The sequence below is a fragment of the Coregonus clupeaformis genome, unplaced genomic scaffold (assembly GCF_020615455.1).
Source record: "Coregonus clupeaformis isolate EN_2021a unplaced genomic scaffold, ASM2061545v1 scaf0555, whole genome shotgun sequence".
Lineage (NCBI taxonomy): Eukaryota > Metazoa > Chordata > Actinopteri > Salmoniformes > Salmonidae > Coregonus > Coregonus clupeaformis.
The window spans coordinates 1,307-289,664 of NW_025534010.1; the positions used below are offsets into that span (position 1 = coordinate 1,307).

General features: G+C 43.7%; 1 protein-coding gene across 1 annotated transcript; it reads right to left on the bottom strand.

Annotated features, from left to right (window-relative positions):
* Positions 1-6,137: 6,137 nt before the first annotated feature.
* Positions 6,138-129,115, bottom strand: LOC123485060 (double C2-like domain-containing protein beta; the record flags this gene model as incomplete). The annotated part of the gene is made up of 3 exons (XM_045215919.1): positions 128,387-129,115; positions 77,416-77,495; positions 6,138-6,212 (listed from the first exon to the last, which is right to left on the bottom strand). Coding segments are annotated over exons 1-3 (492 nt in total), but the record flags the coding sequence as incomplete, so codon positions are not given.
* Positions 129,116-288,358: the final 159,243 nt, after the last annotated feature.

Here is a 288,358-nt window from a genome sequence, read left to right on the forward strand (position 1 = left end):
TGGCCAGGCATGACTCCAACACCATCATTAAGTTTGCCGATGACACAACAGTGGTAGGCCTGATCACCGACAATGATGAGACAGCCTATAGGGAGGAGGTCACAGACCTGGCCGTGTGGTGCCAGGATAACAACCTCTCCCTCAACGTGATCAAGACAAAGGAGATGATTGTGGACTACAGGAAAAAAAGAGGACTGAGCACACCCCCATTCTCATCGATGGGGCTGTAGTGGAACAGGTTGAGAGCTTCAAGTTCCTTGGTGTCCACATCACCAACGAACTATCATGGTCCAAACACACCAAGACAGTCGTGAAGAGGGCACGACAAAACCTATTCCCCCTCAGGAGACTGAAAAGATTTGGCATGGGTCCTCAGATCCTCAAAAAGTTATACAGCTGCACCATCGAGAGCATCCTGACTGGTTGCATCACCGCCTGGTATGAGGGTAGTGCGTACGGCCCAGTACATCACTGGGGTCAAGCTTCCTGCCATCCAGGACCTCTATACCAGGCGATGTCAGAGGAAGGCCCTCAAAATTGTCAAAGACTCAAGCCACCCTAGTCATAGACTGTTCTCTCTGCTACCGCACAGCAAGTGGTACCGGAGCGCCAAGTCTAGGTCCAGGGGGGTACCGTTACATAGTCCATGTGCGGGGGCACCGGCTAGTCGAGGTAATTGAGGACATATGTACATGTGGGTAGAGTTACATTGACTATGCATAAATAGTAAACAGAGTAGCAGCAGCGTAAAAGAGGGGGTGGGGTGGGGGGGGTGACAATGCAAATAGTCCGGGTAGCCATGATTAGCTGTTCAGGAGTCTTATGGCTTGGGGGTAAAAGCTTTTTTTTTTTTTTTTGTCATTTAGCAGACGCTCTTATCCAGAGCGACTTACAGTTAGTGAGTGCATACATTTTCATACTGGACCCCCGTGGGAAACGAACCCACAACCCTGGCGTTGCAAGCGCCATGTTCTACCAACAGAGTCCTATATCGACATAACCTGAAAGGCCGCTAAGCAAGGAAGAAGCCACTGCTCCAAAACCGGCAACAAGCCAGACTATGGTTTGCAACTGCACATGGGGACAAAGATCATACTTTTTGGAGAAATGTCCTCTCGTCGGATGAAACAAAAATAGAACTGTTTGGCCATAATGATCATTGTTATGTTTGGAGGAAAAAGGGGGGCCTGCAAGCCGAAGAATACCATCCCAACCGTGAAGCACGGAGGTGGCAGCATCATGCTGTTGGGGTGCTTAGCTGCAGGAGGCACTGGTGCACTTCACAAAATAGATGGCATCATGAGGAAGGAAAATTATGTGGATAAATTGAAGCAACATCTCAAGACATCAGTCAGGAAGTTAAAGCTTGGTCGCAAATGGGTCTTCCAAATGGACAATGACCCCAAGCATAATTCCAAAGTTGTGGCAAAAATGGCTTAAGGACAACAAAGCCAAGGTATTGGAGTGGCCATCACAAAGCCCTGACCTCAATCCTATTGAACATTTGTGGGCAGAACTGAAAATGCGTGTGCGAGCAAGGAGGCCTACAAACCTGACTCAGTTACACCAGCTCTGTCAGGAGGAATGTGCCAAAATTCACCCAACTTATTGTGGGAGGCTACCCAAAACGTTTGACCCAAGTTCAACAATTTAAAGGCAATGCTACCAAATACTAATTGAGTGTATGTAAACCTCTAACCCACTGGGAATGTGATGAAAGAAATAAAAGCTGAAATAAATAATTCACTCTACTATTATTCTGACATTTCACATTCTTAAAATAAAGTGGTGATCCTAACTGACTTAAAACAGGGAATTTTTACTAGGATGAGGATGTAGAAATGTCAGGAATTGTGAAAAACTGAGTTTAAATGTATTTGGCTAAGGTGTATGTAAACTTCCGACTTTTACTGTATATACAGCTTTGACTTAAATCGTCTTGAAAATCTATGGCAAGACTTGAAAATGGCTGTCTAGCAATGATCAACAATAAACTTGACAGTACTTGAAGAATTTAAAAAATAATAATGGGCAAATATTGTACAATGCAGGTGTGCAAAACTCTTAGAGACTGATAATTGCCTCCACAGGTGCTTATATAAGGTATTGACTCAGGGCTGTGAATACTTATGTAAATGAGATATTTCTGTATTTCATTGTCAATAAATTAGCAATAATTTCTAAAAACATGTATTCACTGTCATTATTGGGTATTGTGTGTAGATGGGTGAGAAATTTTTTATATTTAATCAATTTTGAATTCAGGCTATAACCCAATAAAATGTGGAATAAGTAGGCCATTATGAATTCCAGTAGGTTCGATAAAAAAAGTCTGAACAATAAGCTCCCCTGTTGTCACGGCGCTGTGATGCTTTGTTTTCGCTCTATAAAGATAGTGGCTGTGCATCGTTCGTTAGAGGCTGACATGCGGGGCTCTATTTTAACAAACCTAATGCAGTGGTAAATCCTAAGCATTGGCTGTTGCGCTATAGGTCTGGGGGGTGTCAGAAATATTTTTGCTATTTTCATAGCCCGAATTATGAGCGTAATAGCTTGCAGTGGCGCGAAAGGGCTGGGTTTTGATTAATAAACAAGTTGTAGATGTGAGGAGGGCTTGGCCACTCACTAGCCGATCAACACGTTCCATGGCTTAATACTGTGTTTCTCTCAAGTTCTGTAGGTTATTGATGGTCCTTGTGTTGTCATCAACTCCAATTCGGTTTGTGGCAAGGAATATTCTCCTCCTGTTCAATTGTGGGTTGATACTACCATTTATTAAATAGCATAGGCTACAATAACGAGTAATAGCAACGGTGAAAAATTAAATATCCTGTGTTTGCTCAATAGCCTATGTTTGTGGTGTTGGGAGCCAAAATATAGCCTAGGCCTACCGTGGATACTGCATTATAGGACTGACTAATTTAAATACGTTTGGAGTAGCACATCTTTGGCAACCGGATGAGAGGCGCTCTTTGGAGGGATGCACACTTAGGAAAAAGGGTTCCAAAACGGTTCTTCGGCTGTCCCCATAGGAGAACCATTTTTGGTTCCAGGTAGAACCCTTTTTGGTTCCAGGTAGAACCCTCTGTAGAAAGAGTTCTACATGGAACCCAAAAGGGTTCTACCTGGAACCAAAGTTGTGGAGAAGTACAGATCAGGGTTGGGTTATAAAAAATATCAGAAACTTTTAACATCCCATGGAGCACCATTAAATCCATTATAAAAAAATTGAAAGAATATGGCACCACAACAAATCTGCCAAGAGAGGGCCGCCCACCAAAACTTATAGACCAGGCAAGGAGGGCATTAATCCGAGAGGCAACAAAGAGATTCCAGAGATTTTAGACTGGTATGGAGGTTCACCTTCCAGCAGGACAATGAACCTAGGTATACTGCTAAAGCAACACTCAAGTTGGCCTCCTGTACCTCAGTTGGTAGAGCATGGCGCTTGCAACGCCAGGGTTGTGGGTTCGATTCCCACGGGGGGCCAGTATGAAAAATGTATGCACTCACTAAAACTGTAAGTCGCTCTGGATAAGAGCGTCTGCTAAATGACGTAAATGTTTAAGAATGTAAATGTCTTGGAATGGCCTAGTCAAAGCCCAGACCTCAATCCAATTGAGAATCTGTGGTTTTACTTAAAGATTACTGTACACGAGCGGAACCCATCCAACTTGAAGGAGCTCGGGCAGTTTGGCCTTGAAGAATGGGCAAAAATCCCAGTGGCTAGATGTGCCAAGCTTATAGCGACATACCCCAAGAGACATGCAGCTGTAATTGCTGCAAAAGTTGGCTCTAGAAAGTATTGACTTTGGGGGGGTGAATAGTTATGCATGCACAGTCATCTTTTTTTTGGTATTATTTCTTGTTTGTTTCACACCAAAAAATATTTTGCATCTTCAAAGTGGTAGGCATGTTGTGTAAATCAAATTATACAAACCCCCATTTTAATTCCAGGTTGTAAGGCAACAAAATAAGAAAAATGCCAAGGGGGGTGAATACTTTCGCAAGCCACTGTATGTCTGCATCTACAGCATCAGCCTCTGATCATTAATCATTTGTGATACGAGTGAGGTTAGCTATTTAATTAAAGTAGAGAGTTCTCTATGCCTCTTTCCCTTTCATCCGTAACCTTTTACCTGACATGCACGTAAAAAGAGCTGTCACAAACATGCAGTACATTTGTATCAATCCTCGAAATGCTTATATAAAAATGTGTCTAAGTGCACAACATAAAACATCATACCATACTGTTACAGCACCTTAAAAACGTTTAAAATGCAATGCATGAATGCATAAGTGTTTAAGGCAAAAACCAAAAACCATATATGTAATAAACCCTTTGACAAACGACATTGCTTATATGTTGACTTGTGAGGAAGATGCTATATAGCTTTTACACTGTATTGTGCTCTTTATAGAAACTTCTACTACAGAGCTTCATTACTATGCGACACTTCACTCCACTTTATTGGTTGGAGAAGCACATTGCTTAGCTAGGTGGATTTCACAAGCCCACACATTGTACTAGCTAAGATTCTCTTGGAAAATATATGATAAAATGTGTTTCCCTTACATGGCAGTACTGTTTTTTTTTTCATAGAAAGATGTGAAGAGTGTTTATCAACAATCTGTGAATAGTCCTGGAGTGCCAAAATATACTGACTTCATCCAGTGTCCAGAAAAGTGGATTCGTAGTATAGGCAGATGTATATTGTCTCATTTGCATATTTTGATCAAATATTTCCCATTTTTTAAAATAAGTTATATTTGTGTCTACATTCAACTGGTAAAGGTTAATGTTGATATGTATAAAAATAAAAATAAATAACCTATTAGGTTGTGGTGCCTGGCCTTGTATACTATAAGGCTTTTGTCATGATTATCCCTTATTTTACCAGGTAAGTTGACTGAGAACAAATTTGCTTTTGCAGCAACAACCTAGGGAATAGTTACAGGGGGAGAAGAGGGGCTGAATGAGCCAATTGGAAGCTGGGGATGTGGCCATGATTGAGAATTTAGCCAGGACATTGGGGTTAACACCCAGACTCTTACTCTTACAATAAGTGCCATGGGATCTTTAGTGACCACAGACAGTCAGGACACCCATTTTAACGTCCCATCCGAAAGACGGCACCCTACACAGGGCAATGTCCCCTTCACTGCCCCAGGGCATTGGGATCTCCTTAGACCAGAGGTAAGAGTGCCCCCTACTGGACCTCCAACAACACTTCCAGCAGCATCTGGTCTCCCACCCAGGACTGACCTGGCTTAGCTTCAGAGGCAAGCCAGCAGTGGGATGCAGGGTGGTATGCTGCAGGGTGGTATGCTGCAGGCTACCTGTAATTATGCAGTCCTAAGGTACTATGCCTTCTGCTGACATTTTAAAAACCAAATGACAACAAATGTGTTATGATAGTTTTAGATCAATAAATCTTTAAGATTTGAATGTCTATTTCAGACAATAACATCCATAATGGATGGTGTAACATCCATAATGGTCTTTTTCCCCATGTGACAATATTTTCAAAATTATTGTTTTTGTGTTCAGCCAAGACATTCCTTCGAAATGGCTATCCATATGTTCAGTCCCCCCAAAAAGCTTGTCCATTTCATATAACAGCCATAATACGTCTTATTTGCTTTATTTCTTCAACATGCAATTATTTAGAAGTCAGCTTTTTTGGGGAAATACACTTACCCCAAGGGGTACAATAGACACACATCAAAAGTAGTATTTATATTTTTGGTCCATTCTGTAAGACATTAAAGTTGTGATTTGCGTGCAAATGTAACGTGCATAACACTGGAATCGCCCTACTTTTATAATAGGTGTGTATGAACCATACAGACATAATAATAATAATTGGTGGGGTGCTTACATTTGGCCTATTTCACACTTTTTTTTTTTTTTTGCATATCGCACCCTCGGAAAGTGGGGTGAGAGCCAGGGATAAGCCATTATTGATTTTTCACCTAGTCAGCTCGGGGATTCAAACCTGCAACCTTTCAGTTACTGACCCAATGCTCTTAACTGCCAGGCTACCTGCCGCCATCCCACAACATTTGAGGTAAATAGTTAGACTTAAACTTCCATAGTGTCCCTTAAACATGAGTATAACAAGACAGGTACGTACCTTACTGGCCCCAGGCAGTAGGTGCAGTTTGACATACGGATCCGAGAGCCCGTTGTGGTCCATGGGTTTGAGCCCCTATGGGAGAGACAGACAGAGAAAGATGGTGTCGAAAGAGAGGCCGTTCACAAGGTAGTATGACAGCGCATCACAACATAGATATTATTTCCAAAGGTGAATACACTGAAATGACAACTACACATTCAACAGCCAACACAACAAAAATAACCTTGTTAAAACCTGCCAGACACACAAGGCCAATGCTAGATGCCTGACATCCAATTTAAGTCAAACACTTTTGTTTTTGATATGTGCACAACCTCAGAATAACAATACCCATGTCAGCTAATTAGAAACGCCAGCGGTGAGACCTGTTTCATGGCTGGCAAAATACAGTTGAAGTCGAAAGTTTACATACACTTAGGTTGGAGTCATTAAAACCCGTTTTTCAACCACTCCACAAATGTCTTGTTAACAAACTATAGTTTTGGCAAGTCGGTTAGGACATCTACTTTGTGCATGACACAAGTCATTTTTCCAACAATTGTTTACAGACATATTATTTCACTTCAAATTCACTGTATCAAAATTCTAGTGGATCAGAAGTTGACGGTGCCTTTAAACAGCTTGGAAAAGTCCAGAAGATGATGTCATGGCTTTAGAAGCTTCTGATAGGGTAATTGACATCACTTGAGTCAATTGGAGGTGTACCTGTGGATGTATTTCAAGGCCTACCTTCAAACTCAGTGCCTCTTTGCTTGACATCATGGAAAAATCAAAAGAAATCAGCCAAGACCTCAGAAAAACAATTGTAGACCTCCACAAGTCTGGTTCATCCTTGGGAGCAATTTCCAAACGCCTGAAGTTACCACGTTCATCTGTACAAACAATAGTACGCAAGTATAAACATTATGGGACCACTCAGCCGTCATACCGCTCAGGAAGGAGACGCGTTCTGTCTCCTAGAGATGAACGTACTTTGGTGTGAAAAGTGCAAATCAATCCCAGAACAACAGCAAAGGACCTTGTGAAAATGCTGGAGGAAACAGGTACAACATTATCTATATCCACAGTAAAACGAGTCCTATATCGATATAACCTGAAAGGCCGCTAAGCATGGAAGAAGCCACTGCTCCAAAACCGCCATAAAAAAAGCCAGACTACAGTTTGCAACTTCCCATGGGGACAAAGATCGTACTTTTTGGAGAAATATCCTCTGGTCTGATGAAACAAAAATATAACTGTTTGGCCATACTGCCCATCGTTATGTTTGGAGGAAAAAGGGGGTACCTTACAAGCCGAAGAACAACATCCCAACCGTGAAGCACGGGGGTGGCAGCATCATGCTGTGGGGGTGCTTTGCTGCAGGAGGGACTGGTGCACTTCACAAAATAGATGGCATCATGAGGAAGGAAAATTATGTGGATATATTGAAGCAACATCTCAAGACATCAGTCAGGAAGTTAAAGCTTGGTCGCAAATGGGTCTTCCAAATGGACAATGACCCCAAGCATACTTCCAAAGTTGTGGCAAAATGGCTTAAGGACAACAAAGTCAAGGTATTGGAGTGGCCATCACAAAGCCCTGACCTCAATCCTATAGAACATTTGTGGGCAGAACTGAAAAGCAAGGAGGTCTACAAACCTGACTCAGTTACACCAGTTCTGTCAGGAGGAATGGGCCAAAATTCACCCAAGTTATTGTGGGAAGCTTGTGGAAGGCTACCCGAAACGTTTGACCCAAGTTAAACAATTTAAAGGCAATGCTACCAAATACTAATTGAGTGTATGTAAACTTCTGACCCACTGGGAATGTGATGAAAGAAGTAAAAGCTGAAATAAATCATTCTCTCTACTATTATTCTGACATTTCACATTCTTAAAATAAAGTGGTGATCCTAACTGACATAAAACAAGGGATTTTTACTGGGATTAAATGTCAGGAATTTAAACTGAGTTTACATGTATTTGACTAAGGTGTATGTAGACTTCCGACTTCAACTGTACATTTAATGCTTTTCCACAAACAAAAAAGTTCAATCTCACCTCCTCCAGTAGACTTCAGAATGTGTTGAGAGAAACTGAACTCTACGTGTTTGTAAATCAACTAATTAACAAAGTAGCCTACAGTAACTCTGCAACCTGACAATGAGAGGTGTGGTGGTAACTAAGGAATTAATGCGGGGACTATTTCCATAGTATGGAAAACAGCACAAGGATAATTCATTTCAGACTGGGATCATCCTCTCAAAATGACTTCGCCTGTCAGAATGTGCTTATCCGCCATAAATGAGCTCCTCATCTGACACCTCTTTTCTGTTAAGATGATTGATGTGCTATGCCTATCATTGTCTTTCCCCGTTAGTAAAAGGACGCAGATAAATCACAATACGGGATCGTCTCCTTCCATGAATCAGAGGATAAAAATCTGCCAAACCCTTATCCAGATAGGAAGAATAGATTGGGAGACACAAAGACGACGTCATAATCAGATTGACTACTAGATAATTTCAGCAGAAGGACACATCTCAATATTATTTGTCCTGCAGGTTGGTTTAATCTCATCGTCTGCCTTTGGCTTGTTTAAGTGGGATCTTGATTCCCTATCTCACTTTGTAGATTATTACTCCGTATTAATAATTAACTTGAGAGATAACTGTTTATTTCGTGACAGTATTATTGACATTGCTTGAAAACACTTAAAGCCTTCATATAGCAAATCTACCAATACGGATATTGCTGAGACATTGCTTGGTTGCAGCTTTCATGAAACCAGAGACAAAAACAAAAGTCACATTTTCAAACACTTGGTTTCCTCAGCCCTATGACATGATATTGCAGACAGGCATGGTCATAGTGCTGCAGGTCCAATCAATGAAGCCTTGGCTAGAGAGCGAGGGAGAGAGCTTGATTGAATGGTGTTACGAAACACTGAGGACCCTTAATACAGGTGAACAGTCACTTGAAACGGCAACTGGTAGCCGTGTAAGTGTGGAAGAAAATGAGCCTATAGATAAATGGTACGGCTGGCTCATCAGCAGCCAATAAAAGCACATCGGAGCTGTAATTTCATATGTAGGTTATCTTTCCTTCTATACAAACTGAAAAAGATTGGTTGTATGTGCTGTAAAACACAATGTGCAGGTTTACTCGGGATAGGATATGACTTCTAGGTCCCATCCATATAACAAATCCAACATGCCTCATTGCATGCATGCAGTCAAAAAGATTAGTATAAAAACAAGGCCTCAAAAAATTGCAATACTCCTCTTTCTCTGTCTCGAACACGCTGGGGCTTTGCTTTCTTATCGAATGGGATCAGCCAGGTTGAGCCTGACATAAATAGAATGATCATTTCAAAAGGTAACCCTCTCTCTGTGGTGTGTGCTAGGATTTATCATTTTGATTAGAACAGAGGAAGTAGGGCACACACCACCTCCAGTATGACGGGCAAGAATCAAATTGGTCATGAAAGTGCTAGTCCTTTAGGTTGAGTCATATCTATTGGGCGAGGGGGAACCTACTTCAGCACATATGTTTTGGGAATATCCCTGGGACTATGTCTTGGGAATAGTCTCTATGGATATCTGTCTTGTTTCACCTTTCAGAGAGAAAACTTTGCATGAAAATGCAATGGAGGTGTTCAACATTAATCTCTCATACCAGCCGAGGTTCTGGCTTTTTTACACTAGAATTAACTTTATAGGACAATCTACACACGTACACATAGATTTTGTATTGTATATACTGTGGCTTGCGAAAGTTCTCACCCCCCTTGGCATTTTTCCTATTTTGTTGCCTTACAACCTGGAATTAAAATAGATTTTTTGGGGGTTTGTATCATTTGATTTACACAACATGCCTACCACTTTGAAGATGCAAAATATTTTTTCTTGTGAAACAAACAAGAAATAAGACAAGAAAAACAGAAAACTTGAGCGTGCATAACTATTCCCCCCCCCCCCCCCCCAAAGTCAATACTTTGTAGAGGCACCTTTTGCAGCAATTACAGCTGCAAGTCTCTTGGGGTATGTCTCTATAAGCTTGGCACATCCAGCCACTGTGATTTCTGTCCATTCTTCAAGGCAAAACTGCTCCAGCTCCTTCAAGGTGGATGGGTTCCACTGGTGTACAGCAATCTTTAAGTCATACCACAGACTCTTTTTAGGTCTTGGCTTTGACTAGGCCATTCCAAGACATTTAAATGCTTCCCCTTAAACCACTCGAGTGTTGCTTTAGCAGTATGCTTAGGGTCATTGTCCTGCTGGAAGGTGAACCTCCGTCCCAGTCTCAAATCTCTGGAAGAATGAAACAAGTTTCCCTCAAGAATTTCCCTGTATTTAGCGCCATCCATCATTCCTTCAATTCTGACCAGTTTCCCAGTCCCTGCCGATGAAAAGCATCCCCACAGCATGATGCTGCCACCACCATGCTTCACTGTGGGGATGGTGTTATCTGGGTGATGAGAGGTGTTGGGTTTGCGCCAGACATAGCGTTTTCCTTGATGGCCAAAAAGCCCAATTTTAGTCTCATCTGACCAGAGTACCTTCTTCCATATGGAGTTTTCCACATGCCTTTTGGTGAACACCAAACATGTTTGCTTATTTTTTTCTTTAAGCAATGGCTTTTTTTCTTGCCACTCTTCCGTAAAGCCCAGCTCTGTGGAGTGTAAGGCTTAAAGTGGTCCTATTGCAGCTCCTTCAGAGTTATCTTTGGTCTCTTTGTTGCCTCTCTGATTAATGCCCGCCTTGCCTGGTCCGTGAGTTTTTGCTGAATACAGAGTCAATTGTTTTCAGGGGAAAAGGAAACCACCAATGCAATGTTTATATTTGTTACCTTGCTAGTGTGGCTGACTTGACATGCCGCAAAGTTATTTGATGTGGCTGTTTGCAATTAAATATGGATGAACTGAAAAGAGATGACAAAGGAGTGAAATCTCTACAGCAAACAGAGAGATAGATGCACAATTGAGAGCATCCTGTCGGGCTGTATCACCGCCTGGTACGGCAACTGCAACGCCCGCAACCGCAGAGCTCTCCAGAGGGTGGTGCGGTCTGCCCAACGCATTACCGGGGGAAAACTACCCGCCCTCCAGGACACCTACAGCACCCGATGTCACAGGAAGGCCAAAAAGATCATCAAGGACATCAACCACCCGAGCCACTGCCTGTTCACCCTGCTATCATCCAGAAGGCGAGGTCAGTACAGTTGCATCAAAGCTGGGACCGAGAGAATGAAAAACAGCTTCTATCTCAAGGCCATCAGACTGTTAAATAGCCATCACTAGCACATTAGAGTCTGCTGCTGCTTATTGAAATCACTGGCCACTTTAAGAAATTGAACACTAGTCACTTTAATAATGTTTACATATCTTACACTACTCATCTCATATGTATATACTGTATTCTATAATATTCTACTGTATCTTAGTCCATGCCGCTCTGTCATTGCTTGTCCATATATGTATATATTCTTGAATTCCATTCCCTTACTTAGATTTGTGTGTATTGGGTATATGTTGTGAAATTTGTAGATATTACTTGTTAGATATTACTGTACTGTCGGAGCTAGAAGCACAAGCATTTCGCTACACCCGCAATAACATCTGCTAAACACGTGTATGTGACAAATACATTTTGATTTGATAACATTTTATTTTATTTCAGATAGCATCCATAAAAGAGTGGATGAATTGATTTAAATAGACTCAGGCCTTGGCAGTTGTTGCTTTTCTGCTACTGATACCGGCTTCACAAAACAATGAATTATTTGGTGAGTCATAACAACTTACTTCACCATGCTAAGCTAATCTTTATTGATCTCCTTATACCAACCAAACGCCATTGATGTACAGTATCAACTACTTCGGCAGGGACCGGAGTTGCCCATCCTTGTACTAGGGCATTGTCAGATGAACATCAACACATCAATATTTGAATTTACAAGAAACATATTTGTATAACTCTTAGTTGCTTGTGACTTGTTTGCAATCACCCATTGTGAGCTGAATCACACTTGTACTTGTTCACTCTCTCCCCTTCTGTTAAGTTTAACTGTGTGTGCGCCTTCTGTTAAGTTTAACTGCGTGTGTGTGTGTGCGCGTGCGTGTATGTGCATCTGTCTGCATCAGTGCTATCCTATCTCCCAAACGTATTTGCTCAGCCATGTGTGGGATGAACGTTCCTAACACAGTGTGTGTGTGTGTGTGTGTGTGTGTGTGTGTGTGTGTGTGTGTGTGTGTGTGTGTATGTGTGTGTGTATGTGTGTGTGTGTGTGTGGTGTCTCTCTCCCAACACAGAGCATCACTTGTCAGAACCACAAATGGTAATATACCATTTTCTGCTCCCCCGAGTTTCGGGTAAAAAAGTGCAAAGTACATTTTTCTGTTTTCGTGAGGAATCTTCTCATCTGCAAAACCTTTTATACATTTGTGTGTGTAACAAATGCACCTCATGTCACATTCCAATTCCACATCAAAACCTAACTATGGAAACGTATTGTAGGACAGAGGAGGAGGAGTATATGAGTGTTTTTTCTCTGTTCCTACGTCGCCTGCTCTTAGCAGTCGTTTGTTGTGCCTGGAGCTCCATTACTGCCTGTACTCTGGACCCCTTCTCTAAGCATGGAGCCTCTCCTCCTTTCATTTGCAGCAAACAGTGTCTCATCTCTTCTACAAAGCCCCAGGTTGAGTCAGATGTTTGTGTGGAACACAGATGGATGTTCTCTTTGATAGTGCTGCGGGGCCAGCATGTCTCCGTTGTGCGAGCGGCTTCAGAGCCGTTCCACAGATGTGAATTGATATGATCTGTTTTGGAACTGTGCCCAACTACAAAAGGCTCCCAACACGTTCGCTCGTAGGCCCCACTGCTCCAAGTTATTCTATGCTATGTTCTGCTGTAGATACCACTACCAGTCTCTTGTAGATACCACTACCAGTCTCTTGTAGATACCACTACCAGTCTCTGGGTTGAATCCAATAGGATTGGAATAAGCTGTCTACAGGAAGCATGAAATATTGCCTTTGCCTTTGACAGGCAGCTCAAGGCTAATGTACTGAGTACATTGAGGGTTGAGTGAGTGGATGCTTCCCTAAGTAAAGCGCACAGCTAGCTGGATGGGATGAGCCTAGGGTTGCTCCTTCAACTCTGCTGAGGAGCTGAGGCGCAACAGATCAATAGATGAAAATAGAAGACTGGGGAGCTTTGAGGCACTGTGATTCTGCACTGTTACGCTGTATGGAGTGGAAGCATTAAATACACATCGAGGTAACACTCGATCAAAGCTCCCTATGCAGCTACAGTCTTCTTCTTTACTGAAGGAAGGACTAACCTTGTCAAGCAGACTGACCAAAACAGAATGTAAATGAGATCAGGCTGGTTCCACCAGGCTAGGGAAGGACTAGACAGTGGCCCTGGTCTGAAATACCTGGACATCTGGTTAAGTGTTCTACAGGATACTATGGAAGAGATGTCTTTTTTATTATTTTTATTTTACCTTTATTTAACTAGGCAAGTCAGTTAAGAACAAATTCTTATTTACAATGACGGCCTACACCGGCCAAACCCGGACGACGCTGGGCCAATTGTGCGCCGCCCTATGGGACTCCCAATCACGGCCGGTTGTGATACAGCCTGCAATTGAACCAGGGGGTTGGTAGTGATGCCTCAAGCACTGAGATGCAGTGCCTTAGATCGCTGCAACACTCGTTAACATTTCGAGGAAAAATAATAATTAAGAAAATAAGAGTCAGAGGCCATCATCGAATAACCAACTACAACCAAAGATAAAACACTTTCATCATCTAACAATTTTTTGTCAATGTCTCTTTATACTAAAGATGAGGAGTAGGCTATATCTAGGCAGGGTGAATGAACGGTCTACTGCACAGCTACTATGAGTGGTCTTTCTAGAGCGCCGGGTTAAATTGTGCATAAGAGCATTTTTTAACTGTAAATGGTTAAACTAGTGAGACATATATGTGATTGTGGCAAGAATGTGTGAGTGGGTAACATACACATCAGCCTAAATTGAAATGTTGCTTTATTTTTAAACATTAGAGGATTTTATATTTTAACTAGCCACCGTGCTTCTACATCTGCATTGCTTGCTGTTTGGGGTTTTAGGCTGGTTTTCTGTATAGGACTTTGTGACATCTGCTGATGTAAAAAGGGCTTTATAAATACATTTGATTGATTTGATTCTAGAATTTAATTGACTGTCCACAGCAAATTCTCTTCTAGCGAGTGATAAAAAAAGTATTTTCAGATTCAGTGTAGCCTCTGAATAGTGTTAGTTTATACAGCACATACACCCCAAACATTTGCCCCTGTTCTATTGATTTCAAATTGATATCGATATGAGTGATTTAAAAAATAGTGTTGCGTTTATCTTTCCGGGTTGGCAACCCACTTGAAGCAAAATGCAACAATCCAAAATGTAGCTGGTTGTCTTCAGCAGTTTGTCCTCTAACAAGTGATGTAAACAATATTTATAGTTTCCATGTAATATTTTAGTTGTGTTAGTTTCAACAGCGCATACAACCTGATTCCCCCTAATCAATATGAGTGATTAATTGCCACTTGTCAAAACAATATGGTTCTTGGAGCATATGCAGTTTATGAGGTGCTCATTTTCAAAAATAAAAGTAATATGATTACTATTGTGATAAATGTACTGTATGTGTAGGTAGTATATTTTATGTTTAAGTTTTCAATATATCTAAAACTGTTTCTGTATATTGATTATTGATTTGGACACTTCAAAATGCAGTTTTGACAAACTGCTGAATGAGTCCAAAAATGTGATGTGATTTATTTATTTTGATGATCTTCCAGAAATCATGAAAACGGGTTTGACTTGCCTACTATGTATATCATACATATCTTCCTATGGCACTAAAAAAAGCATTCAGAAATGGCAGTTGATTGAAGAGGCTGACATAGTCTACATCTCTCTCCATGGTGCCAGTGAATAGCCGGTTGATCATAATTATGGGGGGATGGGGAGAAGAGAAATGACCGTTATGAAAGGCAGATGGGCGCCGTACATCAGTGTATCCACACACCTCGCGCCTCGCACATAGTCGTTCATACCAATTTCCCCTCGATGCTGCATTTGTGTGTCGTGCCTGTGGCATGTGTGGACTTCCATTTTGTAAAAGTAAAGTTCGGTAAATTTCAAATGCTGTAGGAACCATTCAACACCCTCACTGTTTTTCTTACCTATTTATCAAAGAAGCCAAAGGCAGCTGCGGCAAAGTATGCCAACCTTTATCTTGCAGCTCTTGTGGGATCGGAGGGGTTACCTTTGCCGGTGCCCTCCCCAGATCGATGGAGGTGTTTAGGTGGTGGCTTCCTGCCACTAGCTTGACCGGAGAGCCAACGATGAATTAATAGAGCAAGGCGTGATGGAGATGTGATGGATGCATCGCATTCTTCACCGATGAACGTTAAAGGGATACTTTGGGATTTTAGCATTGAGGCCCTTTATCTACTTCCCAAGAGTCAGATGAACTCGTGGATACCATATATACAGCTCTGGAAAAAATTAAGAGACTACTGCAAATGTTTCTTAAATCAGCATCTCTACATGTATGACAGCCATTCCATTCCAGTGTCTGTTGAATTCCAACACAGGCACACCTCATTCTACTGAATTAGGTACTGATTAGGTGATCACCTGAACCAAATCTTATTTAACAAGGAAAAGTATAAAAACCACTGCTGTGGTCATCACTATCCTCTTGCAATAGGACAAGCTGGATGGCAAAAACAGTGGTAATAGTACCTCAAAAGTAATATTAATCAAAAAATAACTATTGACCATGCCAAAAGAGTTGAAAATGAAAGTTTTGAGTGAGGAAAAGAAGGGTTAAATTCTGGCTTTACTGGCAGAGGGATACAGTGAGCGTCAAGTTGCTTCCATCCTTAAAATTTCAAAGACGGCGGTTCATAAGAACAAGGTCAAGCAGCAGACATTGGGGACAACAAAGCTACAGACCGGCAAAGGGTGAAAACGACTGTCTACTGACCGGGATGACCGCCAACTCATTCGAATGTCACACAACAACCGTAGGATGACATCAAGTGACCTACAAAAAGAATGGCAAACGGCAGCTGGTGTGAAGTGCACAGCGAGGACGGTTCGAAACAGGCTCCTAGGGGCAGGGCTGAAGTCGTGCAAAGCTAGAAAAAAGCTCTTCATCAATGAGAAGCAAAGAAAAGCCAGGCTGAGGTTTGCAAAAGACCATAAGGATTGGACCGTAGAGGACTGGAGTAAGGTAATCTTCTCTGATGAGTCCAATTTTCAGCTTTGCCCAACACCTGGTCGTCTAATGGTTAGACGGATACCTGGAGAAGCCTACAAGCCACAGTGTCTCGCACCCACTGTGACATTTGGTGGAGGATCGGTGATGATCTGGGGGTGCTTCAGCAAGGCTGGAATCGGGTCTTTGTGAAGGACGCATGAATCAAGCCACGTACAAGGTTGTCCAGGAAGAAAACTGGCTTCCTTTTGCTCTGACATTATTCCCCAACTCTGAAGATTGGTTTTTCCATCAGGACAATGCACCATGCCACACAGCCAGGTCAATCAAGGTGTGGATGGAGGACCACCAGATCAAGACCCTGTCATGGCCAGCCCAATCTCCAGACCTGAACCCCATTGAAAACTTCTGGAATGTGATCGAGGAAGATGGATGGTCACAAGCCATCAAACAAAGCTGAGCTGCTTGAATTTTTACACCAGGAGTGGCATAAAGTCACCCAACATCAATGTGAAAGACTGGTGGAGAGTATGCCAAGACGCATGAAAGCTGTAATTGAAAATCAGGGTTATTCCACCAAATATTGATTTCTCAACACTTCCTAAGCTAAAACATTAGTATTTTGTTGTTTAAAAATGAACATGAACTTATTTTGTTTGCATTATTCGAGGTCTGACAACACTGCATATTTTTTGTTATTTTGACCAGTTGTCATTTTCTGCAAATAAATGCTCTAAATGACAATATTTTTATTTGGAATTTGAGAGAAATGTTGTCAGTAGTTTATAGAATAAAAGAAAAATGTTAATTTCACCCAAACACATATCTATAAATAGTAAAACCAGAGAAACTTGTATTTTTGCAGTGGACTCTTAATTTTTTCCAGAGCTGTATGTAAGAAGGAAGTTGGATGTAGTTTCGCGGGCCAATTCTAACTAGCGTTAGCGCAATAACTAGAAGTCTATGGGTATCTACTAGCATGCTAGCAGATACCCTAGCGTGCTAGCTAGGGTTAGCTAGTTAGCAATTGCGCTAGCGCTAGTTAGCAACTTCCTTCAAAATGCACGCAGAGACATAAAAAGGGTATCCACGAGTTCTGACTCTGGGGAAGTAGATAAAGGTCTGCATTGTCAAAATCCCAAAGTATCCCTTTAATGTCAGAGAAATGCCCTGCTTCAACCTCTGGGACAGGGCTTATTTAGACTCTATGCATACATCTGGTGGAAAACGAGTGGGCGTGATGCATCACATCGAAGTTTGTGCCAATTTCCATCTAACCATCTAACCTCATATTGTAAAATAGTGAACTACTCCTTTAATGTCATTGCATTTCATAGGGCCCCGACTAAAGGTCTACTTTAACAAGACAAATGAAAATGCGTGAGCGCTGTCGGTAGTGTCAGTGAGGCCAAAGGCAGTGTTTAAATTGGATCTTGTCTCTTGGAGAAAGAATGCATTTATATAGCATTCTCACATTGATCTGTTATTCAATTACAACTGACCCGCAAACCAGAGGCTAACTAGGGGGTAAAGCAAAATGTTTGTTGCATTCAATTCCAATAATTATTATCCTTATTGCAGGTGCAAAAGGTGAACTAGGGCCACAAGACTCCCGATATTATGGTTTCAGCTCAGAGAGAAATAGAGGAATTAGTGACTCATGATGATGTTATCCTAACATTTTCTTTACTTGATTACTTTATGAATGATACTGCTAGTACGTACAGTATAGTGGAGGATGTACGCCCACTTTAGAATGTCTCCACTACTGTACCTGTTGATTCAGAGTTAAAGTAAAAAGATTTTCAGGTACTGCACCTGGGCACAAACATACACTGATCAATAAACATACACCTTACTCTCATCTACTCATATTAATCATTATCTCATGTCAAGGTATCAATGAAATATAAGCACCAACATACTGTTTTGGAAAAATACACATACAGTAGCCTATACACTGAGTATAACTGTCACGCCCTGGCTCTGGGGACTCTTAAATGTTGAGCCAGGGTGTGGACTTGTTATGTTTAGTTTTCTATGGGTTTTGTTCTAGATCGTTTATTTCTATGTTGGCCAGGGTGGTTCCCAATCAGAGACAGCTGTAGCTCGTTGTCTCTGATTGGGGACCATACTTAGGCAGCCTGTGTTCACTAGTTTATTGTGGGATCTTGTTCCGTATGGTTTGTTGTATTACCTAGGACTTCACGTATCGTTTTGTTGTTTTTGTTTGTGTTGTGTACACTTAATAAAAGTATGTACGCCTATCCCGCTGCGCCTTGGTCCGCTTCTCATAACTATCGTGACAATATCAAACATTAGGAACGCTTTAGTTAGTCAGGGCATGGACTTTACAAGGTGTCGAAAGCGTTCCACAGGGATGATGGCCCATGTTGACGCCAATGCTTCCCACAGTTGTGTCAAGTTGGCTGGATGTCCTCTGGGGGGTGGACCATTCTTGATACACATGGAAAACTGTTGAGCTTGAAAAAGCCAGCAGCGTTGCAGTTCTTGACACAAACTGGTGCACCTGGCACCTACTACCATACCCCGTTCAAAGGCACTTAAATCTTTGTCTTGCCCATTCACCCTCTGAACGACACACACACACAATCCATGTTTCAATTGTCTCAAGGCTTAAAAATCATTCTTTAACCCGTCTCCTCCCCTTCATCTACACTGATTGAAGTGGATTTAACAAGTGACATCAATAAGGGATCATAGCTTTCACCTGGATTCACCAGGTCAGTCTATGTCATGGAATGAGCAGGTGTCCTTAATGTTTTGTATGCTAAGTGTATATCGCCATATGCTAACTTTGACATTTCCCAGTTATACTGTAGGTCAATAGCTGTAAACATTTTACAGGTCTGGATAGATGAAATGAGAGCAATAGATTCGGTGTCAATCAACGCGGCAAATATCATTTAACAAATATTCAACATAGGGAGGGAAATTCAAGGGTGAAACTAACTTTATGTACCACATCTACACAAACACAAATAGGGAAAGGAACACCCCTGACATTGGGCCAGTAAGATCTATCAGACTAGATTTACTTTTCTAGTCTTGTGGACCAAAACACTCAACAGTTCATTGATTATTTGATTAGTTGAGTCAGACGTGTTAGTGTTGCGCTAGAACAAAATGTGCAGGCTGGAAATGGCCCAGTCGGACTGAAATTGAAAACCCGTGATTTAAAAAACTCACAGAAGGATAAAAGTGCCTGGCAGGCGATATTCAGGTTGCATAATCATTCAACCATGCTCTGGTTAATTAAGTAAAAGTAATGTCACTGTATTCTACACCTCCAGAAATAGTCTCATTCTGTAGAAGCTCCGTGACTTGTACAACCTGAAATGTGCCACAATATATAGAAGGAAGAAATCTACACCCGTGGTTTAACATACCGTACCCAAGCTAAAAGTCTGACTCTCACAGCTGGGCATTGTGTCAAGTACAGTCCTTATACCCTTTTCACACAACTGAATTGAGCTGAGCTGAGCTCTACAGCACTGGCCTGGCTATACATCCACCGTAGTTGATGGAACAGTGCTGGAAAAGGACAATGTGAAAACAAAAATATCCAGGCCAGCACAGTATAGTATGATAGTGTGAGAAGAGTATTAGACAATTATGTGATGCCAATAGTGGCAAAGAGTTGGTTGGGGTTGGTGTAGGCTCGTTAGGGTTTAGTAAGGGTTTAGTTAGGGTTTGTTCACTCCACAGGGGACATTGGGAGTTGGTTTGGGTTGGTGTAGGCTGCTGGTTAGGGTTTAGTAAGGATTTGATTAGGGGCTATCCATTCCACAGGGTCCAGTGGGAGTTGGTTGGGGATGGTGTAGGCTGGTTAGAGTTAGGTTTTTGTTTATCCACACACACCCTGAGAAAATTGGACATATATTCTGATTGCTGTAGGCTGGTTAGGGTTTGGTTAGGGCTTGTCCACTCCACATCGGACAGTGTGGGTCGGTGCCTTACCTTCTTATACCTGGGGATGGGGAGCTGTTCCCCAGGACCATGCAGAGAGAGAGGAGTGCATGCAAGAGAGTAAGGTGGAGGAAGAGGAACAGAAAAACCCCCATTAACATTAGAAATCAAGACAAATATAACCACAGCTTGCCTCTGAAGAAAAATAAGAAAGGGAGAGTGGAAAAGTGAGAAAATCGTCTGACATTTTTTAAAACAAAAAATACATAAAGCAAAAATAAGCGTTTGGAAACACTTTAAAATAATACGTTTGACACTTTTGAAACATTGTCGACCTTGGAACTCATTGTTAGCACTTGTCAAATGGATTAAGTTGGCCTTGTAAAGCTTCTTCATTTCCAAATCCCGTTTTACAAGAACATTTTGAGATAGAATGTGCCACTCATATAATTCAGTCAGTCTGTCACATACTTATACATAACTGTTGCATCAAAGGCTAAACAAATAATGAGAATGAGTATAATTTCAAAATTATTATGGTGCCTGGAGGTTCAATTAAACATCCATTTAGCCAAGTTTAACGATTCATTAATGAACTGTTTTAGGGGGCGGTGTGCAGGAGTTGGGGCAGGGGAGAAACAGTTCCACTAATAGAGCTCAAGCAGTCAAAACTCATGGGGACAGGGCAGAGTAATTAAGGTTATTGACTGCCTCACAATCAGTTCCCTCTACATGCTATACAACTCATTAAACTCAGAATCAGTTGGTAACTTTAAATCTCATCAGTGTTTAAACAAATGGGCAGATTTGTATATTGCTCAGTCGATTTTGAAATAGAACAGACTAGTTGTAGCTTGGTGAATTCCAAACCATGATTTCTGCACAACGTATGCAGTTTATTTCTTTGTTTAGGCGAAAACAACTCAACTATTGTACTGACCCTTTCACAAGAGATGTACAGTGGGGAAAAAAAGTATTTAGTCAGCCACCAATTGTGCAAGTTCTCCCACTTAAAAAGATGAGAGAGGCCTGTAATTTTCATCATAGGTACACGTCAACTATGACAGACAAAATGAGAAAAACAAATCCAGAAAATCACATTGTAGGATTTTTAATGAATTTATTTGCAAATTATGGTGGAAAATAAGTATTTGGTCAAAAACAAAAGTTTCTCAATACTTTGTTATACACCCTTTGTTGGCAATGACACAGGTCAAACGTTTTCTGTAAATCTTCACAAGGTTTTCACACACTGTTGCTGGTATTTTGGCCCATTCCTCCATGCAGATCTCCTCTATAGCAGTGATGGTTTGGGGCTGTCGCTGGGCAACACGGACTTTCAACTCCCTCCAAAGATTTTCTATGGGGTTGAGATCTGGAGACTGGCTAGGTCACTCCAGGACCTTGAAATGCTTCTTACGAAGCCACTCCTTCGTTGCCCAGGCGGTGTGTTTGGGATCATTGTCATGCTGAAAGACCCAGCCACGTTTCATCTTCAATGCCCTTGCTGATGGAAGGAGGTTTTCACTCAAAATCTCACGATACATGGCCCCATTTATTCTTTCCTTTACACGGATCAGTCGTCCTGGTCCCTTTGCAGAAAAACAGCCCCAAAGCATGATGTTTCCACCCCCATGCTTCACAGTAGGTATGGTGTTCTTTGGATGCAACTCAGCATTCTTTGTCCTCCAAACACGACGAGTTGAGTTTTTACCAAAAAGTTCTATTTTGGTTTCATCTGACCATATGACATTCTCCCAATCCTCTTCTGGATCATCCAAATGCACTCTAGCAAACTTCAGACGGGCCTGGACATGTACTGGCTTAAGCAGGGGGACACGTCTCGCACTGCAGGATTTGAGTCCCTGGCGGCGTAGTGTGTTACTGATGGTCGGCTTTGTTACTTGGGTCCCAGCTCTCTGCAGGTCATTCACTAGGTCCCCCGTGTGGTTCTGGGATTTTTGCTCACCGTTCTTGTGATCATTTTGACCCCACGGGGTGAGATCTTGCGTGGAGCCCCAGATCGAGGGAGATTATCAGTGGTCTTGTATGTCTTCCATTTCCTAATAATTGCTCCCACAGTTGATTTCTTCAAACCAAGCTGCTTACCTATTGCAGATTCAGTCTTCCCAGCCTGGTGCAGGTCTACACTTTTGTTTCTGGTGTCCTTTGACAGCTCTTTGGTCTTGGCCATAGTGGAGTTTGGAGTGTGACTGTTTGAGGTTGTGGACAGGTGTCTTTTATACTGATAACAAGTTCAAACAGGTGCCATTAATACAGGTAACGAGTGGAGGACAGAGGAGCCTCTTAAAGAAGAAGTTACAGGTCTGTGAGAGCCAGAAATCTTGCTTGTTTGTAGGTGACCAAATACTTATTTTCCACTATAATTTGCTAATAAATTCATTAAAAATCCTACAATGTGATTTTCTGGAATTTTTTTCTCAATTTGTCTGTCATAGTTGACGTGTACCTATGATGAAAATTACAGGCCTCTCTCATCTTTTTAAGTGGGAGAACGTGTACAATTGGTGGCTGACTAAATACTTGTTTCCCCACTGTATGTGGGTCATGGGAGACTTGATGGTTTTTCATTGTGGTAAATGTAATGTTTTGTTATCTCAAGTCACATCTGCAATACTGTAGATTAAATCGTAAACATTGGTGACGGCGTTCCACTGAATCAGCAGCCACAGCCACCTATATGAGACCTGTGATAAGTTGCTCCTTTAATGGCACCCTGACCATGCACCGCACATCTATAAAGAGCGAGAGGCCAGAGTGTATCGATTGGTGCATTTTAAACATATAGAAAACAAGGCTTTGGAGGAGATCCGGAAAAATGCCACATACCCAGAGAACAGGTGCATTAACGTTATTGGTCTTACTTGAATTGAGGTCAAATCCCTGAAATGAGAGATGTTTGTTGTTGTAAATGTGACATTCCGATTTGCAATTATGACCGTGCCATTATCTGTTCTGTGTTCGTGTAATTCTCTGTAATCTGTTGTGTTCCCGAAGAGCGATCCCCTCCTCCCTAACTGGCCCTAATGCTTCATTACCGAACTGGGCCTTCGTTCACCTGTGACAACTTCCGATAAAAATTATTACCATTGCCCGCTGTAACCACTGCCCTGGAATCATACTCACCACCATCAACATCTCAGGGTTGCTCTCTGGCCAATTCCCAGGACATCAACTCTCTCTCTTTCCATATCTCTTTCCCCTCCCCCCATATCTTTATTCCGCCCTCTCGTTCTCCATCTCTCTCAGCTCCACAGTCCTGTAGGCCATGAGTGTGTCCAGAGCACTCAATCAAATCTCCTAAGAGGCAGCTGGCCAGTGTATGTGAGTGAAACCAACCAGGAGTGAGTGAGGGGAGGATGAAATGGATCCAACAAGCTCTGTCCATCTGTGCTATCGAGTGGCCATGGCCAACTCTGGCTAACTGTCGGGACTGATAGCGGCTCGAGATGCCCACCTTATCTACACAGGAGGTGGTGTTCCCTCTCTCCACTGACAGTGGATATTTCGGTCTTCCCCCTCCCCACTCCTGGTGGGAGTGTTGGGAGAGCCAGGCACCGGTCGTGCACTTGCTCCACCTTAAATCAATTTGCAGATGAATTCAAAGGCCCCCGAATTGACACATTTCTGTCGTGTGAGCTATTACCCTCGCTGACTTCAGGGGTTGGAACCGGTTCAGGGAACAGAACCGGATCATTTTTGAGGAACAGAATCAGAACCGGGAATGAAAGTGATCTATATTGTTCCAGAACAAAACAGTTATTTGAAAAGCATGGGAACCGGTTAAAAACATTATTTTACATTCTGGACATTTTTTTCCAGTCCCACAAAAAACTCAACAAAGTGCCTATGCAAAGCCTTCACTCTCTCACTCAGAAACGTATTCTAGTGTCTGCCTGCCTGCCAGCTGAAAATCTTTGCCAGTGTGTGTGCGTATGTAGGCTACCTGCCCCTCCCCCTCTGAAGCATAGACCACTGACGTTAAAAGCGTGATTCCGAAATTAGGGAGAGAGATTTTTATTAGAGAATGGATTACGTTTTTCAATGCTAGTCAAGGATACTATAGTTATCACATTTGAAATTGGATTTTTAACTACTAAAAGGTAAGATGTTTTTTTTTTTATTCTGGTGCCGCTCTGCACTCACTAGCTTGTTAGCTAGCTAGCTCTGGTCCAACAGTAAGCCAACTCTCTGAAGTTCAAAGACATTCAAAGTTCCTTCATAGAAACCGCTCCTCCGTAGGTATAATTCTGTGAGCCTATTTCATATAATGCATGTCACAACAATAAAATGCCCAGCGATTCAAGCCAAGCCAACTCCTCCACCCTCTCTCGCTCTCGCCCGACCCACATCATTTCATGTTGCATCTCGCGCCCTTCACTTGTCCAATGCATGTAAATAGCTTGCCCGCTCCACAGCAAGCTGCTCTTTCCGCACTGATTTGTGAAGTAATTTAATGTCGAGCTAAATGTAAAACAATCGAATTGAGGTTTAAAAAGGAACAGAAAGGAACAATATAAACTGTTACTTTTTTGGGGTTCAAACCGGTTCAGAACTTTATTTTGCTAGTCGGAACAGTGGAACGGAATGAAAAAACAACAACGCTTCTGTTCAGAATGAAATGATTGGAAAATTATTTTGGTTACAACCCCTAGCTGGCTTAATTAAATAAGTGGGTTGAGAACCCAGGGAAGATGACTAGAGCTAAATGGAGTGACATTATCCAGCGAGGGGCAGGTTAACCGTGTGTGTCTACTCCTCCTTGCAGTACAAGTCACTAGATACCACGGTAAAGTACAGTTGAAGTCAGAAGTTTACATACACTTAGGTTGGAGTCATTAAAACTCATTTTTCAACCACTCCACAAATTTCTTGTTAACAAACTACAGTTTTGGCAGGTCAGTTAGGACATCTACTTTGTGCATGACACAGTAATTTTTCCAACAATTGTTTACAGACAGATTGTTTCACTCATAATTCAATGGATCACAATTCCATTGGGTCAGAAGAAAATTCCAGAAAATGATGTCATGGCTTTAGAAGCTCCTGATAGGCTATTTGACATCATTTGAGTAAATACAGTAGAATGTACAGTCAAAACAATGTCTGTAACTCGATGTCAAACGTTGGCACTTGTGGCACCTGTTTTGAGATGTAGGCCTGCTTTGCATTTTGGAGTGTTTGCGGTTGGAGTTTCCTCCGAGTTTCTGTCTTTGATATGATTGGAAGAATGGTTTTAGAATTCCTGAGTTTGGGTAAATGTTGGATATGTGTGGGCTTAGCGCTATCTACTTAGTTATTGACTGTGTAATACATACAGTGGGGAGAACAAGTATTTGATACACTGCTGATTTTGCAGGTTTTCCTACTTACAAAGCATGTAGAGGTCTGTAATTTTTATCATAGGTACACTTCAACTGTGAGAGACGGAATCTAAAACAACAATCCAGAAAATCACATTGTATGATTTTTAAGTAATTAATTTGCATTTTATTGCATGACATAATTATTTGACACATCAGAAAAGCAGAACTTAATATTTGGTACAGAAACCTTTTTTTGCAATTACAGAGATCATACGTTTCCTGTAGGTCTTGACCAGGTTTGCACACACTGCAGCAAGGATTTTGGCCCACTCCTCCATACAGACCTTCTCCAGATCCTTCAGGTTTCGGGGCTGTCGCTGGGCAATACGGACTTTCAGCTCCCTCCAAAGATTTTCTATTGGGTTCAGGTCTGGAGACTGGCTAGGCCACTCCAGGACCTTGAGATGCATCTTACGGAGCCACTCCTTAGTTGCCCTGGCTGTGTGTTTCGGGTCGTTGTCATGCTGGAAGACCCAGCCACGACCCATCTTCAATGCTCTTACTGAGGGAAGGAGGTTGTTGGCCAAGATCTCGCGATACATGGCCCCACCCATCCTCCCCTCAATACGGTGCAGTCGTCCTGTCCCCTTTGCAGAAAAGCATCCCCAAAGAATGATGTTTCCACCTCCATGCTTCACGGTTGGGATGGTGTTCTTGGGTTTGTATTTATCCTTCTTCTTCCTCCAAACACGGCGAGTGGAGTTTAGACCAAAAACCTATTTTTTTGTCTCATCAAAACACATGACCTTCTCCCATTCCTCATCTGGATCATCCAGATGGTCATTGGCAAAGTTCAGACGGGCCTGGACATGCGCTGGCTTGAGCAGGGGGACCTTGCGTGCGCTGCAGGATTTTAATCCATGACGGCGTAGTGTGTTACTAATGGTTTTCTTTGAGACTGTGGTCCCAGCTCTCTTCAGGTCATTGACCAGGTCCTGCCGTGTAGTTCTGGGCTGATCCCTCACCTTCCTCATGATCATTGATGCCCCACGAGGTGAGATCTTGCATGGAGCCCCAGACCGAGGGTGATTGACCGTCATCTTGAACTTCTTCTATTTTCTAATAATTGCGCCAACAGTTGTTGCCTTCTCACCAAGCTGCTTGCCTATTGTCCTGTAGCCCATCCCAGCCTTGTGCAGGTCTACAATTTTATACCTGATGTCCGTACACAGCTCTCTGGTCTTGGCCATTGTGGAGAGGTTGGAGTCTGTTTGATTGAGTGTGTGGACAGGTGTCTTTTATACAGGTAACGAGTTCAAACAGGTGCAGTTAATACAGGTAATGAGTGGAGAACAGGAGGGCTTCTTAAAGAAAAACTAACAGGTCTGTGAGAGCCGGAATTCAAACTGGTTGGTAGGTGATCAAATACTTATGTCATGCAATAAAATGCAAATTAATTACTTAAAAATCATACAATGTGATTTTCTGGATTTTTGTTTTAGATTCTGTCTCTCAAAGTTTAAGTGTACATATGATAAATATGTCAGACCTCTACATGCTTTGTAAGTAGGAAAACCTGCAAAATCGGCAGTGTATCAAATACTTGTTCTCCCCACTGTATATACACACACAGAATTATAATGATGTCATCCAGTTTTTTTTACAAGACAGTATATATTTTCTTATGGATGCATTAATTTGGTAAATTAATTGAAAAGCCTACCCAAAGGAAATTAGCAGCATCATCCCCTTCATCTCACTATTTAGTTTTCCTGTTCAGATGCACACCGAAGCTTAGTTAGAAACATTAACTTAAATAGATAAATCTGTCACGTTCGTTGAATGACGGGTCAGACCAAGGCGCAGCGTGATATGCGTACATGTTTATTAACGTAATAAACAACACGACAAAACAACAAAAGAAACGAAACTTGAAGTCCAAGGTAGAACACACAACATACCTTACAAGGAACAAGATCCCACAACTAGACAGTGCCAATAGGCTGCCTAAGTATGGTCCCCAATCAGAGACAACGACCGACAGCTGCCTCTGATTGGGAACCACACCGGCCAACATAGATCTATACATGCTAGATCCCACACATAGAAAAAGCACAACAAGGAATATACACACCCTGACTCAACTTATAAGCGTCCCCTGAGTCAGGGCGTGACAAAATCAAGTTATTTAATCATGTTTACTGCTAAGACCAGCCTCTTGTTGGACCCAAATAAAAATTTCTAATAAACCAAGATAAATGACAATAGACAACCTATGAAAACAGAAGAAAAACAAAACAATAAGGTTAACATTGACCGTTCTTGATGTGGAATATGGTCTTCCATGGAGGCAGACTGTGGATGTATTTCAAGGCCTACCTTCAAACTCAGTGCCTCTTTGCTTGATATCATGGGAAAATCAAAATAAATCAGCCAAGACCTCAGAAAAAAAATTGTAGACCTCCACAAGTCTGGTTCATCCTTGGGAGCAATTTCCAAATGCCTGAAAGTATCACGTTCATCTGTACAAACAATAGTTCGCAAGTATAAACAGCATGGGACCACACAGCCGTCATACCACTCAGGAAGGAGACGTGTTCTGTCTCCTAGAGATGAACATACTTTTGTGCAAATCAATCCCAGAACAACAGCAAAGGACCTTATGAATTTGCTGTAGGATACAGGTACAAAGGTATCTATATCCACAGTAAAACAAGTCCTATATCGACATAACCTGAAAGGCCACTCAGCAAGGAAGAAGCCACTGCTCCAAAACCGCCATAAAAAAGACAGACTACGCTTGCAACTGCACATGGGGACAAAGATCATACTTTTTGGAAAAATGTCCTCTGGTCTGATGAAACAAAAATAGAACTGTTTGGCCATAATGACCATCGTTATATTTGGAGGAAAAAGGGGGACGCTTGCAAGCTGAAGAACACCATCCCAACCGTGAAGAACGGGGGTGGCAGCATCATGCTGTGGGGGTGCTTTGCTGCAGGAGGGACTAGTGCACTTCACAAAATAGATGTTATCATGAGGAAGGAAAATTAGGTGGATATATTGAAGCAATATCTCAAGACATCAGTCAGGAAGTTAAAGCTTGGTCGCAAATGGGTCTTCCAAATGGACAATGACCCCAAGCATACTTCCAAAGTTGTCGGAAAATGGCTTAAGGACAACAGTCAAGGTATTGGAGTGGGCATCACAAAGCCCTGACCTCAATCCTATAGAACATTTGTGGGCAGAACTGAAAAGGTGTGTGTGAGCAAGGAGGCCTAAAAACCTGACTCAGTTACACCAGCTCTGTCAGGAGGAATGGGCCAAAATTCACCCAATTTATTGTGGGAAGCTTGTGGAAGGCTACCCGAAACGTTTGACCCAATTTAAACAATTTGAAGGCAATGCTACTGTAGTGTATTGACAATATGATGGTGTTAAATGTTTTTAAATGGAACTGAAAGAATGTTGATTTTTGGTATTAAGAGGGAAGGTTTTAGCGTGACGTCACATATGACAGACAGGAAGTGTCTTGGAGACTGGGGATTGGTCAGAAGAGGTCAGTTTCATTGTTTATAAATAAGGGGGTGAGGCGAGGAAGACGGCAGAACGGCCATAGCAATCTGGGGAGCCGTTCTCCGGACATCGCGAGTCTGTACCTATGCTGTAAACTCGTGATCTTAATAAAAACCTCTCACACGATGCAGCATAACGGACTCTGTGTTGACGGCAATAATTGCCACCACTCATCATATACGACATAATGGCGCCCAACGTGGGGCTGGGTTTGCGTCTCTTCCTTGTTTCAGTCAACCGCCGGCCTAACTCTCTCTGAAGCATGGCCGAAAAAAAGGGTGAGTGTTCTTACCGCTTCGGAGTTTGTTAGATTGGATATGACTTGTGTACACTGAAGAGATGTTCCATTTCGACCTGGCCTCGGTGGTGTTGTTGCTGGTCGATTGGAGTCTGCTAAAATGTTATTTCATTGGTAACTATAGACAATGATAATTTAGAGTGATAAGGTTATATTTCATTGGTAACGGGTGACAATGGTTGGTAAATTCAGATATGCGCATTCTTTAGAGCATTGCAGGTTTAGATAAGCCCTCGTGACACACGAGGCGACCACAGGGTGGGCCATAAAACCTGGAACGCACTAGGAGTCTGGGACTGGGGTTGGTTCGACATTTTCTTGGGGATGGCTTAACTCAGCTTCGGTCCGACGGGATCTTTGCATTGGGGAGGATCGCTCACTTAAATAGCTATACCCACGGCAGAATAAATTTAGGGCAAACGAAACAGTAATCAATTAAAGACGCAATGCGGGGTTTTGTTACATGTTGTAGGCCGCAGTTGGCTAAAGGCTAAAAGCTAATTGCTAAATGCTAATGGTGTTGCGTGCTGCATGATAATTTTAACCTTAGAGGTCCACTGCGATGGATTCAAGCCTCTTAAACTTGTCTCTGTGTATGTAAGTCAGGTTATATGTTTTGTGAGCGCTGTTAAATGTTGTTTGACTAGGAGGGGGAAACGGGAGGTACAGCTGGACTGTTCTCCGTTTATTTGCGGTGAATAAGTATTTTTGAATGGATGGGCGCATGTGCATGATTTTGCGACACTACACTACAGAAAGGGGGAGTTTATGGCACGAGATTAGGGAACGTTTTGTTTTACGGCACTAAACTACACCACGAGGGGATGCTAAAACTCAAGCATGGCGTTAAAATTGGATGTGCGCATGCGTATGGTTTTGCTAAACAACACATCGGTTAAACTGTAGGGGGAGACAGAGGAACACAGATGACGGGACAAATAGCCACACAGAGATTTTAAAATGAATCGTCTAGTTTAAACGGCGGAGGGTTAAAGATGAAACTTGTTTTGTGACCTATTGAATTTATAAATTAGATATATGGTAGCGGATTATAATAAATTGAATTAAATAATTAAATAACGGATTAAAATAAAATAATGTTTTTGAGCGATCTATTTAGTTCTGAGTTTAGTCTTAGAGTGAATAATGTAGAACGAATGAATATTGAATGGTTGGAAATACTCAGTGATTGCATTAACTGCTGAAATCTTGTGTGTTTCTATGTTTTTTTGAAATATGAGAGGAACATGGAACGAGAGGAGAGAGAGAAGGGGCTGACGTGTGCGTCACGTGACAAGGTGTGACGAGGCAGACGAGAGGATCAGATCAGGCTAGTACACAAAATCATCCTAACAAGATATGTGATGTTATGACAATTTTACATAGGCTTGGCAAATACTATTTCATTAAAAATTGCATTTTGAGTCTCTGTGCATAACTGGGGTTTGATTGGAATTGGGTTGGGAATCAGGTACTGACATTATTCGGCAATTAAGATACTTGGGTGCATATTAAACAATGGAATTTATAATAATACTTATTGGGGTTACAGGCTTTGTTTATGGGTATTTTAGTCTGAAGATGACTAACTTGCATTTACTTGCAGTTGATGGGTTGTGGTTAGATAGCCAACACTAATTGATAAATTGGTGATATAGGAATAAAAAATTGGTTTTAAATTATTCATAATTTTTAATTGAGTTTTTAATTGGTTTTTTATTTTTAATTAAAGGGTTTTTGAATAAGGCATTTAATTGAATTTTTTAATATTCATATTTCATTTTTTTTTTTTTTTTTGGGGGTTGTTAGGGTTATATTAATAATTTAAGGGGGGAAGCCTTAGGCTATACAGTCTAAAATAAGATAGTTCACAATAAAGGAATATAAAAGGGTTGATGTGTTAGGAGAAACTAATGGCAGATGTTAGTACACCTTTCTCACATACGGATTCAGCAAAAAGACACCCACCTTACGAGAAGGAAGCTTTCAGTGATCATCTAGCAGGGTGATTATGGCATCAGAGATGAAGACGAATACAAGCACAAACGACGATGAAGATGAATCCAAAACTCCAGAAGGAAGGAAAACCGAGATGTCTGGGAACTTAAAGAAGATGAGGATGATGAAGATGAGAGTGATTGAGAGAGGTCATGGGTGGATATGACTCTGTGATCAGAAGGAAGTTGGCAAGAGAGAAACGAAGAAGGATACACGAGATTTGATCTCTGATGAAAGTTGAACGAAGAAGGAGACAAGAGATTCGAGTTCTGATGAAGAAAGCGATGAAGATTTGGAGATTAAAGGTGCTTTATGTTCAAGAGGAGTTTGTCCTACAAGGACTGGCACAGAAGAAAAGTAAGAAGATGATGGAAGATGATATTTCGAGGACAGAACTTAGAACTAAGGTTGAAGAATACTGATATGTCAACGACGAGAAGGAACAGGACCAAGAAAACCTGCTGAGAAAATAATCCCAAGAGTTGGAGAAGGAGAAAATAAGTTTTGGTTATGAAGAATCAGAGTGAACCAAATCAACAATCACTGTTACAGCTTCAACGGAACAATATCAAATGCAATTGTATCAGCCACCAAGGGCGGCACCAGTTGATGAGAGGACGAGAAGAAATAGGAGGAGGAAGAGTTCAGCTACACTTTCAGCAACTTTCAGAAGACTGGTATAATTATGGACAGATTGGGTACTTTACCTGTTAATGCAACAAGTCAGGAGGAAGAACAGAGAACATTTTTAAGGAAGATACAGGGGCAATTCAAGATCACCTGTTAGTGCCTAGAAGAGACGAAGGGGGGTGTCCGCTGAGAGAATCGATTAGAGAAGAAGAGAAAATAGCTAACAATTGAAGTAAAAACAACCGACCATTGGAAGTGATAGTGAATAGGGGAAAACGTATCTGTGTTCAGCCTAAAGAGGTTAAACATCTCACTAATTGATAACTAATTAGTATAGGGATTTGAGGTAGTAAAACAGTTACTTACTCTTAAGGTACTAATATTAGAAGATGCTGTTATGGCAGTGTTGGGAAGAGATGCATGGTTTGAATTGAATTGTACAATAAAATGTACACTAGACGACTGTCTATTAAGACAATCTGTCTACAAAGTTAAAAGGGGTGACTGTTTATTCTGGGTTACATTCTTACACTAAGAGATTTCAGGCTAGGCTAAAAGGTGTTTAGACGTTTTGCCAAGTCTGTGTGTAATGAGTCAGAAGCAGGTGGGGAACTTTCCCAATCACATATTCTACAAATTTGGTGGTAAGGGATTTTGTGAAAATCAGGGGAAAAGTTGTAAATGTTATGAGAGAAAAGATTAGATTAAAATAAGTTAGGAGTAGATTAGGGTTGGAAGAACTCTGAGACAGTAAGCTAAGTTTCAAAGTTAGTAGTAAGACAGAGAGAGAACAGTGAGGAAGGACATTTTAAAGTTTAGTGGGAAGATATGGTAGGAGTTTAAATCGGTTAGGAGCAGATGCATTGAGAAAGTATGTGTTGCTGAATGATAAGAGAAGATTGAGGGTGATAGAGTATCTATATTTACAGTTTCCAGCAGGGAGATCAAGGTAATTATGGGTGTATTTTGTGTAATCAAAGGTTTGAAAGTCAGGGATTTAGAGAAAGGACTGAGATTTGGGGAAAAAGTGACACTAGTGGGGATAGATGGAAGTACAAGTAAAGAGTTCAAAGTCTTAGGGGAAAACTAGGAGTAACTAAGGACATTAACACTTCAGTTTATTAGAACAACAGGGAGAAGCAATTTAACTCTTTCAACATTGATAGTTATTAAAGTCATAAATATATTGCATTTGATTATAAGGAAATCAATACAGCACCAATGTTAGGGAAAAAATACTTATTAGGGTTTAGGATGGGGACGTTTCTCCCATATGGAGAGATAATTATGGAGAATAAGTATTGTTATCAGGACCAGGAGTAGAAGCTGTTGTACCTAGTCAAAGGAGGGATAGTTTGTACAACGGTATAGTTTGGAAGAGGTTAGGAGTGACTGTTCATTTATGTTGCGTAATGTTATAGAGAAAGGTTAGGGAGAATATATGTGTACTTATCTAGTGCAAGCATTAGAAGTTGTTCCGGTTAGGAAGTATTGGTTAAAGGACTATGTAATTCATAAAGTAACGCTTATAATGGAAGAGTTAAGGTTTGTAGCCTCCACAGTCACCAAAGGAGTTCAGGAAGAGTAGATTACCGTCACTCCAACAGTAGATAATACAGAGGATAATAGGAACTTTTGCACTAGAAGTAATTAGGGTTGATACAGCAATTAAGTCAACTACTTTAATGGTAACTTTGGAAGGGATTAGTGATACGATGGCAATAGCAAAAGAGGGAGTATGACATCGACAACAACTTTTCTGAAATCAAATGGGGAATTTTAGACTCATGGGTTATGTTACGGATGGAGAGTGCTGTCAATGATAGTACGAATGGGGTTAAAATAGGAGAACAGATAGTAGTAGAGAGAATATAGATTCATCATGGAGGACAGGATGAGGTCTTTGATTTTGATGACAGACAGGGAGAGGTATCTGATCAGTACCGCTCGTTCTTCTGTTGTGGAAATTAGAGATAGATTAACTCATTCTGTAAGATCAGTGAGGAATCTTGAGGGTCCATGTCTGTTGAGAATTCCATCCCAGACATGTTAGACGGTTGCGCAGCCTCTATCAGGTGTGGGTCAGTCTTATGATTTGTCATGACTGTGGTATTGGCAACAGTCATTGACAGATAAAATAATGTCGTTGTCAGAACAGTGGTTTAAGCCTAGGTTTAAGTAGTGTTCTTGGGTAAATGAATTACCCTATGGGAATTGTTAAATGGGAAAGGAAAATCAGGTAACAACGGAACCATGAAGTATTCAGGTGAAACATTGAGGGCTAAAAGTTGTTTTATTCTAATAAAACATATGAGGTAAGGGGTGTGTTTATGGGAAGATCAGATTGGGATGTTATATGATAACTTTGGATAAGCATGACCTTAAGGGTAGTAATGAGAAATATGTTACTTTTTAGGTAGCAGGTAGTAAGAAAAGCAGGACTTTGATGGTTAAAAGATTAGCTTTTGCCTATGACTATGGGGAATTTTAGAGATATTTAGAGGGGGTTTGTGAGGATAAAGTATATTTATTCTTACATTATGGATGGACAGGATTTGGTTACATGTCAACGTTGAAGCTTCCATATGAGGCTTTTACTATTAAAAGAGGAGTAGCACCGAACACAGATCAATTTAAAACTAGAGTTCAAAATAGGATGAAAAGCGACATGTCATAGGCTTGAAGCCTATCATTGAAGGATAGGTTTAAGGGACAAGGGGGGACTTTATTCATGGTATGGTGTAACATTTGGGAAGATCATATTGATAAATATTAGTTATACTTTGAGTCCAGATAGTTCAGATAAGATCACTGGGGTTATAGATGCATTATAAGGGATGTGTTTGGGAGATCTGAGAAGATTTGGTTGCAAGATCAGTTAGGCCAGTAGGGGCAGTGATGGGTCAATTTTAGTTTCAGCTTTGATAACACTGTGTGATGTTTGTAATTTGTTACTGACCTTTGAGAAAGTTATAATATTGAGATAGGTTGGAGAGTGATGCCTGGAGACAACACTCAGATGCCGGTGTTGACTGTTCCTGATCTGGATAGAGATGGACCAGTGGAACTGATGGATAAATATCATTTTGGATTATTTGATGATTTTTCAAATTGTTTTTTCAATATTAGTGTGATTTTTAGTATGATTTATGAATCAAAGGGGGGAATGGATAATGTGATTCATGCATCATTTATATATCATTTTTTAAAATTCTTAGGTGAAATTGAGGTTTAATTTGAAAGTGGTTGTTTTGCAAAAGATACTGTTTGGTCGTTTCTTTTCTTTTCATTCCAGAAGCATTTGGGGGAACATGTGACTCAAACAAAGACAATATGAAGGGACAATATGACTGGAGGAGATGAAACAAGGAGGGTGTGGCTGATTCCATCATCAACAAGTCCATTGGAAGAGGGGACTACAGGGAGATGAAGTGTAGTGGACTACATTCCAGTGTCTGCAATGAAATATAGACATGTGTAATACATAATTGTGTAATAGTCTCAGGGATTAATTTTGTAGAATGATGTTTGATGTTATTGAATACATGTGATGATCTTAGATGTTTTTGTTTATTTCGTGAATGGTTAGGGACAGAGAGGCTAGGAAGGGAGAGTTCCACTTTTGGGTCCAATGGGTTGACCAGCCTTAAGAGTGGATATTTATTGGATAGGATTTTGTTTGCAGGGGCTGACATGTGTATTTAATGGCATCATAGTTTCAAATGCATTTACATGGTTAATGAGGTTATCTGGAGTACCGACGGTGGTTGCCTGGGGCAGAGGGACCGTGAGAGAATTTTACTGTCTTGATTGATGGATGGATATCTGAAAAGATGGCTGCCGGACAGTTTTTCGCTCTTACACTCCATAGAGATTTCTTCATATGTCATAGTAATGTATTCACACTTCATATGTCATAGTAATGTATTCCCACTTCATAAATAGTTATTTCATAGAAAGGTATTTACACTCTAGAGAAGAATGTTTTTGGTTTAATGTTAAAGATACTCAATAAGATAAATTGTTACTTGTTATAATCCTATTCTGTTTGGTTTCGAGACGTTTAGGTTGTCTCGAAAGGGGGGAATGTAGTGTATTGACAATATGATGGTGTTAAATGTTTTTAAATGGAACTGAAAGAATGTTGATTTTTGGTATTAAGAGGGAAGGTTTTAGCGTGACGTCACATATGACAGACAGGAAGTGTCTTGGAGACTGGGGATTGGTCAGAAGAGGTCAGTTTCATTGTTTATAAATAAGGGGGTGAGGCGAGGAAGACGGCAGAACGGCCATAGCAATCTGGGGAGCCGTTCTCCGGACATCGCGAGTCTGTACCTATGCTGTAAACTCGTGATCTTAATAAAAACCTCTCACACGATGCAGCATAACGGACTCTGTGTTGACGGCAATAATTGCCACCACTCATCATATACGACACTACCAAATACTAATTGAGTGTATGTAAACTTCTGACCCACTGGGAATGTGATGAAAGAAATTAAAGCTTAAATAAATCATTCTCTCTACTATTATTTTGACATTTCACATTCTTAAAATAAAGTGGTGATCCTAACTGACCTAAAACAGGGAATTTTTACCAGGATTAAATGTCAGGAATTGTAAAAAAACAGAGTTTAAATATATTTGGCTAAGGTGTATGTAAACTTCCGACTTCAACTGTACGTACTAGATGGCTAAAGAGATTATGTGTACCCTCTTCAAATACAGACGTGCATTTATCTTGTGCAAAAGGTTAATCGCTGTACTGGTCTCCCATTAGGACCACATCTAATTTAAATGGTGGTCAATCGTTACTGAGTTGCCATTGCCTCCATCATGTCTTGTAACATGAACATCATTAAACTGTATTATTCCAGAGAGAGAATAAACAAAGTCTATACATAAAATCATTTTAGATAGCTCTGGTCTCACAGGATCAGGAGTAAGAGTTCACATACTGGTGAGGAGGTTGTCCAGTATGTTATGCGTAACCACTCACCATAAACATACTGCACACTAGCTTCATTAAAGTATGTGGAAGAGTAGTGTGAGTGCATGTTAGCAATACTGTATCATCAATGTCCCATTCATCTTCATTTAATCCCTTTACATATGAGGGATAACATTGTAAATAAGTCTTATGTGCCTCTTTGACTGACAGTTATCTTAAATTGTCATTATGGCTGGCACAAAATATGTGTCTCTGGCTCCATTGAAACAACATATGAAGTCAATATTGTCTGCAGTATCTGAATGGTGGCTCTCCCTCAAGCTATAATTCATTCAATGACACTGGCGTCTTGGTGTGCATCAAAACAAAGTTCACATCTACCACAGCTATCAGATAATACAAGGTGCGTCACCACTGAAGAGTCTAAAGGTCCAATATGTACAGTGATCCCCTGCTGATTTTGTATGTTTGCCCACTGACAAAGACATGATCAGTCTATAATTTTAATGGTAGGTTTATTTGAACTGTGAGAGACAGAATAACAACAAAATAATCCAGAAAAATGCATGTCAAAAATGTTATAAATTGATTTGCATTTTAATGAGGGAAATAAGTATTTGACCCCTCTGCAAAACATGACTTAGTACTTGGTGGCAAAACCTTTGTTGGCAATCACAGAGGTCAGACGTTTCTTGTAGTTGGCCACCAGGTTTGCACACATCTCAGGAGGGATTTTGTTCCACTCCTCTTTGCAGATCTTCTCCAAGTCTTAAGGTTTCGAGGCTGACATTTGGCAACTCGAACCTTCAGCTCCCTCCACAGATTTTCTATGGGATTAAGGTCTGGAGACTGGCTAGGCCACTCCAGGACCTTAATGTGCTTCTTCTTGAGCCACTCCTTTTTTGCCTTGGCCGTGTGTTTTGGGTCATTTTCATGCTGGAATACCCATCCACGACCCATTTTCAATGCCCTGGCTGAGGGAAGGAGGTTCTCACCCAAGATTTGACGGTACATGGCCCCGTCCATCGTCCCTTTGATGCGGTGAAGTTGTCCAGTCCCCTTAGCAGAAAAACACCCCCAAAGCATAATGTTTCCACCTCCATCTTTAACAGTGGGGATGGTGTTCTTGGGGTCATAGGCAGCATTCCTCCTCCTCCAAACACGGCGAGTTGAGTTGATGCCAAAGAGCTCGATTTTGGTCTCATCTGACCACATCACTTTCACCCAGTTCTCCTCTGAATCATTCAGATGTTCATTGGCAAACTTCAGACGGCCCTGTATATGTGCTTTCTTGAGCAGGGGGACCTTGCGGGCAATGCAGGATTTCAGTCCTTCACGGCGTATTGTGTTACCAATTGTTTTCTTGGTGACTATGGTCCCAGCTGCCTTGAGATCATTGACAAGATCCTCCCATGTAGTTATGGGCTGATTCCTCACCTTTATCATGATCATTGCAACTCCACGAGGTGAGATCTTGCATGGAGCCCCAGGCCGAGGGAGATTGACAGTTATTTTGTGTTTCTTCCATTTGCGAATAATCACACCAACTGTTGTCACCTTCTCACCAAGCTTTTTGGCGATGGTCTTGTAGAGGCAGGCAGCTTAGTGGTTAAGAGCGTTGTGCCAGTACCCGAAATGTCGCTGGTTCTATTCCCCGAGCCGACTAGGTGAAAAATCTGTCGATGTGCCCTTGAGCAAGGCACTTAACCCTAATTGCTAATGTAAGTCGCTCTGGATAAGAGCGTCTGCTAAATGACTAAAATGTGAATGTAGCCTATTCCATCCTTGTGTAGGTCTACAATCTTGTCCCTGACATCCTTGGAGAGCTCCTTGGTCTTGGCCATGGTGGAGAGTTTGGAATCTGATTGATTGATTGCTTCTGTGGGCAGGTGTCTTTTATACAGGTAACAAACTGAGATTAGGAGCAATCCCTTTAAGAGTGTGTTCCTAATCTCAGCTCGTTACCTGTATAAAAGACACCTGGGAGCCAGAAATCTTTCTGATTGAGAGGGGGTCAAATGCTTATTTCCCTCATTAAAAAGCAAATCAATTTATAACATTTTTGACATGCGTTTTTCTGGATTTTTTTGTTGTTATTCTGTCTCTCACTGTTCAAATAAACCTACCATTAAAATTATAGACTGATCATTTCTTTGTCAGTGGGCAAACGTACAAAATCAGCAGGGGATCAAATACTTTTTTCCCTCACTGTAAGCATCTTCTCTGGAAATCCATAATAGGGTCCGATACTGTACATAAAGCAGAACCAAAACATTCAGCTATTTCAGCTCTTAATTCAAACAAAAGCTAAGGATTTCAGAATGTACCAGTCTGTCTCACCCCACCTTGTATCCTCTCTGCAAAACCAGAACATGGTCCTATTAAAGCTGAGATCCGCAATAGGCGCAACAGTGCCACTGGCCGCCCCAGGTACATTTGATATTGTTTTTGTTTTGAGGAAATTAGCCTTCAGCATTGTGATAAAAACAAATTGTAGTATATACTCTGCTGTTATATCGCGAGTGCAATGATGTGCAATGATGTCAGACGGAAAAAAACAGTGTTCGTTGTTTAAAGTAACATCTTTGTTGTTGTAATATTGCAAACGGACGTGCCAGTTTCACCACTATCGATTTGAGCTTTAAGAAAGCATAATGTTCAGCTACTCAACTCTTAAATCAAGCAACAGCTAACTATTTCAGAATGCACCAGCCTATCTCACCTTCTGTCAACAGGCTGGCTCACACAGTGGCGAGGTGCCCTAATGAAATATTAAGAAGAGAGGAGAGGCGAGAGCCTCTGTGCAAATTGCAGTCTGTGATTTACATGCAGAAAGGCCTGCTGGAGTGAGCAGGCAGACGGGGCAGCAGTCTCCACTTTTGGACAGGACAAAGGTCTCCGTCCAGGGGAAAATACAGAGCTGGGATGAAAGTGCATGGGTCCTTCTGAGGCCACGGAGTGAGTCTTTGATCGCAAACTTTCAGAGAGTTTGTGATCTTGTCCACCTGTCGGTCTCTGGCAATGCTCATTATGGTTAAGGTGAGGACAACTTCAGATGTCAAAGAGTGGAGATTGTCATTGCTGTCAATGCTGACAGTGACAGTCCAGATACAATTAGTAAAAAATGCCCTCGCACAACCTAACTTTGACACAATTTAGAATGTTTTGCTCTGTATTTTGGCTACAACAAAACAGACACACGAAACAGTAACGAGATCGCATGACAGGTGGGGTGTCAACTCCACAATACCACTTTGCATTAGCAGATAGACAGCAGCCACCTTTCCACCTCTCAATGCTCTGTAAGGATACAAAGCCTCCTCCTTCACAATGACCGTTTCCCTTGAGCTCATTAGTTCGAGGGAGAAAAAAACAAACAAGTTATCTCCCAATTCCAGGAGCCACAGATCATTCCGGCAAACCACGTGGCTTGAATGGGAATCTATAGCTTTGTTTTAATTACGGATGTGCGTAGTCCGAGAACAGATACAGAGATGGATGGGTAATTATCCAAATCCCGTCACGCTGGAAAGCCGGATCCGTCCGTTTAAGGGGGCGAGGGCCTAGACCCTTCACATTTGATTGTGTAACTACGCATGAGTCTTAATTCTCTTAAGTGGACTCCCGTCTTCATGGCACCTTCCACCTCTGTGCACATCTGAAGCAGTTTGGCATTTATTGGGATGACTCATGTTCTGGAAGCAGCTCTGCAGGGTAGTCATTGCTGGCACAGCCACAAAGGCATAAAGTCTGATTTTAAACCTAACCCTAACCTTAACCACACTTCTAACCTTATGCCTAACCCTAACCCCTTACACTCGTCGGAATTGGCCTATATGGATAGGGCTAAATTGAAATGTTTCTTGCAGAAGAAATATGGAATGCATAACCATAGATTATGGGAAATGTATTAGACTGAAGGTGAGGACACCAAGGTTCACCTGACACAATACTGAATTCAAACATTACACTGTTGATTTTATGTGCATTTTACATTTACTGTACTTTTCGCCGTATTTGTTGATAACGAAATCTGAAAATACTCTGGATACATTCAATAATATGATAAGAATATTCCTCCACCGGGATTTCGGGAAAATCAGGGAATTTATTGAAAGTGCCTGGAATTTTGCAATCCTATTTGGAACACAGCCCTGCAGCCCCACCTTTACACAATTACTGTTGTTGTTTACGCAATCCAAAAACGGTCCATTATAAATCACAATCTGGGTCAGGTGGGTATAATTTGAAAGCTTTTACAATTGCCAACATGACTAGCTAAATTATAAAATATGATTATGATTTTACAGTGTTAGGCTTTCACAAGGTAATTCAGAGAAGCGTAGTGCCAGTAGCTTAGTGGTTAAGAGCGTAGTGCCAGTAACTGAAAGGTCGCTGGTTCTAATCCCTGAGCCGACTAGGTGAAAAATCTGTCGATGTGCCCTTGAGCAACGCACTTAACCCTAATTGCTCCTGTAAATCGCTCTGGATAAGAGCGTCTGCTAAATGACTAAAATGTCATGTAAATGTAATTTTGGTGTGCATAGAATGGACTCATGAGCAATGTTCCCTCTAAGCTGCACGTGGGCTTAGAAATATCAGCGTGCGCAGAGAAGCACGAGATTAAATTTTATTCATCTTTCTAGAGTTTTCCCCATTAGTTAACGCTATCAATGTTTCCCTTTACCGTGGGAATTGTGATCGAATCAACGCAATATTAGCCACTTTCAATGCAACATACTGAAACAAAACTATGCAAGACTTAGTATGCAAAACTAACTATGCAAGAGATTTTGTTGTAGGTAGAACGCATCGGGAGTATGATTCTATTGCATTGACAGGCAAGACTCAGGCCCATACTCTACAAAGACCGGTGCGCCATAACCAATCAGAGCTGCAGTAGGCCTATATGCAAACAGACCATTGCCATATATGGATTCACTTTGAACTGGACTGTGTTTACAGAATGAGCGGTCCAGAGTAGATGCGCTTGTTTTGACATGTTTTGACACATAGCCACGTGTGCACATTTGTTCAGATCCTTTGCTAGTTAGTGAGTTATTAGCACAGTTATATATAATTTGTAGTTAGCAATGGGGGAGTGACTGCTTCCTACAAGAGCACAAAACATGTGTTTTTTTAGCCATATTTGAAAAGCGAGTCAGGTAAAGAGTTTTTTTGTGTCTTAGGGGGGCTGTGTTGTATTTTGAGCCAGGCTTGAATAAGCTAAGTAGCCAATAGGAAGAGGGTATTATAATTTGTCTGATTCTCTGTAATAATTGTATGGAAATAATAATGCATTTTATTTTGTAAAGTGGTTTCTTGACTCAAACAAGAAAACAAAATTTAATGTCAAGCCCTGCATGTTTTCTTCAAAAGTCCCATGGAATGTAAGCCTACATTGAACATCACACATTGGCTGCTACTGTAGGCTGAATGATAGAACAGCTATTTCCATGTTAAAATGTTATGGGATGCGTAAAGGGTTAAATTAAGACCAAAAAGCAAATTTTAGTTTACATTAAATTTTATGATACAGTGCATTTGGAAAGTATTCAGACCGCTTTATGTTTTCCACATTTTGTTACGTTACAGCCTTATTCTAAAATTGATTAAATAGTTTTTTCCCCTCATCGATATACACACAATACCCCATAATGACAAAGCAAAAACAGGTTTTCAGAAATATTTGGACATTTATTAAAAAATATGAACTGAAATATCACATTTACATAATTATTCAGACCTTTACAGTACTTTGTTGAAGCACCTTTGGCAGTGATTTCAGCCTCAAGTCTTCTTGGGTATGACGCTACATGCTTGGCACACCTGTATTTGGGGAGTTTCTCCCATTCTTCTCTGGAGATCCTCTCAAGCTCTGTCAGGTTGGATGGGGAGCATTGCTGCACAGCTATTTTCAGGTCTCTCCAGAGATGTTCAATCGGGTTCAAGTCTGGGCTCTGGCTGGGCCACTCAAGTACATTCAGAGACTTGTCCCGAAGCCACTCCTGCGTTGTCTAGGCTGTGTGCTTAGGGTCATTGTCCTGATGGAAGGAGCCCCAGTCTGAGGTCCTGAGTGCTCTGGAGCAGGTTTTCATCAAGGATCTCTCTGTACAGTGCTACCGACCCGTAGCACTGACGTCTGTAGCCATGAAGTGCTTTGAAAGGCTGGTCATGGCTCACATCAACAGCATTATCCCAGAAACCCTAGACCCACTCCAATTTGCATACCGCCCCCAACAGATCCACAGATGATGCAATCTCTATTGCACTCCACACTGCCCTTTCCCACCTGGACAAGAGGAACATCTACGTGAGAATGCTATTCATTGACTACAGCTCAGCATTCAACACCATAGTGCCCTCTAAGCTCATCACTAAGCTAAGGATCCTGGGACTAAACACCTCCCTCTGCAACTGGATCCTGGACTTCCTGACGGGCCGCCCCCAGGTGGTATGGGTAGGTAACAACACATCTGCCACACTGATCCTCAACACGGGGGCCCCTCAGGGGTGCGTGCTCAGTCCCCTCCTGTACTCTATGTTCACCCATGACTGCATGGCCAGGCACGACTCCAACACCATCATTAACTTTGCCGACGACACAACAGTGGTAGGCCTGATCACCGACAACGATGAGACAGCCTATAGGGAGGAGGTCAGAGATCTGGCCGTGTGGTGCCAGGACAACAACCTCTCCCTCAACGTGACCAAGACAAAGGAGATGATTGTGGACTACAGGAAAAAAAAGAGGACTGAGCACGCCCCCATTCTCATCGACGGGGCTGTAGTGGAACAGGTTGAGAGCTTCAAGTTCCTTGGTGTCCACATCACCAACGAACTATCATGGTCCAAACACACCAAGACAGACGGTCCTCAGATCCTCAACAAATTCTACAGCTGCACCATCGAGAGCATCCTGACTGGTTGCATCACCGCCTGGTATGGCAACTGCTTGGCCTCCGACCGCAAGGCACTACAGAGGGTAGTGCGTACGGCCCAGTACATCACTGGGGCAAAGCTTCCTGCCATCCAGGACCTCTATACCAAGCGGTGTCAGAGGAAGGCCCTCAAAATTGGCAAAGACTCCAGCCACCCTAGTCATAGACTGTTCTCTCTGCTACCGCGACGGCAAGCGGTACCGGAGTGCCAAGTCTAGGTCCAAAAGACTTCTCAACAGCTTCTACCCCCAAGCCATAAGACTCCTGAACAGCTAATCATGGCTACCCGGACTATTTGCACTGCAAACTATTTGCACCCATCCTTTTTACGCTGCTGCTACTCTGTTAATTATTTATGCATAGTCACTTTAACTCTACCCACATGTACATATTACCTCAACTACCTCAACTAGCCGGTGCCCCCGCACATTGACTCTGCAACGGTACCCCCCTGTATATATAGCCTCCCTACTGTCACTTTATTTTACTTCTGCTCTTTTTTTTCTCAACACTTTTTTTTGTTGTTGTTTTATTTTTACTTTTTTTTGTTTAAAATAAATGCACTGTTGGTTAAGGGCTGTAAGTAAGCATTTCACTGTAATGTCTGCACCTGTTGTATTCGGCGCATGTGACCAATAAAATTTGATTTGATTTGATTTGACTTTGCACCGTTCATCTTTCCCTCGATCCTGACTCCCAGTCCCTGCCACTGAAAAACATCCCCATAGCATGATATCATTTTTCTCTAACATGTTGCGTTTGTGGTCAAATCGGCAGTTGTTTGGAAAGTAGTGAATTTGCTAACTTCTGGCAAGATTTACAACAGATAGAAAAAGACAGATGGTGGGTTACTAAAACAGCTCTAGCTACAGATTGGCACACCCAATTTCGAATCCGATTGTGGATTTGAAAAGCAGAGTAGGGGAAGATTTCATTATATGATAACATTTTTCTCTAACTTGTTGCGTTAGTGGTCAAATCGGCAATTGTTTGGAAAGTAGTGAATCTGCTAACTTCTAAAAAGATTTACAGCAGATATTTTTATTTTATCCATTTTAGAATAAGGCTGTAACGTAACAAAATGTGGAAAAAGTGAAGGGGTCTGAATACTTTCCGAATGCACTGTATATAGCCAATTTTGACTTTGCAGCTGGCCCATCTAGTGGAAATGGCTCAGCTCTGCCTCCAAAACAAGAATAATTCCAATAAATGTCAACCTGCGTATCTGAAAGCTCAGATATTCTGGGAGATTTGTTCTTACCTCTCCAATTATTTAAGCTGAAATCCTTAATTGGTGAAACTACCACATCCGCTTGGTATATGACAACAACAAAGAAGTTACTGCAAACATTGAACACTGTTTTTTTTCCTCTGACATCATTGCACACGCGAAAGAACAGGCAAGTATGTACTCCAAAAAATAAAATGACACGCTGTTGGAGGCTCCTTTACTCATCAAAAAAACTATACCAAAAGCGCTGGGGGCAAACAGTGGCGCTGTTTTCCCATTTGAGGATTCGATCTTTAAGATGCAAATGACGGAAAGGAATTCAGTTTGGCTTACTGAGATGCAGCAAAATATCATATCATCTGATACACATTGGGAGACAGAGACCGTGCGAGTCCCCTCGCCTCCACATTTGTCCCTCAGTCTGGCAGTGGGAAAGGGAAAGGGGGGATACCTTGTCAGTTGTACAACTGAATGCATTCAACCGAAATGTGTCTTCCGCATTTAACCCAACCCCTTTGAATCAGAGATGTGCCGGGGCTGCCTTAATCGACGTCCACGTCATTGGCGCCCGGGGAGCAGTTGTTGTTCGGGGTTAATTGCCTTGCTCAAGGGCAGAACGGCAGATGTTTTCACCTTACCGGCTCAAGGATTTGAACCAGTGACCGTTCAGTTACTGGCCCAACGCTCTTAACCAGTCTTCAAATAGCTGCCATCAATCAATGCAGGCTGGCCTGGCAGGGGCGCCCACTCTCCTGCACACTGCCATGTCCCTTGGCTGCGCGCTCCCCTCTGTGCCATTCATCCACCCAGACAGATAGACAGAGCTACGGGCATAGAGGGCACCCAAGCCTGTCGGAGGGGCTTCTTTGCCTCAGTGTTACTTGACACAAAGTAACAATTGTAGGCAATAACACTACATTACTCTGAAGCTGGCTCGGGCCTGCCTTTAAGAGCATGCTTCTGTTAGCTGCAGTGGCTTTTGTTGACGATGAAAAGGAGGCTCCACTGTGGACAGCATAAGCACCAAGCAGAGAAAATTAACAAACTATTGCAGCCATGGGAAATCTAAACAAATCAATAAATATCTGACATACAATCTTGCAAAATATTCAGACCCCTTGACTTTTTCCAAATTTTGTTATGTTACAGCCTTATTCTCAAATTGATTTAATTGTTTTTTTCCCCCCCCCCTCATCATTCTACACACAGTACCCCATAATGACAAAGCAAAAACAGGTTTTTAGAAATGTGTGCTAATTTATAAAAAATACAAAACTGAAACTGAAGTATCATATTTACATAATTATTCAGACCTTTACTCAGTACTTTGTTGAAGCACCTTTGGCAGTGATTTCAGCCTCAAGTCTTCTTGGGTATGACGCTACATGCTTGGCACACCTGTATTTGGGGAGTTTCTCCCATTCTTCTCTGGAGATCCTCTCAAGCTCTGTCAGGTTGGATGGGGAGCATTGCTGCACAGCTATTTTCAGGTCTCTCCAGAGATGTTCAATCGGGTTCAAGTCTGGGCTCTGGCTGGGCCACTCAAGTACATTCAGAGACTTGTCCCGAAGCCACTCCTGCGTTGTCTAGGCTGTGTGCTTAGGGTCATTGTCCTGATGGAAGGAGCCCCAGTCTGAGGTCCTGAGTGCTCTGGAGCAGGTTTTCATCAAGGATCTCTCTGTACAGTGCTACCGACCCGTAGCACTGACGTCTGTAGCCATGAAGTGCTTTGAAAGGCTGGTCATGGCTCACATCAACAGCATTATCCCAGAAACCCTAGACCCACTCCAATTTGCATACCGCCCCAACAGATCCACAGATGATGCAATCTCTATTGCACTCCACACTGCCCTTTCCCACCTGGACAAGAGGAACACCTACGTGAGAATGCTATTCATTGACTACAGCTCAGCATTCAACACCATAGTGCCCTCTAAGCTCATCACTAAGCTAAGGATCCTGGGACTAAACACCTCCCTCTGCAACTGGATCCTGGACTTCCTGACGGGCCGCCCCCAGGTGGTAAGGGTAGGTAACAACACATCTGCCACACTGATCCTCAACACGGGGGCCCCTCAGGGGTGCGTGCTCAGTCCCCTCCTGTACTCTATGTTCACCCATGACTGCATGGCCAGGCACGACTCCAACACCATCATTAACTTTGCCGACGACACAACAGTGGTAGGCCTGATCACCGACAACGATGAGACAGCCTATAGGGAGGAGGTCAGAGATCTGGCCGTGTGGTGCCAGGACAACAACCTCTCCCTCAACGTGACCAAGACAAAGGAGATGATTGTGGACTACAGGAAAAAAAAAGAGGACTGAGCACGCCCCCATTCTCATCGACGGGGCTGTAGTGGAACAGGTTGAGAGCTTCAAGTTCCTTGGTGTCCACATCACCAACGAACTATCATGGTCCAAACACACCAAGACAGACGGTCCTCAGATCCTCAACAAATTCTACAGCTGCACCATCGAGAGCATCCTGACTGGTTGCATCACCGCCTGGTATGGCAACTGCTTGGCCTCCGACCGCAAGGCACTACAGAGGGTAGTGCGTACGGCCCAGTACATCACTGGGGCAAAGCTTCCTGCCATCCAGGACCTCTATACCAAGCGGTGTCAGAGGAAGGCCCTCAAAATTGGCAAAGACTCCAGCCACCCTAGTCATAGACTGTTCTCTCTGCTACCGCACGGCAAGCGGTACCGGAGTGCCAAGTCTAGGTCCAAAAGACTTCTCAACAGCTTCTACCCCCAAGCCATAAGACTCCTGAACAGCTAATCATGGCTACCCGGACTATTTGCACTGCAAACTATTTGCACCCATCCTTTTTACGCTGCTGCTACTCTGTTAATTATTTATGCATAGTCACTTTAACTCTACCCACATGTACATATTACCTCAACTACCTCAACTAGTCGGTGCCCCCCGCACATTGACTCTGCAACGGTACCCCCCTGTATATATAGCCTCCCTACTGTCACTTTATTTTACTTCTGCTCTTTTTTTTCTCAACACTTTTTTTTGTTGTTGTTTTATTTTTACTTTTTTTTTGTTTAAAATAAATGCACTGTTGGTTAAGGGCTGTAAGTAAGCATTTCACTGTAATGTCTGCACCTGTTGTATTCGGCGCATGTGACCAATACAATTTGATTTGATTTGATTTGACTTTGCACCGTTCATCTTTCCCTCGATCCTGACTCCCAGTCCCTGCCACTGAAAAACATCCCCATAGCATGATATCATTTTTCTCTAACATGTTGCGTTTGTGGTCAAATCGGCAGTTGTTTGGAAAGTAGTGAATTTGCTAACTTCTGGCAAGATTTACAACAGATAGAAAAAGACAGATGGTGGGTTACTAAAATAGCTCTAGCTACAGATTGGCACACCCAATTTCAAATCCGATTGTGGATTTGAAAAGCAGAGTAGGGGAAGATTTCATTATATGATAACATTTTTCTCTAACTTGTTGCGTTAGTGGTCAAATCGGCAATTGTTTGGAAAGTAGTGAATCTGCTAACTTCTAAAAAGATTTACAGCAGATATTTTTATTTTATCCATTTTAGAATAAGGCTGTAACGTAACAAAATGTGGAAAAAGTGAAGGGGTCTGAATACTTTCCGAATGCACTGTATATAGCCAATTTTGACTTTGCAGCTGGCCCATCTAGTGGAAATGGCTCAGCTCTGCCTCCAAAACAAGAATAATTCCAATAAATGTCAACCTGCGTATCTGAAAGCTCAGATATTCTGGGAGATTTGTTCTTACCTCTCCAATTATTTAAGCTGAAATCCTTAATTGGTGAAACTACCACATCCGCTTGGTATATGACAACAACAAAGAAGTTACTGCAAACATTGAACACTGTTTTTTTTCCTCTGACATCATTGCACACGCGAAAGAACAGGCAAGTATGTACTCCAAAAAATAAAATGACACGCTGTTGGAGGCTCCTTTACTCATCAAAAAAACTATACCAAAAGCGCTGGGGGCAAACAGTGGCGCTGTTTTCCCATTTGAGGATTCGATCTTTAAGATGCAAATGACGGAAAGGAATTCAGTTTGGCTTACTGAGATGCAGCAAAATATCATATCATCTGATACACATTGGGAGACAGAGACCGTGCGAGTCCCCTCGCCTCCACATTTGTCCCTCAGTCTGGCAGTGGGAAAGGGAAAGGGGGATACCTTGTCAGTTGTACAACTGAATGCATTCAACCGAAATGTGTCTTCCGCATTTAACCCAACCCCTTTGAATCAGAGATGTGCCGGGGCTGCCTTAATCGACGTCCACGTCATTGGCGCCCGGGGAGCAGTTGTTGTTCGGGGTTAATTGCCTTGCTCAAGGGCAGAACGGCAGATGTTTTCACCTTACCGGCTCAAGGATTTGAACCAGTGACCGTTCAGTTACTGGCCCAACGCTCTTAACCAGTCTTCAAATAGCTGCCATCAATCAATGCAGGCTGGCCTGGCAGGGGCGCCCACTCTCCTGCACACTGCCATGTCCCTTGGCTGCGCGCTCCCCTCTGTGCCATTCATCCACCCAGACAGATAGACAGAGCTACGGGCATAGAGGGCACCCAAGCCTGTCGGAGGGGCTTCTTTGCCTCAGTGTTACTTGACACAAAGTAACAATTGTAGGCAATAACACTACATTACTCTGAAGCTGGCTCGGGCCTGCCTTTAAGAGCATGCTTCTGTTAGCTGCAGTGGCTTTTGTTGACGATGAAAAGGAGGCTCCACTGTGGACAGCATAAGCACCAAGCAGAGAAAATTAACAAACTATTGCAGCCGTGGGAAATCTAAACAAATCAATAAATATCTGACATACAATCTTGCAAAATATTCAGACCCCTTGACTTTTTCCAAATTTTGTTATGTTACAGCCTTATTCTCAAATGGATTTAATTGTTTTTTTCCCCCCCCCTCATCATTCTACACACAGTACCCCATAATGACAAAGCAAAAACAGGTTTTTAGAAATGTGTGCTAATTTATAAAAAATACAAAACTGAAACTGAAGTATCATATTTACATAATTATTCAGACCCTTTGCTCAGTACTTTGTTGAAGCACCTTTAGCAGAGATTACAGCCTCGAGTCTTCTTGGATATGATGCTACAAGATTGGCACTCCTGTATTTGGGGAGTTTTTCCCATTCTTCTCCGCAGATCCTCTCAAGCTCTGTCAGGTTGGATGAGGAGCGTCACTGCACAGCTATTTTCAGGTCTCTCCAGAGATGTTAGATCGGGTTCAAGTCCAGGCTCTGGCTCAGCCACTCAAGAACCTTCAGAGACTTGTCCCGAAGCCACCCCTGCGTTGTCTTGGCTGTGTGCTTAGGGTTGTTGTCCTGTTGAAAGGTGAACCTTCGCCCAGTCTGAGGTCCTGAGCGCTCTGGAGCAGGTTTTCATCAAGGATCTCTCTGTACTTTGCTCCGTTCATCTTTCCCTCAATCCTGACTAGTCTCCCAGTCCCTGCTGCTGAAAAACATCCTAACAGCATGATGCTGACACCACCATGCTTCACCGTAGGGATGGTGCCAGGTTTCCTCCAGATTTGATGCTTGGCATTCAGGCCAAAGAGTTCAACCTTGGTTTCATCAGACCAAATAATCTTGTTTCTTATGGTCTGAGAGTCTTTAAGTGCCTTTTGGCAAACTCCAGGTGGAATTTATTGTGCCTTTTACTGAGGAGTGGCTTCTGTCTGGCCACTCTAGTCTCATAGCAAAGGGTCTGAATACTTATGCAAATAAGGTATTTCTATTTTTTACATTTACATTTGCAATAATTTCTATAAACCTGTTTTCACTTTGTCGCAATGGGGTTTTGTGTGTAGATGGATGAGGATTTGTATTTACTTAATCCATTTATAATAACTTAACAAAATGTGGAAAAAGTCAAGGGGCCTGAATACTTTCTGAACACTGTATGTGCAACAATGCATTTTTATAGTCCAGCAACATCTAACAAGATAACTACAAAAATCAGTATTGCCATATTGAACGCCGACTCTTGCTGGAGAGAGCGTGGGTGATTTCTAATAAACTTACTTGCTCTATGAATTGCTCAGCATTAAAGGGGGGTGGGGGGGATGAGTAGTGGTGTACCCTGAGGAGGGATGGTGAGTTTCAAACATAAAGACAGGCCTATACCTTGGATTTGATTATCTACGTCCCTGACTGTGCTGGCTATGAGTGCTCTGTGGAATGGGACCAATTACTTTCTATTGATTACCGCCTGGCGACTTTAATTCCGGCCTCTGTTCTCTCACTTTTTAGAAGTCTTTGTTTTGCATGATTAAAGAAAAATATAAATGTTTCTGTACTCTATGGTCTTTGCAGAAATGCATCAATCATGTACAGTTGAAGTTGGAAGTTTACGTACACTTAGGTTGGAGTCATTAAAACTCGTTTTTCAACCACTCCACAAATTTCTTGTTAACAAACTATAGTTTTGGCAAGTCGGTTAGGACATCTACTTTGTGCATGACACAAGTCATTTTTCCAACAATTGTTTACAGACAGAGTATTTCACTTATAATTCACTGTATCACAATTCCAGTGGGTCAGAAGTTTACATACACTAAGTTGACTGTGCCTTTAAACATCTTGGAAAATTCCAGAAAATGATGTCATGGCTTTAGAAGCTTCTGATAGGCTAATTGACATCATTTGAGTCAATTGGAGGTGTACCTGTGGATGTATTTCAAGGCCTACCTTCAAACTCAGTGCCTCTTTGCTTGACATAATGGGAAAATCAAAAGAAATCAGCCAAGACCTCAGAAGAAAAATGGTATACCTCCACAAGTCTGGTTCATCCCTGGGAGCAATTTCCAAATGCCTGAACGTACCACGTTCATCTGTACAAACAATAGTACGCAACTCTAAACACCATGGGACCACGCAGCTGTCATACCGCTCAGGAAGGAGACGCGTTCTGTCTCCTAGAGATGAACGTACTTTGTTTCGAAAAGTGCAAATCAATCCCAGAACAACAGCAAAGGACCTTGTGAAGATGCTGGAGGAAACAGGTACAAAAGTATCTAGATCCACTGTAAAAAAGAGTTCTATATCGACATAACCTGAAAGGCCGCTCTGCAAGGAAGAAGCCACTGCATCAAAACCACCATAAAAAAGCCAGACTATGGTTTGCAACTACACATAGGGACAAAGATCGTACTTTTTGGAGAAATGTCCTCTGGTCTGATGAAACAAAAATATAACTGTTTGGCACTAGGAATGTGATGAAAGAAATAAAAGTTGAAAGAAATCATTCTCTCTACTATTATTCGGACATTTCACATTCTTAAAATAAAGTGGTGATCCTAACAGACCTAAGACAGGGCATTTTTACTAGGATTAAATGTCAGGAATTGTGAAAAACAGAGTTTAAATGTATTGGGCAAAGGTGTATGTAAACTTCCGACTTCAACTGTAGTTAATAATTGACCATGTACAGTTTCTTCAGAAAGTATTCACAGCCCTTGACTTTTTCCATATTTTTTGGTGTTACAGCCTGAATTTGAAATAGATTAAATTTAGATTTTGTGTCACTGGCAGTCATACAATACCCCATAATGTCAAAGTGGAATCATGTTTTAAGAAATATTTACAAATTAATTAAAAATGAAAAGCTGAAATGTCTTGAGTCAATAAGTATTCAACCCCTTTGTTAAGGCAAGCCTAAATAAGTTAAGGAGTAAAAATGTTGTTAACAAGTCACATAATAAGTTGTATGGACTAACTTTGTGTGCAATAAGTAAGGGATAATCAACGAGGGGCGGTGTGTTCCACGATGTGTGTTCCACGATGCACTAGCGGAATGGTACTGACTTTCCACGGAGTTGCATTATTTTCCAGAGAACGCATAGAGCCCAGAGTTGATTATCCCTTTTATACTGTGGTTATAATTTGCTGCTAGAAATGTGTTAATTTGCCGGTATAAATGTGTTCAACTTCCACTGAAGTAGCTATCAAGTTTATTAGATAGGTTACAGTAGTTGCCGTGGTAACCAAACAAACATACTTGCTATTTTAGCTAACCAAACAATTAGTCCTAGCTGGCCATTATGAAAATCTAATTCAACAATGCCAATAATGTTTTCAATTCGACTTTTGCTTTCAAAAGCAGCTCAAACATAGAACATGTAAGAATGAACTATAGCCATTGAATTATACCGTGCAAATACACTGTGCGTTATAGGGAAATAATACACACTCTAGAAAGCCCTTCAAGCCAATCAGAAACAAGTATTCAATAATGCCATGGTATAATAGTGTTTAACATAATTAACAATAACTACCTCGTCTCTGTACCCCACACATACAATTATCTGTAAGGTTCCTCGGTCAAGCAGTGAATTTCAAACACAGATTCAACCACAAAGTCCAGAGAGGTTTTCCAATGCCTCGCAAAGAAGGGCACCTATTGGTAGATGGGTAAAAATAAAAAGCAGACATTGAATATCCCTTTGAGCATGGTGAAGTTATTAATTACACAACATTGTAGTTCCTCCACAATACTAACCTAAATGACAGAGTGAAAAGAAAGAAGCCTGTACAGAATAAAAATATTCCAAAACATGCATTTTTTTTGCAATAAGGCACTAAAGTAAAACTGCAAAGAATGTGGCAAAGAAATTAACTTTAAGCCCTGAATACAAAGCGTTATGTTTGGGGCAAATCCAACACATCACTGAGTACCACTCTTCATATTTTCAAGCATGGTGGTGGCTGCATCATGTTATGGGTATGCTTGTCATCGGCAAGAACTAGGGACCTTTTTAATTTTTTTTTATACGGAATAGAGCTAAGCACAGGCAAGATCCTAAAGGAAAACCTGGTTCAGTCTCCTTTCCAACAGACACTGGGAGACAAATTCACCTTTCAGCAGGACAATAACCTAAAACACAAGGCCAAATATACACTGGAGTTGCTTACAAAGTGAATGTTCCTGAGTGGCCTACTTACAGTTTTGACTTAAATCGGCTTGAAAATCTATGGCAAGACTTGAAAATGGCTGTCTAGCAATGATCAACAACCAACTTGACAGAGCTTGAAGAAAGACTCACAGCTGTAATCACTGCCAAAGGTGATTCTAACCTTTATTGACTCAGTGGTGTAAATACTTATGTAAATGAAATATTTCTGTATTTCATTTTCAAAAAATTTGCTAACATTTCTAAAAACATGTTTTCACTTTGTTATTATGGGATTAGTGTGTAAATGGGTGAGGAAAACAATCTATTTAATCAATTTTGAATTCAGAATGTAACAAAATGTGGAATAAGTCAAGGGGTATGAATACTTCACAGGAGGTTGGTGGCACCTAAAATTGGGGAGAATGGGCTCGTGTTAATGACTGGAGCTGAATTGGTGGAATTTACATTTTACATTTTACATTTTAGTCATTTAGCAGACGCTCTTATCCAGAGCGACTTACAGTTAGTGATTACATATTTTTTTTTATACTGGCCCCCCGTGGAATGGTATGAAATACATGAAACACATGGTTACCAGGTGTTTGATGCCATTCCAATTGTGCCGTTCCGGCCATTATTAGCAGCCTCCTGTGGAATACTTTCTGAAGGCACTGTATGTCCTGAGTGTCTATTAAGACATGGCCTTTTATTTTACTTTAAAGGCACAGTGCAGTCAAAAATAGGATTTTCCTGTGTTTTATATATATTTCCGCACTATGAGGTTGGAATAATACTGTGAAATTGTTAAAATTATAATTACAATGTAAGAGCTGTTTAAAAGGACCACCTGAAATGTCAGCCTGTTTCGATGGGATGGAGTTTTGGCCTGCCTGGTGACATTACCAGGCGGTAAATGAGTAAATAACCAATAAGAAAGAAAGTTCCAAACCTCTCTGCCAATAATAGCTAGTTTTACGGTTTTACCCTCTCCACTCAGACCAACCCCAGACAGTCCTAGCTAAATTATTGCTTGAGAAATTAGCTAAGAAGCTATTTTTGTATCTTTTTTGACCATTTTCATTGAAAACAATCACAGTAAGGTACTAAATTGTTACCAAGAAATGATTTGATATTGAGATAAAAACGGCTGCATTGGACCTTTAACATAACGTATCCATGCCAGGGAAAAAACACCCATCAATGTCCTTTTCTGTGAATTAAACAAAACATTTAAAGGGACTCATGATTTTGAACTCCATGCAACTGCTTATCTTACCATATTTTCTAGTGTGTTGAGATATGGTGCGTGGAGGATGTCAAAACGAAAATGTATACACGATCATTAAGCATATCTCTAATACAGTGTACGGCAAGAGCAAAATGTCTGCCCTGGCTTAGTCATGGCCTTCTCCCCAACAACACAGTATGTCTCTGGGCTGGCAGGGTAAATCTGGTCCAGATGGCCCGAATCACTGAATTATATGTGAAGCAGAAATGTTGTCTGTCACAAGGAAGTCATAGAGGTGCAATTTCCCCACCATCAAGGAACAAACAGCAGAGCTTTTATAAGGCTCTGCTCTTGCATTTTAGTTTTTAAATCATTTTGGCATGCGTTCCAATTATGTTAATCGATGACGAGTACCCTTGTGGAAAGAAATCGGAACAGTGAAAGAAAACCACCAGATATCCCTTCCGAACAAAAAGCCTCTGGAGCTCCCTGGACTGGTGCTTCGCTAGGCTGCTGCCAGGTACCAGAGCAGAGGAAGCCTGCTGCCCACTATGACACCTGGGGTTTCGTGTAGAGCCTTGCATTGACTGAATACAGCTGGAGCAGCTGAAATTCCATGGGGAGTCACTAACCAAAGGCCCAATCTGGCAACTCAGATTGGCATGTTCAGTAGGGAGAGGCCAGGGAGAAAGAGGGAAGTAATGCTTAAAATTGTCCTATAAAACCACAGTATTTTGTTTTCTGTTGCAAAACATTTCACTATTGTGCCCTGCTGAAAACGGCCCTAGTGTGTTACCTCGGACTGTTTTACTCAATAAATTACTGGGAGTTTATATATTTAGAGTGTGCAACTCTCTTTATTTTTATAGCTTACAGTTTATTTGCCGTTAGTCAGCACCTCTACATTATATAATTTTCTCTGGGTGTGCTCCAGCTCATGCTTTTTATTAGACTACCTCTGTGACTTAACATCTTTCCTTGGGGAATAGAAGGGGTTGTTCTTGGAAGAAGAACAATAAGGTATTGTTTTCAGATCAGCCAGCTGGTTCTCTTTGACGAGAAGAGGGTATGTGGAAGAGGGCAAAGCAAGTGTCTGACCTGACTCTCCCTGGCTGGCACTCCTCCCCCAAGCCAGCCAATGTGGATCTGGCTGGGTTAATTGGATGTAGTTATCCCGAATAAGACAATTATGAGAAAGGTGGAAAATAAAAATGGCCACTTCAACTTTGAGTGGAGAGGGAAAAGATAGCAGAGGCTCTGCATTTTTCCCTACCTTGTTGATTTGGAAGGAGATGTCATTTGTTTGGGGGTGGAAAGTATGCAGTATTCAATACAAAATCTTGATTTCAGACTTTCGTCTTGAGCCACCTGAGCTTCTGCATTCAGGCATCCTGTCTTGCCTACTGCAGAACTTGCCATGACACAATAGCACGCAGTAAGTAACAGAAAATTCATTTGAAATCCTTAACCGGTAAATGTCACACAGAATATGGGTGAGCAACAGAGCGGAAGAAATATCTGAAATGTCTAAAGATGTTTCCCACTTTGTCCTAGAGCCCAGTGAGCTACTGAGCCCAAAAAGTTGTCTTCATCTTCAAGAGGACAAAAACAAAACACAGTTTAAACACAACACAGTGAGGGAAAAAGCTTTGTATCTCGGACATGAAGAGCTTTCCCTTCTTGGGGGAGGATTTGAGTGTGTGCGTGAGCAAGTGCATGCACGTGTTTTTTTTGTCTGTCTTTGTGTTTTCATGTATTCGTGTGTGTGTACTGCTGCGAGGACAGGCCAAGGCTGGGTCTGGATCAAGAGTAGAGTGGACAGCAGCAGGTGCTACCAGCAGCTTGTTGTCAGGGGAAACACCCTACACAAAACCTTTGAGAAGCAAGCAGCAAAGAACATACGTACAAGCACGCACTCACGCACACACAGATACATGCATACATACAGTGCCCTCCACAATTATTGGCACCCCTGTTTAAGATGTGGTCGAGGACTTCCAAAAATTATCCTTTTTTTTAAACAACATAGAACCCAAATGCAAAAAAAGAGAAAAATCCAACCTTTTATTTAAGTACATTACTTTGGTGTAAAAAAAAAAAATCACACATTTAAAAAAAAAAAAACTTGAAATCATGTGTCCCACAATTGTTGGCACCCCTGATGTTAATACTTTGTACAAACCCCTTTTGCCAACAAGACAGCACTTAATCTCCTCCTATAACATTTCACAAGATTGGAGAACACAGAGAGAGGGATCTTTGACCATTCTTCTTTGCACAATCTTTCTAGATCATCCAGTGTCCTGGGTCCTCTCTTTAGCTCGCCCCACAGGTTTTCGATTGGGTTGAGGTCTGGGGACTGAGATGGCCATGGGAGGACCTTGAGTTTGTGACTGCTGAACCATTTTGTGTAGATTTTGCCACATGTTTTGGATCATTATCCTGCTGAAAGACCCAATGACGACCCATCTTCAGCTTTCTGGCAGAGGCCATCAGGTTTTCATTTAAAATGTCCTGGTAGTTCAAAGCGTTCATAATGCCATGCACCCTAACAAGGTTCCCAGGGCCTTTGGAAGAGAAACAGGCCCACAGCATCACAGATCCTCCACCATACTTCACGGTGGGCATGAGGTGCTTTTCGGCATACTCATCTTTTGTTTTACGCCAGACCCACTTAGAGTGTTTGTTGCCAAAAAGCTCAATCTTAGTCTCATCTGACCAAAGCACACGATCCCAGTTGAAGTCCCAGTGCCGCTTAGCAAACTCCAGACGTTTACGTTTGTGAGTGTTAGTGAGAAAAAGGCTTTTTCCTTGCATGCCTCCCAAACAGCTTGTTGGCATATAGAGAGCGTCTGATGGTTGTTTTGGAGACTTTGTGACCCCAAGATGCCACTCTTTGATGCAATTCTGTGACAGTGAGCTTAGGACTTTTTTTACTTCTCTTACCATCCTCCTCACTGTGCGTTGTGGCAAGATAAACTTGGGACCTCTTCCAGCCTTGTTTGTCACTGTTCCAGTTGTTTTAAACTTCTTAATGATTCCTCTGACTGTAGATACGGGCAAGTTAAGGCGAGTGGCTATTTTCTTGTAGCCATTGCCTGACTTATGAAGGTCGACACAAATCTGCCTTACTTGAATGGTGTGTTCTCTTGTCTTTGCCATGTTGACAAATGGGTAAGAGAATTAGGCCTCTGTGTCACGTCATATTTATACCACAGGGAAACAGGAAGTCATGAATTACTAATTAAAAGTTCCTAGATACGCTGACCAACTTTAGCAACTACAGATAAATATATTTTTTTTAAAATCAATTAAAATTTTCAGCGGAATTGTTAGGGGTGCCAATAATTGTGGGACACATGATTTCAAGTTTATTTTTTTCTAAATGTGTGATTATTTTTTTTACCACCAAAGTAATGTACTTAAATAAAAGGTTGGATTTTTCTCTTTTTTTGCATTTGGGTTCTATGTTGTTTAAAAAAAATTAGAATTTTTGGAAGTCCTCGACCACATCTTAAACAGGGGTGCCAATAATAGTGGAGGGCACTGTACATATACAGTGCATTTGGAAAGTATTCAGACCCCTTCACTTTTTCCACATTTTGTTATGTTACAGCCTTATTCTAAAATTGATTAAATTGTTTTTTCCCTCATCAATCTACACTCAATACCCCATAATGACAAAGCAAAAACAGGTTTTTAGAAATGTTTGCAAACGTATTAAAAATAAAAAACTGAAATATCACATTTACATACACTACCAGTCAAAAGTTTGGGCACACCTACTCATTCAAGGGTTTTTCTTTATTTTTACATGGTAGAATAATAGTGAAGACATCAAAACTATGAAGTAACACATATGGAATCATGTAGTAACCAAAATAGTGTTAAACAAATCAAAATATATGTTATATTTGAGATTCTTCAAATAGCCACCCTTTGCCTTAATGACAGCTTTGCACACGCTTGGCATTCTCTCAACCAGCTTCATGAGGTAGTCACCTGGAATGCATTTCAATTCACAGGTGTGCCTTCTTAAAAGTTAATTTGTGGAATTTATTTCCTTCATAATGCGTTTGAGCAAATCAGTTGTGTTGTGACAAGGAAAAAACCATCAAGCGCTATGATGAAACTGGCTCTCTAGAGGACCGCCACAGGAATGGAAGACTGCATCTCAGTGCTTGAGGCGTCACTACAGACCCCCTGGTTCGATTCCAGGCTGTATCACAACCGGCCGTGATTGGGAGTCCCATAGGGCGGCGCACAATTGGCCCAGCGTCGTCCGGGTTTGGCCGGTGTAGGCCATCATTGAAAATAAGAATTTGTTCTTAACTGACTTGCCTACTTAAATAAAGGTTAAATAAAAAAATTAAAAAATTAAAAAGTTACCAGCATCAGAAATTGCAGACCAAATAAATGCTTCACAGAGTTCAAGTAACAGACACATCTCAACATCAACTGTTCAGGGGTGACTGTGCGAATCAGGCCTTCATGGTCGAATTGCTGCAATGAAATCCCTACTAAAGGACACCAATAAGAAGAAGAGACTTGCTTGGGCCAAGAAACACGAGCAATGGACATTAGACCGGTGGAAATTTGTCCTTTGGTCTGGAGTCCAAATTGGAGATTTTTGGTTCCAACCGCCGCGGCTTGTGAGACGCGGTGTGGGTGAACGGATGATCTCTGCATGTGTATTTCCCACCGTAAATCATGGAGGAGGAGGTGATATGGTGTGGGGGTGCTTTGCTGGTGTCACTGTCTGTGATTTATTTAGAATTCAAGGCACACTTAACCAGCATGGCTACCACATCATTTCGCAGCGATACGCCATCCCATCTGGTTTGGGCTTAGTGGGACTATCATTTGTTTTTCAACAGGACGATGACCCAACACACCTCCATGCTGTGTCAGGGCTATTTTACCAAGAAGGAGACTGATGGAGTGCTGCATTAGATGACCTGGCCTCCACAATCCCCCGACCTCAACCCAATTGAGATGGTTTGGGATGAGTCGGACCACAGAGTGAAGGAAAAGCAGCCAACAAGTGCTCAGCATTTGTGGGAACTCCTTCAAGACTGTTGTAAAAGCATTCCAAGTGAAGCTGGTTGAGAGAATGCCAAGAGTGTGCAAAGCTGTCATCAAGGCAAAGGGTGGCTAGTTGAGGAATCTCAAATATATTTAAAAATATTTGTTTAACACTTTTTTGGTTGCTATATGATTCCATATGTGTTATTGCATAGTTATGATGTCTTCACTATTATTCTGCAATGTAGAAAATAGTAAAAAATAAAGAAAAACCCTGGAATGAGTAGGTGTGTCCAAAATGTTGACTGGTACTGTAAGTATTCAGAACCTTTACTAAGTACTTTGTTGAAGCACCTTTGGCAGCGATTACAGCCTCTATTCTTCTTGGGTATGACGCTACATGCTTGGCACACCTGTATTTGGGGAATTTCTCCCATTCTTCTCTGCAGATCACCTCAAGCTCTGTCAGGTTGGATGGGGAGTGTCGCTGCACAGCTATTGTCAGGATTCTCCAGAGATGTTAGATCGGATTCAAGTCCGGCCTCTGGCTGGGCCACTCAAGGACATTCAGAGACTTGTCCTGAAGCCACTCCTGCGTTGTCTTGGCTGTGTGCTTAGGGTCGTTGTCCTGCTGGAAGGTGAACCTTTGCCCCAGTCTGAGGTCGTCAGCACTCTGGAGCATGTTTTCATCAAGGATCTCTCTGTACTTTGCTCCATTCATCTTTCCCTCAATCCTGACTAGTGTCCCAGTCCCTGCCTCTGAAAAACATCCTCACAGCATGATGATGCCACCACCATGCTTCACCGTAGGGATGGTATTGACCAGGTGATGAGCGGTGCCTGGTTTCCTCCCGACGTGACACTTGGCATTCAGGCCAAAGAGTTCAATCTTGTTTTCATCAGACCAGAGAATCTTGTTTCTCATGGTCTGAGAGTCCTTTAGGTGCCTTTTGGCGAACTCCAAGCGGGCTGTCATGTGAATTTATTGAAGAGTGGCTTCCGTCTGGCCACTCTACCAAAAAGGCCTGATTGTTGGAGTGCTGCAGAGATGGTTGTCCTTCTGGAATGTTCTCATGTCACCCATTGAGCATGCTCTGGATTGACGTGTACAACAGCGTGTTCCAGTTCCCGCCAATATCCAGCATCTTCGCACAGCCATTGAAGAGGAGTGGGACAACATACCACAGGCCACAATCAACAGCCTGATCAACTCTATGCGAAGAAGATGTGTCGCGTAATTTTCAAGGACCTCTATGTTATACAAATGTAAAATTTATATAAGTGTACATATAGCCCCCCCACCTCACTAAGCATGCAAAAAGTGTCAAAAAAGAAGGCCATTACCAATTTAAGAATAATGCATTTTTTAAGCCTTGCCAATGCATTGATATTCAAATTATTATTACATTCTAAAATATGTGAGAATAATGTGAACTTGTCTGACTAAATAAATTGGATGCATGGCGATTTTTCTGTAGCCTATGTGGCCGACACAGGCACACATAATAAAGCCATGAATAGGGGTAGCATTAATCTCACCATTACTGTTTTTATAATGAGAACGGGAAAAAAAAACAGGGTCCTTTTGTATTGGAAGGATTTGTATGCAAAGCGAATTTGAAGCCAGCATTAGATGTTGTCTTCCTCCTAATAAACATGTGGTTTAACTGCAACAGATTAGCGCAACACCCTTCAATTTAAGCAAAAACTGATTAAAAAAATTATCACAGATAATTATAAGGCAGTAGGATAACTTATAAATTGGCTACAATAATTACAAGGACCTTTCAAGCATCAAATTGAGGAAATGTCTGATTTTAAAGGTAGGCCTATTTCAGTACTTGAATTTCTGAGCTCCAAATTCAAGTTCAAGTAGGATACTTTCAGCCCCTTGTATTGTTTAAAATTGCAGGTGTAACATGGAAACCAAATTGTTTTTGTCATGTTATTTCCTTACCAGATCATATAGAGCCCCACAGTGGAGGTGTCATAATACCCATAAATCCTAGCGGTCAAACAGGGAAATGGTTCCAATTGTTTTTTCATCATTCATTTTTCCCATAGGGGATTTTAGAAAAACTTAATATAAGGGCTGTGTTTCGTGTAGGCTTACCCTGGCGTGACGTTTTGATAACCATGTAAACATCTCTCGGACAAGGTGACTTTTATCAATATATTTGGCTATATTTACATTCAGATTTGAAAATGCTAATTAGCATCAAAGTAGACATCATGCAAAACTACAAATACCTGCAAGTTCCTGCACGTCATCTCTAGCTGACACCTTTGCTAACAGGTATTGTGTCAATTTAAAACTTGGACAAGACAGTTCACAGAATTGTCCATGTAAAGAAATGTAGCCAATTCATTGATCACTACATTTAGCTAACATTAGATAGTTAATCCAGATATTCTTACCTTTTCCTCGATTCAGGAGTCTCGTCTGGATCATCATGGCATTTGTAGTACTTTATGATAGCCACATTTTGGGGGGTAAATACAGGTGAATATATTGATAAAAGTCACCTTGTCCTAGAGAGAGATACACGGTTATAAAAATGTCACACCAGGGTAAGCCTACACGAAAAACAGCCCTTATTTTAAGTATTTTTAAAATCCCCTATGGGAAAAATGAATGGTGGAAAAACGATTGGAAGCATTTCCCTGTTTGACCGCTAGGTTTTATGGGTATTATGAATCATACTGTGGTACTCTATAGTGAAGAAGCCCTCCAGGCTATGTCATTTGTTGTCATTATATCCAGAATAATTAATAGGATGTCACGTCCTGACTCAGGGGACTCTTATATGTTGAGTCAGGGTGTGTATATTCTTTGTTGTGTATGTTCTATGTTGATTTTCTAGTAGGTGTATATCTATGTTGGCCGGTGTGGTTCCCAATCAGAGGCAGCTGTCGCTCGTTGTCTCTGATTGGGGATCATACTTAGGCAGCCTATTGGCACTAGTGTGTCGTGGGATCTTGTTCCGGTTAAGGTTTGTTGTATCTACCTTAGGACTTCACGTTTCGTTTCGTTTATTGTTTTGTCGTGTGTTTATTTAGTTGAATAAACATGTACGTATATCATGCTGCGCCTTGGTCTGTCCCGTCATTAAACGAACGTGACAGAAGATCCCACCAAACGAGGACCAAGCAGCGTGCCCAGGCGAAGCGGATGGCCATGTCACAGGTGGCCAATTTGTGGTCATGGGAGGATATATTTGCGGGGAAAGGACCATGGGCTAAGTTAGATGCCCAGGCAGGAGAGGAGCAACGGCAACACGGAGGAGGCCGGTCGAGGAGGAAGCCCGAGAAGCAGCCCCAATAAAAAAAAATTGGGGGGGGGGGCACACGGGGTGGTTGGCGGAGCCTAGGGTTAGAGCAGAGCCAACTCCCCGTACTCACGCGAAGAGGCGTATGACTGGGCAAGCTCCGTGTTATGCGGAGCTACGTACTGTGTCGCCAGTGCGCCGGCACAGTCCTGTACGTCCTGTGCTTGCACCACGCACGTGCCGTGCGAAGATGGGCATCCAGCCAGGACGGGGTGTGCAGGCTCAACGCTCCTGGTCTCCAGTACGCCTCCTCGGTCCCGCATATCCTGCGCCAGTTCTACGAACTGTATCGCCAGTGTGCGTGCACAGCCCAGTGCGTCCTGTGCCAGCACCCTGCACGTGTAGTGCGAAAGTGGGCAGCCAGCCAGGACGGGTTGTGCCAGCTCTCCGCTCTAGATCTCCAGTCCGCCTCCACAGTCCGGCCCGGCCTGTTCCTGCTCCTCGCACCAAGCCAGTGGTGCGCGTCGCCAGCCCGGCCCGGCCTGTTCCTGCTCCTCGCACCAAGCCAGTGGTGCGCGTCGCCAGCCCGGCCTGTTCCTGCTCCTCGCACAAAGCCAGTGGTGCGCGTCGCCAGCCCGGCCCGGCCTGTTCCTGCTCCTCGCACCAAGCCAGTGGTGCGCGTCGCCAGCCCGACCCGGACTGTTCCTGCTCCTCGCACCAAGCCTGTGGTGTGCGTCGCCAGTCCGGTCCGGCCTGTTCCTGCTCCTCGCACCAAGCCTGTGGTGTGCGTCACCAGTCCGGCCGGCCCGTTCCTGCCCCTCGCACCATGCCAGTGGTGCGCGTCGCCAGTCCGGCCCAGCCCATTCCTGCCCCTCGCACCATTCCAGTGGTGCGTGTTCCTAGTCAGGTCCGGCCCGTGCCTGCTCCTCGCACCAGACCAGTGGTGCGTTTGTCCAGTCCGGCACGGCCCATGCCCATTCCACCGGTGCCTGGTCCGGCACCGGTCAGCTGCTCCACTCCGAAGCCAGAGTAGTCCGCTCCACCGGTGCCTGAACCAGCTCCGGTCAGTGGCTCCACTCCGGAGCCAGAGCAGTCCGCTCCACCGGTGCCCAGTCCAGCTCCGGTCAGCGGCTCCAGTCCAGACCATGACATCAGCCCCTCTTCAGGTTCTGGGTCTCCCACACCAGGGTCCAGACAGGGCCTGGCGTATCGTGGGAGGAAGGAGAGGGGAAGGAGCGCGCCAAGGTCCAGACCAGACCAGGGGCGCAACAGGGAGGCGGAGAGTGAGAGGTTGTCACGCCCCGAGCCGGATCCGCCTCCGAGGCGGAATGCCCACCCGGCCCCTACCCTGTTTTGTTTATGTTGTGCGGTCGGAGTCCGCACCTTTGGGGGGGGGGGGGTACTGTCACGCCCTGACTCAGGGAACTCTTATATGTTGAGTCAGGGTGTGTTTATTATTTGTTGTGTATGTTCTATGTTGTTTTTCTAGTAGGTGTATATCTATGTTGGCCGGTGTGGTTCCCAATCAGAGGCAGCTATCGCTCGTTGTCTCTGATTGGGGATCATACTTAGGCATCTTATTGACACTAGTGTGTCGTGGGATCTTATTCCGGTTAAGGTTTGTTGTATCTACCTTAGGACTTCACGTTTAGTTTCGTTTATTGTTTTGTCGTGTGTTTATTTAGTTGAATAAACATGTACGTATATCACGCTGTGCCTTGGTCTGTCCCGTCATTAAACGAACGTGACATAGGAATAGTGTTGAGTGTTGCGCAATAGTATATCCTACATAATTGCGCACAGTAGACTCGGTGTCCAATCCGAGGCACAAAAACATATGAAAACATGAACTCATCACCTTGATGCTTTCTCTGTTAAGAATAACAAGACCCTGCTGTAAAAAATGTAAAAAAATAACGTCTTTTTTTTATTTAACCTTCATTTAACTAGGCAAGTCAGTTAAGAACAAATTCTTATTTACAATGACGGCCTAACAAAAGGCAAAAGGCCTCCTGCGGGGACAGGGGCTGGGATTAAAAATAAAACTATAGGACAAAACACACATCACGACAAGAGCGACACCACAACACTACATTTAGACAGACCTAATACAACAACACAGCATGGCAGCAACACATGACAACGACACGGTAGTAATTCAACATGGCAGCAGTACAACATGGTAGCAGCACAAAACATGGTACAAACATTATTGGGCACAGACAACAGCACAAAGGGCAAGAAGGTAGAGACAACAATACATCACGCAAAGCAGCCACACGTGTCATTAAGAGTGTCCATGATTCAGTCTTTGAATGAAGAGATGGAGATAAAACTGTCCAGTTTGAGGGTTTTATGCAGCTCGTTCCAGTCGCTAGCTGCCGTGAACTGAAAAGAGGAGTGACCCAGGGATGTGTGTGCTTTTGGGACCTTTAACAGAATGTGACTGGCAGAACGGGTGTTGTATGTGGAGGATGAGGGCTGCAGTAGGTATCTCAGATAGGGGGGAGTAAGGCCTAAGAGGGTTTTATAAATAAGCATAAGTACTTTTATGATGTGACTACCTCAAGCTCTAAACCCTCAGAGGTAGTAATCACACCTGTGGGGAGAAGGGCATTCTTCTTATCGAACCACATTACCTTTGTTTTGGATGTGTTCAGAACAAGGTTAAGGGCAGAGAAAGCTTGTTGGACACTAAGAAAGCTTTGATGTATAGCATTTAACACAAAATCCGGGGAGGGGCCAGCTGAGTATAAGACTGTATCATCTGCATATAAATGGATGAGAACGCTTCCTACTGCCTCTGCTATGTTGTTGATGTAAATTGAGAAGAGTGTGGGGCCTAGGATCAAGCCTTTGGGTGCTCCCTTGGTGACAGGCAAACGTTTTAGCGAGGCAGGGGAAAAAGAGGGAGGAGCATCAGGGCTAGTCGCATTAGAACGGCTGGGAGATGAGGAAGTGTTGGACGGGCAAGGAGGCATGGCTGAGTCAAATAGGAATCCTGACTTAATGAAGTGGTGATTAAAGAGCTCAGCCATGCGCTCCTTGTCAGTAACAACCACATCATCAACATTAAGGGACATGGGCAACTGTGAGGAGGAGGGTTTATTCTCCAGGTCTTTAACCATTTTCCAGAACGAGAGCCAGTTAGACTGAGTATACGTGTGCCGAGTAACTCTGCTAGATCACGGTCAAACCAGGGGCTGAACCGGTTTTTAAATCTAATTTTCTTTATGGGGGTGTTTATTAACAATACTACTGAAACTATCAAAAAAGAAGGTCCAAGCATCTTTGACAGGGGATCAAGCTGATTCTATACCAATTTACAGAGGCCAGGTCATGAAGGAAGGCTTGCTCATTCAAGATTTTTAGCAAGCATCTATGACAAATCAGGACAGGTCGTTTAACTGAGCAGCCGTTACAAACACAGGCTGTAAAACAGTGATCACTACGGTCATTACAGAAAACACCAGACTGATACCTATCAGAATTATTTGTGAGGATAACATCAAGGAGAGTAGCCTTTTCTGGGTGTTTGGAGTCATACCTTGTGGGATTGGTAATAATCTGAGAAATATTTAGGGAGTCCCATTGCTTTAGGACTTGGTCAAGTGGTTTAAACATGTCCCAGTTTAGGTCACCTAGCAGGACAAATTCAGACTTAGTGTAAGGGGTCAGGAGGGTAGGGTACAGGCCGGTGCTGATGGTGGACGATAATACCCAGCAACAGTCAACAAAGAGCTATTTGAAAGCGTAATGCTTAAAATCAGCAAATCAAATTGTTTGGGGACAGACTTGGTAGAGACAACAGAGCACTGAAGGTGTTCCTTGGTAAAGATTGCCACTCCACCACCTTTGGAAGACCTGTCTTGCCGAAAAAGGATATAACCAGAAAGGTTAACATCAGTGCTCAAAACACTCTTTCTTAACCACATCTCAGTAATGACCAACACATCTGGATTGGAGCTGTGAACCCACACTTTCAATTGATACATTTTAGGTAATAACTTCTAGTATTAACGTGCCGAAAACCCAGGCTTTTAAGAGAGCAGAAATCAGTGAAGCAGAAATCAGAGCTTGGGGGCTAGCAACAGGAGATGCGTCAGGGTGTACATGCTCATTTCCAGATATCGTCAGCAGTAATACAATCAGGGCATGGCAGAGGACAGGGAGAGCTCTGCAGTGTTGATTTTTTTATGACATTTGAATGTGCATCAGATGGTAACAAGATCATATTGTACAGCAATTACATCAGGTAACATGAATACAAAGCCGGTTAGAGGTGGTTAGAATAGGATGGGAGGCCAAGAGTCTGTGTAACCAATAGAGAGTCAGAGTCGCGAGTGTGGGAACAAACATTGTCTGTCCAACGGTCGGGTAAACAAGCAAGTTCATAGTCAACAAAGCACACAGGAGTCATGGGGCAAATAGCATAAAGCACAAGAAAAAAATGTAATGACTTGGGGCTAGCCATTGTAAGTTCAAAGAGTCACTCTTCCCAACAAGATAACTTGAGAGAGTAGCTCTCTATGAATCAAGTAGGCTATAAAAGTCTGAGATCAAATAAATAAATAAATAGTAGGCCTATACTAGTTAAAGTGTTTCTGAGTAAGCTCACATAATAAGCTTAACAAGTTAATAAGCCTACATAAAATTCAGATCAGTCCAAAGTCTGTGGTGTGTATGTGCATGTGTGCTGGATGCGAGCGAAAGCTCTGAAGAGATGGGGGAGTGTGGTGAGGGTACCTGTACCAAACAGGGGGAGACAGGCCAGGGCAGACAGCAAACAGATCACCAGGTGGGATCCAAGAAGCAGTGCAGCAAGCAAGGGAGTAGGTGTCACACCCGCTTGGGATACGTTTTTTTCGTGAGGCTGAGTAGGAGAGGAGGCGTTACCCGACAAGTGCATGGTGGAGCAGATAAAAACATCCGAAGTGAAAAGCTTGTTGAAAAACCGTGGTAAAATTTATTGAGTTTCGATATTCGCCAGACATTCGGGCCATCAAACATCAACAGCTCGCGAACGATTTCCTGAGATGTGGATATTCTACAAGCAACAGACCGGAAGAGCAGAGCAGTGAGTGAGTTTCTTGTCTTGTGGAGGAAAGCAGACAACAACAGATGATCAACATCAATTCGCTAGGGATATTAGATCCAATGTGGATCCAGGCACAACTGTCTTCACCAGCGTAATGAATGAGAAACCAAAATATTCCTTGCAAACAACTTTTTTCCAGCACTTGAGAAAATGCATGCGATGCAACAGCCCAACAGCTGTTCGTCACTTGAATGTCATTCATTAAATTCCTTCCTGGATCAAATGATTATGTGTAAAAATATCATGGCATAAATAAACAGCTCTACACCAAATGCACATCGATAAAGTATTATGCATAATTATTGAAGAACCACATCAATGACAGTATCAATTTAGGTTTTAAGTATCAAGGTAAGGTGACTGTTTCGGTTAGAAGCATTCGATTTTGCAATTGCATACATTTTTGGGGATTTAAGTGCCGATGAAAACTGTTTCAACCCCGTAACATAAGGAAACACGAAATGCTACGTTGCTACACTGCATTTCTGGGATCTCCATACAAAAAACTGACTGACAGCTAGATCCAGGATTCTTACAGGGTTCAAGTTCAATGTCTAATTTAATTGATTAATGCTTAATATATGATATAATGACAACTTACACTGCCATAAATGCAAGGACTGAAAGTTAATGTTTTATGTCACACGATTTTGGACAAATCCATCTAGACACCAAACCATGAGAAAGGGTTAAACATGAATTGTATATAATAAAGCTACAGTATGTTCCTCCCTTATATCGTAATGTAAATGTGATGAGTGTGATTAGAAGGAGTCAGGCGCAGGAGGGTAAATCACCAAATACAGATTTTATTCCGTCGTACACAGTTGCGCTGGATAGCGACAACAAAATACAGGCACAGGGGAAACAATCTACCCCGGCAATACAAGGTACGGGTAGCTCCAACAAAATACAGGCACAGGGGAATAATCTACCCCAGCAATACAAGGTATGAGTAGCTCCACCGAGCTACGCTCAACTCACATAAAACAATCACTCACAAAGACAAGGGGGCAGATGGAACACTTATACACGGACTAATGAGGGGATATGAACCAGGTGTGTGTAATTGACAAGACAAGACAAATGTAATGATGATATATGGAGCGGCAGTGGCTAGTAAGCCGGTGACGATGAACGCCAAAGCCTGCCCGAACAAGGAGGGGAGGCAGCCTCGGCGGAAGTCGTGACAGTACCCCCCCCCCCCGACGCGCAGCTCCAGCAGCGTGCCGACCCCGGCCTCAGACGAGGAGCAGGGCGAACCGGATGGCGACGGTGGAAATCCCGCAACAAGGAGGGATCGAGGATATCCCTCACCGGGACTCCGCACCGTTCCTCCGGACCATACCCCTCCCACTCCACGAGGTATTGAAGGCCCCCCACCCGACGCCTCGAATCTAGGATGGAACGGACAGCGTACGCTGGGGCCCCCTCGATGTCCAGAGGAGGTGGAGGGACCTCCTGCACCTCAGACTCCTGGAGCGGTAATCTGAGGAGAGACACATGATAAGAGGGGTTAATACGGTAATCAGGGGGAAGTAATAACCTATAGATGACCTCGTTGATTCTCCTCAGGACTTTGAACGGCCCCACAAACTGCGGGCTCAGCTTCCGGCAGGGCAGGCGGAGGGGCAGATTCCGGGTTGAGAGCCAGACCCGATCCCCCGGTACGAAGAACAGGGCCTCACTGCGGTGGTGGTCAGCGTTGGCCTTCTGACGATGCACGGCGCGTTGGAGGTGAACGTGGGCAGTGTCCCATGTCTCCTCCGCGTGCCAAAACCAGTCAGCCACCGCAGGAGCCTCGGTCTGGCTCTGGTGCCACGGTGCCAGAACCGGTTGGTTCTGTAGAGGAGTGGCGGAGAGAGTTCTGGGCATATTCTGCCCATGGCAAGAACACCGACCACTCCCCCAACTGGTCCTGGCAGCAGGACTGCAGGAACCTACCCACATCCTGATTTACCCGTTCCACCTGCCCATTAGACTCTTGGTGGTACCCAGAGGTCAGGCTGACCGAGACCCCCAGATGTTCCATGAACGCCTTCCAGAACATGGATGTGAACTGGGAACCTCGGTCAGACACTATATCACTGTATCCTCTGGTACCCCGTAGTGCCAGAATACGTGTGTAAACAGGGCCTCCGCAGTTTGCAGAGCCGTGGGGAGACCGGCACTTTGCGAACCAGGGATACATGCTCGGCGCACGTAGCGGAATAGACCAGAATGTAATCGATGTAGACCACTACACCGCGACCAAGCATGTACCGAAACACCTCATTCACAAAGGACTGGAAGACGGATAGAGCATTCATCAAACCGTAGGGCATCACCAGGTATTCATAATGCCCTGTGGTTGTGCTGAATGCTGTCTTCCACTCATCCCCCTCTCGGATACGCACCAAGTTATACGCACTCCTGAGATCTAATTTGGTGAAGAAGCGCGCCCAATGCATTGACTCGATCACTGACGGAATGAGTGGGAGAGGATAACTAAATCTGATCGTCTCCTTGTTCAGTGGTCGATAATCAATGCACAGTCGCAGACCTCCATCTTTCTTCTTCACAGAGAAGAAACTCGAGGAGGCAGGTGAAGAGGAGGGACGTATTTACCCCTGGTGCAGGGACTCGGTGATGTATGTTTCCATAGCCGCCGTTTCAGTTTGCGACACGGGGGTACACATGACTCCTGGGAGGTACAGCGTCTACCTGGAGGTTTATCGCGCAATCCCCCACCCGATGAGGTGGTAACTTGGTAGCCTGCGTTTTTGAAAATGTGTGCGCCAAATCGAGGTATTCGGGTGGAATGCGCACGGTGGCGGTACTGTCTGGACTTTCCACCGTGGTTGCACCAATGGAAACACCTAGACACCTACCCTGACACTCTCGCGACCACCCCCGTGAGAACCCTCTGCGGCCATGAGAAGGTGGGGTTGTGGAGTGCTAACCACAGGGAAAGCAGGGGACTCAATAATAAAAAAAAAGTGATCTGCTCACAATGAGTCTCCTGGGTAATCATGGTGACTGGTGCAGTTAGTTCCTGAACAAACCCGGACCCTAATGGTCGACTATCAAGTGCTCTGATGGGGAGTGGAATGGATAGGGAAACTAATGAAACGCCTAGACGGCGTGAGAATGCACTGTCCATAAAGTTCCCAGCTGTGCCTGAATCGACTAGTGCCTTACACTGGGGAACTACCATGTGATCGGGAAAGTAGATGGGTAGGGTACAGTGCGCAGCAGAGGGCTCTGAACGAGTGTGGGTGTTCGATACCTGGGGTGATGCGAGAGTGCCCTGCCTGCCGCCTCCAGACCCAAAAGAGCGTTGACGACAACGTGTGGTGTACTGTCCCTTCTTGCCACCAGAGTGGCTCTGTCGCTGTCATCCTCCGCTCTCTCGGACAGCGGCTCCACCCAGCTCCATCAGCTCGGGATCCGAGTCGGCCGGGGTGGGAATGGGCAGACCCATTCCAGGACGTCCTCTGGCTGCCAGCAGGTTGTCCAAATGGATGGCCATGTCCACCAGTTGCGTGAAGGACAACATGGTGTCCCGGCAGGCTAGCTCCCGTCGGACGCCCTCCCTCCTGCTGACTCCATTTCGGGTGGGTGATTCTGTGATGAGTGTGATTAGAAGGAGTCAGGCGCAGGAGGGTAAATCACTGAATACAGAGTTTATTCTGTCGTACACAGTTGCGCTGGATAGCGACAACAAAATACAGGCACAGGGGAAACAATCTACCCCGGCAATACAAGGTACGGGAAGCTCCAACAAAATACAGGCACAGGGGAATAATCTACCCCGGCAATACAAGGTACGAGTAGCTCCACCGAGCTACACTCAACTCACATAAAACAATCACCGACAAAGACAAGGGGGCAGAGGGAACACTTATACACGGACTAATGAGGGGATATGAACCAGGTGTGTGTAATTGACAAGACAAGACAAATGTAATGATGATATATGGTGCGGCAGTGGCTAGTAAGCCGGTGACAACGAACGCCGAAGCCTGCCCGAACAAGGAGGGGAGGCAGCCTCGGCGGAAGTCGTGACAGTAAAAAAATAAATAGGAAATCCTCCCTGGTACCCTAGTTTATAGAAAAACCAACGTTTTATATAGCACTAATGATGTAGATAGCACTGCATTATGGGTAAAATGCTGAAAAATACTGTTATTAACTGTAATTGGAAGCATCCTGTAACAATTACTCTAACATTCTTTACAGTAATAGCGTATGCCTACTGTAGATTAAAATGATCCATTTCAGGCGCCAACCTCATGATGTTGGTGAGACACATGTAGCTCAGACTATTTTAGTAAATATCTTCTTGAAGCGGCTGTGAAGTGTAAGTGGTCTTAGACCACTGAGTGGCGCAGTGATCTAAGGCACTGCATCGCAGTGCTAACTGTGCCACTAGAGATCCTGGTTCGAATCCAGGCTCTGTCGCAGCCGGCCATGACCGGGAGACTCATGGGCGGCGCACAATTGGCCCAGCGTCGTCCAGGGTAGGGGAGGGAATGGCCGGCAGGGATGTAGCTCAGTTGATAGAGCAAGGCGTTTGCAACGCCAGGGTTGTGGGTTCGTTTCCCACCGGGGGCCAGTATAAAAAAAAAAAAATGTATTCACTAACTGTAAGTCGCTCTGGATAAGAGTGTCTGCTAAATGACTAAAATGTAAATGTAAAAATGTGTAAGAACATTTTCAGCATCTGCTGGGTAGGTACCTTGACTTGTTTATAATTAAGCAATAAGGCCCGAGGAGGTGTGGTATATGGCCAATATACCACAGCTAAGGGCTGTTCTTAGGCAAGACTAAACACAGAGTGCCTGGATACAGCCATTAGCCATGGTATATTGGCCATATACCACAAATCCAGAGGTGCCTGATTGCTATTACAAACAGGCTACCAATGTAATTAGAACAGTACAATTATTTTTTGTCATACCCTTGGTATACGGTCTGATATACCACAGCTTTCAGCCAATCAACATTCAGGGCTCAAACCACCCAGTGTATAAATATCTTCATACCACAGCATTGTTGAATATTCAATCTGACATTCTAGAATGGACATTAAAACCAGACAGTTGGAAAAGATATTGGGACTCCTTGCAATCCTGACTCAATATGCGCCTACATATGCAGACAGTACATGCAGACATATTTTTTTTGGAGCATCTGATGACCTATTGTGGCGAGTGATAAACATGAATTTCTCCAGTCCCTACTGTTGCAGTCATGACACAAGTGGCGCTATGTTGTGAAATCCTCCCACATTACATTTCTAGTTTGACCAGCTGTTTTTAGCAACGGATATTTTTGATTTCGGTTGTCATGAAACAAAATATTTTTTGTCAAGAAACAAAATATTTAGCTAGCTTCTAGCCTAGTGTTTGATATGCATTGTGATCTCCACAAAATGAACGTTGTCAACGAGTGTCCTGACGAGAAGGCACTTTGCCAGGCAAAATTGGGCATCATCAGCTCATTGTTATGGATGTATCCAAATGAATGTCAACTGAAAACAGCTTAAACAAAGGCAAATGCAGCTACTTTGCTGTTATTCTGGCAGCAGAGGTCGTGACTCTGTTAGCCGTAGCTAGTTGGCTAGCTAGCAAGCAAGGGATAAGATAGAATGGGTCGCGTCCTTAAATATAGAACTAATCGAACAAACAACTGGGTCGCGTCTCTAGCAGACAAAACATGAGAAAGTATGAATTTGCTTATATCAATAATTTTTCTTTCTGCTGGTAAATGTGTGCTTTAGTATTGTTCTGCGGTATAAGTGGGATAAACGCTGATGTTCTGTACATTACCTTAGAAAAATGAACTCTGCAAAGGGACATGCCTCCGCCTTGTCCCACTGCGTTGTCCATTATTTCCAAGGTAATGTACAGAACGTCAGCATTTATCCCTTTCTTATACCATGACATTGTTGAATACGTGTTTCTGATTGGTTTGAAGGGCATTCTAGAGCATGCATTATTTCCCTATACCACATGGTATATCAGCAAGGTAGAATTCAGTGGCTATAGTTCATTCTTCCATGTTCTATGTTTGAGCTGCTTTTGAAAGCAAAAGTCAAATTATAAACATTATTGGCAATGTTGAATTTGATTTTCATAATAGCAAGCCAGGACTGATGGTTTGGTTAGCTAAACTAGCAAGTATGTTTGTTTGGTTACCAAGGCAACTACTGTACCTATCTATAAAACTTGCTAGCTACTTCAGCGGATGTTGAACAGATTTCTACCTGCAAATGAACACATTTGTAGTGGTAAATGTGTTCAATTATAGCCATGATAAAAAGTGATAATCAACTCAGGGGTCTATGTGTTCTCTGGAAAATAATGCAACTCCGTGGAAGGCTAGTTCAACCCCGCTAGTGCGTTGTGGAACACACTTCCACATCTGTCACGCCTACTCCCGCTCCCTCTCTCCAGCACTCGACGCCACTGGTCTACTAACCACCGGCCCTGGTAACAATCATTACGCACACCTGCTCCCCATCATTACGCACACCTGGTCATCAATATCTCCTTGATTATTCCCCCTTTATTTAGCCCTCACTAGACAGCAGTCACTAGGTAGTATTGTTTTCTCTTACGTTCTGTACGCTTCTTATGTTTTGTTCATCTGCATTGCTTTGTTATTCATTTCACCTTCTGCACCTGCTTCCTGACTCCCACCGTATTACGATACAACGTAATTCATTATTTTCCATAGCACGCATAGCCCCTCGTTGATTATCCCTTACTTATTGCTAGCCAACGTTGAATTTCTGCATGTTTTTTCTTAGCTTACCTAATGTTAGCTAGCTGGCTAAGGTTTGCTTGCTAGCTAGCTAGCTAGCTAGTTAGCTAACTCAAGTTGACACAAGCCATTTCGGTCTGCCCTAAATTGCTCGTAAATATCTTGCTTTGCAACCTAGAAAAAATTATCTCACAGATAATAATTGTTATGATGATAGGCTTTTATGTAGGCTATACCGCAGCCTCTGAGTGCCATAGAGAATAAACTGAGCGCAGATTTGTGACCGTTATGTGTTCACCATTACTACAGAGAAAATGGCAGTTCAAAAGATATTACCCATATTATTACCGGAGCCCATTTTTTTTTCGGATTGACGAGCCGCATTATACACGTTAAACTACTCACGAGCCGCTAAAGCCATTGCGAATGACCAGTGCACTGGTGTTCTATCAGGTGCCTGCTAGCTATGGGGTGCTTGCCACTGGGCAGCTGTAACACAGGATTATATTTCAAGTAGGATAGCAGCCTACACATCAAATAACTAATATTGGTAGCCATCTAAATGTCACCGCTATACAGTCTACTCAATAGGGAGAGCATGAACGGCAACAATACCGGGACACAGTGTCCTCCTTAGCTGGCACAACCCTGTGTGATTCTGTTCACTCTGCTCTCAGCTGCGTGACATACTGTATGACATAATTTTGCAGACCAGGAGTGTCCTTATAGCCTCTTCCCGCTAACCATTTGTTTAATTTAAACAACATTGTTCCATAATGTTACAGTATTAGCTAAACCTGTTCACTTTACTAACTAACGTTTGGTGCAAACTTTTGGTGGCACAGAAAGATAGAAAAATGTTGTGAGTCTGGTAAAATAATCTGTGGTATTGTGTTGGCTATAGCAATGTTTTATTAGTTAGCTATGATTTGAAGTAGGTGTATCTAGCTGTCTTATTTGTATTTGTTCAATGCCTCAAATTATTTCATAAACTATATTGGATATATGGCTGTACAGATTCCTGGTTCAAATCAACCCAAGATGATGACCCCTGAAGATGGGACAAAATGCATGACAAGGTGGCCCAGAGGAAGCCAGCTGTTCTCAACCCCTACATTGCCCCATTCTTCCAAGAGCTCACTGAGTTTGAATGAAGTCCTCTAATGAGGTAAGTATACACACCCACGCTCACACGACATCAGTCCCTTGTCACCTGTATTTTTACCCACAGAGTAACAGCCCTGGTGTTCTCTGTCTCTCATTATATTCTTTATTTTTCTATGCTTGTCCTAGGGGTGAGAGGAGCTGACAAATCAGAACTGAGGAGGATTGTTACGGAGCCCCATGAGGAACACCTGATGCTGCGCTGACTTCTCTCTCCTGGATGCTCTCCTGCCCAAACTGTCCCGTTGTGTATTTCACAGCCTCTGAACCCCCTTACCCCGAATAGAGTTGCCCCTGATCATAGATCTAGGATTGTACCCAATCACAATTTTAACTCCCCCTCTCTCTTTGTCTCTCTCTCCCCCACACCCCCCACACACAGGCACACAATATAGTCTTTAAATTAGTGTTGTAATTATGCTCTTATTTGGTTACATATGTGTTAACTGTTGTTACTTCTATTGTCAGTTCTGTTGTTGAATTTGTTGTTCATGTTACCAATTTCAATAAATGTATTTGATGTTTTAAAAAACGTATTGCATTTAGATTTCAAGAAGAATTTCACTATAACTTTACAGCATTATCCTGGCACCAGAGTTTTACAAGGAAAAGTTTTACAGTGTAAATTATGGAAACAATTTCCCTTTGTAGGACAATAAACATCATCATGAATGCTCACCTTGGCTTTGTTGATGGTACAGTGCAAAGCGTTGTTCTCCTGGTCATACAGTAAACTGAAGTCCAGGGTCCCCAACGTAGCTGCAGGAGTGCGAGAGAGAGAGAGAAACAGAAATCAGATATCAGAGCAGAGATGGTTCAACTACATGCTACACACTATGGAGAGAGAGAAAGACAGAGAGAGAGAGAGAAAGAGACAAAAACAGAAATCAGACATCAACTACATGCTACACACCAAGATAAGAGCACCTGAGAGGAGAGGCTACTAATAAAACCGCCTGTCAAAGTATGACAGGACTTCCTTCCCATCATTCCCTCCTCAAACTGAGCAAAACACAACACAACCACAACCGTGTTTCACCTCAACGCATATGGGCCTGTCTACCTGCCAATATACAGTAGAGCATACACAGTGTACCAAACATTAGGAAGATACTGCTCTTTCCATGACATAGACAGACCAGGTGAACGCTATAATCCCTTATTGATGTAACCTGTTAAATCCACTTCAATCAGTGTAGATGAAGGGGAAGAGACAGGTTAAAGAAGGATGTTTAACCCATGAGACAATTGAGACATGGATTGTGTATGTGTGCCATTCAGAGGGTGAATGGGCAAGACAAAATATTTAAGTACCTTTGAAAGAAGTATGGTAGTAGGTGCCAGGCGCACCGGTTTAAATGTGTCAAGAACTGCAACGCTGCTGGGTTTTTCATGCTCAACAGTTTCCTGTGTGTATCAAGAATGGTCCACCACCCAAAGGACATCCAGCCAACTTGGCACAACCGTGGGAAGAATTGGAGTCAACATGGGCCAGCATCCCTGTGGAACGCTTTTGACACCTTGTAGAGTCCATGCCCCGACAAAATTGAGGCTGTTCTGAGGGCCAAAGGGAGTGCAACTCAATATTAGGAAGCTGTTCCTAATGTTTAGTACACTCAGTGTATTTCATGCCTGATTTGAGAGACCATCACCATCATAATCTACTCCATAGGGCACATCTGGAGTAGTAACTCCTCCAAACATTTAATTAACTACATGATCATACAAACAAATCATTTAATTAGCCCAATAAAGGCTTATTCCACAGCTTGGCCTGGCACCTAAAACGACACTACATACTGCCACTTCCTGTGAGAGAGACTGTTAGTCCTCTGCTGGGGGTGGGGTGTGTACATCCAAATCCTTCATACCTCCTGTGTTTTCTTCTCACTGGCATCTGAAGGGTGCGTTCATTCAATAAACGTTGCAGCACGTTTGGCAACGGAGGTTTGTGTGTGAATGCGTGAGTGTGTGTGTGTGTGTGTGTGTGTGTGTGTGTGTGTGTGTGTGCTTGTGTGTGTGTGTGTGTTATGATTCGTAGAAAGGCACCTGAGGGATTAAACCAGGTTTGTTTCCGATTACCAAGATTGGCGCCTGAGCTGTGACTTCAATCTCTAATACATGTATGGGGGGGAACGACAATCAGTGGAGGCTTGTGGTCTTTTTTCCTGGGGAATTGCCTCGACAAAATTGTTTTTCTTTCCACCACCCCTTCGCGCCTCCATCACCCCCACCAACAAATTTCTGCCCCTTGGTTGCCTCGTAGCACGTAGCTTGAATCAAATCCATTACACCATGTTGTGTCATTATTTCTGTGCTCTAAAAAGGAACATATCCACAGCATTTCCCCAGCAGCAATCACACAGAGGGAGAGGGAGCAAAAGTTGGCAGATAATAAAAACTACTATGCATAATTCAGGGAGGCATGCAACTATATGGATCTGGCTGATACGGGAGGAGTGTATATATTACCATCTATTCAATGGCTAAACATCTTTATTTCTGCCCTCTCGCTCATCTCTCTCCCTTTCACTTTGTGCACAAATATGTTTACATCCCTGTTAGTGAGCATTTCTCCTTTGCCAAGATAATCCATCCACTTGACAGGTGTGGCATATCAAGAAGCTGATTAAACAGTATCACTGGGGACAATAAAAGGCCACTCTAAAATGTGTAGTTTTGTCACACAACACAATGCCACAGATGTCTCAAGTTTTGAAGGAGCGTGCAATTGGCATGCTGACTGCAGGAATGTCCACCAGAGCTTTTGGCAGAGAATTGAATGTTAATTTCTCGACCATAAGCCGCCTCCAAAGTCGTTTTAGAGAATATCGCAGTACGTCCAACCGGCCTCACAGCCGCAGATCACGTGTAACCACGCCAGCCCAGGACCTCCACATCTGGCTTCTTCACCTGCGGGATCGTCTGAGACCAGCAACTTGGACAGCTGATGAAACTGAGGATTAATAAAGCCCTTTTGTGTGGAAAAACGCATTCTGATTGGCTGGCCCTGGCTCCCCAGTGGGTGGGCCTGGCTCCCCATGGGTACGCCCCTGCCCAGTCATGTGAAATCCATAAATTAGGGCCTAAATAATTGATTTCAATTGACTGATTTCCTTATATGAACTGTAACTCAGTAAAATTGTTGAAATTGTTGCATGTTGCGTTTATATTTTTGTTCAGTATATAATGTACATTCTATCTTCTATTGCAGGGGAAATACTGAGGAACCAATCAATACACATGGCAGGAGCAACAGGTCCTTGCCACAGCATGGCTTTCAGCTGTCTGGAAAATATTACTGTTTGGTCTCAGGTCATTAGATGTGTTAGTACTATGGCTGTCAAATTATTTTGTATCTAGATAATCACAGGATTTGCAGTGATTAATCACGATTAAATTCAAATTCAAAATTTGCTCAAATTGATCTGTAATTTATAATTTTTTATACAAAACGCATTACAAGAATATTGAAGTCTTGATTTTGTCCAAAGAAACGGTTAGCAAAATCAAGAAACTGTATAACGCACATCATGTTGTTGTTTTTAGCTGTATAGATTATGTATTTTGGATGTTTTCAGTGTATTTTGAAAGACAATGCGATGAATTGCAATAAAAACAAAATAGTGCACTAAAATGACAAAAAGTTAACTTGAGTTAACTGATTTATCTCTGATAGCCCTAGTTAGTCCCTCAATGTTCTGCAGGTTTATTTGTTTCACACCCAGGGGTGGGCTTTCCTGTTACATATAACCGTAAGGGCAGAGTACCTACTGCTCTAGTTTGACAGCTTGTGTTATGTCACTTGCAACCTCTACACTGGAAGTGGTGTGGCAGCAACATACAAACAAACAAACAACGAATGAAACCACAGTAAGAGGAGACCGAGCACAGTAACCTACAGACCAACACACAACAAACAAGCGGGAAAGTATTGCACCTGCGATCACAATAAGCATGCAAAATCTGTAAAGTCTTTAACGTACAGCCAGTCAAAATCATTACAGACGGCTAATCGAATCCATGTCCGCAGAGAGGTTGCTACGAAAGGTTTGACTGCAACAAGGTATAGAGACTCATTGGAGTGGTGGTAAAAAAATTATTTCCGCCGCAGTAATAACAAATCTGGTTGTGATGACAGCCAGTAATTAACGGAAATGTCAAATAACACAAATGGCAGGCCGTTTGGAGCGGGAGCCGGACAAGAAAGAGGATTTTGTAATTGAACACAGTCTGATTCATCAATGGCGACTGGCAGCAGCCCGTCCTTCCGCATCTTAAACATACTTTTAATTTGATTCCATATACGGTGCCCAGCGTATAGGCCTATCGCTTTGTGATTCATTTTAGTGTGCCAGCCTACTCTATCAGCGCCATAGAACTTTCAATCTTAGTTTTTTCCCTCCCCGTTGTACTTATTAGAAAGCTCTTTGTGGGTGTATTAGTGGGCAAGGAGAGCCTGGCCATCGCCTCATCTTTCTTTTGTGGGGGCACTCTGGAAAATATAAGATGTTTCCAGTGGCTGGCGATAGAGAGATGTATGTGTGTGAGAGAAAGAGAGCGAGAGAAAGAGAGGCAGAAAGTGAGAGAGAGGTGAGATGGCACTGGCCGCCTAACTCTGCTGGTGTGTTACTCTTGCCTGATGAGCAGCTACGCAACTATACTGAATGCAGGTATCTACACAAGTGTTGCAGACGGTCGCATGCGGTTGGACACATGGAGGAGAGAATCATTTTCGCAGTATCCTCAAAACCGTGTATTTTTGACACAACTGCTGACAGCTACAGGGACATAAACACAAAAAATGCTGCTTGGAGACAATTGTCCATGATAGTAGGATTGCCAGGTAAGCTTAGTAGTGAGATAGCTTGCTAACCTAACCAATGAGGTGTGTGTGTGTGAAAAAGAAATAGTCATATCAATTATGCTATTTACTACCCCTGATAACTTGGCCAAATAATCATGTTTGAAAGAGTGTGAGTGTGTATGTGAGAGCGTGTGAGTGTGTATGTCAGATAAATAGTAATAGAAATGATGGTAGATACTACCCCTGATAATTTGGTCAGATAACCGTGTGTGTCTGTGTGTACAGTAGGTGACATGTCCATGATAGCTATCTAATAACTGTAGTTATACTAATAATCAAGTAATGGTTTGGCTTATCATGTTCATGTCTATGTAGAAGAAGACTGTAGGAGGAAGTGGAGAGGACTCAGGGACAGGTATCAGAGAGAGAGAAGGGCAGAGAAAGAGAAGAAGAGGTCTGGGTCAGCAGCTTCAGGCCAGTGGCCTTCGCGCTTCTGCCACATTCTTTTTCTGGATCCATTTATTGTCTACAAGTGCGACCACCGCCTCCACCGGTGCAGCGAGATCCTCTACGTCATCCACAATATGACCACCACCTGTGCAGCCATGGAAGATGATGAAATAGAGGAAGCACCTCTGGATCAAGGATCCGGTGAGATTATGACCCTGACGGAAGTGACCACTGAGGACCTTGTTGAACAGGATGTGGCCGTGGAGACAAACGGGGAGAGACAGGAAGAGGAACAACGTCACACCAGGCGTCATCGGAGGTACCAGCCCCCAGATCCACTCAACTCATTTCAGCAGAGGCTCCTCCAAGCCGTCGAGAGGGATGCAGCGCAACCTGATGCTCACAAGAAGGAGGATAAAGAGACCCTCTTTGCCATGAGCCTGGTGCCAACCCTGGAGAGGCTGCCTCAGCAAAGAAAAGCAGCAGTCAAGGTTAAAATTCATCATCTGCTTTTCGAAGCCGAGTTCAATGGTACGTTTTTTCCCCCCCACAACACAGGTAGTGTCATAAGTATTGCGACAATGAAGCAAACATTTTTATAATATACTCATGTAGGCTAATTGGTATTTCAGATCAAAGGATTATTATGAGGCAAATGTAGAGCTGTTGTTTCTGGGTTAGAAAATATCCTAAAACAACAGTTTGCTGTCTAAATATTTGCCTGTCATTTTCATCTTTTAATCTGAAATACAAATTCCATGAGTAAACAGCAAGAATTACCAATTTTACCACACTGTTTCAATATTTATGCCACTAACTACACTATACAAGCAGTATTTAGTTAACATAAATCTCACCTTCTATGGTGTTATATTATGTAATGCTTGTATGAGTTGTTTTTCTCTTCCCTTCCAGAGATGGAGTCAATTTAGCAGACCAGCACACAGGAGGGACAGGAAGAGGAGAGGAGTTGTCTGGTTGTTGTTTTGACCTCCCTCATTGTACCTTTCCTTTCACACACGTCAGTTCCATTGACATTCAGTCAATTCATAAAGTAATTTGTTTCTAAAGTCTTAGGATAGCATTCATTATTAGTGTTACATAGATTTCTGAATTGACAGAATTTAAACTCACAAACCGGAGAATTCACGGATGCTCTAGTTGGTCTCTTACAAGACTAAAGGTGAATATATTTATTTAATTTAAAACCACTTGAAAACCAGGGTGTTGAAAATGTTTGTGAAGTTATGTTCCATCGACTGGTCCATGACATCCAGGGGCCATTTGTTTGTTTAGCTGTGTTATGGCTACACATTCCTTTCTTTTTTTCAGAGACAGAGACACACACACACCTCTCCTCCACTCCTCTCTGTACCTCATATCTCCAGTGCCCTGCCCTCTCTCTCTTTATGGCCATCTGAAGTTCCCCTACTACGTCTAGGCTTTATGAGTAGTCCCTGTATCTGTCTGCAGTTTTGCCAAAATAAATGCTCTCGTTGTTCTCTTACAGATTACAGGCTACACATTAATTTTGGTATTTTTACATGCACATACATACACACACACACACACACCTCTTTCAACAGTTGTTTTATGTTTTGTAACATTTTTTACAACCCACATACTTACTAAATTCTAATGTTTTCATAGTCAGTTGTTTCATTTGTTTATTAATATCTCATTTAGAATTTTTCTATTTATGTATTCCCTACACCTTTGCAGATCTAAGACAAAATGAAAGTAAAACGTATTTTTTTCCCACCTGCATTTTGTCAGACCAGTGAAGATCATGGTAAACTGTACTATTTTTATGGACCCTAGGTTACCTTTTCCAATTGTTATCATACTAACTGTATGTCGTATAACCTTAATTAGAGCTCCTGCTCACCTGATGTACCATGCCAGGTGTGTATAATACTGATGTTAATGGGAGAGGGAAGGGGTTAAGGTGTGGTCTTTACTCCCAAATTTCACTTCCATATGAAGAGAGAAAATGAGACATAAAATAATCTGGGAAAAAATGCTATTTTATGGACAATGGTGGATGATTCTTAAAATACCCTTTGTGTTAGGGGGCTCTTAAAAGAGCCGTTTCACTCCATGGCATGCTGCCATGGGACTTCACCTGCTGGCGATGAGAAGTAGGTGGTCAGCTTCTCCCTCACCTGGAGTGCCTGTCTTGGGGCGTTGTTGGCACCTGCCCTGGTGACATCAGGTAGGTGACCATTTGGCGTGCCCATCTCCATCCGGAGTGGCTCCTGGAATGCCCTCCGCAGGTAGTTGTGGAGAACACGTGGCCTTCGCGCAGGCATCGACATTTGAGGGGCTGAGACCAAGCACTCTCCGATACATTCTCCACTGGGCTGCCACAATCCCAAAGGTGCATTCAACAACTAATCTTGCCCTGGACAGTCATTTGTTGAAGATTCTTACAGGCTTTGGCAATGGCAGCTGGCGTCCAGCGTAGGGCCTCATGAGGTTGGGTCTCAAAGGGAAGGCCTCGTCGCCGACGAAGACGTGGGAAATGGGTCCCAGGTCTTCAGCCGCAGGGAGTGATGCAGGTGGTGGAATATCCAGGGTGCCATCCTGAAGTGCCTGGCTGAAGGCAGAGTCCCGGAGGGTCCCGCCATCACTTCCCTTGCCGTAAGCACCAACGACACGGAAACAGTAGATGGCATCTACAACAGCCAAGAGTACAACTGAATATGTACCCTTGTAGTTGTAGAATTGCGAACCCGAGCACAGTGGAGCCTGGATTACTCAATGTTTCCCGTCAATGGAGCCAAGACAGTTGGGGAAATTCCACCTCTCCAGGAACTCGGCATGTATTCACCAACCAGACAGTCCCAAATGGCTTTTGCCACAGAGGGGAGAACGCCTGCCACCGTGGACAGTCCAACTCGTAAGCTGAATCCGATGGTCCTGTAGGAGTCCCCTGTCGCCAAGAATCTGAAACATAATTCAAAATAATTATCAATATTGTGTGTAACTTGAATTCCACCCACATATTCTATCTACTCATATAGCTACCTCATTACTGTTTATTATGCTCTACTAATTATATTGTAATACTCATCAACCATCATTAACAATGCCTTGAAACAGTACAATTCAGTCTATGACTGTATCAATAAACTGTAGCCCAGGCCAACTCTACTCTTAGAAAAAAAGTTGCTATCTATAACCTAAAAGGGTTCTCCGGTTGTCCCCATAGGAGAACCCTTTGAGGAACCCTTTTCGGTTCCAGGTAGTACCCTTTTTGGTTCCAGGTAGAACCCTTTTGGTTCCAAGCAGAACCCTATTGGGTTCCAAGTATAACCTTTTCCCCAAAGGGTTCTACCTGGAACCAAAAAGGGTTATCCTATGGGGAAAGCAGAAGGACACTTTTGGAACCCTTTTTTGTACATGATTCCAATAAGAATGTAATGAATTACTGTAACTGTCTTGAACAACAAGGGGTCCTGGAGAAGACTAGCCTACCTTCATCAGGGCAGAACGCACCCCAACTTTATTTTCCTTTGGTAACATTGCATCATTAAAAAAGGATTTTAAACCAACTTTGGGGAAAGTTATAATCCTAATGAACATTCTGTAAAAGTACATCTGATGTCACATAGGGGCTATTAACCAGAGAGCCCTTTAGCTAGCTAGGTTGCACATAAAATATATCTAATATCAATCAATTACGGTATCAAAGGCTTTAAAAATTCACTTGAATTCAGCTTACCAGAGACAAATTGCCAGGCGTTCAACTGGGCTGATGGACTCCCGGTAGTTGGTATCCATCCGGGCGATCCTGGCTCCAACCATCTGGAGCAGGTGATCGAACTGGCTTTGGTCCAGACTAAAGTAACTTAGGAATTCCTCTCCAAACAGTCGAAGATCTTGAATGAGATGATGGAACTCCCCTGCCTGCTTTCGGGACATCAACCATCCCTGGACAGACACAGACCTGCCCTTTCGGCGGGGCTGGTCCCGGCCCAACAGCGCAATCAAGACCACCTTCCTCAACATTGGTCTCATTGTTAAAAGAGCCTACTCTCAGCTATCTTGACTATTTATTAGTGCATTTCGCTCCAAAACTATGCATTTGGAGGGAAATTATATTACAGGCTTTCACAATTAATTTTTAGATGTCATCGAACAAATAATAAAGTGAGGGAAAAAAGTATTTGATCTCCTGCTGATTTTGTACGTTTGCCCACTGACAAATACAGTGGGGAAAAAAAGTATTTAGTCAGCCACCAATTGTGCAAGTTCTCCCACTTAAAAAGATCAGAGAGGCCTGTAATTTTCATCATAGGTACAGGTCAACTATGACATACAAAATGAGAAAATCCAGAAAATCACATTGTAGGATTTTTTATGAATTTATTTGCAAATTATGGTGGAAAATAAGTATTTGGTCAATAACACAAGTTTCTCTGTACTTTGTTATATACCCTTTGTTGGCAGTGACACAGGTCAAACGTTTTCTGTAAGTCTTCACAAGGTTTTCACACACTGTTGCTGGTATTTTGGCCCATTCCTCCATGCAGATATCCTCTAGAGCAGTGATGTTTTGGGGCTGTCGCTGGGCAACACAGACTGTCAACTCCCTCCAAAGATTTTCTATGGGGTTGAGATCTGGAGACTGGCTAGGCCACTCCAGGACCTTGAAATGCTTCTTACGAAGCCACTCCTTCGTTGCCCGGGCGGTGTGTTTGGGATCATTGTCATGCTGAAAGACCCAGCCACGTTTCATCTTCAATGCCCTTGCTGATGGAAGGAGGTTTTCACTCAAAATCTCACGATACATGGCCCCATTCATTCTTTCCTTTACGCAGATCAGTCGTCCTGGTCCCTTTGCAGAAAAACAGCCCCAAAGCATGATGTTTCCACCCCCATGCTTCACAGTAGGTATGGTGTTCTTTGGATGCAACTCAGCATTCTTTGTCCTCCAAACACGACGAGTTGAGTTTTTACCAAAAAGTTATATTTTGGTTTCATCTGACCATATAACATTCACCCAATCATCTTCTGGATCATCCAAATGCACTCTAGCAAACTTCAGACGGGCCTGGACATGTACTGGCTTAAGCAGGGGGACACGTCTGGCACTGCAGGATTTGAGTCCCTGGCGGCGTAGTGTGTTACTGACGGTAGGCTTTGTTACTTTGGTCCCAGCTCTCTGCAGGTCATTCACTAGGTCCCCCCGTGTGGTTCTGGGATTTTTGCTCACCGTTCTTGTGATCATTTTGACCCCACAGGGTGAGATCTTGCGTGGAGCCCCAGATCGAGGGAGATTATCAGTGCTCTTGTATGTCTTCCATTTCCTAATAATTGCTCCCACAGTTGATTTCTTCAAACCAAGCTGCTTACCTATTGCAGAATCAGTCTTCCCAGCCTGGTGCAGGTCTACAATTTTGTTTTTGGTGTCCTTTGACAGCTCTTTGGTCTTGGCCATAGTGGAGTTTGGAGTGTGACTGTTTGAGGTTGTGGACAGGTGTCTTTTATACTGATAACAAGTTCAAACAGGTGCCATTAATACAGGTAACGAGTGGAGGACAGAGGAGCCTCTTAAAGAAGAAGTTATAGGTCTGTGAGAGCCATAAATCTTGCTTGTTTGTAGGTGACCAAATACTTATTTTCCACCATAATGTGCAAATAAATTCATAAAAAATCCTACAATGTGATTTTCTGGATTTTTTTTCTCAATTTGTCTGTCATAGTTGACGTGTACCTATGATGAAAATTACAGGCCTCTCTCATCTTTTTAAGTGGGAGAACTTGCACAATTGGTGGCTGACTAAATACTTTTTTTCCCCACTGTAACTGTGTGTGGAACATTCCTGGGATATTTTAGTTCAGCTCATGGAATATGGGACCAACACTTTAAATGTTGCATTTATATTTTTATTTAGTATGGATTGAACTTCCCTTACAGGCACATACTTATCTGTTTGCTCACAACGTCCATAAATATTAACACTTCATCAAATGGCCTGTTTCCAAATGTGTATAGGGTGCAAATATGTCCAAAAGTATAAACCGGTTGAATTTATTTGAAGCACTAGCTGGCTAACATGCTAACTGTTGACGTCCCTATTTGACCCTGAGAAAAACCTGCTAGTTTAGGGGTGTTTCTCGAAATGCATACTTCCATGCTCCGAACATGAACATTGGAGCACGGGAAAGTCGGAGTACGAGTCCAAATCAAAGTATGCGAAATGAAACACGGAGAGTACTTCTCGAATGCGTACTCTGTTTGTACATACACTATACTGTATATACAAAAGTATGTGGACACCCCTTCAAATTAGTGATTTCGGCTATTTCAGCCAAACCCGTTGCTGACAGGTGTATAAAATCGAGCACACAGCCATGCAATCTCCATATACAAACATTGGCAGTAGAATGGCCCGTACTGAAGAGTGCAGTGACTTTCAACATGGCACCATCATAGGATGCCACCTTTCCAACAAGTCAGTTCGTCAAAGCTGCCCTGGTCAACTGTAAGTGCTGTTATTGTGAAGTGGAAAAGTCTAGGAGCAACAACGGCTCAGCCGCAAAGTGGTAGGCCACACTAAATACTTTTTTTCCCCACTGTAGATGTTCAGTCTATAATTTTAATGGTAGGTTTATTTGAACTGTGAGAGACAGAATAACAACAAAAAAATCCAGAAAAACGCATGTCAAAATTGTTATAAATTGATTTGCATTTTAATTAGGGAAATAAGTATTTGACCCCTCTGCAAAACATGACTTAGTACTTGGTGGCAAAACCCTTGTTGGCAATCACAGAGGTCAGACGTTTCTTGTAGTTGGCCACCAGGTTTGCACACATCTCAGGAGGGATTTTGTTCCACTCCTCTTTGCAGATCTTCTCCAAGTCATTAAGGTTTCGAGGCTGACGTTTGGCAACTCGAACCTTCAGCTCCCTCCACAGATTTTCTATGGGATTAAGGTCTGGAGACTGGCTAGGCAACTCCAGGACCTTAATGTGCTTCTTCTTGAGCCACTCCTTTGTTGCCTTGGCTGTGTGTTTTGGGTCATTGTCATGCTGGAATACCCATCCACGACCCATTTTCAATGCCCTGGCTGAGGGAAGGAGGTTCTCACCCAAGATTTGACGGTACATGGCCCCGTCCATCGTCCCTTTGATGCGGAGAAGTTGTCCTGTCTCCTTAGCAGAAAAACACCCCCAAAGCATAATGTTTCCACCTCCATGTTTGACGGTGGGGAGGGTGTTCTTGGGGACATAGGCAGCATTCCTCCTCCTCCAAACACGGCGAGTTGAGTTGATGCCAAAGAGCTCGATTTTGGTCTCATCTGTCCACAACACTTTCACCCAGTTGTCCTCTGAATCATTCAGATGTTCATTGGCAAACTTCAGACAGCCCTGTATATCTGCTTTCTTGAGCAGGGGGACCTTGCGGGCGCTGCAGGATTTCAGTCCTTCACGGTGTAGTGTGTGACCAATTGTTTTCTTGGTGACTATGGTCCCAGCTGCCTTGAGATCATTGACAAGATCCTCCCGTGTAGTTCTGGGCTGATTCCTCACCGTTCTCATGATCATTGCAACTCCACAAGGTGAGATCTTGCATGGAGCCCCAGGCCGAGGGAGATTGACAGTTATTTTGTGTTTCTTCCATTTGCGAATAATCGCATCAACTGTTGTCACCTTCTCACCAAGCTGCTTGGCGATGGTCTTGTAGCCCATTCCAGCCTTGTGTAGGTCTACAGTCTTGTCCCTGATATCCTTGGAGAGCTCTTTGGTCTTGGCCATGGTGGAGAGTTTGGAATCTGATTGATTGATTGCTTCTGTGGACAGGTGTCTTTTATACAGGTAACAAGCTGAGATTAGGAGCACTCCCTTTAAGAGTGTGCTCCTAATCTCAGCTCGTTACCTGGATAAAAGACACCTGGGAGCCAGAAATCTTTCTGATTGAGAGGGGGTCAAATACTTATTTCCCCTCATTAAAATGCAAATCAATTTATTACATTTTTGACATGCATTTTTCTTGATTATTTTGTATTTATTCTGTCTCTCACTGTTCAAATAAACCTACCATTAAAATTATAGACTGATCATTTCTTTGTCATTGGGCAAACGTACAAAATAAGCAGGGGATCAAATACTTTTTTCCCTCACTGTATGTATGCTACTTGGCAAATAAATGAATAAAAAATGTAAAGAAATTCTGCAGTCAAACTGTTTTTATTATGTAATACCACACTTATTTTTTTACTGGATATGTGTGCAACAAAAATTCAACAATTTGATGCATATGTTCGATAAATCCAACGTATGCACCACACAGACGTACAGCAACTGCCTCTGCAACGCAATGCTGCAAGGCAAACGCAGCGTTCCATTGGAAATGAATGTACTTCTGGTGTACCAAAATGCAATGACGCAGTCGGTGTGTTCAACGCGTAAGAGCTTTTGGACACCACGCAAGATTAATTCCCTTCCCTGCACATTTCCTAGGGACGCACAGATCAAGGCTTCTCAAAGTTGACCTACATTTAGAAGCGCATTAAAGGTCATGAACAGTCAGAATCATGTTTTTCATGAAATTAGATGATATTTGAAGGAAACCAGATCAAGGTATGATGACCAAAGTATGAAAAATTACTGTTGCTTCTAAATTGATAAGGTTTGATCATAAAGTTACTGGTCCCCTCCCCCACGACAAACAGTTGGATTAATTATTAAGGAGACAAGGTGACCTTAGCTCTCATTTTGATACACCAATAGTAACATGATGTTCTCTTACGTAATTTAAATAAGTAGTGCCTTGTAACCAACTTTGGAGAAGGCGTGTTTGCAGAGGGGCGTAGTTTATATAGCTAGATAGCTACTTTACTGGTGCCAAAATTTGACTGTGTGGTGTCAGCAAATATAATTAAAAGTTTACCCTGTTCATCTATGGCAAAGATACTTATATGTTTCCCCTTTCATCGGTGTCTGGTGTTAGCTAGTTACTGGCTAGCCAAGTCTTCAGCCAGCATGGAACAAAAGGGGGGGAAGGGTCATTCAAAACGCTGACGAAGTTGTCATGTCAACACATCCGTCAGTGCTGCTGTGAACCGCATCACAAGAGACATGCCAAACGGGAGATGTAAATAAAAAAATGACACTGCATCCAAGTTGCTTTTCAAAGAGCTGTCAGTCAAGGCGAGTTCATGAATATAAGCTCCCTGCCCACTCAGACTGTCTTTTCAAACTTCCTGGTAGTTAACCATGAAATAATGACTTTTCAGGACTTTTAAGAGACGGCTTCAGAGCACTCCTCTCCTTTCCGCCAAAAACAGCAACATCAGATGAAGCGCTTCATTACGTAGTTGATACAGTGCCTTCGAAAAGTATTCAAAGTATACAATTTTTCTACATTTTGTTACGTTACAGCCTTATTCTAAAATGGATTAAATAAAAAAATCTAAACACAATACCCCATAATGACAAATTGAAAACAGTTTGTTAGAAATGTTTGCAAATTTATAAAAAAATATATATAAAAAAATACCTTATTTACATAAGTATTCAGACCCTTTGCTGTGAGACTCGAAATTTAGCTCAGGTGCATCTTGTTTCCATTGATCATCTTTAACATGTTTCTACAACTTGATTGGATTCCACCTGTGGTAAATTCCATTGATTGGACATGATTTGGAAAGGCACACACCTGTCTATATAAGGTCCCACAGTTGACAGTGCATGTCAGAGGAAAAACCAAGCCATGAGGTCGAAGGAATTGTCCTTAGAGCTCAGAGACAGGATTGTGTCGAGGCACAGATCTGGGGAAGGGTACCAAAAAATGTCTGCAGCATTGAAGGTCTCCAAGAACACAGTGAACTCCATCATTCTTAAATGGAAGAAGTTTGGAACCACCAAGACTCTTCCTAGAGCTGGCCGCTTCGGCCAAACTGAGCAAGAACCCGATGGTCACTGACAGAGCTCTAAAGTTCCTCAGGCCTTTATGGTAGAGTGGCCAGACGGAAGCCACTCCTCAGTAAAAGACACATGACAGCTCCGCTTGGAGTTTGCCAAAAGGCACCTAAAGACTCTCAGACCATGAGAAACAAGATTCTCTGGTCTGATGAAACCAAGCTTGAACTCTTTGGCCTGAATGCCAAGCGTCATGTCTGGAGGAAAGCTGGCACTATCCCTACGGTAAAGCATGGTGGTGGCAGCAACATATTGTGGGGATGTTTTTCAGCGGCAGGGACTGGGAGATTAGTCAGCATCGAGGCAAAGATGAACGGAGCAAAGTACAGAGAGATCCTTGATGAAAACCTGCTCCAGAGCACTAAGGACGTCAGACTGGGGCGAAGGTTCACCTTCCAACAAGACAACGACCCTAAGCACACAGCCAAGACAACGCAGGAGTGGTGGCTTCAGGACAAGTCTCTGAATGTCCTTGAGAGGCCTAGCCAGAATCCGGATTTGAACCCGATCTAACATCTCTGAAGAGACCTGAAAATAGCTGTGCAGCATCGCTCCCCATCCAACCTGACAGAGCTTGAGAGGATCTGCAGAGAAGAATGGGAGAAACTCCCCAAATACAGGTGTGCCAAGCTTGTTGCGTCATACCCAAGAAGACTCGAGATTGTAATCGCTGCCAAAGGTGCTTCAACAAAGTACTGAGTAAAGGGTCTGAACACTTATTGTAAATGTGATATTTCCGTTTTGTATTTATCTATATAAATTAGCAAACATTTCAAAAAACCTGTTTTTGCTTTGTCATTATGGGGCATTGTGTGTAGAATGATGAGGGAAAACAATTTAATCAATTTAGAATAAGGCTGTAACCTAACAAAATGTGGAAAAAGTCAAGGGGTCTGAATACTTTCCGAAGGCACTGTAATAATAATAATAAGAGTAGTCACTGTAAAAGGGCCATCCGCCATTGTTCAGCCGCGGCCACATTGGGGCCTCTGAGTTCTCAATCAAGGCTAAGGTCATTAAATGCAAATTAAGAAAGTCTTAATTAAGGCTGTGGGTATTGCGTCAATGGGCCTTATTACGTGGCCTATGCATCTGGACAAGTCCTCCTCCAACATCTCTAAACACACAACACCATTACCATAATCATATTTCCATTGTGTCCCACAGAATCGGGGAGTAATCATAACCGAGTTATCTCCTTGGTGAGAGGAGGGCAAGAAAAAAAGAGACAAAAAAATAGGGCCACTTTTTATTGTTGGTGGCAAACAGATCACAGGAAGCCCAGATGGACAAAAACAAATCGTAAAATGTCAAAGCCATAAAGACTCAAAGAGAGAAAGGACATGTTTGGATTCGAGTAGCCACAGTGCATGGGAGTGCAAGATTATACCTGACCCAGTATCCTTTGGTCCCCTCCTGAGGTCAGTGGCATTATCAAAAGCAGGAAATGATTCCGCGACATAAACCGCTATTGTACTGACCTGCACTGCATATCAAATGAGCGACTAAGGCTTAAAGCAGATGAAACCATGGAAATCAGGATGTGATACTATATGATTGGAGGCAATAATAACGCTAATACAACTGGGCTGTCTGATGTGAATTTAGGACTGTTTACATCTTGCATTAGTGACAGACAGTATGTCTGGGCATTTAAGGTACAATAGCGTAAATCATTGTCTTACAGACAACATAAACAAATAGAATGGTGACATTACAATATTTGGTAACAATCTAAATTGACTACATATAGATAATGCATTCATTACACATCTATAAGCATTTAATGAATGTGTTATAACAGGTCACACCTGCATTATTAAAGTTTTTTTCCCCCCTCTGGCCGGTATAGGCTCGTGCCTTACCTTCTTTTTCTCACTGAGGTCCATGAAGATCCCAACAGGGTTGAATCGTCAGGGTAAGTTGACGGATCAAATCTTGTAGTTGAGGGTCATATCATAACTCTTTCGTAACTCATTAACGGCCCTCCTCCACATCACAATTAAGTTGGTCATACTGGTCTATAACGCACACATGAAGGGTATACATGTAGGGTGTCCAATCAAAAACGCATATTTTGACCAATGGGTAAAATAATATGTTAATTGTGTAGATAATCCTCTAAGAAAAAACAATAGTCCAAACCTCATGTCTTTTTCATAAGCCGTGGAGTTTTTACCCTTGTAGGCTGACCAAAATTAGGTTGACTGAATCAATGGACACCAGAGAATAAAAAAGCTAGGCTGGATGCGTTGCGAGAATGAAGGCTACCTGGCTACCTCACTTTTCCGTTGAACTAATCATATTTTAGAATACTCTAACTATTCATGTGAAATTCCTGTTCTTTTTCAAAGATTTCTCACAAAAACCAGCGTATCGCTGTGAAATGTCAGTGGAGCACTGAATTTATCTCAAGCTTTATTTTTCAAAGCCGTTTACATTTAATTCAGCTTGTGTCATGCTAATGTTGCTTCTTGTGAATATGTATGAATTCTATGCAGTCAAAGTACAGTCAAATCTATTTCCCCATTCATAAAGAATGTATAGCTTAGCACTTCATGGTAATTAACTGTGCAGTTTGCCTATGATCTATAACACCAATATTAAAGGTCTATGTATGAATTCTATGCAGTCAATGTAATGTAATTTATATTTTCCCATTCATAAAGTATTTATAAAGCATTTATAAACATGCCTCACTTATCAAGACGAATACGGACACAACACAGAATGTTAAAGTAAATATTAACATTTTATTTCAATTTTCCAGATGTAACATTAGCACAGAAAACAATTGCTGAGGACTTCGCCGAAGAATCCCACTATAAAAAAAAAAATCAGTTTGACTTTTATTTAATAGATTTAAGAAAGATTCATATTCAAATCAAAAACGAGGGCACTGCGTTCATCCACCTCTGGCCTGCTGGCTCCCCTACCTCTGCGGAAGCATAGTTCCCGCTCAGCCCAGTCAAAACTGTTCGCTGCCCTGGCACCCCAATGGTGGAACAAGCTCCCTCACGACGCCAGGACAGCGGAGTCACTCACCACCTTCCGGAGACATTTGAAACCCCACCTCTTTAAGGAATACCTGGGATAGGATAAAGTAATCCTTCTACCCCCCCCCCATGCTGCTGTCAACGCAGCAGCTAATCTTTCTGGGGTCCAGCAAAATTAAGGCAGTTATTCAATTTTTAAACGTTACAATACATTCACAGCTTTCACAACACACTGTGTGCCCTCAGGCCCCTACTCCACCACTAGCACATACCGTTGAAGTCGGAAGTTTACATACACTTAGGTTGGAGTCATTAAAACTCGTTTCTCAACCACTCCACAAATGTCTTGTTAACAAACTATAGTTTTGGCAAGTCGGTTAGGACATCTACTTTGCACATGACACAAGTAATTGTTTCAACAATTGTTTACAGACAGATTATTTCACTTATAATTCACTGTATCACAATTCCAGTGGGTCAGAAGTTTACATAGACTATGTTGACTGTGCCTTTAAACAGCCTGGGAGTCCTATATCGACATAACCTTAAAAGCCACTCAGCAAGGAAGAAGCCACTACTCCAAAACCGCCATAAAAAAGCCAGACTACAGTTTGCAACTGCACATGGGGATAAAGATCGTACTTTTTGGAGAAATGTCCTCTGGTCTGATGAAACAAAAATAGAACTGTTCGGCCATAATGACCATCGTTATGTTTGGAGGAAAAAGGGGAAGGCTTGCAAGCCGAAGAACACCATCCCAACCGTGAAACACGGGAGTGGCAGCATCATGTTGTGGGGGTGCTTTGCTGCAGGAGGGACTGGTGCACTTCACAAAATAGATGGCATCATGAGGAAGGAAAATTATGTGGATATATTGAAGCAACATCTCAAGACATCAGTCAGGAAGTTAAAGCTTGGTCACTAATGGGTCTTCCAAATGGACAATGACCCCAAGCATACTTCCAAAGCTGTGGCAAAATGGCTTAAGGACAACAAAGTCAAGGTATTAGAGTGGCCATCACAAAGCCCTGACCTCAATCCTATAGAACATTTGTGGGCAGAACTGAAAAAGCGTCTGCGAGCAAGGAGGTCTACAAACCTGACTCAGTTACACCAGTTCTGTCAGGAGGAATGAGCCAAAATTCACACAACTTATTGTGGGAAGCTTGTGGAAGGCTAGCCGAAACGTTTGACCCAAGTTAAACAATTTAAAGGCAATGCTACCAAATACTAATTGAGTGTATGTAAACTTCTGTGTCACGCCCTGGCTCTGGGGACTCTTGTATGTTGAGCCAGGGTGTTAGTTTCGTTGTGTAGAGTCTATGTTTCGTGTTTCTATGGTATGTTCTAGGTTATGTGTTTCTGTGTTGGCCGGGGTGGTTCTCAATCAGAGGCAACGAGAATCAGCTGTTGCTTGTTGTCTCTGATTGGGTCCCATACTTAGGCAGCCTTGTGTGCACTTGTTATTCGTGGGATCTTGTTCCGTGTTGGTTTGTATTGTATAACCGAGGACTTCACGTATCGTTTTGTTGTTTTGTGTATTTGAAAGTACTAAAATACAAGTATGTACTCGTATCACGCTGCGCCTTGGTGACAGAAGATCCCACCAAAACAGAAGATCCCACCAAAACAGGACCAAGCAGCGTGCCCAGGAGCAGACAGACTGGACTTGGGAGGAGATCTTGGACGGGCAGGGGTCCTGGACTTGGGAGGAAATCCACGCCGGTATGGATCGCCGTCCGTGGGAGGAGACGGTGGAGGCGCGCCATAGAGAGGAGCAGCGGCGCCAACCGGGCCGACGTCGGACACGCAAGAGGCAACCCCAATAAATTTTTAGGGGGGGCACACGGCATAGACGACAGGGCTGCTGGAGGCAGCTACAGGGCGAGTTTGGGGATCAGGAGAGGAGGCCACCGGGTTTGGGGGGCTGGAAGGGAGGTTGGCGGAGCCTAGAGGTAGAGCAGAGCCAACTCCCCGTACTCAGGCTAGGCAGCGTGAGACTGGGCAGGTTCTGAGGTATGCGGAGCTGCGTACTGTGCCGCGAGTGGTCCGGCACAGTCCGGTACGTCCTGTGCGAGCACCACGCACGTGTCGTGCTAAGGTGGGCATGCAGCCAGGACGGAGTGTGCCGGCTCAACGCTCGTGGCCTCCAGTACCCCTCCTTGGTCCCGGATATCCTGCGCCAGTGTCACGTGCTGTAGTGCCAATGCGAATACACAGCCCTGTACGTCCTGTGCTGATGCCTCACACAGAGTGTGTAAAAATAGGCATTCAGCCAGGACGGGTTGTGTCAACTCTTCGCTCCAGACCTCCAGTCCGTCTCCACAGCCTGGTCCGGCCTGTTCCTGCCCCTCGCACCAAGCCTATGTTGCGCGTCGCCAGCCCGGCCCGGCCTGTTCCTGCCCCTCGCACCAAGCAAATGGTGCGCGTCGCCAGCCCGGCCCGGCCCATTCCTGCTCCCCGCACCAAGCCAATGGTGCGCGTTGTCAGTCCGGTCCGGCCTGTTCCTGCTCCCCGCACCAAGCCTGTGGTGCGCGTCGCCAGCCCGGTCCGGCCCGTTCCTGCTCCCCGCACCAAGTCAGTGGTGCGCGTCGTCAGCCCGGTCCGGCCCATTCCTGCTCCCCGCACCAAGCCTGTGGTGCGCGTTGTCAGTCTGGCACAGCCCGTGCCCGTTTCACCGGTGCCTGGTCAGGTACCGGTCAGCTGCTCCACACCGGAGCCTAAGCAATCCGCTCCACCGATGTCCAGTCCAGCTCCAGCCAGCGGGACCAGACCAGGGGCGCTACGGGGGGGTTGTTAGAGGGTGGTGGTCACGCCCGGAGCCGCATCCGCCTCCGAGGAGGAATGCCCACCCGGCCCCTCCCCTGTTGGGTTTATGTTGGCGCGGTCGCAGTCCGCGCCTTTGGGGGGGGGGGGTACTGTCACGCCCTGGCTCTGGGGACTCTTGTATGTTGAGCCAGGGTGTTAGTTTCGTTGTGTAGAGTCTATGTTTCGTGTTTCTATGGTATGTTCTAGGTTATGTGTTTCTGTGTTGGCCGGGGTGGTTCTCAATCAGAGGCAACGAGAATCAGCTGTTGCTTGTTGTCTCTGATTGGGTCCCATACTTAGGCAGCCTTGTGTGCACTTGTTATTCGTGGGATCTTGTTCCGTGTTGGTTTGTATTGTATAACCGAGGACTTCACGTATCGTTTTGTTGTTTTGTGTATTTGAAAGTACTAAAATACAAGTATGTACTCGTATCACGCTGCGCCTTGGTCCACTCCTTTCGACGATCATGACATTCTGACCCACTGGGAATGTGAGGAAAGAAATAAAAGCTGAAATAAATCATTTTCTCTACTATTATTCTGACATTTCACATTCTTAAAATAAAGTGGTGATCCTAACTGACCTAAAACAGGGCATTTTTACTAGGATTAAATGTCAGGAATTGTGAAAAACTGAGTTTAAATGTATTTGGCTAAGGTGTGCGTAAACTTCTGACTTCAACTGTATCTACAATACAACATCCATGTGTACGTGTGTGTATAGTGCGCATGTTATTGTGTGTCTGTATGCATGTGTCTATGTTTGTGTTGCTTCACAGTCCCCGCTGTTCCATGAGGTGTATTTTTATCTTTTTTTTTAACTAATTTTACTGCTTGCATCAGTTTAAAAAATAATTAAAATAGTTGGCAATATCAGTCGGTTTTGTGATGAATGAGCCATCTGATTCAATGAATGATGGAGCTGAGTTTGCCTTTTTCCCAAAATTTCATTTAAGGTGCTCCAAAGCTTTTTATATCATTCTTTATGTCATTTATCTTTGTTTCATAGTGTAGTTCCTTCTTCTTTTTATTCAGTTTAGTCACATGATTTCTCAATTTGCAATACGTTTGCCAATCGGTTGTGCAGCCAGACTTATTTGCCATTCCTTTTGCCTCATCCCTCTCAACCATAAAATGTTTCAATTCCTCATCAATCCACAGGGATTGTTTATGCAGTCATGTTCTTAATGGGTACATGCTTATTAGTAACTGGAATAAGCAATTTCATAAATGTGTCAAGTGCAGCATCTGTTTGCTCCTCATTACACACCACGGCCCAACAAATATTATTTACATCAACAACATAGGAATCACTACAAAACTTATTGTATGACCTCTTATACACTATATTAGGCCCAGCCTTTGGAACTTTGATATTCCTAGATATGGCTAATATATTGTGATCACTACATTCGATGGATCTGGATACTGCTTTCAAGCTAATTACTGCAGCATTAGTAAAGATGTGATCAATACATGTTGATGATTTCATTTCTGTGCTATTTGTAACTACCCTGGTAGGGTGCCTGATAACCTGAACCAGGCTGCAGGCACTGATTACAGTTTGAAGATTTTTTTAAGTGGGCAGCTTGATGAAAGCCAGTCAATATTTAAATCACCCAGAAAATATACCACTCTGTTGATATCACATACATTATCAAGCATTTCACACATGTTATCCAGATACTGACTGTTAGTACTTGGTGGTCTATAGCAGCTTCCCACAAGAATGGGCTTTAGGTGAGGCAGATGAACCTGTAGCCATATTACTTCAACAGTAACATGATATCCTCTCTAAGCTTTACAGGAATGTGGTTCTGAATATAAACAGCAACACCTCCACCATTGGCATTTCTGTATTTTCTGTAAATGTTATAACCTTGAAGTGAGTTTCAGAGATAGTCAGACTATGAATGTCATCTGTTACTAGCAAATTATTGATTTCATGAACCTTGTTTCTTAAGCTACATATGTTAACGTGGGCTATTTTGAGCACTTTTCTTCTGGGATGCTTACTTGTTTTCATTGCTTTACTGGGATACGTAGCAGAAGTAGATATTATCATGTGGACTTCCTACTAGGGCACACCGCCTCAGTATAAATCTGGTTCATAGGCCCATGATTACTGCATACAATATCTCTAGGATCAGCAGAGGCTTTCAGGGCAGTTAGAGTGAAATAAATTAGGTTACTTACATTGTGTCTACCAATGCCCCTGGTATAATGTACATTTGCTGAAGCATTATGATGACTCAGCGACACAATGGTAGGGATTAACTGAGCTGGGCTTGGGTCATTGATAAGTCATTGTCTCAACGCAGCCTTATAATGCTGTGAAAGGATCCAGGAACCCAAATTATTTGGTTGGATCCCATCCTCCTCATAAAGTGTGTTTTGTTTCCAAAAGGTATCGAAATTGTCAACAAAAAGTTACACCCATTGAGCTGCAATAATCACGTAGCCAGTTGTGAAGAGAAAGAATCCTGCTAAAGCGTTCAATGCCACGATTCAGAGAGGGCACAGGGCCAGATAAAAATATGGGTATTTTATTATCTCTTTAAAATCCAGTTTCAACTGTTCAGAGCTGCCCTTCATAATGTCATTAAAACCCACATGGACTATGATAGAATTGATTTCCATGTCCTGACGTAGTACAATCGGGAGCAGCTTAGTAATGTCATTTACTCGAGCTATGGGATAGGACATTATTTTTGCATCAGGAACTGTCAAACTTTTTACCATGGAGCTGCCCAAAATCATGGCTGGCGAGAAGGACGAGGAAATTCGCCCACTCCCACGCTTCACAGGATTCAGAGAACCCTTTATGGACGGGCGAGAAGCAGGATAACATGAGCCTGTTGCTCCCGGCACCTGGTGCAGGTCTCCGACAGATGGAGAAGCCCTGCTTGATCCAGAACAGGGACGGAAGGTTGCCGACGTCGACTTCGAAATCGTAGGAGTAGGCACTGCAGGCGCAGACACAGGTACCCCCAGCTAAACTATTTGTTGTTTGTATCCGCTCCGGGCCTCTCGTTGGGAGTGTAGACTGCTTTGCGGGAGGCTGCTGTCTTCGGCTTCCATGGCTCGTGACATGCAACCATCAATGATTGCCATGCTCTTCTTGCTGTGCTCCTTCGACTCCGCTATCAGATGGAGGAGCTCCGGGCAACACCGGCCAGTCGGATAATGACAAACGAAAAGGCAGTGATGCATCCAACAAGAGCGAATGCCGTCCAGCCACCGGCGTAGAAAAGGTAAACATTCCACTCTGCGTTTTTCCCAGTGTTGTACGTAGGCTGGCGACCTGCGTGATCAAGGAAGCCACCTCAAGCCTGTAATCCTCGACAAGTAAACAATTGCCGCATTGGAACTCTGAGTGATCTGGTTTGTCCCGAAAAAAAAGATAGTAGATACAGCTCCTACAGTGCTGGAACCGTTGATTTATTTCTCCAGGCAAAGAAGGCTACGTTGCAAAACTCATCTGGGACTAACTTCTTTACCTTGATGGCTAGCAGCTTAGCGGCTCTGTCAAGCAGGCTTCAACCAGTCTGGTAAGCGGGTTTCCGGGACAAGAAATAGCAGTCCTAGCTGTTAAACGCTAACCACATTGCGGAATCCATGCAAAAACAAGTTCGGTATTTATATTGAACAAATATTGGTTATATTTTAGTCAAAAATAACAAACCGAGTGTTTCCAGCATACAGTGTTCAGCTCCGCACTCTGATACTATTCTATCCTACGTATTCTACAGATATACTAAATATTCTATCCACATTACATTTACATTTTACATTTTAGTCACATAATGTCCATAATGTCTATACATACCGTCACATATAGAGTACCAGTCAAAAGTTTGGACACACCTACTCATTCATGGGTTTTTCTTTATTTTTACTATTTTCTACATTGTAGAATAATAGTGAAGACATCAATACTATGAAATAACACATATGGAATCATGTAGTAACCAAAAAAGTGTTAAACAAATCAAAATGTATTTTATATTTGAGATTCTTCAAAGTAGCCACCCTTTGCCTTGATGACAGCTTTGCACACTCTTGGCACACATTTTTTTGCAGTTTTAATTTAGTGCTCTATGGCAAACACGATGCATGTTTTGGAATGTTTTTATTCTGTACAGGCTTCCTTCTTTTCACTCTGTCATTTAGGTTAGTATTGTGGAGTAACTACAATGTTGATCCATCCTCAGTTTTCTCCTATCACAGTCATTAAAATCTGTAACTGTTTTAAAGTCACCATCGGCCTCATGGTGAAATCCCTGAGTGGTTTCCTTCCTCTCCGGCAACTGAGTTAGGAAGGACACCTGTATCTTTTTAGTGACTAGGTGTATTGATACACCATCCAAAGTGTAATGAATAACTTCACTATGCTCAAAGGGATATTCAATGTCTGCTTTTTTGTTTTTTACCATCTACCAATAGGTGCCCTTCTTTGTGAGTCATTGGAAAACCTCCCTGGTCTTTGTGGTTGAATCTATTTTTGAAATTCACTGCTCGACTGAGGGACCTTACAGATAATTGTATGCGTGGGGTACAGAGATGAGGTATTCATTCAAAAATTATGTTAAACGCTATTATTGCAACTTATTATGTGACTTGTTAAGCACATTTCTGCTCCTGAACTTATTTAGGCTTGCCATAACAAAGGGGTTGAATACTTATTAACTCAAGACTTTACATTTTCAGCTTTTCATTTTTAATGAATTTGTAAAAAATTCAAAAAATATAATTCCACTTTGACATTATGGGGTATTGTGCCAGTGGCCAAAAAAATCTCAATGTAATCAATTTTAAATTCAGGCTCTGACACAGAAAAATATGGAAACAGTCAAGGGGGGTGAATATTTCTGAAGGCTGCGTGTACATACAGTGCTTTTGGAAAGTATTCAGACCCCTCGACTTTTTCCACATTTTGTTACGTTACAGCCTTATTCTAAAATCGATTACATTAGTGGTGCAGCGACGCTCCCCATCCAACCTGACAGCGCTTGAGAGGATCTGCAGAGAAGAATGGGAGAAACTCCCCAAATACAGGTGTGCCAAGCTTGTAGCGTCATACCCAAGAAGACTCGATGCTGTAATCGCTTTCAAAGGTGCTTCAACAAAGTACTGAGTAAAGGGTCTGAATACTTATGTAAATGTGATATTTAAGTTTTTACTTTGTCACTATGGGGTGTTGTGTGTAGATTTATGAGGGGGGGGTGAACAATTTAATCAATATTAGAATAAGGCTGTAACGTAACAAAAATGTGGAAAAGGTCAAGGGGTCTGAATACTTTCTGAATGCACTGTATATACAGGGGGTTACAATCTAATTTACATTTTAAGAAATCCCCATAAAAATCAGTCAGTTTAAGCTAGAGATATGTTTTTTTTTATTAGATGTGTCTCAATCCACCGCATCCGCCAGTTTCGCACTTCCGCATCTGCGGTGAAAGGTGGCAGAGCTAGAGCGATGTTTGCCAGACCAAGAGACGTCCTGAAAATCGGTCTTCTCACGTAAACGTCTTTGACAAACTGCTCTATGTCCACCACAAGTGTCAGCAAACTCGTCTGAATTCGGTACCGTCGATGTGCCAACTTCTGTTTGGTTGCGTCCAAACCGTTTGGGCTACAAACTAATGGGACCCTGCTGTGGAATGGGGTGATTCTCACGAAGTCGATGGTTTTTGCTCTACGACCCCCACAAGTGTCACAGGACTCGTCTGAAGGTAACCGATACTGGTTTTAAAAAAACATATGGAAGTATGAAGGTAGTTTTGTGCCTACCCCAAAAAATGGGTTAATTAATGAAATATGTTAAAAAAAACTAAATAACTAAAGATTTAGGACAGACACTTCTTTACTGTCCTTTTTGCCATTTATGAATGTGTTATTCAATGCGTTTCTATGGGCTTTAGTAGTAAAGGCCAAAATCAATATTTTATCAAATAATTTTTTTATACCTAAAGGGGTCCTAAAATTCAAAATCAAATGGCTAAATGATCCATAGTATGACCATCTTAAAACAATTCCAGACTCTAAAGAATGAATATACCGGTCTTACCCATGGGTGGCCTCGGTGTGTGTATCTTTCTCTCCTGTATCCATTAACCCATCACTGTACTTGGCCCAGTGCCTTCACTCATGTGGGTCCTCTGTTGGTAAAGACAGGGTGCAAATCTCAATAGTCTGGAGGTGTCTTCTTTCCTTCATTCAAATTGGTCTGACAGTGCTGGACAGGTCAAATCAGGCTCCCCATATTGGTTCTGCCATATTGCTTGCACTTTCTTATCTTATTTTATCAGATCAGTGCTGATGAAGAAAAGAAGACACCTCCAGACTATTGACATTCACACCCTGTCTTTACCATGGAGGAACACATGAGTGAAGGCACTGGGCCAAGTACAGTAATGGGTCAATGGATACAGTAGTTTGGTCTCCCGAGTGACGCAGTGGTCTAAGGCACTGTATCGCAGTGCTAGCTGTGCCACTAGAGATCCTGGTTCGAATCCAGGCTCTGTCGTAGCCGGCCGCGACCGGGAGACCCATGGGGCGGCGTGCAATTGGCCAGGCGTCGTCCAGGGTAGGGGAGGGAATGGCTGGCAGGGATGTAGCTCAGTTGATAGAGCATGGCGTTTGCAACTACAGGGTTGTGGGTTCGATTCCCACAGGGGGTATGAAAAAATAAACTAACTGTAAGTCGCTCTGGATAAGAGCGTCTGCTAAATGACTAAAATGTAAAATGTAAAAAATGTAGTGGGGTAAAGGGTGTTGTTAACCCATTGAGGGGTAAGTCTTACTGACAGAGCAATACTATTTGGGTTTGCAATCCCATTCTACCTCCCCTCCCCTCCAAGTATCTTGAGGTGTGTTCCACCATTGATAGCAACCTGTAACCTTTAATGGTTACACGTACTGTGGATGGAGCAAGACATGCTTCCCATATGGCAAGTTAGAGCTTTGAGACAAACTAATTTGGTCTGCTTCCTTTGTTGTTTTGGAGTAGCCTAATCCATTCTTCATGTGTTGGAGAAGTCTGGCTTTACTCAGACCCCTTGCTGGCTGACTTCCCCACCCCTTCAGCTGTTGTCTGCGGTAGAGTCCCTGTGTGTGTGTGTGTGTGTGTGTGTGTGTGTTTGTGTGTGTGAGTTTGCGTGTGTGAGTTTGCGTGTGCGTGTGTGTGTTGGCTGTGTAGGTGCATTAAGGATTAAGCATTGGGAACATGCTGGAGTGGCAGATCTCATAAAGTTACGATTTATGGATCAGCCCAGATCCACCTCAGCCCTTCAGTCCTGAAAGACACCTGCCAGACAGACATGTTGTTTACATCCCATCTCCTCTGCTTGGAGATAGAGGGAGATATCATTTGATCACACAGAGTTGGAGGGCTTTCGTTTCTGCCCAGATATCTGGGATAAAAGTGCAGCGGATCGATAACCCCTTGTCAGCCATGTCTTGAGTGATCTCGTCCTTCCCCTCCCTGGGTGGAGTACAAGAAATCATTGCGCTGTGGGCGGATGGACTACAAATGCCATATACAGGAGATAATCTCAGCTGGGGCTCTAATATATAACCTCTAGTTAAAAATGCCTTTGCTATGCCTATCTATCTGTATCAAGCAGCTAAAGGAACATTGTGCCTTGCGTCAATGCCAAATAACAATACTAATACATTGAATCAACCTCAATGTCAAACTGGCACAATCACACCTCATCTACTGTGACAGAGCATGTGTGGAACCTGGTGAGCATTCAAGCACAAAATAGCTACAAGCCGCAGGCCTAATGTTGATGGGGAGAGTTGCACTGACGTACAGCACTGTGACACACAGTGCAATCAAATTATTATTGAGTGGCAAGAGATGGGTCAAAGAGTGAGAAGAAGCCAGCTGCAGTGTTAGTATGTTAGCTTCACTGACAGCCTGGGAGCCAGTCTACTTCAGCCAACTTCTCTCATTGGCTCCTCTGCACACGTAGACAAGTACACGCATGCACATTTATGCACGCACACACACACACACACACACACTCACACACACACAGGCCTGTCCACACACACAGGCCCCCCCCCCACCGACACACTTTATCACAACATCAGTCTCCACCAGAAAGATCTTGCTGCCCGAGAGCGCTGCTCCAAGCCTCCAGTCTCCCGCTCAAAACCAGTAAAATAAATTCAAACATCAAACATTGCAGTGATTTGAAATCAGTATTGTAACTAGTAATTTATGTACACTTACACACTTTTTGGCATATTCTGTTTCAGCAGATCATAGTTGTCTCATTACAACAATGGCCGCCTGCCTATTCCTTCTCAATACATCACATACTGTATATCTACAGAACATGAACCGAGAGAAGGGCAATAACCAAGAACAGAAAAGGGCTCCTATACCAGCAGCTATTGGTTGAAATAAACAGAAGGAAGAGATCTCTGCTGATTTTGCAGAAACCTGGCTTCCCCTAAGTCAATAGCCAGATTGGAATTCATATTAAGGCCTATTTACAAAATTCTTCTTTATTGACTACAGCTTGGGGATTTTCACCACTTAGTGTGTGTGTTTCGATGTAAATGATTTGGAGAAGACAGCTGGCTGTTTTAAGATACACTGACCAAGGGATGGGATAAAGCCTTTACCAGCCTTCAGAGGATAGAGGAGGAGAAAGATTGGGATTTGTTAGACGAGGGATACAGCAGATGAATGTGTGTGCGTGCGTAAGTGAGTTTGTGCGTACATGCAGTCTTAGAAAAAAAGGTTCCAAAAGGGTTCTTCGACTGTTCCCATAGGAGAACCCTTTTTGGTTCCAGGTAGAACCCTTTTGAGTTCTGTGTAGAACCCTCTGTGGAAAGGGTTCTACGTGGAACCCAAAAGGGATAGCACCTTTTTTTCCAAAGAGGGTGTGTACTGTATGTGTCCCTTCCCACCAGCACTGATAATGGCAGCATTTCTGCAGCTTCGTGGGCAGTTAAAGACCTGAATCTTACCTCAAATGCGTTTTTAATACTTCAGTGCCTTAAATGCTCGAGACAGACTAAACAAACATCCTAACTGTCTTGTACCAACTGTCAAAATAATAACATACCACATTTTCTCAGGGTTCATCCAATGGGCAGTAACAGACCTGAATCTGACCTCTTATGACACAGCCTTGATTTCTGCACATCAAATGGGTTTATCGTACTTGAAACACTATAATCCCAAACTCAGTTGCAGATAAATCAGGACTCGCAGTGCTTTTGAAAATGCCTTTGTTGTCTCGCTTAAAAAGTATGGATTGGTTATGTAAACGGCAGAGAGAAAGTGCTTTTCACTCAGTCTCGGTGGAGGCATCTGTCAAGGCCACCTCTTTTGTATTGTTAGAGGTGTCTGGTAAGGTGTGTGAGTATGTGTCATGCCAGTCTTGGCTAGTGTGTGCTTTGTTGTGTGGGTTTTGGTGTGTATGTGTGTTTGCGCACGTGTGCAAATATGCGTGTGTGTGTGTGTTAAATACAGAGGCTGGCACGGGCTGAATCTTTATCTCCTCTTTGCAGGGACAGTGAGGCTGCAGTATGCACTGTCAACGAAGCTGTCTGAGCTGACAGCTCCTGAAGCAAATTGAGGAGGGCAGAGCTCTGGGATCAATACAGCAAACCAGCCAGGAGGACATCGCTGAATGCATATCTCAACTCAGGATATGTCTCCCATAACCCGTTCAATACAGTTTCTACTCCATTACAGTTAATTGGGCAATGAGGAGTCTAATTTGAATATTGGCCGTGAGGGAACGACTCCCAGTCCACCATTTTAGAAGTTAGAGGCTGAAAAGCATTCAAGTGAGACTTGGCTTATAAATAATGCTTGTGAGCTGACGTAAGACGTTGTCGTTCACATAATTCTGTCTCCCGGGTTCAGAGTTATTTTCCATCTTACGTTCTTCAATCACAATGCCTCAAACTATTTCCAAAGAACTGATATATATCCTCCCCAAAACAAGTCATGCATTTTCCCCCAGTCGCTGCAACTGGTGAACATTTGGATGCTGGATTGATGAGTCCTTAGCCATTTACTGCAGTGTGCTAAATCAGGGTCTCAAAGAGTGTTTCTGGGTAGTCTTAAACAAATCTACTTTGAAACAAAAGTATACACCTCACACACATGGTTTTGGGCTTAAAAAAGAAGACACCTGTACCATGTCAGATAGAGAGTTGAAATATATTCAATTTTGAGTTTACATCCCAATATGACACTTTATATACATCACAGAAGACTGAAATATACAAAACCGTTTGACCTAGAAACACCAGATTTTTGCAGAAGAACATAATCATGTTTATTAATTATGAAATTATAAAAAATATTAATACCATTCCATCCATAAGGCCACTAGAGGACGATTTGGTCATTTGACTGCAGGAAAGGGCTACTAAAAGCATGTGACTGCTGCCGGTGACACAACAAGTATGTGCCAGTGCATAAAGCAGGCGTATTACGCTTTGTCATCCAACGTGACATTCTCCAGACTCACTGGGAAAAAAACACCACAACAGATCTGCCGAGTCCTTAACACTCAAAACACTGCCAGCTCCCCTAGCTGCTTATGTTACCAACAAACTACCCATGAACCAGGGAGATAATTTAGGAACGCTTTGAATAATACCCAAATTAAAGTTGGAACAAACAGAAGCCAGGCGTATCCAAACCCTAGAAACCTGTGGGACTGGGTGTATTAAACTGGCGGGGTTAGGGCAGGGAACATGACTCATGATTTGTAAGACTTCCTCTCTGTGGCTCTAATAAAGGGAGCCATGGGTGGCCGTGGTTTTTCACAGGAAGCAGACACTGACGCAAGTGCAGGTGAGTGGTCCGGAGGAAATGAAATTACAGCTGAGAGGGTTATTAACTTTTTTTTTTTATGAAAAATGTCACACAGACTGCTGTTGTCACACAGACTGCATGTTAAAAAAGACAGTATATTTAGTGTTGGTTAAAATTGTGTTAATCAAAATAATTTCAAGAGGCTTTTCTTGATACATGTCAAATCTCAATTTCGCAATTTTAACTTCATAATTCATATTGCGTATGTACTGAGTTGGACTTTCGAAAAGGGAAAGGGAGGGAGTCCTGTCGACATGTAAGGTTTTATCCTTCCATAGACACATTTGACAGACAAACACTTGTGATCCCTGACATTCAGCTGGCTCTTTGACTGACAGCTCAATATGGCGCAATCACTTCGCCCCAGTCTCACTCCTGGTACCTGCTCACCAAGTCTCTTATGACTGTCAGTGGTACCTCCACCCAACCCCACCTTTACATTTTATCCTATTTCTCCCTTTCCGGCTTACCTCTCTGTGTCTCTGTCACTCTCTGTCTACCTCTTTTTCAGTCTTAGCTAGACTAAATCTTTCACAACAGAGTGCACCCCCAGATCTTGCCGTCTCTCTTCCCCTCTCTGTCCTCATGTCCACATCCCTGTGTATGGCTGTCTCCCCCATTTCCCTCTTCATCTGTCTCTTTTTTCCTTCTTCTTTCATTTGCACTATCTTTGATTCTCTCTCTAGCGATGGAGGCTAGCTACAGTGCCTACTGAAAGTCTACAGTCGTGGTCAAAAGTTTTGATGACGACACAAATATTAATTTTCACAAAGTCTGCTGCCTCAGTTTTTATGATGGCAATTTGCATATACTCCAGAATGGTATGAAGAGTGATCAGATGAATTGCAATGAATTGCAAAGTCCCGCTTTGCCATGAACATGAACTTAATCCCCCCAAAAAAATTCCACTGCATTTCAGCCCTGCCACAAAAGGACCAGCTGACACCATGTCAGTGATTCTCCCGTTAACCCAGGTGAGTGTTGACGAGGACAAGGCTGGAGATCACTCTGTCATGCTGATTGAGTTAGAATAACAGAATGGAAGCTTTAAAAGGAGGGTGGTGCTTGAAATCATTGTTCTTCCTCTGTTAACCATGGTTACCTGCAAGGAAACACGTGCCGTCATCATTGCTTTGCACAAAAAGGGCTTCACAGGCAACGATATTGCTCTAGTAAGACTGCACATAAATCAACCATTGATCGGATCGTCAAGAACTTCAAGGAGAGAGGCTCAATTGTTGTGAAGAAGGCTTCAGGGCGCCAAAGAAAGTCCAGCAAGCGCCAGGACCGTCTCCTAAAGTTGATTCAGCTGCGGGATTGGGGCTCCACCAGTGCAGAGCTTGCTCAGGAATGGCAGCAGGCAGGTGTGAGTGCATCTGCACGCACAGTAAGGCGAAGACTTTTGGAGGATGCCCTGGTGTCAAGAAGGGCAGCGAGGAAGCCACTTCTCTCCAGGAAAAACATCAGGGACAGACTGATATTCTGCAAAAGGTACAGGGATTGGACTGCTGAGGACTGGGGTAAAGTCATTTTCTCTGATGAATCCCCTTTCCGATTGTTTGGGGCATCCGGAAAAAAGCTTGTCCGGAGAAGACAAGGTGAGCGCTACCATCAGTCATGTGTCATGCCAACAGTAAAGCATCCTGAGACCATTCATGTGTGGGGTTGCTTTTCAGTCATGGGAGTGGGCTCACTCACAATTTTGCCTAAGAACACAGCCATGAATAAAGAATGGTACCAATACATCCTCCAAGAGCAACTTCTCCCAACCATCCAAGAACAGTTTGGTGACGAACAATGCCTTTTCCAGCATGATGGAGCACCTTGCCATAAGGCAAAAGTGATAACTAAGTGGCTCGGGGAACAAAACATCAACATTTTGGGTCCATGGTCAGGAAACTCCCCAGACCTTAATCCCATTGAGAACTTGTGGTCGATCCTCGAGAGGCGGGTGGACAAACAAAAACCCACAAATTCTGACAAACTCCAAGCATTGATTATGCAAGAATGGGCTGCCATCAGTCAGGATGTGGCCCAGAAGTTAATTGACACTGAAGAGTCAACACTGCAAATATTGACTCTTTGCATAAACTTAATGTAATTGTCAATAAAAGCCTTTGACACTTATGGAATGCTTGTAATTATACTTCAGTATACCATAGTAACATCTGACCAAAATATCTAAAAACAGCAAACTTTGTGAAGACCAATACTTGTGTCATTCTCCAAACTTTTGACCACGACTGTACACACCTCTTGCACAGTCTTCACATGGCGGCCTTAAAATGTAATCTAAAAAGGAATTACATTTTTAAAAAATCCTACAGGTCTACACAACCTACTCCACATTTTGAAAGTGAAAGAAAATTATAGAACTTTTCCCAAACAAAATAATAAACAAAATAACTAAGATGTTTGATTGAGTATGTCTTCACACCCCAGAGTTAACACTTGATGGAAGCACTATAGGCAGACATTACAGCTGTGAATAATTTTGAATACGTCTCTCCCAACTTTGCACAACTCTTAGGGCAACATTCACTCGGTGGGCAGTTTATTAGGTATGAAAATGATTCGCTCCTACAGACAGTGAGTCATGTGGCTGTGGCTTGCTATATAAAGCAAGCAGACAGGCATTGAGGCATTCAATTACTGTTCACTTGAATGTTAGAAAACTAGTGACCTAAGCGACTTTGAGCGTGGTATTATCGTCGGTGCCAGGTGCGCCGGTTCCAGTATCTCAGAAATGGCCTCCAGGGCTTTTCACGCATGACAGTGTCTAGGGTTTACCGAGAATGGTGCGACAAAAAAACAAACGTCCAGTCAGCGGCAGTCCTGTGGGCGAAAACTGCTCGTTGATGAGATCGGTCGAAGGAGAATGGCAAGAATCGTGCAAGCTAACAGGCGGGCCACAAACAGATAAATAACGGTGCAGTACAACAGTGGTGTGCAGAACGGCATCTCGGAACGCACAACTCATCGGTCCTTGTCACGGATGGGCTATTGCAGTAGACGGCCACACCGGATTCCACTCCTATCAGCTAAACACAAAAAGAAGCAGCTCGAGTTGGCACGCGATCACTAACACTGGACATTTGAGGAATGGAAAAACATCTCCTGCTCCGACGAATCCCGGTTCCCGTTGCGTCATGCTGATAGCAGAGTCAGGATTTGGCGTAAGCAGTATGAGGCCATAGCCCCATCCTGCCAGGTGTCAATGGTACAGGCTGGTGTCGGTGGTGTAATGGTGTGGGGATTGTTTTCCTGGCACACGTTAGGTCCCTTGAAACCAATTGAGCAACGTTTAAACACCACACCATTCCCAGAAAAATTCAGGCTGTTCTGGAGGCAAAGGGGGGTCCGGGTACTAGATGGGTGTACGTTATAAACTGTATGTCCATTGTTTCTGTCAAAATTGCTCAAGCTCAGTAAATTTGGTTGGGATATTCAAACCTGGACTCTGATTTTCAAGCAAATGTAAATCAGGACTGAGACTGGACTACTCAGGAACACTCAATACCTAATGGAAAGCCATTCTGGTTTGTATTTGGCATTAACATTTGTGTTTTGTTAAAACTCTATGCAAGGATTAGGTTTACAGAAGATTGAGTCTGGTTTTCCTCTAACTTTTTACCTGGGCTTTGCTCCTTTCATATTTATTTTCACCTTGACAAACTCCCCAATCCATGTAGGTGAAAAGCATACCCATAACATGATGCACCACAACAATACTTGAAAATACAGAGAGTTTCACTTTGTGTTGTATTGGATTTGACCCAAACCTGTAGATTTAATTTAGACCAAAAAGTTAACTTATTTGCTGTGTTGTCTTGCAATATTACTTAACAGGCTTCCTTCTTTCACTTTGTCATACAGGCCAGTAATGTGGAGTGAATGCAATGTTGTTGATCCTCTGTATTTTCAAGTATTGTGGTGGCAGCATAATGTTGTGGGTATGCTTATCACCGGCAGGGACTGGGGAGTTTGTCAGGATCAAAATAAATATGAAAGGAGCAAAGCCCAGATAAAAAGATAAAGGAAAACCTGTGGTAGTCTTCTGAAAACCTAACCCTGGGATATAGTTTTTTTCAGCACGATAATTACACAAATTGTAATGCCAAGGCAATCCAGAATTGCTTTCCAAGAGGTGTTGAATGTTCTTGAATGGTCCACCTTTTTGTCCTCAGAACAGAGACAATGAAGTTGACAATGAAGCACATTTTCTCTCATCCCAATGACAAATGTGTAGAATTGCAGGAAATTAGCTTTAAAAGAGCAACATTTTGTCTCTGGGGCCAAGAGGAGGGCCTCTAAAATGTTCAATCGGAAACTGTGCCATTGAGTGTGTCAATGCTGCTGGGTTTTTCATGCTCAACAGTTTCCTGTGTGTATCAAGAATGGTCCACCACCCAAAGGACATCCAGCCAACTTGACACAACTGTGGGAAGCATTGGAGTCAACACAAGCCAGCATCCCTGTGGAACTATTTTGACACTTTGTAGAGTCCATGCCCCTAATAATTTAGGATTTTCTGAGGGCAAAAGGGGTTGCAACTCAATATTAGCAAGGTGTTGCCCTAAGAGTTGTGCAAGGTTGGTAGAGTCTTATTCAAAATGATTCACATCTGTAATGGCTGCCAAAGGTGCTTCCACCAAGTATTAAGTGTGGGGAGTGAAAACTTTCACAATCAATACATCTTCATTTTGTATTTTGTATTAATTTGGAACATTTTCTATACATTTTCTTTAACTTTGAAAATGTGGAGTAGGTTGTGTAGATCAGTAGGTAAATAATGTAATCCCTTTTTAGATTTACTTCTAAGGCAGCAAAATGTGAAGACTGTGCAAGGGGTGTGTAGACTTTCACCATCGACTGTACATGTGATGCGAATTAACCTAGAAATCTTAGTGAGGACCCTCTGAGGCCCAAAGCCTCTCTAATCGTGGCGCAGCGTGGCGGCTAAATTTAACCAAACAGACAGGCAGCACTACCATTGGGCCCCATCCAGTGTATGATATTAATGTGCTCCTGGAGGGATTATAATGCAGCTTACCACTGTGTATCAGCTCGCTGGAGGAAATTTGACCCTCCAATACTGTGCTCAGATGTTATACAAATGCGTCTCTCGGCTAAACAGTATAATTTCTGGATTTGTAAAAAAAAAAAAAAAGCTGTCTTTGAACCTGACAGAGCTGCCGTGTGGTCCATCAAAACAAAGCCCTGGTCTAAGGTGTTATGTCTGACGTTGCTGGAGCACGATTGGGGAGTAGCTTCAATCTGTGTTTGCTGACTGACTGACTAACAAGGTTCTTGTGTGTTACATCACACATACTCACTGCAGCTGGTCAATATGGTCCACTATTAAGACTAGTAATTGCAATCAAACTGAGTCATGTTAAATACAGGTGATCAAATTCCCTCTGATATCAAAGGACTACAACATGTGGCATCAGCAGACTGGAGGCCAGCTCTCAGGGTCGACAGGGGTGCATGGGTAATGTATGATTTTTGCTGTACAAACACACAGAGAGCATGAAGTTCGTATCGGTCAATACTAGCTTCATGATTCACTCATGAACACTAGCTACATACAGTTAAAAAATGTATCTAAAATCAAGGATCCACTATTGATCTCAACTCGTATTGACTCTTCACCACCAGGGAATTCCACAGGTAGAGCCAAGATATAGCTCGATTAGGTGTTTTCTGTTATACTACATGCGGAGGTCAGTCCTACTCTGGCTTCATATTCCATCTCTACGGCATGTACTCTGTCCTCCTTACACTCTTGCCGAAGAGGTGGAGGTGGTATGAGGTGAATGGACGCTGAACCGAATCACTGCAATGAGAGGCCGACATTGAGTGAGGGCGCCACTGTACATTAGGAAATGAAAGGTGCAAATCTATATTTTCCACACAATTAAACAATTACGAGTCCTGCGGAAGCTCGAAGGTCCATGGTTGGCAACGGTGGCTCGTTCACCGGCCCGCACTCTCTTTGCAGGAAATTAGATCTAAATCTGGCATAAACAACACAGGAACATGGACATACATTAGTGTCTGGGCTAATGATGCTGTGGCGGTCTAATGCCGGGTAATCAAAGCGTAAATGAGGCTTGAAAATGGCATCGGCCTAGAGCAGTGCATCTTATTATTATCTATACCCTGCCTATATGTACATATCTACCTATAATAACTCGTACCCCTGCACATTGGGTCACACTTTATTTGGATAGTCCAAATTTTCCATCTGTAGATGTTCTACAGATGGTCATACTATCAACAAACTGTTTATAAGCAACTGCTTGCTAAGGTTACAGTCAGGATTAGGTTCAGAATAAGGGTAAGGGTTAAGTTTAGGATTAGGGTTTGGATAAGGGTTAAGGTCAGGGTTAGAGCTAGGGTTAGTAGATATAGTAGTTAGTTGAAATGTTACTGATAGACTGTAGAGCATCTACAGATGGACTATCCAAATTAAGTGTTACCTTTATTTTTAGTTTATTTTTACTCAGCATCGTTGGGAAAGGGCTCGTAAGTAAGCATTAAACTGTAAAGTGATTTGATTAGCATTTATGCATCGAACAGAAGGCCAGGTTAAAACGAGAGAGATAAAAGCCCTACACTGGTAATGTTTAACTTATGACACATTACACAATGCTCTTTATCCTACTCAGCGTGCCGGGTTAGTGTAACATCATCATCAGTGATAGAGAGAAAGGACAAACCCCTCCGTCTGTGAAGGCACCAGCCGTGTATGTGTGTGTTTGTGTGAGTTATTTGATTTGTGATTTTAGGGGTGACCTGCTCATCTTTGGTATGAGCAGGTGGCACACAAGCCTTGTTCCTGTGTCTGTAAAGGTGTCAGGTGTGTATGTGCCTGCATGGGTGTGACCTGTGCCATCTTCTGAATACCAGGCAGCATTCCCATTTCCGGCTTGGCATTCTTCTTAATGACGACACCACCGGGTAGCAGCTGGCACTCGGGGAAATGTTGCTATGTTGGCCAAAAGATTACACTTTTCCTGCGCTCCTTGTCCTTGGACTCCCACTCCGAATCGCTCAGACAGGCCTTAAACCACGAGGATGCAAACTGTTTAACCCTTCAGAGGCCAAATCCAATTATGTAAAAGATGGAGAAATGATAAAGTCCAATTTCAGATTAGGACTGGGCTCCACTGCAGCGAATTGCAGAGAGTATCTGTTGTGAGTAGATGAATCCACTTCATCATCTAGAGCTTGGGTCCTCCTGAGCTCAATGACTCAGCCAACACTCTACTCCCTTCACAACATTGTAGGGAATCACAACAATGAAAGCCTCGCTGGAAAATGACCCAAATCGGACAACGTTCTTACACAACGCTGTTTATTTTTGGTGATAACCCCATTATCTAACTACAGACGAGTGTACAACAACCAGTGCTAGTGGTTATCTTAACCACAGGCCCAGGTCTCCTCTCCTGGTAAAATGCCTAAAATGTTGTCGTGCTCAGACAGATGTTGCTGACGCTGCTTGGCATGCGATTGCCGGGCGGAGAGGCCCTTCCGTGTTTTTTATGAGGTACCCTTTGAGAGAGGGAGGGAGGGAGGGAGGAGCAGAGGAAGAGGTAGAATAGATGGGCATAGTGGGAGAGATTTAAAGGAGATAGAAAGGAGTGGGAGGTGAGAAAGAAAGAGAAGCAGGGGTAGAGGGAGATAGGGAGAGAAAAAATAAGTGGGGGAGGGAGAGAGAGAGAGAGAGAGAGAGAGAGATGGATGGATAACTAATTGGTGTGAAAAGGCTTACTGGGTAAACGTTCCACTGGTAAACGTTCCACTAATGTTATGAATATAGAGGGTTCATGGCAGTTCTCTGACACAATAGCATATACATTTCACCACCCTTCCACACCATAGCAATTCAGTGAATTAGATAGTGATGACTCATTGAATATATAGTGATGTTACATTGAATATAGCTTCATTTTGGACGATAAACCTCTCATGGACACTGTTATCACATACATTTGTTAGCATTTTGCTAGTGATGTTCGCATAGTTCTCATATTGCCTAGCATGGAGCCACGATTCCGGGCACTGTCCACAATCCGGGATGATTCTCAAAGCTTTTCCATTGTAAGAACGTCTATATTGTTGGCTGTAATGGATTGTTTCCGCATCCAAGTCCCTTTAGGATAATGGTAACGACAGCCATACTTATTGGGTTAATTTGCAGTGTTCAACCAATTTTAGCCTACCACAATACCTTCCAGTGTTCTATGTATCATGCACACACAAAGCAACATCCATCCCTATACTGTTGGGCCACATGAGACTTCTAAGGGGTAGATTCCTGTCTTTTCTATACTGTACTACTGAATGTAATGATATGGTTCAGCCCCTCATGCTGGGTAACACTTGAGGGAGAGGCCCTTGAGTATGGCAGGTGGCTATCGCTAATACCTGATAACAGCAATCAGACACAGATGCACTGGAGTGGGACTAATCCTTCCGCAGCCGGTGGTGTACCCCACATCAAAACACAACACAACACACAGTGCCACTCTGAAAACAGTGTTTTTCCTACCAACCATCCAACCTCAGATCACAACAATTACATGCGGACCACACCGCCCGTGGTGTGTGCGCAAGCGTTGCAAAATAAATGCACACATACATGTTATTCAATAATTTCATCCAAACTGCTCACGCGCGTCAACTACCGTCTGCGTAGCCTGAGGCTAAAACAGAACTTGGTTCTATTTTTGACGCTTGACGCACTGCAAGTCCCGCCTCTCCCATCTCCTAATTGGTTTTTGAGGAGCATATACTCACGTGGGTTATTGAAAGATGAACTGAGGTCCACACTCCAGTCCAGTTGGTGGTGGCAATGCACCTTAAAGTTGGTTGCCAACCGCCATATAAAGTCCACAGAAGAAGAAGAAGAATTGTCAGAGTAGAGGACACACGATTTTGTGTGACTCAAAATGGGTCAAAATTCTACAAAGATCCAGAAAAAAAGGACCTTGTGCATTTCAGGTAAAATAACAACCCACTGTTTATATCCCAAGACAAATGAATTAGCAACAGCAAGCTAGATAGCTAAATGTACTTGAATGTTTAATGTGTTTTGACCTGTCCCCAAATTAATATAGTTGGTTCAGAGTTCGTTTTGATATTTCAACCTGCATGTCCTGAACGCTTATGGTGTGGATGGGCAAAATCAACACACGATGGCAGACGCATGCGCGTGCATGGTCTAGTCAGCATGTTAGAGGGATTAGGGTTTACGAGTGCTGTGATGATGAGGATTGGAAATGAAGAGGGAGGGTGTGTGTGTGTGCATATCCGCGGGAAGTAGGGGTACTGAGGGTGGAGAAAAATACTGTAGGCTACATAATGTATCATGACCCAGTGGTTAAGGTCACAACATTAAATCACATTTATAGTTTTGCATTGAAGACGATTTTCTGCGACATGCAGCCATGATTTTAAGAGCAGACGGTTCATGTTTGTTGCCTTGATGTAAAATATTTAAAAGGATGTGATCTGAAGGGTTTGACAGGACATAACAATATATGATTGAAAATAAAATAGGGAGTGCAGCGAGTGAAAATGTTGTGTGAGGTACCGTGAACTTGAATCCAGATGCTTTATAACTAATCCCATAAGCACACTGAGCACCATTTATGTGTTTGAGCTACTGAAAGTGGCCTATTTGCAGTTGTATGCATTCAAAATATGTTTAGTGATGTATTCTAACAACGTAAACATGCGTTTTATTACTTTCTGAGCAAAATAGTAGGGATATTCGTATGAAACTTCCTGAGACATTGTCTAAATATGGCTACTCGCAAAGAGCCTGGTTGGCTCCACGATCCCTCTTCAAGCGAAGCGCGGCTGGCGTTGTTCTCAAAATGCACCACTTTCTCCCTCCCTCTCGAAAAAGCCACTGCTTTCGGTTTGGGGCTCTGAAATAGCAAACGTTTGTGGAAGTCAATGTATTGTATATGATTGTTTTTATTATAATTTTTTTACTGGAACAAATAGTAGCTTACTAAACTTTATTAATCATAATTCACGTATTACTATGTGAGCTTGCCCTCTGAGCTTGCCCTGTGTTTTACAGGTAAATCTTCTGAATAAGAACATTTGTCTGAATGTGATATCCTGGCTTTGAAAGGTTAGATGCAAAGAAGTAGATATATATGATATCAACTATCTCTCCCTTCCCTCCCGGAGGACCTGAGCCCTAGGACCATGCCTCAGGACTACCTGGCCTGATGACTCCTTGCTGTCCCCAGTCCACATGGTTGTGCTGCTGCTCCAGTTTCTCTTCTGTCTGCGCCTATGGAACCCTGACCTGTTCACCGGACTTGCTACCTTGTCCCAGACCTGCTGTTTTCAACTCTCTATCTCTCTACCTTCACCTGCTATTTCAACCTCTAATTTCCCGGCTATGAAAAGCCAAGTGACATTTACTCCTGATGTACTGACCTGTTGCAACCTCTTCAACCACTGTGATTATTATTTGACCCTGCTGGTCATCTATGAACGTTTGAACATCTTGGAGAAGAATCTGGCCTTAATAGCCATGTACTGTTATAATCTCCACCCGGCACAGCCAGAAGGGGACTGGCCACCCCTCAGAGCCTGGTTCCTCTCTAGGTTTCTTCCAAGGTTTCTGCCTTTCTAGGGAGTTTTTCCTAGCCACCATGCTTCTACATCTGCATTGCTTGCTGTTTGGGGTTTTAGGCTGGGTTTCTGTATAGCACTTTGTGACATCTGCTGATGTAAAAAGGGCTTTATAATACATTTGATTGATTGATTGAACTAACAAGAGAAGGAATATTACTCATCCATAAAGGGCATTTTCTCAGCTACCATGGATACTAGTGCAACACAGACATTGTCCCATAGTCGTGCCATGGCTAAAACTCATAATATCGATTGCACAAATGCTTAGTGTGCAGTAAACTGCATCAATATCTGCTCTTCAGCTGGTGCCACATAAACACTCGTCCCCCACTGTGGTGCGTGAATGTGGACATTAGCATTTTACAAACTGGACCGATGGAGCAGTGACACACTCGCACGCCGTGAACTAACAAATCACTCAAAACACACACCAGCCAACACGTCCACGTAAACACAGAGACGCAAACACAAAACAAACATAACCGGGCCCCACTGCCAACACCCCCAGATGGCAAATGGGTCCATTTTGTGGGGCGTAGCGGCGTTTCAATGGCCATTGTGGCGGCAGGAGGGAAAAATACTTATATCCGTTGCCAGTAAACCGTTGCACAGGAAGTGCTCATAAACAAAGACATGAAATGAACTCCACGGAGAGAGTAAACAAATAATAGCCCCGTAATGTGGTTGGTCTGGACTCAGGATAGTTATGTTAGCCTGAAGGTGACCATGGTAGGAGAACACTAAACTCCTTAGTCAGTCATTATCAGATGACAGCTGGCAGATAAGAGTCCTAATAGGATTCTACTGTATGTCCCTGGCTGCTCACCTGAGAGTGCTCCCTACACGCAAGGGTTCCCAAACTGTTTTGGTTCGTGACCCACTAATTTATGTCTTTTCAGTTGCGAAAAACATACAGTGAAAAACCATACACAGACCAAAGAATAAGTAAAAAATATCATCTTGGCCGTGGAGAGAACATTTAGCAGTTTTATAGCTAATTTCCTGCAATTCTACACATTTTGACATGGATAATGCTGTGTTGTTATACTCAAAACATAACAAAAACAATGGGGGCCTGATTGTCTCTGAAGTTCTCAAAGATTCTAGGCTATTATCAAAAAATATATATGTCCATTTTCTTTTCTACACACATACTATTTGGTTTTAGTTGTTTAAGTTTACACTGAAAGCGTTTTTCCATACCGAAAATGTATAAAAATAAATAAATAAAAAACCACAAAAAATGCCACAGTTTGGGAACCACTGCCCTATAGGAATGGGCCTGGGAAGCGACGTGGCACTTTGCACATACTGTACTGCCTTACTGGAAAAGACTGAGTGCATAAGGTGCATTATGAAGGCAGGGCTACGTTCTGAAGCGGTTTGGATAAGAACTTAAATGGTTTTGGCACTGCAAATTAGTTTTTGCCATGCTCCCCCTCCCTTCCCCTTTCTCTCCATCACAGTCTCTTGCTTTCTCACCCCTGCTCTCTCCTTGTCTTGCTCTCCCATCCTTACTACTTAATTTTTTATTCTATCTCTCCCATCTTTTGGATCTCATTTTCTCTCTCACACCTTGTATTCCGTCCTCCATATCTCACCCACTATCCCTTCCTTATCTCCATTTCTACTGCTGTCTCCTTTTTCTGCTCTCCAGTCCCTACCTTTTCTTATCTTATCTTTATCTTTCCCTCCTTCCATAGCTCCATCTCTCTCTCCCTTCTTCCATATCCCTGGCTCTCCATCTTCCACCTATTGCTTTTTATCTCTCTCTCTCATCCTTGCACTCCCTCCCTCCATCATATCTTCCCTCCATGTTTATCATAACAACCCCCACCCCCACCCCCTCCCATTCTCTCTTATTTAGCGGTTAAGATAGGGAAGTGAATCCCTTTGGCCTGCGCTTCCATTAGGAGACACTACCAGAGAGACACTGAGGCTACCAAGGCGTGATATCTCAGAGGAGGTAAGACCCATGCGATGCGCCTCCGGTGAACACATCATCCCATCTAACCCTGTCAACACGTGCCGCCGCAGCTTAAAAAACACAGAGCCCAATCCACCGTATAGGGGAGAGAGAGCTCCTGAGTGGCGCAGTGGTCTAAGGCACTGCATCGCAGTGCTAACTGTGCCACTAGAGATCCTGGTTCGAATCCAGGCTCTGTCGCAGCCGGCCGCGACCGGGAGACTCATGGGCGGCGCACAATTGGCCCAGCGTCGTCCAGGGTAGGGGAGGGAATGGCCGGCAGGGATGTAGCTCAGTTGGTAGAGCATGGCGTTTGCAACGCCAGGGTTGTGGGTTCGATTCCCATGGGGGGCCAGTATAAAATTAAAGAAAATATATTCACTAACTGTAAGTCGCTCTGGATAAGAGCGTCTGCTAAATGACGTAAATGTAATGTAAAATGAGGGAGGGAAGGATATGTAAGTAACACCGTTTCCTATGGCGCCACACAGTTGTGATAAGAAGGCCCCCTCTCTCGACCTCCGTGTCCAATCCTCGGGTGGAAGCGTTTAATGAAGAAAGTTGTGGAAAATGTGGGAGATTCGATCGGTTCTGATTACCCCTTGTGGGTGGGGAAACGGAAAGGGTGGTGGGTGGAGGGGATGTGGGTGATACACTTATCATTTTCAATTAAATTCTAGGATTAGTCAAAATGACTAATGACTAAAATGACGTGTTTACCCCCCATATCTTAATGTATATTAGCCAGAGATAAATAGCGGAGATAGATAGAGAGGGAGGGAGGGATAGATTAAAAGAGAGAGATCTCCCTGGATGATTGGGTGCCTGGGGAGAAGGTTGCCAACCTCAGGGGGGAGACAACACAAATATTAGATTGAGTCTCCTGAGACGTGTCAGCCCAATTTAGGCTGGACTGCAGCGTTAAAGTCACAAACAAGTGGCAGACACTTAATCCCCTCTTCCCATGGCAGAGAGATCTCACATAACAAGACACTGGTCTAAGCAAATCCTAGTCTATGGTTTTATTCTTAGACTGGTTGCTTGAACAGTTCAGACTACATCTGTATGTTGATCTACTTCTTATCTGGCTATAACGGTAAGCAACTCTTGATGCTCTTAATTTACCCCCTCACCTCCCAATAACTTCCCCAGCTAAGCCTTGAGGAGGAAATTGCAAAAGTGTACAGCATGACTCCTCCACCATTTGCATAAATACTGTATAGTTCTGTACTGAACAGTTCCATTCCCGGCCTTAACCTTTTAGGGGTATACTGCCCTCTGTTCTTCAGCCTCTCACTCACTACAATCCGCCTGAACAGCTACTATAGCTACAACCACTAGCTAAATCACGCAGATGCTGTTATACTGTGTCAATCTAAAATACAATGTGGTCTCTTAGGGGTCTTTCACACCTAAATTGGTTTGGAGCCTTTTTTCCGAACTCTGGCGCGTTTTCCCCCTTAGTTCTTTTAGTTTGGACTGGTGTGAACACTATCTGCACTCGGGAGCACACTAAACAACACACTGTGGTTCGCTCTAAAAGTGTGGTCTCGGTCCGATTCCATTCCATTCCTACCATGGTGTGGTGCAGTCCTGACCAAAAACAGGACAAGAACCAGAGATGCGCATTATTGTAGGCAAGGCAAAGCCATTTTGGTCATTTCTGGTATATCATCAAAATAAATCAATCACAGTTTTTGGACTTGTTCAGCAGTTTTTACGTGAATAAATACAATACAATTGGAAATTAATGTTGAAAGTTAAACTTATATTCCTGAAAAGGAAGTTGAAAATGATGTTGTCGCTGCTTCCTGTTGACAAGACATTTTGATAAATAGCCCAATGTCAAAACACAGTTTTAAAGTGCATAAACATTATGCATAAAGAGTTTGTGATATATTGAAAGCCTGAACCTAAAATGTACTCTCTACACATACATGTGCAACAATAGTAATCATATTACTTGTATTTTTTTAAAACCAGCACCTTATAAACTGTACACTGCACACGGGTACAGCTGTTAAAACTAACACAACTCAAAAAACACATGGACACTGGAGATGTTTTTACATCACTGGTTAGAGGACAACCTGCTGAACACAGTCAGCTACATTTCAGAATGTTGCATTTTGATATGAGAAGAGAAACGCAACACTGTTTTGTAAATCACTCCACAATTATCACGTTGAAATAAATTACGTGAGAAGGGGGAGATGAGGTTGTACGTCCTGTTAAAAACTAACAGAGCTCAAAAATCACATGGAATCAGGGAATAATGTGTACATCACTGGTTAAAGGACAATTTCTAGAAGAGCTACATTTTGAAGTGTTGCATTTTGATTCAAGTGTGTCGCCAACGTTTTAAGTGTAATGCAACACTTTTTTTGTTAATCACTTCCACCGATATCACGCTGAAATCAATGGTACAGGGGCAAACATTTGGGGTGTAGCGCTGTTTAAACTAACACTATTCAAAGGCAACACGGAAACTTGGAATAACCTATACATGGTTGGTTAGATGAGAACTTGTAGAAGGCTTTTATCAATAATTTGGAATGGCTGATGTTGATTTCGGAAGGCTGCCATCATGTAAAAGAAAACAAACCACTTTTTCTATCAGTTAACTTCAACAAATCACAACGTGGCATAGGATATCAACAGTGACCAAGGTTGGCTGCTATTTAAGTGTTAGTTTAACTGTCAAATCAGTATATTGTTGTGTGGCCAGCGACTTTTATAGAGAGACCGGACCGAATTTTCCATGCCATTTGAGAGTTTGAAAATCTCTGCGTTCTAAGTCCTGAGCACCCCAGTGCGTGTAACAAAATCAATGGTACAAAACCAAAGATATTGATCTGTTTTAAGCAATCGATCTTATATCATCATGATGACTGTAAACCTTATACTAACATCAGCAATCTGAGGTAAAAAGGTGGTGTAATTCCACTCAATTTTAAGGGGTGAAAATGCAACCTGGTAAGGTAGTAACACAAACTGTCCACATTATGGAAATTAGCCAATATAAAATCATTTAATATGGCAAATAAATCAACATGTAAATTTAAGATTATATTATTTGTTGCACACTCACAGACTATCTATTAAATCTATTTCTCACTCATTTAACCATTTAGAGAGTCAAAAGATTGCTCTCATACTCAATTTAACCGGGCGGCAGGCCTCGAATTTCCCTAATTTAACCGGGCGGCAGGCCGTGGATGCCCCCTTGTGTGGCCATAATGCCGACAAAACAAAATCCATGCCTTGCGGCCAAAGTGAATATAATAATTATAATTCCCTTCTCCTGGCTCGCCATGCTCTGAAGCACCTTTCACTCACATGGCTCTCTTGTCGGCTCCTTATCACAGGCCTGGCAGCTCCGAAATACAAGTGAAGAAAGACACATCGGGGATGCAATGGCACGCGTCAATTCCGAGGTGCACCTTGAAGATGTTAGAAGAACTGTCCAGATTTACTTTTCCTCAGCCAACTAGATGATTAATGAAAAGCAAAAGCACTAGCCTATGTCAATCTAATATCCCCCATAGTACAAAAGTTGACTCATTCTATTGGTCAGCTTGTCGTTCTGTGTGGGAAATAAGTATTCCAAACAGACTCTGGGACAGTTAGTTGTGAGAGGATAGATCCCAAATTCATAGAACCACTGTACATCAAAAAAACGTTTAAAAAGCAATGAGGCTGATGCAAGTAGCCTAGTGTTTCAGAGCGTTGGGCCAGTAACCGAAAGGGCGCTGGTTCGAATTCCCAAGCTGACTAGGTGAAAAATCTGTCTATGTGCCCTTGAGCAAGGCACTTAACCCTAATTGCTCCTGTAAATCGCTCTGGATAAGAGTGTCTGCTAAATGTAAAATTACAATAAAAAAACAGATCATAACATTTCACTTAAAATGTTGATAAACTATTATTTCTTAATATTATAAATGTAGCAATGCGCACACAGCAGTAGGCTGTACATGCACATTTTCCAAAATGCAATTCGCGGGAAACACCGTTCTCAAAAGCACACCACTAATGCGAGAGTTTTCATGTGACAGAAAGGAAGATCATTTAGAAAGAGGGAAGATCTAAAGATGCAACAACATGCATGGGTTGCCAATATGACTAGGATTGTGTCTTTGGCTGCTGGACAAATAAGGAAAGTGGTCGGAATTTGGCTAGGCTACTTTGAAATAATGCCTAATAATAAAAGATAAAAAAATGTCCAGGTAAAAAAAAAATACATTTATGGTTAAATGGTTTCAAAATGCTCAATGCCTTCGCTCAGATTGCAAGGTTGGTGATGTCGCAGTGAGCAACAGGCACTGGTCTTTCGTCTCCTATCTGAACGAACAGTGCCTTGAGTATGTCGACAGAATCAAGCCTTTAGACATTCATATTAATTATCCTACATTTTATTTGTCAAACATGACTGGAATTTAGCCTATATATACACTACCAGTCAAGAGTTTGGACACACCTACTCATTCAAAGGTTTTTCTTCATTTTTACATTGTAGAATAATAGAGAAGATATCAAAATGATAAAATAACACATATGGAATCATGTAGTAACCAAAAAGGTGTTAAACAAATCAAAATACAGTATTTTTTATATTTGAGATTTTTTTAAAGTAGCCACCCTTTGCCTTGATGACAGCCTTGCACAATGTTGTGTGCCCGAACAGCTGAAAAAAAAACCTTACCGAAGTCCAAAACGAACAGAAACTTCACAAAATATCATCATAATATATGCACAAACTCTTCCGAACTGTTTCGGCTGGGAAGCATGTGGAAGTCTTTAGACACAATACTGGAAGTGAGTTGCTCCCAAATAGGTTGGTGACAAGCACACATGCCATATGGTGACTCAAGATAACATTTTGACAGCATTGTTGAGGACTTTAATTATAGACTATGAATTGCTACAATAGTCAGTGCATGACTGCGGTTGCCTGTTCATTACCTTGGCTTCCGAATTTGATGTTGGTCGGTCGAATCGAATTAGACTTTTAATATAAGCAGTCTGTCAAGGTGGCGAGACAGTAGTTAAATATTGAAGTGAAAAAGCATCAAGCGCAACATCTTGCCAAAAGAAACTCACCTGTTGCATTTCAACTACCTCCTACCTTGACTCTCCGAGGTAGTCGAGTTTCTTGTAAGACGTCTCGGATGACTCCTTCATTGTGGGTTTCTGCGCCAATTACATGTCGCTGTAAATGTGTCTTTCTAATTGCCCTATTGGTACTGCACATCTCACACAACACATTGCTTGATTACAATTCATTTGCTCCTCCATGTTGTTAATGTGTGCTTCCTTATGCATCCTCTGTGAAACAGTGCCCAGAAGGATTGTGGTTAGAAAATGTCTGCTTCAACACACGTGTTCTGGCCCAGTGCACTCGGGGCGACGCAGCAACAGGCTAATACATTTCCCCCATTCTGTCCAAGACAATCAGATGTAATTGTTCCAAGATCGTACAGCAGCAGACAAGGTATATAATATTAGCAATAGCATATAACCACTATCACCTGTTGGCCATGATGGAGCACTGATAGGTTTCTACCATTCTGTCCAAGACAGATCTAATGGTTCCAAATGCATACAGCAACAGACTAAAGCATATCATCTCAGCCGCAATACCACATACCATACCAATACCACCAGTTGCCTATCTAGTCCATTGTCAAAGGTACTTGGAACTGGCATTGCTTTACAGTCTCTATCCAACCTACACTGACTATTGCACTTAAAAACACTTATGTCACAACTAACCCTAGTTGTTTTCACCATACTGTAAATGTACAAAATATTTTGTCCTCGACAATGTAAGCCATAATATAATCATTGAAGAAGGGCTTGATTCCACTTCAAATCAGTGCTACTTTCAAGTTGAGTGCAACTCCATGTTCCTGTCTCCTCTCCATAAGAGAGCTGTGCGCTGTCCGCCAGGGCATAGGTCAACATCTGTCAAAGCCGGCCTATTCCACCCACTCCGTGCCGTTGCCATTCCATCCCCCAATCCGGTACAGGATAATAGGACAGGCAGGGCAGCCCTCTGTGTTTCAACAGAGCCCTCCACTTGGTTTAACCTTCACTGGGCTGCCCTGCTGTCACACTAACCTGTATTCACTATAGTGTCAAAAATACGCATTGGCACCCATTGGAGAGGAATTGGAAGAAATAGAAAACAGGTCTGGGGACCATTGCAAAATGCTGTAAGAGTGACATGCTTAGGTGACACTCACATGTCAGCCTGCACAGTCATCAACAGGGCAGCTTCTGTTTAACGTTGTCAATAGGGATCAGTGCTCTTATAAGGGTTTTGCTTTTAGAGCATGCCAGCAGTAGGTGCCACGACAACCACTCACTGTAAGACACAAGAAATTAAAAATGTACTTGTCACAGGAGGTGCATTCCCTTGGCGGGCGACAACAGTGACCAGACTGGGGCAGATGCACACACGTCACACACACACAACAGTAGCTTGTACGTGCGTGCACACACACACATATACTAATAGCTCATACGTGTACACATGCAGACGCACACAGACACACACGCACAACAGGAGCCTGCCAGCCTCGCTGTTTGGCCGGCTGCTCGTGTATGGATGTAAACAGACCTCTTGCCGAGACTCAACAGCACGCCCACAAATCCGACCGGAGCTCACTGCATATATCCTGCCTGCTAATTTAAAGCTAGTCAGAGAAGGCATGAATCACCCAGCTGAGAAGCCTCGGCACAAAACAGACACATTAGTCCAGACTTTAATCATCACATGCATAATCACATCACTTGTCTTATACTGGTAAAAAAAAAAGACCTGTGCTTTTTGGTACAATGGGAGTCTATAGCGTAGGAGTGTAGGAGTGCAATGTTGCAAGTAGGAAGGGGAAGCAACAGCCGCTCTGCGACAGCAACAGTTGGCTCTTAACAGTCAGAGAGTTAGCTACGCCACAGAGAGGAAGACGCATAGACACACCAGCACTCGGCAACCACAGATACTATAGAAGGAAAAGGAGGAGAGAGGGGGAGAAAAGGAAGAGGTAAAAAAGACACAGCCACACCAGACGGTTACTCGGCAACCAGACATTGAAGAAAGGAATGAAGGAGAAAGAAGAGGACCAAAAAGAGAGAGAAATTGTCTCTACTCACTTGAGTCGTCAGAGTCATAGCCCTCCATGTCCGGCTCCTCCTCCTTCTTGCCGGTTGCTGCGGGTGACAGGGCGGCGGCGGCACCGCCAAAGGCCCAGCCCGGGTCGTCGTTGGTGTGGGAGCGGGCCGGGTCATCCCCAGAGTTGTGGCTGGCCGAAGAGGAGCGCAGCGAGCTGGCCCGGATGAGGGCGGGGGGCACTGTGGGGGGGAGACCCCGCGGGTAGCGGGGGAAGTAGTCAGAGATCTGCTTGATGGGCTGGATGGGGCCAGGGCACACGTCAATGGCCATGTGCTCCTGGATGCTGATGGTGGTCTTCTCGCCTTTGCGTTGTGTCATGCATGCGGTCCCTTGGAGCGCCCACCCAGCCCAGTCCCAGTCAAAACAATAACAATTCCCCAGGTGCCTCCCAAAACACAAAAAAGGCTCCAAGAAAAGTAAACACGTAACAACAAAGCCAGCCAGACAAAATTGTTATGGAATGTTTTTATCTTTTTAAGTTGTTTCTCTGAAGTCTATCCCTAAAGAAAAAGCCAGTAGTCCCAGTGGCGTGAGAGCTCCTGGCTGTAAGTGAGTGAGATGAGTAGGTCCTGGTGGCTCCTCGGACTCCTCCCCTCTAGCCTGCGCTGCACTGGGCTACATGGAGAGCCGTGGCTGGTCCACCCTGCAAGCTCTAACCATGCTGTCTGTCTGTCTCACACACACTGCTGCCTGCCTGCTTGCTCTCTCTACCACGCTCCCTCTCTCTCTACATCCCTCTCTCCCTCTACTCTACACCCTGCCCACAGTAGGTGTGTGTGTGTGTGTGTGTGTGTGTGTGTGTGTGTGTGTGTGTGTGTGTGTGTGTGTGTGTGTGTGTGTGTGTGTGTGTGTGTGTGTGTGTGTGTGTGTGTGTGTGTGTGTGTGAGAGAGAGAGAGAGAGAGAGAGAGAGAGGTATTAGTGAGGAAGGAGGAGGGATCAGCTGATGTCACTGCTTAGCAACCGAGCAGTAAACAGGAACCGCTGGCGCGGGTACTTAATTATGCTATTAGTCCCCATCCATCTGTCAGTAGGAGGGAGGCTCTGCCGTGTATGTGAGAGAAAGGCAAGAAAGAGAAAGAGCGATACTGAAGAAAATACCAAACTCACTAAAAGTGGCAGTGATAAAGCCTCTCTTGAAAAAGCCAAACCTTGACCCGGAAAATATAAAAAACTATCGGCCTATATCGAATCTTCCATTCCTCTCAAAAATTTTAGAAAAAGCTGTTGCGCAGCAACTCACTGCCTTTCTGAAGACAAACAATGTATACGAAATGCTTCAGTCTGGTTTTAGACCCCATCATAGCACTGAGACTGCACTTGTGAAGGTGGTAAATGACCTTTTAATGGCGTCAGACCGAGGCTCTGCATCTGTCCTCGTGCTACTAGACCTTAGTGCTGCCTTTGACACCATCGATCACCACATTCTTTTGGAGAGACTGGAAACCCAAATTGGTCTACACGGACAAGTTCTGGCCTGGTTTAGATCCTACCTGTCGGAAAGATATCAGTTTGTCTCTGTGAATGGTCTGTCCTCCGACAAATCAACTGTACATTTCGGTGTTCCTCAAGGTTCCGTTTTAGGACCACTATTGTTTTCACTATATATTTTACCTCTTGGGGATGTTATTCGAAAACATAATGTTAACTTTCACTGCTATGCGGATGACACACAGCTGTACATTTCAATGAAACATGGTGAAGCCCCAAAATTGCCCTCGCTAGAAGCCTGTGTTTCAGACATAAGGAAGTGGATGGCTGAAAACTTTTTACTTTTAAACTTGGACAAAACAGAGATGCTTGTTCTAGGTCCCAAGAAACAAAGAGATCTTCTGTTAAATCTGACAATTCATCTAGATGGTTGTAAAGTCGTCTCAAATAAAACTGTGAAGGACCTCGGTGTTACTCTTGACCCTGATCTCTCTTTTGACGAACATATCAAGACTGTTTCAAGGACAGCTTTTTTCCATCTACGTAACATTGCAAAAATCAGAAATTTTCTGTCCAAAAATGATGCAGAAAAATTAATCCATGCATTTGTTACTTCTAGGTTAGACTACTGCAATGCTCTATTTTCCGGCTACCCGGATAAAGCACTAAATAAACTTCAGTTAGTACTAAATACGGCTGCTAGAATCCTGACTAGAACCAAGAAATTTGATCATATTACTCCAGTGCTAGCTTCCCCTACACTGGCTTCCTGTTAAGGCAAGGGCTGATTTCAAGGTTTTACTGTTAACCTATAAAGCGTTACATGGGCTTGCTCCTACCTATCTTTCCGAGTTGGTCCTGCCGTACATACCAATACGTACGCTACGGTCACAAGACGCAGGCCTCCTAATTGTCCCTAGAATTTCTAAGCAAACAGCGGGAGGCAGGGCTTTCTCCTATAGATCTCCATTTTTATGGAACAGTCTGCCTACCCATGTGAGAGACGCAGACTCGGTCTCAACCTTTAAGTCTTTACTGAAGACTTATCTCTTCAGTAGGTCATATGATTGAGTGTAGTCTGGCCCAGGAGTGTGAAGGTGAACGGAAAGGCTGGAGCAACGAACAGCCCTTGCTGTCTCTGCCGGGCCGGTTCCCCTCTCCACTGGGGTTCTCTGCCTCTAACCCTGTTGCAGGGGCTGAGTCACTGGCTTGCTGGTGCTCTTTCATGCCGTCCCTGGGAGGGGTGCGTCACTTGAGTGGGTTGAGTTACTGACGTGATCTTCCTGTCTGGGTTGGCGCCCCCCTTGGTTTGTGCTGTGGTGGAGACCTCTGTGGGCTATACTCGGCCTTGTCTCAGGATTGTAAGTTGGTGGTTGGGGATATCCCTCTAGTGGTGCGGGGGCTGTGCTTTGGCGGAGTGGGTGGGGTTATATCCTTCCTGTTTGGCCCTGTCCGGGGTTTCTTCGGATGGGGCCACAGTGTCTCCGGACCGCTCCTGTCTCAGCCTCCAGTATTTATGCTGCAGTAGTTTATGTGTCGGGGGCTGGGGTTAGTTGGTTATACCTGGAGTACTTCTCCTGTCTTATCCAGTGTCCTGTGTGAATTTAAGTATGCTCTCTCTAATTCTCTCGTTCTCTCTTTCTCTCTGAGAACCTGAGCCCTAGGACCATACGTCAGGACTACCGGGCATGATGACACCTTGCTGTCCCCAGTCCGCCTGGCCTTGCTGCTATTCCAGTTTCAACTGTTCTGCCTGCGGCTACGAAACCCCCTACCTGTCCCAGACCTGCTGTTTTCAACTCTTTAATGATCGGCTATGAAAAGCCAACTGAGAGACCTGAGCCCTAGGACCATACGTCGGGACTACCGGCCGTGGTGACTCCTTGCTGTCCCCAGTCCGCCTGGCCTTGCTGCTATTCCAGTTTCAACTGTTCTGCCTGCGGTTATGGAACCCCTACCTGTCCCAGACCTGCTGTTTTCAACTCTTAATGATCGGCTATGAAAAGCCAACTGAGATTTATTCCTGATTATTATTTGACCATGCTTGTCACTTATGAACATTTTTGAACATCTTGGCATGGTTCTGTTATAATCTCCACCCGGCACAGCCAGAAGAGGACTGGCCACCCCTCATAGCCTGGTTCCTCTCTAGGTTTCTTCCTAGGCTTTCGCCTTTCTAGGGAGTTTTTCCTAGCCACCGTGCTTCTACACCTGCATTACTAGCTGTTTGGGGTTTTAGGCTGGGTTTCTGTACAGCACTTCGAGATATTAGCTGATGTAAGAAGGGCTATATAAAATAAAATTGATTGAAAATTGATTGATTGTGTGCGTGCTGTGGAGTGAAAGAGAAAATGTGCGTCTCTGAGGGACCACAACCGTAAATGTAAGTGTGTGTGTGTGTGTGAGAGAGAAGTGAATAGCTCCGTGTGAGCATGGGGACTGTAGAGCATAGGCATATGTGTGTCTGTGTAAGGAAGTGCGAGTGAGTGAGTGAGTGAGTGAGTGAGTGAGTGAGTGAGTGAGTGAGTGAGTGAGTGAGTGAGTGAGTGAGTGAGTGAGTGAGTGAGTAGGTGAGTGAGTGAGTGAGTGAGTGAGTAGGTGAGTGAGAGAGAGTGAAAGAGAGCGAGAGAGAGAGAGAGAGACAGACAGCGAGAGAGAGAAACAACAGTTGTGTGTGTAACAGACAGGGAGAGAGTCGGACACTAACCAGTACTTCCCAAATCCCCAGCTAATTAAAGACCATGTTTGGAATGAGCAGTGAGACAATTCAACAACAGTATGCCAGTTCACCTACTCGCAAATTAATCTCTAGAGAAACAGGTGCTGAATAACTACGATCAACATAATAACAATTAAGAATTGAAAAAATGGTGTGTCTGAGTAGTTGTGTGGTAACACTCCTCACATATTAGAGCCCAGATGGTTGTGGGTTCAATCCCCACAACCACCTACAGTTGAAGTCGGAAGTTTACATACACTGAGGTTGGAGTCATTCAAACTCGTTTTCAACCACTCCACAAATTTGTTGTTAGCAATCTAAAGTTTTAGCAAGTTGGATAACCCTCCCGTTGTCCTGTCCGGGTCAAAAAGACCCAGGCTACGTGTTAGAGTGAGTGGCTGTGTAACCCCTAGCGTTGTCCTGTCTTGTCCGGGGTCAGACAGACCCAGGCTACGTGTCAGTGCCTATGTGTTAGAGGGAGTGGCTGTATATCCCGTGCCGCTGTCCTGTCCTGTCCTGTCCTGTCCTTTCTTGTCCGGGGTCAAAACGACCCAGCCTACGTGTCAGTGCCTATGTGTTAGAGCGTGTGGCTGTATATCTCCTCCCGCTGTCCTGTCCGGGTCAACAACAAACAAAAAAAAGACCCAGGCTACGTGTCAGTGCCTATGTGTTAGAGCGAGTGGCTGTATGACCCCTAGCGTTGTCCTCTCGTGTCCTGGCTGGGGTGAAAACGACCCAGGCTACGTGTTAGAGTGTTAGAGCGAGTGTGTGCTGTGCTGTGAACGGGACCCTTGCAAATGAAATTAAATCAACTTTTATTGGTCACATTGTAGGTACAGACATTACAGTGAAATTTCCTTGTAATATTGTAGGTGTGTGTCACTAGTCGAGGACAATGCTGGAAACCCAAGATAACCATTTCCTCGACAAGTGAATATATGTCATCTGCTCTTCGGCTTGCTGACAATTGAACATCTCCGCACGTGTTTCATTCTGACAGTCTGTCAACTTGTATACTTGCGGTACAACATTTTGGGTTTTCGTGAAATCACAAGGTATGCCTAGGCTCGAACGGATCCCCATCATGGCGTGTTGTTTGGGGCCAACAGAAAAGCCTTGAAATATCCAGGCGACTTTCTTCATCAGAAGTGTCTGTTCCTCATCTGAGAGATCTGTCATGTGGACACCGCTACACACGGATGAGATGTCGCATGGCATTTGCCGATATGTCCGATAATATGTCAACAAATGGTCTCGGACGTGGCTGTGACGAACGTCCATGTCCCACATGTCGTAGTACAAAGCACAAGTACAAGACTCGCTGTCGTCGAAACCGGTCAACGTTGCAGCACAGGGACACCATCCCACAGCTTCACGGTGTATCTTCTGCACATGGTCCCGGTGTGTCACCATGATGTGTGACACTGCACCGTGGTAAAACCACAAGAGCAGAGCCTGTCCTACGACCCGAACGAGCCACAGCTCATACCTCAACAGACTATATTTGGGTTCGACAAATAGTCTCACCTCCAGTTTGTTGTTGGGCATGACCGAGAGGCTTTTCACCGTGTAGCCGAGAAGTATGGGTATGTTGTTCACTACTCGATTGAACGCAGAATAGATGTCGTTGAAGTTGATGGTGCTCAGACTCAGTCGAGTCGACCCTCCGACGATGCCCAGACCAATCACGGTGCCGACGACGGTGGTATTGTCGGTAGTAGTAGTTACGTGACTGGAGTCCGACGTGTGTATGTCAAACACTGCAGTGATGCAGCGAGAATCGCCCTTTGCGTTTTCTGTGTTCTGGAAAGTCGACATAGCTTCAATGGATGTTGTTTGTCTGTGAGACACGAACCTGTTATATTGTGGATTCAATGACCACTCCCATAAAAATAATTAATTATATTATATTCATTTATTTAATTTTTGTTTGGTTAATGTTAGAGCCTAGGTGTTACAGCGAGTGGCTCGCTGTATATCTCCTCCCGCTGTCCTGTCCTGTCCTGTCCTGTCCTGTCCTGTCCTGTCCGGGTCAAAAGGACCCAGGCTACGTGTTAGAGCCTAGGTGTTAGAGCGAGTGGCTGTATATCTCCTCCTGCTGTCCTGACCGGGTCAAAAAGACCCAGGCTACGTGTCAGTGCCTATGTGTTTGAGCTAGTGGCTGTATAACCCCTAGCGTTGTCCTGTCCTGTCCTGACCGGGTCAAAAAGACCCAGGCTACGTGTCAATGCCTAGGTGTTAGAGCGAGTGGCTGTATATCTCCTCCTGCTGTCCTGACCGGGTCAAAAAGACCCAGACTACGTGTTAGAGCCTAGGTGTTAGAGCGAGTTGCTGTATAAGCCCTAGCGTTGGCCTGTCCTGTCCTGACCGGGTCAAAAAGACCCAGGCTACGTGTCAGTGCCTATGTGTTTGAGCTAGTGGCTGTATAACCCCTAGTGTTGTCCTGTCCTGTCCTGTCCTGTCCTGTCCGGGTCAAAAAGACCCAGGCTACGTGTTAGAGCCTAGGTGTTAGAGCAACTCGCTCTATGTCTCCACCTGCTGTCCTGACCGGGTCAAAAAGACCCAGGCTACGTGTCAGTGCCTATGTGTTTGAGCTAGTGGCTGTATAACCCCTAGCGTTGTCCTGTCCTGTCCTGTCCGGGTCAAAAGGACCCAGGCTACGTGTTAGAGCCTAGGTGTTAGAGCGAGTGGCTGTATATCCCCTCCCGCTGTCCTGACCGGGTCAAAAAGACCCAGGCTACGTGTTAGAGCCTAGGTGTTAGAGCAACTCGCTCTATGTCTCCACCTGCTGTCCTGACCGGGTCAAAAAGACCCAGGCTACATGTCAGAGTGTTAGAGCGAGTTGCTGTATAACCCCTAGCGTTGTCCTGTCCTGTCCTGTCCTGTCTGGGTCAAAACGACCCAGGCTACACGTTAGAGGCATAAGCTCTGAGCCAGAGGTACTAGGTAAGCCGTAAACAAACACCAACACCAACACCAACACCAATAACACCAATAACTACTACTACTACTACTACTACTACTACTACTACTACTACTACTACTACTACTACTACTACTACTACTACTACTACTACTACTACTACTACTACTACTACTACTACTACTACTACTAATATTGCCTCCGTGGCATGTCCGGACACGTGCCGAAGAGAGAGGTCTTGGGGACTTCCCCAGCCTGGGTGCCGAAGCTATTATGAGTGCTGTGCGATTCACGGCCAAACAGGTCCTAGAACAGATATTTTCCAATGACTCTGACTGCGACGAGGATGCGGACGAGGAAGCGTCCGAAGAAGAAGACGGGGAGGAATACAACCCAGAGGACGAGGAGACCACAGAGGACGACGACGACGACGACTACGACGCCGCAGCCGCTGCCGCCGCCGACGACGAGGACAATGTCTAAGTAGAACAAGGTCAAGGCGTAGAAGACGAACGAGACGATGACGACGACGACGACGACCAACAAGAAGAAGAAGAAGAAGAAGAAGAAGAAGAAGAAGAACAAGGGGAAGAACAAGGGGAAGGTGAAGGAGAGCGAGGAGAGCGAGGAGAGCGAGGAGACCTCCGCCGCTGCCGCAGCCGCCGCCACAGCATCAGCCCCAGAACACAACACGATATCCCTCGAGTGGAAAGAGAGACATTCGTGTCGAGAAACGGCCAAATCCAATGGTGCTCGGTGCCCTGTGACAACAATCGGGGCGTCGGAGGGGCCGCCGCAGCGGCAAAAAGTAACAGGCCGGTTGCTGAGGTGCCGGAGGACATGAGGCCCGGGCCTACTAGGCAGGCCGTAGGCCAAGCCCGCGACATCCTCTCCACGTTTCGCTTGTTTTTCACACCCGAGATAGAAGACATCATCCTGGAGATGACCAATCTGGAGGGCGTTCGAAAATACGGAGCCCGAGGCGACGGGGACGGCGACGGCGACGGCGACGACCGCCACTACGCCGCCGCCGACGGCCACGAAGACCACGAAGACCGCGACCGCGGCGGCGGCCGCTGGAAAGCGATGGACTCCACAGACCTGCGAGCCTACGTAGGGCTGCTCATCCTAGCGAAGCGGCGAAGCGGCCTCTAGTCTCTGGGACGCCGAGAGCGGAAGGACCATTTTCCGCGCAACCATGCCGCTCAAAGTCTTTCACGCTTACTCGAGACTCCTTCGCTTCGACGACCGCCAGACCAGAGCCGAGAGACGCGCAGCAGGCGGCGGTGACAAACTTGCGGCCGTGAGAGAGGTCTGGGACAAGTGGGTCGAGAGGCTGCCGCTCCTCTACAACCCCGGGGCCGACGTGACGGTGGACGAGCAACTGGTCCCTTTCAGAGGTGTGCCGGGGCCAACAACACCGTACAAGAGCACAACAACAACACTGAACACAACACTCAACACAACACAACACGCTAAAGCTAATCTCTTGTCTTTTCCTCCCTCTCTCTCTCTCTCTCTCTCTCTCTCTCTCTCTCTCTCTCTCTCTCTCTCTCTCTCTCTCTCTCTCTCTCTCTCTCCTCTCTCTCTCTCTCTCTCTCTCTCTCTCTCTCTCTCTCTCTCTCTCTCTCTCTCTCTCTCTCTCTCTCTCTCTCTCTCTCTCTCTCTCTCTCTCTCTCTCTCTCTCTCTCTCTCTCTCTCTCTCTCTCTCTCTCTCTCTCTCTCTCTCTCTCTCTCTCTCTCTCTCTCTCTCTCTCTCTCTCTCTCTCTCTCTCTCTCTCTCTCTCTCTCTCTCTCTCTCTCTCTCTCCTTCCTCCAGGCCGATGTCCTTTCCGCCAGTATATCCCAAGCAAGCCGGCCAAATACGGCATCAACACCTGGGTGGCCTGCGACTCCAAATCCAGCTACGCCTGGAAGATGCAGGTCTACACCGGCAAGGCCACATGCGGAGGCCCCGAGAAGAACCAGGGGATGAGGGTCGTGCTCGATTTGACGCAGGGACTCAGGGGTCACAACATCACCTGCGACAATTTCTTCACCTCATACGAGCTCGCGCGCCAGCTCCTGACCAGGAACGTCACCGTGGTCGGCACAGTCAGAAAGAACAAGCCAGAGCTCCCGCAGGCGCTGCTCGCCTCAAAGGACAGGCTCCTCTTCTCCTCCAAGTTCGCCTTCACGTCCACCACCGCTCTAGTGTCCTACCTGGCAAAGAAAAACAAGAACGTCTTACTCCTGAGCACGCTGCACACCGAGGCTCACGTTAGCCGTCGCCAGGACAAGAAGCCGGCTATCGTCCTAGACTACAACAGCAACAAGGGAGGTGTGGACAACCTAGACAAGGTGATTGGAACCTACAGCTGCAGGAGGATGACCGCGCGCTGGCCCCTGGTCATCTTCCACAACATCCTTGACGTGTCCTCTTACAACGCTTTTGTCATATGGCGAGAGCTCAACCCCACTTGGATGCCTGGCAAGCGAAACAAGAGGAGGGTGTTCCTCGAGCAGCTGGGAAAGGCACTAGTGACTCCGTTCATACAAAGAAGGGCCCGTCTCCCTCGCACCGAAGCCTCTGCGGCGCTCGTCAAAGCTGTTCAGAGGGCTACGTATCGTGATCAGCCCTGGCGGGATCACGCCCCCGCAGCACCGGACCACACAGCACCGGCCCAAGCACCCAACCCCGCACAACCCAGTAAGAGGAAGAGGTGTCAGGTCTGCCCCACAAAGAAGGACTGTAAAACACACACAGTGTGCACCAGGTGTAACAAATACATCTGCAAAGGCTGTTCGCACCCATACTGTCCCACATGTTCCAACTGGGCCTTTAGTGAGAGGGGGACAGTTCGACCCGGAGGGCACGGCGTGTGTACAGAATACCAGGACAACGGGAGGGTTAAGACATCTACTTTGTGCATGACACAAGTAATTTTTCCAACAATTGTTTACAGACAGATTATTTCACTTATAATTCATTGTATCACAATTCCAGTGGGTCAGAAGTTTACATACACTTAGTTGACTGTGCCTTTAAACAGCTTGGAAAATTCCAGAAAATGATTTCATGGCTTTAGAAGCTTCAGATAGGCTAATTGACATCATTTGAGTCAATTGGAGGTGTACCTGTGGATGTATTTCAAGGCCTACCTTCAAACTCAGTGCCTCTTTGCTTGACATAATGGGAAAATCAAAAGAAATCAGCCAAGACCTCAGAAAAAAATTGTAGACCTCCACAAGTCTGGTTCATCCTTGGGAGCAATTTCCAAACGCCTGAAGGTACCACGTTCATCTGTACAAACAATAGTACGCAAGTATAAACACCATGGGACCACGCAGCAGTCATAACGCTCTGGAAGGAGATGCGTTCTGTCTCCTAGAGATGAACGTACTTTGGTGCGAAAAGTGCAAATCAATCCCAGAACAACAGCAAAGGACCTTGTGAAGATGCTGGAAGAAAAACAGGTACAAAAGTATCAATATCCACAGTAAAATGAGTCCTATATCGACATAACCTGAAAGGCCGCTCAGCAAGGAAGAAGCCGCTGCTCCAAAATCGCCATTAAAAAGCCAGACTTCGGTTTGCAACTACACATGGAGACAAAGATCTTACTTTTTGGAGAAATGTCCTCTGGCCTGATGAATCAAAAATAGAACTGTTTGGCAATAATGACCATTGTTATGTTTGGAGGAAAAATGGGAAGGCTTGCAAGCCGAAGAACACCATCCCAACCGTGAAGCACGGGGGTGGCAGCATCATGCTGTGGGGGTGCTTTGCTGCAGGAGGGACTGGTGCACTTCACGAAATAGATGGCATCATGAGGAAGGAAAATTATGTGGATATATTGAAGCAACATCTCAAGACATCAGTCAGGAAGTTAAAGCTTGGTCGCAAATGGGTCTTCCAAATGGACAATGACCCCAAGCATACTTCCAAAGTTGTGGTAAAATGGCTTAAGGACAACAAAGTCAAGGTATTGGAGTGGCCATCACAAAGCCTTGACCTTCAATCCTATAGAAAAGGTGTGGGCAGAACTGAAAAAGTGTGTGCGAGCAAGGAGGCCTACAAACCTGACTCAGTTACACCAGCTCTGTCAGGAGGAATGGGCCAAAATTCACCCAACTTATTGTGGGAAGCTTGTGGAAGGCTACCCGAAATGTTTGACCCAAGTTCAACAATTTAAAGGCAATTCTACCAAATACTAATTGAGTGAATGTAAACTTCTGACCCACTGGGAATGTGATGAAAGACATAAAAGCTTAAATAAATAATTCTCTCTACTATTATTCTGACATTTCACATTCTGAAAATAAAGTGGTGATCCTAACTGACCTAAGACAGGGAATTTTTACTAGGACTAAATGTCAGGAATTGTGAAAAACTGAGTTTAAATTTATTTGGCTAAGGTGTATGTAAACTTCCGACTTCAACTGTATGATGGGTCTTAATTTAAATCAGTCATTATCAAAATCTCCGAGTTTCACCACTACGTAGAGAGTAGGCAAACAACCTCCCCCTGGGTGGAAAGTCGTCACTGTTTTTGAAAATCACTGACATTTCGTAGGACATTTTCTTCTTACCTTTTTGAATTACATAATGTTAACAAATAGTACTTTTCGCATACGTAGTGGTATGGTGCTGGAGATAATGGATCAGTTTAAATGTGGTGAAATAACCCTTTACAATTGAAAAAAAAGATCTGAAAGTGTTTTTATGAGTCCATATTCATATGACTTGAAATGCCTTTTGCAAAGAACTGTGCTTGAAAATGGGCCACAAATATTGATTTTGTGTGTTTTTCAGAGCCTGCTCACAATGCAAACGGTGATGTATTGAACACACTGGGAATTTAGACATCCATAAGAGTGACTTTAATCTAATTTAAAAGATCATGAGCCCACATGACATGAGTCTTACCTGAGCTTGACAGGAGTCAGGCAAGTCATGTAATCCGTTCATCAACAAATCACATGTTTAAGCAATCTGTCAACCTGCCATTCAAAATGTACATTAGAGAAATGAAGTATATTTTCGAAAACTATAGAAAAAATTACCAACACGCTCAGAAATAAATTCGCCCTCTTTTGGAGTCTGTTTTTGTCATAATTGAAAAATAAAACTGACGTTTGAGCGATTCAGTACAATTAAGCTGTTAATTCATTAACGTGTCAGTGGTGTGGGGCGGCCATTTTTTAATGGAAAATACTGAATAAGAGCAAATCTCATTAATTCCCAATCTATTTCTAACAATGCCTCAGGAGGATTTCTCTCTTTGAGCCTTGAAGGGACTTACGAGTGTCTGATGATGACAGGCACATTTAATTTGCGTTTACTTTCCCAATCTTTACAAAAGGAAAACAAAGACCCAAGTATCAAAAGAAAAAATGCCCACGTCCATTGCTCTGTAGAGCCAGTAAGAGCCCTCGTTCGCAGAGGCAAGATGGGAGAGAGTTGATGGACAGCGTTTCTTATGAAATCAATATTCAAGTGAGATGACAAACAGGCAACACTATTTGCTGGACATGTTGATGTTAAATAGGTTGACGAGATGATGGCAAATGGTGCCAAATGTGATGCTTTCTATCTGGAGTTTAATGCTCCGAAGAGGCTATCTTATGTATCTAGTAAACTGAAGAGGCTATCTTATCTATCTGGAAGAGGAGATTCTGAAACGTCTTTAAAAAATGTGATCCTGCTTTATTGGAAGTGCATCTTACGAAGGCTTCATAAAGCATTTGTATAGGCTTTATAAGCGCTACATAAATGGGTCACGCTAAAGGATTAATACATGTGAACAAATAAATTGATGGTTATGTCACACAGTTATGCCACATTATGAACCTTTATAGATTATGATATACAGTTACACTACCGTTCAAAAGTTTGGGGTCACTTTGAAATGTCCTTGTTTTCGAAAGAAAAGGTCCATTAAAATAACATCAAATTGATCAGAAATACAGTGTAGACATTGTTAATGTTGTAAATGGCTATTATAGCTGGAAATGGCTGATTTTTTATGGAATATCTACATAGGCGTACAGAGGCCCATTATCAGCAACCATCAGTCCTGTTTTCCAATGGCACGTTGTGTTTGCTAATCCAAGTTTATCATTTTAAAAGGCTAATTGATCATTAGAAAACCTTTTTGCAATTATGTTAGCACAGCTGAAAACTGTTGTGCTGATTAAAGAAGCAATAAAACTGGCCTTCTTGAGACTAGTTGAGTATCTGTAGCATCAGCAATTGTGGGTTCGATTACAGGCTGAAAATGGCCAGAAACAAATAACTTTCTTCTGAAACTCGTCAGTCTATTCTTGTTCTGAGAAATGAAGGCTATTTCATGTGAGAAATTGACGATAACATTGCAAGGGCAGACCAGAGCAGCACCAAATTCAGCCTGATCCTTCTCAACCTTAAGTGGTGTATGTAACAATGTGTAGAACAATGGGTGTAACAATGTGTGTAGTAGTGTTTGAAGCCTCTTCTACCAAAGAACACTGGATCATCTTCAGAGCTGCTGAGAGCTGCATTGCTTTGGTGAGACACATTGGGTATGGAAATTAAATGGCACTTGTATACATGATTTTCACTGAATCTGTAGAAAGCATGTACTACGGCTTATGAAGGACTGTTTAAACAAAGTGCTCTTACTTTTGAGGTCATCATCTTTTTTTTCTTTTTTTATGAGGTTTGCCTCCAGGTTGGGGAGTTCATCGGAAGATGATGATGAGATATTATACTTCGATTAAAGATAACAGTCCATTTTAAATTGAGATCATAAGGTCAAGTCTACATACTTTCACCCCTGACACAAATTATTCATACTGTACACATCACTGTGTACAGTGGGGGAAAAAGGTATTTAGTCACCCACCAATTGTGCAAGTTCTCCCACTTAAAAATATGAGAGAGGCCTGTAATTTTCATCATAGGTACACGTCGACTATGACAGACAAATTGAGGAAAAAAAATCCAGAAAATAACATTGTAGGATTTTTTATGAATTTATTTGCAAATTATGGTGGAAAATAAGTATTTGGTCACCTACAAACAAGCAAGATTTCTGGCTCTCACAGACCTGTAACTTCTTCTTTAAGAGGCTCCTCTGTCCTCCACTCGTTACCTGTATTAATGGCACCTGTTTGAACTTGTTATCAGTATAAAAGACACCTGTCCACAACCTCAAACAGTCACACTCCAAACTCCACTATGGCCAAGACCAAAGAGCTGTCAAAGGACACCAGAAACAAAATTGTAGACCTGCACCAGGCTGGGAAGACTGAATCTGCAATAGGTAAGCAGCTTGGTTTGAAGAAATCAACTGTGGGAGCAATTATTAGGAAATGGAAGACATACAAGAGCACTGATAATCTCCCTCGATCTGGGGCTCCACGCAAGATCTCACCCCGTGGGGTCAAAATGATCACAAGAACGGTGAGCAAAAATCCCAGAACCACACGGGGGGACCTAGTGAATGACCTGCAGAGAGCTGGGACCAAAGTAACAAAGCCTACCATCAGTAACACACTACGCCGCCAGGGACTCAAATCCTGCAGTGCCAGACGTGTCCCCCTGCTTAAGCCAGTACATGTCTAGGCCCGTCTGAAGTTTGCTAAAGTGCATTTGGATGATCCAGAAGAGGATTGGGAGAATGTCATATGGTCAGATGAAACCAAAATATAACTTTTTGGTAAAAACTCAACTCGTCGTGTTTGGAGGACAAAGAATGCTGAGTTGCATCCAAATAACACCATACCTACTGTGAAGCATGGGGGTGGAAACATCATGCTTTGGGGCTATTTTTCTGCAAAGGGACCAGGACGACTGATCCGTGTAAAGGAAAGAATGAATGGGGCCATGTATCGTGAGATTTTGAGTGAAAACCTCCTTCCATCAGCAAGAGCATTGAAGATTAAACGTGGCTGCGTCTTTCAGCATGACAATGATCCCAAACACACCGCCCAGGCAACGAAGGAGTGGCTTCGTAAGAAGCATTTCAAGGTCCTGGAGTGGCCTAGCCAGTCTCCAGATCTCAACCCCATAGAAAATCTTTGGAGGGAGTTGAAAGTCCGTCTTGCCCAGCGACAGCCCCAAAACATCACTGCTCTAGAGGAGATCTGCATGGAGGAATGGGCCAAAATACCAGCAACAGTGTGTGAAAACCTTGTGAAGACTTACAGAAAATGTTTGACCTGTGTCATTGCCAACAAAGGGTATATAACAAAGTATTGAGAAACTTTTGTTATTGACCAAATACTTATTTTCCACCATAATTTGCAAATAAATTCATTAAAAATCCTACAATGTGATTTTCTGGATTTCTTTTTCTCATTTTGTCTGTCATAGTTGACGTGTACCTATGATGAAAATGACAGGCCTCTCTCATCTTTTTAAGTGGGAGAACTTGCACAATTGGTGGCTGACTAAATAATTGTTTCCCCCACTGTAAATTAAGTTGATATAGTGAGAAAATTGTAATGTTTGCGAAATAAAAATGTTCTCCATCAACAAGGATCTGAACATTTGCACAACATCAAACTTGCATAACATATTATTCTATGGCAGCCATACTAGTGGCTCCTGCGTAACACTGACCGGCGATAACGGAAGACAAAATCTTCAGGCGTGCTAGCTGAACCACTAGGTTTAGAGATAGAATCCAAGTTGACCAAACTCTATACATGAATTTGTCTCAGACTAAGCTGAACTTGTCATGTTTCATCATCAGAAAATGCTTTGAAAATCCCTAAGACAAACTTGCCATGCCATGGTTTTATGCAACTGAATATATTGGAGATGGAACGCAGGCCAAGAAGGGGGTTTTAGGCAGAATGAAAAACAAAGGATTTATCACGCACAGAAAAGCTGCTGCCCTTTGGCTCTCACACAGAGCTTTAGTGTTGTCCCCTTGAATATAGTATATCTGTGTTTATATCAAATAAACATTATTTTAAAAAGGAAAGTGTCGTATCGCACCTTCTAATGCCTCATTTTATAATTCAAGGCAGCACCTCTATTCCTGTTGTTTACGGAGAGACCTTTTCTTTTGTATCTGTGTTTTATAAAAGCCAGAATCAGCACCCTTTTGTTCCCTGCTAAATCGGCAGGGAGCAAAGGGATAGGAATGAATGCAAGGGGAAGATACACTACATGAACAAAAGTATGTGGACACCTGCTCGTCGAACATCTCATTCCAAAATCATGGGCATTAGTATGGAGTTGGTCCCCCCTTTGCTGCTATCACAGCCTCCACTCTTCTGGGAAGGCTTTCCACTAGATGTTGGAACGTTGCTGTAGGGACTTGCTTCCATTCAGCCACAAGAGCATTAGTGAGGTCGGGCACTGATGTTGGGCGATTAGGCCTGGCTCGCTGTCGGCGTTCCAATTCATCCCAAAGGTGTTCGATGGGATTGAGGTCAGGGCTCTGTGCAGGCCAGTCAAGTTCTTCCACACCGATCTTGACAAACCATTTCTGTATGGACCTCGCTTTGTGCATGGGGGCATTGTCATGCAGAAACAGGAAAGGGCCTTCCCCAAACTGTTGCCACAAAGTTGGTAGCACAGAATTGTCTAGAATGTCAATGTATGCTGGAACTAAGGGGCCTTAGCCCGAACCATGAAAAACAGCCACAGACGATTATTCCTCCTCCACCAAACTTTACAGTTGTCACTATGCATTCGGGCAGGTAGTGTTCTCCTGGCATCCGCCAAACCCAGATTTGTCCGTCGGACTGCCAGATGGTGAAGCGTGATTCATCACTCCAGAGAACGTGTTTCCGCTGCTCCAGAGTCCAATGTAGGTGCACTTTACACCACTCCAGCCGACGCTTGGCATTGCGCATGGTGATCTTAGGCTTGTGTGCGGCTGTTCGGCCATGGAAACCCATTTCATGAAGCTCCCGACGAAAAGTTATTGTGCTGACATTGCTTCCAGAGGCAGTTTGGAACTCGGTAGTGAGTGTTGCAACCGAGGACAGACGATTTTTACGCGCTACGCACTTCAGCACTCAGCGGTCCCGTTCTGTGAGCTTGTGTGGCCTACCACTTCGCGGCTGCTCCTAGACGTTTCCCTTTCACAATAACAGCACTTACAGTTGACCGGGGAAGCTCTAACAGGGTAGAAATTTGACGAACTGACTTGTTGGAAAGGTGGCATCCTAGGACGGTGCCACGTTGAAAGTCACTGAGCTCTTCAGTAAGGCCATTCTACTGCCAATGTTTGTCTATGGAGATCGCATGGCTGTGTGCTCGATTTGGAACAGACTCAACTAATGTCTCAGCCAGCCATCCTCCCAGCCAACCAGCATGGGGAAATGTCCCTTTCAAAGGCTGAAATAGCTGAATCCACTAATTTGAAGGAGTCCACATACTTTTGTATATATAGTGTATATAGTAGAACATGTACATCAACAGGTGGATGGTAAGTAGTGGTAGACCATCAATAACTCCAGTATTAAAATTAATTTGCATTGCAACACAGTCACAGTGCAGCATGATGGAAAGTCCAGGGGCCTCAATTGTGAACAGCATTACTTTTTCACATAAGCGAAGAATGCACCCTTCAGCCAATCTGAACTGAGTATTCCACCAAGCACTGTTATAAGAACAAATATATTTAATAATGGGGCCACAGGTATTTGAGGCACTAATATGTATCACTAGGAGGTGATACTGGGTGAAGTAAGCCCACAGCTTACTGTGTAGAGCACAGTAAGACATGGACACTAGTAGGGCTGTTGCGGTGACCGTACTATCGCCACACCGGCAGTCATGAGTCATGACCCCAGTAAAATTCCTAACCCCAGTAAAATTCCTAATTTGCTAACGACCATGGCCTGGTCCTCAGGGCTCTATTGTCCCTCTAACCACTTTGACATCAATGCAAATGCAATCGAAAATCACATCAAACACTTACCATCAAATAAGTATCATGCTGTTAAACTCACCTCACTGTGATGATCAATTTGAAGAAAGAAGTTCAACAGCAGGTTGAAACTGAGTGTAAAACATGGTTATTGTGGACGTTGTTTCAAAGCCTAACACAACAAAATGGACAGCGCTTTCTAAGATGATGATTAATTCAAAAAAATCTATATGCATATTAGAGCTTATGCATATGCATAATGTTATGAGCCCAAGCCCAAAAAAAATGTTTGTGCTGTTATACAATACATAGCCTACCTACCGTATATTACGCATGACAGAAAAACAGAAAACAAAACTGATTTAAGATGTCTTTGGTACATAATTGGTCTAGCCTATACTCAAAAATTAAGCAAATTTGAGTAATCACTTTTAAGTGTGGACTGTATTATAATGCATACTGGATGGACTGATTATCTTTATGCTCCAAACTTTCTATTCTTGAGTCTGGGAGAGAACCTATAGGCCTAGGCAATGCCTTTGGTTCATTGATTGTGCAGGGTGGCTTTCAGTTAGCCTACAATTATAGTGAATTTGATTTTGAATAGCCTAGTAATAGGGAAGTTTTTATATTTTCATAATTAATTGGGTGACACATTACCTTTAGCTATACAGAATATCTCAACACCATGCATTTCCATCTCCTCCTATAGCCTATAGTTGCATCATGCAGCCCATATATGTTTTGATTTCTAAGACATTCTAAGGTTTGTATCATTCACAACTAAAGTTGCCAAATAACTCTAAATCTAGTCTATAGGACCTGTTTCAAATGTTCACTTTTACCCTCAACATAGCCACTTCATATGCGCACTCGCTCTGGAATGGGAAAAATATAATTTATATTTTATTCAGCTAAGTTCAGTTATATTATTCTTACTATAAAATCATATAATATAAAGTAATGGCACAGGACTTATAAGCAAGCATATCTTGTCTGCTAAATTAACAAGCCTACAGACTATGGCATGGAAATAATAGTAATTATGCCAACTAGCTTTAGCGCAATTGCTTACTAGCGTTAGCACAATGAGTGGAAGTCTATGGGAACAGCTACCATGCTAGCTGTTCCTGTAGACTTCCAGTCATTGCGCAAACTACTTCCTTCATACTGGACGCAGAAACATAAAAATGGTATCCACGAGTTCATCTGACTCTTGGGAAGTAGATAAAGGAATTTCCCTTGAACTATCCCTTTAATAATATTAGAAGCACAAAAGAACTGTACAGATGTCGACACTACATATTCTCAACGCAATTTCATACTTTGGCCCGAAGGTGTGCGTGTTTACGGGGAAAATGTAGGCAACCAGGGTAATAATGCCTTGAAACACACTCATCTTGATAACAGGGAATCCATGCAAAGATAGGGCTACATTTTCAGAACACAGAGGAGAGATGGTGGGGATGCTCTGTGAATCCAGCTGTGAACATACAAATCCCAATGAGTTGTGTGAAGCTTTGTTACCTCCGACAAGGCCATGATTCTCTGACTTTATCATTATATTCCCCAAGGGTTTGTTACATTGACCTGAGGTGGTGAGATCCTGACGTCACTCCAACATTTTCTATTCCACGCCACTGTGAGGAATATAATTAGTCTCAACCAATGCAAACAACAACCTAATAGTTATCAAAGGTAGCTTTCGTTAATGATGGGGAATCATGAAACTTGCAATAACATACAGTAGGAAAATAAAAGGAAATGTGAATTTAGGAGGGCCAATACCGCTTTCATAATAGTTTTTTGTAACAGATTATAAATTACATTTCAATCAAAAAAGACATTGGAGAAATGCTTATTTTGAGAACATCCAAAATCGGTTACTTTTCCATGATTCCATTTTACCATGTCATACATTAACCTGTCCACAATATAACTTAATATATTGGGAACCCATAAAAAATATGCACACTAAACTTTAGACTTCAGTGGACCAGCGACTTAATCCAAGACACCACATGAAGTCTGTGCGGCGTGAAAATACATAAATCATGAATAAATACATTATCACATTTACATTTACGTCATTTAGCAGACGCTCTTTATGAGCTATTATACAGATGCTCGAAATACTCCACTTGAGCACGTGGCTAGATATGCATACGGCGCGTGTACAAAATCTCATGAATACATAAGCAGGGGAGTTGTGGGGATGTAGAGCAGTAAGCCCATTCCTCATTGCCGTCTCTGCCTCAGGGCTTGACAACTGGAGACGTAGATGGAAACCCCTGAAGACACATGCTTAGTCCTGAAAGGTAGGCAGGGGACAGTTCATCCTTCTTGTGGATATACCTCTTGTTTTGTGAATCCAAGAGCTTATGAAGAATAGGCATACCCGAGCATAGGCCCTAGTGTCAGATTCATACACATCGTGTTTTCCGAGCAGTACAAATCACTGACTGGTAGCATGGCGACAATGACAGTTAAACCAGGTAAGACAGCCTATTCAATTAACTAGATTACAAATATTGAATATACAAAACCAGAAGTGTACATAGCGATGTCTTCTGGCCTAGAATATATAATTCCTTTCAAGGTAAGCTAACGTTGAAGCAATTTGGGAGAACCATCATATTTTCTTAGAAAACTGTACTGTGACAGGAGGCCAAGCGGTCTAGGGACTGAAGCTGTGCTGATTGCGTTTGATTATGCAAGGACAGTATCTGTGATTTCAAAAAGCCCACATGGGTGATCTTGGCCAGGAATCACTGCACAACAACCAATTACACTTTGTGGGAACCTAATATTGGCATTCTTTGACAAGCTCCATACAAATCTGAGCCTTAGTTGGAGCCAGCTCTGTGAACAACATAAACATTAGAAGATTCACTGGGGATTTAAGTAAATGGTAGAATAAAACAGAATTTTCTTGGCCAAACACAATCCATTATTAGGCCTTATGCCAATAAATGAGATTAAGCGAAAGGAGCTTGTGTTCTCTTAATCAGAGTACACCAGAAGACGTCAAAGAGCAAACAAACAGGGATTTTTTTTTCTCCCAGAGATGAATACAAGGCACCTAGGCAATGGTTGGACCACTGTGCGGCAGTAACTGGAGAAATGACTGTAGGGCACTTACTAGGGACTGAGATATGGCATTGTAGTGTTCTTATTGGTTACTGAGGTACAGAGCTGTAGTAGGGCACTTCCTGGGCACAAAGTTTCCAGAGTAAAGTTTATCTTCAGAGACATGGGGAAAAAACTGCAGGACTGTCCATATCCAGGACTGAGGGAGGACATCTGAAGTAGAGGTCTTCTCGGATCCGCAACTGAGATCCGAACCGGATCCGCCAAATTCTCACCCGAACCTGACATGATCCAGTCATAAAAAGACAAAAAGTATATATCAGATCTGATACGGATCCGAGGTGGACCAGAGTTGAGAGAGATTTGGATCCAAATTGGGTCGGGTCTGTATCTGACCCAAATGGATACGAAAGATAAAAACTGCAGCTTTATTGTCGCGCAAGCCAGCAAAATTGTTTTGAATGTCTGGCAGTGAACGGTGCATTTTCGGTTGTAGCCTATCTAAAATCATTGATTTGTGGTCTACGGCTTAGAATTTTCATAATGACATGCCTATAGTAGATATACAGTGCATTCGGAAAGTATTCAGACCCCTTGACTTTTTCCACATTTTGTTACGTTACAGCCTTATTCTAAAATGGAATAAATCATTTATTTCCCTCATCAATCTACGCACAATACCCCATAATGAAACAAAAAAAACTGGTTTTTAGAAATCTTTGCAAATGTATTAAAAATAAAAAACTGAAATATTACATTTACATTAGTATTCAGACCCTTTACTCAGGACTATGTTGAAGCACATTTGGCAGCGATTACAACCTCGAGTCTTCTTGGGTATGACGCTACAAGCTTGGCACACCTGTATTTGGCCTCCTGTAGCTCAGTTGGTAGAGCATGGCGCTTGCAATGCCAGGGTTGTGGGTTCGATTACCACGGGGGGCCAATATGAAAAATGAATACACTCTAACTGTAAGTCGCTCTGGATAAGAGTGTCTGCTAAATGACTAAAATGTAAAAATGTAAAATGTATTTGGGGAGTTTCTCCCATTCTTCACTGCAGATCCTCTCAAGCTCTGTCAGGTTGGATGGGGAGCGTCGCTGCACAGCTATTTTCAGGTCTCTCCAGAGAAGCTCGATCAGGTTCAAGTCTGGGCTCTGGCTGGGCAACTCAAGGACATTCAGAGACTTGTCCTGAAGCCACTTCTGCGTTGTCTTGGCTGTGTACTTAGGGTCATTGTCCTGTTGGAAGGTGATCCTTCGCCCCCAGTCTGAGGTCCAGAGCACTCTCCGTTCATCTTTCCCTCAATCCTGTCTAGTCTCCCAGTCCCTGCCACTGAAAAACATCCCCACAGCACGATGCTGCCACCATCATGCTTCACCGTAGGGATGGTGCCAGGTTTCCTCCAGACGTGACGCTTGGCATTCAGGCCAAAGAGTTCAATCTTGCTTTTATCAGACCAGAGAATCTTGTTTCTCATGTTCTGAGAGTCCTTTCGGTGCTTTTTGGCAAACTCCAAGCGGGCTGTCATGTGCCTTTTACTGAGTGGTGGCTTCCGTCTGGCCACTCTACCATAAAGGCCTGATTGGTGGAGTGCTGCAGAGATGGTTGTCCTTCTGGAAGGTTCTCCCATCTCCACAGAGGAACTCTGGAGCTCTGTCACAGTGACCATCGGGTTCTTGGTCCCCTCCATGACCAAGGCCCTTCTCCCCCAATTGCGCAGTTTGGCCGGGCGGCCAGCTCTAGGAAGAGTCTTGGTGGTTCCAAACTTCTTCCATTTAAGAATGATGGAGGCCACTGTGTTCTTGGGGACCTTCAATGCTGAATACAATTTTTGGTACCCTTCCCCAGATCTGTGCCGACACAATCCTGTCTCGGAGCTCTACGGACAATTCCTTCGACATCATGGCTTGGTTTTTGCTCTGACATGCACTGTCAACTGTGGGACGTTATATAGACAGGTGTGTACCTTTCCAAATCATGTCCAATCAATTGAATTTACCACAGGTGGACTCCAATCAAGTTGTAGAAACATCTCAAGGATGATCAATGGATGATCAATCTTGAATCTCATAGCAAAGGGTATGAATACTTATGTAAATACATTTGCAAAAATGTCAAGAAACCTGTTTTTGCTTTGCCATTATTGTGTGTAGATAGATGAGAAAAAATGAATTTAATCAATTTTAGAATAAGGCTGTAATGTAACAAAATGTGGAAAAAGTGAAGGGGTCAGAATACTTTCTGAATGCACTGTATAGCCCATCATTTACTGAATTAGCCTATACAGCCTGAGATTGTTTTGGATGGGTTTGAAAAGTTATCTGCGCGCCACTGCAGCCAGGGCGGGTTTGATGTCTGGTCTGAATACAAGAGATGTAGGCTAACCTAGGCCTACCATTTGAAGAGTTAATTAAAGATTAATAATCGAAGAGAGAAGTTGTCCTGATATTTGTTATGCCTCTCCATGCCTTACACAATCAATAAATCGGCAGCATTTCAACATTAGGCAGTAATATTTTCTGTAGATAGGCCTAGGCTATCAGTTGACACACACACGAGAAGATTAACTTGGTCAAAAATGTTATTTATTAAAGACAATCATAAAGAATGTGTCGATAACTCTTCATAGTATAACTTATCTATTTTGAACGAAGCCATGAAACCAGCGTATGAGTGAGTCAGCTTTATGTAGATAAATATCACACTTGACTTGAGTCATTCAACATTAGTTAACAAACGGTTATTTTAAATAAAGAAATATAGGCAAAATTAAATAGCTAAATAGCTTATACTAAATAGGCCAAGCCTAAACAAATACATTAAATACATAAACTAGTAAATTTAATAAATAAATAAAATAAATAAAATAGCTCAGGTCTTAAAAATATGGACGAAGAGCATCACCAACCTTTTCCTCCTCCGTATCCACAATGTGCATAAGTGAGGCCTATACAGACGATTTGCCTGTCGGTTTTTCCTTCCTTTACTCTCTTTCATTCAGTTTCTTCTCCACATCAGCGAATAACAACTTTGTTTTTCAGAAACTCACTTTATATAGCCTAGGCTATCACTCTTTACCGCTGCGTCTTCCTCCTTTCCCAAGTAGGTTAGCCTATTTTACCCCCCACATCACACAGTGCGCACTGCGCAGTGGCTCGTTTTCATAAAGATAATATGCCATTTTGTCACAAAATGATATTTTGACACATTTGATTTGATGAAAGGGGATTCCCTGACAATCATTTAAGATAATAAAATGTAAATGTGTGAAATTTGTGTTTGTTGTTTAGGAACTAAACTCTTAGAATAATAATTTCGAATCCGGTCTGTATTTCACATATTTTTACACAGAACTGAGGTCCGTGGCCACTGAGCGGGATCCGACCCGGGATCCGATGGTTAACTCCAAAATGTTGGATCCGACCCGGGATCTCGGGTAATCGGGTTTGGGTAGATTCGCGAAGACCTCTAATCTGAAGCCAAGTGTTTCCCTGCGTTTCTCAACGTGGCCCTAATGATGTGCTAAATAAATCAGTCCTGTAAAGAATTAACAAGGCTTGTAATTGGATCACTTGATAGTGCGCAATTACCATGTCTATCGGAGCGTTGTAAAAAAGGCCTTGCCTGTTAAGGGCTTATTTAGACATGTTTAAGATCACACCGGACATTTAGAGGCTGGAGGGGTGTTTAACAATGTGTTTAACACAAAAGGTCCCTTTTGCTAATCCCCATCCATTTACACCGATGTTTGGATTAGCATCTGAAAGTGAACCCAACTCTTACCTCACATCATAACACTGCAGATACTATCATTAACAAGGCATTGCATTTATGATCAATGTCATGTTATTTCCATGATATTTAGTGGTCCTCTGTAGCTCAGCTGGTAGAGCAGGCGCTTGTAACGCCAAGTTACTGGGTTCGATCCCCGGGACAACCCATACACAAAAAAAAAAATTATGCACGCATGACTGTAAGTCGCTTTGGATAAAAGCGTCTGCTAAATGGCATATTTATTTATAGTTCAGTAAAACACAGGCTTTCTGACAGACCGATCAATCTCAGTCAATGAGACTCTGCCTCTCTGCCTCGTGGGCAGTGATGAGACCAGACGGGATAGTCATCAAGTGCCCTGTGTGTCCACATCCCCCCTGGCACAGCAAGGCGCTATGCCTTGGCACAGTCACCTAGCCACCAAGCTTGTGCCTAGAAGCTTAGAGACTGCCCCGGAGCAGATGTTCATCAAAATTCAACGACATGTCCCATCACAACAAAGGAGTCAATAGCTGCACAGATCAACTGCTTGTCTGCCCCAACTTGTCAAATAATTTGAACTGCACAATTAACTGTTGCTGTGCTTGGCAAATATAGTTTACATCTACAACTAGGGTGAGTGGGGTATGTTGAGCCCTTTTTTTTTTTTTTTTTTTTTACTCTGTCAAGGGATATATAGTAACAAATATATCTACATATATTTCAGGATGTTGTGTATCCCTGGAAATAATCAGAATTCATGTAAGTATAACAGTTTTGAAAACATAGCTTGTCCCGGGTATGGGGTACGTTGAGCCACAGGACAGGGTAAGTTAAGCCGCCTACACATTTCTGTACTGAATGAAATATTTCCACTACCAATGACTCAATAATCCCTCCCTTCTGGGAAATATATTAAATCCAAAAGTTATGGGCGGAGTTAGAAAGTTGGCTGTCAGAAGTATTACAATGTACATTTCCTTTTAATCCGTCTGTCTGCATATTTCAAGACATGGCATATGAGGGTGCACTGAGAGGTTCAGTGAGATACCTGATGGGTTGGACGATACTTTTCTCATCAATCATCTTGAAAAAAATTATACTTAAAAACTAGAGTGCGTGGGCGACGGAGAGAAACAAAATGGTGCAGTTTGAGGCCATGTGGCGGAGAGTGATGCGGGCGCTGGAGATGGGGGGGAGCAGGGGTGATGTTGTGGATTTTTGTGTGCATCTGTATGTTGTCGTTTGTATGTTTCGTGTTGTTTAAAAAATATATATATATTATATATATATTACCAACAACTTTTTAAAACCATGTCTATCTTTATTTCCCAAACACAATTCAAGACAATCACTTTGTCTTTTAACAATTTTCAACACTTTTAACTTAGGCCAGGATTTGTTGTTACCTCATAGCCCAGTAATAACGCCTTGCATTACGCCTGGGAAGAAAACACTTCAATTTGCTCAACTTGCCATTGGCTTAACCATTGGCTCAACACTTACCCCATGGCCATTGGCTGAACTTAGGTTTAGGACCTCATATTGAAGCCTATAGAGACCCAAACTGATGTATAGATCAATCTTAAAATGATTTACTTTGGTTCAGATACAAGCATCATGAAATCTCTAACACAATAAATTAATTTGACGAAAATCAGTTTTTTGGACCTAACTTGCTTAACACTTTTTCCATGTGTTTTTTTCCTTCACAGACTCTATGAAATTTTAGTAATTTAGCAGACACTCTTATCCAGAACGACTTACAGTAGCGAGTGCATATATTTTCGTGCTTTTTTGTACTGGTCCCCCGTTGGAATCGAACTTGTGCGCCATGCTCTACCAACTGAGCCGCACGGGACCACTACATAAACATTTGGTCAAATTATTCATTTTGTGTACGGTTTCCTAGAAACAAGGATGGCTCAACTTACGCCTTTGGCTCAACTTACCCCACTCTCCCCTATAGATTAATTCGATTTTTATAAAAGTTTCCTTTCTTAACAATTCCATTGCAGTGGCTATGTCGTGAAGTTACTGCTTTAGCATCGCTAATGTAATTCAAGTTTTCAATAAAAATACATGCAATGTGATCCAATTTAGCTAACCAAGGTCCTGACGAGCAGCTTGTTGGTAGAGTGTGTTAGAGCAGGGCTGGAGCAAAAGCCTGCATACCAAGTACTGTAGGTTTTCAGGAGGATGGTTTGCCACCCCCTGCCTTACACTATCAAGGTTTCACCTTCTTTCCATCACACAACCTTTAGAAAAGTATCTAATTTGGTCATGTCATTGCCTTGAATGGCATTTGCAAATAGACTGTGGTGGTAGGTATCACTAGGTCAGCGGTTCCCAAACTAGGGGTGTGATATGAAAATGGGGTCACGGGAGAATTTCTAACCCCCCCCCCCAAAAAAAAAAAAATATTTTCTAATATTGTATTTGTATGTCAAAATCATTGTAATGTGGTTAACCTTAAAAATCTAAATGAAAATTATTTAAATCTAAAAGACCAAATTCAACTAAAGAGTACCCTTAGATCATGGGAAAATGCCGCACTTGACTGTTGCACATTCCCACGGTAAATGGCTAGGCCCACTAGCTGCTAGTCTATGAAACCACACACTATTGCAGAGACTTTGATATTACTGGCCGAAATTGAATTGGTGAAAACAATGTGTGGGGAGGCAGAGGCACAGAAACTCACATCAATACCTCTGTCAGATAACACTGTTCAACCAATAATTTACGCTATTGCTAGCAATCAAGAGGAAACTCTGACTGAACTACAAAAAACTCCCCAGCTTATGCTCTCCAAATAGACGTTAGCTGTGAGGGCCTAAATGCCCATGCATTGACTTTTGTTCGCTATACATGTTGGGGGGATGCTATTCACGAGTCCCCTCCTGTACTCCCTGTTCACCCATGACTGCATGGCCAGGCACGACCAACACCATCATTAAGTTTGCCGACGACACGACAGTGGTAGGCCTGATCACCGTTAACGATGAGACAGCCTATAGGGAGGAGGTCAGAGACCTGGCCATGTGGTGCCAGGATAACAACCTCAACGTGATCAAGACAAAGGAGATGATTGTGGACTACAGGGGGAAAAAGAGGACTGAGCACGCCCCCATTCTCATCGACAGGGCTGTAGTGGAACAGGTTGAGCCTTGGTGTCCACATCACCAACAAACTATCATGCTCCAAACACACCAAGACAGTCGTGAAGAGGGCACGACAAAGCCTATTCCCCCTCAGGAGACTGAAAAGATTTGGCATGTGTCCTCAGATCCTCAAAAAGTTATACAGCTGCACCATCGAGAGCATCCTGACTGGTTGCATCACCGCCTGGTATGGCAACTACTCGGCCTCCGACCGCAAGGCACTACAGAGGGTAGTGCATACGGCCCAGTATATAACTGGGGCCAAGTTTCCTGCCATCCAGGACCTCTATACCAGGCGGTGTCAGAGGAAGGCCCTAAAAATTATCAAAGACTCCAGCCACCCTAGTCATAGACTGTTCTCTCTGCTACCGCACGGCAAGCAGTACCGGAGCGCCAAGTCTAGGTCCAAAAGGCTTCTTAACAGCTTCTACCCCCAAGCCATAAGACTCTTGAACAGCTAATCATGGCTACCCGGACTATTTGCATTGTCCCCCACATCCCACCTCACCCCACCCCACCCCCTCTTTTTACGCTGCTGCTACTCTGTTTATGATCTATGCATAGTCACTTTAACACTACCCACATGTACTGTACATATTACCTCAATTACCTCGACTAACCGGTGTCCCCGCACATTGACTCTGTACCGGTACCCCCTGTATATATCCTCCCTACTGTTATTTTATCTTACTGCTGCTTTTTAATTATTTTTATTTTTTACTCATCTATTTTTTTACTTAACTGCATTGTTGGTTAAGGGCTTGTAAGTAAGCATTTCACTGTTGTATTCGGCACATGTGGCAAATACAATTTTATTTTATTTTATTTGATTACCGAGTATGAAACGACACAGTGTGCTGCGTGGCTATGTTGATGAAAAACAGATTCCATGGGATTGAATGGTGGGCTTTTGCATAGATGGGGCTCCATCTATTGCGGGACAGCTGGCAGGCCTCTGCATCTAGTTATGAATGTGTCTCCCTCTGCCATATGGATGCTTTGTATGACACACCGAGAGCAACTGGCGGCAAATGAGCTTAGCATAGAACTCTGAGATATACTGCAGTGGGTAACTTTGATTGTAAACTACATCAAACCACATCCACTGCTCAAACGCCTGTTCGCAAAACTATGTAGAGATAAGTGATCAGAGCATGACAATATTCTTGGTGGTTATCGAGGTGGAGTGTTGAAAAGATTTTTCGCATTGAGAGAGGAACTGTTGTCATTCAGAATTTATGTGTAATGAAAATAAAATGTGTCTCCTTGCCTATGTAACAGGGGAAATAAAAATGAAGACATTATACAGAAGACTGACCGAATCAGTGGATTCAGAGGAAATAAGTCTTATTGGAGAAAGAGTCTTTCAAAAGTGAACCATGCCCCCTTCCCTCTGCTGTGCATGTTTCTAACAGAAAACAGCATCAGTAACGGTCCCACACGAGTGATGACTTCCAAGCGCTGGAGGTGAACAGAGCACTTTAGGACCTACTTCCCAATCCGTTTGACTGTGATCCTGGCTCAGTTGACGTGCCGGTAAGTGAAATCGAACAGCTGATCGAGCTGTCATGTGACCGAATGCAGTCACGGGTCACTACGTAGGAGTTTTGGTTCCTGACTCAAAGGGAATAGCCTGCCCTCTCCCTGTGAGCATTAATGCCGCGTTCAAAACAGCTGGGAACTGGTAACTCGGAAATCTCTAACTTCAGAGCGTTCAAGACAACCGGGAACTCTGAAAAAAACTAGCTCTGACTGGGAAAAATAGTTTTGAACGGTCATCCAACTCGGAATTCCAACTCAGGAACTCAGGCATCTTTCTAGAACTCCAACTTTCCAACCTGAAGATCACTGACGTCATGATTTGATCTCATATTTTTTCAAGTTCTCAGTTGTCCTGAAAGCACCATAAAACTCATTGTACCCTTCGCCAGCTCATATCTGTGTGAAGCTGGATTCAGTACTCTCGTCTGCATTAAAACTAAATATCGATCCAGGTTGGATGTGACAGCAGAGATGAGGTGCGCACTGTCGACCACGCCCCCTGACTTTGAGAATCTCCGAAGCGACATGCATCAAGCACACCCATCTCGTTAGTGGTGGTGAGATAAGATACATTATGTCAGACTACTTTGCAATTGACTGTGATAGCCCACATTAAAAGTATGTGATGGTGAGTTGAGAAGACAATCAGAAATACTGTTGGAATGTTTTTCAATTAGCCCCAAATAAAAAAGTAAACATTGGCTGTATATAATCACATGGTTGGGGTCGCAAGAATTTCAGATTTCAAAATGGGATCGTGGTTCAAAAAAGTTTGGGAACCCCTGCACTAGGTGATAAGGTTCTCTCAGGGCTATGTCACAGTCACCAGATTTTCATTGCATTATAGGAAAATAGTTTCATTACAAGGTCTCACTGTGCATTGCAGAAGCCAAAATGACATATCTCCATGGGGTGGCTTTTTACACAAGAATGGAAACAGCGGTGGCCCTACTTTTTCATATTACTCCAAGCACCTAGCTTCGGAAATACATCTCAGGAATTAATGGACTTGAAAGAAAAAAATACTTCTGCACTTTGGCACTTCATTGAGTGTTTTCACCATGAAACGACAACCCTCTGTGTGTCAAAGCCTAGCAGGAAAAAAAACGTCACATTCGAAAGAGCAGTGTTTCTGGAGGAAGGGACCTACAGCTTCGATAGGTTTCACCAAGGAGATGGTTTCACATACCAGGCTTACAATATCTCTTATAAACCAATAAAATAAGTACCAGCGATTTACATTTAGGTTGAACTGGACACTGAGGGGGATGCATTGAAGTGATGTTAGTTATTTCCTAGTAATGTGGGGGGAAAATCAATACAGTTACATATCGGGATATTATTTTTTCCTTCATAGTGTTAAGTTGCGTCAATTCAAATCTGGTATTAGGAACAAAAGAGGTCAATACACGTCTTCTAAAATAGACTAGTATTTTAATTAATGCAAACCACTTCAATGGTAAATATGATGTTCGTATATACGGGTCCACTGAAATACCACGCAGGGCACTCAGAGAACTGATCCATTGTTACAGGCTCTTCTTTAAATACCCTGACAGTGATAGTTCCCGCTCCTTGCTGGGCCTATCAGAGTAGAGACTGAGCGTGGTTTAGACTTACTCAGCCAATCGTTGGCGCACAGGCTGGTCCCAGGCCCTTGGCGCTTTACCGTTGCACACTGTTGCCAGGCATAAGTTGTTATCATCACAACCTGTAGAGTCAGCACCCATAGACACTGTTCCCCTGTACTCCTTGTACCTACGTCCTTGAGCGCGGTTTAACAAAGAGGCAATTTGTCTGTGAGAAATACAAGTCTGTCTCACCCTACTCCCTAACATTCCTCACATGAATCACAGCTTGTTATGTGAAACAATCTATATCAGTACAGTACAAACCTTTTATGTTTAATCATTAATGCATTCTTTCTAAGCTAGGCATCACATCTAGATCCCCACAGTAGCTTGTTCTCGATTTTCTTTTTAAATAGGGCGCCAATATGTTTTCAGCACTATTATTTCCCTGACTGATCCAAACTCGTTTTCTCATTGCTCTCTCGTCTCTCTGCAGCAGACATATGGTGAGCAATATGTTTGGAACATCGAATCACAATAAAATCATAGTATCAAATCGCAATATATATAAAATCGTGATAATCAAAATACATATCATATTGGCACCTAAGTATCGTGATAATATCGTACCGTAAGGTTCCTGGCAATTCCCAGCCCTATTATTTTCCAATGCAAACTCATGAATGTGGGTGTACAAATGCACAGCTTCAATTCATTAATCAACTGCCTTTCCCATAGCAAGCTTCCCTGTCAATAGATTATAGAAGGTACAAATAAAATCAGTTGGTAGTATTGGTGGGCACCGATATTGATATAGTTTGAAATCAATTTCAGCAAGGCATATTTGAGATATCGGTTTATCCTTCCTGTTAACCTACACTATTATGTAAAAAGAGCATACATGACTGTTCCTGCATGCACAAAACCCTCTCACAGACCTTCTCACTGGTTCTCAACTTGGCATACTTAATTGACAATGGGCAATCAACAGTAGATGGGCTTCCCATTGTATTCAGACTGCTTGGGTAGGTTTTAAGCTCCCAGAACATTCACACCTGGCCCAATGGGCAATAAGCAATCAGTTGTCTGGGCTTCATAGAGCCGTGGAACTGAACAGAAAAGGGTAGACAGCACATACAGTAAAGTGTTTACTCATTCTGGATATGATATCGATATCAAATAGGAAAAATGCTACTGATATCGATATGGACTTTCCATATTGGTGCCTATCACTAGTTGGTAGTATGAGGTACTATATCAGCTTTGGTGGACTGAGCCAGACACATGACTACTGTCAACAAAACTATCCTTCAAATGTGTATAAAAGCCTCCTTCCTTGATCTGCAGTATAGTCTGCATTGCTAAACCAAGTATGATGCGAACAATGTACAGTAAAAATCAGAGCACCATCGCACAGTTTGGTCACAGTGTCTTCCCTGACCTCCCAATGTGTTTGTGTGGATGACACTTTCCATATAAGAGAGACAGGACAGATGTGATATCTCAAAATGCCGTCAAGGGTTCGCCTGCTTCGACATGAGCAACTAAAGGTCAGCAGTTTTTGGCAAAAACATTTACAGCAAGAAACCTGTATTTCCTTAGCTACACATACTGTCTATCAATTTTATATCTACAGTTGAAGTCGGAAGTTTACATACACCTTAGCCAAATAAATTTAAACTCAGTTTTTCACAATTCCTGACATTTAATCCTAGTAAAAATTCACTGTCTTAGGTCAGTTAGGATCACCATTTTATTTTAAGAATGTGAAATGTCAGAATAATAGTAGAGAGAATGATTTATTTCAGCTTTTATTTATTTCATCACATTCCCAGTGGGTCAGAAGATTAAATACATTCAATGAGTATTTGTTAGCATTGCCTTTAAATTGTTTAACTTGGGTCAAACATTTTGGGTAGCCTTCCACAAGCTTCCCACAATAAGTTGGGTGAATTTTGGCCCATTCCTCCTGACAGAGCTGGTGTAACTGAGTCAGGTTTGTAGGCCTCCTTGCTCGCACACGCTTTTTCAGTTCTGCCCACAAATGTTCTATAGGATTAAGGTCAGGGCTTTGTGATGGCCACTCCAATACCTTGACTTTGTTATCCTTAAGCCATTTTACCACAACTTTGCAAGTATGCTTGGGGTCATTGTCCATTTGGAAGACCCATTTGCGACCAAGCTTTAACTTCCTGACTGATGTCTTGAGATGTTGCTTCAATATATCCACATAATTTTCCTTCCTCATGATGCCATCTATTTTGTGAAGTGCACCAGTCCCTCCTGCAGCAAAGCACCCCCACAGCATGATGCTGCCACCCCCGTGCTTCACGGTTGGAATGGTGTTCTTCGGCTTGCAAGCCCCTTTTTCCTCCAAACATAATGGTCATTATGGCCAAACAGTTCTATTTTTGTTTCATTAAACCAGACATTTCTTCAAAAAGTACGATCTTTGTCCCCATGTGCAGTTGCAAACCGTAGTCTGGCATTTCTATGGCGGTTTTGGAGCAGTGGCTTCTTCCTTGCTGAGCGGCCTTTCAGGTTATGTCGACATAGGACTTGTTTTACTGTGGATATAGATACTTTTGTACCTGTTTCCTCCAGCATCTTCACAAGGTCCTTTGCTGTTGTTATGGGATTGATTTGCACTTCTCGCACCAAAATACGTTCATCTCTAGGAGACAGAACGCGTCTCCTTCCTGAGCGGTATGACGGCTGCATGGTCCCATGGTGGTTGTACTTGCGTACTATTGTTTGTACAGATGAACGTGGTAACTTCAGGCATTTGGAAATTGCTCCCAAGGATGAACCAGACTTGTGGAGGTCTACAATTCTTTTTCTGAGGTCTTGGCTGATTTCTTTTGATTTTCCCATGATGTCAATCAAAGAGGCACGGAGTTTGAAGGTAGGCCTTGAAATACATCCACAGGTACACCTCCAATTGACTCAAATGATGTCAATTAGCCTATCAGAAGCTTCTAAAGCCATGACATCATTTTCTGGAATTTTCCAAGCTGTTTAAAGGCACAGTCAACTTAGTGTATGTAAACTTCTGACCCACTGAAGTTGTGATACAGTGAATTATAAATGAAATAATCTGTCTGTAAACAATTGTTGGAAAGATTACTTGTGTCATGCCCAAAGTAGATGTCCTTACTGACTTGCCAAAACGATAGTTTGTTAACAAGAAATTTGTGGAGTGGTTGAAAAACGAGTTTTAATGACTCCAACCTAAGTGTATGTAAACTTCCGACTTCAACTGTATTTGCAAACATGCAAAATACTGAATAGATGAACAATGAAATAATAATTAAACATTGATTGAACAGTGATTTTAGCTAATTGTGTACAATCTGTTGGCTTTGGCATAGAAATATGAAACATATATCTACTATATTTAACTGATCCAAACAAAAAAGAAAATAAGGACCTAATATCGCTTTCCCCAACTCCAAGTCATAAAGACACCAGTCATTTTCTCTGTCTCATACAGTGTATGAAGGCATGTTGAGCCTCTGGCCATGTGCAGTTCCAAGAGACCCTCTGCACCATTTCACTATGTTTTCTACACAGAATCTTTTCATTTGACCACCTGAAACTTCATTATGAGCGTGGAGCCATTGCCATGGTAACCTCAAAAGCCACCAACTGGGACAAAGTCCCAACTGATATCCGTACTATCTAGTGGAAGACACCGTCTGGAAAATACACAAACGGCCTGAACCTCAGCCGCTAGCATCGCCCCCAGCCGCCTCAAGCCTCCAAACCCAGGGTAGGCTCTAGCCTTTTGGGGGCCCAAAGTGATATTTGGTTGTCGGGCCCCCCACCAAGCAGGCAACATCTTTTTTGTGGCCCCCCTCTTGACGCCGGAGAGAAAATGTTACGTTTTAAAGTTCATTTCATGCAATTCTACTAATTTCACCATGGGGTGGAGATTCATTTTAGCAGTTTTAAAGCTAATTTCTTGCAATTCTACACATTTTGCTATGACTTATGCATGTTCATGATATCTGAGTGAGAGTGACTAACAAAGTCAATGGGGGCCACCTGGAGGTCAGGGCCCCTGGGCACATGCCCTGCGTGCCCGGTCGGTATTCGGCCATGATTACTACAAGTTTAGATAACTGGCTAGACTAATTTACCAATCTAAAAATTGTTAGCTGATATGGCTAATTGAGTGAATGTCAGTGACTGACAAAACAAGAGAAAAACTGCCGATGCACAACCAAATTTCGAACGTACACCTTGTGTATTCTACTATTCTAACTCTCAACAGTAAGTTGAAACCCCGACTGAGTTCCTTCGGGGTCCCACTAGCGGTTGGGGACCCTAAGCAACAGCTTATGCCTGGAGCCAACCCTGTCCAAACCAATTCCCTGTGAATTCCTCAAATCATTGTTCAAAGGAAGCCACTGTAACTTTTCTTCCATTTGGCGAGCTGCCCACTAGGTATGTCCCTCACCTCGCCGCAGCCACTCCAATTGTAACGTGGCTGAAGGAATGCAAGGTGAACGCTACTTGACATAATTGACACTTAAAGCCATGTTTATTGTTTGTCAGGCGGCATTGGAGGTACGTTATGCGGAGGCCATTGGTGGATCAGTCTTGTGTTGCTCTAAAGAGGGTTCGTTGGCAGACGTCGGTGTCAAGCATAAGAATGCATCGCCAATGAATTAAAAGCTCTGCACCGACCTCTGCCAAGAGAGCATGTCTGAGATGCAATGTTTTGTTTTGAATGTAAACCTTTAGCAAATTAAAAGGCACAGTCTGTAATTTTAACAGAGTGACCCTGCCACTTTGTGCAGTTTGCTGGTCCTGTGTGGCTCAGTCGGTAGAGCAAGGCGCTTGCAACGCCAAGGGTTGTGGATTTGATTCCTGCTGCTGCCCATATGTAAAATGTATGTAAGCATGACTAAGTCGCTTTGGCATTTATTATTATTATATATTAAGCTGAGGTATCAGGCTGGGGAAATGTAACCACTCTCAAATTCACAGATGGAGTTATGGATGCAAGGACTGACAGTCCATCAGATTGACATGATAGTTAAAAAATGTCTGAACAACACCAGTGATTCTACAGTTCGGAAGTATAATTCTCCATCCTGATGACACCGTTAATTTATAGGTTGCATGATCAAAGAATGGGGTCTATTTCATTCTGTAGAATGGTCCTATAGTTCAGTTGGTAGAGCATGGCGTTTGCAACACCAGGTTTGTGAGTTCGTTTCCCACGGGGGGCCAGTATGAAAAATGTATGCACTCACTAACTGTAAGTCACTCTGGATAAGAGCGTCTGCTAAATGACAAAAAATGTAAAAATGTCAAATGTAATGCCAAAATATGTTGCTGTATTTACCTAGATCAATAATTCTACTTTTTCATGGGCTCTACTTCACTTTGCTGTATCTAGCTATTCAATAATACACCAAGTACAAACAATCTTTAATATTTAATTCAGTTGTTAATTTGGAGTGATATACACAGATAATGTAACATTGATCAATCAATACAAACCTAGTTCTTTGAACAGAAGAGTAAAAAAACAACAACATGTAATCGCTGATTATAAAACTAAGATCTCAATTCTGTGTACTCACTCAATAGCAGCTAACTGGAGGTTAAATACATTAATTGTGTGGTTGCGAAGTGGAGGGGTATGTGATTGTAGAGTGAAGTATTGTAATTCACCTTTAGGCTATAGCCTGGTCCCCTAGGGTCACTGATTAGTTTGGTTCTTCTAGAGGTCAATTTCTACTCTCCCCGAGGCAAATGCTACCACTCCGTATGCATAAACTAATCATAATGTCTCCAATTTTATATAAGGAACTTTCATTCCTACAGAGGATTCACAGAACATGAGACACAAGAAACAGAATTTAAGTCAGAACACAGAGTTACTGATGATCACGATTTGTGTTGAGGTGGTACCTCATTTTTACCAGCATGTTACCTGTGCAACCAGAGGCAACACAACTCTAGATCACTTTTACGCCACACACAGAAACACATACAAGGCCCTCCCTCAACCTCCCTTCAGACCATAATGCTATCCTCCTGCTTACAAGCAAAAACACAAACAGGAAGTTCCAGTGACGCACTCAATACGGAAGTGGTCCAATGAAGCGGATGCTAAGCTACAGGATTGTTTCGCTCGCACAGACTGGAATGTGTTTCTGGATTCATTTGATAACATAGAGGAGTTTACCACATTGCCCCTTAGCACTCACGTTGGTAGCCATGAAGTGCTTTGAAAGGCTGGTCATGGCTCACATCAACACCATCATCCCAGAAACCCTAGACCCACTCCAATTCGCATACCGCCCCAACAGATCCACAGATGATGCAATCTCAATCGCACTCCACACTGCCTTTTCCCACCTGGACAAAAGGAACACCTATGTGAGAATGCTGTTCATTGACTACAGCTCAGCATTCAACACCATAATCCCCTCCAAGCTCACCACCAAGCTTAGGACCCTGGGACTGAACACCTCCCTCTGGAACTGGATCCTGGATGTCCTGACGGGCCGCCACTAGTCATTGAGGGTAGGCAACAACACATCCGCGAGAGTGTGCAAAGTGTCATCAAGGCAAAGGGTGGCTACTTTGAAGAATCTCAAATATAAAATATATTTTGATTTGTTTAACACTTTTGTGGTTACTACATGATTCCATGTGTGTTATTTCATGGTTTAGGTGTCTTCACTATTATTCTACAATGTAGAAAATAGTAAAAATTAAGAAAAACCCTTGAATGAGTAGGTGTATCCAAACTTTTAAAAAGTACTATATATATATATATATATATATATATATATATATATATATATATATATATATATATATATATATATATTTATTCATTCAGAGCCATATCCCTATAATGCTTAGAGAAGATCTCATGCTAAGTGTTATTGAAGTGTTGTGGTTGCAGGTTCACCTACCTCCTCTAAAGCCTATTATTTTGGGGTGTTGCTATAGGCCACCAAGTGCTAACAGTTAGTATCTAAATAATGTGTGTGAAATGCTTGATAGTGTATGTGATGTCAACAGAGAGGTCTTCTTTCTTGGGAATCTGAATATTGACTGGTTTTCATCAAGCTGTCCACTCACGAGCAAGCTTCTCACTCTAACTAGTGCCTGTAATCTGGTTAATGTTATTAATCAACCTACTAGGGTGTTTACAAACACTACAGGAAAAAGATCATTCACATGTATTGATCAAATGTTTTACTAATACTGTTGAACTTTGTTCTAAAGCTGTATCCGTACCCATTGGATGCATTGATCACAATATAGTGGCTATATCAAGGAAAGCCAAAGTTCCAAAAGCTAGGCCTAAAATAGTGTATAAGATCATAAAAAATATTTTGCTGTGACTCTTATGTGGATGATGTTAACATATTTGTTGGTCTGATGTGATTAATAAGGAGCATCCAGACGCTGCACTTGATGCATTTATGATAATGCTTCTTTCAATTATTGATAAACATGTACCTGTTAAGAAACTGACTGTTAGAACTGTTAAGGCTCCATGGATTGATGAGGAATTGAAAAACGGTATGGTTGAAAGAGATGGGGCAAAAGGAGTGGCTATTAAGTCTGGCTGCACATCTGACAGGCTGATTTACTGCAAATTGAGAAATTATGTGACTAAACTCAACAAAAAGAAGAATAAACTATATTATGAAGCCAAGATCAATAATATAAAGAATGATGGAAAAATAACTTGGCAGTACTTTAAATCAAATTATGGGCAGAAAGACAAAGTCGGCCTCCCGAGTGGTGCAGTGGTCTAAGGCACTGCACCACAGTGCTTGAGGCGTCACTACAGACCGGGGTTCGATCCAGGCATGTCCTTGTCCCATCGCGCTCTTTCGACTCCTGTGGCGGGCCGGGCGCATGCACGCTGACACGGTCGCCAGTTGTACGGTGTTTCCTCCGACACATTGGTGCGGCTGGCTTCCGGGTTAAGCGAGCAGTGTGTTAAGAAGCAGTGCGACTTGGCAGGGTCGTGTTTCGGAGGACCCATGGCTCTCGACTTTCGCCTCTCCTGAGTCCGTACGGGAGTTGCAGTGATGGGACAAGACTGTAACTACCAATTGGAAATCACGAAATTGGGGAGAAAAAGGGGTAAAAAAAAAAGAAAGAAAAAAAGACAAAACCATTTGATGTTGCCAGTTATTTTAATGATTACTTCATTGGCAAAGTGTTCAAACTTAGGCATGAAATGCCAACAACCAACAGTGAGACATTGTATTCATGCATAAAAAGAACAAGTAATGAAATAAAAGCATTGTAAGTTAACATTTTGTAAAGTTATGTTTTGGAGAGGTGGAAATATCATTGTTATCAATCAATAATGACAAAACTCCTGGCATTGACAACTTAGATGGATGGCTACTGAGGATGGTAGAGGACTCTATGGCCACTCCTATCTGTCATATCTTTAATCTGAGTCTAGAGGAAGGTGTTTGTCCTCAGGCCTGGATGGAAGCCAAAGTCATTACGCTACCCAAGAGTGGTAAAGCTGCCGTGGATTCAGAGCTACTCTATCGATCAAATAGAACTCAGAGGGTTTTCTTTAATGAAAGCCTCTCTAATGTCAAAAATGTAGGGTGTACCGCAGGGCAGCTCTCTAAGCCCTCAACTCTTTTCTATTTTCTCAATGACCTGCCACTGGCATTAAACAAAGCTTGTGTGTCCATGTATGCTGATGACTCAACCATATAAGTGTCAGCAACCAGAGCTAATGAAGTCACTGAAACCCTTAAGGAGTTGCAGTCAGTTTTGGAATGGGTGGCCAATAGTAAACTGGTCCTGAACATATCTAAAACTAAGAGCATTGTATTTGGTACAAATCATTCCCTAAGCTCTAGACCTCAGCTGATTCTGGTAATGAATGGTGTGGCTGTTGAACAAGTTAATTATTCTGGTGAGCACTGCTTTATTTAGTCTTCAACAAGTTATGACAGAATAGTAATTGCGTGTACATGTAACTGCCAAAATAATGGAAACACTTGAGTAAATGAGGGATACAAAGTATATTGAAAGCAGGTGCTTCCACACAGGTATGGTTCCTGAGTTAATTAAGCAATTAACATTCCATCATTCTTAGGGTCATGTATAAAAATGCTGGGCAGGCCACTATTTTGGCTACCATGGCTATGCCCCCATAGGATGATAACGCCCCCATCCACAGGGCATGAGTGGTCACTGAATGGTTTGATGAGCATGAAAACGATGTAAACCATTTGCCATGGCTGTCTCAGTCACCAGATCTCAACCCAATTGAACACTTATGAGAGATTCTGGAGCGGCGCCTGAGACAGCATATTCCACCACCATCAATAAAACACCAAATGATGGAATGTCTCGTGGAAGAATGGTGTCGCATCCCTCCAACAGAGTTCCAGAAACTTGAATAAAATGTAAACCAAGGTGCATTGAAGCTGTTCTGGTGGCTCGTGGTGGTCCAATATCCTATTAAGACACTTTATGTTGGTGTTTCCTTTATTTGGGCAGTTACCTGTATCTAATTATAGACACATTGACTCAAAAATAGCCCAACAAATGTTGGAAATTGTAAGCAGATACATATCTGAATTAGGATTAAAAACAAAACACACGCACCCCATGTGAAAAAACTTTCTGACATCTCTGCGTACATGGTGGTTAGGTTGCGTCTTAGCAGTGTGCTTGTGCTATGAAAAGAACAGAACAGCACAAATAGAGTAGCTAAAGAATAACAAATGGGTGACATTCGCAGGGTCACATCTCCAGTACTGCTTGAGAACTCCTCCCAAATAGTTAAAGGCGAGTCAGTGAGTGAGAGAGTGGCTGTCTGCATAGAGAGCACTGGAGAACATTACAGACATTGTGGAGTTATCTGACTGAAGGTAATTATGGCTCTTTTCACAGGGAGAATGTCTCAGGGCAAGGAGAGTGAAGCCACTCTGAAAGGAGCTGACGGCTGGAGATAGCTAACTGCAGTCTTCAGGTCACCAAGAAAAGTATGTGAGCACTTACAGAGATGTTGTGTACATGTCTTCAAAACATACTTTTCAAAATGCCTGTATGTGAAGCAGCAACAGTATATTATTAATGTGACAAACTCTCTCTTGCAGGGTAACACATAGCGCCAAGTTGATTAGTAATAATTTTAAAATAACCCATATAATGAAATACACTTCTGAAATATGTCCCAATATTCATTAACTTTTGAATGCACCAAACCATAGAGCAAATGTGCACTGGATAATATGTGAAAAGGGTTGTAGAAGATTAGTTTGTACTCCTAAGCAAAAGAATAGAAGATCTTGTGACCTGGAATGTTTTCTGTAATATCTTCCCAAGAAAGTGGTGCTATGGTAATACCTCTTTCTGAATAGGAATGGGCACAAGAATGTAGTACAGAAAAATATATTGGAAAAATCTTTAATTTCACATTTCTTGGCTTGTGAAAGCATTTCTTCCCCATAGCTCGATCTTCACAGAACCCATGTGCACAACAACAGACATGTTGGACACCAACTGTTCTGCAAAACGAAGACAAAACTACAAAAAAAAATTGCATCAGAGAAAACTACAATAGGGGCAAACAAATTGAGCGAAGCCACAGTCTTAAGAATGCTTGCTTCAATTAAATTATTATTTTTGCACCTGGGTTTTCTAAACTAGCGCTCTTGTTCCATCTGACAACATGATTGTTGATGCATTTGCTGGTGAACAATGACGTTTGACAATCGAGCTAGTGTGTCACACAGCCTCAAAAAGTTAACAAGGTTCATATGATTCCAGTCTTGTGCTCTCTATGTCAAGGTCTATACTACATTATGTGTTCTCTATGTCAGGGTCCATGCTACATTATGTGCTGTCTATATCAGTCCATGCTAGGCCTGCATTATGTGTTCTCTTTGTCAGGGTCTATGCTACATGATGTGCTCTCTATGTCATGGCATGCTACCAATAAGTAAACATAGGTCAACTTCATCACTTAAACTGTAGTAGAGCACCTGCCCTCGGCTCCCCTCTCTTTCTGATCCACAAAGTGAGCATTAGACTGAGGTTATAATTCTACATAAGCAGACCAGCTATTACATTTACTTGTAAAAACTGGCAGCACACTGTAAGAGGCATTCTAACCTTCGAATCAGATGGCAATAGTTTTCCTTTATTGATTTCCCCTCCCACTAAAACACCTAATTCCACTCAGCCAAGCAACAGAACAATTATATTTATCAGAGAGAAATTACCACCAACCAACGTGACCGGTGCCTGTTGCTCTGATCTAGTACAAAGGACTTGATTTGGATTAATGAATTCCTGATGATATTGTGTGACTCGCAATACAATTAAACTCTCCATACTCTCACAATTAACAGTTATGTAGGCCTAGTACACATATGTCTAGCTACATGTTAGGTTTCAGAGCCTTCCTTCCTGTGTAACAAGAAGGTTGGACTGACTGGGTTCTGAGTGTGAGGCACATTTCTCAGAATCTCTTGAGGTGATGTTCAATCTAAGAGCAAGCAACTTTTCACACAGTTCATTAACTTGGAGAATTGAACGCAATCAGCATTCCATATGGTGGCGATGTTAACTCCAGTCTACTGAATGAGTAAGGGAGTGTGGGGCACATTGCTTTGGCACAAACAACAGTCAAAGAGCCAAACATTACTGACAGCAGGAAGGTCTGTAAATTAAAGTTATGTCAATCACTCAGAACACAACATCTTCACTAGTTATTGCCATGAATCACGAGTTGGTGGTAAACACAATAAGTTTGGCGTTTGGAATCGTCGCTGTGACTCTTCCTCACTTGTTCTTTTCAAATAACTTCCATCATCCTTGTCATTCCCGTGAAATCAACAGTGGAGACAATCCCACAGAGAAAATCAACAACTCAAAAAACTACATAACAAATGGGGGAGTCACGTGATGCTGCAGAGTAGGGTGTTTGTCTCAAAGGAGGCTCCCGATAAAACCCTCCCAATTTCCTCAAGGTTCGATAAATACAATTATACTAAATTGTCTATTCTGAGGGGAAAGTTACTTTTATTTGTTTTATCAAAGTTTTTCAACAATGACTGCGTTGAATTCAGCTTCAACACGTACACGTAGCACGATCGCTAGCACAGCAGCTAACAGGGCTAGCTCTGTTGCTAGCACTTCAGCAAGCATGATGTTGAAAGGGCAGAACATTGAACCCAGCTCGTTGTCGGCCTTGCAATCATCCCTACAGAAGGCTATGGAAGAAATGGGTGTAGTCAGTGTGACAGGTTAAAGGAAATATTCATAGCCTGTTATACACTAAAAAGTATTAGTTCATGGTATGCGAGGATCTTAAAATATCTAAGGTTAAAAAGATCATGCATTCAGTACTAGTCATAGAGATTGATAAAATTCATAATTGTGTTAAAAGGTTCAAATCCGTCAAGAGTACAAAGGGTAAATATTGTAAGAGGAAATTGTAAACGTTATAATAATAATAATATGCCATTTAGCAGACGCTTTTATCCAAAGCGACTTACAGTCATGCGTGCATAAATTTTTGTGTATGGGTGGTCCCGGGGATCGAACCCACTACCTTGGCGTTACAAGCGCCGTGCTCTACCAGCTGAGCTACAGAGGACCACAGGTTATATTGACTACATTATTTTGTGGTGTCTAATTTAAGGGTAAAAGTGTTAATCTGTGATCTACTAAATGCTCTTAATCTATGAGCCTGAGATCGATTGCTCTGGTCTCCACCCAAGTTCCCGGGGAAGTCGCAGTCTTTTTCCTCATTATACTAAAGTTTTCATTGAGGAAACATAACTGCATCACTCTCGTGATTATTTCTCCCCTTTTTCAGGGGCGTGACATTTTGGAGGCACCGCTGAGATTGCTGCTCAGATGTCCGGCTTCCACATCCTGGTCGCTGAATTCCGAGCCAGCTAAATCCCTACATAACAACCCAGGCAGGCTGCAGTGAGGAAATTGTTGCTGTTCGAGGGGAGCTGGAAGTTGGTGGTTAAGTACGTGTCAACTGAGGCCATTGAGAGACCATCAGAGACAGTAAGGACCATCTAATTCAGAGTCAACATGACAACCGCCTTGGAAGAACTACAGGAAGAGGTAGTAGGAGAATTGCACACCCTGACTAAAGACAAGTTACTAGACGTATGTGATTTCCTTGACATATCAGGCGAACAGAGAAGAGATGTTCAAGACAAATCCGGCATATCATTGATGACTCACATTATGATGTTCCTTGAAAGAGAGGAAGTTGCAGAGTTAGAAGATGGAGGCATGTCAGAATTGTTGCTACTTAAAGACAAAATGACAGAGATGATCAGTGTCATAGATAGCAAGACAGGGCAAACTGACCATGATATTGAAACAGCCAGAACACACAGAATAGAGGAACTGAGAACTGTAACCCCACAACAAGGGGTGGGAACTGAGCAGAGTACTGCAGACAAAGCCAGTGATTCTCTGCGCCAGCCCCAACCCCCTGCCCATCTTCAGAGGAGCATGCAGCTCTCACCCAGTGCACAGCCCGGTTCATACTGTCGCAAAGAGTTTAACATTTCTGGTCAGATAGGTGAACCGGGCCAGAAAGATAAACTGACTTTTCCAGCCTTGCCGATCAGATTCAGAATGGACTTAACAGAGGCTATCCTGAGGTAGAAATAGTAGACACAGTAATCAGGGCTATTTCTCCAGGCTCACAGCTACGCAGCTACTTGGAAGGTAAACCCCAGCTAACTCTTCCCACACTTAGATGCATCCTGCGTTCCCACTTCCAAGAGAAGAGTGCAACAGAGCTTTACAAACAGCTAGCTTCAGAAGCACAGCATAGCAAAGAGACCCCTCAAAGCTTCCTGATGCGCGTCTTAGATGAGGCAGAAAGTACTATTTGCGTCCCAGGAGTCAGAATCAGGGCTTAAGTATGACCCTGCTCTAGTCCAGCGCATGTGTTTACACACAGTTCTTACAGGTCTCCAGAGTGACAGTATCAGGATAGACATGCAGCCTCTCCTGCTTGATAGCGAAACATCAGATGAGGTTTTGCTAGAGAAGCTTAACATTGCTTGTGCTAATGAGAAAGAAAGACGAAACAAAAAGCGGTTTAATGCCCCACAGCCTGCTACAACTGTAAGTGTAGTCCAGTTAGAAGATACGCCATCTGCAAAGTGTCCTGTGAAGGAAGCCAAAGCTAAGATACCTGCAGAACTGTTAACAGAGTTAGCTGAACTTAAGACAGGTGTAGCTTCCCTAAAAGGTCTCAGTGCAGAGATTGCTCAGATTAAGGAGACATTACAGCAGCCTATGTTTCAGTCACCGCCTTATGCCCATGCCCCACTTCTAGTTAGGAGGCCAGATAGGGACCCCCAGCCACCTGTTTCCCAGCAGCAGTATTACAGCAACTACAGTCAGCCCCAAGCACCTGACCCTGCGCAGCATCAATATGCACCTAACCTGTATACCAACCGCTCTGCTCAAGCTCCAAGGAGGTGTTTTGTCTGCCAGCAGGCCAGAACAGATGCACGCTGCACACACTGCTTCCGATGTGGGGAGTGGAGAACATTTTCAAGCTGGATGTAAAATCGGGGGAGTCAGACCATCAAAAGAGGCCCCTTTAAACGGGGCCAGGTTACCGCTGAGGGACGAAGTGTTAACCGTAGCTACCAAAAAAGTCCCAGAAATGTGCAAATTGTGCCAGAGAAGATTCATTTGAGAACCTGAAACAATGTTCATCATGTAAAGAGACACTGTACTGTTCCAAAGGATGTCAAAACCAACATTGGACTAAACATAAGGAAAAATGCACTCACCTGAAAATTGACTCTACCTATGAAAAGCTTTCCTGTACAGAGGAAAATGCCCACTCTTTACCATCCCTAGCTCAAGGTTGCCACCCCCATAAGGTCACCTCGCTAGTCGGTAGACAGTGCCTTGTTGAGTGTCACCTGAATCGCCACCACCTCCAAGCCCTATGGGACACCGGCTCTCAGGTATCGGTCATTGATGAACGATGGAAAGCGGAATCTCTCCCAAACGCAAGGTTGTGGGATGTTTCAGAAATTCTGGACTCACCTGATGATAATAATAATAATAATAATAATAATAAGCCATTTAGCAGACGCTTTTATCCAAAGCGACTTACAGTCATGCGTGCATAAATTTTTTTGGGTGTATGGGTGGTCCCGGGGATCGAACCCACTACCTTGGCGCATAAGCGCCGTGCTCTACCAATCTAAGATTGACGGCAGCAAATGGGACTGAAATGCCGTACCTGGGATGGATTGAAACAACTTTTCTGCTAGCCTCTGAAACTGACCAAACAAAGGAACTGATCATCCCAGTGCTGGTAATGAAAGGCTGTCACCTATCTCATCCCATCATAGGTTTCAATGTTATTGAGCACATCCTGACAATGACCGAAAAGACTAAACTGTACAGTACAGTGAAAAAAGCTTTCCCAAGCCTCAAAAGAATCAAGGTGAGAGCTTTTATACAGGCTGTTAGCGCCGAACAGACAGATGAATACGCAGTGAAAACCAAGAAAGAGAAGGTTGCTGTACCAAAACACAGTAGCATTCAGATTGAGTGCCATGTAGCTCCCCAGCCTTTCAAAGACGACATGACAATGCTTTTCCAGCCAGACCTGAACCCGCAGTGGCCAGATGAACTTGAGTTCTTTGACACACTAGTCAGAGTCAGGAAAGGTGTTTTCCAGTTATCATGCTTGATGTCTCTAACCCCACTGACCACGACATTGCCCTGCTTGGACGCACCATAATCAGTACAGTACAAACCATTATGACTGTGTTACCTGCCCAAGTCTTTGAAAAAGCTGTCACCCCAGCCACAGTGAATCACACCAGCGTTCGAACCCCATGTACTGCTACTGAACAGTGGGATCCACCAGTAGGTTTAAGTCACCTAACCGAAGAACAGAGAGAGGTTGTTAGGCAACGATCTCCAGATCAGACAATGACATTGGCTGCATTGAACGATTGAAAATGACTATTTCTCTAAAGGACTCTGAACCAGTCAAGCGCACATACATGTCAGTGCCCAGGCCACTGTATCAGGAAATGAAGGGTTACCTTCATGACCTCATAGCCCAGGGTTGGCTTAGGAAGTCAAACTCTTCATATTCTTCACCTGTCGTGTGCGTTAGGAAGAAGGACGGGATCCTCCGGTTGTGTATAGATTACAGAGACCTGAACAGAAAGACACATCCCGACCACCAGCCCATCCCTCGGGTCCAGGGCATCATGGACAGTTTAGGTGGTAATTCCTGGTTCTCCCTTTTAGATCAGGGAAAAGCATATCACCAAGGGTTCATCTCTGAAGAAAGCAGATCACTGACAGCATTTGTGACCCCGTGGGGACTCTATGAGTGGATACGTATGCCATTCGGCCTCATGAACGCTCCTGCAGCTTTTCAGCGTTGTATGGAGGAATGTTTGGAAGGGCTCCGGGATAACATCTGCATTCCTTATCTGGACGACACGCTAGTTTTCAGTAAAACTTTCGACAGCCATGTGAATGATGTGCGAAAAGTTTTGCAGCGTCTCCGAGAGTATGGCATCAAACTCAAGCCAAGTAAATGTGATCTCTTTAAACCCCAGGTCCGTTATTTGGGCAGAATAGTGTCTGCAGAGGGCAGCAGAGTTGACCCAGCCGATTTTGAAGCAGTAAGAGCATTGAAAGAAATCAGACCAGAGACTGTGGGCCAGCTCAGAAAAATGCTTGGTTTACTCACTTACTACAGACAGTACATCAAAGACTTTTCTAGGAAGGCCAGCTGTCTGTATGACCTCCTGAAAGCAGATTCAGATAAATTACCTGACCACCCACGGAAAGCAAAAAAAAAGAAAGTAAATCATGTGGTGCCTTCAAACAAGTCAATCCTGTGGACTGACCAGCATCAACAGGCACTTGAACAGCTGATTGAGTGTTTGCTTCACCCACCAGTCTTAGGTTTCCCTGACTTCACTCAGCCATTTGTTGTACACACTGATGCGTCACACCAAGGCTTGGGAGCAGTTCTTTATCAAGAGGAAGATGGGAAGCTTAGGGTCATTGCTTATGGCTCTCGAACCTTAACAGCAGCTGAGAAGAACTATCACTACCACTCTGGCAAGCTAGAATTTCTAGCTCTAAAATGGGCAGTCACTGATAAGTTCCATGATTATTTGTACTATGCTCCGACCTTCACTCTATACAGCGATAACAACCCGCTCAGCTACATTCTGTCTACTGCAAACTGAACGCAACCACTTCCAGGTGGGTTGCAGAATTGGCTGATTTCCACTTTACAATAAAGTACAGGCCAGGCAGAGAGAACAGTGATGCAGATGCTTTGTCGAGGATGCCACTGGATGTAGAGTCACTGATGAGAAAATGTTCTGAGGAGCTTCCACCAGATACCATTGCCGCCACGATACAAGCAGTAGAGGTACAGAAAGAGCCTGTTGTGCCTTGGTCAATTTCAGCTGCATCTATGTCAGTATCAGCTGAAGGTGAGACAACCACTGCAACAATCAGCTCGATCCCAAAAGAGGGGATAAGAGAAGCACAAGAGTCTGATTCGGTCATCCGTCCTGTGCTCGATTTCAAACTGTCTGGTACCAAACCGCCAGTTAAAGAGCAAAAGGAATTCAGTCCAAAGACAAAATGCCTATTCAGAGAATGGGACAAATTGACAATCGACAGTGATGGTATTCTGTACAGAATCACTACAGCCCGCAAGCAGTTAGTTCTACCAGAGCAGTACAAAGGTAAAGTGATGGAAGAGTTGCACAATAACATGGGACACCAAGGTACTGACCGCACTGTATCACTAGTACGTGACCGCTTCTTCTGGCCATATATGCAATCTGACATCGAGCACTATGTGACTAAAACTTGTAGCTGTGTCAAGCAGAAAAAGCCAGGCCATGAAACAAGAGCTCCTCTGACAAACATTGTGACAACACAGCCATTTGAACTGGTATGTATAGATTTCCTCTATCTCGACAGATGCAAAGGGGGATATGAGTACATCCTCGTGATTGTTGATAATTTTACACGTTTCACTCAAGCCTACGCCACCACATCAAAGTCAGGAAAAACTGCTGCAAATCTCATCTTCAATGACTTTGCCCTGAAGTTTGGGTTCCCCTCCCGCATCCACCATGACCAAGGGGGAGAATTCGAAAATCAGTTGTTCAATCAGTTAAAGAAACTCAGTGGCATGGTGGGGTCCAGAACAACACCCTACCACCCGATGGGGAACGGTCAAGTGGAACGAATGAACAGAACATTGTTGCAAATGCTAAAGACACTAACTGAGACACAAAAGTCAAACTGGAAGGAGTCTCTAAACAAACTGGTTTATGCCTATAACTGCACCCTGAAGTGACTGGCTATTCACCATTTTATCTTCTGTTTGGGAGATCACCCAGGCTTCCAGTTGATATGCTCTTTGGATTGTGCACAGAGGCAGGTTCAAGTAACCAGCAAGACTACGTGGAGAACTGGAAACGAGGAATGGAAGAAGCATACGCCATTGCAAATGAAAATGCTCAGAAAGCTGCTGAAAGAAGTAAGAAGTACTATGACACTAAAGTTAGGAGTTCAGTGCTACAGCCTGGCGAGCGAGTTCTGATTAAAAAACCTGACACCAAGAGGAGGACCAGGCAAACTCCGTAACTATTGGGAAGATCAAATTCACACAGTAGTGAGACAAATGGGTTCAGACCTGCCGATTTATGAGTTGAGACCAGAAAAGGGTAGGGGACGCTCCCGGGTCCTGCACAGAAATCTGTTCATGTCCTGTGACCACTTACCTTTGAGACACAACCAGAAATGACTAAAGATGACAAAAGTAAGAAAAAAAAGAGACATCAGCCTGCATCACATCCTCTAGATTCTGATGAAGACAGCAGGGATGAATATGACCTTCATTATGAGCCGCTACAGGTCCCAACATCTCCTACAGTACCTGAGGAGAGGTATGCTGAACCAGCGAGAGAGTCGGAAAACAGGCCCCCACCAGTGAAACAGACAGTTGCGGTGCCAGTTCCTGATACGCTACCAGCACAGCCTCTTGTTGAAAATCAGCTGGAGGAGACAACAACAGTTAAAGAACTGCCTGCTGAGGAGATGAACTTGCCTGCTGAAAATGTGCCTGATGATCGTCCACTAAGTGCCTTTCCTTCATTAACTGCTGCTGCTGAACCTGAGGAACCAGCTTACCAGCTGCCACAAAGAGAGAGACACCCTCCAAGACGTATCACCTATGATCAGCTTGGTATCCCTTCCTGCTACAGTATCCAGCCAAAGTTGTTCCCTGTCTACCCTGCACCAGGACTGGTTCCATGGCTGCCATCACTACAGCGATATTACCTTCAGCCACCCTACATGTATGGACTTCAGCTAACATGAGGCTACAGAGTTGACATGTTTGACCATGGACTACTGACTGATTTCACAGACTTTCACGAGACAATTAGCAGACTATGCATATAGATCATTAAAACTGATGGACTGTTGACAATAGTATGAGAAAAGACTGCTTATACAGCTGGACTGTGAATATAACTTCTTGGTTCTATTTGAACTGTGAACTTTGACCTCTGCTCAAGGACTAGCTTACAGAAGAGGATTTTCTACGTCCTGTGCTTATAGACTATTTAAGAAGACAATGTTGGTAATGTTGGGACAACATTTATTTTGTCGGGGAGAGTGTGACAGGTTAAAGGAAATATTCATAGCCTGTTATACACTAAAAAGTATTAGTAAGTTCATGGTATGTGAGGATCTTAAAATATCTAAGGTTAAAAAGATCATGCATTCAGTACTAGTCATAGAGATTGATAAAATTCATAATTGTGTTAAAAGGTTAAAATCCGTCAAGAGTACAAAGGGTAAATATTGTAAGAGGAATGTGTAAACGTTATATTGACTACTTTATTTTGTGGTGTCTAATTTAAGGGTAAAAGTGTTAATCTGTGATCTACTAAATGCTCTTAATCTATGAGCCTGAGATCGATTGCTCTGGTCTCCACCCAAGTTCCCGGGGGAAGTCGCAGTCTTTTTCCTCATTATACTAAAGTTTTCATTGAGGAAACAGAACTGCATCACTCTCGGCGGCAGGTAGCTTAGTGGGTAAGAGCGTTGTGCCAGTAACCGAAAGGTCGCTGGTTCTAATCCCGAGCCGACTAGGTGAAAAATCTGTCGATGTGCCCTTAAGCAAGGCACTTAACCCTAATTGCTCCTGTAAGTCGCTCTGGATAAGAGCGTCTGCTAAATGACTAAAATGTAATGTAAATGTGATTATTTCCCCCCTTTTTCAGGGGCGTAACATCAGCACCATTCTTGAAACTCTTGAATCGGATGTCTCTCAGGTCAAGCAATCTCAGATGGATATGCAAGAAGATGTATCGGTCATATTACAGTGGCTAGATGAGGCAGAGGGTCTGATATCAACGCAGGAGAACGACAACGACCGACTGATTAAGAAAGCTGAGAAGAACGCCAAACTGTGTGAGGCTCTCCACAGAAGCGTGCAAGACCCAGCTAACCCAGACAGGCGCCTCAATTTAAGACTTTTAGGGGTCAAGGATGGTCTGGAGGATGGAAAGCCGCGGGAATGCTTGAGACAAATTATATCGGAGGCTCTGGGGGTGGATCTGGACGAATCCAAGCTTTAACAAGTCCACTGTTCCCTAGCACCAATAACACGCGAGAATCAGCCGCCTAGACCGATCAACATCCGCTGTCTCAGGGATCTGGAGAGAGAGAGAGTGCTGGCCGCTACGAAGGGAATATATCAGGAGCAGAGAGAGGTGACTTCGAAGGGCTGCAAGCTATTATTCTTTCCGGATATGACCAAGGAGCTGGCGGATAAAAGGAAGCTTTTTACCACAACAAGGAAGAGGCTGCATGAGTTGGATGTACGTTTCACACTCGCCTACCCAGCTGTGCTACGCTTTACATGGAAGGGGGAAAGACAGAGCTTCGATGACTATCGCAAGGTGATGGAATTCCTCCAGAAAAACTCAGAGGACCAGAAATAAGGGCATGGATGGCATAGCTATATTGGCCGGTGAGTTCTATATTGGACAGCGTTTACGTGACACACTATCTCAGACACTGTGAAATGACAATTCGGCAAACTAATAGCTACAGTATTTAGCTATTTGGCTATTTCAGACTGTATAGCTACAATGCTATTTTGGTTACTGGAGGTTTAGCCGGTTGTCTACTCAGTGACAGTATTCAAGTTGCCTGGTCAAAACGAAATGACTACCGCCCTGTAGCACTCACGTCGGTAGCCATGAACTGCTTTGAAAGGCTGGTCATGGCACACATCAACACCATCATCCCAGAAACTCTAGACCCACTCCACCCGCATACCGCCCCCAACAGATCCACAGATGACGCAATCTCAATCGCACTCCACACTACCCTTTCCCACCTGGAGAAAAGGAACACATATGTGAGAATGCTATTCATTGACTACAGCTCAGCATTCAAAACCATAGTGCCCACGAAGCTCATCACTAAGCTAAGGACCCTGGGACTAAACCCCTCCCTCTGCAACTGGATCCTGGACGTCCTGACGGGCCGCCCCCAGGTGGTAAGGGTAGGCAACAACACATCTGCCATGCTGATCCTCAACACAGGGGCCCCTCAGGGGTGCGTGCTTAGTCCCCTCCTGTACTCCCTGTTCACCCACGACTGTGGCCAAGCACGACTCCAACACCATCATTAAGTTTGCTGACGACACAACGGTGGTAGGCCTGATCACCGACAACGATGAGACAGCCTATAGGGAGGAGGTCAGAGACCTGGCAGTGTGGTGCCAGGACAACAACCTCTCCCTCAATATCAGCAAGACAAAGGAGATGATTGTGGACTACAGGAAAAGGAGGGCCGAACACGCCCCCATTCACATCGAAGGGGCTGTAGTGGAGCGGATCGAGAGTTTCAAATTCCTTGGTGTCCACATCACCAACAACCTATTATGCTCCAAACACACCAAGAAAGTTGTGAAGAGGGCACGACAATGCCTTTTCCCCCTCAGGAGACAGAAAAGATTTGGCATGGTTCACCGGATCCTCAAAAAGTTATACTGCTGCACCATCGAGAGCATCCTGACCGATTGTATCACCGCCTGGTATGGCAACTGCTCGGCCTCCGACCGCAAGGCACTACAGAGGGTAGTGCGTACGGCCCAGTACATCACTGGGGCCAAGCTTCCTGTCATGCAGGACCTACAGTGCCTTCGGAAAGTATTCAGATCCCTTGACATTTTCCACATTTTGTTACGTTACAGCCTTATTCTAAATATTTGTGCAATCTACACACAATACTTCATAATGCCAAAGCAAAAAAAAGAAAAAAAAAAAAAAAAAAGCAAATGTATTACAAATATAAAACAAAAATGCCTTATTTACATAAGTATTCAGACCCTTTGCTATGAGACTCGAAATTGAGCTCAGGTGCATCCTGTTTCAATTGATCATCCTTGAGATGTTTCTACGACTTGATTGGAGTCCACCTGTGGAAATTCAATTTATTGGACATGATTTGGAAAGGCACACACCTGTCTATCTAAGGTCCCACAATTGCCAGCGCATGTCAGAGCAGAATCCAAGCCATGAGGTCGAAGAAATTGTCTGGCTGTCTATCTAAGGTCCCACAGTTGACAGCGCATGTCAGAGCAGAAACAAAGCCATGAGGTCGAAGAAATTGTCTGTAGAGCTCCGAGACAGGATTGTGTTGAGGCACAGATCTGGGGAAGGGTACTAAAACATTTCTGCAGCATTGAAGGTCCCCAAGAACACAGTGGCCTCCATCATTCTTAAATGGAAGAAGTTTGGAACCACTAAGACCTTTCCTAGAGCTGGCCACCCGGCCAAACTGAGCAATCGGGGGAGAAGGGCCTTGGTCAGGGAGGTGACCAAGAACCCGATGGTCACTCTGACAGAGCTCCAGAGTTCCTCTGTGGAGATGGGAGAACCTTCCAGAAGGACAACTATCTCTGCAGCATTCCACCAATCAGGCATTTATGGTAGAGTGGCCAGACGGAAGCAACTCCTCAGTAAAAGGCACATGACAGCCCGCTTGGAGTTTGCCAAAAGGCACCTAAAGACTCTCAGACAAGATTCTCTGGTCTGATGAAACCAAGATTGAACTATTTGGTCTGAATGCCAAGCGTCACATATGGAGTAAATCTGGCACCATCCCTACGGTGAAGCATTGTGATGGCAGCTTCATGCTGTAGGGTTGTTTTTCAGTGGCAGGGACTGGGAGACTAGTCAGGATCTGGTGGTCGGGATGTGTCTTTCTGTTCAGGTCTCTGTAATCTATACACAACCGGAGGATCCCGTCCTTCTTCCTAACGCACACGACAGGTGAAGAATATGAAGAGTTTGACTTCCTAAGCCAACCCTGGTCTATGAGGTGACCGCTGACCAAGGAAAATGCCCACTCTTTACCATCCCTAGCTCAAGGTTGCCACCCCCATAAGGTCACCTCGCTAGTCGGTAGACAGTGCCTTGTTGAGTGTCACCTGAATCGCCACCACCTCCAAGCCCTATGGGACACCGGCTCTCAGGTATCGGTCATTGATGAACGATGGAAAGCGGAATCTCTCCCAAACGCAAGGTTGTGGGATGTTTCAGAAATTCTGGACTCACCTGATGATAATAATAATAATAATAATAATAATAAGCCATTTAGCAGACGCTTTTATCCAAAGCGACTTACAGTCATGCGTGCATAAATTTTTTTGGGTGTATGGGTGGTCCCGGGGATCGAACCCACTACCTTGGCGTTACAAGCGCCGTGCTCTACCAATCTAAGATTGACGGCAGCAAATGGGACTGAAATGCCGTACCTGGGATGGATTGAAACAACTTTTCTGCTAGCCTCTGAAACTGACCAAACAAAGGAACTGATCATCCCAGTGCTGGTAATGAAAGGCTGTCACCTATCTCATCCCATCATAGGTTTCAATGTTATTGAGCACATCCTGACAATGACCGAAAAGACTAAACTGTACAGTACAGTGAAAAAAGCTTTCCCAAGCCTCAAAAGAATCAAGGTGAGAGCTTTTATACAGGCTGTTAGCGCCGAACAGACAGATGAATACGCAGTGAAAACCAAGAAAGAGAAGGTTGCTGTACCAAAACACAGTAGCATTCAGATTGAGTGCCATGTAGCTCCCCAGCCTTTCAAAGACGACATGACAATGCTTTTCCAGCCAGACCTGAACCCGCAGTGGCCAGATGAACTTGAGTTCTTTGACACACTAGTCAGAGTCAGGAAAGGTGTTTTCCAGTTATCATGCTTGATGTCTCTAACCCCACTGACCACGACATTGCCCTGCTTGGACGCACCATAATCAGTACAGTACAAACCATTATGACTGTGTTACCTGCCCAAGTCTTTGAAAAAGCTGTCACCCCAGCCACAGTGAATCACACCAGCGTTCGAACCCCATGTACTGCTACTGAACAGTGGGATCCACCAGTAGGTTTAAGTCACCTAACCGAAGAACAGAGAGAGGTTGTTAGGCAACGATCTCCAGATCAGACAATGACATTGGCTGCATTGAACGATTGAAAATGACTATTTCTCTAAAGGACTCTGAACCAGTCAAGCGCACATACATGTCAGTGCCCAGGCCACTGTATCAGGAAATGAAGGGTTACCTTCATGACCTCATAGCCCAGGGTTGGCTTAGGAAGTCAAACTCTTCATATTCTTCACCTGTCGTGTGCGTTAGGAAGAAGGACGGGATCCTCCGGTTGTGTATAGATTACAGAGACCTGAACAGAAAGACACATCCCGACCACCAGCCCATCCCTCGGGTCCAGGGCATCATGGACAGTTTAGGTGGTAATTCCTGGTTCTCCCTTTTAGATCAGGGAAAAGCATATCACCAAGGGTTCATCTCTGAAGAAAGCAGATCACTGACAGCATTTGTGACCCCGTGGGGACTCTATGAGTGGATACGTATGCCATTCGGCCTCATGAACGCTCCTGCAGCTTTTCAGCGTTGTATGGAGGAATGTTTGGAAGGGCTCCGGGATAACATCTGCATTCCTTATCTGGACGACACGCTAGTTTTCAGTAAAACTTTCGACAGCCATGTGAATGATGTGCGAAAAGTTTTGCAGCGTCTCCGAGAGTATGGCATCAAACTCAAGCCAAGTAAATGTGATCTCTTTAAACCCCAGGTCCGTTATTTGGGCAGAATAGTGTCTGCAGAGGGCAGCAGAGTTGACCCAGCTGATTTTGAAGCAGTAAGAGCATTGAAAGAAATCAGACCAGAGACTGTGGGCCAGCTCAGAAAAATGCTTGGTTTACTCACTTACTACAGACAGTACATCAAAGACTTTTCTAGGAAGGCCAGCTGTCTGTATGACCTCCTGAAAGCAGATTCAGATAAATTACCTGACCACCCACGGAAAGCAAAAACAAAGAAAGTAAATCATGTGGTGCCTTCAAACAAGTCAATCCTGTGGACTGACCAGCATCAACAGGCACTTGAACAGCTGATTGAGTGTTTGCTTCACCCACCAGTCTTAGGTTTCCCTGACTTCACTCAGCCATTTGTTGTACACACTGATGCGTCACACCAAGGCTTGGGAGCAGTTCTTTATCAAGAGGAAGATGGGAAGCTTAGGGTCATTGCTTATGGCTCTCGAACCTTAACAGCAGCTGAGAAGAACTATCACTACCACTCTGGCAAGCTAGAATTTCTAGCTCTAAAATGGGCAGTCACTGATAAGTTCCATGATTATTTGTACTATGCTCCGACCTTCACTCTATACAGCGATAACAACCCGCTCAGCTACATTCTGTCTACTGCAAAACTGAACGCAACCACTTCCAGGTGGGTTGCAGAATTGGCTGATTTCCACTTTACAATAAAGTACAGGCCAGGCAGAGAGAACAGTGATGCAGATGCTTTGTCGAGGATGCCACTGGATGTAGAGTCACTGATGAGAAAATGTTCTGAGGAGCTTCCACCAGATACCATTGCCGCCACGATACAAGCAGTAGAGGTACAGAAAGAGCCTGTTGTGCCTTGGTCAATTTCAGCTGCATCTATGTCAGTATCAGCTGAAGGTGAGACAACCACTGCAACAATCAGCTCGATCCCAAAAGAGGGGATAAGAGAAGCACAAGAGTCTGATTCGGTCATCCGTCCTGTGCTTCGATTTCAAACTGTCTGGTACCAAACCGCCAGTTAAAGAGCAAAAGGAATTCAGTCCAAAGACAAAATGCCTATTCAGAGAATGGGACAAATTGACAATCGACAGTGATGGTATTCTGTACAGAATCACTACAGCCCGGCAAGCAGTTAGTTCTACCAGAGCAGTACAAAGGTAAAGTGATGGAAGAGTTGCACAATAACATGGGACACCAAGGTACTGACCGCACTGTATCACTAGTACGTGACCGCTTCTTCTGGCCATATATGCAATCTGACATCGAGCACTATGTGACTAAAACTTGTAGCTGTGTCAAGCAGAAAAAGCCAGGCCATGAAACAAGAGCTCCTCTGACAAACATTGTGACAACACAGCCATTTGAACTGGTATGTATAGATTTCCTCTATCTCGACAGATGCAAAGGGGGATATGAGTACATCCTCGTGATTGTTGATAATTTTACACGTTTCACTCAAGCCTACGCCACCACATCAAAGTCAGGAAAAACTGCTGCAAATCTCATCTTCAATGACTTTGCCCTGAAGTTTGGGTTCCCCTCCCGCATCCACCATGACCAAGGGGGAAAATTCGAAAATCAGTTGTTCAATCAGTTAAAGAAACTCAGTGGCATGGTGGGGTCCAGAACAACACCCTACCACCCGATGGGGAACGGTCAAGTGGAACGAATGAACAGAACATTGTTGCAAATGCTAAAGACACTAACTGAGACACAAAAGTCAAACTGGAAGGAGTCTCTAAACAAACTGGTTTATGCCTATAACTGCACCCGTTGCGAAGTGACTGGCTATTCACCATTTTATCTTCTGTTTGGGAGATCACCCAGGCTTCCAGTTGATATGCTCTTTGGATTGTGCACAGAGGCAGGTTCAAGTAACCAGCAAGACTACGTGGAGAACTGGAAACGAGGAATGGAAGAAGCATACGCCATTGCAAATGAAAATGCTCAGAAAGCTGCTGAAAGAAGTAAGAAGTACTATGACACTAAAGTTAGGAGTTCAGTGCTACAGCCTGGCGAGCGAGTTCTGATTAAAAACCTGACACCAAGAGGAGGACCAGGCAAACTCCGTAACTATTGGGAAGATCAAATTCACACAGTAGTGAGACAAATGGGTTCAGACCTGCCGATTTATGAGTTGAGACCAGAAAAGGGTAGGGGACGCTCCCGGGTCCTGCACAGAAATCTGCTCATGTCCTGTGACCACTTACCTTTTGAGACACAACCAGAAATGACTAAAGATGACAAAAGTAAGAAAAAAAAGAGACATCAGCCTGCATCACATCCTCTAGATTCTGATGAAGACAGCAGGGATGAATATGACCTTCATTATGAGCCGCTACAGGTCCCAACATCTCCTACAGTACCTGTGGAGATGTATGCTGAACCAGCGAGAGAGTCGGAAAACAGGCCCCCACCAGTGAAACAGACAGTTGCGGTGCCAGTTCCTGATACGCTACCAGCACAGCCTCTTGTTGAAAATCAGCTGGAGGAGACAACAACAGTTAAAGAACTGCCTGCTGAGGAGATGAACTTGCCTGCTGAAAATGTGCCTGATGATCGTCCACTAAGTGCCTTTCCTTCATTAACTGCTGCTGCTGAACCTGAGGAACCAGCTTACCAGCTGCCACAAAGAGAGAGACACCCTCCAAGACGTATCACCTATGATCAGCTTGGTATCCCTTCCTGCTACAGTATCCAGCCAAAGTTGTTCCCTGTCTACCCTGCACCAGGACTGGTTCCATGGCTGCCATCACTACAGCGATATTACCTTCAGCCACCCTACATGTATGGACTTCAGCAAACATGAGGCTACAGAGTTGACATGTTTGACCATGGACTACTGACTGATTTCACAGACTTTCACGAGACAATTAGCAGACTATGCATATAGATCATTAAAACTGATGGACTGTTGACAATAGTATGAGAAAAGACTGCTTATACAGCTGGACTGTGAATATAACTTCTTGGTTCTATTTGAACTGTGAACTTTGACCTCTGCTCAAGGACTAGCTTACAGAAGAGGATTTTCTACGTCCTGTGCTTATAGACTATTTAAGAAGACAATGTTGGTAATGTTGGGACAACATTTATTTTGTCGGGGAGAGTGTGACAGGTTAAAGGAAATATTCATAGCCTGTTATACACTAAAAAGTATTAGTAAGTTCATGGTATGTGAGGATCTTAAAATATCTAAGGTTAAAAAGATCATGCATTCAGTACTAGTCATAGAGATTGATAAAATTCATAATTGTGTTAAAAGGTTAAAATCCGTCAAGAGTACAAAGGGTAAATATTGTAAGAGGAATGTGTAAACGTTATATTGACTACTTTATTTTGTGGTGTCTAATTTAAGGGTAAAAGTGTTAATCTGTGATCTACTAAATGCTCTTAATCTATGAGCCTGAGATCGATTGCTCTGGTCTCCACCCAAGTTCCCGGGGAAGTCGCAGTCTTTTTCCTCATTATACTAAAGTTTTCATTGAGGAAACAGAACTGCATCACTCTCGGCGGCAGGTAGCTTAGTGGGTAAGAGCGTTGTGCCAGTAACCGAAAGGTCGCTGGTTCTAATCCCCGAGCCGACTAGGTGAAAAATCTGTCGATGTGCCCTTAAGCAAGGCACTTAACCCTAATTGCTCCTGTAAGTCGCTCTGGATAAGAGCGTCTGCTAAATGACTAAAATGTAATGTAAATGTGATTATTTCCCCCCTTTTTCAGGGGCGTAACATCAGCACCATTCTTGAAACTCTTGAATCGGATGTCTCTCAGGTCAAGCAATCTCAGATGGATATGCAAGAAGATGTATCGGTCATATTACAGTGGCTAGATGAGGCAGAGGGTCTGATATCAACGCAGGAGAACGACAACGACCGACTGATTAAGAAAGCTGAGAAGAACGCCAAACTGTGTGAGGCTCTCCACAGAAGCGTGCAAGACCCAGCTAACCCAGACAGGCGCCTCAATTTAAGACTTTTAGGGGTCAAGGATGGTCTGGAGGATGGAAAGCCGCGGGAATGCTTGAGACAAATTATATCGGAGGCTCTGGGGGTGGATCTGGACGAATCCAAGCTTTAACAAGTCCACTGTTCCCTAGCACCAATAACACGCGAGAATCAGCCGCCTAGACCGATCAACATCCGCTGTCTCAGGGATCTGGAGAGAGAGAGAGTGCTGGCCGCTACGAAGGGAATATATCAGGAGCAGAGAGAGGTGACTTCGAAGGGCTGCAAGCTATTATTCTTTCCGGATATGACCAAGGAGCTGGCGGATAAAAGGAAGCTTTTTACCACAACAAGGAAGAGGCTGCATGAGTTGGATGTACGTTTCACACTCGCCTACCCAGCTGTGCTACGCTTTACATGGAAGGGGGAAAGACAGAGCTTCGATGACTATCGCAAGGTGATGGAATTCCTCCAGAAAAACTCAGAGGACCAGAAATAAGGGCATGGATGGCATAGCTATATTGGCGGTGAGTTCTATATTGGACAGCGTTTACGTGACACACTATCTCAGACACTGTGAAATGACAATTCGGCAAACTAATAGCTACAGTATTTAGCTATTTGGCTATTTCAGACTGTATAGCTACAATGCTATTTTGGTTACTGGAGGTTTAGCCGGTTGTCTACTCAGTGACAGTATTCAAGTTGCCTGGTCAAAACGAAATGACTACCGCCCTGTAGCACTCACGTCGGTAGCCATGAACTGCTTTGAAAGGCTGGTCATGGCACACATCAACACCATCATCCCAGAAACTCTAGACCCACTCCAATTCGCATACCGCCCCAACAGATCCACAGATGACGCAATCTCAATCGCACTCCACACTACCCTTTCCCACCTGGAGAAAAGGAACACATATGTGAGAATGCTATTCATTGACTACAGCTCAGCATTCAAAACCATAGTGCCCACGAAGCTCATCACTAAGCTAAGGACCCTGGGACTAAACCCCTCCCTCTGCAACTGGATCCTGGACGTCCTGACGGGCCGCCCCCAGGTGGTAAGGGTAGGCAACAACACATCTGCCATGCTGATCCTCAACACAGGGGCCCTCAGGGGTGCGTGCTTAGTCCCCCTCCTGTACTCCCTGTTCACCCACGACTGTGGCCAAGCACGACTCCAACACCATCATTAAGTTTGCTGACGACACAACGGTGGTAGGCCTGATCACCGACAACGATGAGACAGCCTATAGGGAGGAGGTCAGAGACCTGGCAGTGTGGTGCCAGGACAACAACCTCTCCTCAATATCAGCAAGACAAAGGAGATGATTGTGGACTACAGGAAAAGGAGGGGCCGAACACGCCCCATTCACATCGAAGGGGCTGTAGTGGAGCGGATCGAGAGTTTCAAATTCCTTGGTGTCCATCACCAACAACCTATTATGCTCCAAACACACCAAGAAAGTTGTGAAGAGGGCACGACAATGCCTTTTCCCCCTCAGGAGACAGAAAAGATTTGGCATGGTTCACCGGATCCTCAAAAAGTTATACTGCTGCACCATCGAGAGCATCCTGACCGATTGTATCACCGCCTGGTATGGCAACTGCTCGGCCTCCGACCGGCAAGGCACTACAGAGGGTAGTGCGTACGGCCCAGTACATCACTGGGGGCCAAGCTTCCTGTCATGCAGGACCTACAGTGCCTTCGGAAAGTATTCAGATCCCTTGACATTTTCCACATTTTGTTACGTTACAGCCTTATTCTAAATATTTGTGCAATCTACACACAATACTTCATAATGCCAAAGCAAAAACAGTAAAAAAAAAAAAAAAAAGCAAATGTATTACAAATATAAAACAAAAATGCCTTATTTACATAAGTATTCAGACCCTTTGCTATGAGACTCGAAATTGAGCTCAGGTGCATCCTGTTTCAATTGATCATCCTTGAGATGTTTCTACGACTTGATTGGAGTCCACCTGTGGAAATTCAATTTATTGGACATGATTTGGAAAGGTACACACCTGTCTATCTAAGGTCCCACAATTGCCAGCGCATGTCAGAGCAGAATCCAAGCCATGAGGTCGAAGAAATTGTCTGGCTGTCTATCTAAGGTCCCACAGTTGACAGCGCATGTCAGAGCAGAAACAAAGCCATGAGGTCGAAGAAATTGTCTGTAGAGCTCCGAGACAGGATTGTGTTGAGGCACAGATCTGGGGAAGGGTACTAAAACATTTCTGCAGCATTGAAGGTCCCCAAGAACACAGTGGCCTCCATCATTCTTAAATGGAAGAAGTTTGGAACCACTAAGACCTTTCCTAGAGCTGGCCACCCGGCCAAACTGAGCAATCGGGGGGAGAAGGGCCTTGGTCAGGAGGTGACCAAGAACCCGATGGTCACTCTGACAGAGCTCCAGAGTTCCTCTGTGGAGATGGGAGAACCTTCCAGAAGGACAACTATCTCTGCAGCATTCCACCAATCAGGCATTTATGGTAGAGTGGCCAGACGGAAGCAACTCCTCAGTAAAAGGCACATGACAGCCCGCTTGGAGTTTGCCAAAAGGCACCTAAAGACTCTCAGACAAGATTCTCTGGTCTGATGAAACCAAGATTGAACTATTTGGTCTGAATGCCAAGCGTCACATATGGAGTAAATCTGGCACCATCCCTACGGTGAAGCATTGTGATGGCAGCTTCATGCTGTAGGGTTGTTTTTCAGTGGCAGGGACTGGGAGACTAGTCAGGATCTGGTGGTCGGGATGTGTCTTTCTGTTCAGGTCTCTGTAATCTATACACAACCGGAGGATCCCGTCCTTCTTCCTAACGCACACGACAGGTGAAGAATATGAAGAGTTTGACTTCCTAAGCCAACCCTGGTCTATGAGGTGACCGCTGACCAAGGAAAATGCCCACTCTTTACCATCCCTAGCTCAAGGTTGCCACCCCCATAAGGTCACCTCGCTAGTCGGTAGACAGTGCCTTGTTGAGTGTCACCTGAATCGCCACCACCTCCAAGCCCTATGGGACACCGGCTCTCAGGTATCGGTCATTGATGAACGATGGAAAGCGGAACTCTCCCAAACGCAAGGTTGTGGGATGTTTCAGAAATTCTGGACTCACCTGATGAAATAATAATAATAATAATAATAATAAGCCATTTAGCAGACGCTTTTATCCAAAGCGACTTACAGTCATGCGTGCATAAATTTTTTTGGGTGTATGGGTGGTCCCGGGGATCGAACCCACTACCTTGGCGTATAAGCGCCGTGCTCTACCAATCTAAGATTGACGGCAGCAAATGGGACTGAAATGCCGTACCTGGGATGGATTGAAACAACTTTTCTGCTAGCCTCTGAAACTGACCAAACAAAGGAACTGATCATCCCAGTGCTGGTAATGAAAGGCTGTCACCTATCTCATCCCATCATAGGTTTCAATGTTATTGAGCACATCCTGACAATGACCGAAAAGACTAAACTGTACAGTACAGTGAAAAAAGCTTTCCCAAGCCTCAAAAGAATCAAGGTGAGAGCTTTTATACAGGCTGTTAGCGCCGAACAGACAGATGAATACGCAGTGAAAACCAAGAAAGAGAAGGTTGCTGTACCAAAACACAGTAGCATTCAGATTGAGTGCCATGTAGCTCCCCAGCCTTTCAAAGACGACATGACAATGCTTTTCCAGCCAGACCTGAACCCGCAGTGGCCAGATGAACTTGAGTTCTTTGACACACTAGTCAGAGTCAGGAAAGGTGTTTTCCAGTTATCATGCTTGGATGTCTCTAACCCCACTGACCACGACATTGCCCCTGCTTGGACGCACCATAATCAGTACAGTACAAACCATTATGACTGTGTTACCTGCCCAAGTCTTTGAAAAAGCTGTCACCCCAGCCACAGTGAATCACACCAGCGTTCGAACCCCATGTACTGCTACTGAACAGTGGGATCCACCAGTAGGTTTAAGTCACCTAACCGAAGAACAGAGAGAGAGGTTGTTAGGCAACGATCTCCAGATCAGACAATGACATTGGCTGCATTGAACGATTGAAAATGACTATTTCTCTAAAGGACTCTGAACCAGTCAAGCGCACATACATGTCAGTGCCCAGGGGCCACTGTATCAGGAAATGAAGGGTTACCTTCATGACCTCATAGCCCAGGGTTGGCTTAGGAAGTCAAACTCTTCGTATTCTTCACCTGTCGTGTGCGTTAGGAAGAAGGACGGGATCCCTCCGGTTGTGTATAGATTACAGAGACCTGAACAGAAAGACACATCCCGACCACCAGCCCATCCCTCGGGTCCAGGGCATCATGGACAGTTTAGGTGGTAATTCTGGTTCTCCCCTTTTAGATCAGGGAAAAGCATATCACCAAGGGTTCATCTCTGAAGAAAGCAGATCACTGACAGCATTTGTGACCCCGTGGGGACTCTATGAGTGGATACGTATGCCATTCGGCCTCATGAACGCTCCTGCAGCTTTTCAGCGTTGTATGGAGGAATGTTTGGAAGGGCTCCGGGATAACATCTGCATTCCTTATCTGGACGACACGCTAGTTTTCAGTAAAACTTTCGACAGCCATGTGAATGATGTGCGAAAAGTTTTGCAGCGTCTCCGAGAGTATGGCATCAAACTCAAGCCAAGTAAATGTGATCTCTTTAAACCCCAGGTCCGTTATTTGGGCAGAATAGTGTCTGCAGAGGGCAGCAGAGTTGACCCAGCTGATTTTGAAGCAGTAAGAGCATTGAAAGAAATCAGACCAGAGACTGTGGGCCAGCTCAAAAAAATGCTTGGTTTACTCACTTACTACAGACAGTACATCAAAGACTTTTCTAGGAAGGCCAGCTGTCTGTATGACCTCCTGAAAGCAGATTCAGATAAATTACCTGACCACCCACGGAAAGCAAAAACAAAGAAAGTAAATCATGTGGTGCCTTCAAACAAGTCAATCCTGTGGACTGACCAGCATCAACAGGCACTTGAACAGCTGATTGAGTGTTTGCTTCACCCACCAGTCTTAGGTTTCCTGACTTCACTCAGCCATTTGTTGTACACACTGATGCGTCACACCAAGGCTTGGGAGCAGTTCTTTATCAAGAGGAAGATGGGAAGCTTAGGGTCATTGCTTATGGCTCTCGAACCTTAACAGCAGCTGAGAAGAACTATCACTACCACTCTGGCAAGCTAGAATTTCTAGCTCTAAAATGGGCAGTCACTGATAAGTTCCATGATTATTTGTACTATGCTCCGACCTTCACTCTATACAGCGATAACAACCCGCTCAGCTACATTCTGTCTACTGCAAAACTGAACGCAACCACTTCAGGTGGGTTGCAGAATTGGCTGATTTCCACTTTACAATAAAGTACAGGCCAGGCAGAGAGAACAGTGATGCAGATGCTTTGTCGAGGATGCCACTGGATGTAGAGTCACTGATGAGAAAATGTTCTGAGGAGCTTCCACAGATACCATTGCCGCCACGATACAAGCAGTAGAGGTACAGAAAGAGCCTGTTGTGCCTTGGTCAATTTCAGCTGCATCTATGTCAGTATCAGCTGAAGGTGAGACAACCACTGCAACAATCAGCTCGATCCCAAAAAGAGGGGGATAAGAGAAGCACAAGAGTCTGATTCGGTCATCCGTCCTGTGCTCGATTTCAAACTGTCTGGTACCAAACCGCCAGTTAAAGAGCAAAAGGAATTCAGTCCAAAGACAAAATGCCTATTCAGAGAATGGGACAAATTGACAATCGACAGTGATGGTATTCTGTACAGAATCACTACAGCCCGCAAGCAGTTAGTTCTACCAGAGCAGTACAAAGGTAAAGTGATGGAAGAGTTGCACAATAACATGGGACACCAAGGTACTGACCGCACTGTATCACTAGTACGTGACCGCTTCTTCTGGCCATATATGCAATCTGACATCGAGCACTATGTGACTAAAACTTGTAGCTGTGTCAAGCAGAAAAAGCCAGGCCATGAAACAAGAGCTCCTCTGACAAACATTGTGACAACACAGCCATTTGAACTGGTATGTATAGATTTCCTCTATCTCGACAGATGCAAAGGGGGATATGAGTACATCCTCGTGATTGTTGATAATTTTACACGTTTCACTCAAGCCTACGCCACCACATCAAAGTCAGGAAAAACTGCTGCAAATCTCATCTTCAATGACTTTGCCCTGAAGTTTGGGTTCCCCTCCGCATCCACCATGACCAAGGGGGGAAAAATTCGAAAATCAGTTGTTCAATCAGTTAAAGAAACTCAGTGGCATGGTGGGGTCCAGAACAACACCCTACCACCCGATGGGGAACGGTCAAGTGGAACGAATGAACAGAACATTGTTGCAAATGCTAAAGACACTAACTGAGACACAAAAGTCAAACTGGAAGGAGTCTCTAAACAAACTGGTTTATGCCTATAACTGCACCCGTTGCAAGTGACTGGCTATTCACCATTTTATCTTCTGTTTGGGAGATCACCCAGGCTTCCAGTTGATATGCTCTTTGGATTGTGCACAGAGGCAGGTTCAAGTAACCAGCAAGACTACGTGGAGAACTGGAAACGAGGAATGGAAGAAGCATACGCCATTGCAAATGAAAATGCTCAGAAAGCTGCTGAAAGAAGTAAGAAGTACTATGACACTAAAGTTAGGAGTTCAGTGCTACAGCCTGGCGAGCGAGTTCTGATTAAAAACCTGACACCAAGAGGAGGACCAGGCAAACTCCGTAACTATTGGGAAGATCAAATTCACACAGTAGTGAGACAAATGGGTTCAGACCTGCCGATTTATGAGTTGAGACCAGAAAAGGGTAGGGGACGCTCCCGGGTCCTGCACAGAAATCTGCTCATGTCCTGTGACCACTTACCTTTGAGACACAACCAGAAATGACTAAAGATGACAAAAGTAAGAAAAAAAGAGACATCAGCCTGCATCACATCCTCTAGATTCTGATGAAGACAGCAGGGATGAATATGACCTTCATTATGAGCCGCTACAGGTCCCAACATCTCCTACAGTACCTGTGGAGATGTATGCTGAACCAGCGAGAGAGTCGGAAAACAGGCCCCCACCAGTGAAACAGACAGTTGCGGTGCCAGTTCCTGATACGCTACCAGCACAGCCTCTTGTTGAAAATCAGCTGGAGGAGACAACAACAGTTAAAGAACTGCCTGCTGAGGAGATGAACTTGCCTGCTGAAAATGTGCCTGATGATCGTCCACTAAGTGCCTTTCCTTCATTAACTGCTGCTGCTGAACCTGAGGAACCAGCTTACCAGCTGCCACAAAGAGAGAGACACCCTCCAAGACGTATCACCTATGATCAGCTTGGTATCCCTTCCTGCTACAGTATCCAGCCAAAGTTGTTCCCTGTCTACCCTGCACCAGGACTGGTTCCATGGCTGCCATCACTACAGCGATATTACCTTCAGCCACCCTACATGTATGGACTTCAGCAAACATGAGGCTACAGAGTTGACATGTTTGACCATGGACTACTGACTGATTTCACAGACTTTCACGAGACAATTAGCAGACTATGCATATAGATCATTAAAACTGATGGACTGTTGACAATAGTATGAGAAAAGACTGCTTATACAGCTGGACTGTGAATATAACTTCTGGTTCTATTTGAACTGTGAACTTTGACCTCTGCTCAAGGACTAGCTTACAGAAGAGGATTTTCTACGTCCTGTGCTTATAGACTATTTAAGAAGACAATGTTGGTAATGTTGGGACAACATTTATTTTGTCGGGGAGAGTGTGACAGGTTAAAGGAAATATTCATAGCCTGTTATACACTAAAAAGTATTAGTAAGTTCATGGTATGTGAGGATCTTAAAATATCTAAGGTTAAAAAGATCATGCATTCAGTACTAGTCATAGAGATTGATAAAATTCATAATTGTGTTAAAAGGTTAAAATCCGTCAAGAGTACAAAGGGTAAATATTGTAAGAGGAATGTGTAAACGTTATATTGACTACTTTATTTTGTGGTGTCTAATTTAAGGGTAAAAGTGTTAATCTGTGATCTACTAAATGCTCTTAATCTATGAGCCTGAGATCGATTGCTCTGGTCTCCACCCAAGTTCCCGGGGAAGTCGCAGTCTTTTTCCTCATTATACTAAAGTTTTCATTGAGGAAACAGAACTGCATCACTCTCGGCGGCAGGTAGCTTAGTGGGTAAGAGCGTTGTGCCAGTAACCGAAAGGTCGCTGGTTCTAATCCCCGAGCCGACTAGGTGAAAAATCTGTCGATGTGCCCTTAAGCAAGGCACTTAACCCTAATTGCTCCTGTAAGTCGCTCTGGATAAGAGCGTCTGCTAAATGACTAAAATGTAATGTAAATGTGATTATTTCCCCCTTTTTCAGGGGGCGTAACATCAGCACCATTCTTGAAACTCTTGAATCGGATGTCTCTCAGGTCAAGCAATCTCAGATGGATATGCAAGAAGATGTATCGGTCATATTACAGTGGCTAGATGAGGCAGAGGGTCTGATATCAACGCAGGAGAACGACAACGACCGACTGATTAAGAAAGCTGAGAAGAACGCCAAACTGTGTGAGGCTCTCCACAGAAGCGTGCAAGACCCAGCTAACCCAGACAGGCGCCTCAATTTAAGACTTTTAGGGGTCAAGGATGGTCTGGAGGATGGAAAGCCGCGGGAATGCTTGAGACAAATTATATCGGAGGCTCTGGGGGTGGATCTGGACGAATCCAAGCTTTAACAAGTCCACTGTTCCCTAGCACCAATAACACGCGAGAATCAGCCGCCTTAGACCGATCAACATCCGCTGTCTCAGGGATCTGGAGAGAGAGAGAGTGCTGGCCGCTCACGAAGGGAATATATCAGGAGCAGAGAGAGGTGACTCGAAGGGCTGCAAGCTATTATTCTTTCCGGATATGACCAAGGAGCTGGCGGATAAAAGGAAGCTTTTTACCACAACAAGGAAGAGGCTGCATGAGTTGGATGTACGTTTCACACTCGCCTACCCAGCTGTGCTACGCTTTACATGGAAGGGGGAAAGACAGAGCTTCGATGACTATCGCAAGGTGATGGAATTCCTCCAGAAAAACTCAGAGGACCAGAAATAAGGGCATGGATGGCATAGCTATATTGGCCGGTGAGTTCTATATTGGACAGCGTTTACGTGACACACTATCTCAGACACTGTGAAATGACACTCGGCAAACTAATAGCTACAGTATTTAGCTATTTGGCTATTTCAGACTGTATAGCTACAATGCTATTTTGGTTACTGGAGGTTTAGCCGGTTGTCTACTCAGTGACAGTATTCAAGTTGCCTGGTCAAAACGAAATGACTACCGCCCTGTAGCACTCACGTCGGTAGCCATGAACTGCTTTGAAAGGCTGGTCATGGCACACATCAACACCATCATCCCAGAAACTCTAGACCCACTCCAATTCGCATACCGCCCCAACAGATCCACAGATGACGCAATCTCAATCGCACTCCACACTACCCTTTCCCACCTGGAGAAAAGGAACACATATGTGAGAATGCTATTCATTGACTACAGCTCAGCATTCAAAACCATAGTGCCCACGAAGCTCATCACTAAGCTAAGGACCCTGGGACTAAACCCCTCCCTCTGCAACTGGATCCTGGACGTCCTGACGGGCCGCCCCCAGGTGGTAAGGGTAGGCAACAACACATCTGCCATGCTGATCCTCAACACAGGGGCCCCTCAGGGGTGCGTGCTTAGTCCCCTCCTGTACTCCCTGTTCACCCACGACTGTGGCCAAGCACGACTCCAACACCATCATTAAGTTTGCTGACGACACAACGGTGGTAGGCCTGATCACCGACAACGATGAGACAGCCTATAGGGAGGAGGTCAGAGACCTGGCAGTGTGGTGCCAGGACAACAACCTCTCCCTCAATATCAGCAAGACAAAGGAGATGATTGTGGACTACAGGAAAAGGAGGGCCGAACACGCCCCCATTCACATCGAAGGGGCTGTAGTGGAGCGGATCGAGAGTTTCAAATTCCTTGGTGTCCACATCACCAACAACCTATTATGCTCCAAACACACCAAGAAAGTTGTGAAGAGGGCACGACAATGCCTTTTCCCCCTCAGGAGACAGAAAAGATTTGGCATGGTTCACCGGATCCTCAAAAAGTTATACTGCTGCACCATCGAGAGCATCCTGACCGATTGTATCACCACCTGGTATGGCAACTGCTCGGCCTCCGACCGCAAGGCACTACAGAGGGTAGTGCGTACGGCCCAGTACATCACTGGGGCCAAGCTTCCTGTCATGCAGGACCTACAGTGCCTTCGGAAAGTATTCAGATCCCTTGACCTTTTCCACATTTTGTTACGTTACAGCCTTATTCTAAATATTTGTGCAATCTACACACAATACTTCATAATGCCAAAGCAAAAACAGTAAAAAAAAAAAAAAAAAAGCAAATGTATTACAAATATAAAACAAAAATGCCTTATTTACATAAGTATTCAGACCCTTTGCTATGAGACTCGAAATTGAGCTCAGGTGCATCCTGTTTCAATTGATCATCCTTGAGATGTTTCTACGACTTGATTGGAGTCCACCTGTGGAAATTCAATTTATTGGACATGATTTGGAAAGGCACACACCTGTCTATCTAAGGTCCCACAATTGCCAGCGCATGTCAGAGCAGAAACCAAGCCATGAGGTCGAAGAAATTGTCTGGCTGTCTATCTAAGGTCCCACAGTTGACAGCGCATGTCAGAGCAGAAACAAAGCCATGAGGTCGAAGAAATTGTCTGTAGAGCTCCGAGACAGGATTGTGTTGAGGCACAGATCTGGGGAAGGGTACTAAAACATTTCTGCAGCATTGAAGGTCCCCAAGAACACAGTGGCCTCCATCATTCTTAAATGGAAGAAGTTTGGAACCACTAAGACCTTTCCTAGAGCTGGCCACCCGGCCAAACTGAGCAATCGGGGGAGAAGGGCCTTGGTCAGGGAGGTGACCAAGAACCCGATGGTCACTCTGACAGAGCTCCAGAGTTCCTCTGTGGAGATGGGAGAACCTTCCAGAAGGACAACTATCTCTGCAGCATTCCACCAATCAGGCATTTATGGTAGAGTGGCCAGACGGAAGCAACTCCTCAGTAAAAGGCACATGACAGCCCGCTTGGAGTTTGCCAAAAGGCACCTAAAGACTCTCAGACAAGATTCTCTGGTCTGATGAAACCAAGATTGAACTATTTGGTCTGAATGCCAAGCGTCACATATGGAGTAAATCTGGCACCATCCCTACGGTGAAGCATTGTGATGGCAGCTTCATGCTGTAGGGTTGTTTTTCAGTGGCAGGGACTGGGAGACTAGTCAGGATCAAGGCAAAGATGAATGGAGCAAAGTACAGAGAGATCCTTGATGAAAACCTGCTCCAGAGCGCTCAGGAACTCAGACTGGGACGAAGGTTCACCTTCCAACAGGACAACGACCCTAAGCACACAGCCAAGACAACGCAGGAGTGGCTTCGGGACAAGTCTCTGAATTTCTTTGAGTGGCCCAGCCAGAGCCCGGACTTGAACCTGATCGAACATCTCTGGAGAGACCTGAAAATAGCTGTGCAGCAACCCCCCTCCTCCAACCTGACAAAGCTTGAGAGGATCTGCAGAGAAGAATGGGAGAAACTCCCCAAATATAGGTGTGCCAAGCTTGTAACGTCATACCCAAGAAGACTCGATGCTGTATTCGCTGCAAAACGTGCTTCAACAAAGTACTGAGTAAAGGGTCTGAATACTTATGTAAATGTGATATTTCCGTTTTTTATTTTTTATACATTTGCCAAAAAAAAATCTAAAACCTATTTTTGCTTTGTCATTATGGGGTACTGTGTATAGATTGATGAGGAAAAATAACAATTTAATCAATTTTAGAATAAGGCTGTAATGTAACAAAATGTGGAAAAAGTGAAGGGGTCTGAATACTTTCCGAAGGCACACTACACGGTGTCAGAGGAAGGCCCAAAATATTAACCAGTAACCCAAGTCATAGACTGTTCTCTCTGCTACCGCACGGCAAGCGGTACCGCAGCACCATGTCTAGGTCCAAAAGGCTCCTTAACAGCTTCTACCCCCAAGCCATAAGACTGCTGAACAATTAATCAAATGGCCACCTGGACTATTTGCATTGTTTATTATCTATGCATAGTCACTTTACCCCTACCTACATGTACAGATTACCTCGACTAACCTGTACCCCCACACATTGACTTGGTACCGGTACCCCCTGTATATAGCCTCATTATTGTTATTTTATGGTGTATATTTGTAAAAAAATAATTTTTAACTTTAGCTTATTTAGTAAATATTTTCTTAACTCTATTTTCTTAAAACTACATTGTTGGTTAATGGCTTGTAAGTAAGCATTTCACGGTAAGGTCTACACCTGTTGTATTCGGCGCATGTGACAAATACAATTTGATTATATTTGAATTGGTGACTCTAGGGCATTTCAGTCGGTTGTTAGGGGACCTTTTTACTTAAGAATCTGTCAGTTTTTTTATGATTATGTTTTGCTTTTCGTGTAATGTTGTGTATAATAACGTGTATTTTATTTTGTATGTGAATGTGTCATTTAATGTGTTTATTGTATTTTTATGTGTATTGTGGTGCTATACATGGCTCATCTGGAAAAGAGACCTTGGTCTCAGCATTGACTCCCTTTCAAAATTAAGAGCGTTGGGCCAGTAACCGAAAAGTCGCTGGTTCGAATCCCCGAGCCGACTAGGTGAAAGATCTGTCGATGTGACCTTGAGCAAGGCACTCAACTCTAATTGCTCCTGTAAGTCACTCTGGATAAGAGCATCTGCTAAATGACTAAAATGTAAATAATCGTGACAACTTCACAGAAAATAAAGAGCACTGGGTTAGACTCATGAATACTGGATGAGTTGAACACGTCTACAGGTCACGTTCCAAGTCTGCCTGTATGTTGTTACTGACTCTAGGGCAGAAAGCTTCGATAAACAATTTGAATGCTTCAGCTAGGTGTTTCAAAACCAAAGTACATATACATACCAGGAGTTCTAGTTGGATAACTTAAATGCATTCTATGTCTGTTCTACAAGTATCCCAGACAGGGCGTTTAAATATGCCATTTAGCCGACGCTTTTATCCAAAGCGACTTACAGTCATGTGTGCATACATTTTTACACATGGGTGGTCCCGGGGATCAAACCCACTACCCTGGTGTTACAAGCGCCATGCTCTACCAATTGAGCTACAGAGGACCACCGGCGTTGAACCGGAGGGCCCGGTCGGATGGTCTGCCTCCTGGTGCAGTCTACAGATGGGCTACAGGTATCTCAGCCACACTATGATCATGTATTTCCTAGGTCTATATTATTAAGTTAAACATTGTCTGTTCAGTTTGAACAAGTAGCACCATAGAGGCTGTACTATGGTTATAATGTCCATTGTCTAAGGTAACATCAGGTATTTGGCTATAATACCAATTTTGTTTAGACATGTACCACACCATATCCAATGTGACTAAATTGTTTTGCTGCAATTAAAAAAGTTCAGCTGTAAACCAAAATATGGGCAGTGGTTCAAGATAACAATCATGAATTTAATAATGCCAATGTGACATTCATTGGACAAAACGATGTGCTAATTGACTCATTATGAGGAAAATAAAAAGCCCCTCTGAGAAATATTGGGATGTAAGACCCCAGCCACATAGCAGCATATGGCGTCCCTCCACAGACAAACCTTGAAAAGTAAGTGGTCATTAGTCAGGGAGCGGAATGACATAATTAATAACCAAATGTATACCAGGAGAATCCAGAGAGTAGGTGCTGCGAGGCCATGATTACTTTCACTGCCCGAGTGAGAACCTCTTTTAATCACTTTCACCAAACAGGGTTTGCGTATGTGACATAGGTATGTGTATGTGTGTGAGACAGGGATTTATATGTGTGTGTTAGTGGCAGAGGGGTGTGTGTTTGTGCACATATGTGTGTGCGCATGTTAATGTGTGTGTGTGTGTGTGTGTATGAGCCAGAGGTGTGAGTGCCTAAATTCAGAGCAGGTCTCAGTGTGTGCCATTATAACCAAGGTGCGTTTGAATAGGTAAGGCTCATCGTTCGGATCCCTTCATGGCCTCATTTGCACAGAGTTCTTGGGTATTGAGGCCCCCCTTCGGGTGATCGTTAGGAGCCCATTAATCAGGCATCAGCAGACATAGCACGCAATTTGGCCACTGTTGTTTTTTCGCCTCCCACCCTCACTTGTCCTGAGAAAGGGTGAGATAAGGCTAACTTGTTTACACCGAAATTGGCAGAGCAGGGTGTTAATCGCCCTAACTGTTTAACTTTGTTCTAGCAGAGGGGCAATTTTTCAAAGAGGGTTGGTTGGATACAGTACAATAAGAATCAGCAACTTTGTTTGTCAAATAAATTCCTATGCGATGCATGTCATATAGTGACAGAGTCAATATCAACCTGAATGCATCATTCCTCAACACATTTTAGCAGACACTTTTATCCAGAGCGACTTACAGGAGAAATTAGGGTTAAGTGCCTTGCTCAAGGGCACATTGACAGATTTTTCACCTAGTCTGCTTGGGGATTAGAACCAGCGACCTTTCAGTTACTGGCACAATGCTCTTAAGCACTAAGCTACCTGCCGCCCCAACACAAATGAAGTTCACAAAAGTTCAATCAGTAAGGCTGGTCTGAATGTATATGAATATGAAATCTGACAAGCTAGCACTTAGATATGATAATTTTCAAGTTTTCATAAATTCATAGAATGCTTGGGAATGGCGTATAGTAAGGCATTTGTGAAAATTCTATAGCAATATAGAGTGGGAAAGTGACCTGTGTTTGGACAATTAATAGACACTACAGTAAATAAAACATAATACTGAGCCTCCTGTAGCTCAGTTGGTAGAGCTTGGCGCTTGCAACGCCAGGGTTGTGGGTTTGATTCCCACGGGGGGCCAGTATGAAAAATGTATGCACTCACTAACTGTAAGTCGCTCTGGATAAGAGCGTCTGCTAAATGACTAAAATGTACAGATATCTGTCTTGTCCAGGACCGGAGTCTACACAGACCGGTGCGCTATAGCCAATCAGAGCTACAGTAAGCCTATATGCAAATAAGCCATTTGCGCCACATGGGCCTGCAATCACTCACTTTGAACTGGACTGTGTGTTTACAGGCAGTAGCAACAGCATGACTTTAGATCATTAAAATGCATTTGCCAAAAGCCACAAAATACACCTGCAATGGATTTCTGCAAATATGTAAATACCACGGGAGTCCTCTTACATTTGGGAACTTCACAGTCCTATTGATCAAACAAACATGAAAAGGTAGGCTCTCTCTCCCTCAGTTGCCTATACACATCAACAACAAGATCAACAACTAATGCTTGCCAGAGCAAGATGAGCTAAAATCTAACGAGGGAACATTAGATAAACAACCTCAAACTGTTTCAGTTAGTTGGCCGTCAAAATTGCACTGATAAACAAAGGGCAATTGTAGCCTGCTCATCCTTCTGCTGCTTGCATGCTTGTCCCAATCCAAGTTTTGACCACTGAATGGGAACGTGCCTGTCTGTACGCCCATTTGATCTATGCTAAACACATTTGATTGACAAATAAGAGATATGCTAACTGTGGATAATAGTTGTTCAAATTCAGCATAGCTAGCTAGCAAACCGATTCACTTTTCTTGCTAGCTAACCAAATGACACTTTCATCTCTAGCTGTAGCCACCGAAAAACGATATGAGGGGAAAAAGTTGGTCGCTCACCCACTCCTCCAATGACATGACATCCTCCCAGCCGCTAGCTAGCTAACTTTAGGCTAAATAAATTGCTAGCTACATAAATAGATAAGCTAGCCCAGGGGTGTATAACTCAATCAGCACACGGGCCATATTGAAAAAACAAAGAATTCGCGGCCCAGACATAACGTATATGTTTTTACAAAAAAGGTGCAACTGAGACCCAAACTGGCCATTGTTTGATCTGAAAATAAATTGTCCTTTATAATATCTACTTATATACATAGGATGCTGTATATAGCATTTTAACATATTAAAACAAAAGAAGAGATAAATAATATTTGGCCAGCCTTTGCTGCTATGCTTGCAGATGTGCATAATATGCTGTGACCCTAATCAAAAAGTATTGAATAACTCCAAATAACAAAAACGTAGCTACAGGTTGTTAAAACATGTTTTTTTCTTTGTTTTTTTGCACTGCATGGATCACCGGTGCAGTTGAATGCAGCATTGCTGTATGGTGCACTCAAAATGTATTGTAGTTGAGTAGCCAGCCTAGGCTACTGCTCAAATGTTGCTGTAAAATGCCTTAATGTTTCTCCTTTGAATGGTGTTTTGTTGCAGGTTTAGTTTTTTGGTTATTCATTGTCAAGCTTTAAAAACTTAAGCCAGACCGTAACATTTTAGTAGCCTAGCTAGGACTGTGGCTTGTGTCTGTACACTTTCCCTCTACTGCGCGCAATATTTTTGGGACTACCAACAAATGTATTGGTGAATTATATTTACCATGCATTGAACTGCATCCATCTATAATGCCTCACTGTACGTCATGGAATTTGGAGTCAAATACAACCTATTTTTAAAACCTCTTATTAAGTTGGATGTTGAAGCATAAACAGGGAATTTGATATATATTTTATATTATGATTGTCTGTTTCAGTAGCATAATATCATTCAAATTGTTTCCTATGTTGTGTGCATAGTGGCAATGTATATGTTAGAGGTTACAAACGTTATCATCATCAGCATAGCGTCTATTTCTCCTCTTTTCTATTAGCCACGTGGGGAATGTCTTTCACCTATTTACCTTATTACCTATGAGCACGGAACAATAATTCACATACCTCACGCTTGCTGTTTAACTTATGGGCTCACTCTCGCATTATCGCGTTTCTTTCTCTCAACCAATGGGCGTAAATCTTGGGATGTATTTATATGTCAAACTTACCCATGTTGTCTTACTTGCTGTATTACAACAAAAGTTACCGACAACCTTCCACCTCCCCACCACCACCACCAGCTATAATAACCTTATAAGGCCCGTCATTGGAACTCCTTTCTCCCGGGGAAGAAAAGAGGGCTACTTGCCATCACATCATCTGGCTCCGAGGATCTTCCCTCGGAGACGAGGCCATTCCCCCGAACTATTTAATAAAATGTCATATTGTATTCCGTCTCTGTTGTTAATTCAGTTAAGCCTGTACTATACTGAACAAAAATATAAACGCAACATGCAACAATTTAAAAGATTTTACTGAGTTACAGTTCACATAAGGAAATCAGTCAATTGAAATAAATTCAGTAGGACCTAATCTATAGATTTCACATGACTGGGAATACAGACATGCATCTGTTGGTCACAGATACTGAGAAAAAAAAGTAGGGGTGTGGATCAGAAAATCTGTCAGTATCTGGTGTGACCACCATTTGCGTTATGCAGTTCAATACATCTCCTTCGCATAGAGTTGATCAGGCTGTTGATTGTGGCCTGTGGAATGTTGTCCCGCTCCTCTTCAATGGCTGTGCGAAGTTGCTGGATATTGGCGGGAACTGGAACACGTTGTTGTACACATCGATCCAGAGCATCCCAAACAAGCTCAGTGGGTGACATGTCTGGTGAGTATGCAGGCCATGGAAGAACTGGGACATTTTCAGCTTCCAGGATTTGTGTACAGATCCTTGCGACATGAGGCCGTGCATTATCATGCTGAAACATGAGGTGATGGCGGCAGATGAATGGCACGACAATGGGCCTCAGGATCTCGTCACGGTATCTCTCTGCATTCAAATTTCCATCGATAAAATGCAATTGTGTTCGATGTCCGTAGCTTATGCCTGCTCATACCATAACCCCACTTCCCCAATGCGGCACTCTGTTCACAACGTTGACATCAGCAAACCGCTCGCTCACACGACGCCATACACGTGGGTCTGCGGTTGTGAGGACGGTTGGAGGTCTTGCCAAATTCTATAAAAAGACAGAGGTAGCTTATGGTAGAGCAATGAACATTCAATTCTCTCGCAGCAGCTCTGGTGGACATTCCTGCAGTCAGCATGCCAACTGTACGCTCCCTCAAAACTTGGGACCTCTGTGGCATTGTGTTGTGTGACAAAACTGCACATTTTATAGTGGCCTTTTATTGTCCCCTGCACAAGGTGCACCTGTGTAATGATCATGCCGTTTACTCAGCTTATTGATATGGCAGAGGAGAAATGCTCACTAACAGGAATGTAATCAAATTTGTGCACAACATTTGAGAGAAATAAGCTTGTATATACAGTGGGGAAAAAAAGTATTTAGTCAGCCACCAATTGTGCAAGTTCTCCCACTTAAAAAGATGAGAGAGGCCTGTAATTTTCATCATAGGTACACGTCAACTATGACAGACAAAATGAGGAAAAAAAATCCAGAAAATCACATTGTAGGATTTTTAATGAATTTATTTGCAAATTATGGTGGAAAATAAGTATTTTGGCATGGGTCCTCAGATCTTAAAAAAATCCATCGAGAGCATCCTGACTCGTTGCATCACCGCCTGGTATGGCAACTGCTTGGCCTCTGACCGCAAGGCACTACAGAGGGTGGATTCAAACCAGGATCTCTAGTGGCACAGCCTTAGACCACTGCGCCACTCGGGAGGTTGCCATGATTAGCTGTTCAGGAGTCTTATGGCTTGGGGGTAGAAGCTGTTGAGAACTCTTTTGGACCTAGACTTGGCACTCCGGTACCGCTTGCCGTGCGGGTGGCTGGAGTCTTTGACAATTTTGAGGGCCTTCCTCTGACACCGCCTGGTATAGAGGTCCAGGATGGCAGGAAGCTTGGCCCCAGTGATGTACTGGGCCGTACGCACTACCCTCTGTAGTGCCTTGCGGTCAGAGGCCAAGCAGTTGCCATACCAGGCGGTGATGCAACGAGTCAGGATGCTCTCGATGGATTTTTTTAAGATCTGAGGACCCATGCCAAATCTTTTCAGTCTCCTGAGGGGGAATAGGCTTTGTCGTGCCCTCTTCACGACTGTCGTGGTGTGTTTGGACCATGATAGTTCGTTGGTGATGTGGACACCAAGGAACTTGAAGCTTCAACCTGTTCCACTACAGCTCCGTCGATGAGAATGGGGGCGTGCTCAGTCCTCTTTTTTTTCCTGTAGTCCACAATCATCTCCTTTGTCTTGGTCACGTTGAGGGAGAGGTTGTTATCCTGGCACCACACGACCAGGTCTCTGACCTCCTCCCTATAGGCTGTCTCATCGTTGTCGGTGATCAGGCCTACCACTGTTGTGTCGTCGGCAAACTTAATGATGGTGTTGGAGTCGTGCCTGGCCATGCAGTCATGGGTGAACAGAGAGTACAGGAGGGGACTGAGCACGCACCCCTGAGGGGCCCTTGTGTTGAGGATCAGTGTGGCAGATGTGTTGTTGCCTACCCTTACCACCTGGGGGCGGCCTGTCAGGAAGTCCAGGATCCAGTTGCAGAGGGAGGTGTTTAGTCCCAGGATCCTTAGCTTAGTGATGAGCTTTGAGGGCACTATGGTGTTAAATGCTGAGCTGTAGTCAATGAATAGCATTCTCACGTAGGCGTTCCTCTTGTCCAGGTGGGAAAGGGCAGTGTGGAGTGCAATAGAGATTGCATCATCTGTGGATCTGTTGGGGCGGTATGCAAATTGGAGTGGGTCTAGGGTTTCTGGGATAATGGTGTTGATGTGAGCCATGACCAGCCTTTCAAAGCACTTCATGACTACAGACGTCAGTGCTACGGGTCGGTAATCATTTAGGCAGGTTATCTTAGTGTCCTTGGGCACGGGGACTATGGTGGTCTGCTTGAAACATGTTGGTATTACAGACTCAGTCAGGGACATGTTGAAAATGTCAGTGAAGACACTTGCCAGTTGGTCAGCACATGCTCGGAGTACATGTCCTGTTAATCCGTCTGGCCCTGCAGCCTTGTGAATGTTGACCTGCTTAAAAGTCTTACTCACATCGGCTATTGAGAGCGTGATCACATAGTCATCCGGAACAGCTGGTGCTCTCATGCATGCTTCAGTGTTGCTTGCCTCGAAGCGAGCATAGAAGTGGTTTAGCTTGTCTGGAAGTCTTGTGTCACTGGGCACTCGCGGCTGTGCTTCCCTTTGTAGTCTGTAATAGTTTTCAAGCCCTGCCACATCCGACGAGCGTCAGAGCCGGTGTAGTACGATTCAATCTTAGTCCTGTATTGACTCTTTGCCTGTTTGATGGTTAGTCTGAGGGCATAGCGGGATTTCTTATAAGCGTCCGGGTTAGAGTCCCGCTCCTTGAAAGCGGCAGCTCTACCCTTTAGCTCAGTGCGGATGTTTCCTGTAATCCATGGCTTCTGGTTGGGGTACGGTCACTGTGGGGACGACATCATCGATGCACTTATTGATGAAGCCAGTGACTGATGTGTTGTACTCCTCAATGCTATCTGAAGAATCCCAGAACATGTTCCAGTCTGTGCTAGCAAAACAGTCCTGTAGCTTAGCATTTGCGTCATCTGACCACTTTTGTATTAACCGAGTCACTGGTGCTTCCTGCTTTAGTTTTTGCTTATAAGCAGGAATCAGGAGGATAGAGTTATGGTCAGATTTGCCAAATGGAGGGCAAGGGAGAGCTTTGTATGTGTCTCTGTGTGTGGAGTAAAGGTGGTCGAGAGTTTTTTTTCCCTTTGGTTGCACATTTAACATGCTGTTAGAAATTAGGTAAAACGGATTTAAGTTTCCCTGCATTAAAGTCCCCGGCCACTAGGAGCACTGCCTCTGGATGAGCGTTTTCCTGTTGACTTATGGCCTTATACAGCTCATTCAGTGCAATCTTAATGCCAGCATTGGTTTGTGGTGGTAAATAGACAGCTATGAAAAATATAGATGAAAACTCTCTTGGTAAATAGTGTGGTCTACAGCTTATGATACTCTACCTCAGGCGAGCAAAACCTCGAGACTTCCTTAGTATTTGATTTTGTGCACCAGCTGTTGTTTACAAATATACACAGACCGCCACCCCTTGTCTTACCAGAGTCAGCCGTTCTATCCTGCCGATGTAGCGTATAGCCCGCTAGCTGTATGTTGTCCATGTCGTCGTTCAGCCACGACTCGGTGAAACATAAGATATTACAGTTTTTTATGTCCTGTTGGTAGGATAACCGTAATCTTAGGTCATCCCATTTATTCTCAAATGATTGAAGATTGGCTAATAGGATTGATGGGAGAGGTAGTTTACTCGCTCGCCGTCGGATCCTTACAAGGCACCCTGACCTACGTCCACGATATCTCTGTCTCTTCCTCATGCGAATGACAGGGATTTGGGCCTTGTCGGGTGTCTGTAAGATATCCTTCGCGGCCGCCTCGTGGAAGAAAAAATCTTCGTCCAATACGAGGTGAGTAATCGCTGTCCTGATATCCAGAAGCTCTTTTTGGTTATAAGAGATGATGGCAGAAACATTATGTACAAAATAAATTACAAATAACGCGTAAAATCACACATAATAGTACAATTGGTTAGAGGGCTGTAAAACGGCAGCCATCTTCTCCGGCGCTCCACTTTACAATTATTATTATTATTATTTTTATTTTTATTTTTTGGGAAGGTGGGGTGGGGTAAGGGGGGGGGTAGAAGGATTACTTTATCCTATCCCAGGTGTTCCTTAAAGAGGTGGGGTTTCAAATGTCTCCGGAAGGTGGTGAGTGACTCCGCTGTCCTGGCGTCGTGAGGGAACATCACCATGAAGAGATGGGAACATCTTGTAATTTACAGATGCAGGGAAAGGAGCATTGCTTTATCATATCATCCTTCAGAGTCACATGCAGGTAAAACATTTTGATTTCTATATACACTGCTCAAAAAAATAAAGGGAACACTAAAATAACACATCCTAGATCCGAATGAATTAAATAATCTTATTAAATACTTTTTCTTTACATAGTTGAATGTGCTGACAACAAAATCACACAAAAATTATCAATGGAAATCAAATGTATCAACCCATGGAGGTCTGGATTTGAAGTCACCCTCAAAATTAAAGTGGAAAACCACACTACAGGCTGATCCAACTTTGATGTAATGTCCTTAAAACAAGTCAAAATGAGGCTCAGTAGTGTGTGTGGCCTCCACGTGCCTGTATGACCTCCCTACAACGCCTGGGCATGCTCCTGATGAGGTGGCGGATGGTCTCCTGAGGGATCTCCTCCCAGACCTGGAGTAAAGCATCCGCCAACTCCTGGACAGTCTGTGGTGCAACGTGGCGTTGGTGGATGGAGCGAGACATGATGTCCCAGATGTGCTCAATTGGATTCAGGTCTGGGGAACGGGCGGGCCAGTCCATAGCATCAATGCCTTCCTCTTGCAGTTACTGCTGACACACTCCAGCCACATGAGGTCTAGCATTGTCTTGCATTAGGAGGAACCCAGGGCCAACCGCACCAGCATATGGTCCCACAAGGGGTCTGAGGATCTCATCTCGGTACCTAATGGCAGTCAGGCTACCTCTGGCGAGCACATGGAGGGCTGTGCGGCCCCCCAAAGAAATGCCACACCACACCATGACTGACCCACCGCCAAACCGGTCATGCTGGAGGATGTTGCAGGCAGCAGAACGTTCTCCACGGCGTCTCCAGACTCTGTCACGTCTGTCACATGTGCTCAGTGTGAACCTGCTTTCATCTGTGAAGAGCACAGGGCGCCAGTGGCGAATTTGCCAATCTTGGTGTTCTCTGGCAAATGCCAAACGTCCTGCACGGTGTTGGGCTGTAAGCACAACCCCCACCTGTGGACGTCGGGCCCTCATACCACCCTCATGGAATCTGTTTCTGACCATTTGAGCTGACACATGCACATTTGTGGCCTGCTGGAGGTCATTTTGCAGGGCTCTGGCAGTGCTCCTCCTGCTCCTCCTTGCACAAAGGCGGAGGTAGCAGTCCTGCTGCTGGGTTGTTGCCCTCCTACGGCCTCCTCCACGTCTCCTGATGTACTGGCCTGTCTCCTGGTAGCGCCTCCATGCTCTGGACACTACGCTGACAGACACAGCGAACCTTCTTGCCACAGCTCGCATTGATGTGCCATCCTGGATTAGCTGCACTACCTGAGCCACTTGTGTGGGTTGTAGACTCCGTCTCATGCTACCACTAGAGTGAAAGCACTGCCAGCATTCAAAAGTGACCAAAACATTAGCCAGGAAGCATAGGAACTGAGAAGTGGTCTGTGGTCACCACCTGCAAAACCAGTCCTTTATTGGGGGTGTCTTGCTAATTGCCTATAATTTCCACCTGTTTTCTATTCCATTTGCACAACAGCATGTGAAATTTATTGTCAATCAGTGTTGCTTCCTAAGTGGACAGTTTATTTCATAGAAGTGTGATTGACTTGGAGTTACATTGTGTTGTTTAAGTGTTCCCTTTATTTTTTTGAGCAGTGTACTATATGAAAGAGCATATTCTGCAGTTTCAATGCAATTTACCTTTGTCAAATAACTCTCAAAATCAAATTTTTCCAAATTTCACTTTTTCCAAGAATATCCGTGCTGTCCATGCATTCAGCACGTGGCTACTAAGCAAACACTAGTAACATAATACATGTACAATTTAAATATGCTATTCTGTCGTCAATAGAAACCAGATAGAAACTGATAATGGTGCATGTGACTTCAGTTAAGTTTTGGTTAGTCTTTGGCACGATGTTGAATCCAAGTACTTGCTCAATGGCTTTCTTTATCGGGGGAAAGATTATCCCTTGTGTGGTGTTCATGTTTTTGTTATTCATGTTTTTGTTATTCACCCAATGTTCGCGGGTCTGATGAACCCGCAACATTATTGGGTTTTTAAAAACAATACAGCCATAAATATTCATTAAAAAATACATACCTAATACTTAGATGTTGACTTATATCAATTACAAGCAATATAGACAGCATTCATGGTTAATATTTGCCATTTATCTCTGCTAGATCACATTTATCAATAAAAGCGCTATTCGTTTATTTAAAAAAAAAAGTTACATTATTATAATTATAATCAAGACATGGGTGGAATAGATCATGTTTATCTTGAACAAATATAAATGAAACAAGGTTTTCATCACTATTGTTTATTGCTTTGAACTGAACAAATTGGAAGGACAAATTGTACATACAGTATTTTATGGAAATGATAAATGAGCCCCATTGAATACAAATTAAGGCCGGTCTACACACCACATGAGGGACAGAGTTTTACTGTGTGTGTGTTGAAAACGTATTTCTTGCACTTGATGCACATCGCAGCGCTTCTTGTTACTACCGGCTGCAATCTAGAATGATGAAAACACATAGTTCAGGAATTTTATTAACATCTCACTCACATATACAGTTGAAGTCATAAGTTTACATACATTTACAGTGGGGAGAACAAGTATTTGATACACTGCCGATTTTGCAGGTTTTCCTACTTACAAAGCATGTAGAGGTCTGTAATTTGTATCATAGGTACACTTCAACTGTGAGAGACGGAATCTAAAACAAAAATCCAGAAAATCACATTGTATGATTTTTAAGTAATTAATTTGCATTTTATTGCATGACATAAGTATTTGATCACCTATCAACCAGTAAGAATTCCGGCTCTCACAGACCTGTAAGTTTTTCTTTAAGAAGCCCTCCTGTTCTCCACTCATTACCTGTATTAACTGCACCTGTTTTAACTCGTTACCTGTATAAAAGACACCTGTCCACACACTCAATCAAACAGACTCCAACCTCTCCACAATGGCCAAGACCAGAGAGCTGTGTAAGGACATCAGGGATAAAATTGTAGACCTGCACAAGGCTGGGATGGGCTACAGGACAATAGGCAAGCAGCTTGGTGAGAAGGCAACAACTGTTGGCGCAATTATTAGAAAATGGAAGAAGTTCAAGATGATGGTCAATCACCCTCGGTCTGGGGCTCCATGCAAGATCTCACACCTGGTGGGGATGCAATGACTTCCGTCTCGCCTGCATTGTCTCCGTGCTGCTCTGCTGTTTGTTGCTACTTGGCTACCTAACAAACTATTCACGTTTACTTTTAATAAACGTTTAACCAATCTCTGTGTTCAACAAATTTACCAACTTTTTAGTTTTGTCCTCACTCATCTTTTTTCGTTAAACTTTTTCACCCCCGGACGTTTATCCCGAGACAGAAGAGTCAGAAGAGTCTTTTTTCCTGTGCGTTTTAGCTGCCAACTTTACGTTATTTTCCTTTTTTCCATCGCAACTTTTTTCCCTTATTCAACTTTTTCACTCCGGACGCTTTATCTGGACATGGTTCATCAACATCTTCAACAGCCGAAGCTAAGTAGTAACATTAACATGATGTCTTCTAATTGCAGTCGCTGTACTCATAATATACAGGAGAATTCTCGCTCTTACGGCGAGAATAGCTGTGCTACAAGCCCAGCTTCAGACGCAATCGTTAGGCAAGGGTAATATCAGTGTAGGAAAGGAAGAAACAGCGTCTGTGCCACCAGTAAGTACAGACAGTAATGTTAGTATAAATCCCTCGCACAGTCCCCCGCGAGCCGGACAACTTTCTCATGGCTTCTGGAGGGAAATACTGTTGGAATGCTCAACCGGTGTCGCTCATTCAGCCGACAGAAACCTTCAACCCGGGTTTCCCCCATTATGTAGCGAGTCGGAGTCTGAGTCTGAGTCTTCTCTAGTCTCTACTCCTCCCGTTACGGGGTCTGAGACTCCGGAAGGCTCCCACCATTAGCTCTGACAAATTGAAAACCCTAGTCATCGGCGACTCTATTACCCGCAGTATTAGACTTAAAACGAATCACCCAGCGATCATACACTGTTTACCAGGGGGCAGGGCTACCGACGTTAAGGCTAATCTAAAGATGGTGCTGGCTAAAGCTAAAACTGGCGACAGTAGAGAGTATAGAGATATTGTTATCCACGTCGGCACCAACGATGTTAGGATGAAACAGTCAGAGGTCACCAAGTGCAACATAGCTTCAGCGTGTAAATCAGCTAGAAAGATGTGTCGGCATCGAGTAATTGTCTCTGGCCCCTCCCCAGTTAGGGGAAGTGATGAGCTCTTACAGCAGAGTCTCAGCACCTCAATCGCTGGTTGAAAACTGTTTTCTGCCCCTCCCAAAAGATAACATTTGTGGATAATTGGCCCTCTTTCTGGGACTCACCCACAAACAGGATCAAGCCTGACCTGCTGAGGAGTGACGGACTCCATCCTAACTGGAGGGGTGCTCTCCTCTTATCTACCAACATAGATAGGGCTCTAACTCCTCTAGCCCCACAGTGAAATAGGGTGCAGGCCAGGCAGCAGGCTGTTAGCCAACCTGCCAGCTTAGTGGAGTCTGCCAATAGCATAGTCAGTGTAGTCAGCTCAGCCATACCCATTGAGACTGTGTCTGTGCCTCGACCTAGGTTGGGCAAAACTAAACATGGTGGTGTTCACCCTAGCAATCTTATTAGGATAAAGACCTCCTCCATTCCTGCCATTATTGAAAGAGATCGTGATACCTCACATCTCAAAAATAGGGTTACTTAATGTTAGATCCCTCACTTCAAAGGCAGTCATAGTCAATGAACTCATCACTGATCATAATCTTGATGTGATTGGCCTGACTGAAACATGGCTTAAGCCTGATGAATTTGCTGTGTTAAATGAGGCCTCACCTCCTGGTTACACTAGTGACCATATTCCCGTGCATCCCGCAAAGGCGGAGGTGTTGCTAACATTTACGATAGCAAATTTCAATTTACAAAAAAAAAAAATGACGTTTTCATCTTTCGAGCTTCTAGTCATGAAATCTATGCAGCCTACTCAATCACTTTTTATAGCTACTGTTTACAGGCCTCCTGGGCCATATACAGCGTTCCTCTCTGAGTTTCCTGAATTCCTATCAGACCTTGTAGTCATAGCAGATCGTATTCTAATTTTTGGTGATTTTAATATTCACATGGAGAAGTCCACAGACCCACTCCAAAAGTCTTTCGGAGCCATTATCGACTCAGTGGGTTTTGTCCAACATGTCTCTGGACCTACTCACTGCCACAGTCATACTCTGGACCTAGTTTTGTCCCATGGAATAAATGTTGTAGATCTTAATGTTTTTCCACAAAATCCTGGACTATCGGACCACCATTTTATTACGTTTGCAATCGCAACAAATAATCTGCTCAGACCCCAACCAAGGAGCATCAAAATCGTGCTATAAATTCTCAGACAACACAAAAATTCATTGATGCCCTTCCAGACTCCTTCTGCCTACCCAAGGACGTCAGAGGACAAAAATCAGTTAACCACTTAACTGAGGAACTCAATTTAACCTTGGCGAAATATCCCTAGATGCAGTTGCACCCCTAAAAACGAAAAACATTTGTCATAAGAAACTAGCTCCTGGTATACAGAAAATACCCGAGCTTTGAAGCAAGCTTCCAGGAAATTGGATCGGAAATGGCGCCACACCAAACTGGAAGTCTTCCGACTAGCTTGGAAAGACAGTACCGTGCAGTACCGAAGAGCCCTCACTGCTGCTCGATCATCCTACTTTTCCAAATTAATCGAGGAAAATAAGAACAATCCAAAATTTCTTTTTGATACTGTTGCAAAGCTAACTAAAAAGCAGCATTCCCCAAGAGAGGATGGTTTTCACTTCAGCAGTGATAAATTCATGAACTTCTTTGAGGAAAAGATCATGACCATTAGAAAGCAAATTACGGACTCCTCTTTGAATCTGCGTATTCCTCCAGGGCTTAGCTGTCCTGGATCGCACAGCTGTGCGGAGGGCCTGGGATCGGGAGAGACACTTAAGTGTTTTAGTACTATATCTCTTGACACAATGATGAAAATAATCATGGCCTCTAAACCTTCAAGCTGCATACTGGATCCTATTCCTACTAAACTGCTGAAGGAGCTGCTTCCTGTGCTTGGCCCTCCCTATGTTGAACATAATAAACAGCTCTCTATCCACCGGATGTGTACCAAACTCACTAAAAGTGGCAGTGATAAAGCCTCTCTTGAAAAAGCCAAACCTTGACCCGGAAAATATAAAAAACTATCGGCCTATATCGAATCTTCCATTCCTCTCAAAAATTTTAGAAAAAAGCTGTTGCGCAGCAACTCACTGCCTTTCTGAAGACAAACAATGTATACGAAATGCTTCAGTCTGGTTTTAGACCCCATCATAGCACTGAGACTGCACTTGTGAAGGTGGTAAATGACCTTTAATGGCGTCAGACCGAGGCTCTGCATCTGTCCTCGTGCTACTAGACCTTAGTGCTGCCTTTGACACCATCGATCACCACATTCTTTTTGGAGAGACTGGAAACCCAAATTGGTCTACACGGACAAGTTCTGGCCTGGTTTAGATCCTACCTGTCGGAAAGATATCAGTTTGTCTCTGTGAATGGTCTGTCCTCCGACAAATCAACTGTACATTTCGGTGTTCCTCAAGGTTCCGTTTAGGACCACTATTGTTTTCACTATATATTTTACCTCTTGGGGATGTTATTCGAAAACATAATGTTAACTTTCACTGCTATGCGGATGACACACAGCTGTACATTTCAATGAAGCATGGTGAAAGCCCCAAAATTGCCCTCGCTAGAAGCCTGTGTTTCAGACATAAGGAAGTGGATGGCTGAAAACTTTTTACTTTTAAACTCGGACAAAACAGAGATGCTTGTACTAGGTCCCAAGAAACAAAGAGATCTTCTGTTAAATCTGACAATTCATCTTGATGGTTGTAAAGTCGTCTCAAATAAAACTGTGAAGGACCCAGGCGTTACTCTTGACCCTGATCTCTCTTTTGACGAACATATCAAGACTGTTTCAAGGACAGCTTTTTTCCATCTACGTAACATTGCAAAAATCAGAAATTTTCTGTCCAAAAATGATGCAGAAAAATTAATCCATGCATTTGTTACTTCTAGATTAGACTACTGCAATGCTCTATTTTCCGGCTACCCGGATAAAGCACAAATAAACTTCAGTTAGTGCTAAATACGGCTGCTAGAATCCTGACTAGAACCAAGAAATTTGATCATATTACTCCAGTGCTAGCTTCCCTACACTGGCTTCCTGTTAAGGCAAGGGCTGATTTCAAGGTTTTACTGTTAACCTATAAAGCGTTACATGGGCTTGCTCCTACCTATCTTTCCGAGTTGGTCCTGCCGTACATACCAATACGTACGCTACGGTCACAAGACGCAGGCCTCCTAATTGTCCCTAGAATTTCTAAGCAAACAGCGGGAGGCAGGGCTTTCTCCTATAGATCTCCATTTTTATGGAACAGTCTGCCTACCCATGTGAGAGACGCAGACTCGGTCTCAACCTTTAAGTCTTTACTGAAGACTTATCTCTTCAGTAGGTCATATGATTGAGTGTAGTCTGGCCCAGGAGTGTGGAAGGTGAACGGAAAGGCTGGAGCAACGAACAGCCCTTGCTGTCTCTGCCGGGCCGGTTCCCCTCTCCACTGGGGTTCTCTGCCTCTAACCCTGTTGCAGGGGCTGAGTCACTGGCTTGCTGGTGCTCTCTTTCATGCCGTCCCTGGGGGGGGGGTGCGTTACTTGAGTGGGTTGAGTTACTGACGTGATCTTCCTGTCTGGGTTGGCGCCCCCCTTGGTTTGTGCTGTGGTGGAGACCTCTGTGGGCTATACTGGCCTTGTCTCAGGATTGTAAGTTGGTGGTTGGGGATATCCTCTAGGGGGCGGGGCTGTGTGCTTTGGAGTGGGTGGGTGTATATCCTTCCTGTTTGGCCCTGTCCGGGGTTTCTTCGGATGGGGCCACAGTGTCTCCGGACCGCCCCTGTCTCAGCCTCCAGTATTTATGCTGCAGTAGTTTGTGTGTCGGGGGCTGGGGTTAGTTGGTTATACCTGGAGTACTTCTCCTGTCTTATCCAGTGTCCTGTGTGAATTTAAGTATGCTCTCTCTAATTCTCTCGTTCTCTCTTTCTCTCTGAGAACCTGAGCCCTAGGACCATACGCCAGGACTACCGGGCATGATGACACCTTGCTGTCCCCAGTCCGCCTGGCCTTGCTGCTATTCCAGTTTAAATCTGTTCTGCCTGCAGGTTATGGAACCCCTACCTGTCCCAGACCTGCTGTTTTAAACTCTAATGATCGGCTATGAAAAGCCAACTGAGATTTATTCCTGATTATTATTTGACCATGCTTGTCACTTATGAACATTTTTGAACATCTTGGCATGGTTCTGTTATAACCTCCACCCGGCACAGCCAGAAGAGGACTGGCCACACCCTCATAGCCTGGTTCCTCTCTAGGTTTCTTCCTAGGTTTTGCCTTTCTAGGAGTTTTTCCTAGCCACCGTGCTTCTACACCTGCATTACTAGCTGTTTGGGGTTTTAGGCTGGGTTTCTGTACAGCACTTCGAGATATTAGCTGATGTAAGAAGGGCTATATAAAATAAAATTGATTGATTGATTGATTGATCATGAGGAAGTGAGGGATCAGCCCAGAACTACATGGCAGGACCTGGTCAATGACCTGAAGAGAGCTGGGACCACAGTCTCAAAGAAAACCCTTAGTAACACACTACGCCGTCATGGATTAAAATCCTGCAGCGCATGCAAGGTCCCCCTGCTCAAGCCAGCGCATGTCCAGGCCCGTCTGAAGTTTGCCAATGACCATCTGGATGTCCCAGAGGAGGAATAGGAGAAGGTCATGTGGTCTGATGAGACAAAAATAGAGCTTTTTGGTCTAAACTCCACTCGCCGTGTTTGGAGGAAGAAGAAGGATGAGTACAACCCCAAGAACACCATCCCAACCGTGAAGCATGGAGGTGGAAACATCATTCTTTGGGGATGCTTTTCTGCAAAGGGGACAGGACGACTGCACCGTATTGAGGGGAGGATGGATGGGGCCATGTATCACGAGATCTTGGCCAACAACCTCCTTCCCTCAGTAAGAGCATTGAAGATGGGTCGTGGCTGGGTCTTCCAGCATGACAACGACCCGAAACACACAGCCAGGGCAACTAAGGAGTGGCTCCGTAAGAAGCATCTCAAGGTCCTGGAGTGGCCTAGCCAGTCTCCAGACCTGACCCAATAGAAAATCTTTGGAGGAAGCTGAAAGTCTGTATTGCCCAGCGACAGCCCCGAAACCTGAAGGATCTGGAGAAGGTCTGTATGGAGGAGTGGGCCAAAATCCCTGCTGCAGTGTGTGCAAACCTGGTCAAGACCTACAGGAAACGTATGATCTCTGTAATTGCAAACAAAGGTTTCTGTACCAAATATTAAGTTCTGCTTTTCTGATGTATCAAATACTTATGTCATGCAATAAAATGCAAATTAATTACTTAAAAATTATACAATGTGATTTTCTGGATTTTTGTTTTAGATTCCGTCTCTCACAGTTGAAGTGTACCTATGATAAAAATTACAGACCTCTACATGCTTTGTAAGTAGGAAAACCTGCAAAATCGGCAGTGTATCAAATACTTGTTCTCCCCACTGTAGGTTGAAGTCATTAAAACTAGTTTTTCAACCACTCCACAAATTTCTTGTTAACAAACTATAGTTTTGGCAAGTTGGTTAGGACATCTACTTTGTGCATGACACAAGTTATTTTTCCAACAATTGTTTATAGACAGATTATTTCACTTATAATTCACTGTATCACAATTCCAGTGGGTCAGAAGTTTACATACACTAAGTTGACTGTGCCTTTAAACAGCTGGGAAAATTCCATAAAATGATGTCATGGCGTTAGAAGCTTCTGATAGGCTAATTGACATAATTTGAGTCAATTGGAGGTGTACCTGTGATGGATTTCAAGGCCTACCTTCAAACTCAGTGCCTCTTTGCTTGACATCATGGGAAAATCAAAAGAAATCAGCCAAGACCTCAGAAATAAAATGCCTGAAGGTACCACATTCATCTGTACAAACAATAGTACGCAAGTATAAACAACATGGGACCACGCAGCCGTCATACCGCTGAGGAAGGAGAAGCGTTCTGTCTCCTAGAGATGAACGCACCTTCGTGCGAAAAGTGCAAATCAATCGCAGAACAACAGCAAAAGACCTTGTGAAGATGCTGGAGGAAACAGGTACAAAAGTACCTATATCCACAGTAAAACGAGTCCTATATCGACATAACCTGAAAGGCCACTCAGCAAGGAAGAAGCCACTGCTCCAAAACCGCCATAAAAAAGCCAGACTACGGTTTGCAACTGCACATGGGGACAAAGATCTTACTTTTTGGAGAAATGTCCTCTGGTCTGATGAAACAAAAATAGAACTGAGGAAAAAGGGGCTTGATTGCAAGCCGAAGAACACCATCCCAACCGTGAAGCACGGGGGGTGGCAGAATCATGCTGTGAGGGTGCTTTGCTGCAGGAGGGACTGGTGCACTTCACAAAATAGATGACATCATGAGGAAGGAAAATATTATGTGGATATATTGAAACAACATCTCAAGACATCAGTCAGGAAGTTAAAGCTTGGTCGCAAATGGGTCTTCCAAATGGACAATGACCCCAAGCATACTTCCAAAGTTGTGGCAAAATTGCTTATTTTTTTAATTTTTTATTTCACCTTTATTTAACCAGGTAAGCCAGTTGAGAACAGGTTCTCATTTACAACTGCAACCTGGCCAAGATAAAGAAAAGCAGTGCAATAAAAACAACACAGAGTTACATATGGGGTAAAAAACATAAAGTCAAAAATACAACAGAAAATATATATACAGTGTGTGCAAATGTAGCAAGTTATGGAGGTAAGGCAATAAATAGGCTATAGTGCAAAATAGTTACAATATTATTAACACTGGAATGCTAGATGTGCAAGAGATTATGTGCAAATAGAGATACTGGGGTGCAAAAGAGCAAAATAAATAACAATATAGGGATGAGGTAGTTGGGTGGGCTAATTTCAGATGGGCTGTGTACAGGTGCAGTGATCGGTAAGGTGCTCTGACAACTGTTTTTTAAAGTTATTGAGGGAGATAAGAGTCTCCAGCTTCAGAGATTTTTGCAATTCGTTCCAGTCATTGGCAGCAGAGAACTGGAAGGAATGGCGGCCAAAGGAGGTGTTGGCTTTGGGAATGACCAGTGAGATATACCTGCTGGAGCGCAGACTACGGGTGGGTGCTGCTATGGTGACCAATGAGCTAAGATAAGGCGGGGATTTGCCTAGCAGTGATTTATAGATGGCCTGGAGCCAGTGGGTTTGACGACGAACATGTAGTGTGGACCAGCCAACAAGAGCGTACAGGTCACAGTGGTGGGTAGTGTATGGGGCTTTGGAGACAAAACGGATGGCACTGTGATAGACTACATCCAATTTGCTAAGTAGAGTGTTGGAGGCTATTTTGTAAATGACATCGCCGAAGTCAAGGATCGGTAGGATAGTCAGTTTTACGAGGGCATGTTTGGCAGCATGAGTGAAGGAGGCTTTGTTGCGAAATAGGAAGCCGATTCTAGATTTCACTTTGGATTGGAGATTCTTTATGTGAGTCTGGAAGGAGAGTTTCCAGTCTAACCAGACACCTAGGTATTTGTAGTTGTCCACATACTCTAGGTCAGACCCGTCGAGAGTGGTGATTCTAGTCGGGTGGGCGGGTGCCAGCAGCGTTCGATTGAAAAGCATGCATTTAGTTTTACTAGTGTTTAAAAGCAGTTGGAGGCTACTGAAGGAGTGTTGTATGGCATTGAAGCTCGTTTGGAGGTTTGTTAACACAGTGTCCAATGAAGGGCCAGATGTATACAAAATGGTGTCATCTGCGTAGAGGTGGATCTGAGAGTCACCAGCAGCAAGAGCGACATCATTGATATACACGGAGAAAAGTGTCGGCCCAAGAATTGAACCCTGTGGCACCCCCATAGAGACTGCCATAGGTCCAGACAACAGGCCCTCCGATTTGACACACTGAACTCTATCCGAGAAGTAGTTGGTGAACCAGGCGAGGCAGTCATTTGAGAAACCAAGGCTATTTAGTCTGCCAATAAGAATGCGGTGGTTGACAGAGTCGAAAGCCTTGGCCAGGTCGATGAAGACGGCTGCACAGTACTGTCTATTATCAATCGCGGTTATAATATATCGTTTAGGACCTTGAGCGTGGCTGAAGTGCACCCATGACCAGCTCGGAAACCGGATTGCATAGCGGAGAAGGTACGGTGGTATTCGAAATGGTCGGTGATCTGTTTGTTAACTTGGCTTTCAAATACTTTCGAAAGGCAGGGCAGGATGGATATAGGTCTATAGCAGTTTGGATCTAGAGTGTCACCCCCTTTGAAGAGGGGGATGACCGCGGCAGCTTTCCAATCTCTGGGGATCTCAGACGTTATGAAAGAGAGGTTGAACAGACTAGTAATAGGGGTTGCGACAATTTCGGCGGCTAGTTTTAGAAAGAAAGGGTCCAGATTGTCCAGCCCAGCTGATTTGTAGGGGTCCAGATTTTGCAGCGCTTTCAAAACATCAGCTGTCTGAATTTGTGTGAAGGAGAAGCGGGGGGGCATGGCCAAGTTGCAGCGGAGGGTGCAGAGTTGGTGGCCGGGGTAGTGGTAGCCAGATGGAAAGCATGGCCAGCTGTAGCAAAATGCTTGTTGAAATTCTCGATTATTGTAGATTTATCGGTGGTGATAGTGTTTCCTAGCCTCAGTGCAGTGGGCAGCTGGGAGGAAGTGCTCTTATTCTCCATGGACTTTACAGTGTCCCAAAACTTTTTGGAGTTAGTGCTACAGGATGCACATTTCTGTTTGAAAAAAGTTAGCCTTTGCTTTCCTGACTGCTTGTGTATATTGGTTCCTAACTTCCCTGAAAAGTTGCATATCGCGGGGGCTATTTGATGCTAATGCAGTACGCCACAGGATGTTTTTGTGCTGGTCAAGGGCAGTCAAGTCTGAGGAGAACCAGGGGCTATATCGGTTCTTAGTTCTGTATTTTTTGAATGGGGCATGTTTATTTAAGATTGAGAGGAAATTACTTTTAAGGAACAACCAGGCATCCTCTACAGACGGAATGAGATCTATATCCATCCAGGATACCTGGGCCAGGTCAATTAGGAAGGCCTGCTCGCTAAAGTGTTTTAGGGAGCGTTTGACAGTGATGAGGGGTGGTCGTTTGACCGCGGACCCGTTACGGACGCAGGCAATAAGGCAGTGATCGCTGAGATCCTGGTTGAAGACAGCTGAGGTGTATTTAGAGGGTATGTTAGTCAGGATGATATCTATGAGGGTACCCATGTTTACGGATTTAGGGTTGTACCTGGTAGGTTCGTTGATAATTTGCGTGAGGTTGAGGGCATCTAGTTTGGATTGTAGGATGGCCGGGGTATTAAGCATATCCCAATTTAGGTCACCAAGCAGTACGAACTCTGAGGATAAATGGGGGGCAATCAATTCACATATGGTGTCCAGGGCACAGCTGGGGGCTGAGGGGGGTCTGTAGCAAGTGGCAACAGTGAGAGACTTATTTCTGGAAAGGTGGATTTTTAGAAGTAGAAGCTCAAACTGTTTGGGCACAGACCTGGATAGTATGATAGAGCTCTGGACAACAAAGTCAAGGTTTTGGAGTGGCCATCACAAAGTCCTGACCTCAATCCTATAGAAAATGTGTGGGCAGAACTGAAAAAGCGTGTGCGAGCAAGGAGGCCTACAAACCTGACTCAGTTACACCAGCTCTGTCAGGAGGAATGGGCCAAAATTCACCCAATTTATTGTGGGAAGCTTGTGGAAGGCTACCCGAAATGTTTGACCCAAGTTAAACAATTTAAAGGCAGTGCTACCAAATACTAATTGAGTGTAAGTAAACTTCTGACCCACTGGGAATGTGTTGAAAGAAATAAAAGCTGAAATAAATAATTCTCTCTACTATTATTCTGACATTTCACATTCTGAAAATAAAGTGGTGATCCTAACTGACCTAAGACAGGACATTTTTACTAGGATTAAATGTCAGGAATTGTGAAAAACTGAGTTTAAATGTATTTGGCTAAGGTGTATGTAAACTTCCGACTTCAACTGTATATGTGATATTTCCGTTTTTTATTTTAATACATTTGCAAACATTTCTAAAAACCTGTTTTTGATTTCTAATTATGGGGTATTGTGTGTAGATTAATGAGGGGGGGAAACAATTTAATCAATTTTATAATAAGGTTGTCACGTAACAAAATGTGAAAAAAGGGAAGGGGTCTGAATTCTTTCCGAATGCACTGTATATATTTACCCAAACATATATGGGGGTTTGGAAATGATACAGACAAAAAGAAAAAGAAAAGAGAAGACGCAATTGATTCATGTGTAAAGGCACGGGTATAAGGGCACAATACAGTGTCCGATGCACTCATCAAATAACTGTTTTTATATCTTGTCATGAATATATTTCCACAAATATTTATTTTTTCCAATTAATTATTTCCAATTGTTCATGCACTGGTGCTTTTGTTTCGGAATACATCACATAATTTCACCTGTGCACCTGGCTGGTTATATTCATATTATCATCTTTTTCATTTCTACTTTTTCAAAAGAAGCTGTAACTGGATTGATTAATTACTATAACTCTATTACTAATCGAATCTACAAATAACGTTGATCAAATGGATTACACTAATGTTTTTATTGTAAGGGAAACGAAACTAGGCTACAGGCTTATGTTTTTTCTAGGGCTTTGTAGAATTATACAAAACATATCCTTGACTGCATCTAAACAAATTGTCACGCCCTGGCTCTGGGGACTCTCGTATGTTGAGCCAGGGTGTTAGGTTCTAGTTTTGTGTTTCTATGTTGGCCAGGGTGGCTCCCAATCAGAGACGGCTGTTGCTCGTTGTCTCTGATTGGGAGCCATACTTAGGTAGCTGTAAGGCATTCGTTTGGTGTGGTTTCTTGTTCCTTTTGATTTGTGTTTTGTTTCGAAGGACTTCGCGTTTCGTTTGTTGTTTTGTTCGCTGTGGTGTACAATAAAATAAATATGTACGCATCTCACGCTGCGCCTTGGCCCGCTTCTTTTCAAGACGATCGTGACAGAAGAAACCACCACGACTGGGTCAAGCAGCGTGATGAGGAGAAAGGTTGGAATTACGAGAAGTGGAGAGAGAATTGGACGAAAACCATGGAGGCCTGGTCCACGGGGGAGAGACAAGCCCAGAACATTTTTAGGGGGGGGCTCACGCCGTGGACGACGGGGCAGCAGGAGTACGGGATAGAGTGGTTCAGAGGGTTGGCAGAGGAGGCCGCCAGGTTACGGGAGTTACTGGACACCAGGGGGAAGTAGTATGTAGAGGCACGGCGAGAGGTACTGGGGTGTGTTGCCAGTCCGGTCCGGCCCGTTCCTGATCCCCGCTTAGGGCCAGTGGCGTGTGTTCCCAGTACGGTTCGGCCTGTTCCTGCCTCTCGCACCGAGCCTGTGGTGCGCGTCGCCAGCCCGGTTCGGCCTGTTCTTGCTCCCCGCACCAAGCCTATGGTGCGCTTCGTCAGCCCGGTCCGGCCTGTTCCTGCTCCCCGCACCAAGCAAGTGGTGCGCTTCCATGGCCCGGTTCGGCCCGTCCCTGCTCCCCGCACCAAGCCAATGGTGCGCGTCGTCAGCCCGGTCCGGCCTGTTCCTGCGCCCCGCACCAAGCAGGTGGTGCGCTTCATCAGCCCGGTTCGGCCCGTCCCTGCTCCCCGCACCAAGCCAATGGTGCGCTTCGTCAACCCGGTTTGGCCCGTCCTGCTCCCCCCGCACCAAGTCAATGGTGTGCGTCGTCAGCCCGGTCCGGCCTGTTCCTGCTCCCCGCACCAAGCAAGTGGTGCGCTTCATCGGCCCGGTTCGGCCCGTCCCTGCTCCCCGCACCAAGCCAATGGTGCGCGTCGTCAGCCCGGTCCGCCCGTCCCTGCTCCCCGCACCAAGCCTGTGGTGCGCGTCGTCAGTCCGGCACAGCCCGTGCCTGTTCCACTGGTGCCTGGTCCGGCACCGGTCAGCTGCTCCACTCCGGAGCTAGAGCATTCCGCTCCACCAGTGTTCAGTCCAGCTCCGGCCAGCAGGGCCAGACCGGATCAGGGGCGCTTTGGGGGGTTAGAGAGGGAGTGGGAGTCATGCCCGGAGCCGGATCCACCGCCGAGGCGGAGTGCCCACCCGGTCCCTCCCCTGTTGTGTTTGGTTGGCGCGGCCGGAGTCCGCGCCTTTGGGGGGGGGTACTGTCACGCCCTGGCTCTGGGGACTCTCGTATGTTGAGCCAGGGTGTTAGGTTCTAGTTTTGTGTTTCTATGTTGGCCAGGGTGGCTCCCAATCAGAGACGGCTGTTGCTCGTTGTCTCTGATTGGGAGCCATACTTAGGTAGCTGTAAGGCATTCGTTTGGTGTGGTTTCTTGTTCCTTTTGATTTGTATTTTGTTTCGAAGGACTTCACGTTTCGTTTCTTGTTTTGCTCGCTGTGGTGTACAATAAAATAAATATGTACGCATCTCACGCTGCGCCTTGGCCCGCTTCTTTTCAAGACGATCGTGACACAAATAACTATTATTATTATTTATTTTTATTGATATACTTCCATTAATATTTCTTCATGCAATGAATCCTTTAAAATTGTTTATGCACTATTTATCAAGCATGTTTGCGCACCTGGCAATGTTCTTTAGCGGGTACTTACACTATATGCTGAAAGGCCAGGCGGCTCTAGTGTTAAATCAATGGCAGCCATTATTTGAGCTGGAGCGATAGAAAATTAACTCTGACTTCGGAATGAAATGTTGCCCCCTCACATTTCATATGTTGCCTGACTACAATATTTTATCTTGATACGCTAATAAATACATGTTGTGTTAATTTTGGCATGTTTACCTGTCTACAATACCAATAGATCGCAAGCCCATAGTAAGTCAATAGGGCTATCTGGCTTGCTAGCTACGAAGAATTGGTAGCTAGCTACCTATAAAAAATGTACATCTACCTTGCATTACATTAGTTTTAGGTCATTTTTGCCTGTTTAATTAGATTATTACAATTTACATATGAAGTGCATTCGGAAAGTATTCAGACCCCTTTACTTTTTCCACATTTTGTCACGTTCAGCCTTATTCTAAAATGGATTACATTGTTTTTTCCCCTCATCAATCTACACAATACCCCTCAATGACCAAGCAAAAGCAGGTTTTTAGAAATGTTTGCTAATTTATCAAATTAAATATCACTTTTACATAAGTATTCAGAATCTTTACTCAGTACTTTGTTGAAGCACCTTTGTTCGATTGGGTTCAAGTCCAGGCTCTGGCTGGGCCACTCAAGGACATTCAGAGACTTGTCCCGAAGCCGCTCCTGCGTTGTCTTGGCTGTATGCTTAGGGTCGTTGACCTGTTGACCTGTTGGAAGGTGAACCTTCGCCCCAATCTGAGGTCCTGAGCACTCTGGAGCAAGTTTTCAACAAGGATCTCTCTGTACTTTGCTCCGTTCATCTTTCCCTTGATTCTGTCTAGTCTCACAGTCCCTGCCGCTGAAAAACATCCCCACAGCATGATGCTGCCACCACCACGCTTCACCGTAGGGATGGTATTGGCCAGGTGATGAGCGGTGCCTGGTTTCCTCCAGACGTGACTCTTGGCATTCAGGCCAAAGAGTTCAATCTTGGTTTCATCAGACCAGATAATCTTGTTTCTCATGGTCTGAGAGTCCTTTAGTTGCCTTTTGGCAAACTCCAAGTGGGCTGTCATGTGCCTTTTACTGAGGAGTGGCTTCCGTCTAGCCACTCTACCATAAAGGCCTGATTGGTGGAGTGCTGCAGAGATGGTTGTCCTTCAGGAAGGTTCTCCCATCTCCACAGAGGAACTCTGGAGCTCTGTCAGAGTGACCATCGGCCCTGACCAAGGCCCTTCTCCCCTGATTGCTCAGTTTGGCCGGGCAGCCAGCTCTAGGAAGAGTCTTGGTGGTTCAAAACGTCTTCCATTTTAGAATGATGGAGGCCACTGTGTTCTTGGGGACCTTCAATACTGCAGAAATTTTTTGGTACCCTTCCCCAGATCTGTGCCTCAACACAATCCTATCTCGGAGCTCTACGGACAATTCCTTCGACCTCATGGCTTGGGTTTTGCTCTGACATGCACTGTCAACTGTGGGACCTTATATAGACAGGTGTGTGCCTTTCCAAATCATGTCCTATCAATTGAATTTTCCACAGGTGGACTCCAATCAAGTTGTAGAAACATCTCAAGGACGTTCAATGGAAACAGGATGCACCTGAGCACAATTTCAAGTTTTATAGCAAAGGGTCTGAATACTTATGTAAATATGATATTTCCGTCTCTATTGTTGCCATTGTCCTGGCTGAAAGAAGGTTCAGTAAATGGGAGGTGTAGCGTGAGGTAATACAGTAGGGGGAGTGCGAGTGCTTCTGAAATATGTTTTATGCGTTCTCCACACTCTCGTCCTCACAAGAACGTACTCAAGAGAATGTCCTCGGAGAATGCACTCGGAGCATGAGAATGTGGAGCACGGTGGTATGCGTATTGAGAAACACCCAGGCTCTACAATGGCTGAGAATGTGTCCCTCCAACACACATTACCACACACCACTCCAACACACTGCCACACCTCTGCCACACACCACTGTCATACACCACTGACACACACCACTGTCATACACCACTGACACACAACACTGCCACTTCACCTAAATGTGGCCCATTGCCACCTGCACCTTGAAGATTAATCACCATTCACAGGTTAATTTGTCTAATTCCATGAAATAAGTGGATTGTGTCAACGTGATGAATATCTCCCTTCTCTCTGGCCATCCTTTACTTCAATCTCACCACACCTTGCAGCCAGGGAGCCCATAATGGGAGAAACACAATATATATGGCACAACACCACTCTCCACTCTGGAAAAGCAACCAAGGAACATATACACCTCAGAAACCTAGGCAGCTCCTCCAAAGAAGGAGAAAATAAATGAACCAAATACAAAATTACCAGGTTGTTAAAAATGAGAAAAATAGACAGCATGGATCGATTGTAATTAGGAACTGGTGGGGCTCAAATGTTTTAACCCCTTACACTTATGAAAAGTGGGCTATATGGATAGGACCCAATTGAAATGTTTCTAACAGAATAATTATAGAAAGCATATGCATGACCATGGTAGCGATTGAAAGAGAACACTTCTGGGATTATGGGGAAATTATCTGAGCAAAGGTGAGGACACAACAGTTCACCTGACACAAGACTGAATCCAAACATTACACTGTTGAATTTATGTGTATTTTACATTTACTGTACTTTTCACAGCATACTCTGGATACATTCAGTAACATAATAAGAATATTAATTGAAATAGGTGCAAGTAGGTGCAAGATAAGAAAAAACTACTACAAGGATTTGAGTGAAAGTTCTAACTGGTGTCTCTAAGTGGCCACACACCTCTCCAAACTGTGCGAAGGTCCTAAGTAATTTCAATGCACTTTTATTACTCAATGAAAATAATGTACAGTGAGGGAAAAACGTATTTGATCCCCTGCTGATTTTGTACGTTTGCCCACTGACAAAGACATGATCAGTCTATAATTTTAATGGTAGGTTTATTTGAACAGTAAGAGACAGAATGACAACAAAAAATTTCAGAAAAACGCATGTCAAAAATGTTTTAAATTGATTTGCATTTTAATGAGGGTTTTTTCACTATTCGTACTGGACGAAGATGTTTTCTTTAACGAGTCGGACACAAAGGATTCACTTCAGACACCTGAAGGCCCAAATCCCCGTCATATGCAGGAGAAAGAGACAGAGATATCGGGGACGTAGGTCGGGGTGCCTTGTACCTCCCGAGTGGCGCAGTGGTCTAAGGCTGTACCACTAGAGATCCTGGTTCGAATCCAGGCTCTGTCATAGCCGGCCGCGACCGGGAGACCCATGGGGCTGTGCACAATTGGCCCAGCGTCGTCCAGGGTAGGGGAGGGAATGGCCAGCAGGGATGTAGCTCAGTTGGTAGAGCATGGCGTTTGCAACGGCAGGGTTGTGGATTCGATTCCCACGAGGGGCAAGTATGAAAAATTAAAAAGAATAATGTATGCGCTCACTAACTGTAAGTCGCTCTGGATAAGAGTGTCTGCTAAATGACTAAAATGTAAATGTTGTAAGGATCTGACGGCAAGTGGATAATCTGCCTCTACCATCAGTCCTATTAGCCAACGTACAATCATTGGATAACAAAATAGACGAGCTACGATCGCAAATATCCTACCAACGTGACATTAAAAGCTGTAATATCTTATGTTTCACAGAGTCGTGGCTGAACGACGACATGGATAACATACAGCTGGCAGGGTTTACACTGCATCGGCAAGATAGAACAGGGGGGGTGTCTGTGTACATTTGTAAACTACAGCTGGTGCACGAAATCTAATATTATCCTCTTAAAGATCTGACCCTTTTCTTCACTTTTCGCTTAAAATGACATACCCAAATCTAACTGCCTGTAGCTCAGGACAAGAAGTCTCTAGGTTTTTCTCGCCTGAGGTAGAGTATCTCATGATAAGCTGTAGACCACACTATTTAACTAGAGAGTTTTCATCTATATTTTTCGTAGCTGTCTATTTACCACCACAAACCGATGCTGGCACTAAGACTGCACTCAATGAGCTATATAAGGCCATAAGCAAACAGAAAAACGCTCATCCAGAGCCGGTGCTCCTAGTGGCCGGGGACTTTAATACAGGGAAACTTAAATCCGTTTTACATCATTTCTACCAGCACGTTAAATGTGCAACCAGAGGGAAAAAAAACTCTAGACAACCTTTACTCCACACACAGAGAAGCTTACAAAGCTCTCCCTCGCCCTCCATTTGGCAAATCTGACCATAATTCTATCCTCCTGATTCCTGCTTACAAGCAAAACTAAAGAAGGAAGCACCAGTGAAGAAGTGGTCAGATGATGCAGATGCTAACCTACAGGACTGTTTTACTAGCACAGACTGGAATGTGTTCCGGGATTCTTCCGATGGCATTGAGGATTACACCACATCAGTCACTGGCTTCATCAATAAGTGCATCGATGACGTCGTCCCCACAGTGACCGTACGTACATATCCCAACCAGAAGCCATGGAATACAGGCAACATCCACACTGAGCTAAAGGGTAGAGCTGCTATGCCCTCCGACGAACCATCAAACAGGCAAAGCGTCAATACAGGACTAAGATTGAATCGTACTACACCGGCTCCGATGCTCATCGGATGTGGCAGGGCTTGCAAACTATTACAAACTACAAAGGGAAACACAGCCACGAGCTATCCAGTGACACGAGCGTACCAGATGAGCTAAATTACTTCTATGCTCGCTTCGAAGCAAGCAACACTGAAGCATGCATGTGATCACGCTCTCCGTAGCCGATGTGAGTAAGACCTTTTAACAAGTCAACATTCACAAGGCCTCAGATGGATTACCAGGACGTGTACTCCGAGCATGAGCTGACCAACTGGCAAGTGTCTTCACTGACATTTTCAACCTGTCCCTGACTGAGTCTGCAATACCAACATGTTTCAAGCAGACCACCATAGTCCCTGTGCCCAAGAACAATAAGGTAACCTGCCTAAGTGACTACAGACCTGTAGTACTCATGTCTGTAGCCATGAAGTGCTTTGAAAGGCTGGTCATGGCTCACATCAACAACATTATCCCAGAAACCCTAGACCCAATCCAATTTGCATACCGTCCCAAACAGATCCACAGAATTATGATCTCTATTGCACTCCACATTGCCCTTTCCCACCTGGACAAAAGGAACACCTACGTGAGAATGCTATTAATTGACTACAGCTCAGCGTTCAACACCATAGTGCCCTCAAAGCTCATTACGAATCTAAGGACCCTGGGACTAAACACCTCCCTCTGCAACTGCATCCTGGACTCCCTGACGGGCCGCCCCCAGGTGTTAAGGGTAGGTAACAACACATCTGTCATGCTGATACACAACACAGGTTCCTCTCAGGGGTGCGTGCTCAGTCCCCTCTTGTACTCCCTGTTCACCCATGACTGCATGGCCAGGCACGACATCATTAAGTTTGTCGACGACACAACAGTGGTAGGCCTGATCACCGACAACGATGAGACAGCCTATAGGGAGGAAGTCCGAGACCTGGCCGTGTGGTGCCAGGATAACAACCTCTCCCTAAACATGATCAAGACAAAGAAGATGATTGTGGACTACAGGAAAAGGAGGACCGAGCGCACCCCCATTCTCAGTGGAGCAGGTTGAGAGCTTCATGTTCCTTGGTGTCCACATCACCAACAAACTATCATGATCCAAACACACCAAGACAGTCGAGAAGCGGGCACGACAAAGCCTATTCCCCTTCAGGAGACTGAAGAGATTTGGCATGGGTCCTCAGATCCTCAAAAAGTTATACAGCTGCACCATTGAGAGCATCCTGACTGGTTGCATCACCGCCTGGTATGGCAACTGCTCGGCCTCCGACCGCAAGGCACTACAGAGGGTAGTGTGTACGGCCAAGTATATCACTGGGGCCAAGCTTCCTGCCATCCAGGACCTCTATACCAGGCGGTGTCAGAGGAAGGCCCTAAAAATGGTCAAAGACTCCAGCCATCCTAGTCATAGACTTTTCTCTCTGCTACCGCACGGCAAGCGGTACCGGAGTGCCAAGTCTAGGTCCAAAAGGCTTCTTAACAGCTTCTACCCCCAAGCCATGTGTCACGCCCTGGCTCTGGGGACACTGTTATGTTGAGCCAGGGTGTGTAATTCTATGTTGGTATTTCTATGTTGGCCTGAGTGACTCCCAATCAGAGGCAACGAGTGTCAGCTGGTTGTCTCTGATTGGGAGCCATATTTAACTGTCTGTCTTTCACTTTGTGTTTGTGGTTTCTTGTTCTGATTTGGTTTGTGTTATACCGTAGACGTCACGTTATCGTTGTTGTTTTGATCGTGTGATCATTCTAAATAAATAATATGTTCACCTTCAACGCTGCGCCTTGGTCCGCTTCATCATGTGTCAACGATCGTGACACCATGAGACTCCTGAACAGCTAATGAAATGGCTACCCGGACTTTTTGCATTGTTCACCCCCTCTTTTACGCTGCTGCTACTCTCTGTTTATTATATATATATATATATATATATATATATATATATATATATTTATGCATAGTCACTTTAACTCTACCTACATGTACATTTTATCTCAATTACCTCGACTAACCTGTGCCGCCACACATTGACTCTGTACCGGTACCGCCTGTATATAGCCCCGCTACTGTTATTGTACTGCTGCTCTTTAAATGTGTTATTTAGTTTAATTGTTTTATTTTGTACTGATCTATTTTTTACTTAACACTTATTTTTCTTAAAACTGCATTGTTGGTTAAGGGCTTGTAAGTAAGCATTTCACTGTAAGGTCTACACCTGTTGTACTCGGCGCATGTGACAAATACAATTTGATTTGATTTGACATGAGTTTTCAAATATGGAAATGTATAGTGCACAATTGGACTTAAGGGTGTGTGGTTTGCTTGTATGATATCAAAGCGGACATCAACTCCTCTCGATTTACAGCATTTCACTCACTTAGCCAACAACAAATGTGCAAAAGTAGCCCAATTATCAGGAGGGATTGGGGCACAAGTTTTTTAACGGCTGTCAGTCAAAACCCATACAGCGCTGTGAAGTGGAGAACCTGAACTCTAATGTCATGCATAGTATAATGCCATTTTTCACCCGTATACGGGATGACAGGTATACAGGATGACAGGTATACAGGATGACAGGTTTACGTGCTACGTTCGTCTTTGTCACCAAGTCATGAGAAACTAGCCGGAGTGCACACCACCATGGTGGTTGTAAAGACTCTGGTGTCTTGGTGTCTGGGGTAAGCAGTGTCATTACATTTACATTTTACATTTTAGTCATTTAGCAGACGCTCTTATCCAGACATGCAGAGATGCAATTTTTTTATATATATTTTTTTTTTTTTTTGGGGGGGAGGGGTAGAAGGATTACTTTATCCTATCCCAGGTGTTCCTTAAAGAGGTGGGGTTTCAAATGTCTCCGGAAGGTGGTGAGTGACTCCGCTGTCCTGGCGTCGTGAGGGAGCTTGTTCCACCATTGGGGTGCCAGAGCAGCGAACAGTTTTGACTGGGCTGAGCGGGAACTATGCTTCCGCAGAGGAAGGGAAGCCAGCAGGCCAGAGGTGGATGAACGCAATGCCCTCGTTTGGGTGTAGGGACTGATCAGAGCCTGAAGGTACGGAGGTGCCGTTCCCCTCACTGCTCCATAGGCAAGCACCATGGTCTTGTAACGGATGCGAGCTTCAACTGGAAGCCAGTGGAGTGTGCGGAGGAGGGGGTGACGTGAGAGAACTTGGGAAGATTGAACACCAGACGGGCTGCGGCATTCTGGATGAGTTGTAGGGGTTTAATGGCACAGGCAGGGAGCCCAGCCAACAGCGAGTTGCAGTAATCCAGACGGGAGATGACAAGTGCCTGGATTAGGACCTGTGCCGCTTCCTGTGTAAGGCAGGGTCGTACTCTCCGAATGTTGTAGAGCATGAACCTGCAGGATCGGGTCACCGCCTTGATGTTAGCGGAGAACGACAGGGTGTTGTCCAGGGTCACGCCAAGGCTCTTCGCACTCTGGGAGGAGGACACAACGGAGTTGTCAACCGTGATGGCGAGATCATGGAACGGGCAGTCCTTCCCCGGGAGGAAGAGCAGCTCCGTCTTGCCGAGGTTCAGCTTGAGGTGGTGATCCGTCATCCATGCTGATATGTCGGCCAGACATGCAGAGATGCGATTCGCCACCTGGTTATCAGAAGGGGGAAAGGAGAAGATTAGTTGTGTATCGTCAGCGTAGCAATGATAGGAGAGGCCATGTGAGGATATGACAGAGCCAAGTGACTTGGTGTATAGGGAGAAAAGGAGAGGGCCTAGAACTGAGCCCTGGGGGACACCAGTGGTGAGAGCACGTGGTGCGGAGACAGCTTCTCGCCACGCCACTTGGTAGGAGCGACCGGTCAGGTAGGACGCAATCCAGGAGTGAGCCGCGCCGGAGATGCCCAGCTCGGAGAGGGTGGAGAGGAGGATCTGATGGTTCACTGTATCAAAGGCAGCAGACAGGTCTAGAAGGACAAGAGCAGAGGAGAGAGAGTTAGCTTTAGCAGTGCGGAGAGCCTCCGTGACACAGAGAAGAGCAGTCTCAGTTGAATGACCAGTCCTGAAACCTGACTGGTTTGGATCAAGAAGGTCATTCTGAGAGAGATAGCAAGAGAGTTGGCTAAAGACGGCACGCTCAATAGTTTTGGAAAGAAAAGAAAGAAGGGATACTGGTCTGTAGTTGTTGACATCAGTGGGATCGAGTGTTGGTTTTTTGAGAAGGGGTGCAACTCTCGCTCTCTTGAAGACGGAAGGGACATGGCCAGCGGTCAAGGATGAGTTGATCAGCGAGGTGAGGTAGGGGAGAAGGTCACCGGAGATGGTCTGGAGAAGAGAGGAGGGGATGGGGTCAAGCGGGCAGGTTGTTGGGCGGCCTGCAGTCACAAGTCGCAAGATTTTATCTGGAGAGAGAGGGGAGAAAGAAGTCAAAGCATAGGGTAGGGCAGTGTGAGCAGGACCAGCAGTGTCATTAGACTTAACAAACGAGGATCGGATGTCGTCAACCTTCTTTTCAAAGTGGTTGACAAAGTCATCCACAGAGAGGGAGGGGGGGGGTGGGGGGGGATTCAGCAGTGAGGAGAATGTGGCAAAGAGCTTCCTAGGGTTAGAGGCAGATGCTTGGAATTTAGAGTGGTAGAAAGTGGCCTTAGCAGCAGAAACAGATGAAGAAAATGTAGAGAGGAGGGAGTGAAAAGATGCCAGGTCGGCAGGGAGTTTAGTTTTCTTCCATTTCCGCTCAGCTGCCCGGAGCTGCTCGCAATGAGTCGTCATCAAGCCACGGAGCTGGAGGGGAGGACCGAGCCGGCCGGGAGGATAGGGGACACAGGGAGTCAAAGGATGCAGAAAGGGAGGAGAGGAGGGTTGAGGAGGCAGAATCAGGAGATTGGAGGGAGAAGGATTGAGCAGACGGAAGAGATGATAGGATGGAAGAGGAGAGAGTAGTGGGAGAGAGAGAGCGAAGGTTGCGGCGGCGCGTTACCATCTGTGTAGGGGCAGAGTGAGTAGTGTTGGAGGAGAGCGAGAGAGAAAAGGATACAAAGTAGTGGTCGGAGACATGGAGGGGAGTTGCAGTGAGATTAGTAGAAGAGCAACATCTAGTAAAGATGAAATCAAGCGTATTACCTGCCTTGTGAGTGGGGGGGGGGATGGTGAGAGGGTGAGGTCAAAAGAGGAGAGGAGTGGAAAGAAGGAGGCAGAGAGAAATGAGTCAAATGTAGACGTAGGGAGGTTGAAATCCCCCAAAACTGTGAAGGGTGAGCCATCCTCAGGAAATGAACTTATCAAGGCGTCAAGCTCATTGATGAACTCTCCAAGGGAACCTGGAGGGCGATAGATGACAAGGATATTAAGCTTAAATGGGCTAGTGACTGTGACAGTGTGGAATTCAAATGAGGAGATAGACAGATGGGTTAGGGGAAAATTTGAGAATGACCACTTGGGAGAGATGAGGATTCCTGTGCCACCACCCCTCTGACCAGATGCTCTCGGGGTATGCGAGAACACATGGTCAGACGAGGAGAGAGCAGTAGGAGTAGCAGTGTTTTCAGTGGTAATCCATGTTTCTGTCAGCGCCAGGAAGTCGAGGGACTGGAGGGTAGCATAGGCTGGGATGAAGTCAGCCTTGTTGGCGGCAGAACGGCAGTTCCAGAGGCTGCCTGAGACCTGGAACTCCAGGTGTGTGGTGCGTGCAGGGACCACCAGGTTAGAGAGGCAGCAGCCACGCGGTGTGAGGCGTTTGTGTAGCCTGTGCGGAGAGGAGAGAACAGGGATAGGCAGAGGCATAGTTGACAGGCTGCAGCAGATGGCTACAATAATGCAGAGGAGATCGGAATGAAATGAACTAAACATCTGGGAGAGGAGAGAGCAGGCCTCCCTCACCAAAAAAAAAATATATATATATATATATATATATATATATATATAAAACTCTCCCAACTTCCACCTCGGAAACTATAATTGTTTCACTGAACCACCCGAGTAAAACTCTCCCAACTTCCACTTTAGAAATTAGAATTGTTGTAAACTACAGCAGACTGTTATCAGTAGCTGTAATTAAGTACAGCAGCTACCAACCACCTAACGTTAATGCCTCGGATGAGGTTAGAAAAACAGCTGAATGGTAGCAGCTGGCTGGCTCAATCACAGGTACTCTTAAGCATGAAATAACATTGGAAACAATTAACCACAGTTGCAAAAAGTTACCAGTAGCTACCCGCTAGCTAGCTAGCTTTGTTGGTCCAAGTAGTGGGTAAGCTAGCCTCGTGCTTCGCCGGGGTCTGCCGAATACAATACTTACCTACAATAATTACCTACAATAACCTTCAATAACTACCTGAGTAAGCTACCTATAATACCAAACTACAATACCTACCTACAGTCTAAATACATGGTTTAAGCTTAACTCAACACCATATAAGAAGCCAAGAATCGAATGAGGGTGGAGATTGACTCCCTAATCGAATGTAAAATAGGGTTTGAGCTTGAGCGGTTATTGCTGTTTAACTGATGACTCTCAGTGCACTACTAAGTCTCCTTTTAGAGTGAAAATGCCATCGTATGTCCAACTAACAATGAAAGGTGTCCCTCTGAGCCACTGGTGCATGTTGGGAACGGATTTCCGGCACAATCAAAATCCAGAATACATGTTTGATCAGTCAATGGTTTTGGTTAGTGACACTGCAGAGCATTATGTCAAGCAGCAAGAAAGTACTGTTTGAAATTGTAGCTTAGCTTCAACCATTAGTGAAAGGACAGCACATACAGAGAGAGATATGCCACTGTGTAGGGCACAGTCTTACATTTACAGTCATTTCAATTAATATAATAACCCCTATAATTAGATTGTTGCTCTAATGAAATGTAATTCCTTGGGCTCTACAGATCAAGTGTTAATAAATCAAGTGTTATTTGCATGTCAAAATAACATTGGATGCATTTGTGCCATTCTTTACATTTTTGCAAGATTAAGAGGTGATCTAAGAGATTACATTACACAAACAAATAAAGAGGTACCATTACAAAGCTGCCGCGGGGTCAGAGGGAAACAAAAACAAACCAAATCTGACAAATGGAGAGAGGGCCTCTGAAAATCAGCAGCATTGAGAATAATACCTGTGAAATTGCCCAAAATGTGTGAAAAAAGTAAATGCTGCTTCATCGCACAGGATTCCTGCAGTCTCTTCCATCTGCCGGCACCGCCAGGCCGTTACCATGGAGATGGAAGCCAGCTTTTTCCACCGTGAGGAAAAGAGACCTTTACGGGGGAAATACGGTGCAGGACAAAAAGGATTACACTCCATCAGAATGGGTCTAATCTAGCCACGGTCTGCCACAGCTGCACATCAATAGACTGTATTCACTGGAGAAACAGTGAAAAGGTAACTTTGAAGTAAAAAGTGATACTTTTTCTATAGTTCAAGTTGATTCTACTATTATTTTCCCAATTAAGCAGGCCTATTGTACACGTTTAGATACACATATCGTTTAGGCCTTGTGTGTTGAGTGTGTATATACAGTTGAAGTCGGAAGTTTACATACACCTCAGTTTTTCACAATTCCTGACATTTAATCCTAGTAAAAATTCCCTGTCTTGGGTCAGTTAGGATCACCACTTTATTTTAAGAATGTGAAATGTCAGAATAATAGTAGAGAGAATGATTTATTTTTAGCTTTTATTTCTTTCATCACATTCCCAGTGGGTCAGAAGATTAGATACACTCAATTAGTATTTGGTAGTACAACCTTCCACAAGCTTCCCACAATAAGTTGGGTGAATTTTGGCCCATTCCTCCTGACAGAGATGGTGTAACTGAGTCAGTTTTGTAGACCTCCTTGCTCGCACACGCTTTTTCAGTTCTGCCCACATATTTTCTATAGGATTGAGGTCAGGGCTTTGTGATGGCCACTCCAATACCTTGACTTTGTTGTCCTTAAGCCATTTTGCCACAACTTTGGAAGTATGCTTGGGGTCATTGTCCATTTGGAAGACCCATTTGCGACCAAGCTTTAACTTCCTGACTGATGTCTTGAGATGTTGCTTCAATATATCCACATAATCCACATCCTTCCCCATGATGCCATCTATTTTGTGAAGTGCACCAGTCCCTCCTGCAGCAAAGCACCCCCACAGCATGATGCAGCCACCCCCGTGCTTCACGGTTGGGATGGTGTTCTTCGGCTTGCAAGCATTCCCCTTTTTCCTCCAAACATAACGATGGTCATTATGGCCAAACAGTTCTATTTTTGTTTCATCAGACCAGAGGACATTTCTCCAAAAAGTACGATCTTTGTCACCATGTGTAGTTGCAAACCGAAGTCTGGCATTTTTATGGCAGTTTTGGAGCAGTGGCTTCTTCCTTGCTGAGCTGCTTTTCAGGTTATGTCGATATAGGACTCGTTTAACTGTGGATATAGATACTTTTGTACCTGTTTCCTCCATACAAATATCTGCCACAAAATAACCTATGTCCTGCTCCTTCCCTGATGTTTCCTAAATGCTTGTATTTTACACTGCTCATTTTGTCCGAATTTTTTAATCACAAACAGAAAAGTATTTAGAGCCTTTTGACCTGTTTTTTTTCCACACCTATTCCTAACTTATTCCGCCAAGACAATGTGCTGTAGGACGTTGGTACCCAGCCAGGCGCAAATGCGTCTCTCTCTCCTCACTGAATGAATGACAAATGGATGAATGGGCAATAATTGTGCACCTTACTTCACAATTGAACTTAAATTAGGCCTAACTGAGTGATAAGTAGGGGGAAGAGTTTGATTTAATTTAGAAAGACAATAGTGAAATGATGAGTTTGTGTAATGCCTATTTATCAGCAGCAAATCATTTGAAGCGCGCCTTGGGGGTTTATACCATTCTCTTTTAGGTTTTACTTTGCAAATATAAGCTGTTATGGGACTGTTTTATTTACTATAACTCTATTACTAATCAAATTTATTGTAAGGAAAACTAAAACATTCTACATGGTGCAGTAAGTCTTTAGAATAATGCAAAACATATCCTTGACTTTATCCAGCAAAGCAAATGATTCCAGCCCACTGAATGAATGACAAATGGATGGAATGGGTGATAATTGTCCACCTTAACTCACAATTGAATTTAAATTAGGCCTAACTGAATGATAAGGAGGGTGAAGAGGTTGATTTCATTTAGAGAGACAATAGTGTAATGATGAGTTTGTGTTATGCCTATTTATCAGCGTTGGCGCTCATGTTCATAATTTGGCCACGCGCCTTGCGGGTTGATACCATTCTCTTTTACGTTTTACTTTGTAAAAATAAGTTACAGGACTGTTTTATTTACTGTAACTCTATTACTAATCAAATGTATTGTAAGGGAAATGAAAACATGCTATGTGTTGCAGTAGGCCTTTAGAATAATGCAAAACATTTCCTTGACTCTATCCAACTTGATGAGTAGTGTCACGATCGTTCATTAACGAGAAGGACCAAGGCGCAGCGTGATATGTATTCATATTTATTTCCGTACTGAACACACGACAAAAGAACAAACGAAACGTGAAGTCCAAGGTAGACAAATAACATACCTTTACGGAACAAGATCCCACAACTGACTGGTGCCAAAAGGCTGCCTAAGTATGGTCCCCAATCAGAGACAACGAGCTACAGCTGCCTCTGATTGGGAACCACCCTGGCCAACATAGATCTAAACGATCTAGGAACTAACATAGACAAACACAACCTCGAAACTACACACCCTGGCTCAACATTTAAGAGTCCCCAGAGCCAGGGCGTGACAGTACCCCCCAAAGGTGCGGACTCCGACCGCGCCACATAAACCTAACAGGGTAGGGGCCGGGTGGGCATTCCGCCTCGGAGGCGGATCCGGCTCCGGGTGTGACCACCACTTATTCTCCAACTCCCCGTTGCGCCCCTGGTCTGATCTGGACCTTGGCGCGCTGCTTCCTCTCTCCTTCCTCCCACGAAGTACCACGCCCTGTCTGGACCCTGGTGTGGGAGACCCCGAACCTGGAGAGGGGCTGACGTCTGGGTCTGGACTGGAACCGCTGACCGGAACTGGAACCGACGACGGTGGATCGGACTGCTCTGGCTCCGGAGTGGAGCCGCTGACCGGAGCTGGACTTGACCCCGGTGGAGCGGATTGCTCTGGCTCCGGAGTGGAGCAGCTGACCGGTGCCGGACCAGGCTCCGGTGGAACAGGCACGGGCCGTGCCGGACTGGACACACGCACCACTGGCTTGGTGCAGGGAGCAGGAACGGGCCGGACTGGGCTGACGACGCGCACCACTGGTTTGGTGCGGGGAGCAGGAACGAGCCGGACTGGGCTGACGACGCGCACCACTGGCCTGGTGCGGGGAGCAGGAACGGGCCGGACTGGGCTGACGACCCGCACCACTGGCTTGGTGCGGGGAGCAGGAACGGGCCGGACTGGGCTGATGACGCGCACCACTGGCTTGGTGCGGGGAGCAGGAACGGGCCGGACTGGGCTGGGAACACCCACCACTGGCTTAGTGCGGGAATCAGGAACGGGCCGGACCAGACTGGTGACACTTACCACTTGATTGGTGCGAGGAGGGGGACTGGGTTCCTTCATTAACCCCCGCTCCTTCTGCTGCCTAACCAGCTCCTCTCGCCGTGCCTCTACACTTTCCTTCTGCTCCCTCTGCACCAATGACCCCCTTAATCTGGCGGCCTCCTCTGCTAAACAGCTGAACCGCTCTATCGCGGCCTCCTGCTGCCTCGTCGTCCACGGCGTGAGCCCCCCCCTAAAAATGTTTTGGGCTTGTCTCTCCCCCGTGATCATGGCCTCCATCCCTCTTGCCAGACTCTCGCTCATCTCCTCCCAAGTCCATCCTCTCTCCTCATCACGCTGCTTGATCCAGGATTGGTGGGATCTTCTGTCACGATCGTTCATTAACGAGAAGGACCAAGGCGCAGCGTGATATGTATTCATATTTATTTCCGTACTGAACACACGACAAAAGAACAAACGAAACATGAAGTCCAAGGTAGACAAATAACATACCTTTACGGAACAAGATCCCACAACTGACTGGTGCCAAAAGGCTGCCTAAGTATGGTCCCCAATCAGAGACAACGAGCTACAGCTGCCTCTGATTGGGAACCACCCTGGCCAACATAGATCTAAACGATCTAGAAACTAACATAGACAAACACAACCTCAAAACTACACACCCTGGCTCAACATTTAAGAGTCCCCAGAGCCAGGGCGTGACAAGTAGGAAACAAACGATGCCAGTCAGCCTGCATAGCCGGCCAATTGAAACTACAGCTAAACTATACCAAAACTAATTTCACACATAATAAGAGTTAGCCTATAGACAAGATTAAATTGACAATAATCGGATGAGTGACAATATTAGGCCTATCAGTTGTACATGAAGAGATGGCACATCTTGTAATTTACAGATGCAGGGAAAGGAACATCACTTGATCAAATCCTCCTTCAGAGTAACATGCAGGTAAAACATTGTGATTTCTATATAGTATCAGAAAGAGCATATTCTGCCGTTTCTATTACATTTACCTTTGTCAAATACCTCTCATAATTCAAGAGGAGCAGCTTTATTTCCAAATTTCACTTTTTCGAAGAATATCTGTGCTGTCAATGCATTCAGCACATAACCACTCGCGCGGCAGCATTGCTCTGGCTACTAAGCAAAAACTAGTAACATAATACAATTAAAATTTAAATGCAATTTATTTATGCAATTCATACATTACAATTGTTCATGCACTGGTGCTTTTGTTTAGGAATAGAGCAAATAATTTCACCTGTGCACGTGGCTGGTTATATTATTATTATTATATTTTTTGTTTCTAAACTTTGTCAAAAGAAGCTGTAACTGGACTTTATTAATTACTATAACTCTATTACTAATCGAATCTACAAATAAAGTTGATCAAATGGATTACACTAATGTTTTTATTGTAAGGGAAACGAACATACTATATAGGCCTACGTCTTTTCAAGGACTTTGTAGAATTATACAAAACATATCCTTGATTCTATCTAAATAAATAAGTATTGTTGATTCGTTTTTTTAATTTATACATTTCTACAAATATTATTTCATGCAATTAATCCTTTATAATAGTTGATGCACTATTTGTCAAACGCTGGTGCTTTAGTTTGCTGTACCTTGTGGGTTGATATGCATCTGATGCATATGCTAAAGGTGAAGCCCAGCAACGTTCTTTAGCGGATATTTATAGGCTGAAGGCAAGGCAGTTCTAGTGTTTTAGGTACTGTGTTGATTGTGCTTTTCTATGTAATACAAGGTATTTACAAAGATAGTACGCTATAGTTACTCTAGGATAATGCCACTATAATGTTAAGTGTTGCAAAAATCTCTGTCTTTCTATCCCTTTTGAATGGGTTAGGGGCATACTGAGGACATATTGATGGGGGATGGTTATTGTTCGTAGCTTGTAACAGGTTGAAAAAGAGACTGGGAAAGCTGTTGTGGAGTGATGAAAATAGTTAACAATCCGCAGTTCACTGTGACTGTGATGATTATGGCTTTCACAGGCAGACACACATCGACTTGGTACACAGACAATGTAAACCATATAAGACAACACAGAGTCTCTGTCGTCGTATAGACATGACCGACAGGCTCATTTCACTTGGGTGGCTGGCACTGGTAAGCTGCTAGCTTATGTAAATGTCCTCGCTCAACCTGGGTATTTCATGTTTGCCTAATGGTTTATGGTGAGTCAGTGCATAAGTGCGTCTGGCAGTGCTAGGTTGGGAGGCAAAAGGCATTGAATGGCATTCTCTGGTTGCCCCTGTCCTCTCCATATGGAGAGCCCACACATCTGTGAGGATACAATACCGCAAGCTGGATATGCTAAGCTAGTGAGTCATCCTCACAGACAGAAGTACCCTCTATGGGGAGAAGCTGGATATAACCACTAGCCTGCAGGGCAAATAGCTGAGAAACGGGGAGTGTGACGCATCTGGATTGCTAGGAGTCCAATGGTAAAGAGCTGGTTGGACACCGACTTCACAAGGTTGTCCTCACAAGTCTGGCTAGGCCACAGAGGCATAGCTCACACAGAACAACTCTAGTCCTAAAATATCCCCTCAAACTCCTTGAGGGCTCAGTAACTTCAAAAAAATACCTGAAACATCCTCAAAATAAACACACAGTAGGTTTTGGTCATGAAAGCAATTCGGAGAGTCCAGGGAAAATTAATGGTGCTTCTTTTTCTCATAAATGGGATAGCTATGATTAAGAGTACAGCGAGGAGAAGTTTTGCTGAATTATGGGCGACCATGTTGTTTGTAAAGGGTCAGCGAACAATGTGGTAAAATAGAATGTAAATTATCTCGGAGACAGAGGGATATATGGAGGTGGTACGGTGTGGTTGGGGCGGCGACAGCGCTCATTGCTGAGCAATACCGACCCATAAGCCTCATTGTCTGAGCGGGAGCACAAGGCCACGCCGTCGTTTGTGGGCTAAATACTGTCATATACCTTTGTTTAACGTCCCTCTACCCACCCACACCCTCCAGGGCTTTCAGTCCAAACACCTCATAACAATTTCTTGTTAATTGAATAAACTTTGGTAGGAATGCCTGGGGTCTTTTGAAAAGATGCTGATTTAGTTCATACAGCTCTCGATAAATGTTCATTTGACATGAGGGGCTGTTGTGCCAAGGCTCAGTAAGAAGCTATTCAGACAACTGTATAGCATACATAGCTCAGTAATTTTACCATTCAATCACTCATAACCTCTCAGACAAAATCATTCATGCAATTTTCTATTTTCTTGTGAAGTGAATATCCGTGGGATGCCACTACAGGCTACAGTGACCAGGCTTATACAACCAATCAATTGTAGTTTAAGTGTTCCGGAGTACAGCACTTTGAGGGGAACAGAGTAAACCCATTCATACTTCCTGCATTGGTTGTGGCCATTTAGGACTACACCAAATCAAGGCTAGAGCACCCCAGTATACATGGAACCATTTAATTGCAATGTAGCAGCACTGCAACAGGGCTATTCTTTTAAGCTAAAATAACTAACACGTAGAGCATTTGAATGGTCAAAGTATGTTCATAATAAAATGTGCACCAAACCGAGGAAAACAGACAAACAGGGAGGGACTACTTGGACTTGCCAAATAAGAAACTCATTTTCATTTTCCATTACAATTTTCTTTTTTAAAGTTTTATTGTATAGTACAGTTGAAGTCGGAAGTTTACATACACCTTAGCCAAATACATTTGAACTCAGTTTTTCACAATTCCTGACATTTAATACTAGTAAAAATTCCCTGTCTTAGGTGAGTTAGGATCCCCACTTTTTTTTAAGAATGTGAAATGTCAAAATAATAGTAGAGAGAATGATTTATTTTAGCTTTTATTTATTTCATCACATTCCCAGTGGGTCAGAAGTTTACATTCACTCAATTAGTATTTGGTAGCGTTGCCTTTAAATTGTTTAATTTGGGTCAAACATTTTGGGTAGCCTTCCACAAGCTTTCCACAATAAGTTGGGTGAATTTTGGCCCATTCCTCCTGACAGAGCTGGTGTAACTGAGTCAGGTTTGTAGGCCTCCTTGCTCGCACACGCTTTTTCAGTTCTGGCCACTCCAATACCTTCAATTTGTTGTCCTTAAGCCATTTTGCCCCAATTTTGGAAGTATGCTTGGCGTCATTGTCCATTTGGAAGACCCATTTGCGACCAAGCTTTAACTTCCTGACTGATGTCTTGAGATGTTGCTTCAATATATCCCCATAATTTTCCTTCCTCATGATGCCATCTATTTTGTTATGTGCACCAGTCCCTACTGCAGCAAAGCACCCCCACAGCATGATGCTGCCACCCCCGTGCTTCACGGTTGGGATGGTGTTCTTCGGCTTCCAAGCCTTCCCCTTTTCCCTCCAAACATAACGATGGTCATTATGGCCAAACAGTTCTATTTTTGTTTCATCAGACCAGAGGACATTTCTCCAAAAAGTACGATCTTGTCCCCATGTGCAGTTGGAAACCGTAGTCTGGCTTTTTTATGGCAGTTTTGGAGCAGTGGCTTCTTCCTTGCTGAGCGGCCTTTCAGGTTATGTCGATATAGGACTCGTTATACTGTGGATATAGATACTTTGGTACCGGTTTCCTCCAGCATCTTCACAAGGTCCTTTGCTGTTGTTCTGGGATTGATTTGCACTTTTCGCACCAAAGTACATTCATCTCTAGGAGACAGAACGTGTCTCCTTCCTGAGCGGATTGACGACTGCGTGGTCCCATGGTGTTTATACTTGCGTACTATTGCTTGTACAGATGAATGTGGTACCTTCAGGCATTTGGAAATTGCTCCCAAGGATGAACCAGACTTGTGGAGGTCTACAATTTTTTGTCTGAGGTCTTGGCTGATTTCTTTTGATTTTCCCATGATGTCAAGCAAAGAGGCACTGAGTTTGAAGGTAGGCCTTGAAATACATCCACAGGTACACCTCCAATTGACTCAAATGATGGCAATTAGCCTATCAGAAGCTTCTAAAGCCATGAAATCATTTTCTGGAATTTTCCAAGCTGTTTAAAGGCACAGTCAACTTAGTGTAAACTTCTGACCCACTGGAATTGTGATACAGTGAATTATAAGTGAAATAATCTGTCTTTAAACAATTGTTGGAAAAATTACTTGTGTGATGCACAAAGTAGATGTCCTAACCGACTTGCCAAAACAATAGTTTGTTAACAAGAAATTTGTGGAGTGGTTGAAAAACGAGTTTTAATGACTCCAACCTAAGTGTATGTAAACTTCCGACTTCAACTGTATATCCTAATGACTTTAGAGCAAGACACTGTTTTCGATTCATATGGGATCAATAATCAAAGCCAGAATTGAATCTCTATTTCTGCTATCCAATAGCTTGCCTGTTTCATATGTGTGTGGACCAACATAAGCGTACACACACAGCCGCACACATGCTCACTCACACACCACTTATAGAAACCCTTGCGTGGACTGAGCACCGTTTTGATTGTGATTGGGCCTCTAGTGCCACATGGGCAGGAGAGCCTCATTACCTACGCAATGTGATGGCTGTGGAGTGGGCTCCCTCCCAAACGACAGTGGCCCCCGGGTGCTGACACAGAGGGGCCCCTGACAGCAGACAAGGGCGCTGAGAAGTGCTTGTCTGTTAATGAAATGGCAGAAGCCGCCATTATCCACTTGAAGGTTCATGTTGTTTTTTTTTACTCATCACCAACAGAAAAGCGCAGGCAAAAATAGCACGTACTGCACAGTACCATTGACTGGGTAGAAGAGGAGTGGAAACAGATGCTTAACACCAGGCATATTAGGAAATCAGGTACAATGGTTAGGGCCCTGTGCTTTGGTTAATCATGTCACATGACCTGGATTTAAACCTTTATTTAAAGCTTTTTCATCAAACTGTCCCATTTTCATTTTCTGTCAGATGGTCCAGCACCATCTTCAGACAATTACTTACATTTGTGGTCTAATTTTCAGTTCTGGAAAATGCTTAAAATAAAGGTTAAAATCCAGGTCATGTGACATGATTAACCAAAACACAAAGCCCTAACTATAGTGACCAAAACAGTGAAATTGCCGTTCTGGTAATGGCACTGGCATCCAAAATACATAGCTGTAAACCTCATAATAAAATGGACGCCATAAACCTGAAAGTTATTATTCTAGAAAGCAGAGATCACAGAATGCAGCTAAAGATTGGGGGTAAGAAGATAAACAGGACTAAAAAGGAGATAATTTCCTGAGATGCACAATATTCACCATACACTTATGTAAGGTTTCCTGTGAGAGAGAATAGTCTGCAATAGAAGACAGAGATTATAAAAGACCAATACATTTAAAAAAAGCACTTCAATCATAAACTCTCCACGATTTAAAAAGGTGCCTCTTCATTAAGCTTATCAAGGCCCTCTGGGGGGTGGAGTGGGAGCTTGTCTTGAGTAAAGGACAGTCAAGCCTTTTGTCCAAGGAGGCACATGATGTGCACCATTCACTATCAGAGCAAGATTCACACATTTATTTTACATTTTCGTCATTTAGCAGACGCTCTTATCCAGAGCGACTTACAGTTAGTGAGTGCATAAATTTTTTCATACTGGCCCCCCGTGGGAATCGAACCCACAACCCTGGCGTTGCAAGCACCATGCTCTACCAACTGAGCTACACGGGACCCCAGATACTGACAGACAGAGGAGAGCATGGAGGCTCAATAAAACCCTGGGGAATATTACCAAAAGAGAAGCAACAGGGAATAGGAAATAGAAATGAAGAGAAGGGAACCAGTGTGCAGAAGAGAGCATAAACTATTATTTTGCCTGTCAGGGTTAATTAGGGCTTGTGTGTTCACTCAAGTGCATAAGCACACACAAACACACACCTTGGAAGACTCACACCTATGTAAATTTGCACATATTGATCACAGTGTTGACTGTGTGTACATTGTGTTTTTTACATTGGGTAAAAGTAGAGACTCAGAGCTAGAAAATGGGATATCATACACTGCAGTTGAGGAACAATGGGAAAGTAATTCTGCTTTGAAGTTGATAAACTTGTAAAATCACTTTTGAGAAAATGGCCCTTGAATGTTTTGGTACACATACTGGAGAGCTCTTCTTATTTATTTTTATTTTTTTCATTTTTGGGGGGGTAGAACAGCTTTAATATTGCAGATAGATTGTAACTTCCATCAATGTAATTGTCTGCATCACTTCCAATTCCCCATATGTTTTTTTCTCGCTAATATATATATACATACACACACACACACACACATATATACAAACATACATATATACATACATCCATACACACACACATATCCTTTTTTAAATTATATTTCCCTTCATTACTTTCCAACCCCACCACCCCTTCCCCAATTGGAGTAAACTAGTGAACAGGGGCGGTGTGTTCAATAGGGCAATATGGGCGACGCACTGCCAAACGGGAAAAGGAAGGGATTTTTTTTCTAATCAATTATATCACGGCAACAGTAGTTATCAGTGTTGTAATCTAGACGTCTGATCTGCCACAGTGCCACTAAATGTCCAATCAGGCTAAAGTCGTGCTTCAAATGGCCCCCCTTTTGGGGCGATTTCAGTCAGGTTGAAAATCGCCCAGAAGTCTGTCATAGACTCCCATGTAAAATCTATTTTTTCAAATATCAGAGCTTTCAATACAATCTCTATGGGTTTCTGAGGGCTTGCACTTACGCGCTTTCGTCATACGTAACATATAACCATGAACGTAACTAAGAAAAGAGTGGGTAGCAGCGTCAATCAATTCACTACTTCTATCAAAATGGCTAGGCTTCAGTGCAACTCGATTGTGTCTTTGAAAGAAGTTCCTTTTTGTCGGCGAACAAATGAAGATAAATTGGCAACGAAACAATTAGGACCTCCCAGACCAAATTTAATAATTCAACAGGTTTCTACTAAAGGGGGGAAGTCCTACACCCGAGGATTTTCCAAAAATTGGTACGAACGAAAAACCTGGCTAGCAGGCTGCGATGTAGCTAATGCAGTCTTCTGCTACCCCCTGCTTACTCTTTCACCCTGAAGGCGGCACGGCAGACAGCACCGCTTGGACAGCGACTGGTGTGTAACGGACATGCACCATCTTTCAGGAAAGATTAAGAAACATGAGCTGTCAAAGACCCACATGGATAGCTGTTTGAGATGGTCTGCTTTGGGGAGAGTGAACATTCCCACTCAACTGGATGAGGGATACAGGCTAGCTGTCCGCCGCCACAACGATGAGGTTAGTGTTGATAATCACAAGTTTACTGGAGAACTGAGACTGACAAGGCTGACAAGATAGGACCCTTTTGTCCATTGTTATTGGATAGGAACAGAACTTATAACCAGCTCCTGACCTAAATAGATCTTAGCACAACATTTTACTCAACATATCATATTCCATATTCACTATAACAAATATATTTACTACGACATTAGCAAGAACCGCCACATCCTCAGCCGGCTAATCCAGTGTGTGAAGTTTTGCGGAGTGTTTGAGTTAGCTTTGCGAGGCAAAGATGAAACTGAGGGCTCCACCAACCCTGGTAAGCCAACACTTTTGAGATCAGTCAATAAATGCTTCTGGTATTGACTTATATGCTGCCCCTGTCTTCATGTTGTTGCTGGACATATCTTTTTTAAAATGTGTGTAGGTCACCTAAATCATCAGAAAAATAGCCCCCCCGGAGAATTTTTTCAGGAGCCGCCACTGCTAGTGAACAACAACGCTTAGGCCTCTACTTCCAGCCCATACATACTATATACATTTTATGGACACAGTCAAATTCTACAATAATAATATTTTGTTTGTTTTTACTCCTGAACTTCCTCCGATCATTTTCATGATGTCCATCTGGTTTGCTTCTATAAGCCATATTTTTCTGACTGTGCTCTTTCGCAAAAGCTCTCAACCTATAACCTATATACTTATTATGGACACAGTATGCTTTACATTGGTTATCTTGTTGTTATTAGTTGTTGTTATTAGTCCCATCCTTCAGCTCCATTCAACACCTCCCATCTATCTCGTAACACCATCCATATTGGATTTCTATTTGCCATATATTTTTCAACTGTACTGTGATATTTTACAAAAGTTCTGAACCTTTCTATTCTCATTGTTTCTACAGATCGTAAATTGAATATAAATTGTTTTGCTAAAAGTATTATTATATTATTGATCGATTGACTATGACTTTTCAGATCACCCAGTAGTGCTATCTGCAGGGTTAGCTCCAGGTAAATATTGCAATCCTTTAGCCATTCCTGGACCTGTGTCCAAACTACAAATGGACAGTACCAAAACAAATGATCTAAAGATTCTGTCTCTTTGCAGCAAAATCTGCAGAGCTGGGAAGATTGTATCCCCCATATAAATAGCATTCTACTGTTAGCCAGAATTGTATATAATAATTGAAATTGAAAAATGTGTCGTTTTGCGTGTCAATTCATAAACACAATGCCATGGAATCGGTACGTCAAAAATCTCTTCCCAACTATTTTGCAATCTATATGGAACGGCTGTCAATCCTTTGGTCCTTAAATTAAACTGGTATACTTTTTTATTGATCACAATTTTCTTTAACCAATTATATTCTTTAATGCAAGGCCGACAGACAAGTTCCTTACTTTTTCCCCCTTCCACTTTCCTTTTCCATTTTTGCGGTAATGCTGCAATTATTTGGTTGTAATTTTGGGTAGAGCAGACATTTCCATATGTTTTTTGTTAGCTGCATGTGCGACATAACTCCACCAGTCCTACCGATTATATAATTTACGAAGATTAAACATTTAAACATTTTGTAAAAATATGTTTTTTTTACTATTAGTATATTTGAGTTTAACCACAATATTTGTTGAATTATTTGTTCTGTCATTTCTGGAGGATTAAATAGAAATTGCAACCAACTTTCTATGGCTTGTTTTAGAAATAGTGATATTTGGGAAATTATTTCCTTTTCAAATACCTGAAAGTGAGAGGTTGTAATCTGAATAAAGGGAAAGTCCGTTCTTGAACATTGGGTGAGACAATCTTACTAATTTGCTAGAGAACCAGTTCGGATTAAGTATAACTTTTGTATGACTGAAGCTTTTAGTGATAGGTCTAATGCTTTAATATTTAATAATTTCTGTCCTCCTAATTCATATTCATTATATAAATAGGCCCGTTTAATTTTATCTGGCTTGCCGTTCCAAATAAAATGGAATATTTTTTTCTCATATAATTTTAAAAACTGTTCACTAGGCGTAGGCAAGACCATAAGCAAATAGGTAAACTGGGATAATACTAAAGAGTTAATCAGGGTGATTTTTCCACAAATTGACAGGTATTTACCTTTCCATGGTATTAAGATCTTATCTATTTTTGCTAACTTTCTATTAACATTTATTGGAGTGAGATCATTTATTTCATTTGGGATATGTATTCCGAGTATATCCACATCACCATCATGGAAAGCTCTTCTTTGTCTACACCCATTCAGCATCCTCTTAAGTTTTAGCCCCACCCATCTCTTTAAGGATTCACATGTGAGGCTATGTACTAAACAACCAAAGATTACAAGACTAAAGGCTGGTTTATACTACGGGTGAGTTCGTGAAATTTAATCTGGAGTGCCAGAGTGTTTTCTGGGCATTTGTAAACTCAGAGCGTTGTCAGATTGTCCATTCGTAAATTCAGAGCGTTTCACTCTCGGAGCGTTCAGAGCGCACACTGGACGCTCTGGCAGAGGAGTAGGGTTGATTCGAACGTTCTGACCTAACAACAGCAGTCAAGCACCCAAGCTATCCACTGATTTCAAAACTCGGTCCTCCAGAAAGTGGAGAGCAACACTTACGCAGTTCTACTACATGATATCTTTCAAAAAAGCTGCATTAGAAAGGATTACCTACACATGCTGACCAGCTCATGTTATAGACAGAAGCGTGCTATATTTACATTTACGTCATTTAGCAGACGCTCTTATCCAGAGCGATTTACAAATTGGTGCATTCACCTTATAGCCAGTGGGATAACCACTTTACAATATGTTTATTTTATTTTTATTTTTTGGGGGGTGGGGTGGGGTAAGGGGGGGTAGAAGGATTACTTTATCCTATCCCAGGTATTCCTTAAAGAGGTGGGGTTTCAAGTGTCTCCGGAAGGTGGTGAGTGACTCCGCTGTCCTGGCGTCGTGAGGGAGCTTGTTCCACCATTGGGGTGCCAGAGCAGCGAACAGTTTTGACTGGGTTGAGCGGGAACTGTGCTTCCGCAGAGGTAGGGGGGCCAGCAGGCCAGAGGTGGATGAACGCAATGCCCTCGTTTGGGTGTAGGGACTGATCAGAGCCTGAATGTACGGAGGTGCCGTTCCCCTCACAGCTCCGTAGGCAAGCACCATGGTCTTGTAGCAGATGCGAGCTTCAACTGGAAGCCAGTGGAGTGTGCGGAGGAGCGGGGTGACGTGAGAGAACTTGGGAAGGTTGAACACCAGACGGGCTGCGGCATTCTGGATGTGTTGTAGGGGTTTAATGGCACAGACAGGGAGCCCAGCCAACAGCGAGTTGCAGTAATCCAGACGGGAGATGACAAGTGCCTGGATTAGGACCTGTGCCGCTTCCTGTGTAAGGCAGGGTCGTACTCTCCGAATGTTGTAGAGCATGAACCTACAGGATCGGGTCACCGCCTTGATGTTAGCGGAGAACGACAGGGTGTTGTCCAGGGTCACGCCAAGGCTCTTCGCACTCTGGGAGGAGGACACAATGGAGTTGTCAACCGTGATGGCGAGATCATGGAGCGGGCAGTCCTTCCCCGGGAGGAAGAGCAGCTCCGTCTTGCCGAGGTTCAGCTTGAGGTGGTGATCCGTCATCCACACTGATATGCCTGCCAGACATGCAGAGATGCGATTCGCCACCTGGTTATCAGAAGAGGGAAAGGAGAAGATTAGTTGTCTGTCGTCTGCGTAGCAATGATAGGAGAGGCCATGTGAGGATATGACAGAGCCAAGTGACTTGGTGTATAGCGAGAACAGGAGAGGGCCTAGAACTGAGCCCTGGGGGACACCAGTGGTGAGAGCACGTGGTGCGGAGACAGATTCTCGCCACGCCACCTGGTAGGAGCGACCGGTCAGGTAGGACGCAATCCAAGAGTGAGCCGCGCCGGAGATGCCAAGCTCGGAGAGGGTAGAGAGGAGGATCTGATGGTTCACACTATCAAAGGCAGCAGACAGGTCTAGAAGGACAAGAGCAGAGGAGAGAGAGTTAGCTTTAGCAGTGTGGAGAGCCTCCGTGACACAGAGAAGAGCAGTCTCAGTTGAATGACCAGTCTTGAAACCTGACTGGTTTGGATCAAGAAGGTCATTCTGAGAGAGATAGCAAGAGAGTTGGCTAAAGACGGCACGCTCAAGAGTTTTGGAGAGAAAATAAAGAAGCGATACTGGTCTGTAGTTGTTGACATCAGAGGGATCGATTGTTGTTTTTTTGAGAAGGGGTGCAACTCTGGTTGATGAGCGAGGTGAGGTAAGGGAGAAGGTCACCGGAGATGGTCTGGAGAAGAGAGGAGGGGATAGGGTCAAGCGGGCAGGTTGTTGGGCGGCTGGCCATCACAAGTCGCAAGAATTTATCTGGAGAGAGAGGGGAGAAAGAAGTCAAAGCATAGGGTAGGGCAGTGTGAGCAGGACCAGCAGTGTCATTTGACTTAACAAACGAGGATCGGATGTCGTCAACCTTCTTTTCAAAATGGTTGACGAAGTCATCCACAGAGAGGGAGGAGGGGGGGGGGGAGGATTCAGCAGGGAGGCGAAGGTGGCAAAGACCTTCCTAGGGTTAGAGGCAGATGCTTGGAATTTAGAGTGGTAGAAAGTGGCTTTAGCAGCAGAAACAGATGAAGAAAATGTAGAGAGGAGGGAGTGAAAAGATGCCAGGTCCGCAGGGAGTCTAGTTTTTCTCCATTTCCGCTCGGCTGCCCGGAGCCCTGTTCTGTGAGCTCACAATGAGTCATCAAGCCACGGAGCAGGAGGGGAGGACCGAGCCGGCCGGGAGGATAGGGGACATAGAGAGTCAAAGGATGCAGAACGGGAGGAGAGGAGGGTTGAGGAGGCAGAATCAGGAGATTGGAGGGAGAAGGATTGAGCAGAGGGAAGAGATGATAGGATGGAAGAGGAGAGAGTAGCGGGAGAGAGAGAGCGAAGGTTGCGACGGCGCATTACCATCTGAGTAGGGGCAGAGTGAGTAGTGTTGGAGGAGAGCGAGAGAGAAAAGGATACAAAGTAGTGGTCGGAGACATGGAGGGGAGTTGCAGTGAGATTAGTAGAAGAACAGCATCTAGTAAAGATGAGGTCAAGTGTATTGCCTGCCTTGTGAGTAGGGGGGGACGGTGAGTGGGTGAGGTCAAAAGAGGAGAGGAGTGAAAGAAGGAGGCAGAGAGAAATGAGTCAAAGGTAGACGTAGGGAGGTTGAAGTCACCCAGAACTGTGAGGGGTGAGCCATCCTCAGGAAAGGAACTTATCAAGGCGTCAAGCTCATTGATGAACTCTACAAGGGAACCTGGAGGGCGATAAATGATAAGGATGTTAAGCTTGAATGGGCTAGTGACTGTGACAGCATAGAATTCAAATGAGGAGATAGACAGATGGGTCAGGAGAAAAAGAGAGAATGTCCACTTGGGAGAGATGAGGATTCCTGTGCCACCACCCCGCTGACCAGATGCTCTCGGGGTATGCGAGAAGACATGGTCAGACGAGGAGAGAGCAGTAGGAGTAGCAGTGTTTTCAGTGGTAATCCATGTTTCCGTCAGCGCCAAGAAGTCGAGGGACTGGAGGGTAGCATAGGCTGAGATGAACTCTGTCTTGTTGGCAGCAGAACAGCAGTTCCAGAGGCTGCCTGAGACCTGGAACTCCACGTGGGTGGTGCGTGCAGGGACCACCAGGTTAGAGAGGCAGCAGCCACGCGGTGTGAGGCGTTTGTATAGCCTGTGCGGAGAGGAGAGAACAGGGATAGACAGAGGCATAGTTGACAGGCTACAGAAAATGGCTACAATAATGCAAAGGAGATCGGAATGAAATGAACTAAACATCTGGGAAAGGAGAGAGCGGGGCCTCCCTCACTTACATTTCACTGAAACACCCAAATATAACTCTCCCAACTTCCACCTCAGAAACTATAATTGTTGTAAACTACAGCGGTTCAATGTTTTCTAGGAATACACTAACTTAGTTTATTCAGCTAGCTAACTTGGTACAGTATTCTTCCGTGAAAATCGTCCAGTGCACCTAGTCATATGACGCCACAGCCAACTAGCATGCCGGACTCCAACAACACGGTTTAGCACCAATACTCGGCCACAACAAACCACCAGTGTGTCAACACGCCAAGCAGATAATTCGTGTCCGTGTCTAACGTTGTGGGTTAGTCCCGACAGCTTGAGCGAGTCTGTCGTCAACTTATTCAGCCAGTTAGTTAGCTAGAATAGTTAGCATACTAGCTTGCCATTGCTTTCAGACGAAGAAGAAACCCCTCCTCCCACAGCACGAACACACAGAGAGAGCCAAGCTAACGTTAACTAGTCACCCATGTCCCGAATTCCCTTGAACGACTCTGGCTACCAGTATGTAAAAACAAAACACAAATGCAGGTTATAACTTACCTCTAGCAGCTACTCTTAGCTAGCCAAGTGCAAAGCTAGCCACTGATTTGACTCAGCCAGTTCGCGTCTGTTCGCTAGGTCATTCCAGCTATTGTTTACTAGTAGCTATCCAGGTAGCAACAAGCTAGCTAAATTTCAAGCACAGTAGCCACTTACTACCTAACGTTAACGCTTCAGACAATGAGGTTAGAAAAACAGCTGAATGGTAGGCATTATTGTATATAATTATTGTAGGCAGCTAGCTGGCGTAATTACAGGTACTCTCAGGCGTGAAACAACTATCCACAGTTGCTAATAGTTACCAGTAGCTACCCGCCAGCTAGTCCAGGTAGTGGGTTAGCTAGCTTCATGCTTCACCGGGCTCAGCCGAATACAATACTAACCTACAATATTTACATACAACAACCCACGATAACTACCTACAATACCTAACTACAATCTAAATACATAGTTTAAGCTTTACTCGACAAAGCCCGAACTATGTATATAAGCCATATAAGCCAAGCTTACCTCCCGCCAGAGAGAGACACAACCTCACCCGACGACGAACACGACAACACCTACATGGCAGACCAATCCGAACACATCTCTCGGCATGTCCAGCCCACTCATTATCTCAGCCAATCATGGCTAGCGGGAAGGTTGCTGTCTTTTTCTGTGGCTAAACAAACTAGGCTCATAATTTAACCATTTTATTCGTATTTACAGATGGCATACAAGTTTGTTATTAAGACACATAAAAGTTCACATGTTCCAGAAGGCATTTCTGCCAGAAAATTAAGTTTACATTCAAATGACTCTCATGTGAAGTAGTGACGCGCGACATAAGCCTAGTTTCCTGAAACGAGTCACATATAGTGTCCTTAAATGAACCGTGAGATAAGATACACTCTTTGAGAAGTACAGAGGTCCTAACATGGTCCACACACACCAGCACAGTCGTGAAGAGGGCACGAGAGTGCCTCTTCCCCCTCAGGAGGCTGTAAAGATTTGGCATGGGCCCTCGGATCCTCAAAAAGTTATACAGCTGCACCATCAAGAGCGTCTTGACTGGCTGCATCACTGCTTGGTATGTCAAATGCACCGCCCTTGACCGCAAAGCGCTACAGAGGGTGGTGCGGACAGCCCAGTACATCACAGGGGCTGAGCTTCCTGCCTTCCATGAGCTCTATATCAGGTGGTGTCAGAGGAAGGCCCGAAAAATTGCCAATGACTACAGCCACCCAAGCCAGGGCACACCCAGTAACTCTCCTGGCAGGGCTCCAGACTAACTTTTTTCCGCACTGGTGCCACTAGCTTTTTCAGTTGGTGGCACCAGCTCATGATTTGGTCACACCAATTTTTTTTCGCGCCGTCACGCAATACAAATAATGTCATTCACAGTGCTTTATTAAAAAGTGTAATAGACTACTGCGATTGCATTCAATAAATAAGTTGTTTCATCCAGCAAGAATGCATGATTCAACATATTTTGATGTGCACTGCAACCTAATCCAGTGATTGTCATGCATTTTGAATTGAATTTTTATTTCAATAGAGATTAATTTGCCTACAAATGTATGTGCACTAATATCGTAGACTTATTTATTCTGTGCTAATTCACCACCTGAGTAAGTGGAAACTCAAAACACATTAGCTAGATTGCTACCTCTAAATATAAATCTCACTGGAATTAGCCATGTATTAATCTAAAATGTTATATCCATGAGTGCAGTGGGAGAGGCAGTGATCATCACAGCAGCAGGCCTCAGATTAACAGGCACATGGGCAGGGCAGACACTTTCATTACAGGAATCACGAGGATAATGCACTTTACTGTTTGACCAAATCATTTAGTAGTGAAATAGTTAACTAGCTAGCTGACAAGTGAGCTAACTAGCCAAGCTACAAGCAATGTTTCGAATTGGCTATCTAGTTAGTGTTGTTGTTTTATCAAATTCTGTAGGCTACCAACCATACTCTCTCCTCTCTCATCTGGCAACATCCTGAATCACAGTGGCACACACACATCACGTGCAGACACAGAGTCGCACATGTGAAGCTCTTGTAGTATCGAGAAAGCGTTGCTAATTATGCTCTGAAACAAAGGAGTCCGCTTATACTGTACTTCGATTATAAGTTTTATTTATATCACAAGTTTTCAGCATAAGTTTACAGACGTCTGCAGCATCCGGAGAACAGTGTCCCAAAATAAAATGTCTGTTCTGATCTTCTTTGTTCCAACCCAGTACTTATAATCTTTACCAAGATATGGGTGGTTCCCCATACTGTCCAATCACCTGTCTCCAACAAACAGACTTCCTCTGTTCTATGGGGTGTCACTCTAAAACGGCTCCCTGTAAAACTGAATAAACATCCTCTGGTTCCACTTGAAAACATTAGCAAAGTCATAATTCTTCATACACTACATATTTCTTAAGTCTCGAAAACAAACAGAATAGGATTATGACAAGTAACAATTTATCTTATTGAGTATCTTTAACAATAAACCAAAAACATTTTTCTATTGAGTGTAAATATATTTCTATGAAATATGAACAAATCTTTATGGAGTGTGAATACATTACTATGAAATATGAACAAATATTTATGGAGTGTGAATACATTACTATGAAATATGAACAAATATTTATGGAGTGTGAGAGCGAAAAACCTGTCTGGCAGCCTTCTTTCCAAATATCCATCCATCAATCAAGACAGTAAAATTCTCTCACGGCCCCTCTGCCCCAGGCAACCACCTAAGTACTCCAGATCAATTCATAAATCTTTATCAATGCATTTGAAACTATGATGCAATTAAATACACATGAAAGCCCCAGCAAACAAAATACTATCCAAAATGTCCACACTCAGGCTGGTCGACCCATCGGACCCTACTGTGGATTCCTCTCTATCCCTGCCTAGACCCCATGTCCCTAAGCATTCACGAAATAAACAAAAACATCTGAGATCCCCACATGTATCCAATAACAGCAAATATCATTCTACAAAAATTAATACAGAAAGAATATGATAAATTATGTATTACACATGCAAATATGTCTATATATCATTGCAGACACTGGAATGTAGTCCACTACACTTCATCTCCTCAGCAGTGTCGACTTCCAATGCATCGTTGATGATGGAATCGGAACATTTCCACACCTTCCTTGTTCCATCTCCTCCAGTCCCTTCATATTGTCCTTTCATATTGTCCTTGTTTGAGTATTTCAATCTCTACATATTCCCCCATATGCTTCTGGAAGAAAATAAAAGACCAAAAACAGTATCTTTTGCAAAACAACACATTCAAATTAAAACATCAATATCAACTAAGAATATAAAAATGATATATAAAATGAATCACATTATTCTATTCCCCCCCTTTGATTCATAACAAAATACTAAAATCACACTAATATTGAAAAACATTTGAAAAATAATGAGATAATCAAAATGGATATTTATCCATCAATACTCCATCCAGTCCCACTTGTCCATCTTCATCCAGATCAGGAACAGTCAACAACGGCATCTGAGTGTTGTCTCCAGGCATCACAACTCCAACCCATCTCAATATCATAGCCTTCGCAAAGGTCAGTAACAAAGTACAAAAGCAAAACATCACACACAGTGCTATCAGAGCTGCTACTAAAATCTGAACCATCACTGCTCCCACTGGGCCTAACTGATCTTGCAACCAAGTCTTCGCTGACCATCCAGCTCCTTCAGATCTACCAAATGCATCCCTTATATTCTTCAATGCATCTATAACACTAGTGATATTATCGGAACTATCTGGAATCAAAGTATAACAATCATCCCCCGTCAAATTCATAGCCAAACATAAGCCACCTTGTTTTGCTAGAATATAGTCAAGAGCCATGTCATGTTTCAACAGCGTCAGTCTGTGACTTCTTTGAGTATTCGACAGAAGGTTAAACCCTCTTATCGTTTCATTTGCAAAACCCTGCAAAGTATAGGTAATATTATCAATATGATCTGCCAAAAATGTTACACCATACCATGGAAAAAGTCCCAGTCCCCACTTCTCTCCTAGACTTATCCTCCAATGGTAGGCTTCCAGACTATGAAATTCCGCCATGTCCCTTTTCACCCTATTTCCAACCCTAGACTCAGATTTATCTGTGTCCGGTGCTTCCCCTCTTTCAATGGTAAAAACCTCATATGGAAGCTTCAACCTCGACATGTAACAACATCCTGTCCATCCATAGGGTAAGAATATATACGCTTTATCACCACAAACCCACCAAATATCTCTAAAATTCCCAATAGTCACATTGCCAGGCAAAAGCTGATCTTTCACCATCAAAGTCCTGCTCTTCTTACTAACTGGAACATAAAAAGTTACATTATATTTCTCATTACTAACCTTAAGGTCATGCTTACCCAAAGTCATCATATAATCATCACAATCTGATATTCCCATAAACATACCCTTTCCATCATATGTTTTATTAGAACAAAAACAGCTTTTAGCCCTCACAGGTTTCACCTCCAATGCTTCAGGAGTCGCTGTTAAGTGATTTTCCTTCCCATCTAACAAATTCACATAGGGTATTTCATTTAACCAAGAACACTTAAACCTAGGCCTAAACAAATGTTTCGACAACGACATTATTGTATCCGTTAATGATTGTTGCTGATACAACAGCCATGATAAAGCATAAGATTGACACGTACTTGATAGAGGTTTAGCGACCGTCTCTAAAATAGAACCCCATGTGCCTGGTGCTGGAATTCTCAACAGACATGGACCCTCAAGATTCCTCACTGATCTTACAGAATGAGTTAACTGCTGGAACCAAAGATTCCTACCTGCCCATCCATCTTTATTCTTAAAAACTGAAGAATCAAACCCATATGCCTTCCATTTAGTTTCTCTCTTCCCTAACGAGTGGTACTGATCAAATACATCTTCTTGTCTGTCATTAAAATCAAAGAACTCATCCTGTACCTCCATGATAGTATCCTGCACTATTTCAGATGAATCTGCATCATTCTCTACTACCATCTGCGCTCCTATCTCAACACTATCCTTACTACCATTGACAGCACTCTCCATCCGTATCATAAACTCCTTGCTACATCCTTTAGTTTCAGAAAAGTTGTTGTTGGTGTCTGTGTCATACTTCCTACATTTGTTATTTCCGTCGTACCATTAATCTCTTTCAAAGTTACTATTAAAATAGTTGCTTTAGTTGATGTATTAACACTCTTAACTATTTCCAGTGGGAAAGTTACAGATATTCTCTGTGTATTATTTACTGTTGGAGTGGCTACTGTAATATACTTCTCCTGAACTCCTTTGGTGACTGTGAAAGCTTCAACAGACTTCAAATCTTCCATCATAAGCGTCACCTTACGAGTTACATAGCCTTTTAACCAATAATTCTTAGCCGGAACAAACTTTAATGCTTGCACTAAATAAGTACACATATATTCTCCCTGATCTTTCCATGTAACATTACGCAAAATAAGTGAGCAATCACTCATAACCCTCTTCCACTTCATATCGTTGTACAAAATATACTTCCTTTGACTAGGTGCAACAGCTTCTACTTCTGGTCCTGATAACAACACTTCTTCTCCATAATTATCTCTCCATGTGGGAGGAACGTCACCACCCCCACTCCATCTCTCACATCAACAAGGAAGATGAGCTGTATCACCCATCCTAACCCTAATAACAGTCTTTTCCTCTAAAATTGGTGCTGGAGCTATCGGCTCCCTTGTAATCAAATGTGATATATTTATGGCTTTAATAACTGTCAATGTTGAAGGAGTTAAATTGCTTCTCACTGTTGTTATAATAGGCTGAAGTGTTGATGTCATTGTTGTTAATTCATCCATTCTCCCTAAGGCTTTGAACTCTTGACTTGTATTTCCATCTATCACCACTAGTGTCACTACATTAACTCTCAGTCCTAACTCTAATCCCTCACTTTCAAACTGTTGGTTATAAAATATACACTTATAATCACCTTGATCTTCCTGCTGGGAATTGTAAATATAGATACCGCAATCACCCTCAATCTTCATTCTTCTCTCATCATTCAGCAACGCATACTTTCTCAATGCAACTGCTCCTAACAGATCTAAACTCCTGCCATATCTATCTTCCCACTGAACTCTAAATTTCCCTTCACCACTGTTCTCTCTCGTGCACTTACATGGGAGCTGAGCTGACTGTCCCAGAGTTACTGCAACCCTAGTTTTCGTAACGTTTTGGTCTGACTTTTCTCCTAACTGGTCTGGGCCTACTTTGTCTAACCGAATCACCAGCTTCTCCTCCACCTCTTCTTTTCTTTGCCTGTCAGAAACATATGTAGACAACTTTTTATGAAAATTGGCCATATATGTAACGTACGCTCTCATTTCATCTTCCAAAAGAGCCAAGCTTGGACCCTTTCCACTTGTTCGCAAACAAGGCGTAGGCATCCTTCTTCCTGTTACCAATTCATGGGGTGTCATACGTAGATCACGCAACTCACTTGAGCGACACACCATTAATGCTAAAGGAAGCGCCGCTACCCAGTTTAGACCCGTATGCTGACAAATTTTGACAATGCGATTTTTCAAGAAACCGTTCATTTTTTCACAAATCCCTTGACTTTGTGGGTGATAAACTGCTCCAAGACGTTGCTTAATTCCCAATTTTTGCAACATCAATTTCACTGATTTATCCACAAATTCCCTTCCATTATCTGAGGATATTCGATCGGGTAATCCCCACCTGCTTATGACTTCTTTACACAAGAAGTTGGCAACCGACTGAGCATCCTTTCACTTGGTTGGACAGGCCTCCGGCCATCGTGAAAATCTATCTACAACCACCAACATGTATCTTTTCCCCTCAACTGGTTTTATCATATCAACAAAGTCAATAACCAATTCACGCATAGGACCTCTCGGTGTAGGAATGTAACCAGGAAGAACAGTCACACCCCTGTGAACATTATTTTTCAGACAGATTGTACACCTTCCTATCATATAGTCAATCTGTTCAAACAAATATGGAGCCCAAAAACCATACTCCTTTGTGATCTTTCTTCTAACCTCCCCCCTTGCAACATGAGCTAACCCATGTGCCTCCTGAATCATCAGACCTAAGAGGTCTAGAGGCGCTACTATTAACCCCTCATGGTTTTTCCAAAGACCAGTAGCATCTTTGACCGCCCCTCGGTCTAGCCACAGCTGTTTGTCAATCATAGAAGCAGCTTCCTGCATCAAAATCACATCCTTAAGCGTAATTTTGTCTTCCAAGTCCACTCCATGAGTGACCAGAAGAACCTTGCCCAATTTGTCCGCTCCTGTGACGGCTTTTGCAGCTTCATCAGCAGCTTTGTTCCCTTGTGTGACTTTTGACACATCTGTTTTATGAGCTGCACACTTAGCTATCGCTATCTCTTTAGGCTTCATCATAGCATGCAACAGTTGCATTATTTGCGCATGATGTTGTATCGGAGAACCATCTGCTTTCTTAAACCCTCGACCTTTCCATACTGCCCCAAACAAATGACATACACTATGTGCATATGCTGAATCAGTGTATATCGTCACTCGCTTTCCTTCTGCTAACAAACATGCTTCTGTTAGCCCCACAAGTTCAGCAAGTTGTGCAGACGCAGGCTGTGGTATTACTTCAGCCTTTTCAACAACAAATCCAGTTCCTTGGGCTTTAACTACTGCATAGCCAGCACACAATTTATCTCCCACACGATAACAAGACCCATCAGTCCAATACTCCAGGTCTGCCTCACTTAACGGAAAGGCTCGCAAATCTGATCTAAGCCTCGAGTATTTCTCTGCTTCTTGGACACAATCATGTGACTCACCATCCTCTGAAGTTGGCAAATTCTCAGCTGGATTTACCGTATCACACCTCACTAGGGTGACATCTTCCTGCTCTAAGAGCCTATAATAGTCTCTGAGCCTAGGCATAGTCAATGTATATTTTCCATAGTTCAGAAGATTTCTGAGACTATGATGGGTAAGAATTGTTACTGGGTAACCCATCGTAACCGATGATGCTTTGTCATACATTAAATATACTCCCACCATTGCTCTGTAGCACAGTGGTAGCCCTAGTTCTACTTCTGAATAGGCAGTAGAGTAGTAGGAAATAGGCTGAGGATTCGTCCCTGTGCCTGTCGGCTGACAAAGAACTGCACATGCATATCTACCTCCAGTAGAAGTAGATACATATAGCAAAAAGTTCTTAGAGTAGTCTGGTAGTGTAAGTGCAGGTGCCTCCTGCAACCTCTGTTTGATCGTTTCAAATGCCACATGGCCTTCCTGTGTCCAGGAAAGATTGCTATGGAGTTGTCCACTTCCAGCATCCTTAACCATAGCTCTCAAAGGTTCCATCAAACTAGTATAGTTATCCACCCAAGCTGAGGAATAACCCGCAATACCAAGAAATGTCATCATCTCTCTGACAGTTCTAGGCTTCGGAGCCTTACGAATAGCTTCCAATTGACTTTCCGAAATGCTTCTGTGTCCATGCGTTATTTTCTGACCCAAATAAACAACCCTCTCCTGGCAATATTGCAACTTTTTCTGTGAAACCTTATGCCCCTTTTCTGCCAATACCTGTAGCAATTTAATTGAATCTCTATGACATGTTTCTTTATTTTGTGAGCAAATTATTATATCATCTACGTACTGAATGACAGTGCTTTGCAATATCTGATCTATCCCTACCAAATCATCCTTCAGTACTTTATTGAAGATATGAGGACTATGCTTGTAGCCCTGGGCTAAACGACTATACTCATAGAATTGTCCCTTATATGTGAACCCAAATAAACCCTGACTTTCTACACTAAGTGGAACACTAAAAAATGCACCACATAAGTCTAACACCGTAAAATGTGTCGCATCAGGAGGAATTTGGGATAACAAGGTATGCGGATCTGGCACTTCTGCTGGAAAGTCAGTCACTACCTCATTCACCGCTCTCAAATCATGAACCACACGATAAGTTCCATCTGGTTTTTCCACAGGCAACAAAGGTGTGTTACTCTGAGGATGTTTTGTTGTCCTTAAAACACCTGCTTTCAAAAGTCCTTCAATTTGTGGTTCAATCCCTTGGATTGCTTCATCTTTCAATGGATACTGATTCTTCCAAGGAGGTCTGGCTCCTGGTCGAAGTTCAACTTTCACAGGTTGGGCTGATTTCACAAGTCCAATATCGGTACTGTGTTGAGACCACAAACATTCTGGAACTTGTTGCAACATCTCCTCTTTCATAGGGTCTGAATCCATCTTCGCACTGCAAATAGATTCATGTGTCATCCGTACAGCTTGTGGCTCTCCTTGTCCTTGAGCTGAAATCATTATTTTAAGAAATCGTTGATCTTCACTCCTCCAAATCGCCAAATTCTCTTTCATCGGTCTGAAAACAGCTTTCTCTGGTTCTGTCATCATTTCTCCTATTTGCTTCTGCTCATAGTCTTCCGAAACCAACAAGGTCACATGTGACACACTCTTCTCAATCTCAAATTCTTTATTCAGATAATCGTCTGTGTTTATATTCATAGCTGCTCCTTGTGGTCCTAAAATAATGCAACATGAGCTAAGTTGAACATTCTTTGGTTGATGACTCAACCATTCCTCTGAGTCTGGTTGGGCAGCATTCTTGAAATACTTGAGCGTACAATGAAATGGATATTCCGGAAGCCTCGCATCTGGCATATTTGCCACAATAAATTTCTCCCATATCTTAGCCTGCTCCAAAAAATCTTCACTGATATTTCCAATCCAGAATACTGAAGACGAATCCATCACTGTCATCATCAACAATTTGTAAACCTTTTCCTTTGGCACTTCTACCAGACAGCCGTCTGGTGTACATCTTATTGTACAGTTCAACTTACACAATGCATCTCTTCCCAACAATGCAATAGGTGTATGTTCTGATACCAGTATGGGTATTGTAATTTTTTGATTTTTATAGCAGAGCTCAATTGGTTCCATAAGAGGAATCAGCTGTTTTACTCCCTCGAATCCGATTGTCCTAATGAGTTGATTGGACATAGGGAGATGTGTAGCATCTTCAGGCCGAACACAGGTAAAAGCAGCTCCGCTATCCGCCATCACTTCCAATGGTCGGTTGTTTATTTTCACCTCAATTGTTGGATCTTTTTCCGGTCCTGATGCTACCAGCTGACACCCCCCTATCGGATCTTCTGGGCACCCCTAGAATCCTTGCTCCGGGCCCCTATAGGAGTTCACCGGTCCTCCAGATGATCTTGACTGACCCCTGTATCTTCCTCTGAAATTCCCTCTGATGTTTCCTCCTGGCGCATTGCAATCACGGGCAAAGTGACCAACCTGTCCACAATTATAACATGCTTCTGAAAGTTGCTGGAAGTATGGCTTAAATCTTTCTCCTCTTCCTCTTTCTGCGCCTTCTCGTCCTCTTCCTCTCCAATTCTGTGTCTGTCCAGAAACTGGCTGTGGATATGGAACAGCTGGAACCGCTATTGGTGGCTGATACAATTGCGGTTGGAACTGGTCCTGTTGAAGCTGTGGCAGTGATTGTTGATTTGGTGCACCCTGATTCTGCATAACCAAAGCTTGTTTCTTCTCCTTCTTATTCTCCACCAGCTGTATTTGATTGAGTTTTCTGAGAGTTTCTTGGTCCTGTTCTTTCTGGTTGTGTTCCTTTTTCCTGTACAGATCCACTTGATGGGCTACATGATCTGTATAGACGCCTTTTGTCATGCTTCCAAGTCCAACCACCTCTGCCAGTTTGCTCCTTACTGGTGAGGGCAGTCCCATCTGCAGTTTAGCTCTCAAAATTGACTGCTCAATTTGACTCACATCTGGATCATTTCCAGTAATATTTCTCCACACTTGATGGACTCTTGACACATAGGCTCTCGGATTTTCTTGTTGTCCTAGTGGGTCAATCAGAATGTTATCAGGATGCACATTTGTTGGAAATGTATCTTTCAATGCTCTCCACAGACGATTCCTACTTGCAGACAACAATTCAGGGTCGTTCACTGCAGTCCCCACATATCTATTGAGTCCCGCTCTCTGAAAAATGTCTTCCATACCTGGAATCCCAAGGAGATTAGCCAAAAGTCTCTTAATGTCTCCTATAGCAGACTGTGTTCCCACTGTAATTTCTTCAAATTTTGAAATCCAAGGATAGGCTCCATCTTGAAGAGTAGGCAGCTTCTCAAGTATATCTGACATATCGGTACTTTGCAAAGGCTTATATTCTAAGTTTTGACCTCGAATGATCACTGGCATCATCTTCTTACTGGTGCTCCCTTGTCTTGGCCTTAATGTATACCTCTTCTCCAATTCTTGGGGTCCTTTCTTCAGCAGTTTTTTCTTCTGTATCTTCAGCTTCTTGAGTTGTTCTTCCAGTTCTTTTACTTCTTCTAAATCATTCGCTTTATCCAGGCATGATACGCATCGGTCTATATCTCTGTCTATTTCTTCTTTGCTAGTCATTGTAGGATAAAATCCTCTTGAATATGAAGCACCTTTAATCTCCAAATCTTTATCGCTGTCTCCATCTTTACTTTCATCAGAACTCGAATCTCTTGTATTCTTCTTCTTCAAACATCCATCACCCCTTCTTTCCGCTCTGGCCAACCTCCGTCTGATCACAGGGTCATATCCACCCATGATCTCTTCTGAATCACTCTGATCATCATCATCATCATCATCATCATCATCATCATCATCATCATTGTCTTCATCAAGTTCCATCCTCCTGAACCTCATTCTACCCTTAGTTTCCAGACATCTCAATTTTTTCTTACTTCTGGAGTTTGGATTTATTTTTATGGTCGTTTCTGCTTGTCCTCTCTCTATTATTCGTTCATCTTCATCTCTGATGCAATAATCACCCTCCTGAATGATCACTGGAAGCTGAGGATAGACGTCCTTAAACTCTACTTCTTTCTCATAAGGTGGGGGTCTTTTTGCTGAATCCGTATGTGAGAAAGGTGTACTGACTTCTGTCATTAGTTTTTCTGTCACCTTCACTGCATTTATAATTTTCTCTATACCTTTGTTTCTTTTATCGCTGGCATCTTTTATCAGTTTTTGTCCTTCATTTTCAAACAACTTAAGAACACCCAGCTCTCTTTGTCTCTTTTCTTTACGTTGTTCCCTTTTTTTTCCTTTCTTTTGATCTGCTTTATGAATTGACAGAAGCACTTTCATTATGTTGATGACGTCAGGGTTAAGAGTCCCTTCCACTGGCCATGGTTGTTCAATGTCAGGCCAACGTTTGTTCCATTTTCCAGATAACCTTGCAATACCATTAACTAGAGGATTACTATTTTGTACTATTTCAACAGGTGTAATTACCTTCATAGTCTTGATGTCCTTTTTCCCCATTGTAACAACTGTATTATATTCCTTTATTGTGAATTATTTTATTATTTTAGACTATATAGCTTATAGTGCCCTATATAGCTTAAGTTTTTTTTTTTTTTTTAAACAATTAATCAATAAATCTATGAATAATCAAACTCCAATACGCAATTACATCAATTGATCAGTCTGTTGCCAAGTCCCTGTCAAATTGTCATAACATCAAATATCCTGTAGGGGAAGGTTTTGTAAATATAACAGTACTGGCCTTAGTTTGACCTGGTCCCGTTGCAGCAGACTCTTGTCGCGTGATGTATACGTCAGCACTTCCGCTCTCTCTCTCTCTCTCTCTCCCCTCCTTCCTCTTACCGTCTCTCATATGACAGAATAACAAAGGACAAACAAGAATTTAGTATTTTATGCACACACTGAGTTATGTCAAACATTCAATACTCCTCCGTTCACATTTGCGCTAAGAAATAAGCAAACAACTTAACTCAGGAATATTATAAATAACTCAATAACATTTTATTTTATTGATTTTAATCCGTCAACATATCTCTAGTTTATCAATTCAATATGTCACAAGAAAACAGTTTCATCTTCAAACAACAGCCGATGTAACAACCAGAATACACCATTAGACTCTAAATGTTCCCTTCTCTTTGTTCCTTCGTTTGTCTGCGTCTCCCCGCAGAAGAGTGTAGCAGGGGAGTGGCATATTTACCCCTACGTCACTCTAGAGACATAAATTCACGCGCATGCGCAGTACATTCATCACTAGGATTTCACAGTGGAAGGAGCTCTCTCCCAACTCTCTTCACTCCAGACAACAGAACGTTAACAGTCCCGCTATACCTCCTCTCTTTTACCCCTCATAGACAAACAATAACACTTAACAGAGCTCACAAACCATAGGGCACAAAACCCACGCTATCCTAAACACAATTCTGGAGGCTCGACCGATTCCAATGGACCCCCAAGGTAAAAATACCGCACGTAGCACGCATCAAATTAGCATGTAGCATGTATAAGTTAGCATGTAGAATGAAGCTTTAGCATGCCGCATTTAGCATTTCTACCTCCGCCACGTCGTAAAATTCCTTTGTTTCTCTAAATTTCTGCTACCACGAGGTCCCGCCGGAAATCTAATGAGCGGTTACATCAAACAAATGATTCGTCAACCACAAGCTGAGTGGTAACATACAATCAAAATATACCACAGCCTCAAGCCCCCTGGACTTACCTACTCCACCTAACGTGTTATAGGATTTTTTGGCCCATCATAATGATCGCCTCCTGAGAGGGCTAACGTAGATTCGTAGCGGTTCTAAGTTACACACATATGCCTAGGCCTTATTCCTCTCAATCTATTCTTCTTGAACTCTTATTCAAGCAAAATATCCCCATAGACACTCCCCCCTTTTTGCGCTGTTTACCAGCGCAAACAAATTTAGAATAGTTAGAACAGACCCCCATTCCACAGCAATAACAGCAACACCAGCACACACAAGTCTTTTACACGGTACATCTCCCCAGCGCACACACCCATAACCAAACGAACCAAATCGCACACAAGACCGTGAGAAATCTCACTTTATAAGCCGGCGTCTTGAGCGGGAGTCACTTCGCTGCTCATGAATGTAACACAGGAGAGACGCAGACCGGCCCAATCACTCATCGCCATTTGTAGTGTCGAGAAAGCGTTGCTAATTATGCTCTGAAACAAAGGAGTCCGCTTATACTGTACTTCGATTATAAGTTTTATTTATATCACAAGTTTTCAACATAAGTTTACAGACGTCTGCAGCATCCGGAGAACAGTGTCCCAAAATAAAATGTCTGTTCTGATCTTCTTTGTTCCAACCCAGTAGTTATAATCTTTACCAAGATATGGGTGGTTCCCCATACTGTCCAATCACCTGTCTCCAACAAACAGACTTCCTCTGTTCTATGGGGTGTCACTCTAAAACGGCTCCCTGTAAAACTGAATAAACATCCTCTCAGGTTCCACTTGAAAACATTAGCAAAGTCATAATTCTTCATACACTACACTCTCTAGCATCTTGCGCGCCTCGGTAGGAGTATTATTTAATACAATAATTGTTATTGTTTTGCCGTGGTGGCAACAATTAAGCAACTGCACAACATAGCGGAAACACTGTAGTCATCTCCGGTCGCCTTTTTTGAGACCTTTTAAAACAGAAGACAATTTAAGACATTTTAAGGCCTTTAATTAGATAAATGAATTTATACCTTTTAAGGACCCGCAGACACCCTGGGATTGCAAGATGTTTGTATGTGCGTACATGCTTGCATGCCCCTCCTGCGATGTGTCTATTGGACAGGTTTTATTAGCTGGGTAGGGCTGTGTAATGCTTTAATATTTCCTAAAGTTTGACACTGGGGTTTATTGCCCCCTGAAAGCCTGTTCCATTTCCCTGGAATTCTGTTTGCTATATGCTCTCCAAGACTCAGGATCTTCAAAGAATGGTGAGAACACTGTAAAAAGAACTTAATGGCATTGAACTGGAGTTTCCAAAAATATGGAAGCCTTCAGTTAAGTCTAAAACAAATGTTATTGGTCACATACACGTGTTTAGCAGATGTTATTGGGGTTGTAGCGAAATGCTTGTGTTTCTAGCTCCGACAGTGCAGTAATATCTAACAAGTAATATCTAACAACTTCACAACATACAGTGGGGAAAAAAAGTATTTAGTCAGCCACCAATTGTGCAAGTTCTCCCACTTAAAAAGATGAGAGAGGCCTGTAATTTTCATCATAGGTACACGTCAAATATGACAGACAAAATGAGAAAAATAAATCCAGAAAATCACATTGTAGGATTTTTAATGAATTTATTTGCAAATTATGGTGGAAAATAAGTATTTGGTCAATAACAAAAGTTTCTCAATACTTTTTTATATACCCTTTGTTGGCAATGACACAGGTCAAACATTTTCTGTAAGTCTTCACAAGGTTTTCACACACTGTTGCTTGTATTTTGGCCCATTCCTCCATGCAGATCTCCTCTAGAGCAGTGATGTTTTGGGGCTGTCGCTGGGCAACACGGACTTTCAACTCCCTCCAAAGATTTTCTATGGGGTTGAGATCTGGAGACTGGCTAGGCCACTCCAGGACCTTGAAATGCTTCTTCACGAAGCCACTCCTTCGTTGCCCGGGCGGTGTGTTTGGGATCATTGTCATGCTGAAAGACCCAGCCACGTTTCATCTTCAATGCCCTTGCTGATGGAAGGAGGTTTTCACTCAAAATCTCATGATACATGGCCCCATTCATTCTTTCCTTTACACGGATCAGTCGTCCTGGTCCCTTTGCAGAAAAACAGCTCCAAAGCATGATGTTTCCACCCCCATGCTTCACAGTAGGTATGGTGTTCTTTGGATGCAACTCAGCATTCTTTGTCCTCCAAACACGATGAGTTGAGTTTTTACCAAAAAGTTATATTTTGGTTTCATCTGACCATATGACATTCTCCCAATCCTCTTCTGGATCATCCAAATGCACTCTAGCAAACTTCAGACGGGCCTGGACATGTACTGGCTTAAGCAGGGGGACACGTCTGGCACTGCAGGATTTGAGTCCCTGGCGGCGTAGTGTGTTACTGATGGTAGGCTTTGTTACTTTGGTCCCAGCTCTCTGCAGGTCATTCACTAGGTCCCCCCGTGTGGTTCTGGGATTTTTGCTCACCGTTCTTGTGATCATTTTGACCCCACGGGGTGAGATCTTGCGTGGAGCCCCAGATCGAGGGAGATTATCAGTGGTCTTGTATGTCTTCCATTTCCTAATAATTGCTCCCACAGTTGATTTCTTCAAACCAAGCTGCTTACCTATTGCAGATTCAGTCTTCCCAGCCTGGTGCAGGTCTACAATTTTGTTTCTGGTGTCCTTTGACAGCTCTTTGGTCTTGGCCATAGTGAAGTTTGGAGTGTGACTGTTTGAGGTTGTGGACAGGTGTCTTTTATACTGATAACAAGTTCAAACAGGTGCCATTAATACAGGTAACGAGTGGAGGACAGAGGAGCCTCTTAAAGAAGAAGTTACAGGTCTGTGAGAGCCAGAAATCTTCCTTGTTTGTAGGTGACCAAATACTTATTTTCCACCATAATTTGCAAATAAATTCATAAAAAATCCTACAATGTGATTTTCGGGGGAAAAAATTCTCAATTTGTCTGTCATAGTCGACGTGTACCTATGATGAAAATTACAGGCCTCTCTCATCTTTTTAAGTGGGAGAACCTGCACAATTGGTGGCTGACTAAATACTTTTTTTCCCCACTGTATACCTAATACACACACATATCTAAGTAAAGCAATGGAATTAAGAATATATAAATATATGGACGAGCAATGTCAGAGCGGCATAGACTAAGATACAACACAAAAAGACAAACCTTGTGTCAAAGTATAACTAAGACTAGGAAAGTGTCACGACTCTGGACTTCTGTATTTTACCTCCTGCGCCTGACTCCTTTTTTCACACCTCGTCACAGAATCACTCACCTGATTTGATATGGAGTCAGCAGGAGAAGACCGCATGCCTGGACTTGTGGCAAGGGTCTAGGAGCATTCCTCGATGTTGGCCAGCTTGGGGGAAGCGATGGATCGGGTTCTTCAGGTGGTAGAACGCCTGGAGAGGAGAGGATCCGATCTATCGAGACCAGCTGGTCAACCGGATCCAGCCACCTACACCCCAGCCCCTGGAGGGATCCAGATATCCCGGCCACTGGCGTTTGATGGGACAGCAGCGCGATGTAAGGGATTCCTACTCAACTGGAGTTGTATTTCTCCAGCATCAGGCCGGAGCCCCAGGAGCGGGAGAAGGTATCCGTCCTCGTTTCCTTTCTTTGTGGGAGAGCCCTGGAGTGGGCCAACGCTGTGTGGAACGAGGGAGGTACCGCGTTGGAGAACTACGGGGAGTTTGCTCGCCTCTTTCGGGACGTTTTTGATCCCCCGCCTGAGGGTCGAGAGGCGAACGAACGACTGGTTCATCTGAGGCAGGGGACGAGGACCGCTCAGGACTACGCACTGGAGTTCCGGACGCTGGCAGCGGGGTCCAGGTGGAACGAGCGGGCCCTGATCGACCATTTCCGGTGCCACCTAAGGGAGGACGTCCGACGGGAGCTAGCCTGCCGGGATGCCATGCTATCGATCTCCCAACTGGTGGACATGGCCATCCGGCTGGACAATCTGCTAGCAGCCAGAGAACGTCCTGGTAGGGGTCTGCCCGTTCCCACTCCGGACAACTCTGACCCAGAGCAGATGGAGCTGGGGGGAGTCGCCGGTCGAGAGAGCACAGGAGGACAGCGACAGTGCCACTCTGGTGGCATGAAGGGACAATCCACCTCATGTCACAGTCAACGTTCTTTTGGGTCTGGAGGCGGTAGGCAGGGTACTCACGCATCACCCCAGGTAACGAACACCCAAACGTGTTCAGAGCCCTTTGCGGCACACTGTACTTTATCTATCTCCTTTCCCGATCACTTGGTAGGTTCCCAGTGTAAGGCGCTAGTCGATTCAGGCACTGCTAGGAATTTTATGGACAGGGCATTTGCACACCGTCAAGGCATTTAATTGGTTCCCCTAACCATTCCACTCCCCATCAGAGCACTTGATAGTCGACCATTAGGGTCCGGGTTGGTTAAGGAAGTTACGGTACCAGTCACCATGATTACGCAGGAGACACATGTTGAGCAGATCACCTTTATGATTATTGAGTCTCCTGCTTACCCTGTAGTCTTGGGTATCCCGTGGTTAGCCCTTCACAACCCCAATTTCTCATGGCCGCAGAGGGTTCTTATGGGGTGGATAGTCCAGACGGTACCCCCACCGTGCTCATTCCCCCCGAATACCATGATCTAGCGCTCACGTTTTCCAAGACGCAAGCGACTAAATTACCACCTCATCGGTAGGGGGATTGCACGATAAACCTTCGGGTAGACACTGTACCTCCCAGGAGTCATGTGTATCCCCCGTCGCAGGCTGAAATGGAGGCTATGGAAATATACGTCACCGAGTCCCTGCGCCAGGGGTATATACGTCCCTCCACTTCACCTGCCTCCTCGAGTTTCTTCTTTGTGAAGAAGAAAGATGGCGGTTTACGCCCGTGCATTGATTATCAACCACTGAATAATGTGACGGTACGATTTAGTTATCCTCTTCCCCTCATTCCTTCAGTGATTGAGTCAAAACATGGGGCCCGTTTTTTCACCAAATTAGACCTCAGGAATGCCTACAACCTGGTGCGTATTCGGGAAGGGGATGAGTGGAAAACAGCATTCAGCACAACCTCGGGGCATTATGAATACCTGTTGATGCCCTACGGTTTGATGAATGCTCCATCCGTTTTCCAGTCCTGTGTGAACGAGGTGTTTCGGGACATGATTGGTCACGGTGTGGTGGTCTACATCGATGACATCCTGGTGTATTCTGCTACGCGCGCCGAGCATGTGTCCCTGGTTTGCAAAGTACTGGTCCCACTGCTGGAAAATGATCTTTATGCCAAGGCAGAGAAGTGTGAGTTTTTCCAGCAGTCAATCTCCTTCCTCGGATATCGCATTACCACCACAGGTGTGGAGATGGAGGGAGACTGCATTGCAGTCGTGCGTAATTGGCCGACACCAACCACGGTAAAGGAGGTGCAGCGCTTCCATGGCTTTGCCAACTACTATCAAAGGTTTATTCGGGGCTTTGGCAAGGTCGCAGCTCCCATTACCTCCTTGATAAAGGGTGGGCCGTCCCGGCTCCGCTGGTCTGCTGAGGCTGATTTGGCTTTCAATAGATTGCGAGGTCTGTTCACCTCAGCCCGGTACTGGCTCACCCCGATCCATCACTACCGTTCGTAGTGGAGGTGGATGCGTCCGAGGTAGGGATAGGAGCCGTCTTATCCCAACGCTCGGGCACGCCACCCAAGCACCGCCCCTGTGCCTTCTTTTCCAAGAAGCTCAGCTCGGCGGAGCAGAACTACGGCATTGGTGATCGGGAGCTGCTGGCTGTTGTCCAAGCTTTGACGGTGTAGAGACATTGGCTCGAAGGGGCGAAACACCCTTTCCTCGTCTGGACAGACCACCGTAACCTGGAGTACATCAAATCAAATCAAATTTTATTGGCCACATGCGCCGAATACAACAGGTGTAGACATTACATTGAAATGCTTACTTACAGCCCTTAACCAACAATGCATTTATGTTTTAATAAAAAAAGTAAAATAAAACAACAACAAAAAAGTGTTGAGAAAAAAAGAGCAGAAGTAAAATAAAATAACAGTAGGGAGGCTTATATACAGGGGCGTACCTGTGCAGAGTCAATGTGTGGGGGCACCGGCTAGTTGAGGTAATATGTACATGTGGGTAGAGTTAAAGTGACTATGCATAAATAATTAACAGAGTAGCAGCAGCGTAAAAAGAGGGGGTGGGGGTGGGGGGGCAGTGCAAATAGTTCGGGTAGCCATGATTAGCTGTTCAGGAGTCTTATGACTTGGGGGTAGAAGCTGTTGAGAAGTCTTTTGGACCTAGACTTGGCACTCTGGTACCGCTTGCCGTGCGGTAGCAGAGAGAACAGTCTATGACTAGGGTGGCTGGAGTCTTTGACAATTTTGAGGGCCTTCCTCTGACACAGCCTGGTATAGAGGTCCTGGATGGCAGGAAGCTTGGCCCCAGTGATATACTGGGCCGTACGCACTACCCTCTGTAGTGCCTTGCGGTCGGAGGCCGAGCAGTTGCCATACCAGGCAGTGAGGCAACCAGTCAGGATGCTTTCGATGGTGCAGCTGTAGAATTTTTTGAGGATCTGAGGACCCATGACAAATCTTTTCAGTCTCCTGAGGGGGAATAGGCTTTGTCGTGCCCTCTTCACGACTGTTTGGACCATGATAGTTTGTTGGTGATGTGGACACCAAGGAACTTGAAGCTCTCAACCTGTTCCACTACAGCCCCGTTGATGAGAATGGGGGCGTGCTCAGTCCTCTTTTTTTTCCTGTAGTCCACAATCATCTCCTTTGTCTTGGTCACGTTGAGGGAGAGGTTGTTATTCGGGCAGCGAGGAGGCTGAATCCTCGCCAGGCCAGGTGGGCCCTCTTCTTCACCCGGTTTGATTTCACACTCTCATACATTCCGGTAACGAAGAACGTGAAGGCAGACGCACTGTCTCGGCTGTATGACACAGAGGAGAGGCCCAGAGACAACAACCCCATACTCCCGGCCTCATGCATTGTGGCTCCGGTAGTATCGGCGATGGACGCAGATATAGCGCAGATATTACACACAGATCCATCTCCACCGCAGTGTCCAGCTGGGCTGCAGTACGTGCCTGCGCTTATCCATGATCGTCTGATCTACTGGGCACACATGTCACCCTCCTCTGGTCATCCAGGTATCGGTCGTACAATGCGCTGCCTGACCGAGAAGTACTGGTGGCCTACCTTGGCTAAGGACGTGAGGGTGTATGTTTCCTCGTGCTCAGTGTGCGCCCAGAGTAAGGCACCTAGGCACCACCCAGCAGGTAAGCTACAACCTTTACCAGTTCCACAACAACCATGGTCTCACCTGAGTATTGATTTTCTCACTGATCTTCCCCCCTCCCAAGGTAACACCACTATCCTGGTCGTTGTGGACCGCTTTTCAAAGTCCTGCCGCCTCCTTCCTCTGCCCCGTCTCCCCACGGCCCTACAAACTGCGGCGGCTCTGTTTACTCACGTCTTCCGGCACTACGGGGTACCAGAGGATATAGTGTCCGACCGAGGTCCCCAGTTCACGTCTAGAGTCTGGAAGGCGTTCATGAAATGTCTGGGGGTCTCGGTCAGCCTGACCTCTGGTTTCCACCCCGAGAGCAATGGGCAGGTGGAAAGGGTGAATCAAGATGTGGGTAGGTTCCTGCGGACCTACAGTCAGGACCGGCCGGGGGAGTGGTCGGTGTTCCTGCCATGGGCAGAATATGCTCAGAACTCTCTCCGCCACTCCTCCACTAACCTAACACCCTTCCAATGTGTTTTGGGTTACCAACCGGTCCTGGCACCGTGGCACCAGAGCCAGACCGATGCTCCCGCGGTGGATGACTGGTTTCGGCGCGCGGAGGAGACTTTTGACGCTGCCCACGTTCACCTCCAGCGCGCCGTATGTCGTCAGAAGGCCAACGCTGACCGCCACCACAGGGAGGCCCCTTCAGTATCTCGTGGAGTGGGAGGGGTACGGTCCGGAGGAACGGTGATGGGTCCCAAGGCGGGACATCCTCGATCCCTCCCTGTTGAGGGATTTCCACCGTCGCCATCCGACTCGCCCTGCTCCGTGTCCTCCTGGCCGTTTCCGAGGCCAGGGTCGACGCACTGCTGGAGCCGCGCGTCGGGGGGGGGGGGGTTACTGTTACTGTATAACTAAGACTAGGAAAGTGTCACGACTTCCGCCGAGGCTGCCCCCCCCCTCCTGGTTCGGGCAAGCTTCGGCGTTCGTCGTCACCGGAGTACTAGCTACTGCCGATCCCATTCTCATCACTCCACTTGTCATGTCTTGTCAATCACACACACCTGGTGCTCATTCCCCTAATTAGTATGTGTATAAGTGTTCCCTCTGTTCCCCTTGTCTTTGTGAGTGATTGTTTGTTGTGAGAGCGTGTAGCTCGGTTGAGCTACATTTCACTGTGTTATTGCCAATGTGGATGTTTTCCCTTGTATAGTTTCGTTTGACGCTTGGGGCGTTTGATTTATGCAAACGAGTTAAACTCTGGACTTCTGTATTTTACCTCCTGCGCCTGACACCTTCTTTCACACCTCGTCACAGAAAGAAAGGTAGGACCTCCCGTTTCATCAATAACTAGGGTATCGGCAGGGCTCGGATATCATAAATTGATCACAAACATTTTGAAGCTGACCCATTTGATTGTGGCAAAAAGTAGCTAGCTAACAGCTAACTGCTCTCTCACTCACGTCTCGTCATTGAGCAGCCCAAGGCGGAGTCGTTGCTATGGATGCTCACACAGGCTGAGAAAAAAAAAACGTTCACATGCAGAGCAAATGCAGCAGGAGCAGCATAGGGAGCGGGGGACAGACAGAGCCGAGCAGCTAATGAATACTAACGTTGGAAGTTTTTTCTGATTTCAGACAGGGCTGGGATTTAATATAACATCAGACAGGGCCATTTAGCAGACGCTTTTATCCAAAGCAACTTAGTCATGTGTGCATACATTTTTAAGTATGGGTGGCACCAGCGGAATCGAACCCACAAACCTTGGTGTTGCAAGCGCCATGTTCTACCGACTGAGCCACACAAGACCACCTTACATTTGGCAGAAGCAATCTGATCCGGGTAGGGCCTGAACGTCACAGGAATGAATAGGGCTTAAAATGCATGCCTCTGCAGGGCTCCAGTTTAAACCAGGGGTTGGAACCAAAATAATTTTCCAATCGTTACGTTCTGAACAGAACTCATTTTTTCCACTGTTCCGACCAGCGAAATAAAGTTCTGAACCAGTTCGAACCCCCAAAAAGTACTGGTTTATTTTGTTCCTTTCTGTTCCTTTTTAAACCTCTGAAATATTTTTATTTTTTTACATTTAGCTCAACATTCAATTACTTCAACAATCAGTGCGGATAGAGCAGCTTGCTATGGAACGGGCAAGCTTTGTTTTCATGTGTGATGGAAAGACAAGTGTAGGGTGCGAGATGCAACTGAAATTTTGCGGGTGGGGAGAGAGCGAGAGAGGGTGGAGGAGGCGGCTTGGCTTAAACGCTGGGCATCTTGTGATGACATGCTTTATCTGAATTAGGCCCACAGAATTATACCTATGGAGGAGCGGCTTCTATGGAGGAACTCTGAATAGCTTTGAACTTCAGAGAGTTGGCTTAACCTCATTATTTATCTGTGGCTTAACGTTGGACCAGAGCTAGCTAGCTAGCTAACAAGCTTGTGTGTGCAGAGCGGCACCAGAATTAAAAACATCTTATCTTTTTGTAGTTAATAAACCTAATGTGAAATGTGATAACTATAGTATCCCTAACTAGCATTGAAAAAGTGAATCCATTCTTCTCTAATTAAGAAACTCTCTCTGTATCTTCTGAATCACGCTACAGTAGCCTATGCTTCGGATGGGGAGGGGGAGGTAGCCTACACACGCACTGGCAAAGATTTTCAGTTGGTAGGCAGAATACGTTTCTGATTGATAGAGGGAGGGATTTGCATAGGTGCTTTGTTGCGTTTTTTGTGGGACTGGAAAAAAATGCCCGGAATGTAAAATAAAGTTATTAACCGGTTCCCATGTTTTTAAAATAATGGTTCTGTTCCGGAACAGAGATCACTTTCGTTCCCGGTTCTGATTATTTTCTTTGAAACATTTTATTTTCCGGTTTTCTGATCTGTTTCCTAAACCGGTTCCAACCTCTGGTTTAAACCCATACCTCCAGAGTTCAGGGTTGGTTCTTCTGTGAGGATGCGTCCCCACCACTGTGGAGGGGGCATGTCAAGGGTGCCCACTGTTCTAAGGCCGGCTGATGGTCATCACTGCCCATCAGTGTAATGTGGCACACAGATACTAGCGACCCCACAGAGTCCCACCAGGCCGACCCTGGCACCATGGAGAGCCTGTCTGCTTCCCCTCTCAGTTCATAATTACCAAATGACTCATCAGAACACAGGTCAGAGCAACAGAGCCCTCAGATCCTCTCGTCCAATATAACTAATACCTGCTGGAAAGCCACATGAATGTCAGTGACTATTTTCTCCATAGTGCATAGGAACAATAGGGAAAAGTACAAATTACCTACAGTGAGGGAAAAAAGTATTTGATCCCCTGCTGATTTGGTACGTTTTCCCACTGACAAAGAAATGATCAGTCTATAATTTTAATGGTAGGTTTATTTGAGCAGTGAGAGACAGAATAGCAACAAAAAAATCCAGAAAAACACAAGTCAAAAATTTTATGAATTGATTTGCATAAAATATGACACAATAATTGTGGAATAGGGGTTAAAATCAAACTGAACTCTTGTTAAAATGCTCCCTTTGAAGAGTTGATCCATAAGGTCACTGGGTCATTGGTGCTGTACAGGAAGCTGGTCATATGCTTGACTGCACCTTCGATTCCAGGAGCAATTACTGTACAGCATCATATCTACCCCTCACCCTCTCCAACTTTAGTTTATTTATATATTTCAAGAGTAATCCACCACCCTTCCATGCTACTACAATTACCGTCCATTGGGGGAGGACTGGCACACACCACAATTAAATTAATACTGCTGTTCGTGTCACACAGGCATTTTCATTAAAGGGGATCTGCTAGAACACGGCTCCTGGATGGAAGAGTCCGCTGTCTGTCTCCAGGCAACCAGGTAGCTCAAAATCCTGCCAGAGTGATAACGCACATGCTCAGAAACCATCAAAGAAATGATACCACATGAATGACAACAAAGGGGTACAGTAAGCTTAAGTACAGCATAACTGAATGACAGTAACCTTCCTACTGTTATGTTATTCATTGGGTCTGGAAATGGTTAAATTAACATTATAGAGAGATCACACATTCATGCTACGGATATGCCATTTACTTCAGAGCTCTGCCCTCTTGGCCAGATCTCCCTTGAAAAAAGTATTTTATTTTTGACCTGGTATAATAAGCTAAATGTTGTGTGCACTCTCACTAGACATAGATATCATTAACAGTATTACTGAGATTGAAAATGATTTTAATATCTGTTATTGCCCAACTATTAAAACCTGTTTGTTTTAAAACACACAGCAAACCAACAGTTGCCACCATTGAAAACGCTGTAGGTTCTCCATTCCCAAACGTGAAGCCCCCTTTCTCCAGCAGGAAAGGCCAGGAAAAAGTGTTTGCTTAAGGTACGACTTCGTATTGAGGAAATGTAAGATCACTCAAGGTCATTTTTCGATTTAGAATGACTGACATGAACAGGAGCAAATACAGGCTTAGTTTACCCAAGGGTTGAACAATAATATGCATGAATGCACAATCACAATGGTTAAGAGGTACTTACATACTTGCATCCTTTTTTCAACTTGAGTGTAGACTAAGCCCTAGAGGTTTTGTAACGTCACATGATTTAGCCTACTTGTCAATCCAGATCTGAATGTTTGATATCCGTTTACTATACATTGTTGATAGTAATTGATGACAAAGCAAGGATACAAGGATGTGGTCAGGTTGACAATTCTGAGTCACAATAACACAGACACACAGACACAGACACACACACACACCAGGGATTGCCAGGGCAAGTACACTGAGCAGTCTGAAAAATGAAGTCTGCTCCGTAGTTGCCCAATAAAGCAAGTAAAACGTTTTACAAAAACACAACCTAAAAAAAGCTGACAATGTGCATAAAGGCCTAGTGTGGCATTTCCCAAACTCGGTCCTCGGGACCCCAAGGGGTGCATGTTTTAGTCTTTGCCCCAGCACTACACAGCTGATTCAAATGATCAAAGCCTGATGATTCGTTGATTATTTGAATCAGCTGTGTAGTGCTAGGGCAAAAACCAAAACGTGCACCCGTTGGGGTCCCAAGGACCGAGTATGGGAAACTCTGGCCTAGAGACTGAATGCAACAAAAAAGAAGCAGCATAGTTACCTCTCTACCTCTGTCACTCATAGTTGATTATTGTCACTTAAGGTAATTGGTTGTCTATTTCAGGAGAGGACGGATATGCATGACATTCTGGCTCTCCTCCCTGCTGAGACCGATCCGGCCCCAGCAGCGCAGACCTCTGCCAGCCACACCACCACTGCCCCTGAAAGCTTCTCCCTGGGCCCATTTGTCCTGAGTTTGTCCTGGACCACGGCCACAGCCAAATTGACATAGCCTATGAGAGCTGCTATTGATGGGCTACTGGCCTAGCACCACGGGGAGAAAGAGATCCAGAAGCGGGTGGATCTGCACTGCTCTTAAGACCAGCCCAGAGAAGCTCCTGGAGACACTCAGCTGTGGCATTGTTACTGCAGAGAGAGAAACGGTCAGTGTCCCAGTCACATCCCCTGCCATCTGCACTTACACAGCAGAAGGCCTCAACAATTCAAGGTGGCCATTTGAGGATTTTGCTGCCACTGTCTTCTTTCAATGGAAGCTGGAGGCAGAGGCAGTGAGGAATGAGAAAACAGGGGAAAGAGGAAAGAGAAATCCTCAAAGCAGCATACCTCCGGCTGTCTGTACAGGTTCTGCCACCAGCCGCTGTAACAAGGCCCCAACAGCCCTCACACAGATACCAGCTTTCCTGGAATGGCAGGAAAAACATCTACTGCCTGGCGGCAGGTAGCTTAGTGGGTAAGAGCGTTGTGCCAGTAACCGAAAGGTCGCTGGTTCTAATCCCCGAGCCGACTAGGTGAAAAATCTGTCGATGTGCCCTTAAGCAAGGCACTTAACCCTAATTGCTCCTGTAAGTCGCTCTGGATAAGAGCGTCTGCTAAATGACTAAAATGTAAATGTAGCCAAAGTGTTTTCCCTGTACGAGGCACATGGCATTGGAGGGAGCTTCAAAAGTCTGCCTTTTATGAGACTGGAAAGATGAGGTAGATATTGGAGAAGGGGGAGTGACTCTACAGACACACAGACACTCATGCAGAAATAAATAAGAGCTGAAAATCTATTTCCATTAATGGAAGTGGTTTGAACTCTTGTTTAATTTGTATTTATTTTACAGATACTGTTCATTCTATTACATTACAGTACATACACTACCGTTCAAAAGTTAGGGGTCACTTAGACATTTCCTTGTTTTCCATGAAAACATACATGAAATGATTTTGAATAGGAAATATAGCTAAATGCATTGGAAATGTAATCATTGACAAGGTTAAAAATTATGATTTTTAATTGAAATAATAATTATGTCCTTCAAACTTTGCTTTTGTCAAATAATCCTCCATTTGCAGCAATTACAGACTTGCAGACCTTTGGCATTCTAGTTGTCAATTTGTTGAGGTAATCTGAAAAGATTTCACCCCATGCTTCCTGAAGCACCTCCCACAAATTGGATTGGCTTGACGGGCACTCCCTACGTACCATACATTCTACATTAACATCATTTAGCAGACGCTCTTATCCAGAGCGACTTACAGTTAGTGAATACATTTTATTTTATTTTATACTGGCCCCCCGTGGGAATTGAACCCACAACCCTGGCGTTGCAAACGCATTACTCTATCAACTGAGCTACATCCCTGCCGGCCATTCCCTCTCCTACCCTGGACGACGCTGGGCCAATTGTGCGCCGCCCATGAGTCTCCCGGTCGCGGCCGGCTGCGACTGGATTCGAACCAGGATCTCTAGTGGCACAGTTAGCACTGCGCCACTCAGGAGACATACGGTCCAGCTGCTCCCACAACAGCTCAATAGGGTTGAGATCTGGTGACTGTGCTGGCCACTCCATTATAGACAGAATAGCAGCTGACTGCTTCTTCCCTAAATAGTTATTGCATAGTTTGGAGCTGTGCTTTGGGTCATTGTCCTGTTGTAGGAGGAAATTGGCTCCAATCAAGCACCGTCCACAGGGTATGGCATGGCGTTGCAAAATGGAGTGATCCCTTTTACCCTGTACAAATCTCCCACTTTACCAACACCAAAGCACCTCCAGACCATCACATTGCCTCCACCATGCTTGACAGATAGCATCAAGCACTCCTCCAGCATCTTTTCATTTGGTCTGCGTCTCACAAATGTTCATCTTTGTGATCCGAACACTTTAAACTTCGATTCGTCTGTCCATAACACTTTTTTCCAATCTTCCTCTGTCCAGTGTCTGTGTTCTTTTGTCCATCTTAATCTTTTAGTTTTATTAGCCAGTCTGAGATATGGCTTTTTCTTTGCAACTCTGCCTAGAAGGTCAGCATCCCGGAGTCGCCTCTTCACTGTTGACGTTGAGACTGGTGTTTTGCGGGGTACTATTTAATGAAGCTGCCAGTTGAGGACCTGTGAGGCGTCTGTTTCTCAAACTAGACTCTCTAACGTATTTGTCCTCTTGCTCAGTTGTGCACCGGGGCCACCCACTCTTCTTTCTATTCTGGTTAGAGCCAGTTTGCGCTGTTCTGTGAAGGGAGTAGTACACAGCGTTGTACGAGATCTTCAGTTTCTTGGCCATTTCTCGCATGGAATAGCCTTCATTTCTTAGAACAAGAATAGACTGACGAGTTTCAGAAGAAAGTTCTTTGTTTCTGGCCATTTTGAGCCTGTAATCGAACCCACAATTGCTGATGCTCCAGATACTCAACTAGTCTCAAGAAGGCCAGTTTTATTGCTTCTTTAATCAGCACAACAGTTTTCAGCTGTGCTAACATAATTGTTAAAGGGTTTTCTAATGATCAATTAGCCTTTTAAAATGATAAACTTGGATTAGCAAACACAATGTGCCATTGGAACACAGGACTGATGGTTGCTGATAATGGGCCTCTGTACGCCTATGTAGATATTCCATAAAAAATCTGCAGTTTCCAGCTACAGTAGCCATTTACAACATTAACAATGTCTACACTGTATTTCTGATCAATTTGATGTTATTTTAATGGACAAAAAAAATGCTTTTCTTTCGAAAACAAGGATATTTCTAAGTGACCCCAAACTTTGAACGGTAGTGTACATTGTTGTATATAACTGTATATATTATTGTTCATTGCTATTTTGTGTAAATGTTTAACCAAGACCACCATTTTCTAAGCGCTGTGAATATGTCTTAAATTATAGATCAATTGTACAAAGGATTTAGCTCCAGTACTATCATAAATATGCCTTTGATTTCATTAAAGTAAACCTCAAAGTTAAGCAATCTTCTGAGTAAAAAAAAAAAAAGTATTTATAAGATAGGCCTATACGCGTTGTGATTGTGTTTTAACACTACCATAAATACGACTTTGATTTCAGTAAAGTAAACGTCAACGATTTGAGAGATAAACATGGTAAAGGGCCGTCCACACCGACGATAACTACAGTATATAACGATATAATTCAAGATAACAGGAGTGATCACACAACGATAACTACAAAAAGATTGGAGAATGATAACGAGAGCTATCGTTTGAATCAATTTCAGTGCGATTTTTTAAAAACATTGACAACGATCAAAAACGCGTTCTATTGAAGCGTTCTTGTTTCTAGGTGCACGGTGAGGAGCGAAGGCACTGTAAGCTTGCCTGAATAACTGAGCGTGTGTAAGCATATTGGTGGCCACAAAAATTATAGGACGACTTGGGAGAATTATGATTCACAGCAAACAGCGCATGAGAAGGCCATATTTTCTGATGGTAGGCCTACTGTATATATCTGTTAACGCTGATACATCCTGACAAAATACACAATGACTAGCCTGCTAATGTGCCTTTCTGGACCTTGTAAACTGTCGAGAAAATACACATTGCTGCTCCAAATGGTTGCCTAATCAGGCCTAGGCTATATTATTATTATTTCAGAATTAAACGTATTCAAAACGCAGGGCTTTTTAGCAGTTATTGAAATGGCATATTCACTGCAGTTTATAGACTAGAATTCTTTACTCACTAGAAAATGCATTATTGAATTGTGTTGTTATAGCCTGGGTATGATCATTTTCTTGTCCCTAAAAAGCTTAAACAATTGGGGAGATTTTTGAGCTGGAGCGCATCCTGTAGATGACAGCCTGTCATTTCATAATCTGAGTAAAACATATATTTCACTCTGTAAATTCATTGGGTATAGTCTATTCACTGCAGTATTAGGCCTAATATTTAGCTAATGAATGGGTTGCATACGCTTCTAACTTAGTCTGTCTTTTCTCCAGTCTGTCTTTATGGTTCTCTTCGCGCAACTACGCACCTGGCCTCTTTGCCTCCTCTCAGCTACAGCTATTCCTCTAAGCTCTCGGAGTCCCAGGAAAAACTAGACTACAATAGCTTGTTGTACACTTAATTCAAGATTTTATTTACTACTACTACCCTATTGAGGAAAAAATCCAGCTTGCTGTTGCTTGCTGAATGTAAAATAGGGGAGTTTGAAAGAAGAGAGAGAGAGAGCGCGTGATAATGTGATCAAAATGCACCATATGAGTAGCCCGCTAATGTACCTTTCTGGACCTTGTAAACTGCGAGAATAGGCCCATAACTGATCCAAATGGTTGCATATTCAGGCCTATGCTGTATGCAGTTATTTCGGCATGAAGCATTCAAAACAGGACGTTTGAGCAGTTATTTAAGTTAGCCTACATCACTGCAGTTTACAGCCATAGACAATAATTGTGTACTCACTTGATAACAATAATACATTCCTCATTGCACTTGTTGTAGCCTAGGTAGAATAATTGTGTCTAAAAACGTAGGCCTAATCAATAGTGGAGCTTTGCGTGTCCGGGACTGAAGAGCGCAGCCTGGAGGACCATTTCATAATCTGTTAACTTTTTTAACTTGCACTTTGACAGATCAATATTTATAGTTCTACTATCTAGCTCATGAATGGCCTAATATCTAACTAATATTTCATTTCTTACTTCGGCTACACATCTCTTTCGTCCAGCTGTTCCCGTGTGCAATATAGTGTAATGGCTGGGTAATAAAGGAAAAGAGACGGACACCAGATGTGCAGGGCAGAACACAGGTTTATTCCTAAACTGGGCTATTGTTCAGGCCACAGCCCATGCCGCTAAATTCCGAACATACACAAATACACAATGTAAAGTTAAGTGGCAGACTCATAGGAGCAGATCAAGATCCCGAATCGAAAGAGAGAGAGATGAGACAGTAGCCCCTATTTATGCATTTCAAAACCCCGTGGGATTACCCATCATACCCCCTCAACCTTTCCGTCTGTCCTGGCATATTTAACCCCTGCTAGCACTCATGAGAACAATAACAAACCCACGAACACAGAACACAATTCCCGGGTCGTTACAATATGATAGTCTACACAAGCCTCTCGGCTATTCCTCCTCACGTGTAATCCCAGGAAAAGCTATAGGACATTTATTTGTAGCCTTTTTTTATACTAGGCCTAATAGACTTTTTGTGGAGAGAAGCAGGCTTGCTCTTGCTAATTGCTGAATGTAAAATACAGTACCTGTCAACAGTTTGGAAACACCTACTCATTCAAGGGTTTTTCTTTATTTTACTTTTTTCTGCAT